General features: G+C 51.7%; 7 protein-coding genes and 2 long non-coding RNA genes across 9 annotated transcripts; 3 read left to right on the top strand and 6 right to left on the bottom strand.

The window, feature by feature from the left end:
- Nucleotides 1-27907: 27907 nt before the first annotated feature.
- LOC135305733 (uncharacterized) lies at nt 27908-29865 on the bottom strand. Its single transcript, XR_010366717.1, has 2 exons — nt 29624-29865; nt 27908-29343 (listed from the first exon to the last, which is right to left on the bottom strand). It is a non-coding gene; the product is annotated as an uncharacterized LOC135305733 (long non-coding RNA).
- A 103-nt stretch (nt 29866-29968) lies between these two features.
- Nucleotides 29969-30999, top strand: LOC135305669 (ribosomal RNA processing protein 1 homolog). The gene is made up of 3 exons (XM_064429416.1): nt 29969-30115; nt 30228-30441; nt 30760-30999. Exons 1-2 carry the CDS (start codon nt 30092-30094, stop codon nt 30435-30437), a joined length of 234 nt encoding a protein of 77 aa, XP_064285486.1. The 5' UTR covers nt 29969-30091; the 3' UTR covers nt 30438-30441; nt 30760-30999.
- Nucleotides 31000-44795: 13796 nt separating this feature from the next.
- Nucleotides 44796-45728, bottom strand: LOC135306085 (olfactory receptor 14J1-like). Its single transcript, XM_064429632.1, has one exon. The coding sequence runs from the start codon at nt 45726-45728 to the stop codon at nt 44796-44798; it is 933 nt and encodes a 310-aa protein (XP_064285702.1).
- Nucleotides 45729-88913: 43185 nt separating this feature from the next.
- On the top strand, nt 88914-98317 carry LOC135306084 (olfactory receptor 14J1-like). The gene is made up of 2 exons (XM_064429631.1): nt 88914-88920; nt 97181-98317. Exons 1-2 carry the CDS (start codon nt 88914-88916, stop codon nt 98134-98136), a joined length of 963 nt encoding a protein of 320 aa, XP_064285701.1. The 3' UTR covers nt 98137-98317.
- Nucleotides 98318-124418: 26101 nt separating this feature from the next.
- On the bottom strand, nt 124419-125261 carry LOC135305769 (uncharacterized). The gene is made up of 3 exons (XR_010366754.1): nt 125118-125261; nt 124829-125006; nt 124419-124504 (listed from the first exon to the last, which is right to left on the bottom strand). It is a non-coding gene; the product is annotated as an uncharacterized LOC135305769 (long non-coding RNA).
- Nucleotides 125262-130417: 5156 nt separating this feature from the next.
- Nucleotides 130418-135904, top strand: LOC135306083 (serine/threonine-protein kinase pim-1-like; the record flags this gene model as incomplete). Its single annotated transcript, XM_064429630.1, has 4 exons — nt 130418-130480; nt 134517-134567; nt 134825-135122; nt 135768-135904. Coding segments are annotated over exons 1-4 (549 nt in total), but the record flags the coding sequence as incomplete, so codon positions are not given.
- An 8110-nt stretch (nt 135905-144014) lies between these two features.
- LOC135306057 (olfactory receptor 14C36-like) lies at nt 144015-164205 on the bottom strand. The gene is made up of 5 exons (XM_064429617.1): nt 164095-164205; nt 160392-160442; nt 160074-160187; nt 159820-159916; nt 144015-145155 (listed from the first exon to the last, which is right to left on the bottom strand). Exons 1-5 carry the CDS (start codon nt 164203-164205, stop codon nt 144200-144202), a joined length of 1329 nt encoding a protein of 442 aa, XP_064285687.1. The 3' UTR covers nt 144015-144199.
- A 20482-nt stretch (nt 164206-184687) lies between these two features.
- LOC135305818 (olfactory receptor 14J1-like) lies at nt 184688-185620 on the bottom strand. Its single transcript, XM_064429464.1, has one exon. The coding sequence runs from the start codon at nt 185618-185620 to the stop codon at nt 184688-184690; it is 933 nt and encodes a 310-aa protein (XP_064285534.1).
- Nucleotides 185621-193400: 7780 nt separating this feature from the next.
- Nucleotides 193401-260247, bottom strand: LOC135306056 (zinc finger protein 135-like). The gene is made up of 4 exons (XM_064429616.1): nt 260176-260247; nt 255374-256026; nt 205781-205884; nt 193401-193831 (listed from the first exon to the last, which is right to left on the bottom strand). Exons 1-4 carry the CDS (start codon nt 260245-260247, stop codon nt 193401-193403), a joined length of 1260 nt encoding a protein of 419 aa, XP_064285686.1.
- Between the last annotated feature and the right edge of the window lie 2005 nt (nt 260248-262252).

Genomic DNA, 262252 nt, shown 5'->3' with positions numbered 1-262252 from the left:
CTCCAACTGACCAGTGGTTTCTGGTTTCTCTGCCCAGAATGCCAAGATCTGATCAGGCGGTGTTTATCCATGCTGGACTGGGACAGACCCTCATTAGAAGAGGTGTTCTGTCATCCTTGGATGCAGGATATTCATCTGCCATAGAAGAAGGGAGAGAGCCACAGGCACACTGTGCTGCAGGGCCCCGGTAAGTTACAGCTGCACTCATGCCTTGGCCATCAGAAGCAAAGGAACCCCAGACTTTTTTGTCCTGCCTGTGTCACTGCCCAGGGCTCATCAGATGGGAGCACACAGCCCTTGTGCTGGAGCTGAGCTGCTCTGCCCAGCACTGGTGGCCACCATCCAAGCTGGTTTTGCTTGTACTGGTTCCCTGACAGCTGGGGCCCTGGGCAGAGCCCTGACAGCCTGGTCGGAGCCCAGGGAAGTAGAAGGAGCCCCCAGAGAAGCTGTACCAGGTGGGGCTGCTGCTGCAGGACACAGCGAGGATCACATCAAGGATGACAGCCTCTTCCTGGACCTGGCCACTGGTAAGCTTAAGATGATGGACTTCAATTCTGGCACCTTCTTCAAAGCCTGGCTGCACAGCAAATTTACAGATGAGTCCACATGCAGGGGGATGCTCCCAGATTTGGGCATTGCACAGCCTGGCCTCAAAATAAAAGTTCCCACCCCACTCATTGCTGGGATGGATGCAACTAATTCTTCAGTCAGCTGCCCAGCTGCTTTTGGCAGGGCTGGGGGCATGGGCTGGGGTGGGTACGAAATGGGAGTGGGCTCCTGGCCCTGCCAACAGCCCCCAGCACCCACCGTGCCCCAGGCTGGGGATGGGGCTGGGGCAGCCAGCCCAACACAAACAAACCCCTGTGGTGGGAGCAGAGGTGGGACTCCAGAACCTGTGCAGGGGCTGCTTTGCTGTGCAGGCAAGGAAGGGCTTGGGCAGCTCCACTGCCCTTGTTTGCTTAGGGATCATGGTTATTGTGGGGAACAGTGCAGGGGGAAGGGAGGAAGCCTGGGCTTTGCTCACACATGGCTGGGTTTTTCTCTGGCATGCCTTGGGCCTTCCTCAATCCCCTCACAGAGATATGATTTTTACCTTTGTTCTTTTTTTCCCTTTTTGTCTGTAATCTATTTTCAACAATTTGTTGTTTGTTTTTCTAGAGGAAGCATTCTGGTTGGTCCAGTCTGGATCGGGAAGTTCTTGAGAGCAGCTGCGGCGTGGATGGACCGTGCCCTTGGAGCAGGCTGAGGACATCGTTTGGGACCAGCTTTTTTTCCAGCCATGGATGGCATGAGGTGGGTCCCCGTCTGCTTGGCAGGGTGGGATCAGAGCTTTTGGGAGATGGCAGCGAGCACAGGAGCATCCTGCTCTGGGCAGCTGCTGAGCAGGTGGATGTGCCATGGCTGGCTGCAGGCTGGGCACATGTCCTGCCCTCCTGCCCTGCTCCCAAAGGCAGCACTGGTGGGCAGCTCTGGGCACAGCTCTGGGCACAGCCAGCATGGCCTGGGCACCACGGGCAGCTGGGACAAGGGGACAGGAGCCCTCAGCTGACGGGCAGTTTCTGCTTTCTCTCCTTGCAGCCGGGCTCTGCGGATGCTGAGGCTGCTCTGGGCTCTGCCAGGGCTCTGCTGGAGCTCAGCACCGGGCCGGAATCAGCCAAAGAAGAAATGGTGTCACCTGCAGCACAGACTTGCTTGAGCATTTTGGCAACACAGCTCAAGTTTGCAGAGTGTTCACCTCCAAGGGAAAACATGACACCTCCCAAAAATTAAACTTGTTTAATAGCTTCTGAAATCAAATCAATCTGGGATGAGTCCAAATGACATTTTTCAGCTTGCTCAAGATGTAGCTCAGCCCTTCTCTGAACAGTTCTCTCCCCCACCTGCCTTTTACTTCTCAACTGCTCCCTTTTTTTCCCCCCAGTGAATTCCCAGCCCATTGCTGTCTCCATCACTCTGTTGCCTATCTTGATGCCTCTGACCACAAGGAAGGCCGAGCCCCAGGTTTAGGGACTCATGCTGTCACTGGCTGAGGAGCAGCAATGTCTCAGAGGTCCAGTGGCATTTTAGTGTCATTCAGAGCCACTCTCCAGCCCTCAGCTCTCCTCACTGCTGAGTTCCCACTCCCTTCATCCTTGCAGCAGGATGAGCTCTGTGAATCCCCTTGAGCCTCCCCACTCTTCCCAGCCAATGCACCCACCTCAGTGAGGCTGAAGCTGAAGCTTCTCTGTCTCCTCTGGCACACCAGTCCAGTCCCCTGTGTGGGGAGCCCCAGCCCCAGAGCACAGCACACAGCAGTGCAGTCCGGGCTGGAGCAGCTGCCCTGCAGCCCTGGCTTGGCTGTTTGTGGCAGCTGAATGCTCCCTGTTTCCAGCTGTCCCTGCAGGATGACCCCAGGGCAGAGCCCAGCCGGGCTCCCACTGCAGCCCCTGGAGCTTGGGGCAGACAGTGCCTCCAGAGCTGAGGTTCATGGGGAGCAGCCGGAGCTGTGCCTCGCACTCAGTGCTGGCAAGTGTTGTGTTCTCATCTCCTGCAGCCTGAGGGGAAAACAACCTGTGCTGCCAGGCCAGCACTGCCCCTCTGGGCAGGGAGAAGGCTGAATGGCTTTCCCATTCCAGAGGATCCTGCACTGAGCCTTGGCAGGGCCTGGCAGGGCTGGAGCCGGATCCGGCCTGCTGTCCGGGACTCGCTGCCCACCAACCACCCCCACCCACCACGCTCCATCCTCTAGAGACAGAAGGGTCTGTGTGTGCCAGGGGCTCTTGGGTGTCTCTGTACCCAGGGACAGAAGGGTCTGTGTGTGCCAGGGGCTCTTGGGTGTCTCTGTATCCATGGAGAGAAGGGTCTGTGTGTGCCAGGGGCTCTTGGATGTCTCTGTATCCATGGACAGAAGGGTCTGTGTGTGCCAGGGGCCCTTGGATGTCTCTGTATCCATGGACAGAAGGGTCTGTGTGTGCCAGGGTTTCCATAACATCTCTGTACCCATAGGTATGGGATGAACATGGACAGTGAAAGTGTCAATCACGTTGCTTGCACACTCCTTCCTTTGTACACAAGACAAATCCATGCACACCCCCACGTATGGATATAGTAATAGGATAGGGATGGATAGAGATTTCCCACAGAGCTCTAACTTTGGCATAACTCACTCTTTAGCTGTTGGCCAGGAGATTTTTTTCCCAGCTCTGTGTGAGAAGGTGTCCCAGAGCTGAAGGAGCAGCATTCAGAAGCAGTTTCAGGATTTCTAGGCAGGAAGTAGAGCTCACAACCATCCACATAACTCACCATATTCATCAGGTTGGGCTGCTGCTTCTTTAGGAATATGGCCCAATGCAGACATGAGACTTGGAAAAATCCCAGCTCTCTGTGGGTTTGTGCAAAAGGGGGAGCAGCACAAACACTTTGTGCCTGCCTGGGGACACAAGGTCCAAGGAGCTTTGGTGGCAGAGGGTGACCTGGGCTGGTGGCAGGTGAAGTTCCATTCCACGACATCTCAGAGTGGCACAGGACAAAGGTCCAAGTACCCCCAACCCCACTGATGAAGTCCTTAGAGCGCTGCACATCCTCTAGGAAAAGCTGCTGTCACACAATCCATTGGGATTTATAACTTTCATTTGCAACCCTTTAAATCCAAATTCCAAACTGCAATATTTTTACACTCAAGACACAGTCATATACAATCCATCTTTCAATTTCCTATTGATTCAACCACAATTTAAAATAACTTAATATTGCAAACAAAACCCAGAATCTTTTAAAAAAGTGATGTTGATGTCAGTAAGATGGATCCATGCCAAAGTAACTGAGTTCTCTTTTTAAAAATACCAGTTACCTCTTAATCCAAAGTTAGAGAAGATTTTCACTACACATTTGGTTTTTGTTTTTATCTTTCATATTTTTTCTTTTTTCCTTTTTTCTAACGGAAAAATCATCCTAAAAAGGAATGTACAGCAAAATGAGAAACATTTCTGATAAACAATGAAAATGTAGGCTCCTCCTCTGTTTACTTTTCTATGGATACCCTGAAGAAAAAAAGCTAGCATATATGAGCAGAGGTGTGAAGTGTTTCATTTGGACTGTGCTGGAGTTCAGCACTGCTGACATCCTGATCCAGTCAAGAGCTGCAGAATTCTTTTGCACATCTCAAACCCTGTGTTTGCAGGCACAGCACCTGCAGTGCCGATGCACCAATGCACATGAATAACTCTGTTATTCCCTCTCAGAATCTGGGCTCTGCCCCAGCACGAGGTGCTGCAGCCCTTTGCTCCTGGTTCCCGTGTGGAGCAGCTCCCTTCCTGCTGGCTGAGCTGCTCAGGCAGAGCTCGGCAGCTCCTGGCCCTGCAGGGCTGAGGCTTTTCCCCATTGCTGGGCACAGACTGATGGAGCAGCACTGCTGAACATGGGGGCACACCCAGACGGACCAGGAGCAGCTGCCTTTGGCCACCTGAGGCTCCAAGGCCCAAACTCTGAGCAGCCAGGGCTGGAAGAGACTCGCAGGCTCCCTGGTGGCTGTGCTGCCCCACTTGTGCCCGGCCCAGCTTTGCCTGGGGCAGAGGGAGAACAAGGGGCAGCTCCCTCCCAGCCCAGCCCAGGGACCCCTCCAGCCCCAGGGCTTGGGGCACTGTCAGCACCTGCTGCTCCAGCCACCGCTCCTGCTGGCCCTGACAGCAACACCCAAACTGGGGCTGATCCCGAGGGAGCAGCAGCAGGGCCTGGATCTGATCCCTGACTCTGGGCCATGGCTGGACAAATAGCCCCACAGCAGCAGGAGCAGCAGCACATGGAGCTGACTTTCAATGTCACCTTGACTTTTTAAGATTTTCTAAGTGTTCTGATGTTTGCATTCTTGTACCAAACTTTCTCACACACTTTCTGTGAACAACTTACTGTTTTGCATTCTTTTATGGAGGAGGAGAAACTTGATGGACTGTTTTTTTGTCCTTGGAGAGGTGGCACTTTCACCCTCCAATCCACTGTCACCTTTGGAAATCTATAAATGTTGGAGTGAAAAAATAAACTTGCCCTTTTTCCTGCCTTGAGAGCAACAGCGTCTCTGCGTCATGTCGTCTTGTGTCCTATAGTGACATTTCAGCACTGTCCCTGCCACTCTTCACTCCCATTTGCAGCGGTGTCACAGCAGCCTGAGGCACCTGGGAGCCCCCAGTGCCAGCAGGGACTTGAGATGGCAGCCCTGGGCTCCTGGAGGTTGTGCAAGGAACAGAGCTGGGGACTCCCTGTCCATGGGGGGATTCCAGATGGAAGAGACTGCTGTGCCCAGGCAGCTCCAAGGCCACAGCAAGGAGGGTCTCGACCACTGGATCTGAGCCAGTCCCACAGTCCTGGGCAGCAGCCACTGAGCCCTGGGGGAACAGAGGGCACAGCAAGAGGGACAAAACCAGGCAAGGTCAGAGACTGGAGAGAGTCAAGACATGAGAGCAGGAACAGCTGCTCCATTGCACTCTTGGAGAAAGCTCCTGGCTGGTTCAAAGTGCTGAAAGGCTTGAAGGGCAGAGAGGAGGCCACAGCAAACACTGCTCCTGTTTCCACACCCTCCCCTCTGCGTGTCCCAGAAGGAATTGGATGGACTGTGTTCTTCTCTCCAAGTCGTCTTGTTCAGCATGAGCAGCTTAGCACCAGCAGCTGAAGGAGCTGAAGCCTCAGGCCGCAAGAGCTGAGCAAGAGGGGACTTTCTGAGCAAATGAGTGCTGCTCACATGGACCTAGCTGAATTCAGCAGATAGAATCACAGAATCACAGCATCCTTTCTGTTGGAAAAGACCTCTGAGCTCATCCAGTCCAGCTGGTCACCCAGCAGTGCCAAGCCCAGCACTAAACCACGTCCCTGAAGTGCCAAGGCCTGGACAACAGCCCTGAGTGAGACCTGAGCAGCAGGCCCTGAGTCAAAGGTGGCCTCTGGATGAACCTTCCAACCAAAGGTTATCTTTGTATCTGTTCACTGATGAAATATGCATGGTCATTAGCACTGTGATAGATGTAGCCACTCATTAGTGAAACATGTATTGACCTTTCTGTATTTAGAAACTGGACAAGGCCATGAAATCTGATATCTGGCCTTGTTTGGGGCTGAAGGATCAAAGTCAGCTCCCTTGGTTCCTCCTTGGGCCCTGGCCAGGCTTTAGGAGGGACCCAAGAGGAGGATGAAAGCAGATGTTCCTGCACTAGAAGTGCTGTCAGTTTGTTCATTCAGCACTGTCAGAGCTGGGCCCTCTCACAGCGGGGTTGGAGCCTCACCTGTGGCTGGAGGCAGCTGCAGAAATTCCCAGTGTCCAGGACTGGCTCTGCAGCCCTTGGCTGGGACAGATTCCCCCAGCTGCTGTGCGGATCTGGGGGATGGTGAAGCCTGAGGGGAACTGGTGCTGGATCTTTCTTAATCACTGCAGGCAATCTTTGGTGGTGATGGTTGGGTGCATTGCTGAGCTGCTCCTTTTGTGATCCTTTGCTGCTTTGAGCTGCAGTAAATGACACTGATTCCTTCCGTTGGAGTCTGTGTCTTTGGTGCTGATCCTGCCCACTGGTAAAACAAAACTGGCAGAGTCTGGCCAGATCACAGCAAAATGTCTCTTGTTAAATGTAAATGTGAGGGATCAGTTCCATCAGAAATTCCCAGATGGGAAGCCATTCCCTGGAGTTGGCTGGCTCTGGAGTGGGCTGAGGTCGCAGCACCGTGTGAGCAGTGGGGCAGTTGGTTAAAAGAAGCTGAACCCCTGGATGTCTTAAAATGTATCCAAAAATTGCATACGGAAAGGGAAAGAACTTGTGGGTTTGGGCAGACAAAGATGGATTTGTTAACAGTACCTTGGAAACAGCACCTTCAGAAGGAACAGTTATTGTTGGAATGCTCCCACATGGAGCAACAGAAGAAGGTTTTAATCTTGAGCTCCGATGCATTTGTGCAAGTGAAATATTAATATCATAAATAACCATGTACATATTTATAGTATAATAAGACCTTAATATATATATATATTGATATATATCTATTTTATATGTATGTCTATACCTATCTAGCTATATCTATATTTCTATATCAATACCTATATCTACATATAAAATAGTAATAATGTGAAATAGTGCTGACAATACTAATTTGGCAGCTTTGGCTGCTCAGGGATGTAACATTAAACACTCTACAGAAAATGATTGGCCAGGACCCTAATGTTAGAGGTCAACTTTGTGAGATTGTATACAATGAAAAAAGGAGGAGGGGATAAAATTGTCTATTTTTACAGGGTTTGCTGATACTGTGATGCAGAGTGCTTTGTGTGTTACTGTGAAAAATACCGTGATTAAGACTGCAGAGTTTTTCATGAACCAGACTATCTTCAAACTGCAGGATTGGTTGAACGGGTGAAGGGGTTGTTAAAAGAACAGTTGAACAAATGAGGAGATGGGAACCTGTCCCCATGGAGAACCCATCTCCCAGATGTGCTCCATACCCTTAACAGTGGCCCACTGGGGAAATGGAAACCCCTGGCTGTGCACAGCTGCACCCAATTTGCACCTACAACCATGGGCAGTGAGACTTGGACTGCCTGGGAAACTGTTCTGGGTGTGATGGCCCCTGGCAGGGCTAGCCCAAAGGTTGCGGGGCTGGACCTTCATGCATTGGAATTAATTAGGATAAATCAGAAGCAAATGAGAGCTGTCAATACTGAGACAAGAATTCAGATTCCTCCAGGACACTTTGGTTTGGTAACTGCTCGCTTGGAGCTTGGCCTTGCAAAGGGTTCATGTCATGGCAGGAGGAATTGATGCAGAATATCAAAGAGAAACTACAATAATTTTGTTAAACAACACTGAACAAGCTTGGATTATTCAACTCCATGACAGGGTAGCACAATTATTGATGTTGCAATTTTAAGAACAATTGTGAATAAAGGAGATCCGCCTCCAATCACCACCGTTTGTGGAGATAAAGGGTTTGGATGCAGCAGTCCTAATAATGGAGCCAGAGTGTGGGCCCAGAGGCCAAAAGGCCCTCCCGAGGCAGCTGAAGGAACAGCTCTGGGGAAAGACAGCACTGAATCCTGAAACCTGAGCAAGAACAATGGGAATATGTCCCTGCATCCAAGTGTTCTGTGTGAGAAAAAGGAAACATTACAGGAGATTGTTTTAGGCACCCTGCCAGACCAAATCTCCTTGTTTGCCTCAATGGCCCCTTTGGAAAATGCTCTGATCCACGGGGCTCCGTGTGAAGGCTGCTGTGACACTGAGGGACTTGCACACAAATTCCATCCAGGAGCCTGGGTGCCCTCAGGGACTGGGACCCGTCCCCCTTCCAGCCAAAGGGGAAAGGGCCCCACTAAGCCTTGTTAGCCACAGACAACATGGTAAAGCTGAACAGCAAAGGACCTTGGGGGCATTGTTCTGGAATTAAAAAGGCACCAGCTCCATGGACAACAGAATTATTGTTCCTAACCCAAATGAGACTGAAGAAAAAGAATGAGTAACCTTGCCACTGAAGTACTGCTGATGTCTGTAAGTTGTATCTTGAGTGTCAGCCAGAAACTTTGTTTGCCACAAACACCTCTACAGTTTCACCAAGGATTTGTCATTAAATTCTTATGAGAATGTAAAGATCAAAGTAACCAAAATACTCAAAATATCTAATTGCTGGAAATGTTCTCAACCGATGCTGGGAGGAATGGGGTTCCCTTGGAGGGCCCAGGGAGGAGCCCTGGATCCATCAGCAGCCCACAGTGGGAAATGGGAAATCAGACCTTTGGTACTGGGAATGGGAGCTGCTGGGTGTGTGGACACTGCCCATAAACAGCTTCCTAAAGGATGGTTTGGGTCCTGTTTCCAGGCAATGCTGATGCCTCCCTTGAGGGTCCTTCGGCAACAACCACAAGGAAGAGTTGGGGCCAAGAGAACATTTTTCACCCAAGGAGTGCCTTTGTTCTCAGAAAACCAAAGATTCTGGTTCACACTGTGCCCCATGTGCACTGCCCTGTCCTGCGGATATTACAGTACAGATATAAATTGATTATTAGAAAAAATAGCAAATGATCCTGTTAAAATATCCAATAGTACATCCCAGGAGCTCCAACAAACACAAATGGGGCACAGCCTGGGATTATCTGCTTGCTGGCCAGGGAGGAACCTGGGCTCTCATGGGACAGGAATGTTGCACTGCTATCTGATGGGCTTGAAGACAAACAGTCAGGAATCACCTTAACAGAAAAAGCAGTTGAAGAGTGGCAGCAAGAAGAAAATCTTTCTTGGTAGCATTGGCTTTATGGCTGCCAAATTGGAGGCTGCTGTGAAATGAATTTGTGGCAGTGTCTGTTGTCATTGCAGTGTGAGCACTTGGTGTGTTATGATTTCATGTTAGAGTTGTTGTGACACTGTGCTGGAAATGGAGTATTGAGACTTGTCTAGAAAGAGACACAGTCTCAAGTAAAAAGGGACATTTGATAAAATAACAGGGAATAGCAATTAATTAGGGTTGTTTTAAAAGGAATGGGAATTATAGCTCTGAGTACTGAACAGCACTTAAATAAAGAACAAGAGGCAATGCCTTTATGACTAATACCTAAATCTAAACTGTGTTATTGAAAGAATTGTTATGAATTGTAGTTCCTCTACAGGTTAAAGGACCAATTGAAGTCCTGAGGCCTCAGCACCAGGCCCTGATTGAGGCCTGAACACCAGGCCCTGAGCCAAAGTTCAGCTCTAGATAAACTTTGCCACCAAATCTTATATTTGTATCTACTCATTAATGAATCACTATGAGGAATATGATCTCTGTATGTGTTCATTGGTGAAATGAGGATTTACCTTTCTGCATTTAAAAAAAACAGACAAGGCCCATCTGGCCTTGTTCGGGGGCTGAAGGATCAAAGTCACCTCCTTTGGTTCCTCCTTGGGCCCTGGACAGGCTTTGGGAGGAACCCAAGAGGAGGATGAAAGCAGATGTTCCCGCACTAGAAGTGCTGTCAGTTTGTTCATTCAGCACTGTCAGAGCTGGGCCCTCTCCCAGCGAGGTTGGAGCCTCACCTGTGGCCGGAGGCACCTGCAGGAATTCCCAGTGTCCAGGAGTGGCTCTGCAGCCCTTGGCTGGGACAGCTTCCCCCAGCTGCTGTGTGGATCTGGGGGATGGTGAAGCCTGAGGGGAACTGGTGCTGGATCTTTCTTAATCACTGCAGGCAATCTTTGGTGGTGATGGTTGGTTGCATTGCTGATTGTGATTCTTTGACGTTTGCATTATAATAAATCACACAATTCCTGAACTTGGTGTCTGTGTCTTTGGTGCTGACCCTGCCCACCAGCAAAACAGATACTGCAGGCCCACAGAACCAAAGGTGCCTTGTGACACTGCAGGCCTCCTGTGACCAAGGGGACCAGAGTGACACTTTGGGCCTCATGGAACCATGGAGATCATTCTGACACTGCAGGGCCCACTGTTTTCCTCTCCCTTCCCCAGCCTAGCCCTGTCTGGCCCTGCAGAGGAACTGCAGGCACTGGAGGTCAGGGACAGCCACTCTGGGTCTGGAATGCTCAGCAGATGCTCAGCTCGGGCAGCTCCTGCAGCCCCAGGGCCAGCCCCGCTGCCCAGCCCAGCAGCAGAGTTGGCCCCGGGGCTCCTCAGGCAGCTCCTGCTGGCCCAGGGACAGGCCAGCCTCTTGCCAGGGCTCCTCTGCACACCCACGGGCTCCTGCTCTGCTCCTGGCCCATGCCAGCTGCCCCCAGAGCCTTTGCCAGGGGAACACGTCTGTGCTGGCCCCAGCAGCCATTGCTGCAGCCCCTGCCCTGGTGCCCAGAGCCCCGAGCTGGGGCTGCTGCTCTGCAGAGCACGGGGGCTGTGCTGCCCGGGGCCCTGGGCTGCCTCTGCTGAGCTCTGCTGCTCAGCCTGGCACACAGAGGCAGCTGATGGTGCTCCCTGCACTCACCCCCTCCCACACAGGCTCTGCAGGGCATGGAGGGGGCTCAGAGGTGCCTGCCTTGTGCCAGGGCTGCCAGAGGGGCTTGGGGCTGCCCTGGATCCTCCTGGGGGAGTTCCCTGAGGGTCAGAGCAGGCAGTGCCCAGACTCCTTTCCCTGGGCCTGCTGTGTCCCTGGGCTGCAGAGCTCTCCTGGCTCACAGCAGACATTCAGTCCTTGATCTCGGGGTGAGCCCAGCCTGGCCAGGCCTGTGCCCAGTGAGCTCCACTCCCTGCTGGTCCCTGGCACACACTGTCCCTGCAGGTCCCCTGTGTTCTCCTGGCAGCTCCCAAGGCCCTCCAGACAAACCTTCCCCTGCCATCAGCCCTGGCACAAGCTGCAGAGCCCCAGGAAGGTTCAGCACAGACCATTCAGCATCTGATGGGCACTGGCCACCCACAAGCAAAACCTGACCCAGACCTGAGTCCCCTGAAGGCCCCAGTGAGACCCTGATCTCATCCCACTGAGCCCTGGGAGAACAAGCAACACAAAGAGCCTCTTGAGAGTCCTGAGAGTGACTCTGGAGGAGAGCAAAGCCTTCCTGCCCTGCGCTCAGGAGATGCCCTTTGCTGGTGGAGCTGCTGTGCTGGAGCCCAGCTGTGTCCCAGCAGTGCCCATGGCCTGTCCCTGCCTGAGGGCACAGCACGGACACGCAGCAGGACAGTGACCAAGCTGCCAGAGCACTCCGGCCTTGCCCCCACAGCAGGGCTGGGAAGGGGAGTGTGGAGTTGGGCAGAGCAGATGTGGAAAGAGGCAGGGCCATTGTCCCTGGCCATGCTGCTGTGCTGGGAGCCCCTTCCCTCCACCTCTGCTCACAGGCACTGCCCCTGCAGAGCCAGAGAAGGGCTGAGGAAATGCCTTGGACACACAGGTCAGGGCAGGCACTTGTTTTTATTTAAATGCCAAAGGAACAAGCCTCTTGCAAGTCTTTCTGTTTCAAAAGAAAGGTAGATATTAATATAGAAATGCTAAAAGTAATACTACAGTATTTTGTAAGAAACATTACAACAATACAAATAGTCCCCATAATAAGAAATAGACAAATAGGGGGGAAAAGGCTGAGATTGTAAGAGTTACATTCTGAAGGCTATGCAGCAGAAAAGGGAATTTATTGCTTTTGAAGATACAGTCACCAGTTTTCTCAGGGAATCCTTGAGCTCCTTGTTCCTCAGGCTGTAGATGAGGGGGTTCAGGGCTGGAGTCACCACCGAGTACAGAACTGACACTGAAAGATCCAGGGATGGGGAGGAGAGGGAGGGGGGCTTTAGGTAGGCAAATGTGCCAGTGCTGAGGAACATGGTGGCCACAGCCAGGTGAGGGAGGCAGGTGGAAAAGGCTTTGTGCTGTCCCTGCTCAGAGGGGATCCTCAGCACAGCCCTGAAAATCTGCACATAGGAGAAAACAATGAACGCAAAACAACTGAGATATAGAACAGCACTTAGGACAGTAATCCCAAATTCCCTGAGTTTGGAGTGTGAGCAGGAGAGCTTGAGGATGTGTGGGATTTCACAGAAGAACTGGCCCAGGACATTGCCATGGCACAGGGGCAGAGAAAATGTATTGGCTGTGTGCATGAGAGCATTGAGAAAGGCACTGGCCCAGGCAGCTGCTGCCATGTGGGCACAAGCTCTGCTGCCCAGGAGGGTCCCGTAGTGCAGGGGTTTGCAGATGGACATGTAGCGGTCGTAGCACATGATGGTCAGGAGAGAAAACTCTGCTGAAATGAAAAACACTAAAATAAATAGCTGTGCAGCACATCCTGTGTAGGAGATGTTCCTGGTGTCCCAGAGGGAATTGTGCATGGCTTTGGGGACAGTGGTGCAGATGGAGCCCAGGTCGCTGAGGGCCAGGTTGAGCAGGAAGAAGAACATGGGTGTGTGCAGGTGGTGGCCGCAGGCTACGGCGCTGATGATGAGGCCATTGGCCAGGAGGGGAGCCAGGGAGATGCCCAGCAAGAGGCAGAAGTGCAGGAGCTGCAGCTGCCGCGTGTCTGCCAATGCCAGCAGGAGGAAGTGGCTGATGGAGCTGCTGTTGGACATTTGTTCAGTCTGTCCATGGAGTCCTGTCCAAGGAGGAGACAGTAGTAAATCAGGGCAGACTTTGATGTATGATGCCCAAGCCCTTTTTCCCAGCCCTCCCCCTGCTGCTCTGTGCCATCCAATTTTCCTTTTCTCAGAGCCCTTCCTTCAGCCCTGTACCTGGAGCTCTGCTGGGATCTGGCCCTGTTGCTGTGACGAGCAGGGGCTCTGCCCATGGACACAGAGGGGTCAGATCTGCTTTGCAGCAGTGAGGTCATGGGAACGGGGACAGGGGCCAGTCCTGGGCTTGGACTTCATCAGCCCAAACTGCTCCTGAGGCAGAGGAGCTTGGCATCATCTCCTGTCCCAGGGCTAAGGAACAGTGGCAGCCAAAGGCAGTTTGAGAGAGTTTCCTGCTGTGCCCAGTGAGATCAGAGAGAACTGAGCAATGCAAGAGCAGTGGTTGTGACTCAGTGAAGGGTGAGGGGAGCTTCTCTGTTGCTCCATCTGTCCCTATCTGCCCTTTTGAGATCCAGGGCAGTCCCTGTGTTCCCCTGGAAATCAGCCTGACACAGCTGAGAGCAGAGGGACCCACAGCAGAGCAAACTGTCTCAGCCTTTCTCAGTCTCAGTCCCACTCTGGCCAAGGACACTCCTGTCCCCCAGTGTCCCCTGGAGGCAGCTCACAGCTTGGATGGCATCCCAAGGACACACCAAGGGTCATGTCCATGGCATTGCTTGAGGAGAGTTGGCTCATTGCCAGCCTGCCCTGCCCAGAGCTCCCCGGGCACAGGGAGCTGGGACACCCCATTGCTGAGCTCAGCCTGCACAGGAGGAGCCCAAGGGCTGGGCCTGACCCTGCAGCTGGAACTGCCATCCCAGAGAGCCCCTCAGCAATGCCAGGAGCACCTGGGCAAGGCAAGGAGAGAGAAAGCCGGGCCTGAGGAAAAGCCTTTCCCTGCCCAGCCCTGCCCAGCCCCTGCCAGGCAGCACCAGGGCAGGGCAGTGGCCCTCAGGCCCTGTCAGCAGGAATGGGCACATGGCAGGAGAGATGCCCTTCATCTCTGGGGCTGCTCTGCCAGCCCACGAGGGACTGAGGGCCCCGAGCCCCGGGCTGAGGGCTGTGCTGGCTGGGAGGGGACACGAGAGCTGTGCTGCTCAGGGCAGTGTCTGCCCTGCAGGGCAGGGCTGGCAGTGCCACATCTGCCCTGCAGCAGGGCTTCCCTCAGCACTGCCTCCCTCCCTCCCTGCCCACGGCTCTGCTGCTGGAGCTGTCCCAGCCCGAGCTGCTCCTGTGGCCCCGGGCTCCTTCCCTGCCAGAGCTGCCAGAGCCCAGCCCAGCCCCTGGGCCAGCTCTGCCCTGCAGCTGCTCAGGGCTGCAGGGATTAAAGAACAGCTCCCCCAGCCTGGGCACCATGGAAAGGTGATGCTGGATGGGCCTGGAGGCTGGGGGGGGGGGCACTTGCTGAGGTTCCCAGAAAAACTCAGGGTAATGGTTTAAGAGCCCCAGCCCCTTCTCTGCCCTGCACAGCTGAGTTTCCCTTGCCACCAAGCTGAGCCAGGGAAAAGTGGGAGCACAGATTCAGGAAAGCAGAGACCCAAGCAGGAAAGCCCTGCCCTGAATGAGCTCATGAAAAGTCCCCTCAGGAATGAGCTGGGCATGAGCTGGAGCTCTGAGCAGCCCTGGCCCACACAGCACCCTCTCCACTGCAGCAGGACCTGCCCTGGCAGGAGTCACTCCTTGCCCCCACAGCTCCCCTGCCCTGTCCATGGGGAGCTGCCAGGCAGGCTGAGAGCTGCCCCTGGCAGGTGGCACATCCCCTGGGCTGGCCAAGAGCCCTGAGGGCTGCAGGACCTGCTCTGCAGGACAGCCCTGGCAGTCCTGGCTGCAGCCCCAGCTTCACACCCCCTGCAGCCCTGCCCTGGCAGCAGGAGCCGTCCTGCCCAGTCCCTCTGACGGTGCCCAGGGCAGCCCTGTTCTGCAGCACATCCTCCTCCTCCTGCTCCCCTGCCACAGAGAAATTGGGAGAGTCCTTCTGGCACATCCCCCAGGCTGTGGAGTGTGCTGGCTTCAGGAGATCCCTCCAGGAGCACAGGGGACATTGCCCTGCATCCACTGACTCACCATGTGGAGGGCTGTGAAGATCTTTCCCCCAGTGAAGTTTCAGCTCAATGACTTCCTCAGCCTGTCTCTGCCAGGCTCCTGTCCCCTCAGTGCCTGCAGGCAGAGCCCTCAGCCCTGCTGGGCTGGGAGAGGAGCTGGTCCTGGGAAGACCTGTTCCTTTAAAGCTCAGCAGCACAGACACAGAACAAAGACTTTAATGACCCTCTTGGGACATGGACTCTGTTTACATCAGACTCAGTCCCTGAGAGAGCCTTCCAAAGACTTCTCCAGAACTCAAAGTTAAATTTAAACTCCAAAGTTTCTTGAAGTTTTAATGGGTCCCACTGAGGGACATGACTGAGAAAGTGTCCCCACGTTCCAGTCACAGCAGAACACTGGAGGCAGTGATGACAGCTGGGGACAAACAAGGCAAAGGTGTCTCTGGTGCTGAATAAACCTGGATGTGTTTCAGGAATGCAAAGGCCCAAGGCCTGAGCCCCAGCCCCTGGCAAGGCACATCCTGTTCCTCCCTCCTTGTTCAGGGCTCTTCCCGGGATGGGCTCTGGCATGTGGGGATGTGCAATGCCAAGGGCAGCACCATGGGGCGGCCCTGGCCAGGCTGCTGAGCAGGAACAAGCAGCCACCCTGTGATGTCACACAGCCCCTTGGATGTCACACAGCCACCTGTGATCTCATACAGCATCCTGTGATGTCACAGAGCACCCTATGATGTAACACAGCCACCTGTGATGTCACAGCCCACTCTGGGATGTCATACAGCACCCTTGTTTTGTCACAGAGCCAATTCTGGGATGTCACCCTGGAATGTCATGCAGCTGCATTGTGATGTCCCAGAAGACTCTGTGATGTCAGAAAGTTGCTTTGGGATGTCACAGTCTGTTCTGTGATGTCACAGTCTTCTCTATGATGTTACACAGCCACCTAGTGATGTCACAACCCACTCGCTGATGTCACAGAGCCACCAGCTGTTACGTCCGGATCTGCTCTATGGCCTCATACCCTACTCCATGATGTCACAGACAGCTCTGTGATGTCACAACCCCCTCAGTGATGTCACAAAAACCTCTCTGTTATGTCATGCTGCCACTCTCTAATGTCACAGCACACACTTTGACCTCACAGCCTGCCCTATGATGTCATACAGCCATGCCACGATGTCACAGCCCACTCTGTGCTGTCACACAGTCTCCTCTATGATGCTGTAGCTGCTCAGTGACCTCACACAACAAACTCTGTGGTGTCACAGCCCAACCTGAGACCTCACACAGCCCACTCTGTGCTGTCACACAGCCCCTTGCTGACATCACAGCTGCTCTGTGCCTCTAGGACACAGCCACAGAGGTGCCGCTGTGACACAGCCCCCTCTGGGACATCCCCCAGCCCCTGCCAGTGCTGAGCCCCTGTCAGCTCTGGCTGTGCCCTGCTGGTGTCCCTGAGCTGCCCTGGCAGTGCTCCAGCCCTGCTGGGGTGTGCACAGGAGCTGCTCCTGGCCAGAGCTGTCTCTCTGCAGCGCTGCCCTTGCCAGGAGCTGCCTCTGGGCCAGGAGCCCGGCCCAGCTCAGCAGCACAGACACAGCACAAGGACTTTAATCACACTCTGGGGCTTTGGTGCTCTTTCTGTCTTCCATGGCCAAAGTGCTGCCCCAGTTGGCTCTGTCAGGGCCTTGCAGCTGCTGCACATCCCTGTGCCCTGTGCAGCCCAGGCTGTCCTACGGTGTCCCTGCCCTGCGTCTCTGTCCCTGCAGGCTGTCGTCATCCCCCGGCTGCCCCACCTGGCTGGCCCCTTCCTTTGCTGGCAGCTCTGCCTCCTGCCTGCCTCTGCCTGCCCACACAAAGCCTTGGGCTGCTCCAGGCTCCTTCTGGGGGACGTGTTGCACCACAGCCCTGCCCTGGCAGGGAAATTCCTTTCTCCTGCTGTCCAGTCTGGGCCTCCCCAGGTGCCCTTGGTGCCATTATTGCCTTCTCATGCTTATATCCTCTTTGAAGAAAAGCTCCAGCCTCTCTGAAACCACCCTTCCAGCCCTCTCAGACTACTCCTGTTCTGTCCTCAGTCTCCACACCACTGGGCCCAGAGCTATCAGACTCTACATCCTGGTTATGTGATGAGGCCTCCAAACCCCATCTTGGGAGATTTTTGGGTCCTCTTCAAGGTCTGTGAAAATAGAAAAAAAGTGGTCAAAGTTATTTTCTCCCAAATCTTGCAGTGACAGAACAGGGGTCAATGTCTTTAAACTGAATGAGGGTGGATTTACTTTTGTTAAAACGAGGAAATATTTTCCAATTATGAGAGTGGCACAAAACTGCAACTGTTTTCCCAGAAAAGTGGATTCCCAACCCCAGGAATTCCACAAGAGCAGGAGCTTTGTGCAGCCTGACCCAGCGAAACAACCTCATCCCCAAGAACAGAATTCCTGTTGTGTGGGTTCTCTGCTGTGCTGGGTGCCCTCACAATGCTTTTGGCCAGAATGTCTGCTGAGGGCAGCCAGGCTGCTGCAGGGGCAGTGACCTCACAGCCATCACCATGGCAGCCCTGTGCCCTGGGCCTGGCTCTCCCCTTTCCTCTGCCCCTGCCTTGTCTCTGCTGGCATGAAGAGTTTTGTCATTCATATCTTGTCCCCAAGGTGCTGGGGCCAATGGCTTCCCAGGCAGGCTCCTGGAGCAGAAGTGGCTTTTCAGAGCCCAGGCAGAAATGAGCCCTGAGGCAGCAGCTCTGCAGTGCTGGCCACCAGGCCGGGCTGCCAAGGGAGGCTTCTGGCCATGGCCTGCAAGCAGCTGCTGCTGCCAAGGTGCCTTTGGTGCCTCAGGCTCTGCCTGGCACAGCTCCCAGCACGGCACTCTGCCCTTGTGCCCGAGCCCTTCCCTGTGCTGGGGCTGGCCTGGGCCTTTTCCTGCAGCGGGACCTGCCCTGCTGATGGCACAGGAAAGGCAGTTCCTGCTGGAGCAGGAGGCTCTGCCTGCAATGGGCTCCAACAACTCCTGCAAGGCCCTGTTGACTTCAAAATTGCTTCCTGGAGCACTATATTCTAATAACTGTTATAATCCCAGTACTGTGGTTAAGACCTTTCTGACTAATCATGATCACAATCCATCAGGGCTGTATTTATATAAATTTATCTGGTATTCCATCGTTAATCGTGTGGGTCAAATTGCATTAAGGTTCAATTCCACCTCTCCAATCTTTTATACATAAACCTTTGACAAACCCTGGGGCTGGGATTGGATGCAGCCTCTCCCAGTCTCCTCTATTAGAAGGAATTTTAGAAGTCTAGGGGTCCTGCAGGGATTTGAGGTTCCATGGTGGCTGTTGGAAGTAATTTCTCCACTTCATGTCTCAACAGGAGTTTCTCCAACAAAGAAATGAAGCTTTGCCTGAAGCTCCCACTGTGCCCATGACAGGAACCCCTGTGAGTGTCTGGGACATCCTGGCTCTTTGGCAGCCTGGGGACTCCTGGAATGTCACTGGGGAGCCCCTGTGAGTGCCTGTGACAGATTGGTGCCTTTGCAGCCCAAGGTTCCCTGGGATGTCACCATGGAATGGCTGTGACTGCCTCTGACCACACGGCTCTTTACGATCCCCAGAAACCCCTGGGAGGTGTCCATGGAGTCCCTGTCTCTGCCTGTGACATTCCAGCTCTTGAACAGCCTGGAGACTTTTGGAAAGTCCCCATGGAACCCCTTTGAGGGCCTGTGACAAATCTGATCCTTAGCAGGCAACCATCACCAGGACCCTGTTGCTATGGGTCATGGGATCCCAGATCCACAGAACTGGCTGAGCTGGGAGGGACCCATCAGGATCCTGGAGTCCAACTGCTGGCCCTGCACAGGACACCCCAACAATGCCAGCCTGGGCCTGGCAGCGCTGTCCAAATGCTGCTGGAGCTCAGAGAGCCCTGGAGCTGGGAGCCTTCCCTGGGGAGCCTGGGCAGTGCCCCAGCAGCCTCTGGGCAAAAACCTTTTCCTGAGATCCAACCTGAGCCTTCCCCGACTCAGCGGCAGCCGTTCCCTCCAGTGCTGTCCCTGGGCACCAGAGGGAAGAGGTTCCCACAGCCCCAGCCAGGGACCCACTCCCAAGGCTGTTGCCATGGCCAGCAGGGCTGGGACCAGCTGGGATGCTCGGTTTCCACAGGCTGGGGTTTAGGAATGGGATTCCCCAATTTCCTGCTCCCACTAAAACCGCACTGCTGCTCGCTGCCCTCCCACCTCCCATGAAAAGAACAAAAGCCAAAGATCCTGGGCTGGGATAAGAACAATTTATTTGGAACAGCAACGAGATAAAAACAAACAGGAACAGAAACAATATTGACAACAGAAGGGTTATAAAAAAGGGAAAACTACAACAAAACTGACTGCATCTTCCTGGCCATAACTTCCTCCTGCCTGGGAAGGACACCCTTCTCCTCAGGAGGAGATAGAGAGAGTCCCTTTCCTGCCCCTGGCAATGACCTGAGTTTGGAGTGAATGCAATGACACAGCCCTGGCCAGACCCTCATGTTCTTCAGGCTCACATCATGTCATTGGCAGGGGCAGGAAAACGAACAGGTGTCTTCCCAGCATGGATCACAGTGAACACGTATCACCAGGGCCCTTCCAAACGTGGTTCTCCCATGGGGGATGAAGTTGGAGCAGTGCACAAAGCTCTTCCTGCAGTTGCAGCATTTGCATGTCTTCCCTTACTGGTGACTGTGTTGGTGTCTGCTCAAATGAGAGCTCTGTCTGAAGCTCTTCCCACACTGGGGACACTCGTAGGGCCTCTCCCTGGTATGGATACGCTGGTGGGTGACAAGGTGGGAGTTGCGGTTGAAGCCCTTCCCGCAGTCAGGGCAGCAGAAGGGCCTCTCATCCGTGTGAATCCGCTGGTGCTGGAGGAGACAGGAGCTCATGTGAAACCTCTTCCCACACTGGGGACACTCGTAGGGCCTCTCCCCAGTGTGGATGCACTGGTGCTTCATGAGGTAGGAGTTGTACTTGAAGCCCTTCCCGCAGTCAGAGCAGCGGAAGGGCCTCTCATCCGTGTGAATCCGCTGGTGGCAGAGGAGATTTGAGCTGGTGTGAAACCTCTTCTGGCACTCAGGACACTCGTAGGGCCTCTCCCCAGTGTGGATGCGTTGATGCCTGACAAGTTTTGAGCTGCAGCTGAAGCCGTTCCCAGACTCCCCACACTCGTAGGCCCATTCCCCTGTGTGGATCATCTGGTGGCTGATCAGGGTGCTGCTCTGCCTGAAGCTCTTCCCACACTCCAAGCACTTGTAGGGCTTCTCCCCATCAGGAAGCTTCTCATGGACCACCAGCTCCAAGCCCTGGCTGAAGCTCTGTCCACCTTCCTGGCACAGGGTGGGTCTTTCCTCCTCAGAGCACCCTGGGCTGGGATTGAAGCCCCTCCTCCTGCGGGATCTCAGGGAATTTTCCTCCTTGTTAGATTCCTGTGCCATGGATCCGCTCAAATCTGCCTCTTCCATGAGGTTCTGCCATGGGGATTTGTCCTCCCTGGTCTCTATTCTCAGCTTGTCTGAGGAAGGCAGGGCAAGGAGAGGATGGGATTTGCCTCCATGCCAGAGGGGAGGGGAAGAAAATCCTCCCAGTGCATCCCTGGCAGGATGGCATTGCCAATGTTGTTGTCCTGCAGCCAGGGGCCATGCTGGGCTAGGAGATGGAGCAAAAAAAAAGGGGAAAGGGGCACTGACTTCCTCCTCACCTGCCTGCATGTCCCAGGGCATCTTCCTCTTCCTCACAACCTCCTCCTCCATCTGGAAGAGATTTTGGCATGGGAAATTCTGGTTTGGGAGGAAAACAATGGATGAGTACATGGCGTTTTGTACTGCTTTCAAGGCAAACCACAGGGAGAGTCTAAGTCAGAATTACAATTTAAAAAGGAAATTTAGATCAAGATAATGATACAGAAACACTGCCTTAAACTGACACAGTCAGGATATAACCTGCCACCCTGTTGGTCAGGGTGCTGGTAGCAGTCCCATTAAATGGTGGCTGCAATCCTGTTGCAGTGATGATCGTGATTCTGTCAAGGCAGTGATCCTGGAGAAGGGTCTGGTCTTCCTCTGAAGGTCCAGTGGTGCCTATGGAGCTCTTCTCCTCTGGGAAACCAGTAGCCAAGGTGCTCCTGGTGTCAGAAGCCTCCGGTTATATCCAGGTAGGAATGCTTGGCTCCTCCCCCTGGGCGGAGCATCCCACAATGGGATGATATCATTTTACCAGTCCTGCAGGGACACTCAATGGCCCATTCACAGAAGAGAGCCCCTGGAGGGCATTATCAGGGCTGAGTCATGGAAGAGATAAAGAACACTGCCCTGCCTGTTTATAACAGTTTATGAAGATGGAGATTGAAAACATGCATTTGGTTACATCTTGCACTGCAACCTGAAACAGTGGGGTAATCCCTGCTCGGGGGGTGAACACCACCCCCCTTACCCAAACTGGCTCAGGTGTAAAACCCCCACCCTGGGACAGCCACACACACAGGGGACAATGTCAATCTTGCCCTGGCCCAGGGAAAATCTCTGTTCCTGTCACTACATTGCCCTACCCCCTTTTTTCTCTTTTTCTCTTTTTCCATCTCTCTCTACCTCACACTTATTATTCAATAAAATCCACTTTGGATTTGGTCTTGGTAGCACCTTAATTGGTGCAGAAGCATCTCTCTAAGCATTTTCTTAACCGGATTGCAACATTATTTTGGCACAGTGCGTTTAGGCACTGTTGTCTGACCCCAAGAGCCTTTGATAACAGCATGGTTCCCTCCTCTGAGGAGGTTGTAGTTCATTTGGGAGGAAATCTTGGAAATTTGGACACATCTTCCCCTAAGCGAGTTATGTGAGAAAATGGCTGTTGTGGGTAGCCAGTGTAAAGAAAATATTTTCTTGTTCTTCCTTGAAAAGTTTGTTCAAATCACTGGAGAAAACGGAACAAATATTTTCAGTGAGGCTGACAAGGTTCATTGACCCCAAGGTGAGGAACACAAGGCTGCTAAAGTGCCACAGGAAGCCCAGCTAAGGTAGCCAAGTTCCTGAATAACTCCCAAATTCGCAGGCTTAGGGGCTTTGCCAAATGTGAGAATCGTTATTCTCTTCATCCCTGTCACATTTGTGATAGTTACACAAAACTTTCTCTTGCTTTTAATAATCTGTACTGGGCTGAATTTCCACTTTTCTTTTACGAGAACCTGCCAGCAGCTGAGCTGGAACTGTGCAGGAACCGATGGAAATTGGAATATTCACACAATTGCTTCTATTGTTGTTTTATTAATGCTTGGGATTGGTTTGCGTTTTCATCACATGCCACTTGTGGGAAAATCAAATATTCATCAAAGTGGTTTATGCAGAGTTGAATTTGATTTCTGCCAAGTTTATTTTGTCCAGTGCCCAGGGGATGCTCGAGGGGTCTCTGTTCTTGCCTCTCATCCTGGGGGATGCTTGGGAGGGGCTTTTGGGGGCTGTCCCTGTCACCCCAGGCCATTACTCAGGGGCTGTCCCTGTCCCTGTCACCCCAGACCATTCCTGAGGTGGTCTCCATCATTCTCATCCCAGGGAATGCCTGGGGGTCTCCCTCCCTCTCACCCCCATGCCAGGAGATGCTCGGGGCAGTCTCTGTCCCTCTCAGCCAAGGGGATGCTCAGGGGTCTCTGTCCACTTGCTCTGGGCGATGCTCAGGGGTCTCCATCCCTCTGGCCTCAGGGAATGCTTGTGCAGGGCTGAGGACCAGGGGCTCTGTGTCCCGCTCACCACTGAGGGTGCTCGGGGCTTGTGGGGCTCCCCGACCATCTCATCCCTGTGGAGACGAGGGTGGTCTCTGTCCCTCTCAGCCCTGGTGTGACCCCAACCAAACATCATCGGGGTCAGAGGGACAGAGACACCCCCAAACCCCCAGAAGGGCTGAACCTGGGATCATGCTCATATCCTCTTCATCTGTTTAACCCAGAAATGAGTTCTGCACCTTTAAGGCTGGTTCTGAGACCGAAGGGAGGCAGGAAGTGAGCAGGTTTTTTAAGAAACTGCACTCCTCCATATTCCGGCTCCTGGACAGACAGATTGCAGGACAGGGCTCTCCATTGGTTTTAATTAGTTTTTAGCTCTCTAAGGCAGATAAGTGCCCTGGACTGTGGTTTTTCTTTTACTTTAGAGCTGTTTAAACCTGCTCTGAACATCCAGGAGAGCACTGGCAGCTCCACCTGTGGCCCATTGGCCTGGGCCTGGTCCACAGCATTTCCAGTGCTGGAGAAACTGATAAGAGACTGAGTGAGCCGAGCTACAGCCCACAGAAGGACTTTCTGAGTTTGTCATCTCTTTTGGAGCGGCAACAGATTTTATTGTTTAATATTGGTCATTTTCTGTGCTCATGAATGCTTTGTCTGTTAAATAAACAGGTTTTTCAACTTTTCTCCAAGGAAATATTTTCCCAAATTGACTGGGGGAGAGGCTGCTTGAATTTGCTCTCTAGAGGAAACCTCTTTTAGAGGTTTTCTCCAAAATTTGCCCTAAACCAGGACGGGGCAGTGGGGAGAGGAGAGAGCCCCAAGTAACTGGATTGGGTGGAGATTGCAGACGGGGACCCTGGGACCCCAAAAGCCCCCAGCATCCCTAAGCAGGACCCTGGAGAGGGGGGATCCCCAGGTGCTCTGGGATCCTCGGCAGCCTTGAGAGAGGGGACCACCAGAACCCCAGAGGGATGAGACTGGAAATGGGACACTCCTGGTGGCTTTTTTTGATTCACTTTTGCTTTTTGAAGGTTTTTATGGACACCAGGTGACTTGGGCAGAGGACCTTCAGAGTCACTGTGCTCATCCCTTGTTTTTCCCCAAAGCAGGTTTTCCCCTTCCCAAATCTTGGCCCAATTGAGGAGAATCCTGCACGGAAAAGGAGGCCCAGAGACACCCAGGCAGGTGAGGAGGAAGTCAGTGCCCCTTTCCCCCTCTCTCTTGCTCCATCTCCCAGCCCAGCATGGCCCCTGGCTGCAGGACAACCCCGCTGCCAACGCTGTCCTGCTGGGGATGCACTGGGGGATCTGCTGCCCCTTCCCTCTGGCACGGAGACACATTCACAGGCTCTGGGGCAGGAGGGGGAACCGCGGGCGCTTTGGGGTGCGTGGCTCAGCTGCTCCCGGCGCGGTTCCCCCGAGCCCCCGGCACGGCTCCGCCAGGCCCCCCCACCATGGCACTGGCCAGAGGTTTTTTAACAGAAATGCTGGTAAATTGACCATCTGGAATGACACAAAATACAATTGCAAGAAGCTGCTGGTTTGCTGGGCAGTTTGCCACATTCCACATTATTGTTTCTTTCAGTAAAATTGCACTTTAAAAGGCATTAGTAAATTCATGCTGGCATAAAATTTGTGGCTACCATGGGCTTCTCTCAAAACTAATTTACATAAAATCATGACACACACCTTCTATCCTTTTAATCCCTCCAATAAATCCATCATGCTGTTATTTCAATCCCAGATTGTTCAACTTTTCAGTGCCTTTTTTCCATTAATAACATCATTTAATAAGTTAAATTTTGTTCTATGTATAACTCCTAATGATACTAATTTTTGATTCTATGATGTTTAATGTAATGCAAATTCAGGGTTGATAAGATTAAGCAAAATAGAACTTCATTATTGTTAGATTTGAGCAATGTTAAGATACATTCTATTAATTTGAAATCCTGCTGTTCTGGATTGAGAGATAATGTGTGTATTCTATTTGCCATCTGTCAGAGGTAGGGCAGTTATCTTCTGCTAATTGGGCAGTTTTCTTTATCTTTTCAACAAATCAATCCTCCCTCCAGGGAGATATCTTTTGTTAATGGGCCATTGAGTGTAACTGCAGGACTGATAATATTGCATAATCCCACTGTGAGATGCTCTGCCCAGAGGGAGGAGCCATGCATTGCAGACATGGTGAGGCTGGGGGTGAGGAGCAGCTTGTCCAAACAGGGTCAGCCCTCAAGGGGCTCATTCTTCTACATGCCCAGACCTCCCAAGGAGACATTCAGCATCAAGATCTACTGGGGAATGCTTCTATCAGCTCTTCTCTGAACTGGAACCTAAAAAAAATACTTGATTAAAGAAAAAAAATAATAATGAGGTGCACTTTGAAATCTTTCATCCTTAAAGGAACTCTACACTGACTCCAATCAGCTGCACAAGCCATGGACACATGAAGAGCACTGAAGAAAGAGCCCTCAAGATCTTTCTCTGTTTTGACAATCCCCATGTTGGATTTGTTGCTGAGTCCAGGACCCCGACACACTGAGAGGAGGATGAAGAAGCTGCTCAAGGAGTCAGCAGCAAAACTCCAAGTGCCTTGGAGCATGGCTGGGCCCCAGTGAGGGCAGGGAGTGCCAAAGGCTCCCCAGGGACTGGTGAGAGCAGATCCTTGAGGCCAGGAGTGCAGGGAGCCCAAGGCTCTGGGCAGGGAACTGCAATGCTGAGCAAGGCCTGGGCTGGCTGGGGGAAGCAGAAAGGCCAAGCCCTGAGCCCAGCCTGGGCCAGCAGGGCCTGTCCCTCACGGGTGGCTCGGGGCTCTCTGTGGGGCAGGGGGATGTGAGGGGCAGCAAGGACAAATGCCATAAACCCGTGTGACACTCCAGATCCTGATGGAAACAAGAGGCCAGTGGAGCACTGTAGGGCCTCATGGAAACAGGAGGCCATTGTGAGCCTGCAGGGCTGGAACACCCCAGAACACTGAAATGCTGGGGGGAACCAAAGGCTCCTTTCCTTGACTTTGGTGCACAGGAGAAACAGCAACCAGATATTCTCAACATGGCCAGATGCAAAGAATATTCTTGGTAGGACAGGACCCACAACAAGTTCATCAAGTCCAGCTCTGAAGTGATTGGCCCACACAAGGATTGAATCCACTACCTCAGATATCCAAAATCGTTCCATGTAAGTAGGACTACAAGGAGAAGAAATACAGAACAACAGAAAGACAGACAATTGATAGACATGCATGTAAGTATCAACAGTTCTGTTTCCAGTGTTACTAACAGAAGAACCCCAGCAGAAGGCAGGATCCAGACCATGGGCTTGGCCTCGTGCTCCAGCTTTTAATCCCCTGGGCCTTCATGGGCCTGCCCCAGGGGTGGGACTGCCAGTGGCTTGCCCAATCAGAGTCAGGGAGGGCACCCGCTGCTAATGTGTGATTGATTGGCAGCTCTGCCAATCAGAGCTCGGCCAGTGCAGCGGTTGTGTTATTGATTGACAGCTCAGCCAACCAGAGCTTGGTTAGAACAGCCCCTGCTGTGTGATTGACAGCTCTGCCAGGGTGGGGCGGGGCTCTGTCCCACCACAAACCAAGGCCTGACCCCGGCCTGGCCCCACACGGGCATTCCGAGCATCCCGAGGTGTCTCGGGACATCGATCTCATCCAGCCCCTGACAGCGACCACGGTGACACTTCAGAACCTCATGGTACCATGGGTGAGTTGTAACAATGGAGATCCAAGGAAACTATGGTGGGACTGGGGAACTTGATAGAATCAAGGAGACCATTGTGCAGTTCAGGGGCCCTGTGGAAGCAAGGGTCAATGATGAAACTGTGGGGCCAATAAGAACAAGGAGCCATTGTGACACAGAAGGGCCACATGGAGCCAAGGGACCACTGTGACTCTACTGGGGCTCATTAAACCAAGAAGCCATTGCGACATTGCAAGACCTCATGGAATCCATGAGAACATTGTGACATTGAGGAGACTCATGAAATCAAGGGAACATAGAACAAGTCTGCTAGGTTTAGCCTCCTGGGGGCTGTCTGACAGGTCCCACTGAATTTGGCATGTCAAGGGCCACTTCCCATCTGACTGTGAAGCACTAGGGCTCTGTGCTTTCATTCCTATGGAAAAGAAATGTTTTTCTTGTCTAGGTGGCCATGGCCAAAATTGGAATTCTGCCTCTAAAATTCCCTATATCCCATGCTTACTCCCAGACCAAATCTGCCAATACAGTCAAGTCTGGCTAGCCTTGGCCTCTGGTGACTACCTCTCATCTGCCACTGCACCACTGGGGCTCAGTTTTTTCCTTCCTGTGGAGACCTCTGCGACACTGCGAGGCGTTGTGGAGCCAAAGGGCATTGTTACACTGTAGGAACTTGTGGAACCAAAGGGATCATTGTGACATGTGGCCACATGAGTCCAAAAGCTCTCCTTGAGGGCTGCCCCAGGCTAGCTCTTTGGCACACAAGCCACAGCGAGGGGGGGCACTCTCCTCGCTTCCGCTTGCAAGGAGAGAGCCTTATGCACTAATGCCTTGAAGGAGTCTGGGCCAATGCCAACGGGAGTGAAGACAGCGGGTTTCGACTTCTGGTGATACAGGGTCTATTGGGAGGAGCAGGGAGATGAAAAGTCTAGGAGGTCTAGAAACTGAAGACAGTGGGAAAGGGCTTACAGCAGCTTATAAAGGGGGGTGGCAACAGGGGTGGAGTTGGCCCTCCAACCAAGAGAGGAGCAGGAAGGAGTGGAAAAGGAAAGAAGGACACTGCTGTGGGACCAATGGAGAGCAACTAGGGGAGCGGCCCCACCCCCTAAACCAATCACTTGATGCCCAGAAGAGAAGCTTCTAGATGGAGAAGATGTGTCGCCAAGTGATGGACAGGGCACCAGGCTCAGTCAAAACAAAAGATGCATTTGTAACTGGGGCAACAGGGGAGGAGACAGAGAGACTGACAAGGACTGCGGGGGAGGAGGCAACCTGGGTAGAACCATTGTATAACTAAAGGGGTGAATGGAACAAAACAACTTACAATATACAACTTAGCATAAGTAAAAACCCAAAAAAAACACAACACAACATCTCTCCCTTTTTGGTTTAAAATTAATCACAAGAGGAGAAAACAAGTCCTTAAAATGAAGTAAATTCAATTTGATTGTTAAATTCCAAGTAAATGTCCCCAAACCAAGGTTGAGCTAGTGGGGCAGAAGCCCACCAGCCCTCCTCAGGAGCCAGATGGTCTTCGGTGGAGTCTTGATCTTCTTCCTCCAGGTCTGATGTTGGAATTTGCACTCAGTTAATGCTTGGGGAAGATGTCATCTTTGTAAGAAATTTTAGTATTAGCTGCCATATGATGCTGGCAGCAACACAGACAATTAAAATGACTAAACAGAACAAAAGAATGGTTATTAAAACAGAGCCCACCCAGCCTGAAAGGCCCCATCTGGAGAAAATGTCCCCCAGGCAGTCTGCACTCTCTTTCTTAATCTGATGCACCATGTCCTTCAGTTGTGCAATTGTATTCCTGATGTCCTTGGCCTTAGATGTCAAGTTCAGACAGGAGAGCCCCTCAAACTTCACATTGATGGTAATGGAGCAGGAGCAGGAAATCAGTTGCTGCCCTGTTCGGAAGGGTTGCCTGCCTTGTTATTTCTTCATCTGATAGGAGGTCGCTCAGGACTGCTGAGATTAAGTTCGCTTGTTTGGCTACCCAGAACTCTAGGTGAGCTAATTCACCTGCAGCTTTTGTCGCAGCCACCCAAGGTAAAAGGACTGTGATTGCAACACCTTTAGGTTTGGACCAATGAACAATTTCCAAATCACACTTAGAATCTAATTCTTGAAGGTTTCTCCGGGAATGGGCTGAATTGTGTGTGACGTTTCTAGATTTCCAATTTGAAATTTGGGTATTGTTGGGTGCAAACAGCGTCAGCCTCCCAAAAGAACAAGGGCCTCCTATCAGGCGAGAGGGGATGCCTGCCCAAGCTGGGTCTCCACAAATTAAGAAAATTCCCCGGGGAAGGGATCGGGATTTGTGGTCATAAGTCGAAGCCATGGAAATTTGGGAAACGGCTTTGCACCAGTTTCCAGCGGTGTAATCTTGATTGTGTTGAAGGACTGGGAGGTAGGATTTATCAAGGGGGTCTGGGGAAAACAGAAATTGGACACAAACTGAGGCTGGCACGGAGCCGAGCAAGGTAAACTCAAGGGGTTCAGAATCTGAATGATTTAATTTGGGGAGGAGATTTCTCCAGACAAGGTTAGGGTTAATTCCAGGGGAGAGGTAACTTTCTAATGGGCAAGGAGTTTCAGGGAACTGTTGAGAGGGGGAGGAAACTCATCTAGGTTTGAAGGGATCCCCACAAGGCAGGTCGACAAGGGGTGTGCTGCTGAAACAGTGGTCAAACAAAGAAGATCCTGGTCAAGGACCTTGGTGAGCACTTTCCAGATGTTAACTTTTGGCTGGGGGATGATCCACATATCAACAGGTGGTATGGTGGACCAGATGAAAACCAGGATGACGGTGATCCAAAGCCAGATGAGGGCCATTAGGTTTGGGTTTACTGGAAAAGAATCAGAATCAGTGAGTACAATGCAAAAAAAGGGGGGTGGTTCTACTCCAGGATGATGAGATCATCTGAAAAAGGTCTCTTCTTCCTCCTCCAACAAACATCTTCTACTTGCACTACCTGACAAGCCAAACGTTTTTTTGGTAGAAATGGCTTGACCCATTTGGAGGGGTACCCACTTAGGCCCAGAGGGAGTGGATACTCAAGCGTATTCCCCTCCCCAGGTGACAAGCTGGAAGGGGCCCTCCACTTTCCAGGTCTCCGGGTCTCTTACCATGACCCAGGACCTGTCCTTCAGCTCCAGTAGAGGGTTTGCGTGGTAACACCGAGTCATGGGTGGATTCAAATTGGTGAGGCACTGGCCCAGGCTGTGCACAGAGGCTGTGCATGCCCCATCCTTGGGAACAGGGCTCTGAGCAGCCTGCTCTGGGGGAAGACTGCTCAGCTGGGAACAAGATGTTGTTCTTCAGGCTCCCTTCCAAGCCCAACCATTCAGGGACTCCATCATTCCATGGTCTCCACTGTCCACTTCAGATGGAGCCTGGGAACTGTGATGTCACAGCCCACGCTCCAGCTGGAACGTCCAGCGCCCAGCAAAGGGCACAACACAACCCTTGGCTGCTGTGTTGACACGCTCTGCACCTTGCTCCTGCCCTCGCCTTTCACTCTTCTTATCCCCCCGATACCCCCATCATTCCTGACAGCTCCTGACTGCCTGGATTTCCTCATCCAGCCCTGCAGGATGCTCCCCTTTGTTCTGAGGAAGGTATGGTGCCATTCCATGGAGGTGGACACCCCGCACCTGCCCGGGTGGGCTGGAGCTCTGTGGGGATGGAGTGGGACAGGGACCCCACTCTGAGGTTCTGCTACCTCTGCAGCCTGTCCCAGACAGAGAGGAGGAGATGGAGGTAGATACAAAGATTGATATGGAGGAGGAGATGGAAATCGACGGAGAAGACCCTGGAGAGGAAGAGATGGATGTGGATGTGGATGTGGATGATGAAGAAGAGATGGATGTGGATATGGATGAGCAAGAAGATATGGATGTGGATATGGAAGAGTCCATTGAGGACATGGATATTGATTAAGAAGGTGAGGAAGAGGCCATGATCTTGGCATGAAGAGCAATGCCAGCAGCGGGACAGGCAGAGTGGGTCTCCTGCTGCCAGGCTGGGGCTGGGCTGGGTGCTCCCTGCTCAGGGACATTGTACCCAGGGCACTGGATTCTGGTGGCCATCCACAGCCTGTCCTGTGCCTGCTTTGCTCCACACAAGCTCCATGCCAGACCCAGCCAGGCTCAGTCCTGGTAGCAGAGTCCTGCTGCTGTGCCAGTGTCTGCCAAGCCTGGGGGCACATGCAAGAACCCTCTGTGCCTGACTGGAGTGACCGTGGCATTTGCTTTTCTTCCAGGTGCAATGGACAGCACAGACAGAGACACCACCCTTGTATATATATGTTCTACAGTTTGTTGTTGTTCTTTAGAATGTAGATTGTAGGGCTATTTTTGACATCTGTAAATACGTTTCCCATAGTTTTGCTAGGTAGGTTTTTATGTATATATGTTCTCTCGATTGTTGTTGTTACAAATATTCTTACAATGTAAATGTATTCTGCATTTTTGCTGCTGTTTTTCTGTAATAAACAAATTTTACTTTTCACACCCCAGTTCTCCTTGTATTTGCTTCAGGCACAGGCAGCATTTTGGAAACTGGTTGTTTCCACTTGCTCCAGGTCGCCAGGACTGGGGGTCCCTGGCATAGCCACCACAGGAGTGGGGGTCCCTGTGCACAGAGGGGTCCCACTGACAGAGGTGAGCCTCTCCTTGCAGTTTCTCTGGACACACTTGGGAGCTGTAGGGGCAAAGCCCAGCGTGCCCTGGCCCATGGATCCCATGTTGGAGCAGGGCTGAGCCTGTGTGCTCCTGCAGAGCCTCAGCCATGCCTCTTCCCTGGTGTGAGAGTCTGTCCGAAACTTCCCTCATTTTTTTTGCCTCTCGATCGTCATGAAAGCCAAGACCACCGGGGAAAGGGAAAGATCCTGTTCTGAAAATCCAGGTCTGTCTGGTCCATCAAGCCAGATTATTGCCTACGGGTGTGTTTGCTCAACTCATGGAACACTGCACCCGAGAAGGGGCAGTGTGCTCTCCTTCACCTGCATCACCTAGCAATGCTAGTGCTGGAATTTCTCCACCCTTCTGACTTGGCTGGACTTTCTTTCTGGAAGGACCTTCCCGGGGGTCACCACAAAAGGACCCTCCATTCACCGTACATCAACCACCGTGACAGATGGACTGAGATGGGAGAAGGTTCTCCCTCAAGGACTGAGACATGCGACCCCTACATGGAAAAGCTCCCCCCTTCTTCCCAAAAGGACTGAGACTGAAATCCCCACCGTAGGGTGAGGGAAGGTATGCATGGGGACCGGAGCAAGTTTTGCAAGCGACCACTGGACCGAGAAGACAATGGTTCTTGCCTACGACATCTGCTGCTGACGACACCTGCTCCTGATGGACTACTGATGGACTCCTTGTAGACTATTTTGAAATGGGTCCCCTTCCCCATTTCAAAAGGACTATAAAAAAGGTTAGACCTGACTGATACCTTTGAGATCTCCCCTGACGTGAAGGCGACAGGCTCTTCGTCGACCGGACTTCGAGGAACTTTGTCATCCGCACGTCTGGTAGCTATATACCTCCTTGCCCTCCCTCTCTTCTTTTTCTTTTCCTTATTCTTTTCCCTTTCTTCTTTCCCCTTCTCTCTAACGCATCTTCTCTATGGCTATTTAATAAAAGTACATGTATTTTGATTTTACTGCAAATCCCCTTGTCGTGTCAGTTTTTTGCACCCTGAGATCAGTGAAAAAGAACCTTCACGAATCACGTCCTTAGGACGGATCGTGTCAGTTTCCCACCAGCTCCAATCTCCTCCTGCATGAGCAGACTCACACCAAGAAGAAGCCATTTCGCTGCCCCGACTGCAGGAAGGGCTTCAAGCACAACTCGGCCCTCATCACCCACCGGCGCATCCACACTGGGGAGAGGCCCTACAAGTGTCCCCAGTGTGGGAAGAGCTTCACCCAGAGCTCTCACTTGACCCAACACCAACGGAGGCACCAGTAAGGGAAGCTCTGCAAATGCCGTAGTTGCAGGAAGAGCTTCATGCCCAGTTGCAGCTTCATCCCCCACTGTAAGACCCACGTTGGGAAGAGCCCTGGTGATCAATGGTCCCTGTGATACATGCTGGGAAGACACCTGTACCTTTTCCTACCCTTGCCAACGACATGATGTGGGCCTAACATGAGGGTCAGGCCATGGCCCTGTCATTACATTCACTCCCATCTCTGGTCAGTGATAGGAGCACGAAAGAGACTCCCTGTCTCCCTGAAGAGAAGGGTATCCTTCCCGGGAGCGAGGATAAACATGGTTGGGTAGAGGCAGTCAGTGGTAATGTAGCTTTTCCTGCAAATCCTTTCTCTTATTCCTTGCGGTTATCGATATTGTTTCTGTTGCTGTTTGTTCTTTGTCTTGTTGCTATTCCCAATAAATTGTTCTTATCCCAGCCCAGGACCTTTGCCTTTTGTTCTTTCCATGGGAGGCAGGAGGGCAGTGAGGGCAGCGCGGTTTTAGCAGGAGCAGGACATTGGGGACCCGAAGTCCTAAACCTCAGCCAGTAGAAACCAAGCCCTGGTGCCCATGGCAGCAGCCTTGGGAGCAGGTCCCTGGCTGGGGCTGTGGGAACCTCTTCCCTCTGGTGCCCAGGGACAGGACTGGAGGGAACGGCTGCAGCTGAGTCGGGGCAGGCTCAGGTTGGATCTCAGGAAAAGGCTTTTCCCCAGAGGCTGCTGGGGCACTGCCCAGGCTCCCCAGGGAAGGCTCCCAGCTCCAGGGCTCTCTGAGCTCCAGCAGCGTTTGGACAGCACTGCCAGGCCCAGGCTGGCATTGTTGGGGTGTCCTGTGCAGGGCCAGCAGTTGGACTCCAGGATCCTGATGGGTCCCTCCCAGCTCAGCCAATTCTGTGGATCTGGGGGAACAGGGGCCTGGTAATGGATGCCATGGAAACTGACCATAGCAACAGGGGCCTGGTGGTGGTTGCCCACTAAGGATCAGATTTGTCACAGGCTCTCAGAGGGGTTCCATGGGGACTTTCCAAGAGTCTCCACGCTGTTCAAGAGCTGGAATGTCACAGGCAGAGACAGGGGCTCCATGGACACCTCCCAGGGGTTTCTGGGGATGGTAAAGAGCCCTGTGGTCAGAGGCAGTCACAGCCATTCCATGGCGACATCCCAGGGCACATTGGGCTGCAAAGGCACCGATCTGTCACAGGCACTCACGGGGGCTCCACGGTGACATCCCAGGAGTCCCCAGGCTGCCAATGAGCTGGGATGTCCCAGACACTCACAGGGGCTCCTGTCATGGGCACAGTGGGAGCTTCAGGCAAAAGCTTTATTTATTTTTTGGAGAAACTCCTGATGAGTCATGAGATGGAGAAATGACACCCAACAGACACCATGGATCCTCAAACCCCTGCAGGACCCCTAGACTTCCAAAATTTATTTTATTAGAGGAGAGTGGGAGTGGCTGGATCCAATCCCAGCCCCAGACTTTGTCAAAGCTGTAAAAGATTAGACAGGTAGAATTGAACCTTAATGCAATTTGTCCCACAGGATTATCGATGGAATACTAGATAAATTGATATAAATACAGCTCTGATTGATTCTGATCATGATTAGACAGAATGGTTTGTTTACACCACAGATTAAATTTTAAAAAAGAGTTATTTACTCCACAGTATAGGAGCTATAACAATTGTTAGCATATAGTGCTCCAGGAAGCAATTTTGATGTCAACAGGGCCTTGCTGGAGTTGTTGGAGCCCATTGCAGGCAGAGCCTCCTGCTCCAGCAGGAACTGCCTTTCCTGTGCCAGGAGCAGGGCAGGTCCCGCTGCAGGAAAAGCCCCAGGCCAGCCCCAGCACAGGGAAGGGCTCGGGCACAAGGGCAGAGTGCCGTGCTGGGAGCTGTGCCAGGCAGAGCCTGAGGCACCAAAGGCACCTTGGCAGCAGCAGCTGCTTGCAGGCCATGGCCAGAAGCCTCCCTTGGCAGCCCGGCCTGGTGGCCAGCACTGCAGAGCTGCTGCCTCAGGGCTCATTTCTGCCTGGGCTCTGAAAAGCCACTTCTGCTCCAGGAGCCTGCCTGGGAAGCCATTGGCCACTGCACCTTGGGGACAAGATATGAATGACAAAACCCTTCATGCCAGCAGAGAGAAGGCAGGGGCAGAGGAAAGGGGAGAGCCAGGCCCAGGGCACAGGGCTGCCATGGTGATGGCTGTGAGGTCACTGCCCCTGCAGCAGCCTGGCTGCCCTCAGCAGACATTCTGGCCAGAAGCGTTGTGAGGGCACCCAGCACATCAGAGAACCCACACAACAGGAATTCTGTGCTTGGGGATGAGGTTGTTTCACTGGGTGAGGCTGCACAAAGCTCCTGCTCTTGGACAATTCCTGGGATGGGGAATGCAGTTCTCTGGAAAAACAGTTGCAGTTTTGTGCCACTCTCATCATTGTAAAATATTTCCTCGTTTTAACAAATGTAAATCCACCCTCATTCAGTTGAGTGATATTGACTCCTGTTCTGTTACTGCAAGATGTGGGACTAAATAATGTTGACCACTATTTTTCCATTTTCACAGACCTTGGAAAGTAACCAAAAATCTCCCAAGATGGGGTTTGGAGGCCTCATCACATAACCAGCAGGTAGAAGGTGGTGGCTCTGGGCTCAGTGGTGTGGAGAATGAGGACAGAACAGGAGCAGCCTGAGAGGGACTGAAGGGTGGTTTCAGAGAGGCTGGAGTTTTTCTTCATTGTGTAAAACACCCAGAGAAAGAAATAATGGCACCAAGGGTGTAGAGTTCCCCCGCCCCAGGAAGCAGGCATTCTACCCAGACAGACAGCATCGGGTGAGGGGCGTGATTTAAAGAGGATTCCGTCCCTCCACCCTGTGGGGCATGCCTCTGCAAGTCCAGGAAAAGACACTCCATCCCATCTGGTCAAATAAGGAGTGGCCACAGAACATTTTTCCTTTTCTGTAACCTCATTGGTTCAAATTCTACTGAAAAGTGCCCGCCACACATTTTTCCATTGTTTGTCCTCCCCAATCCACTCCTTTGCAGTCCCCTGCTCCTTCTGCGATTGGACCCCGACCCTAAACTCCACCCCTACCCTGTCATATAAAACCCATGACAAGCCACCACCCCCTTTCCCCCTTAATTTCTTGTCTTGGTACCTGGCACAATAAAGGATCCTGTGCTTTTCTAAACCAGTACCCATCCTGTTGCCTTCCTTTCCCTGTTGGTCATCGATGCCTGCCTGAGGTCTGAGACTCTGGGGTCTGGGGGAGTGGTTTTGCTGCTTACTGCAGTGGAACACAACACAAGGGCAGCTGGGGAGGCCCAAACTGGACATGAAGAGAAAGGAATTTCCTCCCCCAGGGCAGGGCTGTGGTGCAGAAGGAGCCTGGAGCAGCCCAAGGCTTTGTGTGGGCAGGCAGAGGCAGGCAGGAGGCAGAGCTGTCAGCAAAGGAAGAGGCCAGCCAGGTGGGGCAGCCGGGGGATGACAACAGCCTGCAGGGACAGAGGCACAGGGCAGGGACACCGTAGGACAGCCTGGGCTGCACAGGGCACAGGGATGGGCAGCAGCTGCAAGGCATTGACAGAGCCAACTTGGGCAGCACTTTGGCCATGGCTGCTGGCCCTGGACCTGAGCCAGGAGCAGGAGATAAGTGACCCTTGCAGGCCTGGAGCCTCATTGCCTCCTTGTCCCTGCTCAGCAGCCTGGCAGGGGCTGCCCCATGGTGCTGCCCTTGGCATCGCACATCCCCACATGCCAGTGCCCATCCTGGGAAGAGCCCTGAGCAAGGTGGGAGGGACAGGATCTGCCTGGCCAGGGGCTGGGGCTCAGGCCTTGGCCCTTTGCATTCCTGAAACACATCCAGGTTTGCTCAGCACCAGAGACACCTTTGCCTTGTTTGTCCCCAGCTGTCATCACTGCCTCCAGTGCTCTGCTCTGGCTGCAACCTGGGGACACTTTCTCAGTTGTGTCCTTCAATGGGCACCATTATCCCTTCAAGAAAACTTCTGTTTTTCAATCTGACTTTGAGATGTTGACAGGTTTTTGAGCACACTCTGAGGGACTGAGTCTGATGCAAAGAGCACAAAGCCCCTGAGGGTCATTAAAGTCCTTGTGCTGTGTCTGTGCTGCTGAGCTGGGCCGGGCTCCTGGCCCAGAGGCAGCTCCTGGCAAGGGCAGCGCTGCAGAGAGACAGCTCTAGCCAGGAGCAGCTCCTGTGCACAGCCCAGCAGGGCTGGGGCACTGCCAGGGCAGCTCAGGGACACCAGCAGGGCACAGCCAGAGCTGACAGGTGCTCAGCACTGGCAGGGGCTGGGGGATGTCCCAGAGGGGGCTGTGTCACAGCGGCACCTCTGTGGCTGTGTCCTAGAGGCACAGAGCAGCTGTGATGTCAGCAAGGGGTTGTGTGACAGCACAGAGTGGGCTGTGTGAGGTCACAGGTTGGACTATGACATCACAGAGTTTGCTGTGTGAGGTCACTGAGCAGCTACAGCATCATAGAGGAGACTGTGTGACAACACAAAGCAGGCTGTGACATCATGGCATGGCTGTATGACATCATAGTGGAGACTGAGGTCAAAGTGTGTGCTGTGACATTACAGAGTGGCAGTATGACATCACAGAGAGGGTTTTGTGACATCACTGAGGGTGTTGTGACATCACAGAGCTGTCTGTGACATCATGGAGTAGGGCATGAGGCCATAGAGCAGATCCGGACGTAACAGCTGGTGGCTCTGTGACATCAGCGAGTGGGTTGTGACATTACCGCGTGACGGAGTAACATCATAGAGAAGACTGTGACATCACAGAACAGACTGTGACATCACAAAGCAACTTTCTGACATCACAGAGTCTTCTGGGACATCACAATGCAGCTGCATGACATTCCAGGGTGACATCCCAGAATTGGCTCTGTGACAAAACAAGGGTGCTGTTTGACATTGCAGAGTGGGCTGTGACATCACAGGTGGCTGTGTTAAATCATAGGGTGCTCTGTGACATCACAGGATGCTGTATGAGATCACAGGTGGCTGTGTGACATCCTAGGGGCTGTGTGACATCACAGGGTGGCTGCTTGTCCCCGCTCAGCAGCCTGGCCGGGGCCGCCCCATGGTGCTGCCCTTGGCATTGCACATCCCCACATGCCAGAGCCCATCCTGGGAAGAGCCCTGAGCAAGGACGGAGGGACAGGATATGCCTTGTCAGGGGCTGGAGCTCAGGCCTTGGCCCTCTGCATTCCTGAAACACATCCAGGTTTATTCAGCACCAGAGACACCTTTGCCTGGTTTGTCCCCAGCTGTCATCACTGCCTCCAGTGTTCTGCTCTGGCTGCAACCTGGGGACACTTTTTCAGTCATGTCCCTCAGTGGGACTCATTAAAACTTCAAGAAACTTCGGAGTTTAAATTTAACTTTGAGTTTTAGAGAAGTTCTTTGAAGACTCTCTCAGGGACTAAGTCTGATGTAAACAACACCAAAGCCCTGAGAGAGTCATTAAAGTTTTCCAAGTCCAATTATGGAGAAATATTTCAAAGAGCTTGTAAGACATACACATGCCTATTTTAAAGGGTTTATTTTATTACATTTCTCTTCAGAGCAGAGGCATTTGCAGCATTCTGTGATTGATATTGACCCAGGGTCTCTCCTCAGGAGCTCTGGCCTGCTCAGAGAAGCTGTGCCTTGAGCTCTGACCCAGTGTGGACAACCTTGCTCCACGTTCCCCACCCCCATCCTGTCTGTCCTCACTCACCTGGGACCTGCTGTGCTTGTAGAGCTGGCTGCACTCAGCCTAAGAGGGGTTTTCCCTTTTTGGGCTTTTTTGAAGCAATCTCAGACTCCTGAGTTTCCCCACTGAACACAGACACACTCCTCAGGTGTGTGCCAGCCCAAGGTGCCACCAAAACCACTGCAGAGCTGCCCTGGGCCAGCTGTGAGGGTGGATCATCAGCCCAAGCTGCACTGGGCCACTGCAAGGGGCTGTGGCCATGGACACTGCCCTGACCCCACTGCTGGGTTTGGCTGCCACGGCAACCCTGAGAAATTAAACTGTGCTTGGAAACACTGCGGAGGACTGGGACAACCTGAGAACACAAGGAATGCTGAGGGAGAATCTGGATGGACTGGGATGGACTGTGGGGGTACACTGAGACACAGTGGGACATGCTGGAACATACTGGGATATACTGGGAGTGACACTGGGGCATGGGACATTGCAGGGAAGACTGGGAGACACTGGGGCATACTGTGGATGGCATTGGGAGGAACTGAGAGGGACTGGGAATGAACTTATGTGTATTGGGACAAATGGTCTCTACTGGGAGGGCCTGGAGGGGCATAGTGGATGTGCTTGGTTGTACTGGGGATGAACTGGGCAATACTGAGAGGGACTGGAGGGATTGAATGGGCTGTTCCCACCTCTGCCGTCTCCCATTTGCCAAAGCTCCCATCCATCACCGCTCACAACCAAACAGCCCAAGGGATCGGGGCCTCAAGGGCAGAGCCTGATGTCAGTGCCATCTTTTCGTTTTTTCCTACAACTCCTGTCATGCTCCAGTCGCAATTGAGCCCCATTGGAGCCGGGACTGCAATGCTCGTCATGCCCCGCGCTCCACAGAGCCCACCCCGGCATCCACCCCCCATCTGTCCCATAAGTGTCCCCCCGACCCTCCAGGATCCCTCAGTGCCCCTCAGAGCCCATTCGGGACCCCGCAAAAGAGTCCCCGGATCCCCCGAGTGCTCCCAGCCCCACAGATGCCCGGTACAGCCATTTCTGGGAATTCATCTCCTCTCATCCCCCGCAGCCCCAGAGCTCCTCATAGCACAGCCCCGCACCTAAAACTCGTGCCGTGCCCCACGCCTTAAAGAGCCCAGTTGGAGCTCCCCAAGCGCCCCCCAGGTATTCCCGAACCATTTACGTTCCCCCCGAGGACTCAAGTCGCGGCTCGGGCCCTGAAGTGTCACCCCAAGTGCCTTCCTGAACCCCCAAACGCCGCGGTCCAGCCACTTCCGGGACTACAGCTCCCATCATGCTCCGCGGCGCAGGTACAGCGCTCTTCGAGCCGGGACTTCATCTCCCGTCATGCCCCGCCATCACCAAAAGCCATTGCAGCTGTGCCTACAACTCCCGTGATGCTCCGCGGCGCGATTAAACCGCATTATACCCGTGCCTACAACTCCCATCACCCCCCGCGCCCCAGAGAGCCCCGTTCGAGCTCCCCAAGGGCTCGACCAGACCCCGAAGGGCCCCAAATTCCCCTCCCTGGCCTCCAAGGGCCGCCCTGGACCCCCAAGTGCTCCCCCGGACCCAGAAATGTCCCTCAGAATTCCTGAGTGCCCCTCCAAGTGCCCACCCGGCTCCCCCAAGTGTCGTCCATACCCTCAAGTTCTTTCTAAATTCCCTCCCCAGACCCACAACTGCCTCAAATGTGCCCCAGAAATGTCTCTCTGGACACCAAAAGGCTCTCCCATGCCCCTGTCTGAGAAAAAGATGATAAAAACAATGACAAAATGACTGGACATATTACTAATTACCATAAAGAGGAAGAAATAAATAGCCAATAGATCTTCATTAGTTAAGGAAGGGGAATGTGCTACATAGAACCAAAGAACATTAATGTTCTTGGCTACTAAAAATGTATAGATTTTTTATGCAAATATAAAAACTAGGTAAGAAAAACCACTGTTAATATTATAAATGAAAATAAATATATACACAATTAAATAATCACACAAAATAATGTGTTACAGAATAAAACAAAATAATAAATTACATTAACATTTTTGGATATTTTGGGATGTCAGCCCCAGGTGGGTTATGACAGACATGGTGAGGTAGGGGGTGAAGAGCAGGTTGTCCAAAAAGGGTCAGCCCAAAAAGGGCTCATTCGTCTCCATGCCCAGACCTGCTAAAAAGACATTCAGCATCAAGATCACTTGAGGAATGCTTCTATCACCTCTTCTCTGCAATGAAAAATAAAAACCAAACTCACATATGTGATTAAAAAACCAAAAATCATGAGGTGCACTTTGTAATCTCCCTCCTTAACTCCAATCACTGCACAAGCCCTGGAGACTTGAAGACAATTGAAGGGAGACAAAGAGCTCCTGAGGGCTTTCTGTGTTTTAATCAGCCCCACGGTGGATTTGGGGCTGGGTCCAGGAGCCTCAGGCACTGAGAGAAGGATGAAGAAGCTGCTCAAGGAGTCAGCAGCAAAACTCCAAGTGCCTTGGAGCATGGCTGGGCCCCAGTGAGGGCAGGGAGTGCCAAAGGCTCCCCAGGGACTGCTGAGAGCAGATCCTTGAGGCCAGGAGTGCAGGGAGCCCAAGGCTCTGGGCAGGGAAGTGCAATGCTGAGCAAGGCCTGGGCTGGCTGGGGGAAGCAGAAAGGCCAAGCCCTGAGCCCAGCATGGGCCAGCAGGGCTTGTCCCTCACGGGTGGCTCGGGGCTCTCTGTGGGGCAGGGGGATGTGAGGGGCAGCAAGGACAAATGCCATCAACCTGCAGCCCCTGCCAGCCTGGCCAGGGAGGCCGAGGGAGAGCCAAAGTGCAGCCCCTGCCAGGAAAGTTCCTGCTGTGGGGCCTCCAGAGGCGCTGCCCGAGCCCAGGGCACAAAGGCCTGGGTGCCTGTGGCCCTGCCAGCCCTGCCCAGCCCTCGGCCATCTGTCCTGCAGGCTGTGCCCCCTGTGCGTGCTGCTCCTGTGCCCTGGCCGGCTGCACTCGCCCCTCTGGCTGTGCCCCAGCATTTCTCAGCCAGCGTTTCTGTGCCCTCCCTGGGCTCCCTGCACCCAGCGCTGCCGGCTCCTGCACACAGAGCCGGCCATGGCCCAGCCTCACGCTGCCACACCTCGAGCACCACAATTCCACCCTGGCAGGGACTTTGCTTTCTCCTCAGCTCCAGCCTGAACCTTCCAAGCTGTACTTTGGGGAGGTTTCCTGCAATCCCCACTCCCAGGGAAAGCTCTGTCTCCTGCTGTTCATGAACAGAGAAGGGCTGGTGGGAGAAGTGCTGGTCAGAGGCTGTTTGGGGCACAGTCACCATGAAATTATTGACTTTTTAAATATTCTGTGAAAGAAGGAGGGACATCAATAAATCTTCTACACTGGACTTTTAAGGGCAGACTTGGGCCTGTTGAGGATGCAGATTTGGGGAGTACCAAACCAGGTATTGATTTTTTAAAGACAAACAGCCCATAAAAACAACGAGTTCCAGGAAGGATGGAAACACTTCAAAAAAGAAATCTTGAAGGAGCAAGAGTAGGCTGCCCCTTTGTGCAGAAAGATGACCCAGAGGAAGTAATGACTGGCCTGGCAGGGCATGGAGCTTTTCAAGGAAAAGGGGGATTAAAAAGGGATTAAAAAGGATATTTTTAGGGATTAAAAAGAGGGTGCACCACCTGTGGTCGTAGAGGCAAGTAAATAAAGAAATGTTTAAGGATGTTGTTAGGTTGTGCAGAAAGGAAATGAGGGGGGTGAAAGCCCAGTCAGGACTTAACTTGGATACTTCTGTGAAGGATAATAAACATGTTTTTATAAGTACATTAATGGTAAAAAGAGGGGTAAGGACAACCTGCATTTTTTATTGTGGGGTATATAGTTACAAAAGATGAGTAAAAAGCTGAGGTACTTCACCCCTTCTTTGCCTCAGTTTTCAACAATAAGACAGGCCATCCTCAGGACAAGTGTTCTCCTGAGCTGGTAGATGGGCACAGGGAGCAGAACAGCCCCCTGTAATCTAGGAGGAAGCAGCTGGGGACCTGCTGAGCCACTCAGGTGCTCACAGGTGTCTCTGGGAGCTGATGGGATCCATCCCAGTGGGATGAGGGAACTGGTGGATGAGCTCCCCAAGCTGCTCTCCATCATTTACCATCAGTCCTGGATCAGCAGGGAGGTCCCAGAGGAGTGGAGGTGCCAATGTGAGCCCATCCCCAAGAAGGGCTGGAAGGAGGATCTGGGGAACTCCAGGCCTGTCAGCCTGACCTGGGTGCTTGGCAAGGTTATGGAACAGATCACATTGAGAGCCATCACAGGGCACCGACAGGATGGCTGAGGGATCAGAGCCAGCCAGCGTGGATTTCAGTATCTGCACTGATGATGTGGATGAGGGGATTGAGTCCAACATCAGCAAATTTGCAGATGACACCAAGCTGGGTGTGAGTGTGGATCTGCTGGAGGGTAGGAGGGCTCTGCAGAGGGCCCTGGACAGGATGGATCCAGGAAACAAATTCAACAAGGTGAGGTTTAACAAGTCCAAGTGCCGGGTCGTGCAGTTTGGCCACAACAACCCCTGCAGCTCTACAGGCTGGGGACAGAGTGGCTGGAGAGCAGCCAGGCAGAAAGAGACCTGCAGGGACTGATGGACAGCAGGCTGGACATGAGGCAGCAGTGTGCCCAGGTGGGCAAGAAGGCCAATGGCTCCTGGCCTGGTCAGGAATGGTGTGGCCAGCAGGAGCAGGGCAGTGATTCTTCCCCTGTGCTCAGCACTGGTTGGGCAGTACCTTGAGTGCTGTGTCCAGTTCTGGGCCCCCCAATTTAGGAAGGACATGGAGGGGCTGGAGCGTGTCCAGAGAAGGGCAACAAGCCTGGTGAGGGGTCTGGAACACAAGTCCTGTGAGGACCAGCTGAGGGAGCTGGGGTCATTTTTCCTGGAGAGAAGAGGCTCAGGGAGACAAGGTGGTGTCAGGGCACAAGTTGGACTTGATGATCTCCAAGGTCTTTTCCAGCCTTGTTGATTCTGGGATTCTCTGAAACCACCCTTGGGGCAGTTGCAGATTGAGCCCTGGGCCTCGTCTTCAGAAGCTGCAGCAGCCCAGGTGCCTCAGCTTCGCCTCCCAGCTCCAAAGCCCATCCTGTCAGTCCTGCAGAGCCTCTGCAGCTCCTCCTCATTGCCCAGAACAGGGAGCCCCACAGGCAGACACAGCAGCCCAGATGTGCCCCCCTGGCCTGGGGTGCCTCTGGCAAGGGAGCAGCACCAGGCACTGCAGGAGCCTGCAGACAATTCCTGCAGCACTTGGAGGATGATCCTGCTCCCCAGGGGATGGTGACAAGTCAGGAACTGGAATGGGGAGTGGGGCCAGAGAGGAAAGGGCAAACAGGGATGGGCTGTTTGCAGGGGAGGGGACAGAGATGGGGAATAGGCAGAAATCTGGATCAGGGATGGGTAAAGAAAGCAAAGCTGAAGCCAAGGAAAGGTTTGCAGCAGTTTGGAGGTGGCTGCCAGGCAGCCCTGGCTCTGAGCAACAGCATCTGCAGTGGCACAGGAAACTCCCAGCTGATGGGAACAAACTTTCTGGCTGACTGCAGAGGCCAGGACAAAGCTGAGTGGTTTCCCTGGTGTCCCCCAGCCCTTGCTGGCCCCAGGGGCTGATGGCATTTGTGCTCCCTCAGGTTCATGTCCCCACAGCAGCAGCATGGGGGTGCTCCTGCCTGCTCTGTGCAATGCAAACAGGGGCTCCTGAGCCAGTGCTGCCGTGTCTGTGCCTGCAAGGATGCGGCACCTCTGTGAGCTGGGGGAGAGGCCAGGGCTGCAGAGGGGGGATGTTGTTGGCAGCTCCATCAGGACGCTCTGGGACGCTGCCCTGGGCTTTGCAGCACACTGGGGATGGATCAGCCCCTGCTCTGCTGCTCCTTCCCGTCTCCCCCAGGGCCCTTGCAGAGCCCCAGCCATGCTGTTTGCCCCCAGCCTGCCCACAGCCAGCCTGGGGCTGCTCAGCCTGGGGCTTTTCTGTGCTGAGCATTGGCCTGGCCATGTTCTTGAGAGAGCCTGGGCAAGGAGCCTGGAGCCCCCAGGGCCTGGCCTGAGGCGTCAGCGCTGCCCCAGCAGTGCCCATGGCCTGTCCCTGCTGCAGCCCCGGCACTGCCACCCCCAGGACTGTGCCCGGCCCCGAGAGCACTCAGGCCCTGCAGCAACACCAGGGCCACCAGGGCAGCGGGGCAGGGCCACGGCAGCAGCACTGGCAACACCAAGTGCCGCTGCTGCTGCTGGGCACAGCTGCTGTGCCAGCACTGATCTGCCCCAGCTCTGCACACAGACATTGCTGCTGCAGCTCCAGAGAAGGCAGCAAATGGGCATCTCTGCAGAAAACTCTGCTGGGAGATCCTTCAGTTCCTTTAAAATAATTGAGAGTGCAGCCTCTCATTTACACAGCATGTGGCCACAGGGAATGCGGCGAGAAACAAAATGAGAATTGGCACAAAATATTATCTGTCTTTGTCGACAACATAAAAATTTAAAAAAAAAGGAAAAGAAATTCCAAAATGAGAAGAATAAGAAATATCAATGCTTTTTTTATTACAAGTGAAAGATGACTTTTCTTACAGAAATTGTCTAGCATTTTAATATTTCTGAAACCATCTGGTCATCAGTCTCCACACTGCAGCTTTCAGCTCCTGGTTCCTCAGACTGTAGATGAGGGGGTTCAGGGTTGGAGGCACCACCGAGTACAGAACTGACACAGCCAGATCCAGGGATGGGGACGAGATGGAGGGAGGCTTTAGGTGGGCAAATATGGCAGTGCTGAGGAACAAGGACAGCACGGCCAGGTGAGGGAGGCAGGTGGAAAAGGCTTTGTGCTGTCCCTGCTCAGAGGGGATCCTCAGCACAGCCCTGAAGATCTGCACATAGGAGAAAACAATGAAAACAAAACAGCAAAGTGCTAAACAGGCGCTAACAGCAATGAGCCCCAGTTCCTTGAGGTTTGAGTGTGAACATGAGAGTTTGAGGATCTGTGGGATTTCACAGAAGAACTGGCCCAGGGCATTGCCATGGCACAGGGGCAGGGAAAATGTATTGACTGTTTGCAGCAGAGCATTGAGAAAGGCACTGGCCCAGGCAGCTGCTGCCATGTGTGCATAAGCTCTGCTGCCCAGGAGGGTCCCGTAGTGCAGGGGTTTGCAGATGGACACGTAGCGGTCATAGCACATGATGGTCAGGAGATAAAATTCTGCTGAGATGAAGAACAGAAAGAAAAATACTTGGGCAGCACATCCTGTGTAGGAGATGGTCGTGGTGTCCCAGATAGAGTTGTGCATGGCTTTGGGGACAGTGGTGCAGATGGAGCCCAGGTCGCTGAGGGCCAGGTTGAGCAGGAAGAAGAACATGGGCGTGTGCAGGTGGTGGCCGCAGGCTATGGCGCTGATGATGAGGCCGTTGCCCAGGAGGGCAGCCAGGGAGATGCCCAGCAAGAGGCAGAAGTGCAGGAGCTGCAGCTGCCGCGTGTCTGCCAATGCCAGCAGGAGGAAGTGGCTGATGGAGCTGCTGTTGGTCATTTATGCTGTCTTGGCATGAGGATCTGTAAAAAATAGTAATCATGGAATAGCTGAATTTAGAGAGGACTTCAAATATTCCAGCCCAGCCTGGGGGCACTTTCCCCCCACTGCCTGCCCAGGGCTCTGCTGCCTGGAGCTGTCCCTGCCAGCAGCTGCTTCCCTATGCCCAGGGCTGGGCCCTGCCAGTGCTGCCAGAGCCCAGCCCAGCCCTGGGGGCTCAGCTCTGCCCTGCAGACCCCTCCCAGCTCTGGCACTGCCCAGGGGCAGCTCTGGCTCTGCAGGCTCTGATGGCAACATCAGAGCACCCCTTAGGAGGCTGGAAAAGTGACACTGATGCTGCCTCTAAGGGGCCCTGTGCTGATTTCTGTTACTGCCTGGTTTGTTAACATGTGAGAAAAAATGTTTTTATTTTTCCCAACATGGACTGAGAGATAAATATGGGCAATTTCCCAGCTTGGCAACCCAGAGTAGTAGATTAAAAAAGCAGGAAATTCCCTTTTATGCAGCCTCAGCCTAGCTGTGTTCCCTGTATAATCTACATGGAAATGTTATGAAAATGAATGTTATGCTGGGAGCAGTCCTGAACAATGCAGCATCTTCACCACACAAAGAGAACACTTCCAAGCCTTACCAGTTCTCTCCTTCCCCGCAGATCTTGTCCCCCAGTGCTGGCAGCAGCTCCCCGGGCTGGCTGAGAGCTGTCCCTGGCAGGCAGCAGAGTCCCTGCCCCAGCACAGCGCCCTGGGCTGCAGGAGCCTGCTCTGCAGGACAGCCCTGGGCAGCCCTGGCTGCTCTGCACAGGAGACAATCAGAGAATGTACTCACAGGGTCTGCAGGCATTGGGATGTTCCAGCTTTAGGAGATGGCTCCAGGAGCTGCAGCTGCATTGTCCTGCATCCAGAGGTTCCTGTGCCAAGGGCTGGCAGTGCTTCTGCCCCAGGCACTTCTCAGCACCTTCCCAGTCCTGACTGATTGAAGCTCTCTGTGCCTCTGGGCTGTGCCTGGGCTGGCTGCAGGCAGTGCCCCAGCCCTGCTGGGCTGTGCACAGGAGCTGCTCATCAAGAGAAATGTGCTTTTGAAGCTCTTCTTGCTTACCAGGAGCTGCCTCTGTGCCAGGAGCCCAGCCCAGCTCAGCAGCACAGACACAGCAGCAGGACTTTAATGACCCTCTGGGGCTTTGTGCTCAGGCCCTGAACATCAGTCCCTGAGAGACAGCTGAAGAAACCTCTCCAGAACTGCAAGTCAGAATCCAACTCCAAAGTTTCTTAGACTTTTAATGGGTCCCACTGAGGGACACAACTGAGAAAGTGTCCCCAGGCCCCAGGCAGAGCAGAGAACTGGAGGCAGGGATGACAGGTGGGGACAAAGAGAAGCCAAGTCTTGGTGGCCTGGGGCACAGCAGGGTCTGTGCCACCAAGGGCTGGGAGGAGACACCTTGTCCTGAGGCTCTGGGGCCTCCTGGCACAGCCCCAGCCAGGCTGGGCACTGTCAGCCCCTTGTCCTGCCCTCAGCTTCCCCCCCTAGCCCACATCCCAGTGGCCTCAAGGATCTGCTGGAAGGAGTCCCTGGGGAGCCTTGCTCAGCAATGGCCCTGGGGGCTCCTGAATGCTCCCAGGGAATGCAGGTTTTTCAAAGGATTTTGGGTTGGGCTTTTGCCTTGGAGTCTCTGAGAGTTTTGTGCAATCATGGCCTTCAATTATCTGCTTTAATTAGTCCCTGGAGAGGCTTTGTCAGTAACAACACTCAGTGGGGCTCATTAATGCTTTGAGAAACTCAAGGTGTTTAAGGTACTTTGGATTTTCCTTTCCCCGCTGAGTCTCTGAGAGGTTTTTGTGCCATCCTGGCCACCAATTCACTCCTCCAAGGAGTCCATGAGGATCCTGTCTTGGGGGACCTCAGTGGGAACCATTCATGCCTTGACACACTTTGGGGTTTTCTTCTGACTTTGACTCCTGGACAGGTTTGTACAATCTCCTCTCAGGTCCTGAGGTTCCAGGGCTCAGCTCTAAATGCACCATAGGGCTCATTAGGATCAAGCAAGTCCTGCCAAACCATGGCTCTGCCTTGATTTCCCTCTGCTCTAGTGCAGTTCATTAGGAGGGTTTCCTTTTTCAGTTATGGAGAAATATTTCAAAGAGCTTCTAGCAAGTATGTATTCCTATTTTAAAGGGTGTCTTTTATTGCTGTTCTTATTACACAAGAGGTGATTGCAGCATTCAGTGACTGATATTGATCCAGCAGGGACTCTCCTAAGGAGTTCTGGCCTGGTCAGAGAAGCTGTGCCTTGAGGTCTGACGCAGCGTGGACAACCTTGCTCCACATTCCCCATGCCCATTTTGTCTCTTCTCACTCACCTGGGACCTGCTTTGCTCAGAGAACTGGCTGTACACAGCCAAAGAGGGGTCATCTTCTTTTGTATTTTGAAGCAATCTAAAACTCCTGAGTTTCCCCATTGAAAACAGACATCCTCCTCAAGTGTGTGCCAAGCCCAAGCTGCCACCAAGGAGGTTCCCCTTCCCTAAGGCAGAACCCTGCAAGGAATATTTTAGACACACAGGAAGTTCTGCAATAAACACAAATCCAGAGTTTGTTCAGGGCAGAGTTAGACCAACTCCTGACGGACAGACCAGCTTTGAACTCCTTGCAGCTGAAAGCTCTGAGTTGGGAGGTGTGGGAGAGATCCAGGCGTGAGGGAAGGGAAATGCAGAGCACCCAGCAAGTGCTTCTGTGCAGACAGGCTGTGAGGAAGGGCACTGCAGACCTGCCCTGGGCCAGCTGTGAGTGTGGATCATCATCCCAATCTGCACTGGGCCATTACAAGACACTGTTGGATGGACACTGCACCGACCCCAGCGCGCCAGCCCCTTGCTCAGGGCTGGTGTCACTGCCCAGAGCCAGAGGGGATCCTTTGCTAGGGGCTTGTGCCATGGCCACCTGCCCTGTGCCGCGCTGGCCGCTCAGGCACCAGGAACCAGCAGCAAAGGGCACTGCCAGGGCCAAAGGCCAGCTCAGCCAGACAGAAAGGGGCAGTGCTGGCACTGTTTCCATGGCAGCCCTCACTGGTGGTGACACCTGGGTCACCTGTCCTGGCAGCTGCCATGGAAAGCCCTGGCAGGGACTGAGGGCACAGACACTGGCACTGAGACACTGCTGGGCCGGGTGCTGAGCACAGGGCTGAGCACGCAGAGATGGTTTTGTTCTTGCTGAGCTGCAACAGAGCCAAGGCCTGTCCTGCCCCTCCTCCAGCCATGCTGGGCAGGGGCTGGGGCTGTGGGGAGCTTGGCAGGGGACACAGCCAGGACAGGTGACCCCAACTGACCCCAGGGATACCCCAGACCACAGGACATCATGCTCAGTGTATGAAGTGCGGGGAACAAGGAGGAAGGGGGGAATGTTGGAGTGAGGGTTTTTGCCTTCCCAGGTAACTCTTAGGCAACAGGGAGCCCTGTTTCAGCACTGGGCAGGGTCAGTACCAAAGACACAGACACCAACTTAAGGAATACTGTCATTTATATAATTCACAGCTGCAAAGAATTACAAAAGGATAATCTCAGCAAAGCACATAATCGTGAGCAAAGAATTACAAAAGAAGTTCAGCAATCCAGTGCACACCAGTCATTACCAACATAGATTGCCTGCAGTGATTAAATAAAGATCCATTACCAGTTACCCTCAGACTTTACCATCACCCAGATCCACACATCAGCTGGGGCAGACAAGGACTGCAGAGCCACTCCCAGACACTGGGAATTCCTGCAGGTGCCTCCACCTTTGCAGGCAAGGAGCCTCCAAGCCTTCTGTGAAAGGACACAGCTTTTACACTGTCAAATAAACAAACTGACATCACTGCTAGTGTGGGAACATCTGGTTTCATTCTCCTGATTGGTTTCTCCCAAAGCCTGGCCAGGGCTCAAGGAGGAATCAAGGGAGTTGACTTTGATCCTTCAGCCCCAAACAAGGCCAGATGGGGCCTTGTCTGGTTTCTGAATACAGAAAGAGAAATCCATGTTTTATCAAGGAACACATCCACTGATCATGTTGTTAATAATGCTTTGTTAGGGAGTGGATAAAAATATAATATTTGGTTGGAAGGTTCATCTAGAGATGAACTTTGCCTCCGGGCCTGTTCAGGCCTTGATACTTGGATGGGTCCTGAGACCTACAATGAACTACAAGCTTCATAACAATTCTTTCAATAACACAGTTTAGATTTAGATATTAGGCATAAACGCATCTCCCCTTGTGCTTCAATTAAGTGCTGTTAAATTTCATTACTCAAAGCTATTCACGTTCCTTTTCAAACATGCCTAAAGAGTTGCTGTGTTTCCGTTATTTATCAAATGCTCTCTTTTCTTGAGACTGTCTCTTTTAAGACAAGTCTCAATACTCCACTGCCCAGCACAAAGTGTCACAACAACTCGAACATGGAATGTTAGAGTGCACACCAAGTGCACATACTGCAATGATGACAGACACTGCCACAAATGCATTTCACAGCAGCCTCCAGTTTGGCAGCCATGAAGCTAATTCCACCAAGAATTTCTGCCACTCTTCTCCTGCTCTTTCTGTCAAGGTGATTGCTGACTGTTGGCCTTCAAACCCATCACTGACAGCAGTGCAACATTCTTGTCCCATGACAGCCCAGGTTCCTCCTTGGCCAGCAAGCAGATAATCTAAGGCCATGCGGTTCTGTGGAGTCCCCATTTGTGTTTGTTGGAGCCCATAGGATGTGCTACTGGACATTTTAACAGCATCATTTGCTACTTCTAATAATCCATCCAGTCAACTCCACAGGACGGAGCAGCACACATGGGGCACAGGATGAACCAGAATCTTTTGCTTTCTGAAACCCAAGGCACTCCTTGGGGGGAAAATGTTCTCTGGGTCCCAACTCTTCCTTGTGGTTGTTGCTGAAGGACCCTAAATGGTGGCCCTGCAGCCAGGAGTGGGGTAACACTGACACCGACCAGCTCCAGCAGTCCAAGCTCTACTGACATTGGGAGTGATGGTAAAGCACAGAAATCCTCTCACACTGTGGCCTCTGTAACTAGAACAGGCTTGGGTTTCTCCTGAAGGGAAATCTTAGTGAATCCTGTCAAAGGGATCATTGTATTCCTGTGTTTTCTTGAACTGTCCCTTCATTGACAGTTACGAGTCAGAGCCCATGGACTGAGTTCTGGCCACCCCACAGGGTGGGCCCTCCAAGGGAGCCCCATTCCTCCCAACTTCAGCTGAGAACATACCCAGCAATTACTGACATGGAGTACTTTAGCTACCCTGATCTTGAAATTGCAAGAACTACTCATTAAATTTTGATGACTAATCCCTTGGTGAAACACTGGAGGTGTTTGTGGCAAACAAAGATTCTGGCTGATTATCAAGGTACAACCTCCAGACATGAGTAGTACTTTAGTGACACTGTTCTTCATTCTTTTCGCTCAATCTCATTTGAGTTAGGAACAATAATTCTGTTGTCCATGGAGCTGGAGCCTTTTTTATTCCAGAACAATGCCTCCAAGGTCCTTTGCTGTTCAGCTGTACCATGTTGTCTGTGGCTAACAAGGCTTGGTGGGGCCCTTTCCCCTTTGGCTGGAAGGGGGCCGGGTCCCAGTCCCTGAGGGCACCCAGGCTCCTGGATGGAATTTGTGTGCAAGTCCCTCAGTGTCACAGCAGCCTTCACAGGGAGCCCTGTGGATCAGAGCATTTTCCAAAGGGGCCACTGGGGCAAACAAGGAGATTTGGTCTGGCAGGATGTGCAAAACAGTATCCTGTAATACCTACTTGTTCTCAGACAGAACACTTGGATGCAGGGACACATTCCCATTGTTCCTGCCCAGGTTTCAGGATTCAAACAATGCTGTCTTTCCCCAGAGCTGTTCCTTCAGCTGCCTCAGGAGGGCCTTTTGGCCTCTGGGCCCACACTCTGGTTCCTTTATTAGGACTGCTGGATCCAAACCCTTTATCTCTTCCAACAGCAGTGATTTGAGGTGGATGTCCTTTTTTCGCAATTGTTTTAAAAACTGACAATATCAATAATTCTGCTACTCTGCCATGGGATTGAATAATCCAATCTTTTTCACTGTTGTTCAACACAATTCCTTTAATTTCTCCTTGATAATCTGCATCAGTTCCTCCTCCCAGGACATGAACACTTTGCAAAGCCAAGCCCTAAGTGAGCAGTTTCCAAACTAAAGTGTCCTGGAGGAATCTGAATTCCTGTTCCTGTATGGATAACTCTAATTTGCTTCTGATTTATCCTAATTAATTCCAGTGCATGAAGGTCCAACCCTGCAGCCTCTGGGCTGGCCCTGCCAGGGGCCATCACACCCACAACAATTTCCCAGGCAGTCCAAGTCTCACTGCCCATGGTTGTAGTTGCAAATTGGGTGCAGCTGTGCACAGCCAGGGGTTTCCATTTCCCCAGTGGGCCATTGTTAAGGGCATGGAGCACATCTGGGAGATGGGTTCTCCATGGGGACAGGTTCCCATCTCCTCATTTTGTCAACTGCTCTTTTAACAAACCCTTCACCCATTCAACCAATCCTGCAGCTTGTGGATTGTCTGGCACATGAAAAACCCAGAAGTCTTAATCACTGCATTTCTCACAGTAATAGATAAAGCATTCCACATCACAGTATCAGCAAATCCTATAAAAATTGCCAATTTCATCCCTTCCTTTTTTATTTGTTGTATACAATCTCACAAAATTTACCACTGACACTGGGGTCTTGGCCAGTTCTTTTCTGTAGGCCATTTAGTATCACAGTGAGCAGCCAAAGCTGACATATTACCATTGTCACCCTTATTTCACATTATCAATTTTTAATTACATAGATAAAAAAATTGATTATTTTATTATATTATATATAGGTTCTGGCTTGAAAGCAAAACCAGTGAGACACTCCAAGTCAGAAATACAATTTATTATGAAAAGGGAAAAAAACCCCAAATACACGCAATAATGCAAGAAAAAAAAAAAAACACTGACAGAGTCAGAATACAAGCTGACACCCTGCGAGTTAGGGTGGTGAAAGCAGTCCAGATGAAACGGTCTTGTTGAAGTGGTGATGCTGTAGAAAATATGTAGTAGCTCTTGGCCTCTGGAAACCAGTGGGTAAGGACAGCTTGTTCCGTCCCAAAACTCAGATTGTATCCAGGTGGGGATGCTTAGCTCCTCTCCTACTTGGACAGAGCATCTCACAATGGGCTGATATCATTCTATGAGTCATGGGATGGATCCTTAATTACCCATTAAACAGAAATGGCTCTTGGAGGGAGTTATCTCTGAGTCATGTGGCAAGGCATTGATGGGCCCATTAACAGGAGATAAGGAACAAACAGTGCCCCTCCTGGTTTCAACAGCTCTTGAGGATGGGAATAGAATACATCTTTGTATTGTAACCTAGGACACCACTTTATTCCTCTTAACTCCCTCTAGCCTCTGTTCCAGCTCCTTAGGGCATCACAACAGTCCAGGAGCCGGAATGTAGAGGAGTGAGTGCAGTTTCTGAAAACAAACTGCACAATTCTTCTTCTCCCCCTTCACTCTCAGAACCAGCCTTAGAAGTGCAGAACTCATTTCTGGGCTAAACTGTTGAGAGCTTTGTAACAAGCTAGCTCCGAGCTAAAGCTCACAGTGAGATTAATTTGACCAAGATAGAAAATGAGGGAGTTGCCATTCCAATTAACAATAAGCGCAGTGCCAATGGTAGCGGCGGCGGACGTGCACCAGTAATGCGAAACCCAAAAGCTGGAGCTAGGAGGGCTTTTTCACTTTTTGCAAACGCACAAAAGCACCAGCGGTGTGGGACGTGCTCCCGCTGGCTGCGGGTGTTGGTGCAGAGCCAGGGGGAACCAGCCCAAGTGGAAATCCAAGCAGAGCGGAGCCCAAAGGAGATCGGGGCTGCGCGGGTCCAGGCGAGAGCGTTCCTTTCCTCACCCCCGGGATAGCGCAGACTAAAGCGGTACTGGAGCAGGCAGGAGACAGGTGCGGGCAGACATTCCTCAAAGCACTGCCCTGTCACAGCTGCCTGGCAACCACAGCAGCCAGCCCATCGCAGCAATTCAAACAAGTGTCTGAGAAAAAACAGGTCAGGAATTTCCTTCAAGATCACGATAGAAAACTTCTGAAAATTCACACAGTGCTTCATCCAGATGTTATACGGGGCATTTCACCCAACTGTTCCACAGACTTTACAGTTTGTTTACCAGTTTTTTTTGTAAATATGTTTGCCTTTTTAAAAGTGATTGAGTATTTGGGTTTGATGGCTTTAAGTGTGATGAATTTATTACCTTTCCCTTGCCTGAAGCGAGAACAACCTTTTAGTGGGGCAGAGTCTAAGTAAACTTCCTAGTTTCTGTTTGGACTACATATGAGAAGATTTAAACTGTAATATTTCTGTATACTATGGGCTTTATAGTCTTTGCTCTCTTCTATTCATTAAGAGATGGCATTAGATAAATGGATGTAAATGTGCTAATTATTTTGTACTATCCTTATTTTAAGTGAAATTATTTGTGTTTAAGATTATCTGTCATCTTTTTCAGTTTTGTTTTAAAATATCTATCCAAGATTCAAAGTTTTAAGAATTATTGATATTAAGTTTATAATCTTTGTTATTTCCAGTTTTTGTAGGTAATGCTGATAGATAGTGATTGTTGTTAATACTAGATGAATACTTTGGGAAAGTTGTTTTAACCCCTTCAAGCACCTTTTGTTAAGAAGTTTTCAGATTTTTGTGATAAGAATTATTATTAAGGTATTGTTGTAGTATTTGCAGCTAGCTTTCATGTGTTTTCCTTTTATGTGTTTTTCTTTTTTTTTTTTTTTTTTTTTTTGTGTGTGTGATCACCTGCAAGACACGTGTCTCTTCAGGATCCTGTCTTTTTATTTCCTAACTATTTAGATGTTTCTGAGGGTTTTTATCCAAATTGCCAGTTTTCTGGTTCTTTTAATTATTATTACAGGAATACTCCAGCAGAGAATTCAAGAAGTTTGCTGTGTTTGGAAAATCTCTGTTTTGACAGAAACTTCAGAAGGATTCAATTACTTGCTGGTTTGAACTGGTTTGTAACCCTAAGGTTTCTTGTTTATAACCGTTGTTTTTAAAAGTCCTGTTTAAAAAATGTGTTAAGTGACACTCACCAATTAGAGTTTGGGCTCTGGCCAAGCTCTAGCTCTATTTGGATGGAGTGACTGACAATCAACCCAGATGTTTTCTGCGTCAAATAGTATTCAAGTCCTTTTGACTTGGCGATTTGACCATCTATGATAGCTGAGCTATTTTCAGAAGGAGTTGGGGGAAACATGAATCCGGACATGATTTCTCCAATTCTCTGTCATTTTAAGGTTTGTCAGCTGTCGCAGACTCTGGGATAAGAGTTCAGTGTGGTAGTGTTTAGTAATTTTCTGATCTTGTATGTGTTGTTGATTGTGTGTATTATCTAAATTGATTCCTAATTACTCTTATCTTAACATTTCTCTATGTAACATTGCAAAATGAAACCAGGACCCATTCTTCACCTCCAGGATTTTAAGAAAATTCTTCAGTCCTGCAGGGACGTGGGATTTGTTTGTGTTTTAACAGGTGCAAAGTCCAGATGGATTTCAATGAAGAATGTGTAACTCTATCAAGAGCAAGAGAAACGTTGACCATTCAACAGGCAAAGAAGATAGACAGATATTGGACATGCTGTCTCAAGATGTACAAAGTGTAAATCATGCAGTATTGCAGAATAGAGCAGCAATGTATGCTATAGGGATATTAGGTGTGATAGTATTGCTAATGCTTGTATTACCATACTTGCTTAACTGCGTACAAAGAATAGTGAGTCAGATGATGGAAAGGGCTTGGAAAACAACACTTCTGGCCCAAAAAGAAAACAGGGGAAATGTTGGAAGCTTTGTAACAAGCTGGCTCCAAGCTAAAGGTCACAGTGAGATTAATTTGACCGAGATAGAGAATGAGGGGAGTTGCCATTCCAATTAAACTGTGTCCTTGGCCCACGGATGAAGGTGGTGGAGCGAGACACAGGCAGGTGGTGGAGCAAAACAGCCCGGGAAAGTAGTAAGTAGTTATACCAAAACAACAGATAGCTGATAACTAATTAGCCAATGGTGAGCTGGGATTTTGCACTATGCATGAGCTAATTAAAAGGTGTATAATAATTGGCGATTCGGGAATAAAGACGAGACTTGTCGATCATGATCCGGTGAGCAAGTCTTCCTTCTCCATCAGGTGTTGGGTGTCATTTCTCCACCTCATGACACAGCAGGAGTTTCTCCAATAAAGAAATGAAGCTTTTGCCTGAAGCTCCCACTCTGCCCATGACAGGAACCCCTCTGAGTGTCTGGGACATCCCGGCTCTTTGGCAGCCTGGGGACTCCTGGGATGTCACCGTGGAGCCCCCGTGAGTGCCTGTGACAGATGGGTGCCTTTGCAGCCCAAGGTGCCCTGGGATGTCACCATGGAATGGATGTGACTGCCTCTGACCACAGAGGCTCTTTACCATCCCCAGAAACCCCTGGGAGGTATCCATGGAGCCCCTGTCTCTGCCTGTGACATTCTAGCTCTTGAACAGCCTGGAGACTCTTGGAAAGTCCCCATGGAACCCCTCTGAGTGCCTGTGACAAATCTGATCTTTAGTGGGCAACCATCACCAGACCCATTCCTCTGGTCAGTTTCCATGGAAACCATCACCAGGACCCTGTTCCCTTAGAACCACAGAACTGGCTGAGCTGGGAGGGACCCATCAGGATCCTGGAGTCCAACTGCTGGCCCTGCACAGGACACCCCAACAATGCCAGCCTGGGCCTGGCAGCGCTGTCCAAACGCTGCTGGAGCTCAGAGAGCCCTGGAGCTGGGAGCCTTCCCTGGGGAGCCTGGGCAGTGCCCCAGCAGCCTCTGGGGAAAAACCTTTTCCTGAGATCCAACCTGAGCCTGCCCCGAGTCAGCTGCAGCTATTCCCTCCAGTCCTGTCCCTGGGCACCAGAGGGAAGAGGTTCCCACAGCCCCAGCCAGGGATCCGCTCCCAAGGCTGTTGCCATGGCCACCAGGGCTGGGACCAGCTGGGATGCTCAGTTTCCAAGGGCTGGGGTTTAGGAATGGGATTTCTCAGATTCCTGCTCTGGCTAAAACAATGCTGCTGCTCGCTGCCCTTCTGCCTCCCATGGAAAGCACAAAAGGCAAAGATCCTGGCCTGGGATAAGAACAATTTATTTGGAACAGCAACAAGATAAAGAACAAACAAGAACAGAAACAATACTGCTAACAAAAGGGAAAAGAAAAACTATTTACAGGGAAAACCAAAACAAAACTCACTGGGTCATCCTGGCCACATATTTCCTCCTGCCTGCAAAGGACACCCTTCTCTTCAGGGAGAGACAGACCCTTTCCTGCCCCGGCAATGACCTGAGGAGGGAGTGGATATAATGACACGGCCCTGGACCGAACCTCATGTTCATCGATCCCATATCATGTCATTGGCAGGGGCAGGAGAAGGGACAGGTGTCTTCCCAGCATGGATCACAGGTCTCTTCACAATGTGGGTCCTCCAGCTGGGTATGAAGCTGGAGCCAGGAACGAAGGTCTCCTTGCAGTTGGGGCATTTGCAGGGCTTCTCTTAACGATGCCTCTGTTGGTGTCTCGTCAAGTCAGAGTTCTGGATGAAGCTCTTCCCACACTGGGCACACTCGTAGGGCCTCTCCCCAGTGTGGATGCGCCGGTGCCTGATGAGGTGGGAGTTGCAGTTGAAGCCCTTCCCGCAGTCAGGGCAGCGGAAGGGCCTCTCATCCGTGTGAATCCGCTCATGCAGGAGGAGATTGGAGCTGGTGTGTAACCTCTTCTGACACTGGGGACACTCATAGGGCCTCTCCCCAGTGTGGATGCGTTGGTGGCTGACGAGTTCTGAGCTGCACCTGAAGCCTTTCCCACACTCCCCACACTCATAGGCCCATTCCCCAGTGTGGATCATCTGGTGGCGGACAAGATTGCTGCTCTGCCTGAAGCTCTTCCCACACTCCAAGCACTTGTGGGGCTTCTCCCCATCATGAAGCTGCTCCTGGACCACCAGCTCTGATCCCTGCCTGAAGCTGTGTCCACCTTCCTGGCACAGGGTGGGTCTTTCCTCCTCAGAGCACCCTGCGCTGGGTTTGCAGGCCCTCATCCTGCGGGATCTCTTGGGCTTTACCTCCCTGTTCAATTCCTGTGCCATGGAGTCCTTCAAAACTGCTTCTTCCATGAGGTTCTGCTGTGGAGATTTGTCCTCTCCGGTCTCTGTCCTCAGCTTCTTGTCTGGGGGATGAAGGACAAGGAGTGGATGGGCTTTGCCTCCGTGCCAGAGAGAAAGGGAACGAGATACCTCCAGTGCATCCGCAGCAGGATGGTCAAGGCAGAGGGGTTGTCCTGCAGCTACGGGCCATGCTGAGCTGGGAGATGAAGCAGGCGAGAGAGAAAAAGAGGCACTGACTTCCTCCTCACCTACCTGGTGGTCCTGGGACATCTTCCTCTTCCTCGCAGCCTTCTCCTCCATCTGGCAGTGGTTTTGAGATGGGAAATTCTGGTTTGGGAGGAAAACAAGAGATGAGTGCATTGAGTTTTGCACTGGTTCGAGGGCAAACCAGGAGGAGAGTCTAAGCCAGAATTACAATTGAATAAGAAAATTAAGATCAAGGCAATGATACAAAAACACTGCCTTAAACTGACAGAGTCAGGATATAACCTGCCACCCGGTTGGTCAGGGTGCTGGTAGCAGTCCCATTAAATGGTGGCTGCAGTCCTGTTGCAGCGATGATCGTGATTCTGTCAAAGCAGTGATCCTGGAGAAGGGTCTGTTCCTCCTCTGAAGGTCCAGTGCTGGTGATGGAGGTCTTGTCCTCTGGAAATGCAGTAGCCAAGGTGCTCCTGGTGTCAGAAGCCTCAGCTTATATCCAGGTAGGAATGCTTGGCTCCTCCCCCTGGGCGGAGCATCCCACAATGGGATGATGTCATTTTACCAGTCCTGCAGGGACACTCAATGGCCCATTCACAGAAGAGAGCCCCTGGAGGGCGTTATCAGGGCTGAGTCCTGGAAGAGATAAAGAACACTGCCCCGCCTGTTTATAACAATTTGTGAAGATGGGGATTGAAAACATGCATTTGGTTACATCTTGCACTGCAACCTGAAACAGTGGGGTAATCCCTGCTGCGGGGGTGAACACCACCCCCCCTACCCAAACTGGCTCAGGTGTAAAACCCTCACCCTGAGAAGGTCACACACACAGGGGACAATGTCACGCTTGCTGCACCCCAGGGGAGGTCTCTGTCCCTGTCACTTTCTTGCCCTCTCCCTTTTTTCTCTTTTATTCCATCTCTCCCTACCTCACATTTACTGTTCAATAAAATCCACTTTGCATTTGGTCTCGTTAGCACCTTAATTGGGGCAGAGGTATCTCTAACAATTTTCTTAACCAGATTGTGTACAATATTTTGGCACAGTGAGTTCAGGCACTGTTCTCTGACCTTGACAACAGCATGGTTCCCTCCTCTGTGGGAGGAGAGCTCTTTCTTTCCAGAGGAACTCTTGGAAACTTGGATGCAAATTCCTCTGAGCAACTTGTGGGAGAACTGATGAGGAAAATGGCTGTTGTGGGTGGCCAGTGTAAAGAAAATATATTGTTGTCCATCTTTGAAACATTTGATCAAATCACTGGAGGAATGTGAGCAAATGACACCAGTGAGGCTGACAAGGTTCATTCACCCCAAGGTGAGGAACACGAGGCTGCTAGAAGTGCCCAGCTCAAGGAGCTAAATTCCCAAATAACTCCCAAATTCAGAGGCTTGGGGACTTTGCCAAATGTGAGAATCATTATTCTCTTCGTCCCTGTCACACTCATGACAGCTCCACAGTGCTTTCCCTTCCTTTTAATAATCTGTATTGGGCCACATTTCCACTTTTCTTTTTTGGGAACCTGCCAGCAGCTGAGCTGGAGCTGTACAGGAACCGATGAAACTTGGAATTGCCACAGAATTGCTTCTATTGTTGGTTTATTAATCTTTGGGATTTATTTGTTTTCTCCTCTAATGTTACTTGTGAAAAAATCAAATCTTCATCCAAGTGATTTATGCAGCGTTAAATTTAATTCCTGCCAAGTTTATTTTGTCCAGTGCCCAGGGGATGCTGAAGGGGTCTCTGCGCCTCTCGCCCTGGGCCATGCTTGGGAGGGGCATGGGAGGGTTGTCCCTGTCCCTGTCCCTGTCCCTGTCACCCCAGGCCATTCCCCAGTGGGTCTCCATTATTCTCAGCCCAGGAAGTGGGGTGCTCACCCCCATGCCAAGGGGGTGCTTGGGGCAGTCTCTGTCCCTCTCAGCCCAGGGGATGCTCAGGGGTTTCTGTCCCCTCGCCCTGGTGGTTGCTCTGGTGTCTCTCCATCCCGCTGGCCTCAGGGAATGCTTGTGCAGGGCTGGGGACCAGGGGCTCTGTGTCCCTCTCACCGCTGAGGGTGCTTAGGGCTGGGGGGGCGCTCTGACCTTCTCATCCCTGGGGAGGCCGGGGATCCTCAGCAGCCATGACAGGAGGCACCACCAGAGACCCAGAGGGATGAGACTGGAAATGGGACACTCCTGGTGCCTTTTTTTTTTTAATTCACTTCCGCTTTTTGAAGGTTTTTATGGACAGCAGGTGACTTCTAGAGATGGACTTGAGCAGAGGACCTTCAGACTCACTGTGCTCATCCCTTGTTTTTCCCCAAACCAGGATTTCCCATTACCAAACCTTGGCCCATGTAGGAGAAGGCTGCAGGGAAGAGAAAGATGCTCTGAGAAACTCAGGCAGGTGAGGAGGAAGTCAGTGCCCCTTTCCCCCTCTCTCCTGCTCCATCTCCCAGCCCAGCATGGCCCCTGGCTGCAGGACAACCCCACTGCCAACGCCGTCCTGCTGGGGATGCACTGGGGGATCTCCTGCCCCTTCCCTCTGGCATGGAGACACATTCACAGGCTCTGGGGCAGGAGGGGGAACCATGGGCGCTTTGGGGTGCGCGGCTCGACTGCTCCCGGCGCGGTTCCCCCGAGCCCCCGGCGCGGCTCCACCAGGCCCCCCCACCACGGCACTGGCCGGAGGTTCTTTAACAGAAATGCTGGTAAATTGACCATCTGGAATGACACTAAATACAATTTCAAGAAGCTGCTGGTTTGCTGGGCAATTTGCTGAATTCCACATTGTTTCTTTCAGGAAAACTGCACTTTAAAAGGTCTTAGTAAATTTATGCTTGCATAAAATTTTTGGCTACCATGGGCTTCTCTCAAAACTAAATTACATAAAAACATGACATACTTATTACATCATTTTAATCCCTCCAGTAAATCCATCACACTGTTATTTCAATTGCGGATTGTTCAACTTTTTCAGTGCCTTATTTCCATTAATAGCATCAGAATAAGTTAAATTTTGTTGTATGTATAACTTTTAAGGATATTAATTTTTGATTCTGTAATGTTTAATTTAATCCAAATTCCGGGTTGATAACACTAAGCAAAGTTAAGCTTCATTATTGTCAGATTTGAGCAATGTTAAGTTAAATTCCATTAATTTGAACTCCTGTTGTACTGGATTGAAAGACAATGCATGTATTGTATTTGCCATCTGTCACAGGTAGGGCAGTTATATTCTGCTAATTGGGCAGTTTTCTTTATCTCTTCAACAAATCAATCCTCCCTCCAGGGAGATATCTTTTGTTAATGGGCCATTGAGTGTAACTGCAGGACTGATAAAAATTACATCATCCCACTGTGAGGTGCTCTGCCCAGAGGGAGGAGCCACGCATCGAGACATGGTGAGGCTGGGGGTGAGGAGCAACTTGTCCAAACAGGCTCAGCCCTCAAGGGGCTCATTCTTCTACATGCCCAGACCTCCCAAGGAGACATTCAGGAGCCGGGCTGGGGGCTGCAGAGGTGGCTGTGGAGCATTGCCTGTGCTGTGCTAGGGACTGGCAGACACTGCTGGGCTGGGATAGAGGCTCTGGGGGGATTGGGGTTCCAGGGCAGGGCAAGGCTGGACCTGCCCCTTCCTCTGCTTCAAATGAAATGTTTTGAGCCAACAATCTCCTTCAGTCTGTCACAGTAGGGAATGTTGGAGGTGAAATCCTGACTCTGGCCATGGGCACCTGGACATGAAGGACAGTTCTTTTCCATAGGAAGGAAAGCACAGAGCCCCAGTGTTTAGAACGCAGGTGAGAGCCTCACTAGTCCAAGGCCATCCAGACTTGTCAGGAATGGCAGATTTTGTCTGGGAGCAGTCTTTGAATTTTAGGAATTTTGGAGGTGGAATCCCAGTCTCAGCCATGGGTGCCTGGAGAAGCAGGACAGTTCTTTCCTATAGGAAGAAAGCACAGATCCTTCCCCAGTGTTTTGGGGACATATGAGAAATCACTGCCAGCAAGACTTGTCCTGGCAATATTCCAATGGGAACATTCCCTGGATATAAGGAAATTTGGAGGTGAAATCCCAATTCTGGGCATGGGTGCCTGGAGAAGAAGGACAGTTCTTTTCCATAGGAAGGAAAGCACAGAGCCCCAGTATTTGAAAAGCAGTTGAGAAGAGACCCTTAACCTGCCAAGATCAGCTGTCTGGCAGCCCCTGTGAGGCCAAACCAGCCAAACCTGTCCCATGTTCCCTTGGTTACATGAGCCCTGCAATGTCACATGGACCTCTGGATCCTGGGAGTTTGAAGCGTCACAATAATCTCCATTATCTCCACAGTGTGACAATGGACCTCTGATGACATAAGGCTCCAGTGTCACCCTGGAGCTTTGGTTCCATGCAGCTCTGCAGTGTCACAAAGGCCTCTTGGTTTCACGAGGCCCCACAATACCACAATGGTCCTCTTGGTTCTGTGGGGACCCCCAGGGTCACAATGGTCTCACTGGTTCCATAAGGCCTTACAGTGTCTCCATGCTTTGAATATTTCCTGGGCCCTCATAGTGTCACAATGGTCTCCATGATCCCATGAGTCCCCTCAATGTCACAATGTCTCCACGATTCTATGGTGTGCCTCAATGTCACAATGGCCCCTTGGTTCCACGAAGCTGTGAAGTCTCTTAATTGTCTCTCCATGATGCCATAATGCCTTGCAATGTCTCGATGGACTTTTGTCTCCATGGAGTCTCACAAAGTCACAATGGCCTCCAATGGTTCCATGACACCCCAAAGTGTCATAATGGTCTCCACAGTTCCAGGAGGCCCTGTGGTGTCACAATGGCCCCTTGCTTTGATGGGGCCTCACAGTATCACAATGATCCCTACATTCCATGGAGCCACAGAGCGACAGTACGGTCCCCTTGGTGCCATGAGTCCCAGCAATGTCACAGTGCTCTCCATGATTCCATGAGACCCCCCAGTGTCACAATGGTGCCTTGGTGTCACAGGGCCCCACAGTGTCACAATGGTCCCTTGGTCTCACAGGGCCCCACAGTGTCACCATGGTCCCTTGGTTCCATGGGCCCTGTGCTGCTGCATTCCCCCCTCCCCTTCTCAGGCCGTCCTGCCAGCTCAGAAATGCTCCTTGGGCCTCGGCCTTGGCCAACAGCCCCTGGGCTCAGCTCCTCTGCAGCTCAGCACAAACACTGTCTGCTCCAGCCACTGCTGTGCCCAGCCAGCTCCTGGTTGCTGTAGGAGCAGCCCTGGGAACGGGTTTTGTTCCCTTAGTGGCACAACATTCCTGTTCTCACACTGCCAAAGAAAGCTGTTGATGCCAAGTGTGGCCAGGATGAACCATTGCTGTGACTGCAGCCCCTATCTTGGGGCCCTACAAACAGCGCTGCAAAAGGAGCCCCTTGGAGCTCTCCTGGGCCAGCGACTCCCTCTGAGTGGGGCCTCTCCCAGCCGGGAACTCTCCTGTTTGCTGCACTCGGGGATCCTGGACAACGAGGGAGCCTGGGCCGATCCCCCCACTCCTCCAGGCTCAACCCTTCACCAGCTGGGGAGATGCCAAAGCATCCACAGGGAGCATTTCCTGCCCTCAGGGGAATTTCTCACAGGTGCCTTGCACTGACTCTTTGTGTCTGTGTGCACACAGGAGTGCCTGTGCTGGGGAAATGTGGCAGAAATGCTGCTCTCTGCGGGGCTTGAGTGCCTTGGATAGCTGAGTCAGTCAGGTCTGTAAGTCAGGTTAAGTCACGAGGTCTAAGCTAAGTTAAATGCTGCTAAGTGTTGTTCTTTTGCTAAGTTGTTAAGTTTAAGTTATAAGCTAAGTTAAATATTATTAAGTGTTATTCCTCTGTTAAATTACTAAGTAATATTTAAACTAACTTATAATGACCTATAAGCCATTGTACGTTAGGTTAAATACTGTTATGTGCTGTTCTTTTGCTAAACTCTGATGTGTAAGGTATCACTTAAGGTTAAGGTATAAGTTAAGTCCTGTTAACTTTGAGCTCTGTTCAGCTTTTAGGCTGTATTCCTTTTATCCTTGCCCTCACTGTCCTTATGTCGCGCACACACACGCACACACACAGGGACTGTTCATGGTTCATTTCTGGTTTGACTGCCTGAATTTGATTTGGTTTTGTTGTTGCTTTGTTTCCTTGATGTGTGTGAAGTGTCCAGTCAGGAGCAAAGTCACTCTTTCCAAGGAACTTTGTGGTGCTGTCGCTTAATATTAAATCTGGTTTTTGCTGATCCCTTGCCGAGGATTTTTTCAGCGCTCTCAAGCCCTCGTTTGTAACAGGGTGAAGGAGCCCTGGCGCAGGCTCTGGCCCTGGGGGACATGGGGACACTGCCGGGGGGTCCCTGTCCCACCCCCAGGGCCCCGGCCCCCCGTCCCCGTGTCAGGCTCTGGGGTCGATCTCGTGGAACATCCTCTGGGGGAGGCTGTGGCGCCGGGGGCAGGGGGGACCCGGGGGGACAGGGGACCCCGCTGTGCACGAGCAGCGTTGGACTGCTCTGGGGGAACTGTGAGGGGGGCTGGGGCAGAGTGACCTCCCCAGTGACATCACACAGCCCCTGTGATGTCACACAGCTTCCTGTGATGTCACACAGCATCCTGTGATGTCAAACAGCCCCTGTGATGACACACAGCCCCTTTGTGATGACACAGCGCTCATTATGATATTACACATCCTACCCTGGGATGTCACACAGCCATTCTGTGATGTCACATCCCCTCTGTGATGTCACACAGATACCCTGTGATGGCAGAACCTATTCTATGATGTCACAGCGCCTACTCGATGATGTCACAGGCAACTCAGTGATGACACACTACTTCTCTGTGATGTCACAGCCTGCTCTGTGATGTCGCAAAGCCCCTTCATGATATCACAGGGCCAATGATGGGATATCACTCTGTGATACCGTAAAGCTGCTCTGTGATGTCACAGAAGATTCAGTGATGCCACAAAGTCACCATGTGATGTCACAGTCTGTTCTGTGATGTCACAACCCCCTCAGTGATGTCACACAGCCCACTCGGTGCTGTCACACAGCCCCTTGCTGACATCACAGCTGCTCTGTGCCTCTAGGACACAGCCACAGAGGTGCCGCTGTGACACAGCCCCCTCTGGGACATCCCCCAGCCCCTGCCAGTGCTGAGCCCCTGTCAGCTCTGGCTGTGCCCTGCTGGTGTCCCTGAGCTGCCCTGGCAGTGCCCCAGCCCTGCTGGGCTGTGCACAGGAGCTGCTCCTGGCCAGAGCTGTCTGTCTGCAGCACTGCCCTTTCCAGGAGCTGCCTCTGGGCCAGGAGCCCGGCCCAGCTCAGCAGCACAGACACAGCAGCAGGATTTTAATGACCCTCTGGGGCTTTGTGCTCTTTGCATCAGACTCAGTCCCTCAGAGTATCCTCAAAGAACTTCTCAAGAACTCCAAATCAGATTCAAACTTCAAACTTTTATTAACTTCTAATGGGTCCCAAGGAGGGACACAACTCATGTGAATGTGTCCCCAGGTTCCAGGTAGAGCAGAACACTGCAGGCAGTGATGACAGCTGGAGAAAAACAAAGCAAAGGTGTCTCTGGTGCTGAGCAAACCTGGATGTGTTTCAGCAAGGCAAAGGGCCAAGGCCTGAGCCCCAGCGTCTGGCAAGGCAGATCTCATTCCTCCCTCCTTGCTCAGGGCTCTTCCCGGATGGGCACTGGGATGTGGGGATGTGCAATGCCAAGGGCAGCACCATGGGGCGGCCCCTGCCAGGCTGCTGAGCAGGGACAAGGAGGCAATGAGGCCCCAGGCCTGCAAGGGTCACTTGTCTCCTGCTCCTGGCTCAGGCCCAGGGCCAGCAGCCATGGCCAAAGTGCTGCCCAAGTTGGCTCTGTCAGGGCCTTGCAGCTGCTGCCCATCCCTGTGCCCTGTGCAGCCCAGGCTGTCCTACGGTGTCCCTGCCCTGGCCTCTGTCCCTGCAGGCTGTCGTCATCCCCCGGCTGCCCCACCTGGCTGGCCCCTTCCTTTGCTGACAGCTCTGCCTCCTGCCTTCCGCTGCCTGCCCACACAAAGCCTTGGGCTGCTCCAGGCTCCTTCTGGGGGATGTGTTGCATTGCAGCCCTGCCCTGGGAGAAGAATTCTTTTCTCTTCATGTCCAGTCTGGGGCTCCCCAGCTGCCCCTGTGTTGTGTTCCACCACAGTGAGGGGCGCAACAATTTCCTCAGGGCCTGGAGTCTCAGACCTCACGCAGACACCGATGACCAACAGGGAAAGGATGGCAACAGGATGGATCTTGTTTAGGAAAACCCAGGATCCTTTATTGTGCCATGGAACCAAGACAAGAAATGAAGGGGGTGGGGTCATGGGTTTAGAGGTGAAGTTTAGGGTCGGGGTCCAATAGCAGAAGGAGCAGGGGACTGGAAATGGGTGGATCGAGGAGGACAACCAAAAAAAATCTAAGCTGGAGACATTGCAGTAGAATTTAAACCAATAAGGGTACAGAAAAGGAAGAACATTCTGGGGCCATTCCTTATTTGACCGGATGGGGTGGAGTGTCTTTTCCCGGGATTGCAGAGGCACACCCCACAGGGTAGAGGGGTGGAATCTGCTTTCAATTACACCCCTCGCCCGATGGTGTCGGTCTGGGTAGAATCCCTACGTCATGGGGCAGGGGCACTCCACACCCTTGGTGCCATTATTTCTTTCTCTAGCTGCTTTTTACAAGAAAAACTCCTCTCTGATACCACCCTTCACTCCCTCCCGGACTACTCCTGTTCTGTCTTCAGACACCACACCACTGAGCCCAGAGCCATCAGCCTCTCCCTGCTGCTTATGTGATGAGGCCTCCAAACCCCATCTTCAGGGGTTTTTCGGTCTTCTCCAGGTCTGTGAAAATGGAAAAATAGTGGTCAAAGTTATTTTCTCCCAAATCTTGCAGTGACAGAACAAGGCTCAATATATCTGAACTAAATGAGGGTGGATTTACATTTCTTAAAAGGAGGAAATATTTTACAATGATGAGAGTGGCACAAAACTGCAACTGTTTTTCCAGAGAAATAGATGCCTCATCCTCGAAATTGTCCAAGAGCAGGAGCTTTGTGCAACCTGACTCAGTGAAACCCTCTCATCCCCAAGCACAGAATTGCTGTTGTGTGGGTTCTCTGATGTGCTGGGTGCCCTCACAACACTTCTGGCCAGAATGTCTGCTGAGGGCAGCCAGGCTGCTGCAGGGGCAGTGACCTCACAGCCATCACCATGGCAGCCCTGTGCCCTGGGCCTGGCTCTCCCCTTTCCTCTGCCCCTGCCTTGTCTCTGCTGGCATGAAGAGTTCTGTCATTCATATCTTGTCCCCAAGGTGCAGGGGCCAATGGCTTCCCAGGCAGGCTCCTGGAGCAGAAGTGGCTTTTCAGAGCCCAGGCAGAAATGAGCCCTGAGGCAGCAGCTCTGCAGTGCTGGCCACCAGGCCGGGCTGCCAAGGGAGGCTTCTGGCCATGCCCTGCAAGCAGCTGCTGCTGCCAAGGTGCCTTTGGTGCCTCAGGCTCTGCCTGGCACAGCTCCCAGCACGGCACTCTGCCTTGTGCCCGAGCCCTTCCCTGTGCTGGGGCTGGCCTGGGGCTTTTCCTGCAGCGGGACCTGCCCTGCTGATGGCACAGGAAAGGCAGTTCCTGCTGGAGCAGGAGGCTCTGCCTGCAACGGGCTCCAACAACTCCAGCAAGGCCCTGTTTGCAAAGCCCCCAGTGGGAAATGAAGGAGGAGGGTCATGCTGCTTTTGGGGTGAATAATGCTGAAAGCAGACTTCTCCATCTCAAAATTTGACATCCTGAGAGGGAGAGGAAACTGTGGCAGGGATGGAATAATTCGCAGAGAAAGGAACAACCAAGGGACAGCACTGAGAGCTTCTGCAGAGCTGCTGAGCTGCCCCAGCCTGGGCACATCTGACTGTCAGGGCAGCACTTCAGACTAGAGAAGCCCCATCCCAGATTTTAACAGCAGCATCTCCTGACATTTCCCTACTTGGGGGTGTAGTGATTCCTCCCTACCATGGGGACACCCCTCATGGTCACCCTTCCAGGCTGAGCCAAAGGAATTTGCCCACGATCATTAGTCTGGGGGAGTGACATTAATCTCTCTTAAATAACTGGTTTTGCTTTAACACAGTTGCTTTGAAATCACTTACAAGTACTCTGTACAATATAATATGTTATAGCTCTTATATATTGGTGTAAATATTTCTGATTAAGATAATTTTGTCTCATCACTGCTATAATAGATATTTATATAAATATCTCTGGTTTGCCATCCTTAATCCTGTGAAACAAATTCTATAAAGGTGTCATGGTTTGACCCTGGCACAATGCTAGTGCTCCCATGAAAGGTATATTTGCAAAATGGTTACTGTGAGATGGGACTCGGAAACAGAACAAAGCAGGTTCCAACTTGGGAATGGAGAGGAAAAAAACCCAAAAACCAACACTTTATTAATCTACAACATAGAGACAAAAGGGGAAAAAAAGGGAAAAAAAAATTACACACGATAATCCACAATGGAACACTTCCAAAACACTTTTCCTCCTTCTACCTTTCTAACACTCAATCCTCTCTAACACTCACTTCTCAGTCCAATATCATCTCTCACACAACCTCCCCCAGTTCATCAGGAGAGAGGAGTCTCCCTCTTGCACCATGGGCCTCCCCAGGAAACACAGTTGGAACCTCCTGTGCTTCCGTGTCACACGTGGCAGCCGCCCGGAGAGAATCTGCCATGGTGATCATCTTCCTTCCATGGCCAGTGCTCTCACCACCGGCCATGGATCCAAACTGCTTCTTAGGTCTTTTTAAGAATGCTTTGCTCAGTTTCAAGAAGTGGCAGCCTCTCACTATTTGGGACACCTGTCCCCCCCTTATTTCACCCCTTGGGGCCAAAGGGCCTTGTGAAACAGAGATCTTTCTCCTCTGAAGGCAGAGGGCTCCACCACACCCTCCTCATCAGTCTCTGTTCCCTCTATTTCTTCTTACAACAGCTTTGTCACTTTTGGTTTTTGGCCAACCGCCTCCCCCAAGGTGCAGTCTCGACATTACAGGAAGAAATTGGTTCTGTCCCATGGCCATGTAAGAGAAAAGTCTAGCCCAAAATCCCACTCCATCATCTCCTCCATCTACGGCGCTTCTCATCTGCTGGCATTTCTTTATTCACTCAAACCTTCTTCTCATTTGCTCATCCTTCGTTCCCTCTCAATTCTCAGCTGGGGAGGATCAGTGTTTTTACAGCTTCCATTGTTTCAGTACCAAAGGGGTTAAAACCTCAGCTGTGGTCTGCCCGTGGCTGGGCACCTTGCCCCCACCACTTCTTCTCCTGGCCATGGTGCCGGCACAAGACATCAAATTTCAAGCCAGCACAGTCTCTATCACTCTCTCCCGGGGGGGCTGCCCGAAATATCCCAGGTCTCCTCCACCCTGCACCTTGCAGGGCTCCGACCTCCCTCCCCACAGGCCGCATGGCCTCCCCTGCCCCACCCAGACGCAGCTGGGCAGGGGAGAGGTCAGATCAACTCACTGCTGGAGTCAAAAGAGAGAGTCCCTCTGGGAATTTTCTGCTTTTAACCCCTGTGTGTTCTCAGAGGTGTATCCAGGTCCCCAGTGGCCACACCTGGTGGCAATTTTCAAATCTGGCCACTGATTGGTTTGACCACAACTTTCCCAGAAACTCACTTCCTGATCAAACCACAACAAAATGTTAATTCCACCTCATTAATTCTTTACACAGAAATGCTTGAAAAGTCCAGGGCTGGGATTGGAACCAGCTGCTCCATGGCTGTTCTCACAAAAAGAGTTTAGAAAGCCTGGAGATTCTTGGGGGTGTTTGAGTGTGGATATGACAGTCCGGTCAAGAGACAGAGAAAGCAAGATAAGCTTTCCCATGAATTGGTCTGGGAACTGGGAGCTGGAGAGAAAGAATTGTAACTATCCACAGGTGGTGTTTGTAATAGGTTGTTTTTTTCCATAAAGTTGTTTAATGGAAGGTGTTTTCTTCATTAGCCAGTCATGTGAAATGTGTTGATTAAATGACCAATGAGGTCCACTAGTAGTAAACCAAAGTATAAAAGAAGAGGATTGAATAAATGGGTGGCTTTTAGCTCTCAGCCTTCCGACCTGAGTCTGTGTCATCTCTGACTCCACAGTGACATTTGGGGATCTGTGGGGGCTATTTGGGATCCTTTCTGCACCTGGAGACCAAACAGGAGCTTCTAAAATAAACTTTGCCTGAAGCTCCTGCTGTACCTATGACAGGAAACCCTGGGAGTGTCTGTCACACCCCGGCTCTTTGGCAGCCTGGGGACTCCTGCGATGTCACCTTGGAGCCCTCGTGAGTGCCTGTGACAGATCGGTGCCTTTGCAGCCCAAGGTGCCCTGGGATGTCACCATGGAATGGATGTGACTGCCTCTGACCACAGAGGCTCTTTACCATCCCCAGAAACCCCTGGGAGGTATCCATGGAGCCCCTGTCTCTGCCTGTGACATTCCAGCTCTTGAACAGCCTGGCGACTCTTGGAAAGTCCCCATGGAACCCTTCTGAGAGCCTGTGACAAATCTGATCCTTAACAGGCAACCATCACCAAGACCCTGTTGCTATGGGTCATGGGATCCCAGATCCACAGAACTGGCTGAGCTGGGAGGGACCCATCAGGATCCTGGAGTCCAACTGCTGGCCCTGCACAGGACACCCCAACAATGCCAGCCTGGGCCTGGCAGCGCTGTCCAAACGCTGCTGGAGCTCAGAGAGCCCTGGAGCTGGGAGCCTTCCCTGGGGAGCCTGGGCAGTGCCCCAGCAGCCTCTGGGCAAAAACCTTTTCCTGAGATCCAACCTGAGCCTGCCCCGAGTCAGCTGCAGCCGTTCCCTCCAGTCCTGTCCCTGGGCACCAGAGGGAAGAGGTTCCCACAGCCCCAGCCAGGGATCCGCTCCCAAGGCTGTTGCCATGGCCACCAGGGCTGGGACCAGCTGGGATGCTCAGTTTCCAAGGGCTGGGGTTTAGGAATGGGATTTCTCAGATTCCTGCTCTGGCTAAAACAATGCTGCTGCTCGCTGCCCTTCTGCCTCCCATGGAAAGCACAAAAGGCAAAGATCCTGGCCTGGGATAAGAACAATTTATTTGGAACAGCAACAAGATAAAGAACAAACAAGAACAGAAAAAATACTGCTAACAAAAGGGAAAAGAAAAACTATTTACAGGGAAAACCAAAACACAACTCACTGTGTCATCCTGGCCACATATTTCCTCCTGCCTGCAAAGGACACCCTTCTCCTCAGGGAGAGAGAAAGAGACCCTTTCCTGCCCCGGCAATGACCTGAGGAGGGAGTGGATATAATGACACTGCCCTGGCCAGAACGTCATGTTCATCGATCCCATATCATGTCATTGGCAGGGGCAGGAGAAGGGACAGGGGTCTTCCCAGCATGGATCACAGGTCTCTTCCCAATGTGGGTCCTCCAGTTGGGTATGAAGCTGGAGCCAGGCACTAAGCTCTCCTTGTAGTTGGGGCATTTGCAGGGCTTCTCTTACTGGTGCTTCCGTAGGTGTCTGGTCAAGTTAGAACTGTCGGTGAAGCTCTTCCCACACTGGGGACATTCGTAGGGCCTCTCCCCACTGTGGATGCACCGATGGGTGATGAGGTTGGAGTTGTACTTGAAGCCCTTCCCACAGTCGAGGCAGCGGAAGGGCCTCTCATCTGTGTGAATCCGCTCATGCAGGAGGAGATTGGAGCTGCTCTGAAATCTCTTCCAACACTGGGGACACTCGTAGGGCCTCTCCCCAGTGTGGATGCATTGGTGCCTGATGAGTTCTGAGCTGCACCTGAAGCCCTTCCCACACTCCCCACACTCGTAGGCCCATTCCCCGGTGTCGATCATCTGGTGGTGGATCAGGGTGCTGCTCTGCCTGAAGCTTTTCCCACACTCCAAGCACTTGTAGGGCTTCTCCCCATCATGAAGCTGCTCCTGGACCACCAGCTCTGATCCCTGCCTGAAGCTGTGTCCACCTTCCTGGCACAGGGTGGGTCTTTCCTCCTCAGAGCACCCTGGGCTGGGTTTTCAGGCCCTCATCCTGTGGGATCTCTTGGGCTTTACCTCCCTGTTCGATTCCTGTGCCATGGAGTCCTTCAAAACTGCTTCTTCCATGAGGTTCTGCTGTGGAGATTTGTTCTCTCCGGTCTCCGTCCTCAGCTTCTTGTCTGGGGGACGAAGGACAAGGAGTGGATGGGTTTTGCCTCCGTGCCAGAGGGAAAGGGAACGAGATACCTCCAGTGCATCCCCAGCAGGATGGCCAAGGCAGAGGGGTTGTCCTGCAGCCAGGGGCCATGTTGAGCTGGGAGATGGAGCAGGAGAGAGAGAGAAAGAGGCACTGACTTCCTCCTCACCTACCTGGTGGTCCTGGGACATCTTCCTCTTCCTCGCAGCCTTCTCCTCCATCTGGCAGTGGTTTTGAGATGGGAAATTCTGGTTTGGGAGGAAAACAAGAGATGAGTGCATTGAGTTTTGCACTGGTTCGAGGGCAAACCAGGAGGAGAGTCTAAGCCAGAATTACAATTTTATAAGAAAATTAAGATCAAGGCAATGATACAGAAACACTGCCTTAAACTGACACAGTCAGGATATAACCTGGCACCCTGTTGGTCTGGGTGCTGGTAGCAGTCCCATTAAATGGTGGCTGCAATCCTGTTGCAGTGATGATCGTGATTCTGTCAAAGCAGTGATCCTGTAGAAGGGTCTGGTCTTCCTCTGAAGGTCCAATGGTGCTTATGGAGGTCTTGTCCTCTGGAAATGCAGTAGCCAAGGTGCTCCTGGTGTTGCAAGCCTCAGGTTATATCCAGGTAGGAATGCTTGGCTCCTCCCCCTGGGCGGAGCATCCCACAATGGGATGATGTCATTTTACCAGTCCTGCAGGGACACTCAATGGCCCATTCACAGAAGAGAGCCCCTGCAGGGCGTTATCAGGGCTGAGTCCTGGAAGAGTTAAAGAACACTACCCCGCCTGTTTACAACAGTTTTTAAAGGTGGTGATGGAAAACATGCACTTGGTTACATCTTGCACTGCAGCCTGAAACAGTGGGGTAATCCCTGCTGGGGAGGTGAACACCACCCCCCCTACCCAAACTGGCTCAGGTGTAAAACCCTCACCCTGAGAAGGTCACACACACAGGGGACAATATCACACTTGCCCCACCCCAGGGGAGGTCTCTGTCCCTGTCACTCTCTTGCCCGCCCCCCTTTTTTCTCTTTTATTCCATCTCTCTCTACCTCACATTTACTGTTCAATAAAATCCACTTTGCATTTGGTCTCGTTAGCACCTTAATTGGGGCAGAGGCATCTCTAACAATTTTCTTAACCAGATTGTGTATAATATTTTGGCACAGTGCGTTTAGGCCGTGTTGTCTGACCCCAAATGCCTTTGTCAGAAGCATGGTTCCCTCCTCTGTGGGAGGAGAGCTCTTTCTTTCCAGAGGAACTCTTGGAAACTTGGATGCAAATTCCTCTGAGCAACTTGTGGGAGAACTGATGCAGAAAATGGCTCTTGTGCGTGGCCAGTGTAAAGAAAATATTTTGTTATTCCTTGGAAAGTTTGTTCAAATCACTGGAGAAAAGGGAACGAATGTTACCAGTGTGGCTGACAAAGGTTCATTCACCCCAAGGTGAGGAACACAAGGCTGCTAAAGTGCCACAGGAAGCCCAGCTCAAGGAGCTACATTCCTGAATAAATGCCAAATTCACAGGCTCAGGGGCTTTGCCAAATGTGAGAATCATTATTCTCTTCATCCCTGTCACATTTGTGATAGTTACACAAAGCTTTCTCTTGCTTTTAATAATCTGTACTGGGCCGAATTTCCACTTTTCTTTTATGGGAACCTGCCAGCAGCTGAGCTGGAACTGTGCAGGAACCGATGGAAATTGGAATATTCACACAATTGCTTCTATTGTCAGTTTATTAATGCTTGGGATTGGTTTGCGTTTTCATCACATGCCACTTGTGGGAAAATCAAATATTCATCAAAGTGGTTTATGCAGAGTTAAGTTTGATTTCTGCCAAGTTGATTTTGTCCAGTGTCCAGGGGATGCTCGAGGGGGCTCTGTTCTTGCCTCTCACCCTGGGCGATGCTTGGGAGGGGCTTGTGGGGGCTGGTCCTGTCCCTGTCACCCCAGGCCATTCCTCAGGGGGTCTCCATCATTCTCACTCCAGGGAATGCCTGGGGGGTCTCCCTCCCCCTCACCCTGTGCCTGGGGTGCTCAGGGCAGTCTCTGTCCCTCTCAGCCCAGGGGATGCTCAGGGGTCTCTGTCCCTCTCAGCCCTGATGTGACCCTGTCCAAACATCATTGGGGTCAGAGGGACAGAGACACCCCCAAACCACCAGAAGGGCTGGACCTGGGATCATGCTCATACCCTCTTCATCTGTTTAGCCCAGAAATGAGTTCTGCACCTTTAAGACAGGTTCTGAGAATGAAGGGAGGCAGGAAGTGAGCAGGTTTTTTTAGAAACTGCACTCCTCCATATTCCAGCTGCTGCACAGATTGCAGGACAGGGCTCTCCTTTGGTTTTAGTTAGTTTTTAGCTCTCTGAGGCAGATAAGTGCCCTGGACTGTGGTTTTTCTTTTACTTTAGAGCTGTTTAAACCTGCTCTGAATATCCAGAAGAGCACTGGCAGTTTCACCTGTGGCCCACTGGCCCGAGCCTGGTCCACGGCATTTCCAGTGCTGGAGAAACTGATAGGAGACTGATAAGAGACTGAGTGAGCCGAGCTACAGCCCATGGAGGGACTTTCTAAGTTTATCATCTCTTTTGGAGTGGCAAGAGGTTTTATTGTTTAATATTGGTCATTTGCTGTGCTCGTGAATGTTTTGTCTGTTAAATAAACAAGTTTTTCCACTTTTCTCCAAGGAAATCTTTTCCCAAACTGATTGGGGGACAGGCTGCTTGAATTTGCTTTCTAAAGGAAACCCCTTTTGGAGGTTTTCTCCCAAATTTCCCTAAACCAGGACAGGGCAGTGTGGAGAGGAGAGAGCCCCAAGTGCCTGGACTGGGGGAAGGCTGGAGAGAGGGACCCTGGGACCCCAAAACCCCCCAACAACCCTAAGCAGGACCCTGGAGAGGGGGGATCCCCAGGTGCTAGGGGATCCTTGGCAGCCATGAGAGAGGGGACCACCAGAACCCCAGAGGGATGTGACTGGAAGTGGGACACTCCTGGTGGCTTTTTTTTAGATTCACTTTTGCTTTTTGAAGGTTTTTATGGACACCAGGTAACTTCTAGAGATGGACTTGGGCGGAAGACCTTCAGCCTCTCTGTGCTCATCCCTTGTTTTCCCCCAAAGTAGGTTTTCCCATTACCAAACCTAGGCCCAATGGGAGAGAAATCTGCAAGGAAGCAAAAGATGCCCCGAGACACTCAGGCAGGTGAGAAGGAAGTCAGTGCCCCTTTCCCCCTCTCTCCTGCTCCATCTCCCAGCCCAGCATGGCCCCTGGCTGCAGGACAACCCCACTGCCAACGCCGTCCTGCTGGGGATGCACTGGGGGATCTCCTGCCCCTTCCCTCTGGCACGGAGGCACATTCACAGGCTCTGGGACAGGAGGGGGAACCGCGCGCGCTTTGGGGTGCGCGGCTCAGCTGCTCCCGGCGCGGTTCCCCCGAGCCCCCGGCGCGGCTCCGCCAGGCCCCCCCACCACAGCACTGGCCAGAGGTTCTTTAACAGAAATGCTGGTAAATTGACCCTCTGGAATTACACTAAATACAATTTCAAGAAGCTGCTGGTTTGCTGGGCTGTTTGCCAAATTCCACATTGTTGTTTCTTTCAGTAAATCTGCACTTTACCAGGCATTAGTAAATTCATGCTTGCATAAAATTTGTGGCTGCCATGGGCTTCTCTCAAAACTAATTTACATAAAATCATGACATACTTATTACATCCTTTGAATCCCTCCAGTAAGTCATTCATGCTGTTATTTTATTCACAGATTGTTCAACTTTTCAGTGCCTTTTTTCCATTAATAGCAGCAGAATAAGTTAAATTTTGTTGTATGTATAACTTTAAGGATATTAATTTTTGATTCTGTGATGTTTAATGTAATGCAAATTCAGGCTTGATAAGATTAAGAAAAGTTAAACCTCATTATTGTTAGATTTGAGCAATGTTAAGTTACATTTTATTAATTTGAATTCCTGTTGTTCTGGATTGAAAGATAATGTGTGTATTCTATTTGCCATCTGTCACAGGTAGGGCAGTTATCTTCTGTTAATTGGGAAGTAAATTGGACCCCCAATGGCTCCCACAGATCTCCAAACACCTGCAAGGACCTCCAAGCTTTCTAAACTTCTTTTTGTGAGAGGAGCCTTGGAGCAGCTGTTTCCAATCCTAGTCCCAGACTTTCAAGATTTTGTTCATAAAGAATTATAAAGGTGGAATGAAACCTTTCTAGAATTTGTCCCACAGGATTAAGGATGGCAAACCAGAGATATATAACCTATATATTATCTATATTATCTATCTATCTATCATCTATCTATCTATCTATCTTCCTATCTATCTATCTATCTATCTATCTATCTATCTATCTATCATCTACCTATCTATATTTATTTATTATTTATATATTTTTATAAATTTTATATATATTCTATCCTATATATAGGATTAAGGATGGCAAACATATAGATTTCTGTAGATATATATTATCTATTATGGTAATGATTAGACAATACTATCTTAATCTGAAAAATTTACACCTAGGTATAACAGCTGTAACATATATCATATATAATATCATATTATATAATATACTAGTAATATACTAGGAAGTGATTTCAACATAACTGCATTAAAGCAAAACCAGTTATTAAGCAGAGGCTGATGTCACCCTCTCTTGGTTTGGAAAAACGGGTGTCTGCTAAGGAAGGCAGGAGCCTCTCCTAAAATGTAAAATGTAAACCCCCTTCCCCTGAATTGTTATAAATTTGAAATTAAGGGGCTCTCAGGAAAAAGTATGGGAGCAGGAATAACAGTTCTTTATTAGGGAAACAATACAAATATAAAATAAACAATGCAGTAAACCAAGACAACACTGACAGAGTCAGAACACAACCTGACACCCTGTTGCTCAGGGTGTTGGTAGCAGTCCAGTTGGAATGGTGGCTGCAGTCCTCCTGGAGTGTCAGGTGTGGTTCTGCTGGAGCAGGGATCCTGTAGAAAGGTGCAGTCTTCCTCTGAAGATCCAGTGGAAGAGGCAGCTGCTGTTCCTCTGGGAAATCCAGTGGAGAAAGCCATGCTGGTGTTCCAGAATTTCAAGATTATATCTGGGTAGGAATGCTTGGCTCTCCCCTCTGGGCAGATCATCTCACAATGGGGTGCTGTAGTTCTTATCAGTCATGCAGTGACATTCAATAGCCTGTTATCAGCAGATGTCTGCCTGGAGGGAGGAGTGGGTGTGGAAGAGATAAGGAAAACTGCCCACTTAACAGAAGACAACTGCCATACAGATGGCAAAGAGAATACAATCTGCTTGGCAATCCAGGAGGGTCTCCATTGTGAAACACAGGGGCCCCAAGGAACCAAGGGTCCATGGTGACCTTGTGGAGCCTATAGTGTCACAGAGGAGCCATTGTGACACAGCGAGGGCGCATGGAGCCGAGGGGACATGGTGACACATCAGGGCTTTGTGGAACCACAAAGCAGTTGTGACATTGCAAGGCCTCATGGAAACACGGGGCCATTGTGACACTGTGGAGTCCCAGGAAACCAAGGGAACATGGAACAGGTCTGGCTGGCTGGGCCTCCTGGGGACCACCTGACAGGTCCAGCTGACCCCTTGGCATGTCGAGGGCTGCTTCTCATCTGCCCTTGAAGCACTGGGGCTCTGGGCTTTCCTTCCTATGGGAGAGTGTCGCTACAGGACACAAGACAACACGACGCAGACACGCTGCTGCTCTCAGACAGGGAAAAGAGAGAGTTTATTTTCTGACTCCTACATTTATAGATTTCCAAAGGTGATAGAGGATTGGAAGGTGAAAGTGCCACCTCTCCAGGGACACTGGACAAACCAACAGTCCATCAAATTTCTCCTCCTCCATAAAAGAATGCAAACAATAAGTTGTTTACAGAAAAGTGTGTGAGAAAGTTTCATACAAGAATGCAAACATCAGAAGGCTTTAGAAAGTCTTAAAAAATCAGGCGACATCTCACCCTTCTCAGTTTTAAAAAGAAAAGGAAAAAATGAACAACGTGAAAAGAAAAAAACCCATGAACAAAATTCAGCGTCCATCCATGGAGGAATCATCGGAGTGATCACTCGCATCATCTGCATCCGAATCATCACTCCATGATTCACCCACTTGACGCCTTTCAGGTTGGTCACGGCTTCTATTTTGCCTGTCAGCCGGATTCTGTCTCTGCGGTTGCAGGTCAGGGCGAACACACTTTGAAGGTACCCAGCGCACCCCGGTATCTGTGGATACACAAGCATACCCACGCCCCGAAGCGATAAGATCATAGGGACCTTCCCACTCTTTGGTGACTAAATTCCGCACCCGAACCTTCGCTCGAGGCTGATGTGCTTCGTCCGCAGCCTGCAACGAGAGATGGTGATTCAAAACAACAGGGTTATTTGAGTTCTGCGGCACCGTAAGATGATTGATGGTGTACAATGCCTTTGCCAACCGACTGTGCGGGGTTTCACCCTGCATTCCCCATTTTTGTTTTTGAAGAACCCGCTTCAGAGTACCATGAGCACGTTCTACAATAGCTTGGCCAGTCGGAGAATGAGGGATACCAAACTTGTGTGACACACCCCACAACTGCAGGAACTGCCGCACCTTTTGCGATGCGTAAGCAGGACCATTGTCGGTCTTCACAGCAGAAGGTATGCCCAGAATGGCAAAGGCCTGCCTCCAGTGGGCAAGGACATCACGGGCCTTCTCTCCGGTGTGAGCAGAAGCCCACATTGCAGAGGAGAATGTGTCCACCATGACATGCACATACTTGAGCCGGCCAAACTCGGCAATCTGGGTGACATCGGTCTGCCAAAGCTCCAAGGCCCTAAGGCCCCTGGGGTTTACCCCTGCCGGTAAAGGCGGAGCCAGTGCATGGCAGTCATCACATGACTCAACAATGTCACGAGCCTCTGTTGGCGTCAGCTGAAACTGCTTCTGCAGAGTATGTGCGTTCTGGTGGAAAAACCCATGAGATGCCTTGGCCTGCGCGAGTGTATCAGGCTGAGGGGCTACCCACGCTGGGTTAGCTAACTTGTCAGCCCTCGCGTTACCTTCCACTATAAAGCCTGGCAAATTGGTGTGACTCCTTACATGCAGAACGTAGAAAGGATGAACCCGAGCCTGAATGGCACACCACAAGCCCTTCAGCAAATGAAACAAGGCAGGGTTACTGACCTCTTTCAAGACCGAGTGACCCAACCGCTGTGCAATGTCGGCCACATAGGCAGAATCCGTGACCAAGTTGAAAGGTTCCTGGGAAAATTTCTCAAATGCCATGACAGCAGCCTTCAATTCAACCAATTGGGCTGACCCATCCTCATGACCTTCCAGAACCTGCCACTCAGATCCGTCCGTCCAGGTAACAATGGCCTTTCCTGTCCTCCCTGAACCGTCGGTAAAGACGGTGGGTCCTTGCACAGGTTCCTGACTATTTTTGGGCCGCAAAGAGATTTGTGTGGACTTCGCCATATGCAACAGCCTATGGCTGGGCAGATGATAAGTGATCTGCCCTGAAAAGTTTTCCAGAGCACTCTGCAGGGACACACTGTTTGCAAAGCTCCAGTCAAAATCCTCCCGCTGTACTGGGAGTATGATCTTTGCGGGATCCGCACCCATCAATTGCAAGCACCGTTGACGGCATTTGATTATCAAACGAGCAAAAAGCTCAGACAATGGGGTTGCCGTCTTTTGCAGCTGATGGGGCAGGAAAACCCATTCCAAAACGTGCAAGGAATCGGACCATTTGTCACTCCATTGGCCAATGATACCTGTGGGATGCGAATCTGGAGCGGTGATGAACACAGTGACATCAATGGAGGGATCAATGCGGTAAACTTGGCAAGCCGAAACGGCCTGCTGAACCACCTCCAGCACCTGACGTGCCTCAGGGGTCAATGAACGAGGCGACTTTAGATCAGAGTCTCCTTTTAGTAGATCATACAATGGAGACAGTTGTGCATCGGTTAGCCCCAGGTATGGACGTAACCAAGTGATGACACCTACCAACTTTTGGGCATCATTCAGTGTCTTCACAGGATGCACGAATTGCACCTCCTGGTGACAGATTGTCTGTTCCAGAATTTTGACCCCCAAATACTTCCAAGGCGGTTGTTGCTGGACCTTTTCTGGAGCCACCTGCAGTCCATGTGCATCTAAAGCATCGAGCAACTGAGGCTGAATTCTCAGCAGCTCATCCTGGGTGGGAGCAGCCACCAAAATGTCGTCCATATAATGATACAGACGTGCACCAGGAAACTGCTCACGAACTCCAGACAAGGCACGGGCCACATACCACTGGCATATGGCCGGAGAATTGCGCATGCCCTGAGGAAGGGTCCTCCATTGATACCTCTGTGCGGGCTCAGCGTTGTTAATTGCTGGCACTGAGAAGGCAAATTTCGGCCTGTCATTGGGATGCAAAGGAATCGTGAAGAAACAATCCTTCAGATCCACAATGAGGACTGGCCAATCGGCAGGGAGCATGGCAGGCGATGGCATGCCCGCCTGCAATGTTCCCATGCCTTCCATCACGGCATTGACCTTTCGGAGGTCTTGCAACAACCTCCATTTCCCAGATTTCTTCTTGATGCAAAAGACAGGAGTGTTCCAGGGACTGGTAGAAGGCTCCAAATGACCCTGGTCCAACTGCTCCTGCACCAGATTCCGAAGGGCGACCAATTTATCTCGAGGGAGGGGCCACTGGTTCTCCCAAACAGGTTTGTCCACCAACCACCGTATAGGAGGCGTAGGACAGTCCGCGCCCTTCATCGCAGTGGCCCCCATCAAAAACCCGTCCCGATGCGCACCCCCCACGCTGACAGAACATCCCTCCCCCAGAGGTTAACAGGAGTAGAAGTAACATGCGGCCTGATCCAGGCCGTCTGTCCCTCTGGGTTCGTGACCAGCACGGACTGCTGGCTCACGTAACACTGCGCCGTTCCCCCCAGCCCCCTGACAGGCGTCTCCACCGGATCCAGGGGCCAGTCCGGAGGCCAGGCAGCAAGAGAGAGAATCGTGATGTCGGCACCGCTGTCAAGAAGCCCGCGAAGGCGAGTCTCCGACGGCGTCACACCAGGAATGGACAGGGCACACATCATCTCAGGACGTTCCTTGGTCAGAACAGCAGTCCAGTGCACTTGAGGCGGCCCAGTGGATCCGAAACCGCCAGCTCCATGCGACCGGTCCGCTGCCCTGCAAACAGAGGACTTAAAGGGCACAAGTTGAGCAAGTCGTGTCCCTTTCGGGATCGTGACCGGGGGGGTGGGTGTGGAAACCATGGCACAAATCTGCCCTGTAAAGTCTGCATCAATGAGCCCCAGATGCACAACGATGCCCTGAAGGGTGGCACTAGACCTCCCCATCAGGAGAGCACTCATGCCCCCACCCAAGGGACCAAAGGCATCTAGGGGAACCTTGTGTACTTCACAAGATTCTAACACAGCTGTTGCTGCTGTGCAGACGTCTACACCCGCTGAGCCGCGGGTGCTGGCTGCAAGCCGGCTGAGCAAACCTCCATCGGCTCCGGGGTCTGGAGAGAAGCTTGTGTCTGAGCGCGTCTCCCCTTCGCGCTTCGCTTCCCGTTTCCCGAGCCCGGCAGTGCCTGGCCATTAGCATGAACCGTTGCCTTGCAGACATTAGTCATATGGTTCGGTCTTCCACACCGACCACACAGAAACATAGGAATCTTTTCCTTCCGTTCTTTCTTCCCCCGTTTCTTGCTGCCCTGAGCATTCCCCTGCTGCTTCTGCCAGCCCTGTGGCGCTGCCCAGGCTGGCTGCGCAGCAGTAGCCCAGGCAGCCATCTTCTGAACAGGGGGACCTATGACCGAACAGGCCTCCGTCATTTGTGAGACAGTAGCCCCACCAGGAAGAGCGTCTATGACTCTCTTACAGTCTGCTGTACAGTTGCTCCTCGCTAGGTCCGCAATCACAGCCTCTCTTGTCAGCGGATTTGTCAGCTGCCTCTCCACTGAGGCAGTCAGCCTCCCCACGAATGTCATGAAAGGCTCATCAGCCTTCTGGACAATGGTTGAAAATGGTTGCCGTGGAGCAGCCATTTCTACGGTCTGAATCACTGCCGACATGCCTAGTGCTTGACACTGCTCAAGCACGGAGGGAGAGAAACCAGCCTGTCCCTGAGGCTCAGTGTAATTGCCTGTACCCATCAGCATGTCAATGTCAGCCACTCTCCTGGGATCCTGCGGCCCCAGTGTAGCATTATGCTGTGCTGTAGTGGCTGCCAAGCGAGCCCACTTGGTCTCAAAGACGCCAAATTGCACGGGATCAAAAAGAGCACGCGCAACATCACGGACATCGGCAGGCGTGCGCACCTCAGGAGAAATCATGCGAAGCATGTGCATGACTTCAGAAGAGCCCAGACCATGTCGAGCAACCGTCTCACGGAGTTTTGTCTTTGTCTTGAAGGGCAGAGGCTCATAAGTGTTATGAGCAAGGCCCCTGATCACAGGAAAAGCCTGGGGGCCTTCTGGCAAGGCCGCAGTACCTGCCATGTCCCGTCCCGTGGGCCCCACGGGAACAAGAGCAGCTGCCTGACTGCGAGGCACTGCGACAGCACTCGACCCCGCATCCCCCGCAGCACCAGCAGAGCCAGAGGAGCCCCCTCCGTGATCCTGCAGACGCTGCGAGGAGACAGGCTCACGCATCTCATCAGCCGTAGCTCCGACTTCCCCCCAGAATCGTCTGGGATCCTTCGGACACACGGTCACCTGGCACGGGGGAAGAGTCCACACACCCGGCAGGGAGGACCTGCGACCCCGGGAGAACACCGGTTTCCCGCTGGCCGCGTCAGCAGTCGCGCTAAAGGTGAACACCCCAGCGCCCTGGCGCGCCGCAGCCCCCGCAGAAGACGGGGACTGCGGGGCCGAACCAGCTGCTCCCCCGGCAGCGCCGTCCGCCTCGGCACCGGCAGAGGGCGCCGCAGTGGACGCAGGCGCCGGCACAGACCGCAAACCCGACGCGGAGCCACCCGTCTCCCGCGCAGGGGAGGGGGGGGACACAGGGAGAGATGTGGCTCGCGGAGCCACGTCAGCGCGGGGCGGCACAAGGGAGGTTGGCACAGCCCCTAGCAGCACCCACCCCATCTCACGGGAGGCCGCAGCCGACTCTGCCTCCGCTGAACAAATCGAGGCAGGCATGCCGCCCACCATGATGGGACGAGATCGAGCACCGACCAACGCCCCGCCTCCGGCAGCCTCCACCGCCTGCGCATGCCCGGCGGGCTGCTCAGGCTCAGAAACAGGAGAAAGTGTCCCCCCGCGAGACGGGCCCGAATCTGAAGCGGGTGAACCCGCTTCCGCCGGCCGCAGGGAATATGTTGTGGACTTACCACAATGCGAACAGAGCGTTGTCACCAAATCAGACCCGAACAAAACCGGGCACTGATCCAGGGCCCCCTCATCGCCCCCGAGCGCTGGGAAGGCACAGGGGGACGACGGCTGCCCCTCCACACCGCGGTTCGGGGCAGGGCGAGTCAGCCGAGCTGCCTCCCTGGGACCCCCAGAAACCCGCGGGATTCCGCCCCCCGGCTGATCACTCTGGAACCGAGGGGTGAGAGACCGATCCTCCTCCGAGGACCAACCACCACCCTCGGAGGCGGAATCATGCTCCAGCTCCCCCCACCGGGAAGCGGAGGAAGCCTCTGCGTCGCTCAAAAGCTCAGATTCCCTTTCATCCCCATCCGAGACGGACAGGTCCTTCCGGGAACCTGCAGAGCTGCAGGATTCAGACCCCCATACAGCCCGAGCAACATCCTGCAATGTGTGCCACATCAATTTCACGCTGGCAGGACCACCAGCCATCATCTCCTGCACGAGGTGGTCATTCACGCAAGACCACGCCGCCTCAGAGAACGTCTCCGTAGGGTCGGAAAAGAATCCCCGCTGTGTAGCCCAGCAATGGAGTGTTTCGAAATCACTCCAGGGCACGGAGATCTCACTGGTCGCCAGGACCCGTCTCCACGAATCCAACACACCAAACGCACTCATGATACCCACAGGAGTGCCGCTATCACAGGACAGCAAGCCAAGCTCCCAGCAGGGAAGGGGCAAACGGCACAATCTCACCCGACAGCCCGAACTCTCTGCCTCCAGCCTAGGCTGCAGTACACTTCGGCGGTCACCAGATGTCGCTACAGGACACAAGACAACACGACGCAGACACGCTGCTGCTCTCAGACAGGAAAAAGAGAGAGTTTATTTTCTGACTCCTACATTTATAGATTTCCAAAGGTGACAGAGGATTGGAAGGTGAAAGTGCCACCTCTCCAGGGACACTGGACAAACCAACAGTCCATCAAATTTCTCCTCCTCCATAAAAGAATGCAAACAATAAGTTGTTTACAGAAAAGTGTGTGAGAAAGTTTCATACAAGAATGCAAACATCAGAAGGCTTTAGAAAGTCTTAAAAAATCAGGGCGACAGGCATAACTCACCCTTTAGCCAGAGACCAGGGGATTTTTTCCCCAGCTCTGTGTGAGAAGATGTCCAAGAGCTGAAGGAGCAGCATTCAGAAGCAGTTTCAGGATTTTTACGCCGGAAGTAGAGCTCACAACCATCCATATAACTTGCTATATTCATCGGGATGGGCTGCTGCTTCTTTAGGAATATGGCCCAACGCAGACATGAGACTTGGAAAAGTCCTAGCTCTCTGTGGGTTTGTGCAAAAGGGGGAACAGCACAAACACTTTGTGCCTGCCTGGGGGTACAAGGTCCAAGGAGCTTTGGTGGCAGAGGGTGACCTGGGCTGGAGGCAGGTGAAGTTCCATTCCATGACATCTCAGAGTGGCACAGGACAAAGGTCCAAGTACCCCCAACCCCACTGATGAAGTCCTTGGAGTTCTGCACATCCTCTAGGAAAAGCTGCTGTCACACAATCCATTGGGATTTATAACTTTCATTTGCAACACTTTAAATCCAAATTTCAAACTGCAATATTTTTACATTCAAGACACAGTAATGCATAAATGCATAATAAATCTTTCAATTTCCTATTGATTCAATCACAATTTAAAATAACATAATATTACAAACAAAACCCAGAATCTTTTTAAAAAGTGATGCTGAGGTCAGTAATATGGATCCATGGCATCAGAACCTTTACAAAGTAACTGAGTTCTCTTTTTAAAAAGATCAGTTACCTCTTAATCCAAAGTTAGAGATGATTTTCACTACACATTTGTTTTTTGTTTTTATCTTTCATGTTTTTTTATTTTCTTTTTTGTCCAGTGTTTTTAACAGAGAACTCGTCCTACAAAAGGAATGTACAGCAAAATGAGATACATTTCTGACAAACAATGAAAATGTCGGCTCCTCCTCTGTTTACTTTTCTCTGGATACCCTGAAGAAAAAAATCTAGCAGATATGAGCAGAGGTGTGAAGTGTTTCCTTTGGACTAAGCTGGAGTTCAGCACTGCTGACATCCTGATCCAGTCAAGAGCTGCAGAATTCTTTTGCAGATCTCGAACCCTGTGTTTGCAGGCACAGCACCTGCAGTGCTGATGCACCAATGCACATGAATAACTCTGTTATTCCCTCTCAGAATCTGGGCTCTGCCCCAGCACGAGGTGCTGCAGCCCTTTGCTCCTGGTTCCTGTGTGAAGCAGCTCCTTTCCTGCTGGCTGAGCTGCTCAGGCAGAGCCTGGCAGCTCCTGGACCTGCAGGGCTGAGGCTTTTCCCCACTGCTGGGCACAGACTGATGGAGCAGCACTGCTGAACATGGGGGCACACCCAGACGGACCAGGAGCAGCTGCCTTTGGCCAGCTGAGGCTCCAAGGCCCAAACTCTGAGCAGCCAGAGCTGGCAGAGACTCGCAGGCTCCCTGGTGGCTGTGCTGCCCCACTTGTGTCCGGCCCAGCTTTGCTTAGGGCAGAGGGAGAACAAGGGGCAGCTCCCTCCCAGCCCAGCCCAGGGACTCTTCCAGCCCCAGGGCTTGGGGCACTGTCAGCACCTGCTGCTCCAGCCACCGCTCCTGCTGGCCCTGACAGCAACACCCAAACTGGGGCTGATCCCGAGGGAGCAGCAGCAGGGCCTAGATCTGATCCCTGACTCTGGGCCAGGGCTGGACAAATGACCCCACAGCAGCAGCAGCACATGGAGCTGACTTTCAGCACAGCCCCTGCCACTCTTCCCTCCCGTGTGCAGCGGTGTCACAGCAGCCTGAGGCACCTGGGAGCCCCCAGTGCCAGCAGGGACTTGAGATGGCAGCCCTGGGCTCCTGGAGGTTGTGCAAGGAATGGAGCTGGGGACTCCCTGTCCATGGGGAGCTTCCAGATGGAAGAGGCTGCTGTGCCCAGGCAGCTCCAAGGCCACAGCAAGGAGAGTCTCGACCACTGGATCTGTGCCAGTCCCACAGTCCTGGGCAGCAGCCACTGAGCCCCAGGGGGAACAGAGGGCACAGCAAGAGGGACAAAACCAGGCAAGGTCAGAGACTGGAGAGAGCCAGACCTGGGACCAGGAATAGCTGCTCCATTGCACTCTTGGAAAAGCTCTTGGCTGGTTCAGAGCGCTGAAAGGCGTGAAGGACAGAGAGGAGGCCACAACAAACAATGCTTCTGTTTCCACATCCTCCCCTCTCTGTGTCCCAGAAGCAATTGGATGGACTGTGTTCTTCTCTCCAAGTCGTCTCGTTCAGCATGAGCAGCTTAGCACCAGGAGCTGAAGGAGCTGAAGCCTCAGGCCACAAGAGCTGAGCAAGAGGAGACTTTCTGAGCAAATGAGTGCTGCTAACATGGACCTAGCTGAATTCAGCAGATAGAATCACTGAATCACAGAATCCTTTCTGTAGGAAAAGACCTCTGAGCTCATCCAGTCCAGCTGGTCACCCAGCAGTGCCAAGCCCAGCACTAAACCACGTCCCTGAAGTGCCAAGGCCTGGACAACAGCCCTGAGTGAGGCCTGAACAGCAGACCCTGAGCCAAAGGTGGCCTCTGGATGAACCTTCCAACCAAAGCTTAGCTTTGTATCTGATCATTAATGAAATATGCATGGTCATTAGCACTGTGATAGATGTAGCCACTCATTAGTGAAACATGTATTGACCTTTCTGTATTTAGAAGCCAGACAAGGCCATGAAATCTGACATCTGGCCTTGTTTGGGGCTGAAGGATCAAAGTCACCTCCCTTGGTTCCTCCTTAGGCCCTGGCCAGGCTTTGGGAGGAACCCAAGAGGAGGATGAAAGCAGATGTTCCCACACTAGAAGTGCTGTCAGTTTGTTCATTCAGCACTGTCAGAGCTGGGCCCTCTCACAGCGAGGTTGGAGCCTCACCTGCAGCTGGAGGCACCTGCAGGAATTCCCAGTGTCCAGGAGTGGCTCTGCAGCCCTTGGCTGGGACAGCTTCCCCCAGCTGCTGTGTGGATCTGGGGGATGGTGAAGCCTGAGGGTAAATGATGCTGGATCTTTCTTAATTACTGCTGCAATCTTTGGTGGTGATGGTTGGGTGCATTGCTGAGCTGCTCCTTTTGTGATCCTTTGCTGCTTTGAGGTGCAGTAAATGACACTGATTCCTTCAGTTGGTGTCTGTGTCTTTGGTGCTGACCCTGCCCACTGGTAAAACAAAACTGGCACAGTCTGGCCAGATCACAGCAAAATGTCTCTTGTTAAATGTAAATGTGAGGAGTCAGTGCCATCAGAAATTCCCAGATGGGAAGCCCTTCCCTGGAGTTCTCTGGCTCCGGAGCGGGCTGAGGTCGCAGCACCGTGTGAGCAGTGGGGCAGTTGGTTAAAAGAAGCTGAACCCCTGGATGTCTTAAAATGTATCCAAAAATTGCATACTGAAAAGGAAAAGAACTTGTGGGTTTGGGCAGACAAAGATGGATTTGTTAACAGTACATTGGAAACAGCACCTTCAGAAGGAACAGTTATTGTTGGAATGCTCTCACATGGAGCAACAGAAGAAGGTTTTAATCTTGAGCTCCGATGCATTTGTGCAAGTGAAATATTAATATGATAAATAACTATGTACATATTTATAGTATAATAAGACCTTAATATATATATATAGATATATATCTATTTTATATGTATGTCTATACCTATCTAGCTATATCTGTATTTCTATATCAATATCTATATCTATGTATAAAATAGTAATAATGTGAAATAGTGCTGACAATACTAATTTGGTAGCTTTGGCTGCTCAGGGATGTAACATTAAACACTCTACAGAAAAGGATTGGCCAGGACCCTAATGTCAGAGGTAAACTTTGTGAGATTGTATACAATGAAAAAAGGAGGAGGGGATAAAATTGTCTATTTTTACAGGGTTTTCTGATACTGTGATGCAGAGTGCTTTGTCTGTTACTGTGAAAAATACCGTGATTAAGACTGCAGGGTTTTTCATGTACCAGACTATCCTCAAGCTGCAGGATTTGTTGAACAGGTGAAGGGGTTGTTAAAAGAGCAGTTGAGCAAATGAGGAGATGGGAACCTGTCCCCATGGAGAACCCATCTCACAGATGTGTTCCATGCCCTTAATAATGGCCCACTGGGGAAATGCAAACCTCTGGCTGTGCACAGCTGCACCCAATTTGCACCTACAATCATGGGCAGTGAGACTTGGACTGCCTGGGAAATTGTTGTGGGTGTGATGGCCCCTGGCAGGGCCAGCCCAGAGTCTGCAGGGCTGGACCTTCATGCATTGGAATTAATGAGGATAAATCCAAAGCAAATGAAAGCTATCAATACTGAGACAGGAATTCAGATTCCTCCAGGACACTTTGGTTTGGTAACTGCTCGCTTGGAGCTTGGCCTTGCAAAGAGTTCATGTCATGGCAGGAGGAAAGGAGGAATTGATGCAGAATATAAAGGAAAAATTATAGTAATTCTGTTAAACAATTGTCAATAAGATTGGATTATTCAACCTCATGACAGGGTGGCACAATTATTGCTATTGGAATTTTAAGCACAATTGTGAAAAAAGGAGATCCACCTCCAGTCATTACCATTTGTGGAGATAAAGGGTTTGGATCCAGCAGTCCTAATAAAGGAGCCAGATTGTGTGCCCAGAGGCCAAAAGGCCCTCCTGAGGCAGCTGAAGGAACAGCTCTAAGAAAGATAATACTGAATCCTGAAACCTGGGCAGGAACAAAGGGAATATGTCCCTGCAGCCAAGTATTCTGTGTGAGAACAAGTAGGTATTACAGGATACTGTTTTACCCATCCTGCCAGACCAAATCTCCCTGTTTGCCCCAATGGCCCCTTTGGAAAATGCTCTGATCCAAGGGGCTCCCTGTGAAGGCTGCTGTGACACCGAGGGACTTGCACACAAATTCCATCCAGGAGCCTGGGTGCCCTCAGGGACTGGGACCCGGCCCCCTTCCAGCCAAAGGGGAAAGGGCCCACCAAGCCTTGTTACCCACAGACAACATGGTAAAGCTGAACAGCAAAGGACTTGGGGGCGTTATTCTGGAGTTAAAAAGGCTCCAGCTCCATGGACAACAGAATTATTGTTCCTAACTCAAATGAGAAAATGAGATTGAGAAAAAAGAATGAAGAACAGTGTCACTAAAGTACTATTGATGTCTGGAGGTTGTACCTTGATAATCAGCCAGAATCTTTGTTTGCCACAAACACCACCAGTGTTTCACCAAGGGATTAGTCATCAAAATTTAATGATTAGTTCTGAAAATTTCAAGATCAGGATAGCCAAATTACTCCATGTCACTAATTTCTGTGTTTGTTCTCAGCTGAAGCTAGGAGGAATGGGGTTCCCTTGGAGGGCCCACCCTGTGGGCTGGCCAGAACTCAGTCCATGGGCTCTGACTCATAACTGTCAATGAAGGGACAGTTCAAGAAAACACAGGAATACAATGGTCCGTTTGACAGGACTCACTAAGATTTCCCTTCAGGAGAACCGAAGCCTGTTCTAGTTACAGAGGCCACAGTGTGAGGGGATTTCTGTGCTTTACCATCACTCCCAATGTCAGTAGAGCTTGGGCTGCTGGAGCTGGTCGGTGTCAGTGTTACCCCACTCCTGGCTGCAGCGCCACCATTTAGGCTCCTTCAGCAACAACCACAAGGAAGACCTGGAGCCCAGAGAACATTTTCCTCCCAAGGAGTGCCTTGGGTTTCAGAAAGCAAAAGATTCTGGTTCGTCCTGTGCTCCATGTGTGCTGCCCCGTCCTGTGGAGTACACTGGATGGATTATTAGAAGAAGTAGCGCATAATGCTGTTAAAATGTCCAATAAGCACATCCTATGGGCTCCAACAAACACAAATGGGGACTCCACAGAACCGCATGGCCTTGGATTATCTGCTTGCTGGCCAAGGAGGAGCCTGGGCTGTCATGGCACAGGAATGTTGCACTGCTGTCAGTGATGGGTTTGAAGGCCAACAGTCAGCAATCACCTTGACAGAGCAGGAGAAGAGTGGCAGAAAGAAGAAAATTCTTCTTGGTGGGATTGGCTTCATGGCTGCGAAACTGGAGGCTGCTGTGAAATGCATTTGTGGTAGTGTCTGTCATCATTGCAGTGTGTGCACTTGGTGTGCACTCTAACATTCCATGTTCGAGTTGTTGTGACACTTTGTGATGGGAAGTGGAATATTGAGACTTGTCTTAAAAGAGACAGTCTCAAGAAAAGAGAGGCATTTGATAAAGAAGAGAGAATAGTAGCAACTCTTTAGGCATGTTTGAAAAGGAATGTGAATAGCTCTGAGTAATGAAATGTAACAGCACTTAATTGAAGCACAAGGGGAGATGCGTTTATGCCTAATACCTAAATCTAAACTGTGTTATTGAAAGAATGGTTATGAAGGTTGTAGTTCATTGTAGCTCTCAGGGCCCATCCAAGTAGCAAGGCCTGAACAGGCTGGGATCAAGGCCTGAATAGGCCCGGAGGCAGAGTTCATCTCTAGATGAACCTTCCAACCAAATGTTATATTTGTATCCACTCCTTAACAAAGCATTATTAACAACATGATCAGTGGATGTGTTCCTTGATAAGACATGGATTTCTATTTCTGTATTCAGAAACCAGACAAGGCCCCATCTGGCCTTGTTTGGGAGTGAAGGATCAAAGTCAACTCCATTGATTCCTCCTTGAGCCCTGGCCAGGCTTTGGGAGAAACCAAACAGGAGAAGGAAACCAGATGTTCTCACACTAGCAGTGATGTCAGCTTGTTTGTTTGACAGTGTAAAAGCTGTGTCCTTTCACAGCGGGCTTGGAGGCTCCTTGCCTGCAAAGGTGGAGGCACCTGCAGGAATTCCCAGTGTCTGGGAGCGGCTCTGCAGTCCTTGTCTGCCCCAGCTGATGTGTGGATCTGGGTGATGGTAAAGTCTGAGGGTAACTGGTGATGGATCTTTATTTAATCACTACAGGCAATCTATGTTGGTAATGACTGGTGTGCACTGGATTGCTGAACTTCTTTTGTAATTCTTTGCTCACGATTATGTCCTTTGCTGAGATTATCCTTTTGTAATTCTTTGCAGCTGTGAATTATATAAATTACAGGATTCCTTAAGTTGGTGTCTGTGTCTTTGGTACTGACCCTACCCACTGGTGAAATAGGGCCCCCTCTTGCCTAAGAGTTACCTGAGAAGGCAAAACCCCTCACTCCAACATTCCCCCCTTCCTCCTTGTTCCCCGCACTTCATACACTGAGGATGATGTCCTGTGGTCTGGGGTATCCCCAGGGTCAGTTGGGGTCACCTGTCCTGGCTGTGTCCCCTGCCAAGCTCCCCACAGCCCCAGCCCCTGCCCAGGGTGGCTGGAGGAGGGGCAGGACAGGCCTTGGCTCTGTTGCAGCTCAGCAAGAACAAAACCATCTCTGCGTGCTCAGCCCTGTGCTCAGCACCCGGTCCAGCAGTGTCTCAGTGCCAGTGTCTGTGCCCTCAGTCCCTGACAGGGCTTTCCATGGACGCTGCCAGGACAGGTGACCCAGGTGTCACCCCCAGTGAGGGCTGCCATGGAAACAGTGCCAGCACTGCCCCTTTCTGTCTGGCTGACCTGGCCTTTGGCCCTGGCAGTGCCCTTTGCTGCTGGTTCCTGGTGCCTGAGCGGCCAGCGCGGCACAGGGCAGGTGGCCATGGCACAAGCCCCCAGCCAGGGATCCCCTCTGGCTCTGGGCAGTGACAGCAGCCCTGAGCAAGGGGCTGGCGCGCTGGGGTCGGTGCAGTGTCCATCCAACAGTGTCTTGTAATGGCCCAGTGCAGACTGGGATGATGATCCACCCTCACAGCTGGCCCAGGGCAGCTCTGCAGTGCCCTTCCCCACAGCCTGTCTGCACAGAAGCACTTGCTGGGTGCTCTGCATTTCCCTTCCCTCACTCCTGGGTCCCTCCCACACCTCCCAACTCGGAGCTTTCAGCTGCAAGGAGTTCAAAGCTGGTCTGTCCGTCAGGAATTGGTCTAATTCTGCCCTGAACAAACTCTGGATTTGTGTTTATTGCAGAACTTCCTGTGTGTCTAAAACATTCCTTGCAGGGTTCTGCCTTAGGGAAGGGGAACCTCCTTGGTGGCAGCTTGGGCTTGGCACACACTTGAGGAGGATGTCTGTTTTCAATGGGGAAACTCAGGAGTTTTAGATTGGTTCAAAATACAAAAGAAGATGACCCCTCTTTGGCTGTGTACAGCCAGTTCTCTGAGCAAAGCAGGTCCCTGGTGACTGAGGAGAGACAAAATGGGCTTGGGGAATGTGGAGCAAGGTTGTCCACGCTGCATCAGACCTCAAGGCACAGCTTCTCTGAGCAGGCCAGAGCTCCTTAGGAGAGTCCCTGCTGGATCAATATCAGTCACTGAATGCTGCAATCACCTCTTGTGTAATAAGAACAGCCATAAAAGACACCCTTTAAAACAGGAAGACATACTTGCTAGAAGCTCTTTGAAATATTTCTCCATAACTGAAAAAGGAAACCCTCCTAATGAACTGCAGTAGAGCAGAGGTACATCAAGGCAGAGCCATGGTTTCTCAGGACTTGCTTGATGCTAACAAGCCCCATGGTGCATTTGGAGCTGAGCCCTGGAACCTCAGGACCTGAGAGGAGATTGTACAAACCTGTCCAGGAGTCAAAGTCAGAAGAAAACCCCAAAGTGTGTCTCAAGGCATGAATGGGTCCCACTGAGTTCCATCCCAACACAGGCTCCTCATGGACTCCTTGGAGGAGAGAATTGGGAGCCAGGATGGCACAAAAACTTCTCAAAGACTCAGTGTGAAAAGGAAAATCCAAAGTACTTTAAAAACCTTGAGTACCTCAAAGTATTAATGAGCCCCACTGAGTGTCAGTACAAAGCTCTCAAGGGACTCGTTAAAGCAGATAATTGGGGCCATGATTGCACAAACCTCTCACAGAGTCTGTATCAAAAGGGAAACACCAAGTACCTTAAAATAACTGAAGTACCTTGAAGTATTAATGACCCCCACTGAGTGTTGTTACTGACAAAGCCTCTCCAGGGACTAATTACAGCAGATAATTGGAGGCCATGATTGCACAAAACTCTCAGAGAGTCCAAGGCAAAAGCCAAACCCAAAGTCCTTTGAAAAACCTGCAGTCCCTGGGACATTCAGGAGCCCCCAGGGCCATTGCTGAGCAAGGCTCCCCAGGGACTCCTTCCAGCAGATCCCTGAGGCCACTGGGATGTGGGCTAGGGGGGGATGCTGAGGGCAGGACAAGGGGCTGACAGTGCCCAGCCTGGCTGGGGCTATGCCAGGAGGCCCCAGGGCCGCAGGACAAGGTGTCTCCTCCCAGCCCTTGCTGGCACAGACCCTGCTGCTGTGCCCCAGGCCACCAAGACTTGGCTTCTCTTTGTCCCCACCTGTCATCAGTGCCTCCAGTTCTCTGCTCTGCCTGGGACCTGTGGACACTTTCTGAGTCGTGTACCTCAGTGGGACCCATTAAAAGTCCAAGAAACTTTGGAGTTGGATTCTGACTTGGAGTTGTGGAGAGGTTTCTTCAGCTGCCTCTGAGGGTCTGATGTTCAGGGCCTGAGCACAAAGCCCCAGAGGGTCATTAAAGTCCTGCTGCTGTGTCTGTGCTGCTGAGCTGGGCTGGGCTCCTGGCACAGAGGCAGCTCCTGGTAAGCAAGCAGAGCTTCAAAAGCACATTTCTCTTGATGAGCAGCTCTTCTGCCAGCCCAGCAGGGCTGGGGCACTGCCTGCAGCCAGCCCGGGCACAGCCCAGAGGCACAGAGAGCTTCAATCAGTCAGGGCTGGGAAGGTGCTGGGAAGTGCCTGGGGCAGAATCACTGCCAGCCCTTGGCACAGGAACCTCTGGCTGCAGGACAATGCAGCTGCAGCTCCTGGAGTGATCTCCTCAAGCTGGAACATCCCAATGCCTACGGACCCTGTGAGTACATTCTCTGATTGTCTCTTGTGCAGAGCAGCCAGGGGTGCCCAAGGCTGTCCTGCAGAGCAGGCTCCTGCAGCCCAGGGCACTGTGCTGGGGCAGGGACTCTGCTGCCTGCCAGGGACAGCTCTCAGCTGGCCGGGGGAGCTGATCCCAGCGCTGGGGAGAAGCTGTGGAGGGAAGGAGCCACCCTGAGCAGGGCAGGTGCTGCTGCTGAGAGGGGCTGGGTGGGGCAGGGCTGCTCCCAGCTCCAGAGCAGCCTGGGCACAGCTCCGGGGGACACTGCCCAAGGAAGGTAAGCCTGGCATTGCTGGAAAGATCAGGAGCTTTCCTTTTCCTGCTTGGAGAAGGATGGGAAAGTTGGGGTAAGGACAAAAAGATTTTTTATTTTGATACATTTTCATATATTCATAGCTCTGAAAATTACTATTATATAGTTTTAAAATTATAATCCTTACATCACTCTATTGAACTCTTTATTAAGTCAATTAAACAATTATTACATACTTCTTTAACTATAATCCATAATTATCTCTAGTACATTTCCTTACCTTTCTCCTTGAATTTAGAAGAATAGGATGAATGTATAAATACATTCCTGATACTGTATAGTCTTATTATCAGGAAGAGGCCCTACTAGAAGAACATTTTGTTTTTTGACCAGAATGTGAGCAGTCACAACAAAAAGTGATGGCAAAGAAGCCCTTGGACCTACTCCTATGAGTTGAGCAGCTATGTGTAACTGGGGAAACAGAGTCTCCTATTGGATGTTTCTGTTAAATATCCTAATTAATCCACCTTAATGAATTGTTGAAATCAGTTGTGCCCAATTCCCACTTGGACACCTGGAATCTTCCAATAAATGTCTTTTCTTTTTACTTTACTGTTCTAACACCTTTGCAAGAGTTTTATTCTTTTTTTATTAGAGACAACAGACGGATGAGAGAAGCAGAACAGGAACTGTAATCCCAGAATCACAAAACATTCTGAGTTGAAAGAGACACACAGAATCATGAAAGTAATGTTTGAACATTTACAGAGACTCCAGAACTGTAACTTTGGGTGGTCAGTCTCTCTGCTGGGAGCCTCCCAAAGGGCCCTCAGCCCTGGACAGCAGCAGCATCACCTCTGCAGGGCCCAGCAGGGCTCTCCTGAGCTGCCCTTGCCCACCTGCACACACAGCCTGCCCCAGCCAGGGCCCTGCACACAGGCAGGTTTCTGTAGGGCCGGGGCCAGGGCACACAGGGTGGGATGGGCTCTGTGAGCGCTGGCAGGGACAAGGCTCCTCTCAGGAGGGAATGTCCAGGCCCAGGGAGATGCTCAGGCAAGGAGAGGGGGCTGAAGAGAGCAGTGCTGGGGCAGGAGGGCACTGTTGGTGTGTGGGAAGTGCCGGGCACAGCTGGGCACAGGGAGCACTGTCCTGAGTGCCCGCCTGTCTCAGCCCTGCCCTCTCAGGCACAGCACCACAACATCTTCTATTGTTTCTGCCCTGCCCTGATATTGTCACTGTTATCTGCTGCTCTCAGGGAGGCTCTGGCATTTGCAGCAGCTGAGTCAGGCACTGCCCTTGGCATTCCTGCCAGGCAGGGGTGTCCATGGGAATGGGGTGTCCAAGCTTCCCTGGGACCTGTGGGGCTGTGGGCAAAGCAGTCCATGGAAAAGGGGAATGAGCTGAGCCCCCTCCCTGAGATCCCATCATGGGCACAACTGGGGATCTCCTTGCTGTGCCCTTCCAAGCTCTGAGCTGCCCTCCTGGGTGCAAATCTGTGCCAGAGCCTCTGGCAGTTCCCTGAATGTCCCATGGGGAAGGGCAGAGCTGCCACATCTGAGGAAATGCTGCTGGGTTTGCCAAGGGAGCCGTGAGTGTCCTTGGCACAAGGGAGTGCTGAGACCTTGCCCAGAGCCCTTTAGAGAGGGTGAGACATTCAGGGATCCCTCTGCTCTGGGCAGGCTTTGGTTTATGCCAGGGTGACCCAGGAGTGTGACTGTGCTCTCATTGCAGCCAAAGGTGCAAAGACAGGGCAGTTGGGAACAAACCCATCCAGCTCCTCACCTTCCATCTGCCACAGGGAATCCTTTGCCTCTCCCATCTCTCAGTGGCAAACTCTGAGTGCAGAAGGAATGCTGGGGATTTCTGACCTCAGAGAGCCAGCAATGAAGTTCTAAAACAATTCCAAAAAACAACTCCTGACATTCTTTAGAAGTGTGAGTGCAGATGGTACCAATTCTTTCTCCATTAAGTGATTCCCCTGACAAATCCTGAATATCCAGCCTTGTTCCTCTGCCCCATTGCCACAAACCCAGGGCAGCAGGGCAGGGATGGCTCCTCAAGAGCCCCCATGCACAGGCCTGGCTGCTCCTGGCACACTCAGCCAGCACAACTGGAGCTCAGGCAGGGACCTGGGTGAAGGTTTTCCCAGAGCAGGAACAAGGGTGAGCGAGTAACACTGGAACAGTCTGCAGGGAATGGCCCAGGTTTGGCTCAAAGCAGCCTCTCCTGACGTGTCACTGTCCTTTCTCCATGAACAGGTTCCCATGTGCAGCCCCTGCAAATTTCCAACAGCAGCTCCATCAGCCACTTCCTCCTGCTGGCATTGGCAGACACGCGGCAGCTGCAGCTCCTGCACTTCTGCCTCTTGCTGGGCATCTCCCTGGCTGCCCTCCTGGGCAACGGCCTCATCATCAGCGCCGTAGCCTGCGGCCACCACCTGCACACGCCCATGTTCTTCTTCCTACTCAACCTGGCCCTCAGCGACCTGGGCTCCATCTGCACCACTGTCCCCAAAGCCATGCACAATTCTCTCTGGGACACCACAACCATCTCCTACACAGGATGTGCTGCTCAGCTCTTTTTTTTGTATTTCTTCCTGTCAGCAGAGTATTCCCTCCTGACCATCATGTGCTACGACCGCTACGTGTCCATCTGCAAACCCCTGCACTACGGGACCCTCCTGGGCAGCAGAGCTTGTGCCCACATGGCAGCAGCTGCCTGGGCCAGTGCCTTTCTCTATTCACTGCTGCACACAGCCAATACATTTTCCCTGCCCCTGTGCCATGGCAATGCTCTGGGCCAGTTCTTCTGTGAAATCCCCCAGATCCTCAAGCTCTCCTGCTCCAAATCCTACCTCAGGGAACTTGGGCTCATTGCAATTAGTGCCTGTTTGGTATTTGGCTGTTTTGTGTTCATTGTTTTCTCCTATGTGCAGATCTTCAGGGCTGTGCTGAGGATCCCCTCTGAGCAGGGACGGCACAAAGCCTTTTCCACCTGCCTCCCTCACCTGGCTGTGGTCTCTCTGTTTGTCAGCACTGTTATCTTTGCTCACCTGAAGCCCCCCTCCATCTCGTCCCCATCCCTGGATCTCTCAGTCTCTGTTCTGTACTTGGTGGTGTCTCCAGCCCTCAACCCCCTCATCTACAGCCTGAGGAACCAGGAGATCAAGGATGCCCTGAGGAAAATGATGACTGTATCTTTTCAGAAACATTAAACTTTTCTTCTCCAGAACCTTCAGAATGTAATTCTTGACAATCTTGGCCTTTTTTTCCTATTTGTCCATTTTGTCACTGGGAATTTTTCCTATTATTTTTCTGGTGTTATAATGTTTTTATAAGATACTGCAGTACTACTCTGAGTATTTCTACATGATATTCTCTTTTTTAACACAAAGGCTTTTAGGTGGCTTGTTCCTTGTGCATGTGAATAAAAAGAAGTGGCTATCCTGAGCTGTGTGTCCAAGGCATTTCCTCAGCCCTTCTCTGGCTCTGCAGGGGCAGTGCCTGTGAGCAGAGGTGGAGGGAAGGGGCTCCCAGCACAGCAGCACGGCCAGGGACAATGGCTTTGCCTCTCCCCACATCTGCTCCTCTCAGCTCCACACTCCCCTTCCCAGCCCTGCTGTGGGTGCCAGGCCGGAGTGCTCTGGCAGCTTGGTCACTGTCCTGCTGCGTGTCTGTGCTGTGCCCTCAGGCAGGGACAGGCCATGGGCACTGCTGGGACACAGCTGGGCTCCAGCACAGCAGCTCCACCAGCAAAGGGCATCTCCTGAGGGCAGGGCAGGAAGGCTTTGCTCCCCTCCAGAGTCACTCTCAGGACTCTCAAGAGGCTCCTTGTGTTCCTTGTTCTCCCAGGGCTCAGTGGGATGAGATCAGGGTCTCACTGGGGCCTTCAGGGGACTCAGGTCTGGGTCAGGTTTGCTTGTTGATGGCCAGTGCCCATCAGATGATGAATGGTCTGTGCTGAACCTTCCTGGGGCCCTGCAGCTTGTGCCAGGGCTGATGGCAGGGGAAGGTTTGTCTGGAGGGCCTTGGGAGCTGCCAGGAGAACACAGGGGACCTGCAGGGACAGTGTGTGCCAGGGAGCAGCAGGGAGTGGAGCTCACTGGGCACAGGCCTGGCCAGGCTGGGCTCACCCCGAGATCAAGGACTGAATGTCTGCTGTGAGCCAGGAGAGCTCTGCAGCCCAGGGACACAGCAGGCCCAGGGAAAGGAGTCTGGGCACTGCCTCCTCTGATCCTCAGGGAACTCCCCCAGGAGGATCCAGGGCAGCCCCAAGCCCCTCTGGCAGTCCCGGCACAAGGCAGGCACCTCTGAGCCCCCTCCATGGCCCCGCAGAGCCTGTGTGGGAGGGGGTGAGTGCAGGGAGCACCATCAGCTGCCTCTGTGTGCCAGGCTGAGCAGCAGAGCCCAGCAGAGGCAGCCCAGGGCCCCGGGCAGCACAGCCCCCGTGGTCTGCAGAGCAGCAGCCCCAGCTCGGGGCTCTGGGCAGCAGGGCAGGGGCTGCAGCAATGGCTGCTGGGGCCAGCACAGACGTGTTCCCCTGGCAAAGGCTCTGGGGGCAGCTGGCATGGGCCAGGAGCAGAGCAGGGGCCCATGGATGTGCAGAGGAGCCCTGGCAAGAGGCTGGCCTGTCCCTGGGCCAGCAGGAGCTGCCTGAGGAGCCCCGGGGCCAACTCTGCTGCTGGGCTGGGCAGCGGGGCTGGGCCTGGGGCTGCAGGAGCTGCCCGAGCTGAGCATCTGCTGAGCATTCCAGACCCAGAGTGGCTGTCCCTGACCTCCAGTGCCTGCAGTTTCTGCTGCAGGGCCAGACAGGGCTAGGCTGGGGAAGGGAGAGGAAAACAGTGGGCCCTGCAGTGTCAGAATGATCTCCATGGTTCCACGAGGCCCAAAGTGTCACTCTGCTCCCCTTGGTCACAGGAGGCCTGCAGTGTCACAAGGCACCTTTGGTTCTGTGGGCCTGCAGTGTCTGTTTTGCTGGTGGGCAGGGTCAGAACCAAAGACACAGACACCAAGTTCAGGAATTGTGTGATTTATTGTAATGCAAACTGCAAAGAATCGCAAAAGGAGCAGCTCAGCAATGCACCCAATCATCAGCACCAAAGATTGCCTGCAGTGATTAAGAAAGATCCAGCACCAGTTCCCCTCACGCTTCACCATCCCCCAGATCCACACAGCAGCTGGGGGAAGCTGTCACAGCCAAGGGCTGCAGAGTCACTCCTGGACACTGGGAATTCCTGCAGGTGCCTCCAGCCACAGGTGAGGCTCCAACCTCCCTGTGAGAGGGCCCAGCTCTGACAGTGCTGAATGAACAAACTGACAGCACTTCTAGTGCAGGAACATCTGGTTTCATCCTCCTCTTGGGTCCCTCCCAAAGTTTGGCCAGGGCTCAAGGAGGAACCAAGGGAGGTGACTTTGATCCTTCAGCCCCAAACAAGGCCAGATGTCAGATTTCATGGCCCTGTCTGGCTTCTAAATACAGAAAGGTCAATACATGTTTCACTAATGAGTGGCTACATCTATCACAGTGCTAATGACCATGCATATTTTATTGATGAGCAAATACAAAGCTAAGCTTTGGTTGGAAGGTTCATCCAGAGGCCACCTTTGGCTCAGGGCCTGCTGTTCAGGCCTCACTCAGGGCTGTTGTCCAGGCCTTGGCACTTCAGGGACGTGGTTTAGTGCTGGGCTTGGCACTGCTGTGTGACCAGCTCGACTGGGTGAGCTCAGAGGTCTTTACCAACAGAAAGGATGCTGTGATTCCATTATTATATCCACTGCATTCAGCTAGGTCTATTTGAGCAGCATTACTTTGCTCCAAAAGTTCCCCCTTGCTCAACTCCTATGGCCTATGGCTGCAGCTCCATCAGCTCCTGGTGCTAAGCTGCTCATGCTGAACGAGGCGACTCAGAGAGATGAATACAGTCCATCCAATTCCTTCTGGGACAGAGAGAGGAGAGGGTGTGGAAACAGGAGCATTGTTGGCTGTGGCCTCCTCTTTGCCCTTCATGCCTTTCAGTGCTTTGAACCAGCCAAGAGCTTTCTCCAAGAGTGCAATGGAGCAGCTGTTCCTGCTCTCATGTCTTGACTCACTCCAGTCTCTGACCTTGCCTGGTTTTGTCCCTCTTGCTGTGCCCTCTGTTCCCCCAGGGCTCAGTGGCTGCTGCCCAGGACTGTGGGACTGGCACAGATCCAGTGGTCGAGACCCTCCTTGCTGTGGCCTTGGAGCTGCCTGGTCACAGCAGCCTTTTCCATCTGGAAGCTCCCCATGGACAGGGAGTCCCCAGCTCTGTTCTTTGCACAATCTCCAGGAGCCCAGGGCTGCCATCTCAAGTCCCTGCTGGCACTGGGGGCTCCCAGGTGCCTCAGGCTGCTGTGACACCGCTGCACACGGGAGGGAAGAGTGGCAGGGGCTGTGCTGAAAGTCAGCTCCATGCACTGCTGCTGCTGCTGTGGGGTCATTTGTCCAGCCCTGGCCCAGAGTCAGGGATCAGATCCAGGCCCTGCTGCTGCTCCCTCGGGATCAGCCCCAGTTTGGGTGTTGCTGTCAGGGCCAGCAGGAGCGGTGGCTGGAGCAGCAGGTGCTGACAGTGCCCCAAGCCCCGGGGCGGGAGGGGTCCCTGGGCTGGGCTGGGAGGGAGCTGCCCCTTGTTCTCCCTCTGCCCCAAGCAAAGCTGGGCCGGGCACAAGTGGGGCAGCACAGCCACCAGGGAGCCTGCGAGTCTCTGCCAGCTCTGGCTGCTCAGAGTTTGGGCCTTGGAGCCTCAGGTGGCCAAAGGCAGCTGCTCCGGGTCCCTCTGTGTGCCCCCATGTTCAGCAGTGCTGCTCCATCAGTCTGTGCCCAGCAATGGGGAAAAGCCTCAGCCCTGCAGGGCCAGGAGCTGCCGGGCTCTGCCTGAGCAGCTCAGCCAGCAGGAATGGAGCTGCTCCACATGGGAACCAGGAGCAAAGGGCTGCAGCACCTTGTGCTGGGGCAGAGCCCAGATTCTGAGAGGGAATAACAGAGTTATTCATGTGCATTGCTGCATCAGCACTGCAGGTGCTGTGCCTACAAACACAGAGTTCAAAATGTGCAAAAGAATTCTGCAGCTCTTGACTGGATCAGCATGTCAGCAGTGCTGAACTCCAGCTTAGTCCAAAGGAAACACTTCACACCTCTGCTCATATCTGCTAGATTTTTTTCTTCAGGGTATCCAGAGAAAAGTAAACAGAGGAGGAGCCTACATTTTCATTGTTTATCAGAAATGTTACTCTTTTTGCTGTACATTCCTTTTTAGGGTGATTTTTCTGTTAAAAAAAAAGGAAAAAAGAAAAAAATATGAAATATAAAAACAAAAAACAAACGTGTAGTGAAAATCTTCTCTAACTTTGGATTAAGAGGTAACTGGTATTTTTAAAAAGAGAACTCAGTTACTTTGGCATGGATCTATCTTACTGACATCAACATCACTTTTTTAAAAGATTCTGGGTTTTGTTTGCAATATTAAGTTATTTTAAATTGTGGTTAAATCAATAAGAAATTGAAAGATGGATTGTATATGACTGTGTCTTGAGTGTAAAAATATTGCAGTTTGGAATTTGGATTTAAAGTGTTGGAAATGAAAGTTATAAATCCCAATGGATTGTGTGACAGCAGGTTTTCCTAGAGGATGTGCAGCACTCCAAGGACTTCATCAGTGGGGTTGGGGGTACTTGGACCTTTGTCCTGTGCCACTCTGAGATGTCATGGAATGGAACTTCACCTGCCACCAGCCCAGGTCACCCTCTGCCACCAAAGCTCCTTGGACCTTGTGCCCCCAGGCAGGCACAAAGTGTTTGTGCTGCTCCCCCTTTTGCACAAACCCACAGAGAGCTGGGATTTTTCCAAGTCTCATGTCTGCATTGGGCCATATTCCTAGAGAAGCAGCAGCCCATCCCAATGAATATGGTGAGTTATATGGATGGTTGTGAGCTCCACTTCCTACCTAGAAATCCTGAAACTGCTTCTGAATGCTGCTCCTTCAGCTCTTGGACACCTTCTCACACAGAGCTGGGAAAAAAATCTCCTGGCCACCAGTTAAATGGCGAGTTATGCCAAAGTTAGAGCTCTGTGGGAAATCTCTATCCATCCCTATCCTATTAATATACCAATATGTGGGGGTGTGCATGGATTTGTCTTGTGTACAAAGGAAGGAGTGTGCAAGCAACGTGATTGACACTTTCACTGTCCGTGTTCATCCCATACCCATGGGTACAGAGACGTTATGGAAACCCTGGCACAAACAGAGTCTTCTGTCCCTGGATACAGAGACATCCAAGAGCCCCTGGCACATACAGACCCTTCTGCCCATGGATACAGAGACATCCAAGAGCCCCTGGCACACACAGACCCTTCTGCCCATGGATACAGAGACATCCAAGAGCCCCTGGCACACACACAGACCCTTCTGTCCCTGGATACAGAGACATCCAAGAGCCCCTGGCACACACAGACCTTTCTGTCCATGGATACAGAGACATCCAAGAGCCCCTGGCACACACAGACCCTTCTGTCTCTGGAGGACGGAGCGTGGTGGGTGGGGGTGGTTGGTGGGCAGTGAGTCCCGGACAGCAGGCCAGACCCGGCTCCAGCCCTGCCAGGCCCTGCCAAGGCTCAGTGCAGGATCCTCTGGAATGGGAAAGCCCTTCAGCCTTCTCCCTGCCCAGAGGGGCAGTGCTGGCCTGGCAGCACAGGTTGTTTTCCCCTCAGGCTGCAGGAGATGAGAACACAACACTTGCCAGCACTGAGTGCGAGGCACAGCTCCGGCTGCTCCCCATGAACCTCAGCTCTGGGAGCACTGTCTGCCCCAAGCTCCAGGGGCTGCAGTGGGAGCCCGGCTGGGCTCTGCCCTGGGGCCATCCTGCAGGGACAGCTGGAAACAGGGAGCATTCAGCTGCCACAAACAGCCAAGCCAGGGCTGCAGGGCAGCTGCTCCAGCCCGGACTGCACTGCTGTGTGCTGTGCTCTGGAGCTGGGGCTCCCCACACAGGGGACTGGACTGGTGTGCCAGAGGACACAGAGAAGCTTCAGCTTCAGCCTCACTGAGGTGGGTGCATCGGCTGGGAAGAGTGGGGAGGCTCAAGGGGATTCACAGAGCTCATCCTGCTGCAAGGATGAAGGGAGTGGGAACTCAGCAGTGAGGAGAGCTGAGGGCTGGAGAGTGGCTCTGAATGACACTAAAATCCCACTGGACCTCTGAGACATTGCTGCTCCTCAGCCAGTGACAGCATGAGTCCCTAAACCTGGGGCTCGGCCTTCCTTGTGGTCAGAGGCATCAAGATAGGCAACAGAGTGATGGAGACAGCAATGGGCTGGGAATTCACTGGGGGGAAAAAAAGGGAGCAGTTGAGAAGTAAAAGGCAGGTGGGGGAGAGAACTGTTCAGAGAAGGGCTGAGCTACAGCTTGAGCAAGCTGAAAAATGTCATTTGGAGTCATCCCAGATTGATTTCATTTCAGAAGGTATTGAACAAGTTTAATTTTTGGGAGGTGTCATGTTTTCCCTTGGAGGTGTACACTCTGCAAACTTGAGCTGCGTTGCCAAAATGCTCAAGCAAGTCTGTGCTGCAGGTGACACCATTTCTTCTTTGGCTGATTCCGGCCCGGTGCTGAGCTCCAGCAGAGCCCTGGCAGAGCCCAGAGCAGCCTCAGCATCCGCAGAGCCCGGCTGCAAGGAGAGAAAGCAGAAACTGCCCGTCAGCTGAGGGCTCCTGTCCCCTTGTCCCAGCTGCCCATGGTGCCCAGGCCATGCTGGCTGTGCCCAGAGCAGTGCCCAGAGCTGCCCATCAGTGCTGCCTTTGGGAGCAGGGCAGGAGGGCAGGACATGTGCCCAGCCTGCAGCCAGCCTTGGCACATCCACCTGCTCAGCAGCTGCCCAGAGCAGGATGCTCCTGTGCTCGCTGCCATCTCCCAAAAGCTCTGATCCCACCCTGCCAAGCACACGGGGACCCACCTCATGCCATCCATGGCTGGAAGAAAAGCTGGTCCCAAACGATGTCCTCAGCCTGCTCCAAGGGCACGGCCCATCCACGCCGCAGTTGCTCTCAAGAACTTCCCGATCCAGACTGGACCAACCAGAATGCTTCCTCTAGAAAAACAAACAACAAATTGTTGAAAATAGATTACAGACAAAAAGGGAAAAAAAGAACAAAGGGAAAAATCATATCTCTGTGAGGGGATTGAGGAAGGCCCAAGCCCTGCAAGCCAGGGAAAAACCCAGCCATGTGTGAGCAAAGCCCAGGTTTTCTCCCTTCCCCCTGCACTGTCCCCCACAATAACTGTGATCCCAAAGCAAACAAGGGCAGTGGAGCTGCCCAAGCCCTTCCTTGCCTGCACAGCAAAGCAGCCCCTGCACAGGTTCTGGAGTCCCACCTCTGCTCCCACCACAGGGGTTTGTTTGTGTTGGGCTGGCTGCCCCAGCCCCAGCCCGGGGCACAGTGGGTGCTGGGGGCTGTTGGCAGGGCCAGGAGCCCACTCCCATTTCATACCCACCCCAGCCCATGCCCCCAGCCCTGCCAAAAGCAGCTGGGCAGCTGACTGAAGAATTAGTTGCATCCATCCCAGCAATGAGTGGGGTGGGAACTTTTGGGTTGAGGCCAGGCTGTGCAATGCCCAAATCTGGGAGCATCCCCCTGCATGTGGACTCATCTGTAAATTTGCTGTGCAGCCAGGCTTTGAAGAAGGTGCCAGAATTGAAGTCCATCATCTTAAGCTTACCAGTGGCCAGGTCCAGGAAGAGGCTGTCATCCTTGATGTGATCCTTGCTGTCCCCAGCAGCAGCAGCCCCACCTGGTACAGCTTCTCTGGGGGCTCCTTCTACTTCCCTGGGGTGAGACCAGGCTGTCAGGGTTCTGTCCAGGGCCCCAGCTGTCAGGGAACCAGTACAAGCAAAACCAGCTTGGATGGTGGCCACTAGTGCTGGGCAGAGCAGCTCAGCTCCAGCACAAGGGCTGTGTGCTCCCATCTGATGAGCCCTGGGCAGTGACACAGGCAGGACAAAAAAGTCTGGGGTTCCTTTGCTTCTCATTGCCAAGGCATGTGTGCAGATGTAACTTACCGGGGCCCTGCAGCACAGTGTGCCTGTGGCTCTCTCCCTTCTTCTATGGCAGATGAATATCCTGCATCCAAGGATGACAGAACACCTCTTCTAATGAGGGTCTGTCCCAGTCCAGCATGGATAAACACCGCCTGATCAGATCTTGGCATTCTGGGCAGAGAAACCAGAAACCGCTGGTCAGTTGGAGAAGGCTCCTGTTGGCTTTGCCCAACCATTCCCTGCCCAGGCCATGCTGGATGTGCTCAGAGCTGGGCCTAAACTTTCCCATCAGTTCCCTGTTTTGAAGGCGAGCAGGAGAGCAGGACATGTGCCACCTCCTCAGCAGCTGCCAGAGTGGGATGCTCCCGAGCCCGCTGCTGTCTCCCAGCACTGGTATTGCACCCATGCCCAGAGATGAGGATCCACCTGAAGAAAGCCGTTGTGGCAGCGAGAGCTGATGGTCCCAGCTGATGTTCTGGTCCCTCCTGAAAGGGTGCTCCCCACAGACCATCTGGTGCAGCACGATGCCCAGGGACCAGATGGTAGCTGGCTCGCCATGGTACCAGCCAAAGCGGGTCCATTCCGGGGGGCTGTATGATGGTGTTCCTATGGAATACAGATGGAGTTCATCAGGGGGATGCTGCTGCTCCCAGAAGCTGGCCCCAGCATCCCTGGGCATGCAGGGGCTGTCCCAGTGGCACACAGGGTAACCCACTGCCCCTCTTTCCAACACATGGGGTTGGAAAAGAAGCCATCGTTGTTGGAAAAGGGCAGCAGAAGCCCTGGCAAGGCCCAACCATGACAGAAACACACTTAGTGCTGAGGGAAAACCATGCCTTCATCCTCCCTGCCTGTATTGCCCCAAAAAACAAACCCAGAACAAACCAGGTGCAGCCCAAGCCCTTCTCACCTGCACACCAAACTGGCTGGGGCACAGGTTCCAGGCCCCTCCATCTCTGCTACCCTCACCCACAGGTGTTTTTGTTGGGCTGGCTGCCCCAGCCCCAGCCCTGGGCAGAGTGGTGGGCAAAGGCTGCCAGCAGGGCTGGAAGATGGCTCCCCACCCAGCCCTGCTCAAACCCAACTCAGCTGAAATCTCAGGGCCATGAAGGGCAGCAAAAGGGAGAATCCCCGCTGCTACACCCAGCTTGGGCCCTGAGATGCTGGGCCATGAGATACCAGAACCGGGAGCACACCCCTGTGTAGGCTCACCTGCAAAGTGAGTGTAGGCTGCCTCTTGCAGGTAGGTGCCACAGCCGAAATCAAGCAATTTGGCCTGCCCGGTGGCCAGGTCAACCAGGATGTTTTCTGGCTTGATATCCCTGTGGAGGACCCCGCAGCTGGTGCAGTGCCAGACGGCCTCCAGCACCTGGTGGAACAGCTGCCGCGCCACCCCCTCGGACAGGAAGCCCTGTGCCCGAATGAAATGGTGCAGGTCCTGACAGTGCTCCGGCCGCTCCAGCACCATCAAGATGTCGTTGGGGAGCTCAACCCACTCCAGCAGCTGGACCACGCCGGAGAAGCCACAGGACACCTTGTCCAGCAGCACAACCTCCAGGGGAGCGCTGGTGCCGTCGGGCTGTGGGAGGAGCACGATGCCGTCAGTGGGGCTGATGCCGTGCCAGGGGTCAGGAAGCCCTCAGCCAGCCCGGGATGCTCTGCACCCTGCTCTGGCCCCATGCCCGCTCTCCCTCGAGGCGTCCTGGCGGCTTCCACCCTGCCGGGCCTCGGCTCATCCCTGCCCAGCACGGCACCTCGCTCACTCACCAGCTCACCCCAGTGATGGACGCGGTTCTGTGGCACCCTTTTGATGGCTACCTGCAAGCCAAGTGCAGAACAGGGCTCAGCTCGCTGTCCACCCTGCCCAGTGCCATCCTCCTCCCGCCTCCTCCGCCCTGCCCTCCTCCTCCACCCCCTCCTCCTCCACCCGCCGCCGGCCCCGCCGCTCACCGGGGCGCCGTCCGAGAGCCGCGTTGCTGCGAAGACGCTGCCGAATCCGCCCCGGCCCAGCAGCGAGCCCAGCCGGTACCGCTCCTTCAGGCGCTGCTGCGCCTTCCCTGCGGGCGGGACGCGGCTGTCAGCGCTCGGCCCGGGGCCAGCAACGGCCCCCGAGCGCCCCTCACCCGCCCCGGCCCGGCCATCCCCCGGCGTTCGCTCCCTGCAACGGGACAGCGGCGGCTCGGGGCCGGGGGCCGCGCTGCCGAGCGGCGGAGCAGGGGCCGGGCAAGCCGCAGCGGAGGCGGCGGGAGCGGCGGGGCCGCGTGTGTCCTCCGCGGGCCCCGGGAGGAGCCGGGGCCGGGGCCGGGCTCGGGCCAGGCGGAGCCAAAAGCCGGCGATGCCGGCCCAGCCCCAGGCACTGAACCCCGCCCAGCAGCGCCAGCGCCAGCACGGCCAGAGCCGGGCTGGGACCAGACCTCGGTGGGACGGCCGGGGGCGGGCACGGGGCAGCCCCGCCCGGGGCCGGGGGCGGGCCGGGGGCATGGCCCGGCCGGGCACGGGGAGAGGGAGGCGGGGAGAGGAGGGGAGACCGGGAGAGGGAGAGCGGGAGGGGTACGGGACAGCGGGAGAGGGAGAGGGAGAGGAGAAGGGAATCTAAAGTTTTTTGTCTCGCTGCTGCCGCTGCCGCTGCTGCTGCCGCTGCTGCTGCCGCTACTGCTGCCGCTGCTGCTGCTGCAACTGAAGCTCCGGGGCCGTTTGTCCCCGTGTCCGTTTGTCCGTTGCCCGCTCGCCCCCGCCCCGAGCCCCACGTTCCCCGAGGGCAGCCCCTGAGCCTGTCCAAACACGGGAACTTTGCCGAGTTCAGCCAAGAGCCAGAGTCTGGACTCCTGCACAGTGGCTCAGGAATCCCCTCAGTCCCTGCTGTGCATTGTCCCTGCTGAGGGTCAAACACTCTCAGAGCACATTCCCTGAATGTAGAATTTGTACCTGACACCAACACTGCACTTACCTCTCCAACATTGCTTTCCAAGAAAAACAGGGGAAGTCAAACTGTGTGCAGGTCATGGTATCTTAAAATGTCTAAAACGTGCCAACTCATGGATCTTAGAGGTGAGATCTGGTTGGAATTAATGGGATGGACAACTAGTGCAAGATGGAAAAGGGGAGCATAAAAATAAATTGAGAAAAATGTCTTGAATTGTTTCAATTTTCATTTAATTTCTTAAAAGCTTTTTCAGTTTTTCCAGAAATTTCTCCTCAGTCCTGTATGCTTTTTCCAAGAACCTTTCCTGAAGAATGAGGTGCAGCTTCTATCACAAGATGTGCCACCAACTGCAGCTTCTCTTGGCTTTCCACACTGTGTGTGCAGCACAACACTTGCAGCAAAGCAGGACAAATATTTGAAGAACTTGACAGCTTGTTCTTTTCTTTTCCTTGTGGGCTGGGCACTTGTGCCATTGGTAAGGTTTTCATTGTTACTGTTCTACCCTAAGAAAACATGACAGGCTACCAAGAACTCCTGGGGAATGCAAGCCTGACTGAATGCAGAGAAACAATCTGCAGAGCCTGCAGCCAGAAGTGGAGAGCTGTGTGATCATCATTCCAACACCCCCAAGGACATCTTGAAAGTGATCTAGAAGATGAAAATGGGCTGACAGAGGGAGTTTGTTTCTGTGTTCACTTCAGATTCTGCTACATCTGAAATCAATTCTAAAATCTCCATCTAAATCAAGAGTACAATCAGTTCATGAAAAGCCCCAGAACAAACTGTACCTCTCAGGAGATGACTGAAAGAATCTGTAAAGGAAAAATGCAGGAGAAATGCATTTCTCAGCACTGCAGTATTTGCCTGCCTGAAATCCTCCTCCATTTCCTCTGCATGCCTGGATCTGTTGGTGTCAGTTCTGTATTCAGTGGTGCCTCCAGCCCTGAATCCCCTCATCTACAGCCTGAGGAACCAGGAGCTCAAGGCTGCTGTGAGGAGACTGATCACTGGACATCTTAGGATGCATTAAACTGATTGCCAATTTCAGCGAATCACTTGTAATAAAAGTCATCTTTTATAGCTCTTTTGGTTTGGTTCTTTGATTTCCCTGTCGTTTTCCTTTTTAAATATTCTTCCTAAAGCTAGACGATTTTTTCTGACATCTCTGACTTTGTTTCTCTCCACCTTCCCTGTGGCCACAGACTGTGACAATGATGGGCTGCAGTCTCAAAGGTTTTAAAGAAACTAAAGGATCTCCCAGCAAAGTTTTCTGCAGAGATCCCTCTTTTGTTGCCTTCTCTGGAGCTGCAGCAGCAATGTCTGTGTGCAGAGCTGGGGGCAGATCAGTGCTGGCCCAGCAGCTGTGCCCAGCAGCAGCAGCAGCAGCACTTGGTGTTGCCAGTGCTGCTGCCGTGGCCCTGCCCCGCTGCCCTGGTGGCCCTGGTGTTGCTGCAGGGCCTGAGTGCTCTCGGGGCCGGGCACAGTCCTGGGGGTGGCAGTGCCGGGGCTGCAGCAGGGACAGGCCATGGGCACTGCTGGGGCAGCGCTGATGCCTCAGGCCAGGCCCTGGGGGCTGCAGGCTCCTTGCCCAGGCTCTCTCAAGAACACGGCCAGGCCAATGCTCAGCACAGAAAAGCCCCAGGCTGAGCAGCCCCAGGCTGGCCGTGGGCAGGCTGGGGGCAAGCAGCATGGCTGGGGCTCTGCAAGGGCCCTGGGGGAGACGGGAAGGAGCAGCAGAGCAGGAGCTGATCCATCCCCAGTGCGCTGCACAGCCCAGGGCAGCGTCCCAGAGCGTCCTCAAGGAGCTGCCAACAACATCCCCCCTCTGCAGCCCTGGCCTCTCCCCCAGCTCACACAGGTGCCGCATCCTTGCAGGCACAGCCACGGCAGCACTGGCTCAGGAGCCCCTGTTTGCATTGCACAGAGCAGGCAGGAGCACCCCCATGCTGTTGCTGTGGGGACATGAACCTGAGGGAGCACAAATGCCATCAGCCCCTGGGGCCAGCAAGGGCTGGGGGACACAAGGGAAACCACTCAGCTTTGTCCTGGCCTCTGCAGTCAGCCAGAAAGTTTGTTCCCGTCAGCTGGGAGTTTCCTGTGCCACTGCAGACACTGTTGCTTAGAGCCAGGGCTGCCTGGCAGCCACCATGAAACTGCCCTCAGCATTTCCTTTGCTTCACCTTTGCTTTCTTTACTCTTCCTGTTACAAATTTCTTCCTCTTGCCCAGCCCTGTTCCCTCCCCTGCAAACAGCCCATCCCTGTTTGCCCTTTCCTCTCTGGCCCCACTCCCCATTCCAGTTCCTGACTTGGCACCATGGGAACGTCCCTTGCAGAGCAGGATCATCCTCCAAGTGCTGCAGGAATTGTCTGCAGGCTCCTGCAGTGCCTGGTGCTGCTCCCTTGCCAGAGGCACCCCAGGCCAGGGGGGCACATCTGGGCTGCTGTGTCTGCCTGTGGGGCTCCCTGTTCTGGGCAATGAGGAGGAGCTGCAGAGGCTCTGCAGGACTGACAGGATGGGCTTTGGGGCTGGCAGGAGAAGCTGAGGCACCTGGGCTGCTGGAGATTCTGAAGAGGAGGCCCAGGGCTCATCCTGCAAATGTTCCAAGGGTGGTTTCAGAGAATCCCAGAATCAGCAAGGTTGGAAAAGACCTTGGAGATAATCAAGTCCAACCTGTGCCCTGACACTGCCTTGTCTCCCTGAGCCTCCTCTTCTCCAGTATAAACAGCCCCAGCCACTCCTCACAGGACTTGTGCTTCAGACCCCTCCCAAGCCTTGTTGTCCTTCTCTGGACACACTCCAGCCCCTCCATGTCCTTCCTAAATTTTGGGTCCAGAACTGGACACAGCACTCAAGGTGTGGCCTCACCAGAACCGGGCACAGGGGAAGAATCACTGTCCTGCTCCTGCTGGCCACACCATTCCTGATCCAGGCCAGGAGCCATTGGCCTTCTTGGCCACCTGGGCACACTGCTGCCTCATGTCCAGCCTGCTGTCCATCAGTGCCCCCAGGTCCCTTTCTGCCTGGCTGCTGTCCAGCCACTCTGTCCCCAGCCTGTAGTGCTGCACGGGTTGTTGTAGCCAAAGTGCAGGACCCGGCACTTGGACTTGTTAAACCTCACCTTGTTGGATTTGTTTTTAATAACTGCCCCGTCTGTCTCTGCAGGGGAGCAGTCTACACAAACGCCATGTTAGCAATTTCCTCAGACCAGATGTGATGGGGAATAAAAGCTGTTAGCACCAGGAGCTGGTGGGTGGCTGACTGAAGCTGTTTGCTTCCTGCCAGCCAGGAAAGAGTTTGGGAGGCTCCTGCAATGGGTTAGTCATCATTCCCAGAAGTTTTTGGAGACCCTGGCTCTTCTACCACACCTTTCCCAGCCCCGTGGTGCTGGCTGGGGCCACCCAGAGGTGCCACCAGCCTTGGTGGGCGAGGTGCAAGAGGCTGCCTGGCTCCCAGCAGGAGCTGTGCTGTCAGATGTCTTAATTAAGGGAGCGCTGGTAGATACTGGTGACAGTGGAGCCAGGACATGGTGCCAGTCCTGCTGCAATTCATACATATCTGTGAGAATTTTGAGTGCAGAGGGAATGCTGCTTTAAATACCCTCATTTCCTCTCCCACTCCCTTCTGATCTGGCTTCAAGCAGCCTTGCTCCAGAGAGAAATTAAAATCTGCTTCCATTCCAGGATACTTTTGTTGTCCAGCATTTTCTCCTGCTTTTCTCCAGAGGTGGAAGTGAGTGTGAACCTCCCTTTGGAAGAGGTAGGTTTCTGGAAGGGGACTTTCCCCTTCTCCAGTGCTGCTGATCACCTTGGTGGCATGTGAGGGGCTCAGGGCAGTGGCCTGTGCCTTCCCTTGTGTCAGTGCTGCCACAAGTAGTGGGAAAAAACTGTTCCATGGCTCTGAATCTACCAGAAATGCTGCTGCCTCATCCTCCTTAACTCTGGAAGCAGGAAAAGCTAATCTGCTGCATCAATCTATGGGTCGATTGGTCCTCTGGACTTGGGGCTTTTCTGCTTCTCTCTGTCAGAGTTCTTCCGTCAGCCCACATGAGTGACAGATTTTGTGTAATTTGCCTGTGGGACCTGTGAGGAAAAAGCCCTGGATGTGACAGGACCTGGTGCTGCAGTACTCTGGGGCACACCTGATTGCTTCCTTTTGGAGTTCTCTTGACCATGGATTTGTTAACAGGGTTCTGTTTCCTGCTGGTTGCCTTGATCAGATGTGCCCAGAGCGTGTGCAAGGAGGTTCCCCAGCACAGCTGAAGACTAAGACATAAGGAGGAATCCTAGTTTGAAAGGATGAGAGCAAAACCAAAATAAAAGGATGTTTTAGCCCAAAGTTAACATGAGTCAGCAGGTAGGAATCAGCTCTTCTCTGGATTACTGTCCTTCCTGTGCCTGCAGTGCTGTGATCCATCAGCAGTCCTGGAATGCAGGAATATACATTATTTAGCTGCTATTAAGCTGGTTGTAACACATCTGCTAAGAGCCCTCAGTATGTGCCACATCCAAGTGAGATGAGTATTCACTTTGACATTTTTAATGCCATCCGAAATTTCACTTGTGAAAAGTCACCCTTTCTGTCATTGCTTGACCTGTTTGGAAAAGCTGAGAGTCTCTACAAACAGCAGCACTGCAACAAGGCTATAATGCATCCTTGGAAAAACAGCCTGGAGCCCTCCAGGGATCTCACTGGGGAGCAGGCTCTGTGCAATATATTCCAATATCTCTAAGCAACAGCTTAATGTGTTGCCTTGTCTGCTTAAATAGCAGAGCTCCTCTGGCCTAAAAGCCTCAGCACCAGAGGCTTATGGAGTGCAAATTGCTGCTGAATGAATTTGCTGCTTTGTTCACTCTGGTTTCCCCTCCCTTTTCTGTTATAACAGTGAAATTACTCATCTTCACCTTAATATAATGTTTTAGAGAAATGGTCTAATATTTTGTATATGTTCATTGTAAAAAAGCCCAAACCAACAAAACAGATGAAATCTGTTTTCTGGAACAACGTTTTGCCTTGCAATTACACAGAGCTGGCACCTTTCTCCACACTCTTTTGGCCAGCAGACATTGTGGAGTACCAAGTTTACAACACCATCAACTATTGTAAGGAAAAGAGGGAAAAGCAGAAGACCTGGTTTGAGCTTAGTGAAACTTGTTTCTGGCTTTGGACTGCAATAATTTATTACAGCTCTGTTTTACAATTAATACCAGCCTGACCTACTTAAATAGGACATCATAATTCTTATGGCCATGTATGTGCTCATGAAAATTCAGTGCTAAGAGCATGAGCTGTGTTGGTTATGTCAGTGTGATGGAGAAAACTGTAAGGTGGATAACTAAGGTGAATTGAGTAGGAAATGGTGTGCTATAAAACTCATAATAAAAATAATTTAAAATGCAAAAGATAAAAGGAAAAGGGAAGGGATTACTGCAAGATGAGGTTTATGGCTGGTGCTCTCAGCACCCCATGCTCATGGCCATAGTGGGGATGCTTGAGCAAGTGAGGGAGGGACTGGATTCAGTGTGGGCCCCAGAAACAGCCCCAAGAGCAGTGACAGTCAGGAAATCCTGGCTCTTCTCTCTTTAAAATCTAATTTGAGCCCCAAAGCAAAGCCCCAAATTTAATTCCCTGCGGAGTGAAGCTGTGAGGTCTTTGACTGGGGCTTTCACAGCATGCTGGGTAAATAAAGCCTCCATCAGAAATCATATTGGTGGAAACTATAGATAACCACACCAAAAAGAAGTTTTGCGTGCTTGTGGAGGAGATGCAGAAAAAGCCAAGACATAAAGGTACACCTCTGTGTTTTCCACAGGGAATAATTTCTGAAGTGCAGAACTCACCAGGCCATGCAGGGCCTCCTGCCAAGGGGAATGATTTCAGACAAGAGCTGACTGCGTGGGAGAAGGTGTTTTGTTTTGGAGGGCTGCATTATCACTGAAGTTTTTCATTTCTAATACTTGGTAATATCAGTGCCATTTTGTCAGTAAGGAACACGGTGCCTGAGACATCTCCATCTCCACCTGCTTCACAACTCCACTTGAAGGCAGATGGAAATTATTTCCTTGTAAATGACCTGTTTTCACCAAACTCTGCAAACTCTTAATGAGGCTCTTTGCCACTTTGCCATGAATTTGATTTTCTATTTATTTTCTCTTTTTTTCTTTTTTTTTTTTTTTTTTTTTTTTTTTTTTTTTTTTTTTTAATAAGAAGAATTGCTTTCTCCTTGCAAATGTTAAGTAATTTTTTCCCCACCTGGGATGTAAGAAGGTGCACATCCTGTACAGAAACACTCCCCAACTGCATCAATAACCTTTTTGTACTGCTCAGTGAGTCCTAGAAAACTGCAGAGCAGTTTTGTGTCTCTGCAGGTTACTTGGGAATCAATTCTCCATCTCTGATAAATCCTAATTTACAAGGAGGATGTGACGAACTCCCTCCTCTGCAATCAGGAGTTGGCAGTGCCCATTCTTCTGCAAATGTATGGGTTCAGCAGAATAATATCATAGGAACAGAGATGTTCTGCAGCATTCCTGCTTGGTTTACTCCTCATTCTGTGGGGCAGACAGCAACCTTCTACAGCCCTAAAAAGGACAGGGATCTTTCTGGACTGGAAAGAAAAGCATCCGTGAGAGAGGCAGAATGTGATGCTGTTAGCCACGGCTGGTGTTGCCACCTCTGTTGTCAAATTTCCCTCCCTTGCTACCCTGGGGCATCTGAGTAATGGGTGGTTTGTAGTGATGTTCTCCTTATTGAAATCAGTCAAGAGTTTGTGGACTTATTTCCAGCATGAAAACAAACCTTGTTTTGCTGGTTGTATGAGGGAAAAAATTATTTCAGGCAGAGAGAGGACAGAAAGAGGTGAGAGACCACTGAATTTTTTCCATGTGGCTGCAGGGAGGGAGAACAGTTGTGGTGTGGAGATGCGTTGTTAATGTAAAAGCAACAAAAAGCAACCCAAATAGTGAGTGAGCATCACTTGAGCTGCACCTCTGCCAGTTAGGGATGGATCCCTCCTGCTCCTTCCCCTGCCTGAGGCGCCTGTGTGGGGCTGGTTGTCCCTGTCATTTACCTTTCAATTGCACAACAAACAACAAGTTTCTTGGAAAACAGTTGGCTTTTCAGACTCTCCCGGGCATTCAAGTGAGTCCAGAAGATGTAGGGATGAGCTGATAAGTGGCTTTGGATGGTCTTGGCTGTTGGGTGTTGCTATGTTTCCTGAGGCTCCAAAGCAATCCCTGGCACGCTGCTTTTGTGAAAGGCAGAACAGCTCAAGAGAAAAATGTGCTTGAAATTACCTGTTCTGGGGAAATGCAATCACTGCGGATTTTCTGACAGGAACTGCTTGTGAACAAAGATGGAGCCTGAATGAGGGATGTGCACCTTGTGGGGGTGCCTTACACTGACACAAAGCTCTCTGTGCCTCTCCAGAGGGTTGTCACCCTACAGAAAGTTGTCACTTGAGGAATCTCCTTGCAGGGCAGGGAGGGCAATTTGACATCACAGCTGCGTGCCTGGGAAAAACGTCGAGGCAAATTCTTCTTTTCTGGCCAGGAAAGCCAGGGTGTGTGCCTGCTGTGTTCCACGAGGAGGAAATCAATTGCTGAGGGATTTTTGCTGGGAGATTTGTGCTTTATGAAATTCATGCCAGGGGCAGAGGACTGGGGAGCTGCCAACAATAGCACTGTCTTCCTCCCCTCTGCTGCTTTAATTGTTTGTAATGATTGAATAAATAGCACTGTTCTTCCCTGCAGCAAACAGAGGCATGTGGCATTTTATTATCTTTATTAGGGCCCCTGTTTGGAATTTCTTTGCTGTATTTCCGTCTTTGCAGAATTGGTCCAAAACTTGGAGGAGTTGGTGTGAGAACTGGACTTTGTGCTGTCAACATTCTGAGTGTTGAGCCAGTGCTGAATCCGTGCAACTATATGGGAATGAAATAAATGACATGTATTAAACAAGGAAATGCTCCTGGCTTAGGCATTTTATCTGCACAAATGCACACTAGGAGAGGAAGAGCAAATCAGGTTCAAGCTCCCCGTACTTACAGAAGAATGAATGGAAGTAACTTCCTGTTTAGGCTGGAAATTAGGAGAACATTTGTACCCATCAGAAGGGTGTTGAACTAGAGCAGCTGCCTAGTGACAACAGACAAGTGGAGAAGTGAAACCCCAAATTAAAGGCTTTGAGTGTCAAGGTTTTTGGATGTTGGGGTCTTCAGAAGTAGATCTTGTGAGTCCCATGGGCAATGCAGGCGGCTTCCCAGGGGAGCATCTCTGTCCCGTGCCAGGGACCTGCTGCCCTGGTCCCACAGAGTGATTTAGGGGGTACCTGATGGCCCAGCAGAGTTTCGGGAAATGCCTCAATGTTTGCTGGATTTGAATGGCATTTGGGTCAAACTGAGTTTCTCCTCTGAGGGATGGAGTCTTGAGCTCTCACAGGTTTTGCTTGAACACTTCTTTAATCTGTTCCCTACCCCAAAAACCCCCAGCAGATCCCTGCTCCTCCCTCTCTGTGTCTCCCACAGCTGTGATCCTCAGAGCTTTTCCATTACACAAAAAAAACTGGAAATTGGCTGGGTTTTATTCCCTCTTGGCGACAAAATTGTCTCCTATTGTGCAGCTCAGGGGGAAAGGAACCTCTTCCTCCCTTCAGTTTTCTGCAAAAAAGTGTTTTGTTCCTCTTTGTGAAGAACTAGGAAGAAACACTTCTTTTTAAGCTGAGGGAGCCCAATTCAATTCCCTTATCATTTTGAGCAAAATAACCAAGTTATTTATGTTGAAAGTCACTCCAAAATTTTGAAGAGACCTTTTTAGAAAATATTTCTCTTGGTGACTGATTATGAGTGGGTATGGGAAGAAACTCTTTGCCTTCAACCACTCAAAGCAGTAATTTTTTCCCAAAGAGTAGATGTAATTTCATTTTCTGGGTGAAAAAAAAATAAGTAGTAGTGGAGCAAATGGGCTTCAAGCAGATCTCCATTTGCTGTCAATGACTGAATTAAATGCACAGGGTTCCTATCAGCTCTGCCAGACAAAACATTGCTTTTGGGTTATTGGAGGTTTTGTCAGAAATCTTTGTGGCATGAATAGTTCATGGACTTATCTCTGCTGGCTTCAGCCATTCCTGCTGTCCATCATATCTTGCAATATTATAAGGCAGCTCTTTTCATTATGTTGTCTTTTAATTCAGATATCTGAGCCTTTTTCTACTTCAAGACCCAGTTTTCAGGAGGACAAACATTTTCTTATCTGTGAGTGTATTCAGTGGTGGCCACACAAGTGAAGGCAAGGAGCTGGCAGGTGATAATTTATGGAACTCTATAATGGGCAAAACTCAGCATTCAATTTCCATCTCCCTAGAAATCTCTATTTCTTTTCTTGTCTCTTGTGCACTTTGTGGCTGGTCTGAGTTTAGTACTTGGAAATGCAATTCTATGGATCCTAATTTTTTTGAGAGAGAATAATCTTGTACACAAAGCCAAATAAATTGAACTGTTCAATATTAGAGCAGTTTGACATCCAGGCTTGGGGACCTGGCAGTGGTTAGTGCCTGGCCAGCCTCAGAACACAGAGTTCATCTGATTTAGGTTAAATTTCATTCATTGGAGACAAAGTAAAATTGCCTCTTATTTGCTCAGCACTAAAAATCCATCTGAAGCTGATTGCCAAGACTTGCTGCTGAGTGATGGGATTAACCCCTGCAATGGCACCATGAAATGAGAGACTGGGAGAGGAATATTAAACAATGACATTTCCAGCCATGTGCAGACCCTGGTGTTCTGCTCTTGGCTTGGTGCTGTCAAAGGGGCTGCTTTTGATGGTTTTAGAGGCACTAACCTGGGCAGTGAAATGCACCTCAGGCACCAACTGCATCTCTGGTGTCTGCAAGTGCCTTTATCTCCCTTCATGCTCCTCAGAACCAAAATCCTGCAAGGACCAAGTGAATCTGAGACTTTGGGAAGGCCCAATCGTGACAGATTTTGGTGAGATTTGAGTCAGGAGATGGAAGCAGCAGCAGAAGGTGCTGTAATCTTCATCCTTGCGCTCTCCTGCATGCTAATGCAGTGTGAAGGCGGCAGGGATTCCATAAAGCACCTTCTGTAGCTCCTGAGGGAAAACCAGTGGCAAGTTCTTTAATTTCTTAGAGTTTCAGGCATGTGTTGTGTGGCTGTGCTGCCCCCCAGGGCCAGGCTCTGCCACTCTCTGCTCCAGCTGGTGCTTCCAAACTGTCCTCTGTGATTTTTATTTGCAAACCACCTCTCTGACCAGCTTCCACTTTGCTTTAAAAATTCAGCACCACGTTTGTGGCTGAACAGGTCCCAGAGCTGGGGAGGAGGATTTGAGATGCAATTTGCATGACAGAGTTGTTACAGCGGGGAAAATGTCACATCCCTCTTGTGCCTGGAGCTGCTAATCTTGTTCTGAACACTGAAAACCTCTTCAGCTGCTCTCATTATACCTCAATTTGATTACTGCTTTGATTTCACACCTCTTTCATGCAGGCTTTTCCTCTCTCCTTAGCTGGAATTGTCAGGCCTGAGGAGAGAAATTTTGTTGAGCCTTGGGACAGTCCCCATATATCCCTGCTCCTAAAGCTGCTTTGAATTATCTTGGGAACCTGAGCATGAGATAAACTGTCAGGACTTTAGTGAGAGGAAAAGTAAGGCACAGAGGCCAAAGTGTAAATGAAGAGTCTGGGTTACCAGATTTGTGGGGATCTGAGCCCTGCAAACTCATGTTGTTCTCTATAAATGGCTGATTCCTTCTATATGTCCTCCTGAAATTCGGAGCACCAGGGCTGGTGCTGGAACTGCAGCCACACAAACTCCCCACAGAGCTTTGTGGGACCCAGTGGGAATCATTGATTTGCTGCTTTTGATGAAAAGTTGTGACATGAACCTCAGTGTCAGGGAGGTGACAGGTTAATGCTGCTGCTGTCAGACAGTGCCCACACACCATGTCTGGAGACAGCTCTGGAGAAGATGAAGAAAAACCAGGATTAAATCCCATGTGCTACTGAGCTCTATCAGAAACTACTTAGAGTGAAGTCTGTGAAGTGACTGGGGAGAGCTGGGTGAAAGGGACAGCTCTGAGAAATGTGTGGTACATCAGGGATATCCTAATACTGATCTTTGCACAGAGATGAAAACTTGTCAGTTTGCATGGCCTGAATGTCTGGTTCTGGAAATTCTGCATAGCACAAGATGTGCTGAGCTCATCTGGCTCTGAAATATCATCTCTGCACCTTAGCCAGGAACAGCATCAGAGTTCTGAACAGATTCATCAAAATCAGTCATAACCCAGAGGCAAACCTTGGCAATACACATCTATGGCAGGTGAGGAGACCAAAAGCATCCATTCTTGTTCTTGCAGAATGAATTCAGCAATAAAATATCCTCTCTCTTGGCATTAAAATACTTTAGTTTCAGCTCTGCCCCAGACTGTCAGTGTCAAGTATTTCTCTGGGTGCTTGGGGGTAGGTTCTCCCCCTGGAGCTCTCTGCAGGTTGGTACTAATTCCAGATGTTCCCTCAGGTTCAGATGTTTTGCTGCCTAAGCAGAGTGTGCAGAACAGGGATTACAAGCACTGACATTTGCTGTGCTAGAAAGTGCAAGGGACAAATTTGTGCCAATGAACTTCACACCTTGAACTAGGAGGATCAATTCTTGTTGTGCTCAGCAGAGTCTGGGGAGAGAGGGGGTTTCCAAAGGAAATCTTGGTCCATGTAGGGCTGAGGCTCCCTCCAGGCTGGCTCCAGCCCCTCAGGGTGCCCAGGAGCAGGGCTTGCCCACAGCCCAGTGCTCCCTCCTTAGCCCTGGGGCTGCCCAGGGAAGAGCCATGGCTGAGGCTCTGCAGGAGCACACAGGCTCAGCCCTGCTCCAACATGGGATCCATGGGCCAGGGCACGCTGGGCTTCGCCCCTAGAGCTCCCAAGTGTGTCCAGAGAAACTGCAAGCAGAGGCTCAACTCTGTCAGGGGAACCCCTCTGTGCACAGGGACCCCCACTCCTGGGGTGGCTGTGCCAGGGACCTCCAGCCCTAGGAACCTGGAGCAAGTGGAAACTACAACTTGGCAAAATGCTGCCGGTGCCTGAAGCAAATGCAAGGAGAACTGGGGTGTGAAAAATAATATTTGTTTATTACAGAAGAACAGCAGAAAAAATACAGAAGATATTTACATTGCAAGAATATTTGTAACAACAACAATCGATAGAACATATATACATAAAAACCTATCTAACAAAAAATATATGAAATGTATTTACAGAAGACAAAAAGCCCTAAAACCTATATCCTAAAGTCAACATCAAAGTGTAAAACGTATGTACAAAAAGGTGGCATCTCTCTCCATGATGTCCATCGCACCTGGAAGAAAAGCAAATGCCACGGTCAGTCCAGTCAGGCATAGAGGGCTCTTGCATGTGCCCCCAGGCTGGCACAGCTGGCACAGCAGCAGGACTCTGCTAGCAGAACTGAGCCTGGCTGGGTCTGGGATGGAGCTTGTGTGGAGCAAACCAGGCACAGGAAAGGCTGTGGATGGCCACCAGAATCCAATGCCCTGGGTACAATGTCCCTGAGCAGGGAGCACCCAGCCCAGCCCCAGCCTGGCAGCAGGAGACCCACTCTGCCTGTCCTGCTGCTGGCATTGCTCTTCATGCCAAGATCATGGCCTCTTCCTCACCTTTTTAATCAATGTCCATGTCCTCAATGGACTCTTCCATATCCAATTCCATCTCCTCTTCCACAACCACCTCCACCTCCATCTCCTCCTCTCCAGTATCTACTCCCTCCGTCTCCATGTCCTCCTCTCTATCAATCTCTATATCCACCTCCATCTCCTCTTCTCCATCTGGGACAGCCTGCAGAGGTAGCAAAACCTCAGAGTGGGCTCCCTGTCCCACTCCATGCCCACAGAGCTCCAGCCCACCCGGTCAGGTGGGGAGTGTCCACCTCCATGGAATGGCACCAGACCTTCCCCAGAACAAAGGGGAGCATCCTGCAGGGCTGGATGATGAAATCCAGGCACTAAGGACCTTTCAGGACTGAGGAAAGCTGACAAGCAGAGTGGGCAGGAGCAAGGTGCAGAGCGTGCGAACACAGCAGCCAAGCGTTGTGTTGTGCCCTTTGCTGGGCGCTGGACGTTCCAGCTGGAGCGTGGGCTGTGACATCACAGTTCCCAGGCTCCATCTGAAGTGGACAGTGGAGACCATGGAATGATGGAGTCCCTGAACGGTTGGGTTGCAAGGGAGCCTGAAGAACAACATCTTGTTCCCAGCTGAGCAGTCTTCCCCCAGAGCGTGCTGCTCAGAGCCCTGTTGCCAAGGATGGGGCATGCACAGCCTCTGTGCACAGCCTGGGCCAGTGCCCCACCACCCCCAGTGGAAAAGAGCAGCTTCCTTAGATGCAGCTTCAATCAACCCCCTGCAGTTGAAAGCCAATTCCCCCTTGTCCTGTCAGCACAGGCCCTGCTGAACACTCTGTCCCCTTCTTTCCTGCGGGACCCTTCCAGTCCTGCACAGCCACAGGGAGGCCTCCCAGTGTCTCCTCTCTCCAGGCTGAGCATCCCCAGCCCCTCTTGCCCAGTAGTCAGTCACATCAGGGCGAGTCAAGGCTGCAGGGTAGCAAATAGCATCAGGAACTGAGAGATGCAAGCTTTAGACACTGGTTTGCCGCTAAATGTACAAAATTAATAACAGTGGAAAGGAAGATGGTGGGACACTGGTTCTGTTCTAACTGGTGATTTATTTTTCTTCTTTTCTGTCATGCTGACCCAGGTTTTTCTGTTTGAAAGGAAGCTTGGCACAATGTCCATTGTCTTCTCCATTTGTGAAAGACCAAGCGGAGTCTGGGCAGGCTGATATGCAGAGCAAAACCTGAAAATACACTAGTGATCCTGAGCCTGGGGGATGTAGATAAACCCTACCAAAAGGAATTTCTGGAAAGCTGATCCTGGTTTACATTATCTTGAGTTTGGCTTTGGCAACTTCACCAGTCTTTTATGAAAAAGCAAACATAAAACTCAAACCAAATCAGACAAAAACCCAAACAAACAAACAAACAAACACACCCAGCAGCAAACCAATCAAACAAATAGATAAAAAACGCCAAATAAAACCAAAGGAAATGAAGAGTTAGTACTAGTTGTGAGGATAGCACAGCAGGAAAATGGCCGCTTGCCACAGGATCACCATCAAAAGCCACATAGAACAGCTGTTCCAAAATATACCCAACAGGAGAAAAAGAAAAAGTGATCCATGGCAACTTTGGGGGCAGCTCCACATTCAGGTGAAGGATGAGCACGCAGTGGTACAGATCCAGCATTGCCCACCCTCCAGGCTGCTGTTTGCTCCTGATGAAAGCCCCTTGCAGGACTGTGGCCCCTCTCAGTGCGGTGTCAGTCACTCCCAGAGCTCTCAGCTGAGCCACTGCCATTTGCAGAGTGACATCCAGCCGCAATCCTGCTGCCTGCTGAGCATCTGTGGAAGATCCTGAGCATCTTCATGCCCAGGACCACAAAACAGCTCAGGCTTTCTCTGAACTGCTTTTCAGGGGGGGTTTCCATATCCCTGTGAGATCTGTTCATCCCTCAACATGTATGACTTGATGTACAATGATGCATTTGGGTTCCTTCCTTCCTCCTGTGTGCCAGTGAGAAACCATCCATGGGAATGGAGGATGTTGTGTGCAGGGCAATGTATTCCTGGCTTGCCATTTTGCTTCACTGTCACTCAGCTGAACATGGTCCTAATCTAAGAAGGACTTAGAACTTGCAACAAGTGATAAATTAACCTGCTCCACTCTCCTTAGCATGGGTGTGATGAGTGTTAAGGAATGCAGCGAGCGCTTGCCAGGATGGGAGCTTGTTCTTTGCCAGGGAGGAGGGAGAAAATCTTGCTTGGAGTAAATAAAGCAACTCTGCTTCCCCAGGAAGAGAAGCAATTAAATATGTGAGTGCTGCATGGGATGATTTGCACAAGGATTGTCTACTATGCAGGTATGTTCCCAATAAACCATGCTTCTCCTGACCTTTATTTTTCTGGGTTTCCACCACATGGTAGAAGAGACTCTCAATTAAAAAAAGCAAAACACCTTGTGGGGAGACGTTTTTTCATTTCTTCAGACTTCCTCTTTCTTTTGTTCCCTCCAGAGCTCTCACTACATTTCTGCTTTGGTTTGGATCACGTGCTTCCCTCTTTCCTGATGCCCTGGGCTTCTTTTGGCTCTGGGTGTCATGGACACTCTTAATTGTGGATTTTTTCCCCTTCATCTACTTCTGACCTCCAGCCCTGGGAACCTGGAGCAAGTGGAAACTACAACTTGGCAATATGCTGCCTGTGCCTGAAGCAAATACAAGGAGAACTGGGGTGTGAAAAATAATATTTGTTTATTACAAAAGAACAGCTGCAAAAATACAGAACATATTTACATTGTAAGAATATTTGTAACAACAACAATCGATAGAACATATATACATAAAAACCTATCTAACAAAAAATATATGAAACGTATTTACAGAAGACAAAAAGCCCTAAAACCTATATCCTAAAGTCAACATCAAAGTGTAAAACGTATGTACAAAAAGGTGGCATCTCACTCCATGATGTCCATCACACCTGGAAGAAAAGCAAATGCCACGGTCAGTCCAGTCAGGCACAGAGGGCTCTTGCATGTGCCCCCAGGCTGGCACAGCTGGCACAGCAGCAGGACTCTGCTAGCAGAACTGAGCCTGGCTGGGATGGCTGGTCTGGGATGGAGCTTGTGTGGAGCAAACCAGGCACAGGACAGGCTGTGGATGGCCACCAGAATCCAGTGCCCTGGGTACAATGTCCCTGAGCAGGGAGCACCCAGCCCAGCCCCAGCCTGGCAGCAGGAGACCCACTCTGCCTGTCCTGCTGCTGGCATTGCTTTTCATGCCAAGATCATGGCCTCTTCCTCACCTTTTTAATCAATATCCATGTCCATAATGGACTCTTCCACATCCACATCCATCTCTTCTTCCTCATCCACATCCACATCCATCTCTTCCTCTCCAGGGTCTTCTCCGTCTATTTCCATCTCCTCCTCCATATCAATCTTTGTATCTACCTCCATCTCCTCCTCTCCATCTGGGACAGCCTGCAGCGGTAGAAAAACCTCAGAGTGGGGTCCCTGTCCCACTCCATGCCCACAGAGCTCCAGCCCACCTGGGCAGGTGGGGGTGTCCACCTCCATGGAATGGCACCATACCTTCCTCAGGACAAAGGGGAGCATCCTGCAGGGCTGGATGATGAAATCCAGGCACTCAGGAGCTGTCAGGAATGATGGGGGTATTGAGGGGATAAGAAGAGTGAAAGGCGAGGGCAGGAGCAAGGTGCAGAGCGTGTCAACACAGCGGCCAAGGGTTGTGTTGTGCCCATTGCTGGGCGCTGGACGTTCCAGCTGGAGTGTGGGCTGTGACATCACAGTTCCCAGGCTCCATCTGAAGTGGACACTGGAGACCATGGAATGATGGAGTCCCTGAATGGTTGGGCTTGCAAGGGAGCCTGAAGAACATCTTGTTCCCAGCTGAGCAGTCTTCCCCCAGAGCGTGCTGCTCAGGGCCCTGTTGCCAAGGATGGGCATGCACAGCCTCTGTGCACAGTCTGGGCCAGTGCCCCACCACCCCCAGTGGAAAAGAGCAGCTTCCTTAGATGCAGCTTCAATCAACCCCCTGCAGTTGAAAGCCAATCCCCCCTTGTCCTGTCAGCACAGGCCCTGCTGAACACTCTGTCCCCTTCTTTCCTGCGGGACCCTTCCAGTCCTGCAGAGCCACAGGGAGGCCTCCCAGTGTCTCCTCTCTCCAGGCTGAGCATCCCCAGCCCCACTTGCCCAGCAGTCTGTCACATCAGGGCCAGTCAAGGCTGCAGGGTAGCAAATAGCATCAGGAACTGAGAGATGCAAGCTTTAGACCCAGGTTTGCCTCTATATGTACAAAATTAATAACATTGGAGGGGAAGATGGTGGGACACTGGTTCTGTTCTAACTGGTGATTTATTTTTCTTCTTTTCTGTCATGCTGACCCAGGTTTTTCTGTTTGAAAGGAAGCTTGGCACAATGTCCATTGTCTTCTCCATTTGTGAAACACCAAGCGGAGTCTGGGCAGGCTGATATGCAGAGCACAACCAGAAAATATACTAGTGATCCTGAGCCTGGGGGATGTAGATAAACCGAGCCAAAAGCAATTTCTGGAAAGCTGATCCTGGTTTACATTATCTTGAGTTTGGCTTTGCCAACTTCACCAGTCATTTATGAAATGCAAACAAAAAACTCAAACCAAATCAGACAAAAACCCAAACAAACAAACAAACAAACAAACAAACCCATGCATCAAACCAATCAAACAAATAGATAAAAAACGCCAAATAAAATCAAAGGAAATGAAGAGTTAGTATTAGTTGTGAGGATAGCACAGCAGGCAAATGGCTGCTTGCCACAGGATCACCATCAAAAGCCACATAGAACAGCTGCTCCAAAATATACCCAACAGCAGAAAAAAGAAAAAGTGATCCATGGCAGCTTTGGGGGCAGCTCCACATTCAGGTGAAGGATGAGCACGCAGTGGTACAGATCCAGCATTGCCCACCCTCCAGGCTGCTGTTTGCTCCTGATGAAAGACCCTTGCAGGACTGCGGCCCCTCTCAGTGCAGTGTCAGTCACTCCCAGAGCTCTCAGCTGAGCCACTGGCATTTGCAGAGTGACATTCAGTGGGATACCCTTTTCGGTTTGTCTCCTAATGCCACAGGGGTCCTAAACAGTGTATGCCGTCCCATTTTTGTTCTGTTGATATTGACTGCTTGGTTTTATTTTGTCAGCAGTTCTATTCATTATGAATTGGAATATGATGACGAAACTAAGGAAGTTAGCACCTATAATTAGTGCACATAGCTTAACTGATGCGACAGCTCATTTAATGCTTGCTAGGAAAGAACTAGAAAGATTTAATGAACAAAACTGGTAAAAAAAGAAATGGGGGATTTGTAATAAGTAGTAATACATTTGTTCATTAATTAAATCAATAGCTAAATAACTATATGTTATAAAACAATAGTTAAATAGCCAAAAAAACTTCTTGTGCAGATACATATGGTTGCTGGTTTACTATAGTGCTTTAGGAATTCCATTGTAAAGTTATGCCTTGTGAAAGGAAAGTAATGAGAAGCAGCTGTAATAACAATCCTTAAACTCGCTAGAATTGCTTAGCTTGCAGAAAGTGTATAGTACTACTAAGAATTGCTTAGCTTGCAGAAAAGTGTATAGTGTTCTGTATAGATATGCCTTATAAGGCTTAAGTTCACTCAGCGTTCACAAAGAGGAAGACTAAGGGGGACTAAGCCTTCATCCCACGACCACCAGAAGGCAGAAAAAGACCCCCTAGCAACTGAATGAGCAAGCGCAGAAGACAGATCACGTCATCCCTAAACCTGGCGAAGAAGACAATAAAAGGTGGACTCAGGGGATAGGAATTTTGTGAGCCAAAGTGGAGCGGAGACTCCGGGCCGCCCAGCGCTGTCCTTGCTTATTCTTGCTTGCAAAAATAATAAAGATAATTATTTGATCCTTAAATTCAGTGGACTTATCACACTGCCCAGACCCTAAACAGCCCCAAATGTGCCCCAGAAATGTCTCCAGGGACCCCAGAGTGGCCCCTTTTACCCTGTCCGTGAAAATAATAAAAAAATATGTCAAAAGATCTAAAAATAGCACTAATTAGCATTAAGAAGGAGAAATAAATGGCCAATAGTGGTCAATGATTTAATGAAAGGAATTGTTTTATTTAAAACCAATGGCAAATAATTTTTTGATTGCTAAAAATGTATTCAATTTTTCACATAAATATCAAAGGTAATAGAAATATACAGTAATACTAATATAAATTTTAAAACCATAATTATAATTTTATAAATTAATCAATCTTATTTATTTTAAAAATGCATACTTTTTTATGTTTTGGGATGTCAGTCCCAGGTGGGCCATGTCAGACATGGTGAGGCTGGGGTGAGGAGCAGGTTGTCCAAAATGGGTCAGCCTGCAAGGGGCTTGTTCCTCTCCATGCCCAGATCTTCTAGGGAGACATTCAGCATCAAGATCACCTGGGGAATCGTTCTTTCACCTCTTTTCTGAACTGAAAAATAAAAACCCACAAACGTGATTAAAACCAACCATCATGCCATCAGTGCACTTTGAAATCTCCCTCCTTAACAGAACTCCAGACTGACTCCAAGCTGCTTCACAAGCCCTGGAGACTTGGAGGAAAATTGAAGGAAGAGAAAGAGCCCCCCAGGGCTTTCTGTATTTTAATCAGCCCCACGGTGGATTTGGGGCTGGGTCCAGGAGCCTCAGGCACTGAGAGAAGGATGAAGAAGCTGCTCAAGGAGTCAGCAGCAAAACTCCAAGTGCCTTGGAGCATGGCTGGGCCCCAGTGAGGGCAGGGAGTGCCAAAGGCTCCCCAGGGACTGGTGAGAGCAGATCCTTGAGGCCAAGAGTGCAGGGAGCCCAAGGCTCTGGGCAGGGAACTGCAATGCTGAGCAAGGCCTGGGCTGGCTGGGGGAAGCAGAAAGGCCAAGCCCTGAGCCCAGCCTGGGCCAGCAGGGCCTGTCCCTCATGGGTGGCTCGGGGCTCTCTGTGGGGCAGGGGGATGTGAGGGGCAGCAAGGACAAATGCCATCAACCTGCAGCCCCTGCCAGCCTGGCCAGGGAGGCCGAGGGAGAGCCAAAGTGCAGCCCCTGCCAGGAAAGTTCCTGCTGTGGGGCCTCCAGAGGCACTGCCCGAGCCCAGGGCACAAAGGCCTGGGTGCCTGTGGCCCTGCCAGCCCTGCCCAGCCCTCGGCCATCTGTCCTGCAGGCTGTGCCCCCTGTGCGTGCTGCTCCTGTGCCCTGGCTGGCTGCACTCGCCCCTCTCGCTGTGCCCCAGCATTTCTCAGCCAGCGTTTCTGTGCCCTCCCTGGGCTCCCTGCACCCAGCGCTGCCGGCTCCTGGCACACAGAGCCGGCCATGGCCCAGCCTCACGCTGCCACACCTCGAGCACCACAATTCCACCCTGGCAGGGACTTTGCTTTCTCCTCAGCTCCAGCCTGAACCTTCCAAGCTGCACTTTGGGGAGGTTTCCTGCAATTCCCACTCGCAAGGAAAGCTGTGTCTCCTGCTGGTCACAAACAGAGAAGGGCTGGTGGGAGAAGTGCTGGTCAGAGGCTGTTTGGGGCACAGTGACCATGAAATTATGAATTGCTTCAATATTACATGAAAGAAGGAGGGGCATAAATAAATCTTCTGCACTGGACTTTTAAGGGCAGACTTTGGCCTATTGAGGATGCAGATTTTGGGAGCACCAAATGAGATACTGATTCTTTTAAAAGAAACAGCCCTTAAAAACAACAAGTTCCAGGAAGGATGGAAACACTTCAAAAAAGAAATCTTGAAGGGGCAAGAGTAGGTTGTCCCTTTGTGCAGAAAGATGACCCAGAGGGGAAATGACTGTCATGGCTGGGCATGGAGCTTTTGCAGGAATTTAGCGGTTAAAAAGAGGGTGCAGCATCTTCGGACATAGGGGCAGGTAAATCAAGAAATGTTTAAGGTTGTTGTTAGGTTCTGCAGAAAGAAAATTAGAGAAGTGAAAGCTCAGTTACGACTTAACTTGGATACTTCTGTGAAGGATAATTATTATGTTTTTATAAGCACATTAATGTCAAAAGAAGGGCTAAGGACAACCTGCATTTCTTATTGTGAGGGATATGATTACCAAAGATGAAGAATGGGCTGAGGTCCTTCACCCCTTCTTTGCCTCAGTTTTCAACAATAAGACAGGCCATCCTCAGGACAAGTGTTCTCCTGAGCTGGTAGATGGGCACAGGGAGCAGAACAGCCCCCTGGAATCCAGGAGGAAGCAGCTGGGGACCTGCTGAGCCACTCAGGTGCTCACAGGTGTCTCTGGAATCAGAGGGGATCCATCCTAGAGGGATGATGGAGCTGGTGGATGATCTCCCCAAGTTGCTCTCCATCATTTACTATCAGTCCTAGCTCAGCAGGGAGGTCCCAGAGGAGTGGAGGTGCCAATGTGAGCCCATCCCCAAGAAGGGCTGGAAGGAGGATCTGGGGAACTCCAGGCCTGTCAGCCTCACCTGGTTGCTTGGCAAGGTTATGGAACAGATCACCTTGAGTGCCATCACAGGGCACCCACAGGATGGCCGAGGGATCAGAGCCAGCCAGCGTGGATTTCAATATCTGCACTGATGATCTGCGTGAGGGGATTGAGTGCACCATCAGCAAATTTGCAGATGACACCAACCTGGGTGTGAGTGTGGATCTGCTGGAGGGTAAGAGGGCTCTGCACAGGGCCCTGGGCAGGCTGGATCCAGGGCCCAAATCCAACAAGGTGAGGTTGAACAAGTCCAAGTGCCGGGTCCTGATATTTGGCCACAACAACCCCTGCAGCACTACAGGCTGGGGACAGAGTGGCTGGACAGCAGCCAGGCAGAAAAGGACCTGCAGGGACTGATGGACAGCAGACTGGACATGAGGCAGCAGTGTGCCCAGGTGGCCAAGAAGGCCAACGGCACCTGGCCTGGATCAGGAATGGTATGGCCAGCGGAGCAGGGCAGTGATTATTATCCTGTTCTCAGCACAGGCTGGGCAGCACCTCCAGTGTTATATCTAGTTCTGGGCCCCCAATTTATGAAGAACATGGAGGGGCTAGAGCATGTCCAGAGAAGGGCAACAAGGCTGGTAAGGGGTCTGAAGCACAAGAGCTGTTACAAACGGCTGAGGGAGCTGGGGTTGTTTATCCTGGAGAAGAGGAGGCTCAGGGAAGTCAAGTCAGTGTCAGGACACAGTTTGGACTTGATTATCTCCAAGGTCTTTTCCAACCTTGCTGATTCTGGGATTCTCTGAAACCACCTTTGGAGCAGTTGCAGATTGAGCCCTGGGCCTCCTCTTCAGAAGCTGCAGCAGCCCAGGTGCCTCAGCTTCTCCTGCCAGCCCCAAAGCCCATCCTGTCAGTCCTGCAGAGCCTCTGCAGCTCCTCCTCATTGCCCAGAACAGGGAGCCCCACAGGCAGACACAGCAGCCCAGATGTGCCCCCCTGGCCTGGGGTGCCTCTGGCAAGGGAGCAGCACCAGGCACTGCAGGAGCCTGCAGACAATTCCTGCAGCACTTGGAGGATGATCCTGCTGCCCAAGGGATGTTCCCATGGTGCCAGGTCAGGAACTGCAATGGGGAGTGGGGCCAGAGAGGAAAGGGCAAACAGGGATGGGCTGTTTGCAGGGGAGGGAACAGGGCTGGGCAAGAGGAAGAAATTTGTAGAAGGAAAAGTGAAGGAAGCAAAGGTGAAGCCAAGGAAATGCCCAGGGCAGTTTGGGGATGGCTGCAGGCAGCCCTGGCTCTGAGCAACAGTGTCTGCAGTGGCACAGGAAACTCCCAGCTGATGGAAACAAACTTTCTGGTTGACTGCAGAGGCCAGGACAAAGCTGAGTGGTTTCCCTGGTGTCCCCCAGCCCTTGCTGGCCCCAGGGGCTGATGGCATTTGTGCTCCCTCAGGTTCATGTCCCCACAGCAGCAGCATGGGGGTGCTCCTGCCTGCTCTGTGCAATGCAAACAGGGGCTCCTGAGCCAGTGCTGCCGTGGCTGTGCCTGCAAGGATGCGGCACCTGTGTGAGCTGGGGGAGAGGCCAGGGCTGCAGAGGGGGGATGTTGTTGGCAGCTCCATGAGGACGCTCTGGGACGCTGCCCTGGGCTGTGCAGCGCACTGGGGATGGATCAGCCCCTGCTCTGCTGCTCCTTCCCGTCTCCCCCAGGGCCCTTGCAGAGCCCCAGCCATGCTGTTTGCCCCCAGCCTGCCCACGGCCAGCCTGGGGCTGCTCAGCCTGGGGCTTTTCTGTGCTGAGCATTGGCCTGGCCGTGTTCTTGAGAGAGCCTGGGCAAGGAGCCTGGAGCCCCCAGGGCCTGGCCTGAGGCGTCAGCGCTGCCCCAGCAGTGCCCATGGCCTGTCCCTGCTGCAGCCCCGGCACTGCCACCCCCAGGACTGTGCCCGGCCCCGAGAGCACTCAGGCCCTGCAGCAACACCAGGGCCACCAGGGCAGCGGGGCAGGGCCACGGCAGCAGCACTGCCAACACCAAGTGCTGCTGCTGCTGCTGGGCACAGCTGCTGGGCCAGCACTGATCTGCCCCAGCTCTGCACACAGACATTGCTGCTGCAGCTCCAGAGAAGGCAACAAAAGGGCATCTCTGGAGAAAACTCTGCTGGGAGATTCTTTAGTTCTTTTAAAGTCACTGAGAGCACAGCTCCTCATTGTCACAGTCTGTGGCCATAGGGAAGGTGGAGAGAAACAAAGTCAGAAATGGCAGAAACAATCGTCTAGCTTTAGGAAGAATATTTAAAAAGGAAAACTACAAGGAAATCAAAGAACCAAACCAAAAGAGCTATAAGTGATGACTTTTATTACAAGTGATTTGCATAAATTGGCAATCAGTTTAATACTTCCTAAGATGTGCAGTGATCAGTCTTCTCACTGCAGCCTTGAGCTCTTGGTTTCTCAGGCTGTAGATGAGGGGATTCAGGGCTGGAGGCACCACCGAATACAGAACTGACACTGCAAGACCTAGGCATGGGGAGGAAATGGAGGAGGGTTTCAGGCAGGCAAATACTGCAGTGCTGAGAAATGCATTTCTCCTGCATTTTTCCTTTACAGATTCTTTCAGTCATCTCCTGAGAGGTACAGTTTTTTCTGGTGCTTTTCATGAATTGATTGTACTCTTCATTTAGATGGATATTTTAGAATTGATTTCAGATGTAGAAGAATCTGAACTGAGCACAGAAACAAACTCCCTCTGTCAGCCCATTTTCATCTTCTAGATCAATTTCAAGATGTCCTTGGGGGTGTTGGAATGATGATCACACAGCTCTCCACTTCTGGCTGCAGGCTCTGCAGATTCTTTCTTTGCATTCAGTCAGGCTTGCATTCCCCAGGAGTTCTTGGTAGCCTGTCATGTTTTCTTAGGGTAGAACAGTAACAATGAAAACCTTACCAATGGCACAAGTGCCCAGCCCACAAGGAAAAGAGAAGAACAAGCTGTCAAGTTCTTCAAATATTTGTCCTGCTTTGCTGCAAGTGTGCTGCACACACAGTGTGGAAAGCCAAGAGAAGCTGCAGTTGGTGGCACACCTTGTGACAGAAGCTGCACCTCATTCTTCAGGAAAGGTTCTTGGAAAAAGCATACAGGACTGAGGAGAAGTTTCTGGAAAAACTGAAAGAGCTTTTAAGAAATTAACTGAAAATTGAAACAATTCAAGACATTTTTCTCTATTTATTTTTATGCTCCCCTTTTCCATCTTGCACTAGTTGTCCATCCCATTAATTCCAACCAGATCTCACCTCTAAGATCCATGAGTTGGCACGTTTTAGACATTTTAAGATACCATGACCTACACACAATTTGCCTTCCCGTTTTTCTTGGAAAGCAATGTTGGAGAGGTAAGTGCAGTGTTTGTGTCAGGTACAAATTCTGCATTCAGGGAACACGCACTCAGAGTGTTTGACCCTCAGCAGGGACAATGCACAGCAGGGACTGAGGGGATTCCTGAGCCACTGTGCAGGAATCCAGACTCTGGCTCTCGGCTGAACTTGGCAAAGTTCCCGTGTTTGGACAGGCTCAGGGGCTGCCCTCGGGGAACGTGGGGCTCGGGGCGGGGGCGAGTGGGCAACAGACAAACGGACACGGGGACAAACGGCCCCGGAGCTTCAGTTGCAGCAGTGGCGGCACCAGCGACAGCGAGAGAAGAAAATTCAGATTCCCTTCTCCTCTCCCTCTCCCGCTGTCCCGTACCTCTCCCGCTCTCCCTTTCCCGGTCTCCCCTCCTCTCCCCGCCTCCCTCTCCCCGTGCCCGGCCGGGCCATGCCCCCGGCCCGCCCCCGGCCCCGGGCGGGGCTGCCCCGTGCCCGCCCCCGGCCGTCCCGCCGCCGCCTGGCCTCAGCCCGGCTCTGGCCGTGCTGGCGGTGGCGCTGCTGGGCGGGGATCAGTGCCTGGGGCTGGGGTGGTATTGCCGGCTTTTGGCTCCGCCTGGCCCGGCCCCGGCCCCGGCCCCGGCCCCGGCCCCGGCCCCGACCCCGACCCCGGCCCCGGCCCCGACCCCGACCCCGGCCCCGGCTCCTCCCGGGGCCCGCGGAGGACACACGCGGCGCGGCCGCTCCCGCCGCCTCCGCTGCGGCTTGCCCGGCCCCTGCTCCGCCGCTCGGCAGCGCGGCCCCCGGCCCCGAGCCGCCGCTGTCCCGTTGCAGGGAGCGAACGCCGGGGGATGGCCGGGCCGGGGCGGGTGAGGGGCGCTCGGGGGCCGTTGCTGGCCCCGGGCCGAGCGCTGACAGCCGCGTCCCGCCCGCAGGGAAGGCGCAGGAGTCCCTGCAGGAGCGGTACCGGCTGGGCTCGCTGCTGGGGTGCGGCGGATTCGGCAGCGTCTTCCCAGCAACGCGGCTCTCGGACGGCGCCCCGGTGAGCGGCGGGGCCGGCGGCGGGCGCAGGAGGAGGGGGCGCAGGAGGAGGAGCAGGGGGGAGGAGGCGGGAGGAGGATGGCACTGGGCAGGGTGGACAGCGAGCTGAGCCCTGTTCTGCACTTGGCTTGCAGGTAGCCATCAAAAGGGTGCCACGGAACCGCGTCCATCACTGGGGTGAGCTGGTGAGTGAGCGAGGTGCTGTGCTGGGCAGGGATGAGCCGAGGCCCGGCAGGGTGGAAGCCGCCAGGACGCCTCGAGGGAGAGCGGGCATGGGGCCAGAGCAGGGTGCAGATCATCCCGGGCTGGCTGAGGGCTTCCTGACCCCCGACATGGCATCAGGCCCACTGACAGCATCGTGCTCCTCCCGCAGCCCGACGGCACCAGCGCTCCCCTGGAGATTGTCCTGCTGGACAAGGTGTCCAGTGGCTTCTCCGGTGTGGTCCAGCTGCTGGAGTGGGTTGAGCTCCCCAACGACATCTTCATGGTGCTGGAGCGGCCGGAGCACTGTCAGGACCTGCACCATTTCATTCGGGCACGGGGCTTCCTGTCCGAGGGGGTGGCGCGGCAGCTGTTCCGCCAGGTGCTGGAGGCCGTGCGGCACTGCACCAGCTGCGGGGTCCTGCACCGCGATATCAAACCAGAGAACATCCTGGTTGACCTGGCCACCGGGCAGGCCAAATTGATTGACTTTGGCTGTGGCACCTACCTGCAAGAGACAGCCTACACTCACTTTGCAGGTGAGCCTACACAGGGCTGTGCTCCCGCTCCTGGCATCTCATGGCCCAAGACCTCACAGCCCAAGCTGGGTGTGGCAGCAGGGATTCTCCCTTTTGCTGCCACTCAGGGGACTGAATCTGCAGCTGAGTTGCTTTAGAGCAGGGCTGGGTGGGGAGCCATCTTCCAGCCCTGCTGGCAGCCTTTGCCCACCACTGTGCCCAGGACTGGGGCTGGGCTGGGGCAGCCAGCCTGACAAAAACAGCCGTGGGTGGGGGTAGCAGAGAGGGAGGTTGCAACCTGTGTCCCAGCCGGTTTGTGTGCAGGCAAGAGGAAGGGCTTGGACTGCTCCACTTGCCCTGTTTGTCTTGCCTTTATAATATGTTTGGGGCAGTGCAGGCAGGGAGAATGAGGGCATGGTTTTTCCCCAGCACGCAGTGGGTATTTCCTTTGCATGTCATGGTCAGGCCTAGCCAGGGCTTCCACTGTCCCCTTCCCACACCAGTGGCTTCTTTTGCAATCCCAAGTTTGTACACCAGTCCCAGATGCTGGTGAGAGGACAGTGTGCCCTGTGTGCCACTGATGCAGCCCCTGCCCGCCCAGGGATGCTGGGGCCAGGCTCTGGGAGCAGCAGCATCCCCCTGATGAACTCCATCTGTATTCCACAGGAACACCATCATACAGCCCCCCGGAATGGACCCGCTTTGGCTGGTACCATGGCGAGCCAGCTACCATCTGGTCCCTGGGCATCCTGCTGCACGAGATGGTCTGTGGGAAGATGCCTTTCAGGAGGGGCTGGAACTTCAGCTGGGGCCAGCTCTCACTGCCACAACGGCTCTCTCCAGGTGAATCCTCTTCTCTGGGCACAGGGGGAATACCAGTGCTGGGAGACAGCAGCGGGCTCGGGAGCATCCCGCTCTGGCAGCTGCTGAGGAGGTGGCACATGTCCTGCTCTCCCCCAAAACCAAGAATTGATGGGAAAGTTCAGGCCCAGCTCTGAGCGCATCCAGCATGGCCTGGGCATGGGAATAGTGAAGCAAAGCAGACAGGAGCCTTCTCCAGCTGACGGGCAGTTTCTGGTTTCTCTCCCCAGAGTGCCAAAATCTGATTGGGTGGTGTTTATCCATGCACCCCTTGGCCAGACCCTCATTAGAAGAGCTGTTCTGTCATCCTTGGATGCAGGATGTTCATCTGCCCTAGAAGAAGGGAGAGAGCCACAGGCACACTGTGCTGCAGGGCCCTGCTAAGTTACAGCTGCACACATGCCTTGGCAATGAGAAGCAAAGAAAGCCAGCCCGTGTCACTGCACCAGGGTCATGGGATGGGAACATGCAGCCCTTGTGCTGGAGCTGAGCTGCTCTGCCCAGCCCTGGTGGCTGCCATCCAAGCAGATTTTGCTTGTCCTGGTTCCCTGACAGCTGGGGCCCTGGGCAGAGCCCTGACAGCCTGGTCTCACCCCAGGGAAGGAGAAGGAGCCCCCAGAGAAGCTGTACCGGGTGGGGCTGCTGCTGCAGGAGACAGCGAGGATGACATCAAGGATGACATGAAGGATGACAACCTCTTCCTCAACCTGGCCACCAGCAGTTGAAGGTGATGCACTTTGATTGTGGCACCTTCTTCAAAGCCAAACTCCACAGGGAATTTGCAGATGAGTCCACACCTGGGGAAATGCTCCCAGATTTGGGTATTGCGAGCCTGGCTGGGAAGCAAAGGTTCCCCTTTTGCTGAGGCAGATGCAGCTGATCCTTCAGTCGGCTGCCCAGCTGCTTTTGGCAGGGCTGGGGGCATGGGCTGGGGTGGGTACGAAATGGGAGTGGGCTCCTGGTCCTGCCAACAGCCCCCAGCACCCACCGTGCTCCAGGCTGGGGCTGGGGCTGGGGCAGCCAGACCAACACAAACAAACCCCCATGGTGGGAGCAGAGGTGGGACTCCCAAATCTGTGCATAGGTGCTTTGCTGTGCAGGCAAGGAAGGGCTTGGGCAGCTCCACTGCCCTTGTTTGCTTTGGGATCATGGTTATTGTGGGGGACAGTGCAGGGGGAAGGGAGAAAACCTGGGCTTTGCTCACACATGGCTGGGTTTTTCCCTGGCATGCAGGGCTTGGGCCTTCCTCAATCCCCTCACAGGGATATCATTTTTCCCTTTGTTCTTTTTTTCCCTTTTTGTCTGTAATCTATTTTCAACAATTTGTTGTTTGTTTTTCTAGAGGAAGCATTCTGGTTGGTCCAGTCTGGATCGGGAAGTTCTTGGGAGCAGCTGCGGCGTGGATGGCCTGTGCCCTTGGAGCAGGCTGAGGACATCGTTTTGGACCAGCTTTTATTCCAGCCATGGATGGCATGAGGTGGGTCCCCGTCTGCTTGGCAGGGTGGGATCAGAGCTTTTGGGAGGTGGCAGTGAGCACAGGAGCATCCTGCTCTGGGCAGCTGCTGAGCAGGTGGATGTGCCAAGGCTGGCTGCAGGCTGGGCACATGTCCTGCCCTCCTGCCCTGCTCCCAAAGGCAGCACTGATGGGCAGCTCTGGGCACTGCTCTGGGCACAGCCAGCACAGCCTGGGCACCACGGGCAGCTGGGACAAGGGGACAGGAGCCCTCAGCTGATGGGCGGTTTCTGCTTTCTCTCCTTGCAGCCGGGCTCTGTGGATGCTGAGGCTGCTCTGGGCTCTGCCAGGGCTCTGCTGGAGCTCAGCACCGGGCCGGAATCAGCCAAAGAAGAAATGGTGTCACCTGCAGCACAGACTTGCTTGAGCATTTTGACAACGCAGCTCAAGTTTGCAGAGTGTACACCTCCAAGGGAAAACATGACACCTCCCAAAAATTAAACTTGTTCAATACCTTCTGAAATCAAATCAATCTGGGATGACTCCAAATGACATTTTTCAGCTTGCTCAAGCTGTAGCTCAGCCCTTCTCTGAACAGTTCTCTCCCCCACCTGCCTTTTACTTCTCAACTGCTCCCTTTTTTTCCCCCCAGTGAATTCCCAGCCCATTGCTGTCTCCATCACTCTGTTGCCTATCTTGATGCCTCTGACCACAAGGAAGGCCGAGCCCCAGGTTTAGGGACTCATGCTGTCACTGGCTGAGGAGCAGCAATGTCTCAGAGGTCCAGTGGGATTTTAGTGTCATTCAGAGCCACTCTCCAGCCCTCAGCTCTCCTCACTGCTGAGTTCCCACTCCCTTCATCCTTGCAGCAGGATGAGCTCTGTGAATCCCCTTGAGCCTCCCCACTCTTCCCAGCCAATGCACCCACCTCAGTGAGGCTGAAGCTGAAGCTTCTCTGTGTCCTCTGGCACTCCAGTCCAGTCCCCTGTGTGGGGAGCCCCAGCCCCAGAGCACAGCACACAGCAGTGCAGTCCGGGCTGGAGCAGCTGCCCTGCAGCCCTGGCTTGGCTGTTTGTGGCAGCTGAATGCTCCCTGTTTCCAGCTGTCCCTGCAGGATGGCCCCAGGGCAGAGCCCAGCCGGGCTCCCACTGCAGCCCCTGGAGCTTGGGGCAGACAGTGCTCCCAGAGCTGAGGTTCATGGGGAGCACCCGGAGCTGTGCCTCGCACTCAGTGCTGGCAAGTGGTGTGTTCTCATCTCCTGCAGCCTGAGGGGAAAACAACCTGTGCTGCCAGGCCAGCACTGCCCCTCTGGGCAGGGAGAAGGCTGAATGGCTTTCCCATTCCAGAGGATCCTGCACTGAGCCTTGGCAGGGCCTGGCAGGGCTGGAGCCGGGTCTGGCCTGCTGTCCGGGACTCACTGCCCACCAACCACCCCCACCCACCACGCTCCGTCCTCCAGAGACAGAAGGGTCTGTGTGTGCCAGGGGCTCTTGGATGTCTCTGTATCCATGGAGAGAAAGGTCTGTGTGTGCCAGGGGCTCTTGGATGTCTCTGTATCCAGGGACAGAAGGGTCTGTGTGTGTGCCGGGGGCTCTTGGATGTCTCTGTATCCATGGGCAGAAGGGTCTGTGTGTGCCAGGGGCTCTTGGATGTCTCTGTATCCATGGGCAGAAGGGTCTGTATGTGCCAGGGGCTCTTGGATGTCTCTGTATCCAGGGACAGAAGACTCTGTTTGTGCCAGGGTTTCCATAACGTCTCTGTACCCATGGGTATGGGATGAACACGGACAGTGAAAGTGTCAGTCACGTTGCTTGCACACTCCTTCCTTTGTACACAAGACAAATCCATGCACACCCCCACATATTGGTATATTAATAGGATAGGGATGGATAGAGATTTCCCACAGAGCTCTAACTTTGGCATTACTCGCCATTTAACTGGTGGCCAGGAGATTTTTTTCCCAGCTCTGTGTGAGAAGGTGTCCAAAACCTGAAGGAGCAGCATTCAGAAGCAGTTTCAGGATTTCTAGGTAGGAAGTGGAGCTCACAACCATCCATATAACTCACCATATTCATTGGGATGGGCTGCTGCTTCTCTAGGAATATGGCCCATTGCAGACATGAGACTTGGAAAAATCCCAGCTCTCTGTGGGTTTGTGCAAAAGGGGGAGCAGCAGAAACACTTTGTGCCTGCCTGGGGGCACAAGGTCCAAGGAGCTTTGGTGGCAGAGGGTGACCTGGGCTGGTGGCAGGTGAAGTTCCATTTCATGACATCTCAGAGTGGCACAGGACAAAGTTCCAAGTACCCCCAACCCCACTGATGAAGTCCTTGGAGTGCTGCACATCCTCTAGGAAAAGCTGCTGTCACACAATCCATTGGGATTTATAACTTTCATTTCCAACACTTTAAATCCAAATTCCAAACTGCAATATTTTTACACTCAAGACACAGTCATACACAATCCATCTTTCAATTTCTTATTGATTTAACCACAATTTAAAATAACTTAATATTGCAAACAAAACCCAGAATCTTTTAAAAAAGTGATGTTGATGTCAGTAAGATAGATCCATGCCAAAGTAACTGAGTTCTCTTTTTAAAAATACCAGTTACCTCTTAATCCAAAGTTAGAGAAGATTTTCACTACACGTTTGTTTTTTGTTTTTATATTTCATATTTTTTTCTTTTTTCCTTTTTTTTAACAGAAAAATCATCCTAAAAAGGAATGTACAGCAAAAAGAGTAACATTTCTGATAAACAATGAAAATGTAGGCTCCTCCTCTGTTTACTTTTCTCTGGATACCCTGAAGAAAAAAATCTAGCAGATATGAGCAGAGGTGTGAAGTGTTTCATTTGGACTGTGCTGGAGTTCAGCACTGCTGACATCCTGATCCAGTCAAGAGCTGCAGAATTCTTTTGCACATTTTGAACTCTGTGTTTGTAGGCACAGCACCTGCAGTGCTGATGCACCAATGCACATGAATAACTCTGTTATTCCCTCTCAGAATTCAGGCTCTGCCCCAGCACGAGGTGCTGCAGCCCTTTGCTCCTGGTTCCCATGTGGAGCAGCTCCCTTCCTGCTGGCTGAGCTGCTCAGGCAGAGCCCAGCAGCTCCTGGCCCTGCAGGGCTGAGGCTTTTCCCCATTGCTGGGCACAGACTGATGGAGCAGCACTGCTGAACACGGGCACACAGAGGGACCAGGAGCAGCTGCCTTTGGCCACCTGAGGCTCCAAGGCCCAAACTCTGAGCAGCCAGGGCTGGCAGAGACTCGCAGGCTCCCTGTTGGCTGTGCTGCCCCACTTGTGCCCAGCCCAGCTTTGCTTGGGGCAGAGGGAGAACAAGGGGCAGCTCCCTCCCAGCCCCAGCCCAGGGACCCCTCCAGCCTCGGGGCTTGGGGCACTGTCAGCACCTGCTGCTCCAGCCACCACTCCTGCTGGCCCTGACAGCAACACCCAAACTGGGGCTGATCCCGAGGGAGCAGCAGCGGGGCCTGGATCTGATCCCTGACTCTGGGCCAGGGCTGGACAAATGACCCCACAGCAGCAGCAGCAGCAGCAGCAGCAGCACATGGAGCTGACTTTCAGCACAGCCCCTGCCACTCTTCCCTCCCGTGTGCAGCGGTGTCACAGCAGCCTGAGGCACCTGGGAGCCCCCAGTGCCAGCAGGGACTTGAGATGGTAGCCCTTGGCTCCTGGAGATTGTGCAAGGAACAGAGCTGGGGACTCCCTGTCCATGGGGAGCTTCCAGATGGAAAAGGCTGCTGTGCCCAGGCAGCTCCAAGGCCACAGCAAGGAGGGTCTCGACCACTGGATCTGAGCCAGTCCCACAGTCCTGGGCAGCAGCCACTGAGCCCTGGGGGAGCAGAGGGCACAGCAAGAGGGACAAAACCAGGCAAGGTCAGAGACTGGAGTGAGTCAAGACATGAGAGCAGGAACAGCTGCTCCATTGCACTCTTGGAGAAAGCTCCTGGCTGGTTCAAAGCACTGAAAGGCATGAAGGGCAAAGAGGAGGCCACAGCCAACAATGCTCCTGTTTCCACACCCTCTCCTCTCTCTGTCCCAGAAGGAATTGCATGGACTGTATTCATCTCTCTGAGTCGCCTCGTTCAGCATGAGCAGCTTAGCACCAGGAGCTGAAGGAGGTGCAGCCATAGGCCATAGGAGTTGAGCAAGAGGGAACTTTTGGAGCAAAGTAATGCTGCTCAAATAGACCTAGCTGAATGCAGTGGATATAATAATGGAATCACAGCATCCTTTCTGTTGGTAAAGACCTCTGAGCTCACCCAGTCGAGCTGGTCACACAGCAGTGCCAAGCCCAGCACTAAACCACGTCCCTGAAGTGCCAAGGCCTGGACAACAGCCCTGAGTGAGGCCTGAACAGCAGGCCCTGAGCCAAAGGTGGCCTCTGGATGAACCTTCCAACCAAAGGTTATCTTTGTATTTGCTCATCAATAAAATATGCATGGTCATTAGCACTGTGATAGATGTAGCCACTCATTAGTGAAACATGTATTGACCTTTCTGTATTTAGAAGCCAGACAGGGCCATGAAATCTGACATCTGGCCTTGTTTGGGGCTGAAGGATCAAAGTCACCTCCCTTGGTTCCTCCTTGAGCCCTGGCCAAACTTTGGGAGGGACCCAAGAGGAGGATGAAACCAGATGTTCCTGCACTAGAAGTGCTGTCAGTTTGTTCATTCAGCACTGTCAGAGCTGGGCCCTCTCCCAGCGAGGTTGGAGCCTCACCTGTGGCTGGAGGCACCTGCAGGAATTCCCAGTGTCCAGGAGTGGCTCTGCAGCCCTTGGCTGGGACAGCTTCCCCCAGCTGCTGTGTGGATCTGGGGGATGGTGAAGCGTGAGGGGAACTGGTGCTGGATCTTTCTTAATCACTGCAGGCAATCTTTGGTGCTGATGATTGGGTGCATTGCTGAGCTGCTCCTTTTGTGATTCTTTGCAGTTTGCATTACAATAAATCACACAATTCCTCAACTTGGTGTCTGTGTCTTTGGTTCTGACCCTGCCCACCAGCAAAACAGACACTGCAGGCCCACAGAACCAAAGGTGCCTTGTGACACTGCAGGCCTCCTGTGACCAAGGGGAGCAGAGTGACACTTTGGGCCTCATGGAACCATGGAGATCATTCTGACACTGCAGGGCCCACTGTTTTCCTCTCCCTTCCCCAGCCTAGCCCTGTCTGGCCCTGCAGCAGGAACTGCAGGCACTGGAGGTCAGGGACAGCCACTCTGGGTCTGGAATGCTCAGCAGATGCTCAGCTCGGGCAGCTCCTGCAGCCCCAGGGCCAGCCCCGCTGCCCAGCCCAGCAGCAGAGTTGGCCCCGGGGCTCCTCAGGCAGCTCCTGCTGGCCCAGGGACAGGCCAGCCTCTTGCCAGGGCTCCTCTGCACACCCACGGGCTCCTGCTCTGCTCCTGGCCCATGCCAGCTGCCCCCAGAGCCTGTCCCAGGGGAACACGTCTGTGCTGGCCCCAGCAGCCATTGCTGCAGCCCCTGCCCTGCTGCCCAGAGCCCCGAGCTGGGGCTGCTGCTCTGCAGAGCATGGGGGCTGTGCTGCCCGGGGCCCTGGGCTGCCTCTGCTGGGCTCTGCTGCTCAGCCTGGCACACAGAGGCAGCTGATGGTGCTCCCTGCACTCACCCCCTCCCACACAGGCTCTGCGGGGCATGGAGGGGGCTCAGAGGTGCCTGCCTTGTGCCGGGACTGCCAGAGGGGCTTGGGGCTGCCCTGGATCCTCCTGGGGGAGTTCCCTGAGGGTCAGAGCAGGCAGTGCCCAGACTCCTTTCCCTGGGTCTGCTGTGTCCCTGGGCTGCAGAGCTCTCCTGGCTCACAGCAGACATTCAGTCCTTGATCTCGGGGTGAGCCCAGCCTGGCCAGGCCTGTGCCCAGTGAGCTCCACTCCCTGCTGGTCCCTGGCACACACTGTCCCTGCAGGTCCCCTGTGTTCTCCTGGCAGCTCCCAAGGCCCTCCAGACAAACCTTGCCCTGCCATCAGCCCTGGCACAAGCTGCAGGGCCCCAGGAAGGTTCAGCACAGACCATTCAGCATCTGATGGGCACTGGCCATCAACAAGCAAACCTGACCCAGACCTGAGTCCCCTGAAGGCCCCAGTGAGACCCTGATCTCATCCCACTGAGCCCTGGGAGAACAAGGAACACAAGGAGCCTCTTGAGAGTCCTGAGAGTGACTCTGGAGGGGAGCAAAGCCTTCCTGCCCTGCCCTCAGGAGATGCCCTTTGCTGGTGGAGCTGCTGTGCTGGAGCCCAGCTGTGTCCCAGCAGTGCCCATGGCCTGTCCCTGCCTGAGGGCACAGCACAGACACGCAGCAGGACAGTGACCAAGCTGCCAGAGCACTCCGGCCTTGCACCCACAGCAGGGCTGGGAAGGGGAGTGTGGAGCTGGGAGGAGCAGATGTGGGGAGAGGCAAGGCCATTGTCCCTGGCCGTGCTGCTGTGCTGGGAGCCCCTTCCCTCCACCTCTGCTCACAGGCACTGCCCCTGCAGAGCCAGAGAAGGGCTGAGGAAATGCCTTGGACACACAGCTCAGGATAGCCACTTCTTTTTATTCACATGCACAAGGAACAAGCCACCTAAAAGCCTTTGTGTTAAAAAAGAGAATATCATGTAGAAATACTCAGAGTAGTACTGCAGTATCTTATAAAAACATTATAACACCAGAAAAATAATAGGAAAAATTCCCAGTGACAAAATGGACAAATAGGAAAAAAAGGCCAAGATTGTCAAGAATTACATTCTGAAGGTTCTGGAGAAGAAAAGTTTAATGTTTCTGAAAAGATACAGTCATCATTTTCCTCAGGGCATCCTTGATCTCCTGGTTCCTCAGGCTGTAGATGAGGGGGTTGAGGGCTGGAGACACCACCAAGTACAGAACAGAGACTGAGAGATCCAGGGATGGGGACGAGATGGAGGGGGGCTTCAGGTGAGCAAAGATAACAGTGCTGACAAACAGAGAGACCACAGCCAGGTGAGGGAGGCAGGTGGAAAAGGCTTTGTGCCGTCCCTGCTCAGAGGGGATCCTCAGCACAGCCCTGAAGATCTGCACATAGGAGAAAACAATGAACACAAAACAGCCAGATACCAAACAGGCACTAATTGCAATGAGCCCAAGTTCCCTGAGGTAGGATTTGGAGCAGGAGAGCTTGAGGATCTGGGGGATTTCACAGAAGAACTGGCCCAGAGCATTGCCATGGCACAGGGGCAGGGAAAATGTATTGGCTGTGTGCAGCAGTGAATAGAGAAAGGCACTGGCCCAGGCAGCTGCTGCCATGTGGGCACAAGCTCTGCTGCCCAGGAGGGTCCCGTAGTGCAGGGGTTTGCAGATGGACACGTAGCGGTCGTAGCACATGATGGTCAGGAGGGAATACTCTGCTGACAGGAAGAAATACAAAAAAAAGAGCTGAGCAGCACATCCTGTGTAGGAGATGGTTGTGGTGTCCCAGAGAGAATTGTGCATGGCTTTGGGGACAGTGGTGCAGATGGAGCCCAGGTCACTGAGGGCCAGGTTGAGCAGGAAGAAGAACATGGGCGTGTGCAGGTGGTGGCCGCAGGCTACGGCGCTGATGATGAGGCCGTTGGCCAGGAGGGCAGCCAGGGAGATGCCCAGCAAGAGGCAGAAGTGCAGGAGCTGCAGCTGCCGCGTGTCTGCCAATGCCAGCAGGAGGAAGTGGCTGATGGAGCTGCTGTTGGAAATTTGCAGGGGCTGCACATGGGAACCTGTTCATGGAGAAAGGACAGTGACAAGTCAGGAGAGGCTGCTTTGAGCCAAACCTGGGCCATTCCCTGCAGACTGTTCCAGTGGTACTCGCTCACCCTTGTTCCTGCTCTGGGAAAACCTTCACCCAGGTCCCTGCCTGAGCTCCAGTTGTGCTGGCTGAGTGTGCCAGGAGCAGCCAGGCCTGTGCATGGGGGCTCTTGAGGAGCCATCCCTGCCCTGCTGCCCTGGGTTTGTGGCAATGGGGCAGAGGGACAAGGCTGGATATTCAGGATTTGTCAGGGGAATCACTTAATGGAGAAAGAATTGGTACCATCTGCACTCACACTTCTAAAGAATGTCAGGAGTTGTTTTTTGGAATTGTTTTAGAACTTCATTGCTGGCTCTCTGAGGTCAGAAATCCCCAGCATTCCTTCTGCACTCAGAGTTTGCCACTGAGAGATGGGAGAGGCAAAGGATTCCCTGTGGCAGATGGAAGGTGAGGAGCTGGATGGGTTTGTTCCCAACTGCCCTGGCTTTGCACCTTTGGCTGCAATGAGAGCACAGTCACACTCCTGGGTCACCCTGGCATAAACCAAAGCCTGCCCAGAGCAGAGGGATCCCTGAATGTCTCACCCTCTCTAAAGGGCTCTGGGCAAGGTCTCAGCACTCCCTTGTGCCAAGGACACTCACGGCTCCCTTGGCAAACCCAGCAGCATTTCCTCAGATGTGGCAGCTCTGCCCTTCCCCATGGGACATTCAGGGAACTGCCAGAGGCTCTGGCACAGATTTGCACCCAGGAGGGCAGCTCAGAGCTTGGAAGGGCACAGCAAGGAGATCCCCGGCTGTGCCCATGATGGGATCTCAGGGAGGGGGCTCAGCTCATTCCCCTTTCCCATGGACTGCTTTGCCCACAGCCCCACAGGTCCCATGGAAGTTTGGACACCCCATTCCCGTGGACACCCCTGCCTGGCAGGAATGCCAAGGGCAGTGCCTGACTCAGCTGCTGCAAATGCCAGAGCCTCCCTGAGAGCAGCAGATAACAGTGACAATATCAGGGCAGGGCAGAAACAATAGAAGATGTTGTGGTGCTGTGCCTGAGAGGGCAGGGCTGAGACAGGCGGGCACTCAGGACAGTGTTCCCGTGCCCAGCTGTGTCCGCACCTCCCACACACCAACAGTGCCCTCCTGCCCCAGCACTGCTCTCTTCAGCCCCCTCTCCTTGCCTGAGCATCTCCCTGGGCCTGGACATTCCCTCCTGAGAGGAGCCTTGTCCCTGCCAGCGCTCACAGAGCCCATCCCACCCTGTGTGCCCTGGCCCCGGCCCTACAGAAACCTGCCTCTGTGCCGGGCCCTGGCTGGGGCAGGCTGTGTGTGCAGGTGGGCAAGGGCAGCTCAGGAGAGCCCTGCTGGGCCCTGCAGAGGTGATGCTGCTGCTGTCCAGGGCTGAGGGCCCTTTGGGAGGCTCCCAGCAGAGAGACTGACCACCCAAAGTTACAGTTCTGGAGTCTCTGTAAATGTTCAAACATTACTTTCATGATTCTGTGTGTCTCTTTCAACTCAGAATGTTTTGTGATTCTGGGATTACAGTTCCTGTTCTGCTTCTCTCATCCGTCTGTTGTCTCTAATAAAAAAAGAATAAAACTCTTGCAAAGGTGTTAGAACAGTAAAGTAAAAAGAAAAGACATTTATTGGAAGATTCCAGGTGTCCAAGTGGGAATTGGGCACAACTGATTTCAACAATTCATTAAGGTGGATTAATTAGGATATTTAACAGAAACATCCAATAGGAGATTCTGTTTCCCCAGTTACACATAGCTGCCCAACTCATAGGAGTAGGTCCAAGGGCTTCTTTGCCATCACTTTTTGTTGTGACTGCTCACATTCTGGTCAAAAAACAAAATGTTCTTCTAGTAGGGCCTCTTCCTGATAATAAGACTATACAGTATCAGGAATGTATTTATACATTCATCCTATTGTTCTAAATTCAAGGAGAAAGGTAAGGAAATGTACTAGAGATAATTATGGATTATAGTTAAAGAAGTATGTAATAATTGTTTAATTGACTTAATAAAGAGTTCAATAGAGTGATGTAAGGATTATAATTTTAAAACTATATAATAGTAATTTTCAGAGCTATGAATATATGAAAATGTATCAAAATAAAAAATCTTTTTGTCCTTACCCCAACTTTCCCATCCTTCTCCAAGCAGGAAAAGGAAAGCTCCTGATCTTTCCAGCAATGCCAGGCTTACCTTCCTTGGGCAGTGTCCCCCGGAGCTGTGCCCAGGCTGCTCTGGAGCTGGGAGCAGCCCTGCCCCACCCAGCCCCTCTCAGCAGCAGCACCTGCCCTGCTCAGGGTGGCTCCTTCCCTCCACAGCTTCTCCCCAGCGCTGGGATCAGCTCCCCCGGCCAGCTGAGAGCTGTCCCTGGCAGGCAGCAGAGTCCCTGCCCCAGCACAGTGCCCTGGGCTGCAGGAGCCTGCTCTGCAGGACAGCCCTGGGCACCCCTGGCTGCTCTGCACAAGAGAGAATCAGAGAATGTACTCACAGGGTCCGTAGGCATTGGGATGTTCCAGCTTGAGGAGATCACTCCAGGAGCTGCAGCTGCATTGTCCTGCAGCCAGAGGTTCCTGTGCCAAGGGCTGGCAGTGATTCTGCCCCAGGCACTTCCCAGCACCTTCCCAGCCCTGACTGATTGAAGCTCTCTGTGCCTCTGGGCTGTGCCCGGGCTGGCTGCAGGCAGTGCCCCAGCCCTGCTGGGCTGCCACAAGAGCTGCTCATCAAGAGAAATGTGCTTTTGAAGCTCTTCTTGCTTACCAGGAGCTGCCTCTGTGCCAGGAGCCCAGCCCAGCTCAGCAGCACAGACACAGCAGCAGGACTTTAATGACCCTCTGGGGCTTTGTGCTCAGGCCCTGAACATCAGTCCCTGAGAGGCAGCTGAAGAAACCTCTCCAGAACTCCAAGTCAGAATCCAACTCCAAAGTTTCTTGGACTTTTAATGGGTCCCACTGAGGGACACGACTGAGAAAGTGTCCCCAGGCCCCAGGCAGAGCAGAGAACTGGAGGCAGTGATGACAGGTGGGGACAAAGAGAAGCCAAGTCTTGGTGGCCTGGGGCACAGCAGCAGGGTCTGTGCCAGCAAGGGCTGGGAGGAGACACCTTGTCCTGAGGCCCTGGGGCCTCCTGGCACAGCCCCAGCCAGGCTGGGCACTGTCAGCCCCTTGTCCTGCCCTCAGCATCCCCCCCTAGCCCACATCCCAGTGGCCTCAGGGATCTGCTGGAAGGAGTCCCTGGGGAGCCTTGCTCAGCAATGGCCCTGGGGGCTCCTGAATGCTCCCAGCAACTGCAGGTTTTTCAAAGGACTTTGGGTTTGGCTTTTGCCTTGGACTCTCTGAGAGTTTTGTGCAATCATGGCCTCCAATTATCTGCTGTAATTAGTCCCTGGAGAGGCTTTGTCAGTAACAACACTCAGTGGGGGTCATTAATACTTCAAGGTACTTCAGTTATTTTAAGGTACTTGGTGTTTCCCTTTTGATACAGACTCTGTGAGAGGTTTGTGCAATCATGGCCCCAATTATCTGCTTTAACGAGTCCCTTGAGAGCTTTGTACTGACACTCAGTGGGGCTCATTAATACTTTGAGGTATTCAAGGTTTTTAAAGTACTTTGGATTTTCCTTTTCACACTGAGTCTTTGAGAAGTTTTTGTGCCATCCTGGCTCCCAATTCTCTCCTCCAAGGAGTCCATGAGGAGCCTGTGTTGGGATGGAACTCAGTGGGACCCATTCATGCCTTGAGACACACTTTGGGGTTTTCTTCTGACTTTGACTCCTGGACAGGTTTGTACAATCTCCTCTCAGGTCCTGAGGTTCCAGGGCTCAGCTCCAAATGCACCATGGGGCTTGTTAGCATCAAGCAAGTCCTGACAAACCATGGCTCTGCCTTGATGTACCTCTGCTCTAGTGCAGTTCATTAGGAGGGTTTACTTTTTCAGTTATGGAGAAATATTTCAAAGAGCTTCTAGCAAGTATGTCTTCCTATTTTAAAGGGTGTCTTTTATGGCTGTTCTTATTACACAAGAGGTGATTGCAGCATTCAGTGACTGATATTGATCCAGCAGGGACTCTCCTAAGGAGCTCTGGCCTGCTCAGAGAAGCTGTGCCTTGAGCTCTGACCCAGTGTGGACAACCTTGCTCCACATTCCCCAAGCCCATTTTGTCTCTCTTCAGTCACCAGGGACCTGCTTTGCTCAGAGAACTGGCTGTACACAGCCAAAGAGGGGTCATCTTCTTTTGTATTTTGAACCAATCTAAAACTCCTGAGTTTCCCCATTGAAAACAGACATCCTCCTCAAGTGGGTGCCAAGCCCAAGCTGCCACCAAGGAGGTTCCCCTTCCCTAAGGCAGAACCCTGCAAGGAATGTTTTAGACACACAGGAAGTTCTGCAATAAACACAAATCCAGAGTTTGCTCAGGGCAGAATTAGACCAATTCCTGACGGACAGGCCAGCTTTGAACTCCTTGCAGCTGAAAGCTCCGAGTTGGGAGGTGTGGGAGGGACCCAAGAGTGAGGGAAGGGAAATGCAGAGCACCCAGCAAGTGCTTCTGTGCAGACAGGCTGTGGGGAAGGGCACTGCAGACCTGCTCTGGGCCAGCTGTGAGGGTGGATCATCATCCCAGTCTGCACTGGGCCATTACAAGACACTGTTGGATGGACACTGCACCGACCCCAGTGCGCCAGCCCCTTGCTCAGGGCTGGTGTCACTGCCCAGAGCCAGAGGGGATCCCTGGCTGGGGGCTTGTGCCATGGCCACCTGCCCTGTGCCGCGCTGTGTGCTCAGGCACCAGGAACCAGCAGCAAAGGGCACTGCCAGGGCCAAAGGCCAGCTCAGCCAGACAGAAAGGGGCAGTGCTGGCACTGTTTCCATGGCAGCCCTCACTGGGGGTGACACCTGGGTCACCTGTCCTGGCAGCGTCCATGGAAAGCCCTGTCAGGGACTGAGGGCACAGACACTGGCACTGAGACACGGCTGGGCCGGGTGCTGAGCACAGGGCTGAGCACGCAGAGATGGTTTTGTTCTTGCTGAGCTGCAACAGAGCCAAGGCCTGTCCTGCCCCTCCTCCAGCCACCCTGGGCAGGGGCTGGGGCTGTGGGGAGCTTGGCAGGGGACACAGCCAGGACAGGTGACCCCAACTGATCCCGGGGATACCCCAGACCACAGGACATCATCCTCAGTGTATGAAGTGCGGGGAACAAGGCGGAAGGGGGGAATGTTGAAGTGAGGGGTTTTGCCTTCCCAGGTAACTCTTAGGCAAGAGGGGGCCCTATTTCACCACTGGGCAGGGTCAGTACCAAAGACACAGACACCAACTTAAGGAATCCTGTAATTTATATAATTCACAGCTGCAAAGAATTACAAAAGGATAATCTCAGCAAAGGACATAATCGTGAGCAAAGAATTACAAAAGAAGTTCAGCAATCCAGTGCACACCAGTCATTACCAACATAGATTGCCTGTAGTGATTAAATAAAGATCCATCACCAGTTACCCTCAGACTTTACCATCACCCAGATCCACACATCAGCTGGGGCAGACAAGGACTGCAGAGCCACTCCCAGACACTGGGAATTCCTGCAGGTGCCTCCACCTTTGCAGGCAAGGAGCCTCCAAGCCCGCTGTGAAAGGACACAGCTTTTACACTGTCAAACAAACAAGCTGACATCACTGCTAGTGTGAGAACATCTGGTTTCCTTCTCCTGTTTGGTTTCTCCCAAAGCCTGGCCAGGGCTCAAGGAGGAATCAAGGGAGTTGACTTTGATCCTTCACTCCCAAACAAGGCCAGATGGGGCCTTGTCTGGTTTCTGAATACAGAAAGAGAAATCCATGTCTTATCAAGGAACACATCCACTGATCATGTTGTTAATAATGCTTTGTTAGGGAGTGGATACTAATATAACATTTGGTTGGAAGGTTCATCTAGAGATGAACTCTGCCTCCGGGCCTATTCAGGCCTTGATCCCAGCCTGTTCAGGCCTTGCTACTTGGATGGGCCCTGAGAGCTACAATGAACTACAACCTTCATAACCATTCTTTCAATAACACAGTTTAGATTTAGGTATTAGGCATAAACGCATCTCCCCTTGTGCTTCAATTAAGTGCTGTTAAATTTCATTACTCAGAGCTATTCACATTCCTTTTCAAACATGCCTAAAGAGTTGCTAATATTCTCTCTTCTTTATCAAATGCCTCTCTTTTCTTGAGACTGTCTCTTTTAAGACAAGTCTCAATATTCCACTTCCCATCACAAAGTGTCACAACAACTCGAACATAGAATGTTAGAGTGCACACCAAGTGCACACACTGCAATGATGACAGACACTGCCACAAATGCATTTCACAGCAGCCTCCTTTGGTAGCCATGAAGCCAATCCCACCAAGAAGAATTTTCTTCTTTCTGCCACTCTTCTCCTGCTCCTTCTCTCAAGGTGATTGCTGACTGTTGGCCTTCAAACCCATCACTGACAGCAGTGCAACATTCCTGTCCCATGACAGCCCAGGCTCCTCCTTGGCCAGCAAGCAGATAATCCAAGGCCATGCGGTTCTGTGGAGTCCCCATTTGTGTTTGTTGGAGCCCATAGGATGTGCTTATTGGACATTTTAACAGCATTATGTGCTACTTCTTCTAATAATCCATCCAGTGTACTCCACAGGACGGGGCAGCACACATGGGGCACAGGACGAACCAGAATCTTTTGCTTTCTGAAACCCAAGGCACTCCTTGGGAGGAAAATGTTCTCTAGGCTCCAGGTCTTCCTTGTGGTTGTTGTTGAAGGACCCTAAATGGTGGCCCTGCAGCCAGGAGTGGTGTAACACTGACACCGACCAGCTCCAGCAGCCCAAGCTCTACTGACATTGGGAGTGATGGTAAAGCACAGAAATCCCCTCACACTGTGGCCTCTGTAACTAGAACAGGCTTCGGTTCTCCTGAAGGGAAATCTTAGTGAGTCCTGTCAAACGGACCATTGTATTCCTGTGTTTTCTTGAACTGTCCGTTCACTGACAGTTATGAGTCAGAGCCCATGGACTGAGTTCTGGCCAGCCCACAGGGTGGGCCCTCCAAGGGAACCCCATTCCTCCCAGCTTCAGCTGAGAACAAACACAGAAATTAGTGACATGGAGTAATTTGGCTACCCTGATCTTGAAATTTTCAGAACTAATCATTAAATTTTGATGACTAATCCCTTGGTGAAACACTGGTGGTGTTTGTGGCAAACAAAGATTCTGGCTGATTATCAAGGTACAACCTCCAGACATCAATAGTATTTTAGTGACACTGTTCTTCATTCTTTTTTCTCAATCTCATTTGCTCATTTGAGTTAGGAACAATAATTCTGTTGTCCATGGAGCTGGAGCCTTTTTAACTCCAGAATAACGCCCCCAAGTCCTTTGCTGTTCAGCTTTACCATGTTGTCTGTGGCTAACAAGGCTTGGTGGGGCCCTTTCCCGTTTGGCTGGAAGGGGACCGGGTCCCAGTCCCTGAGGGCACCCAGGCTCCTGGATGGAATTTGTGTGCAAGTCCCTCGGTGTCACAGCAGCCTTCACAGGGAGCCCTGTGGATCAGAGCATTTTCCAAAGGGGCCATTGGGGCAAACAGGGAGATTTGGTCTGGCAGGATGGGTAAAACAGTATCCTGTAATACTTACTTGTTCTCACACAGAATACTTGGCTGCAGGGACATATTCCCTTTGTTCCTGCCCAGGTTTCAGGATTCAGTATTATCTTTCTTAGAGCTGTTCCTTCAGCTGCCTCAGGAGGGCCTTTTGGCCTCTGGGCACACAATCTGGCTCCATTATTAGGACTGCTGGATCCAAACCCTTTATCTCCACAAATGGTAATGACTGGAGGTGGATCTCCTTTTTTCACAATTGTGCTTAAAATTCCAATATCAATAATTGTGCCACCCTGTCATGAGGTTGAATAATCCAATCTTATTGACAATTGTTTAACAGAATTACTGTAATTTTTCCTTTATATTCTGCATCAATTCCTCCTTTCCTCCTGCCATGACATGAACATTTTGCAAGGCCAAGCTCCAAGCGAGCAGTTACCAAACCAAAGTGTCCTGGAGGAATCTGAATTCCTGTCTCACTATTGATAGCTTTCATTTGCTTTGGATTTATCCTAATTAATTCCAATGCATGAAGGTCCAGCCCTGCAGCCTCTGGGCTGGCCCTTCCAGGGGCCATCACACCCACAACAATTTCCCAGGCAGTCCAAGTCTCACTGCCCATGATTGTAGGTGCAAATTGGGTGCAGCTGTGCACAGCCAGAGGTTTGCATTTCCCCAGTGGGCCATTGTTAAGGGTATGGAACACATCTGTGAGATGGGTTCTCCATGGGGACAGGTTCCCATCTCCTCATTTGCTCAACTGCTCTTTTAACAACCCCTTCACCTGTTCAACAAATCCTGCAGCTTGAGGATAGTCTGGTACATGAAAAACCCTGCAGTCTTAATCACGGTATTTTTCACAGTAACAGACAAAGCACTCTGCATCACAGTATCAGCAAACCCTGTAAAAATAGACAATTTTATCCCCTCCTCCTTTTTTCATTGTATACAATCTCACAAAGTTTACCTCTGACATTAGGGTCCTGGCCAATCCTTTTCTGTAGAGTGTTTAATGTTACATCCTTGAGCAGCCAAAGCTACCAAATTAGTATTGTCAGCACTATTTCACATTATTACTATTTTATACATAGATATAGATATTGATATAGAAATATAGATATAGCTAGATAGGTATAGACATACATATAAAATAGATATATATCTATATATATATATTAAGGTCTTATTATACTATAAATATGTACATAGTTATTTATCATATTAATATTTCACTTGCACAAATGCATCGGAGCTCAAGATTAAATCCTTCTGTTGCTCCATGTGGGAGCATTCCAACAATAACTGTTCCTTCTGAAGGTGCTGTTTCCAATGTACTGTTAACAAATTCATCTTTGTCTGCCCAAACCCACAAGTTCTTTTCCTTTTCAGTATGCAATTTTTGGATACATTTTAAGACATCCAGGGGTTCAGCTTATTTTAAACAACTGCCCCACTGCTCACACGGTGCTGCGACCTCAGCCCACTCCAGAGCCAGCCAACTCCAGGGAAGGGCTTCCTATCTGGGAATTTCTGATGGCACTGACTCCTCACATTTACATTTAACAAGAGACATTTTGCTGTGATCTGGCCAGACTCTGCCAGTTTTGTTTTACCAGTGGGCAGGGTCAGCACCAAAGACACAGACTGCAGCTGAAGGAATCAGTGTCATTTACTGCAGCTCAAAGCAGCAAAGGATCACAAAAGGAGCAGCTCAGCAGTGCACCCAACCATCACCACCAAAGACTGCAGCAGTAATTAAGAAAGATCCAGCACCAGTTCCCCTCAGGCTTCACCATCCCCCAGATCCACACAGCAGCTGGGGGAAGCTGTCCCAGCCAAGGGCTGCAGAGCCACTCCTGGACACTGGGAATTCCTGCAGCTGCCTCCAGCCACAGGTGAGGCTCCAACCTCGCTGTGAGAGGGCCCAGCTCTGACAGTGCTGAATGAACAAACTGACAGCACTTCTAGTGCAGGAACATCTGGTTTCATCCTCCTCTTGGGTCCCTCCCAAAGCCTGGCCAGGGCCCCAGGAGGAGCCAAGGGAGGTGACTTTGATCCTTCAGCCCAAACAAGGCCAGATGTCAGATTTCATGGCCTTGTCTGGCTTCTAAATACAGAAAGGTCAATACACGTTTCACTAATGAGTGGCTACATCTATCACAGTGCTAATGACCATGCATATTTCATTAATGAGCAGATACAAAGATAACCTTTGGTTGGAAGGTTCATCCAGAGGCCACCTTTGGCTCAGGGCCTGCTGTTCAGGCCTCACTCAGGGCTGTTGTCCAGGCCTTGGCACCTCAGGGACGTGGTTTAGTGCTGGGTTTGGCACTGCTGTGTGACCAGCTCGACTGGGTGAGCTCAGAGGTCTTTTCCAACAGAAAGGATTCTGTGATTCCATGATTCTATCTGCTGAATTCAGCTAGGTCCATGTTAGTAGCACTCATTTGCTCAGAAAGTCTCCTCTTGCTCAGCTCTTGTGGCCTGAGGCCTCAGCTCTTGTGGCCTGAGGCTTCAGCTCCTTCAGCTGCTGGTGCTAAGCTGCTCATGCTGAACGAGACAACTCAGAGAGAAGAACACAGTCCATCCAATTCCTTCTGGGACAGAGAGAGGGGAGGGTATGGAAACAGGAGCATTGTTTGGTATGGCCTCCTCTCTGTCCTTCATGCCTTTCAGCACTTTGAACCAGCCAGGAGCTTTCTCCAAGAGTGCAATGGAGCAGCTGTTCCTGCTCCCAGCTCTGGCTCTCTCCAGTCTCTGACCTTGCCTGGCTTTGTCCCTCTTGCTGTGCCCTCTGTTCCCCCAGGGCTCAGTGGCTGCTGCCCAGGACTGTGGGACTGGCACAGATCCAGTGGTTGAGACCCTCCTTGCTGTGGCCTTGGAGCTGCCTGGTCACAGCAGCCTTTTCCATCTGGAAGCTCCTCATGGACAGGGAGTCCCCAGCTCTGTTCCTTGCACAACCTCTAGGAGCCCAGGGCTGCCATCTCAAGTCCCTGCTGGCACTGGGGGCTCCCAGGTGCCTCAGGCTGCTGTGACACCGCTGCAGACAGGAGGGAAGAGTGGCAGGGGCTGTGCTGAAAGTCAGCTCCATGCACTGCTGCTGCTGCTGTGGGGTCATTTGTCCAGCCCTGCCCCAGAGTCAGGGATCAGATCCAGGCCCTGCTGCTGCTCCCTCGGGATCAGCCCCAGTTTGGGTGTTGCTGTCAGGGCCAGCAGGAGCGGTGGCTGGAGCAGCAGGTGCTGACAGTGCCCCAAGCCCCAGGGCTGGAGGGGTCCCTGGGCTGGGCTGGGAGGGAGCTGCCCCTTGTTCTCCCTCTGCCCCAAGCAAAGCTGGGCCGGGCCCTGCCAAGGCTCAGTACCAGCTCCTCTGGAATGGGAATGCTCTTCAGCCTTGTCCCTGTCCAGAGTGGCAGTGCTGGCCTGGCAGCACAGGTTGTTTTGCCCTCAGGCTGCAGGAGATGAGAACACAACACTTGCCAACACTGAGTGCGAGGCACAGCTCCGGGTGCTCCCCATGAACCTCAGCTCTGGGAGCACTGTCTGCCCCAAGCTCCAGGGGCTGCAGTGGGAGCCCGGCTGGGCTCTGCCCTGGGGCCATCCTGCAGGGACAGCTGGAAACAGGGAGCATTCAGCTGCCACAAACAGCCAAGCCAGGGGTGCAGGGCAGCTGCTCCAGCCTGGACTGCACTGCTGTGTGCTGTGCTCTGGGGCTGGGGCTGCCCACACAGGGGACTGGACTGGAGTGCCAGAGGAGACAGAGAAGCTTCAGCTTCAGCCTCACTGAGGTGGGTGCATAGGTTGGGAAGTGTGGGGAGGCTCAAAGGGATTCACAGAGCTCATCCTGCTGCAAGGACCAGGAAAAGGGAGTGGGAACTCAGCAGTTAGGAGAGCTGAGGGCTGGAGAGTGGCTCTGAATGACACTAAAATGCCACTGGACCTCTGAGACATTGCTGCTCCTCAGCCAGTGACAGCATGAGTCCCTAAACCTGGGGCTCAGCCTTCCTTGTGGTCAGGGGCATCAAGGAAGGCAACAGAGTGATGGAGACTGCAACGGGCTGGGAATTCACTGGGGGAAAAAAGGGAGCAGTTGAGAAGTAAAAGGCAGGTGGGGGAGAGAACTGTTCAGAGAAGGGCTGAGCTACATCTTGAGCATGGTGAAAAATGTCATTTGGAGTCATCCCAGATTGATTTGATTTCAGAAGATATTGAACAATTGTAATTTTTGGGGGATGTCTTGTTTTCCTCTGGAGGTGTACACTCTGCAAACTTGAGCTGCGTTGTCAAAATGCTCAAGCAAGCCTGTGCTGCAGGTGACACCATTTCTTCTTTGGCTGATTCCGGCCCCGTGCTGAGCTCCAGCAGAGCCCTGGCAGAGCCCAGAGCAGCCTCAGCATCCGCAGAGCCCGGCTGCAAGGAGAGAAAGCAGAAACTGCCCGTCAGCTGAAAGCTCCTGTCCCTTGTCCCAGCTGCCCGCAGTGCCCAGGCCATGCTGGCTGTGCCCAGAGCTGTGCCCAGAGCTGCCCATCAGTGCTGCCTTTGGGAGCAGGGCAGGAGGGCAGGACATGTGCCCAGCCTGCAGCCAGCCATGGCACATCCACCTGCTCAGCAGCTGCCCAGAGCAGGATGCTCCTGTGCTCGCTGCCATCTCCCAAAAGCTCTGATCCCACCCTGCCAAGCAGACGGGGACCCACCTCATGCCATCCATGGCTGGAAAAAAAGCTGGTCCCAAACGATGTCCTCAGCCTGCTCCAAGGGCATGGCCCATCCACGCCGCAGCTGCTCCCAAGAACTTCCTGATCCAGACTGGACCAACCAGAATGCTTCCTCTAGAAAAACAAACAACAAATTGTTGAAAATAGATTACAGACAAAAAGGGAAAAAAAGAACAAAGGTAAAAATCATATGTCTGTGAGGGGATTGAGGAAGGCCCAAGCCCTGCATGCCAGGGAAAAACCCAGCCATGTGTGAGCAAAGCCCAGGTTTTCTCCCTTCCCCCTGCACTGCCCCCCACAATAACCGTGATCCCAAAGCAAACAAGGGCAGTGGAGCTGCCCAAGCCCTTCCTTGCCTGCACAGCAAAGCAGCCCCTGCACAGATTTGGGAGTCCCACCTCTGCTCCCACCACGGGGGTTTGTTTGTGTTGGGCTGGCTGCCCCAGCCCCAGCCCCAGCCCCAGCCTGGGGCACGGTGGGTGCTGGGGGCTGTTGGCAGGGCCAGGAGCCCACTCCCATTTCATACCCACCCCAGCCCATGCCCCCAGCCCTGCCAAAAGCAGCTGGGCAGCCGACTGAAGGATCAGCTGCATCTGCCCCCGCAAAGGGGGGGACCTTTGCTTCCCAGACAGGCTGGGCAATGCCCAAATCTGGGAGCATTTCCCCAGGTGTGGACTCATCTGCAAATTCCCTGTGGAGTTTGGCTTTGAAGAAGGTGCCAAAGTGCATCACCTTCAACTGCTGGTGGCCAGGTTGAGGAAGAGGTTATCATCCTTCATGTCATCCTTGATGTCATCCTCGCTGTCTCCTGCAGCAGCAGCCCGCCCCACCCGGTACAGCTTCTCTGGGGGCTCCTTCTCCTTCCCTGGGCTCAGACCAGGCTGTCAGGGCTCTGCCCAGGGCCCCAGCTGTCAGGGAACCAGGACAAGCAAAACCTGCTTGGATGGCAGCCACCAGGGCTGGGCAGAGCAGCTCAGCTCCAGCACAAGGGCTGCATGTTCCCATCCCATGACCCTGGTGCAGTGACACGGGCTGGCTTTCTTTGCTTCTCATTGCCAAGGCATGTGTGCAGCTGTAACTTACCAGGGCCCTGCAGCACAGTGTGCCTGTGGCTCTCTCCCTTCTTCTAGGGCAGATCAATATCCTGCATCCAAGGATGACAGAACACCTCTTCTAATGAGGGTCTGGCCAAGGGGTGCATGGATAAACACCACCCAATCAGATTTTGGCACTCTGGGGAGAGAAACCAGAAACTGCCTGTCAGCTGGAGAAGGCTCCTGTCTGCTTTGCCCCACTATTCCCATGCCCAGGCCATGCTGGATGCGCTCAGAGCTGGGCCTGAACTTTCCCATCAATTCTTGGTTTTGGGGGAGAGCAGGACGTGTGCCACCTCCTCAGCAGCTGCCAGAGCGGGATGCTCTTGAGCCCGCTGCTGTCTCCCAGCACTGGTATTCCCCCCGTGCCCAGAGAAGAGGATTCACCTGGAGAGAGCCGTTGTGGCAGTGAGAGCTGGCCCCAGCTGAAGTTCCAGCCCCTCCTGAAAGGCATCTTCCCACAGACCATCTCGTGCAGCAGGATGCCCAGGGACCAGATGGTAGCTGGCTCGCCATGGTACCAGCCAAAGCGGGTCCATTCCGGGGGGCTGTAGGATGGTGTTCCTGTGGAATACAGATGGAGTTCATCAGGGGGATGCTGCTGCTCCCAGAGCCTGGCCCCAGCATCCCTGGGCGAGCGGGGGCTGCAGCAGTGGCACACAGGGTGACCACTGTCCTCTCACCAGCATCTGGGACTGGTGCACAAACTTGGGATTGCAAAAGAAGCCACTGGTGTGGGAAGGGGACAGTGGAAGCCCTGGCTAGGCCTGACCATGACACGCAAAGGAAATACCCACTGCGTGCTGGGGAAAAACCATGCCCTCATTCTCCCTGCCTGCATTGCCCCAAACATATTATAAAGGCAAGACAAACAGGGCAAGTGGAGCAGTCCAAGCCCTTCCTCTTGCCTGCACACAAACCGGCTGGGACACAGGTTCCAACCTCCCTCTCTGCTACCCCCACCCACGGCTGTTTTTGTCAGGCTGGCTGCACCAGCCCAGCCCCAGTCCTGGGCACAGTGGTGGGCAAAGGCTGCCAGCAGGACTGGAAGCTGGCTCCCCACCCAGCCCTGCTCAAACCCAACTCAGCTGAAATCTCAGGGCCATGAAGGGCAGCAAAAGGGAGAATCCCTGCTGCCACACCCAGCTTGGGCCCTGAGATGCTGGGCCATGAGATACCAGAACCAGGAGCACACCCCTGTGTAGACTCACCTGCAAAGCGAATGTAGGCTGTCTCTTGCAGGTAGGTGCCACAGCCAAAGTCAATCAATTTGGCTTTCCCCGATGGCCAGGTCAACCAGGATGTTCTCTGGTTTGATGTCATGGTGCAGGACCCCGCAGCTGGTGCAGTGCCGCACAGCCTCCAGCACCTGCCGGAACAGCTGCCGCGCCACCTCCTCGCGCAGGAACCCCCGTGCTTGAATGAAATGCAGGAGGTCCTGAGACTGCTCTGGCCGCTCCAGCACCATCACAATGTCGCTGGGCAGCTCAAGCCACTCCAGCAGCTGGATGACACCGGGGAAGCCACTGGACACCTTGTCCTGCAGCACGATCTCCAGGGGAGCGCTGGTGCCATCAGGCTGCGGGAGGAGCACGATGCCGTCAGTGGGGCCGATGTTGGGCCAGGGCTGGGCAACCCCTCAGCCAGCCCGGGATGCTCTGCGCCGTGCGCTGGCCCCACGCCCGCTCCCCCTCGGGATGTCCTGGCGGCTCCCACCCTGCCGGGGCTCGGCTCATCCCCGCCCGGCACGGCCCGGCTTCTCCCGCTGTCCCGGCTCACTCACCAGCTCGCTCCAATGCCAGATGCGGTTCCGTGGCACCCTTTTGATGGCGACCTGCAAGCCAAGGGGAGCAGCGGGCTCAGCTCAACGCCCGCCCTGCCCAGCCCCATCCTCCTCTTCCTGCGCCCCCTCCTCCTCCGCCCGCCGCAGGCCCCGCCGCTCACCGGGGCGCCTTCCGAGAGCCGCGTTGCTGCGAAGACGCTGCCGAATCCGCCGCACCCCAGCAGGGAACCCAGGCGGTAGCGCTCCTGCAGGGCCTCCTGCGCCTTCCCTGCGGGCGGGACGCGGCTGTCAGCGCTCGGCCCGGGGCCAGCAACGGCCCCCGAGCGCCCCTCACCCGCCCCGGCCCGGCCATCCCCCGGCGTTCGCTCTTTGCAACGCGACCCGGGAGCCGCGGGGCCGGGGGCCGCGCTGCCGAGCGGCGGAGCTCGGGCCGGGCAAGCCGCAGCGGAGGCAGTGGGAGCGGCGGGGTCGCGTGTGTCCTCCGCGGGCCCCGGGAGGAGCCGGGGCCGGGGCCGGGGCCGGGGCCGGGGCCGGGCCAGGCGGAGCCAAAAGCCGGCGATGCCGCCCCAGGCACTGATCCCCGCCCAGCAGCGCCACCGCCAGCACGGCCAGAGCCGGGCTGGGACCAGACCTCGGTGGGACGGCCGGGGGCGGGCACGGGGCAGCCCCGCCCGGGGCCGGGGGCGGGCCGGGGGCATGGCCCGGCCGGGCACGGGGAGAGGGAGGCGGGGAGAGGAGGGGAGACCGGGAAAGGGAGAGCGGGAGAGGTGCGGGACAGCGGGAGAGGGAGAGGAGAAGAGAATCTAAAGTTTTGTCTGTCGCTGCCGCTGCTGCTGCTGCCGCTGCTGCTGCCGCTGCTGCAACTGAAGCTCCGGGGCCGTTTGTCCCCGTGTCCGTTTGTCTGTTGCCCGCTCGCCCCCGCCCCGAGCCCCACGTTCCCCGAGGGCAGCCCCTGAGCCTGTCCAAACACGGGAAATTTGCCGAGTTCAGCCAGAGTCTGGACTCCTGCACAGTGGCTCAGGAATCCCCTCGGTCCCTGCTGTGCATTGTCCCTGCTGAGGGTCAAACACTCTCAGAGCGTGTTCCCTGAATGCAGAATTTGTACCTGACACAAACACTGCACTTACCTCTCCAACATTGCTTTCCAAGAAAAACAGGGGAAGTCAAACTGTGTGCAGGTCATGGTATCTTAAAATGTCTAAAACTTGCCAACTCGTGGATCTTAGCGGTGAGATCTGTTTGGAATTAATGGGATGGACAACTAGTGCAAGATGGAAAGGGGGAGCATAAAAATAAATCGAGAAAAACGTCTTGAATTGTTTCAATTTTCATTTAATTTCTTAAAAGCTCTTTCAGTTTTTCCAGAATCTTCTCCTCAGTCCTGTTTGCTTTTTCCAAGAACCTTTCCTGAAGAACAAGGTGCAGCTTCTGTCACAAGGTGTGCCACCAACTGCAGCTTTCCACACTGTGTGTGCAGCACAACACTTGCAGCAAAGCAGGACAAATATTTGAAGAATTTGACAGCTTGTTCTTTTCTTTTCCTTGTGGGCTGGGCAGTTGTGCCATTGGTAAGGTTTTCATTGTTACTGTTCTACCCTAAGAAAACATGACAGGCTACCAAGAACTCTTAGGGAATGCAAGCCTGACTGAATGCAGAGAAACAATCTGCAGAGCCTGCAGCCAGAAGTGGAGAGCTGTGTGATCATCATTCCAACACCCCCAAGGACATCTTGAAAATGATCTAGAAGGTGAGAATGGGCTGACAGGGAGTTTGTTTCTGTCTTCAGTCCAGATACTTCTACATCTGAAAACAATTCCACAGTCTCCATCTAAATCAAGAGTACAATCAGTTCATTAAAAGCACCAGAATAAACTGTACCTCTCAGGAGATGACTGAAAGAATCTGTAAAGGGAAAATGCAGGAGAAATGCATTTCTCAGCACTGCAGTACTTGCCTACCTGAAACCCTCCTCCATTTCCTCCCCATGCCTGGATCTGGCAGTGTCAGTTCTGTATTCGGTGGTGCCTCCAGCCCTGAATCCCCTCGTCTACAGCCTGAGGAACCAGGAGCTCAAGGCTGCAGTGTGGAGACTGATGACTGGACATCTTAGGAAGCATTAAACTGATTGCCAATTTCTGCAAATCACTTGTAACAAAATTAATTTTTGATAGTTCTGTTGGTTTGGTTCTTTGATTTCCCTGTCTTTTTTTTTTTTTTTTTTTTAATATTCTCCCTAAAGCTAGATGATTGTTTCTGCCATTTCTGACTTTGTTTCTCTCCACCTTCCCTGTGGCCACAGACTGTGACAATGAGGAGCAGTGTTCTCAGTGACTTTAAAAGAACTAAAGGATCTCCCAGCAGAGTTTTCTCCAGAGATCCCTCTATTCTTGCCATCTCTGGAGCTGCAGCAGCAATGTCTATGTGCAGAGCTGGGGCAGATCAGTGCTGGCCCAGCAGCTGTGCCCAGCAGCAGCAGCAGCACTTGGTGTTGCCAGTGCTGCTGCCGTGGCCCTGCCCCGCTGCCCTGGTGGCCCTGGTGTTGCTGCAGGGCCTGAGTGCTCTCGGGGTCGGGCACAGTCCTGGGGGTGGCAGTGCCGGGGCTGCAGCAGGGACAGGCCATGGGCACTGCTGGGGCAGCGCTGACGCCTCAGGCCAGGCCCTGGGGGCTGCAGGCTCCTTGCCCAGGCTCTCTCAAGAACACAGCCAGGCCAATGCTCAGCACAGAAAAGCCCCAGGGTGAGCAGCCCCAGGCTGGCCGTGGGCAGGCTAGGGGCAAACAGCATGGCTGGGGCTCTGCAAGGGCCCTGGGGGAGACGGGAAGGAGCAGCAGAGCAGGGGCTGATCCATCCCCAGTGCGCTGCACAGCCCAGGGCAGCGTCCCAGAGCGTCCTCATGGAGCTGCCAACAACATCCCCCCTCTGCAGCCCTGGCCTCTCCCCCAGCTCACAGAGGTGCCGCATCCTTGCAGGCACAGCCACGGCAGCACTGGCTCAGGAGCCCCTGTTTGCATTGCACAGAGCAGGCAGGAGCACCTCCATGCTGTTGCTTGTGGGGACATGAACCTGAGGGAGCACAAATGCCATCAGCCCCTGGGGCCAGCAAGGACTGGGGGACACCAGGGAAACCACTCCGGTTTATTGTGACAAACATTTGAGATCACCAAGTCCAACCTGCACCCTAACACTACCTTGTCTACCCAGAGCATCGTCCAGTTAGCTTAACCACTGCTCCCTCATGCGCTTTCAACCAAACTTCTCTTCCAGACCCCTTACCAGCCTTGTTGCCCTTCTCTGGACACGCTCCAGCCCCTCCATGTCCTTCCTAAATTGGGGGTCCAAAACTGGACACAGCACTCGAGGTGTGGCCTCACCAGTGCCCAGCACTGGAGAAGAATCACTGCCCTGCTCCTGCTGGCCACACCATTCCTGATCCAGGCCAGGACCCATTGGCCTTCTTGCCCACCTGGGCACACTGCTGCCTCATGTCCAGCCTGCTGTCCATCAGTCCCTGCAGGTCCTTTTCTGCCTGGCTGCTGTCCAGCCACTCTGTCTTCAGCCTGTAGTGCTGCAGGGGTTGTTGTAGCCAAAGTGCAGGACCCAGCACTGGGACTTGTTCAACCTCACCTTGTTGGATTTGGCCCCTGGATCCAGCCTGTCCAGGTCTCTGCAGAGCCCTCCTGCCCTGCAGCAGATCCACACTCACACCCAGCTTGGTGTCATCTGCAAATTTGCTGATGCTGGACTCAATCCCTTCACGCAGATCATCAGTGCAGATACTGAAATCCACACTGGCTGGCTCTGATGCCTCGGCCATCCTGTAGGTGCCCTGTGATGGCTCTCAAGGTGATCTGTTCCATAACCTTGCCAGGCACCCAGGTCAGGCTGACAGGCCTGGAGTTCCCCAGATCCTCCTTCCAGCCCTTCTTGGGGATGGGCTCACATTGGCACCTCCACTCCTCTGGGGCCTCCCTGCTGATCCAGGACTGATGGTAAATGATGGAGAGCAGCTTGGGGAGATCATCCACCAGCTCCATCATCCCTCTAGGATGGATCCCCTCTGATCCCAGAGACACCTGTGAACACCTGAGTGGCTCAGCAGGTCTCCAGCTGCTTCCTCCTGGATTCCAGGGGGCTGTTCTGCTGCCTGTGCCCATCTACCAGCTCAGGAGAACACTTGTCCTGAGGATGGCCTGTCTTATTGTTGAAAACTGAGGCAAAGAAGGGGTGAAGTACCTCAGCCCATTCTTCATCTTTGGTAATCATATCCCTCACAGTAAGAAATGCAGGTTGTCCTTACCCCTCCTTTTGACATTAACGTACCTATAAAAACATAATAATTAACCTTCACAGAAGTATCCAAGTTAAGTCCTAACTGAGCTTTTACCTCTCTAATTTTCTTTCTGCATGACCTAACAACATCCTTAAACATTTCTTCATTTACCTGCCTCTATGTCCAAAGGTGCTGCACCCTCTTTTTAATCCCTTGAAATATCCTTTTTAATCCCTTTTTAATCCCGCTTTTCCTTGAAAAGCTCCATGCCCAGCCAGGCCAGTCATTTCCCCCTCTGGGTCATCTTTCTGCACAAAGGGGGCAGCCTACTCTTGCCCCTGCAAGATTTCTTTTTTGAAGTGTTTCCATCCTTCCTGGAACTCGTTGTTTTTAAGGGCTGTTTCCCTTAAAAGAATCAGTACATGATTTGGTATTCCCCAAATCTGCATCCTCAACAGGCCAAAGTCTGCCCTCAAAAGTCCAGTGTAGAAGATTTATTGATGCCCCTCCTTCTTTTACAGAATATTTAAAAAGTCAATAATTTCATGGTGACTGTGCCCTAAACAGCCTCTGACCAGCAGTTTTATCACCAGCCCTTCTCTATTTGTGAGCAGCAGGAGACAGAGCTTTCCTTGGGAGTGGGAATTGCAGGAAACATCCCCAAAGTGCAGCTTGGAAGGTTCAGGCTGGAGCTGAGGAGAAAGCAAAGTCCCTGCCAGGGTGGAATTGTGGTGCTCAAGGTGTGGCAGCATGAGGCTGGGCCATGGCCGGCTCTGTGTGCCAGGAGCCGGCAGTGCTGGGTGCAGGGAGCCCAGGGAGGGCACAGAAACGCTGGGTGAGAAATGCTGGGGCACAGCGAGAGGGGCGAGTGCAGCCGGCCAGGGCACAGGAGCAGCACGCACAGGGGGCACAGCCTGCAGGACAGATGGCCGAGGGCTGGGCAGGGCTGGCAGGGCCACAGGCACCCAGGCCTTTGTGCCCTGGGCTCGGGCAGTGCCTCTGGAGGCCCCACAGCAGGAACTTTCCTGGCAGGAGCTGCACTTTGGCTCTGCCTCGGCCTCCCTGGCCAGGCTGGCAGGGGCTGCAGGTTGATGGCATTTGTCCTTGCTGCCCCTCACATCCCCCTGCCCCACAGAGAGCCCCGAGCCACCCGTGAGGGACAGGCCCTGCTGGCCCAGGCTGGGCTCAGGGCTTGGCCTTTCTGCTTCCCCCAGCCAGCCCAGGCCTTGCTCAGCATTGCAGTTCCCTGCCCAGAGCCTTGGGCTCCCTGCACTCCTGGCCTCAAGGATCTGCTCTCACCAGTCCCTGGGGAGCCTTTGGCACTCCCTGCCCTCACTGGGGCCCAGCCATGCTCCAAGGCACTTGGAGTTTTGCTGCTGACTCCTTGAGCAGCTTCTTCATCCTTCTCTCAGTGCCTGAGGCTCCTGGACCCAGCCCCAAATCCACCATGGGGATCGTCAAAACACAGAAAGCTCTTGAGGGCTCTTTCTTCAGTGCTCTTCATGTGTCCATGGCTTGTGCAGCTGATTGGAGTCAGTGTAGAGTTCCTTTATGGATGAAAGATTTCAAAGTGCACCTCATTAATTTTTTTTTCTTTAATCAAGTATTTTTTTATGTTCCAGTTCAGAGAAGAGCTGATAGAAGCATTCCCCAGCAGATCTTGATGCTGAATGTCTCCTTAGGAGGTCTGGGTATGTAGAAGAATGAGCCCCTTGAGGGCTGACCCTGTTTGGACAAGCTGCTCCTCACCCCCAGCCTCACCATGTCTGGGATGCGTGGCTCCTCCCTCTGGGCAGAGCACCTCACAGTGGGATTATGTAATTTTTATCAGTCCTGCAGTGACACTCAATGGCCCATTAACAAAAGATATCTCCCTGGAGGGAGGATTGATTTGTTGAAGAGATAAAGAAAACTGCCCAATTAACAGAAAATAACTGCCCTACCTCTGACAGATGGTAAATACAATACACACATTATCTCTCAATCCAGAAGAACAGGATTTCAAATTTTGGAATTTAACTTAACATTGCTCAAATCTGACAATAATGAATCTTAACTTTGCTTAGTGTTATCAACCCGGAATTTGGATTAAATTAAACATTACAGAATCAAAAATTAATATCCTTAAAAGTTATACATATAACAAAATTTAACTTATTCTGATGCTATTAATGGAAAAAAGGCACTGAAAAGTTGAACAATCTGGGATTGAAATAACAGCATGATAGATTTACTGGATTTACTGGAGGGATTAAAAGGATGTAATGAGTGTGTCACGATTTCATGTAATTTAGTTTTTAGAGAAGCCCATGGTAGCCACAAATTTTATGCAAGCATAAATTTACTAAGACCTTTTAAAGTGCAGTTTTACTAAAAGAAACAACAATGTGGAATGTGGCAATCTGCCCAGCAAACCAGCAGCTTCTTGAAATTGTATTTAGTGTCATTCCAGATGGTCAATTTACCAGCATTTCTGTTAAAGAACCTCTGGCCAGTGCCTTGGTGGAGCTGCGCCGGGGGCTCGGGGGAACCACGCCGGGAGCAGCCGAGCCACGCACCCCAAACTGCCTGCGGTTCCTCCTCCTGCCCCAGAGCCTGTGAATGTGCCTCCGTGCCAGAGGGAAGGGGCAGCAGATCTCCCCAGTGTATCCCCAGCAGGACGGCATTGGCGGTGGGGTTGTCCTGCAGCCAGGGGCCATGCTGGGCTGGGAGATGGAGCAGGAGAGAGGGGGAAAGGGGCCCTGACTTCCTCCTCACCTGCCTGAGTGTCTCGGGGCATCTTTCTCTTCCCTGCAGCCTTCTCCTCCACTGGGCCAAGGTTTGGTAATGGGAAATCCTGCTTTGGGGAAAAACCAGGGATGAGCACAGTGTGTCTGAAGGTCCTCTGCCCAAGTCCATCTCTAGAAGTCACCTGGTGTCCATAAAAACCTTCAAAAAGCAGAAGTGATTTAAAAAAAAAAAAAAAAGGCACCAGGAGTGTCCCATTTCCAGTCTCATCCCTCTGGGTCTCTGGTGGTGCCTCCTGTCATGGCTGCTGAGGATCCCCGGCCTCCCCAGGGATGAGAAGGTCAGAGCACCCCCCCAGCCTTAAGCACCCTCAGCGGTGAGAGGGACACAGAGCCCCTGGTCCCTAACCCTGCACAGGCATTCCCTGAGGCCAGCAGGATGGAGAGACACCAGAGCAACCACCAGGGCAAGGGGACAGAGACCCCTGAGCATCCCCTGGGCTGAGAGGGACAGAGACTGCCCCAAGCACCCCTTGGCATGGGGGTGAGCACCCCACTTCCTGGGCTGAGAATAATGGAGACCCACTGGGGAATGGCCTGGGGTGACAGGGACAGGGACAACCCTCCCAAGCCCCTCCCAAGCATGGCCCAGGGTGAGAGGCGCAGAGACCCCTTCAGCATCCCCTGGGCACTGGACAAAATAAACTTGGCAGAAATTAAATTTAACGCTGCATAAATCACTTGGATGAAGATTTGATTTTCTCACAAGTCACATGAGAGGAAAAAACAAATAAATCCCAAAGATTAATAAACCAACAATAGAAGGAATTCTGTGGCAATTCCAAGTCTCATCAGTTCCTGTACAGCCCCAGCTCAGCTGCTGGCAGTTTCCCAAAAAAGAAAAGTGGAAATTTGGCCCAATACAGATTATTAAAAGGAAGGGAAAGCACTGTGGAGCTGTCATGAGTGTGACAGGTTCGAAGAGAATAATGATTCTCACATTTGGCAAAGTCCCCAAGCCTCTGAATTTGGGAGTTATTTGGGAATTTAGCTCCTTGAGCTGGGCACTTCTAGCAGCATCGTGTTCCACATGTTGAGGTGAATGAACCTTGTCAGCCTCACTGGTGTCATTTGCTCACATTCCTCCAGTGATTTGAACAAACGTTTCAAAGATGGACAACAATATATTTTCTTTACACTGGCCACCCACAACAGCCATTTTCCTCATCAGTTCTCCCACAAGTTGCTCAGAGGAATTTGCATCCAAGTTTCCAAGAGGTTCTCTGGAAAGAAAGAGCCCTCCTCCCACAGAGGAGGGAACCATGCTGTTGTCAAGGTCAGAGAACACTGCCTGAACTCACTGTGCCAAAATATTGTACACAATCTGGTTAAGAAAATTATTAGAGATTCCTCTGCCCCAATTAAGGTGCTAACGAGACCAAATGCAAAATAGATTTTATTGAACAGTCAATGTGAGGTAGAGAGAGATGGAATAAAAGAGAAAAAAGGGGGAGGGCAAGAGAGTGACAGGGACAGAGACCTCCCCTGGGTTGGGGCAAGTGTGACATTGTCCCCTGTGTGTGAGGCCTTCCCGGGGTGGGGGTTTTACACCTGAGCCAGTTTGGGTAAGGGGGGTGGTGTTCACCCCCCGAGCAGGGATTACCCCACTGTTTCAGGTTGCAGTGCAAGATGTAACCAAATGCATGTTTTCCATCACCACCTTTAAAAACTGTTATAAATGGGCGGGGCAGTGTTCTTTATCTCTTCCAGGACTCAGCCCTGATAACACCCTCCAGGGGGTCTCTTCTGTGAATGGGCCATTGAGTGTCCCTGCAGGACCGGTAAAATGACATCATCCCATTGTGGGATGCTCCGCCCAGGGGGAGGAGCCAAGCATTCCTACCTGGATATAAGCTGAGACTTACAGCACCAGGAGCACCTTGGCTACTGGATTCCCAGAGGACAAGAGCTCCATCACCACTACTGGACCTTCAGAGGAAGACCAGACCCTTCTAAGGATCACTGCTTTGACAGAATCACGATCATCACTGCAACAGGACTGCAGCCACCATTTAATGGGACTACTCCCACCACCCTGACCAACAGGGTGCCAGGTTATATCCTGACTGTGTCAGTTTAAGGCAGTGTTTCTGTATCATTGCCTTGATCTTAATTTTCTTATTAAATTGTAATTCTGGCTTAGACTCCCCTCCTGGTTTGCCCTCAAACCTGTACAAAACTCAATGCACTCATCTCTTGTTTTCCTCCCAAACCAGAATTTCCCATCTCAAAACCACTGCCAGATGGAGAAGAAGGCTGCGAGGAAGAGGAAGATGTCCCAGGACCACCAGGTAGGTGAGGAGGAAGTCAGTGCCTCTTTCTCTCTCTCTCTGGCTCCATCTCCCAGCTCTGCATGGCCCGTAGCTGCAGGACAACCCCTCTGCCTTGGCCATCCTGCTGCGGATGCACTGGAGGTATCTCGTTCCCTTTCTCTCTGGCATGGAGGCAAAGCCCATCCACTCCTTGTCCTTCGTCCCCCAGACAAGAAGCTGAGGACGGAGACCGGAGAGGACAAATCTCCACAGCAGAACCTCGTGGAAGAAGCAGTTTTGAAGGACTCCATGGCACAGGAATCGAACAGGGAGGTAAAGCCCAAGAGATCCCACAGGATGAGGGCCTGCAAACCCAGCCCAGGGTGCTCTGAGGAGGAAAGACCCACCCTGTGCCAGGAAGGTGGACAGAGCTTCAGCCAGGGATCGGAGCTGGTGGTCCAGCAGCAGCTTCATCATGGGGAGAAACCACAGAAGTGCTTGGAGTGTGGGAAGAGCTTCAGGCAGAGCAGCACCCTCATCCGCCACCAGATGATCCACACTGGGGAATGGCCCTGTGAGTGTGGGGAGTGTGGGAAGGGCTTCAGCTACAGCTCAGAACTCGTCAGGCACCAACGCATCCACACTGGGGAGAGGCCCTATGAGTGTCCCCAGTGTCAGAAGAGGTTTCAGACCAGCTCCAATCTCCTCCTGCATGAGCGGATTCACACAGATGAGAGGCCCTTCCGCTGCTCTGACTGCGGGAAGGGCTTCAACCGCAACTCCAATCTCATCAGACACCGGCGCATCCACACTGGGGAGAGGCCCTATGAGTGTCCCCAGGGTGGGAAGAGCTTCAGACAGAGCTCTCATTTGAGCAGACACCAACACAGTCACCAGTAAGGGAAGACATGCAAATGCTGCAACTGCAGGAAGAACTTTGTGCACTGCTCCAACTTCATCCCCCATGGGAGAACCATGTTTGGAAGGGCCCTGGTGATACGTGTTCACTGTGATCCATGCTGGGAAGACACCTGTTTGTTTTCCTGCCCCTGCCAATGACATGATGTGACACTGAAGAACATGAGGGTCTGGCCAGGGCTGTGTCATTACATTCACTCCGACCTCAGGTCATTGCCAGGGGCAGGAAAGGAACTCTCTCTCTCTATCTCTCCCTGAGGAGAAGGGTGTCCTTACCAGGCAGGAGAAAATTATGGCCAGGAAGATACCGTTGTGTTGTAGTTTTCCCTTTTTAAAAACCCTTCTGTTGTCAGTATTGTTTCTGTTCCTGTTTGTTCTTTATCTCGTTGCTGTTCCAATAAATTGTTCTTATCGCAGCCTGGGATCTTTGCCTTTTGTTATTTCCATGGGAGGTGGGAGGGCAGCAAGTGGCAGCATGGTTTTAGCAGGAGCAGGAAATTGGGGAATCCCATTCCTAAACTCTGGCCCATGGAAACCAAACATCCCAGCTGGTCCCAGCCCTGGTGGCCATGGCAGCAGCCTTGGGAGCAGGTCCCTGGCTGGGGCTGTGGGAACCTCTTCCCTCTGGTGCCCAGGGACAGGACTGGAGGGAACGGCTGCAGCTGAGTCGGGGCAGGCTGAGGTTGGATCTCAGGAAAAGGTTTTTGCTCAGAGGCTGCTGGGGCACTGCCCAGGCTCCCCAGGGAAGGCTCCCAGCTCCAGGGCTCTCTGAGCTCCAGCAGCGTTTGGACAGCGCTGCCAGGCCCAGACTGGCATTGTTGGGGTGTCCTGTGCAGGGCCAGCAGTTGGACTCCAGGATCCTGATGGGTCCCTCCCAGCTCAGCCAATTCTGTGGATCTGGGATCCCATGACCCATAGCAACAGGGTCCTGGTGGTGGTTGCCCACTAAGGATCAGATTTGTCACAGGCTCTCAGAAGGATTCCATGGGGACATTCCAAGAGTCTCCAGGCTGTTCAAGAGCTGGAATGTCACAGCCAGAGACAGGGGCTCCATGGACACCTCCCAGGGTTTTCTGGGGATGATAAAGAGCCCTGTGCTCAGAGGCAGTCACAGCCATTCCATGGTGACATCCCAGGGCACCTTGGGCTGCAAAGGCACCCATCTGTCACAGGCACTCACGGGGGCTCCATGGTGACATCCCAGGAGTCCCCAGGCTGCCAAAGAGCTGGGATGTCCCAGACACTCACAGGGGTTCCTGTAATAGGCACAGTGGGAGCTTCAGGCAAAAGCTTTATTTCTTTATTGGAGAAACTGCTGCTGAGTCATGAGATGGAGAAATGACCCGCAACAGCCACCATGGATCCTCAAACTCCTGCAGGGCCCCTAGACTTCCAAAATTTATTTTATTACAGGAGAGTGGGGGTAGCTGGATCCAATCCCAGCCCCAGACTTTGTCAAAGGTGTAAAAGATTGGACAGGTGAAATTGAACCTTAATGTAATTTGTCCCACAGGATTATCGATGGAATTCTAGATAAATTTACATAAATATAGCTCTGATTGATTCTGATCATGATTTGACAGAATGGTTTGTTTGCACCACAGATTAAATTAAAAAAAAAAGAGTTATTTACTCCACAGTATAGGAGCTATAACAATTATTAGAATATAGTGCTCTAGGAAGCAATTTTGATGTCAACAGGGCCTGGCTGGAGTTGTTGGAGCCCATTGCAGGCAGAGCCTCCTGCTCCAGCAGGAACTGCCTTTCCTGTGCCATCAGCAGGGCAGGTCACGCTGCAGGAAAAGCCCCAGGCCAGCCCCAGCACAGGGAAGGGCTCGGGCACAAGGGCAGAGTGCCGTGCTGGGAGCTGTGCCAGGCAGAGCCTGAGGCACCAAAGGCACCTTGGCAGCAGCAGCTGCTTGCAGGCCATGGCCAGAAGCCTCCCTTGGCAGCCCGGCCTGGTGGCCAGCACTGCAGAGCTGCTGCCTCAGGGCTCATTTCTGCCTGGGCTCTGAAAAGCCACTTCTGCTCCAGGAGCCTGCCTGGGAAGCCATTGGCCCCTGCAACTTGGGCACAAGGTATGAATGACAAAACTCTTCATGCCAGCCGAGACAAGGGAAGAGCAGAGGAAAGGGGAGAGCCAGGCCCAGGGGACAGGGCTGCCATGGTGATGGCTGTGAGGTCCCTGCCCTGCAGCAGCCTGGCTGCCCTCAGCAGACATTCTGGCCAGAAGCGTTGTGAGGGCACCCAGCACAGCAGAGAACCCCCATGACAGCAATTCTGTCCTTGGGGATGAGAGGGTTTCACTGGATCAGGTTGCACAAAGCTCCTGCTCTTGGACAATTCCTGGGATGGGGAATGCAGTTCTCTGGAAAAACAGTTGCAGTTTTGTGCCACTCTCATAATTGTAAAATATTTCCTCGTTTTAACAAATGTAAATCCACCCTCATTCAGTTGAGTGATATTGACTCCTGTTCTGTTACTGCAAGATGTGGGACAAAATAATGTTGACCACTATTTTTCCATTTTCACAGACCTTGAAAAGTAACCAAAAATCTCCCAAGATGGGGTTTGGATGCCTCATCGCATAACCAGCAGGTAGAATGTGGTGGCTCTGGGCTCAGTGGTGTGGAGACTGAGGACAGAACAGGAGCAGCCTGAGAGGGATTAAAGGGTGGTTTCAGAGAGGCTGGAGTTTTTCTTCATTGTATAAAACACCCAGAGAAAGAAATAATGGCACCAAGGGTGTGGAGTTCCCCTGCCCCAGGAAGTAGGGATTCTAGCCAGACAGACAGCATCAAGTGAGGAGTGTGATTTAAAGAGGATTCCGCCCCTCCACCCTGTGGGGTGTGCCTCTGCAAGCCCAGGAAAAGACACTCCACCCCATCTGGTCAAATTTGGAGTGGCCACAGAACATTTTTCCTTTTCTGTAACCTCATTGGTCCAAATTCTACTGCAAAGTCCCCGCCATTGATTTTTCCATTGGTTGTCCTCCTCTATCCACTCCTTTGCAGTGCCCTGCTCCTTCTGCTATTGGACCCCGACCCTAAACTCCACCCCTACCCTGTCATATAAAACCCATGACAAGCCACCACCCCCTCTCCCCCTTCATTTCTTGTCTTGGTCCCTGGCACAATAAAGGATCCTGTGCTTTTCTAAACCAGTACCCATCCTGTTGCCTTCCTTTCCCTGTTGGTCATCGATGCCTGCCTGAGGTCTGAGACTCTGGGGGCTGGGGGAGTCGTTTTGCTGCTTACTGCAGTGGAACACAACACAAGGGCATCTGGGGAGGCCCAGACTGGACAGCCAGAGAAAGGAATTTCCTCCCCCAGGGCAGGGCTGTGGTGCAGAAGGAGCCTGGAGCAGCCCAAGGCTTTGTGTGGGCAGGCAGAGGCAGGCAGGAGGCAGAGCTGTCAGCAAAGGAAGGGGCCAGCCAGGTGGGGCAGCCGGGGGATGACGACAGCCTGCAGGGACAGAGGCGCAGGGCAGGGACACCGTAGGACAGCCTGGACTGCACAGGGCACAGGGATGGGCAGCAGCTGCAAGGCCCTGACAGAGCCAACTTGGGCAGCACTTTGGCCATGGCTGCTGGCCCTGGACCTGAGCCAGGAGCAGGAGATAAGTGACCCTTGCAGGCCTGGAGCCTCATTGCCTCCTTGTTCCTGCTCAGCAGCCTGGCAGGGGCCACCCCATGGTCCTGCCCTTGGCATTGCACATCCCCACATGCCAGTGCCCATCCCGGGAAGAGCCCTGAGCAAGGAGGGAGGGACAGGATGTGCCTGGCCAGGGGCTGGGACTCAGGCCTTGGGCCTTTGCATTCCTGAAACACATCCAGGTTTGCTCAGCACCAGAGACACCTTTCCCTTGCTTGTTTCCACCTGTGATCACTGCCTCCAGTGTTCTGCTCTACCTGGAACCTGGGAACACATTCACATGAGTTGTGTCCCTCCTTGGGACGCATTAGAAGTTAAAGAAAGTTTGAAGTTTGAATCTGATTTGGAGTTCTTGAGAAGTTCTTTGAGGATACTCTGAGGGACTCAGTCTGATGCAAAGAGCACCAAAGCCCCAGAGGGTCATTAAAGTCCTTGTGCTGTGTCTGTGCTGCTGAGCTGGGCCGGGCTCCTGGCCCAGAGGCAGCTCCTGGCAAGGGCAGCGCTGCAGAGAGACAGCTCTGGCCAGGAGCAGCTCCTGTGCACAGCCCAGCAGGGCTGGGGCACTGCCAGGGCAGCTCAGGGACACCAGCAGGGCACAGCCAGAGCTGACAGGGGCTCAGCACTGGCAGGGGCTGGGGGATGTCCCAGAGGGGGCTGTGTCACAGCGGCACCTCTGTGGCTGTGTCATGGAGGCACAGGGCAGCTGTGATGTCAGCAAGGGGCTGTGTGACAGCACAGAGTGGGCTGTGTGAGGTCACAGACTGGGCTGTGACATCACAGAGTTTGTTGTGTGAGGTCATAGAGGGGATTCTGTGACATCGCAGAGCAGGCTGTGACTTCATGGCATGGCTGTATGACATCATAGGGCAGGCTGTGAGGTCAAAGTGTGTGCTGTAGCATTTAAGAGTGCCAGTATGACATCACAGAGAGGGTTTTGTGACATCACTGAGGGAGTTGTGACATCACATAGCTGTCTGTGATATCATGGAGTAGAGTATGAGGCCATAGAGCAGATCCTGCCATCATAGAGGGTGGCTCTGTGGCATCAGAGAGTGGGTTGTGACATTCTAGGTGACTGTGTAACATCATAGAGCAGGCTGTGACATCACATGGTGGCATTGTGACATCGCAGACTCTTCTGTGACATCTCAGTGCAGCTGCATGACATTCCAGGGTGACATCCCAGAGCTGGCTCTGTGACACCAAAAGGGTGCTGTGTGACATCATAGGGGGCTCTGTGACATCACATGATGCTGTGTGACATCACAGGCTGACTGTGTGACTTCATAGGGGGCTCTGACATCACAGGGGCTGTGTGATGTCACTGGGGAGGTCACTCTGCCCCAACCCCCCTCACAGTTCCCCCAGAGCAGTCCAACGCTGCTCGTGCACAGCGGGGTCCCCTGTCCCCCCGGGTCCCCCCGCTCCCGGTGCTGCAGCCTCCCCCAGAGGATGTTCCACGAGATTGACCCCAGAGCCTGACACGGGGACGGGCGGCCGGGGCCCTGGGGGGTGGGACAGGGGGACAGGGACCCCCCGGCAGCATCCCTGTGTCCCCCAGGGCCAGAGCCTGGGCCAGGGCTCCTTCACCCTGTTCTGAATGAGGGTTTGAGAGCGCTGAAAATATCCCCAGCAAGGGAGCAGCAACAACCAGATTTAATATTAAGGGACAGCACCACAAACTTCCTTGGCAAGACACATTGTTGACTGGACACTTCAGGCACACCAAAGAAACAAAGCAACAAAAAACACCAAACAAAATCCAGGCAATCGAACCAGAGATGAACTGAGAACTGTCCCTGACTCTGTGTGTGACACAAGGACAGTGAGGGCAATGGTAAAAGGAATACGGCCTAAAAGCGTAACAGAGCTCAAACGTAACAGGACTTAACTTGTACCTCAACCTTAAGTGATAACTTCAGCTTCACAATTTAGCAAAAGAACAGAGCTTAACAGTATTTAACCTAAATTATAACCTATGATTTTTCAATTTAATAGAGGAATAACACTTAATGATGTTCAGCTTAGCTTATAACATATTAAACATAACAACTTAGCAAAAGAACAACTCTTAGCAGCATTTAATGTCACTTAGACCTTGTGACTTAACCTTTCTTACAGGCCTGACTGACTCAGCTATCCAAGGCACTCAAACCCCTCCGACAGCAGCATTTCTGCCACATTTCCCCAGCACATCAGGTTTGTGTCCTTTGAGAGACCAGGAACTGGTGAGACTAGAGGCACAGGAAGGTTTCTCTTCATGGAAAACAAAAAATGTGAACATGATAAAATTTAATAAACATCAAAAGCCTTCATTCAGTTTCTTGTGACATCCCAGCAACATCTGACATGTGCACCATCCACAAGGGATTGCCATACAGGAAGGATTTTAGACAAAGACATAAAAAGAGGTGATAGAAAAGATAAAACTACAACTAAGATGCTGACTAAGGAGGTATTTAAACTTCTGAAAGATTGGGCAATTCCCTGATGCTCAAATCATGAAGCCAATCAAGGATGATACATTGGAATCAGCAGAGAGCATCTGGAGGAAGACTTCTGGGAGCAATGTGAAGGACAAGGATCCAGCTGCTCTAAATGAAGAGATGTCCTTAGACATGGCCATTTCAAAAGGAGAGCTGGAAACACCTAAAGGAGGGGGTCATGAAATATTAGAGTGAATGATGTTCATGGCAAAGATAGAGGGGAAGATCCGTATTTCTCCACTTGCCATAAGTAGAAGAATCTAGTAGAATCAGGAAATTTCTGCTCCTGGTGGGAAAAATTGGCCATTTCTTAAAAGTACTCAAATGACCCAGATAATAAAGATTTCCTTGTTATTATGAAATGTACAAGTATTAAAACCTGTGCCCCTTTCCAGGCAGACATCAGCTGTGTGCCCATAAACAGGCAGTGCCACTTGTGCCCTGAGGTGTCCAGCTGGGATTGCATCCCTCCAAGAGCACCTGAGGGAGAGCAGAGCACCTTGCAAGCTGCAGATTGTCCCTGACAGCCCCACAGGGCTCCTGTGCCATCAACATCTGCTCTGCTCCAGTCTGAAACAGGGCCCAGCATGGTGCCGGGATCATCAGAGAGCTGAGGTGTGTGCTGGAATTCAATGCCCTCCCCATCCCGCAGCAGCCCTGCATTTCCCTGCTCCAGCCTTGGTCTCCAGCACAGCCATGGAGGCTCTTTGGGCTCCTGACTGTTCCTGCAGCCCCCAAGGGCAGCTGAGCTCTGCCTGTGGCACAGTCAGCCCTGGGCAGCGCAGGCCATGCTCAGCAATTGCTTGTGTGTGCCTGGCCTTGCTGTCAGCCCCGGCAGTGGGTGCGTGGCCCCTTGGTGGCCCTGTGCTGGCCCAGCCATGGTGGCCCAGCCCCTGTGCAGGCCCAGCCCAGGCCAGGAGCATTGCGGCTGGAAACGGCCCCTGTGCCGTGGTGCCCACGGCAGCCTTGGGGCTCTGTGCCCCATGGCCTCCCTGCTGGGCAGCCTCTGCCAGCTCCTGCAGAGCCCCTGGCACCTGTGGGCCTGCACAGACAGTCCTGCCCTGGGCTCTGCTGGCCTCTGGGCCAGCAGAGAGGCCGGCCAGGGCTGGCCATGGCCGGGAACAGGCCCTGAGCCCCGCAGGAGGATGGAGCTGGGCCACAGCCAAACTCAGCCCAGGCCAAAGCTGGGCTCAGCAGCCAGGGCTGCCAAGGGCTGGGGACAGAGGCTGGAGGTGACAAATGTCCTGGGCCCCCTCCCTGCTCTGTCCATGCCCCCAAGGGCACAGAGCAGCCTCCTCTCTGGGGCACTTGCCTGTTTGCAATGCCTTGCACAGGCGCTGGCCCTGCTCCACAAGGCCTGGCCTGAGTCCTGTCCCTGCACGCTCAGCCAGGCTGAGATGGACACTGATGGTTTCTGGGGCAGGCTCTCTGAGCCCAGCCCAGCTCCCTGCAAGCTCTGCCAGCTGCCCTGAGCTCTGGGCAGCACCAAGGGCCTCTCCCCAGCCCAGCCCAGCCGGCTCTGGCCCCACAGCTCTGCTCAGGCCAGGCTGCTCTGGCCACTGGCCCCATGCCCTCAGCCCCTGCCAAGGGCACAGCAGCAGCTGCAGCTCACACAGGACTCAGCCCAGCCATGGGGGAAGGTGCTGGGCCAAGGCCAAAGGAGGCTCCCTGCCTGCCCTGCTCCCCTCTGGCTCAGGTGCTGAGAGCTCTGCAGCCCCTGCTGCCATGCCGTGTGCCCAGGCCAGCACAAGAGCCGCGGCCTTGGGGCCCTCAAGAGCTGCTCCTGCTCCAGGCCCAGGGCCCATCCCAAAGCTGGGGCAGCCACAAAGCTGTGCCCATTTCTGTTCCTTGCTGCTCTGATGGCGATGGATCCTCAGCTACTTGGAGGTCGATGATGAATTTTCCTACTCCAAAGGCCTCTTCTTTCTTGAACTTTTCAGGAATTCAGTGAGAAAAGCTCATAAACATTTGTTTAAAACACCCACACAATAAAAACCCCTGATAATAATTTAAGTTTTTTATTGTTCTCTGGTTAATTTGACAGATTTCAGAAGTGTATTCAAAGTGAATATACTGTATTGAAAGCAATGAAGAGAGAATTGCTTTGTCCTGTTTAGTTTTCTTTTCCTGTTTATAGATTGATATCAGCAATGTCCAATTGATATTGACCCCGAGCACCTTCTAACGCTGTCGGAATAGATATGAAAATCAAGACCTTTTATGGCTGACAATCAATCAGACTTTGTCCCTATCACTTCCCCACTATTATGAATGACGTTCTATATGTCTAATTCAATAAACAACAAAGTTCAATTTAGCAGCAATTTTAATTGAGCAGCAATCATATATAAAATAATACCATCAAATACAATCAAGCAGGTACAAAAAAATTTGGCAGTGGTTCCCATAAAGGATAAGCAAAACCAATTGATCAGGGCATGGGTGGGGTTTTTCTCACCCTGCCTCATGTACAAAAAGAATAGGAATCCAAACACAATTTATATCCTGTATGCTAATACATAGTCATCACTTTTTTCCCTGCAAATCTCCTCCTATTTTCTATTCTTGAAATTTATGTCACTATACTGCACAGCACATGCTCTGCTTGTTGCTCAGGGGTCTTCTGGCTCTTTGGTGCTCACATCCGATGAAGGCTTCTCCTCATCATCACTGTCCTTTGAGCAACCCCACTCATTGCACATGTGCCCCAAGTCTTGTGTTATAGAAGCCAGCATTATATTCCAAAAAAAAGCCTTATTATTTCGTAGATACCTGGAATCATCCCATTTTCAGCCATTTCAAGGCTGATTCTCTAGTTATCCTGAGGCCTATTCCATTTTGGAATGTTCCTTATGTTGAACTACATCCAGGATCCTATTTTCTCATTAACATCTGAAAACATTTGTTTTGTGACACTAATAACATATCCTTTTCCTCTATTACTTCTTTTAAAATTTAAGTATTGTTAGCACTACTCGTATTCATTTATCACACTGCCATTTCCCTCATCCAACCTCTGGAACTCAGACCAGCTGAGGAATGGAGTCACATCCAGGGGTGTCCCCAGGGCTCAGGACTGGGGCCAGGTCGATTAAATCTCTTGTATCAGGATGCTCATCCTGGAGTGGGGGCAAAGCAGCTCAAAGAATTCCTGATTTGCAAAGCTGTCAGTGGTGGATGGAGAAGGGGCTCAGGCTGCTTTTGGTGTTGAGGAAATGCTGAAACCAGCCTGACTCATTTAATCTCCTCCTGTCCTGGCTGATCTCCCCTCTTTCCCCTTCCACCCATTGGCTTCTGTCTCCCACCAGGCCCCCGGTGAAGAGCCTGGCTCTGTGTTCTCCATCCCCTCCTGGCTGGCACTGCCAGGCTGGGATGAGGAGCCCCTCAGCCTTCCCTGCTCCAGGCTGGACAAGCCCAGCTCCCTCAGCCTCTGCTCACAGCCCAAGGGTTCCAGCCCCCACCTTGGAGGCCCTTCCCTAACCCTGCTCCAGCTGCCAGACATCTTTCCTGCCCTGGGAAACCCAAACCCGGTCACAGTGACCTGGATCATCCACGTCCTTGATGTCCTGGTCACACAGCCCTGGCCCCTTGTCCCCATGTCAGGCTCTGGGCTGGATCCTGTGGAACATCCTTTGGTGGAGGCTATGGCTCCAGGTGGATGGGGGGAATACTGGGGTACAGGGAACCCACTGGGCATGAACAGCATTGGACTTGTTGGGAGAAACTGTGAGGGGGAGCTGGGACTGAGTGAGCAACCCAGTGACCTCACACAGCCCTCCTGGGATGTCACACAGCCCCTCTGGGATGTCACAGCCTGCTCTGTGAGGTCACAGCTCATTCTCTAATGTCACACAGCTGGTCTCTGATGCCACAGCCAACTCTGTGATAGCACAGTCTGCTCTGTGATGTCAGACCTCTGCCCTGTGAGGTCACTGCTGGCTCTGTGATGTCACAGAGATGGCCTATGATGTCATAGCTGCTCAATGACATTGCATTTCCCCCCCTCTGTGATGTCATAGTCTGCTCTGGGATGTCAGACCTCTGCTCTGTGATGTCACTGCTGGCTCTGTGATGTCACAGATGCAGTCTATGATGTCAGAGTTGCTTAATGACCTCACATAACCCACTCTGTTATGTCATAGCCCACTCTGTGACCTCATGTTACCAGAGGATAAATTGTGAGCTCATGTGAGCTGACACCTGGAGCTTGTTCTCCAAAACCCCAGGCCTGTGGAAAGCACACAGTGCCCGTTGTGTGAGAAGGGGAACTGGAAGCTCACCAGCCTCAGTGTCCTGCCAGCTCAGCCAGGCCCACAGGAACATTGGGGTCCAGACCACCAGGGACCACCAGAGAGACCCCCAGGGCAGAAGAACTCATGGGTAAAGAGGAGGGGAAATATGTCAATGATTTTGGGGAAATGATTATCATATGTGTGTTTAGTCTGGGACAATCAATGAATATGTGTGCAAAATACAGAAAATAAACAGAAACTTTCCTGTACTCAGCATGCAGGGCTTTGGGAGGAGCTCTCCCCCATGCATCCAGCTGAATAAAGAATGCTGCTTCCTAATGCTACATTGGGCTTAAGGAGTTTTCTGTTTTACGGATTTTTGGTAACACTCCCACTGCCAAGGAAAGCTCTGTCTGCTGCTGTTCACAAACAGAGGAGGGCTGGTGGCAGATGTGGTGGTCAGAGGCTGCCTGGGGCACCGTGACCATGAAATAATCAAGTTTTCAATATTCTGGGTAAGCAGGAGGGGCAGCAACAAAACATCTACACTGGAATTAGGTAGGGCAGACTTTGGCCTATTTAGAATGCATATTTGGGGAGTATCAAATCAGTTACTGATCTTTTAAAGGGAAACAGCCCTTAAAAACAAAGAGGTCTAGGAAGGAGAGAGACATTTCAAGAAAATAATCTTAAAGAGGGAGAAGCACCCTGTCCCAGTGTGGAAAAAGATGAGCTAGTGAGGAAAATTACTGTCCAGGATGCCCATGGAGCTTTTGTGGGGACTCAGGGGAAAACATTATTTAAAACTCAGGAGGTCTCCAAAGATGATGTTAGGTTACACAGAAAGAAAAGAGGAGAGGTGATAACTCAGTTAGAATTTCATGTGCTGGCTTGTATTAAAAAAAAAAAAAAAAATTAATGGCAAAAGGAGGGATAAGGAGAACCTCTATGTTTTATTGGATGCAGCAGAGAATAAAATAACTAAAGATAAGGAAAAGGCTGAGCTCCTTAATACCTTGTTTGTCTCAATGTTCAATATTAGGACAGGTTGTCCTCAGGACAAGTGTTCTCCTGAGCTGGTAGATGGGCACAGGGAGCAGAACATCCCCTGCAATCCAGGAGGAAGCAGCTGGGGAGCTGCTGAACCACTCAGGTGCTCACAGGTGGATGGGATCGGATGGGATCCATCCTAGGGGGATGAGGGAGCTGGTGGATGAGCTCCCCAAACTGCTCTCCATCATTTACCATCAGTCCTGGATCAGCAGGGAGGTCCCAAGGAGTGGAGGTGCCAATGTGAGCCCATCCCCAAGAAGGGCAGGAAGGAGGATCTGAGGAACTCCAGGCCTGTCAGCCTGACCTCAGTGCCAGGCAAGGCTATGGAAGAGATCACCTTGAGTGCCATCACAGGATGGCAGAGGGATCAGAGCTGGCCAGAGTGGATTTGAATATCTGCATAGATGATCTGGATGAGGGGATTGAGTCCAGCACCAGCAAATTTTCAGATGACACCAAGCTGGGTTCAAGTGCAGATCTGCTGGAGGGTAGGAGGGCTCTGCACAGGGACCTGGACAGGCTGGATCCAGGGCCCAAATCCAACAAGGTGAGGTTGAACAAGTCCCAGTGCCGGGTCCTGCACTTTGGCCACAACAACCCCTGCAGTGCTACAGGCTGGGGACAGAGTGGCTGGAGAGCAGCCAGGCAGAAAGGGACCTGGGGGCACTGATGGACAGCAGGCTGGACATGAGGCAGCAGTGTGGCCAGGTGGGCAAGAAGGCCAATGGCTCCTGCCCTGGATCAGGAATGGTGTGGCCAGCAGGAGCAGGGTAGTGATTCTTCCCCTGTTCTCAGCACTCGTTGGGCAGCACCTCGAGTGCTGTGTCCAGTTCTGGGCCCCCAATTTAAGAAGGACATGGAGGGGCTGCAGCATGTCCAGAGAAGGGCAACAAGGCTGGTGAGGGGTCTGGAACACAAGTCCTGTGAGGAGCGCCTGAGGGAGCTGGGGCTGTTTATCCTGGAGAAGAGGAGGCCCAGGAGAGACAAGGCGGTGTCAGGGCACAGGTTGGACTTGATAACCTCCAATGTCTTTTCCAGCCTTGCTGATTCTGTGATTCTCTGAAACCACCCTTGCAGCAGGTGCAGGATGAGCCCTGGGCCTCCTCTTCAGAAGCTCCAGCAGCCCAGGTGCCTCAGCTTCTCCTGCCAGCCCCAAAGCCCATCCTGTCAGTCCTGCAGAGCCTCTGCAGCTCCTCCTCATTGCCCAGAACAGGGAGCTCCACAGGCAGACACAGCAGCCCAGATGTGCCCCCCTGGCCTGGGGTGCCTCTGGCAAGGGAGCAGCACCAGGCACTGCAGGAGCCTGCAGACAATTCCTGCAGCACTTGGAGGATGATCCTGCTCCCCAGGGGATGGTGCCAAGTCAGGAACTGGAATGGGGAGTGGGGCCAGAGAGGAAAGGGCAAACAGGGATGGGCTGTTTGCAGGGCAGGGAACAGCAGTGGACAATAGGAAGAAATCTAGACCAAGGAAGAGTAAAGAACGCAAAGGTGAAGCCAAGGAAATGCTTAGGGCAGTTTGGGGGTGGCTGCCAGGCAGCCCTGGCTCTGTGGAACAGCATCTGCAGTGGCACAGGAAACTCCCAGCTGATGGGAACAAACTTTCTGGCTGACTGCAGAGGCCAGGACAAAGCTGAGTGGTTTCCCTGGTGTCCCCCAGCCCTTGCTGGCCCCAGGGGCTGATGGCATTTGTGCTCCCTCAGGTTCATGTCCCCACAGCAGCAGCATGGAGGTGCTCCCGCCTGCTCTGTGCAATGCAAACAGGGGCTCCTGAGCAAGTGCTGCCATGTCTGTGCCTGCAAGGATGCGGCACCTGTGTGAGCTGGGGGAGAGGCCAGGGCTGCAGAGGGGGGATGTTGTTGGCAGCTCCATGAGGACGCTCTGGGACGCTGCCCTGGGCTGTGCAGCGCACTGGGGATGGATCAGCCCCTGCTCTGCTGCTCCTTCCTGTCTCCCCCGGGGCCCTTGCAGAGCCCCAGCCATGCTGTTTGCCCCCAGCCTGCCCACGGCCAGCCTGGGGCTGCTCACCCTGGGGCTTTTCTGTGCTGAGCATTGGCCTGGCTGTGTTCTTGAGAGAGCCTGGGCAAGGAGCCTGGAGCCCCCAGGGCCTGGCCTGAGGCGTCAGCGCTGCCCCAGCAGTACCCATGGCCTGTCCCTGCTGCAGCCCCGGCACTGCCACCCCCAGGACTGTGCCCGGCCCCGAGAGCACTCAGGCCCTGCAGCAACACCAGGGCCACCAGGGCAGCGGGGCAGGGCCACGGCAGCAGCACTGGCAACACCAAGTGCTGCTGCTGCTGCTGCTGGGCACAGCTGCTGTGCCAGCACTGATCTGCCCCAGCTTTGCACACAGACATTGCTGCTGCAGCTCCAGAGAAGGCAACAAAAGTGCATCTCTGCAGAAAACTTTGCTGGGAGATCCTTTCATTCCTTTAAAGCCACTGAGAAAACACCCCCTCAGTGACACAGTCTGCGGCCACGGTGAATGTGTAGAGAAACAAAATGAGAAATGGCACAAACAATGACCCTACTTTGTAGACAATATGAAAAAACTATAACAAAGGGAAAAAAAAATGAAACACAACCAAACCAACAAGAAGTATCAAAGACAACCTTTATTACAAAAGATTTGCCAAAATTGATGAGCAGTTTAATGTTTCTGAAAGCATCCAGTCATCAGTCTCCACACTGCAGCCTTGAGCTCTTGGTTCCTCAGGCTGTAGATGAGGGGGTTCAGAGCTGGAGTCACAACTGAGTACAGAACTGACAGGGCCAGATCCAGCGATGGAGAGGACACGGAGGGGGGTTTCAGGTAGGCAAACATGACTCTGCTGATGAAGAGGGAGAGCACGGCCAGGTGAGGGATGCAGGTGGAAAAGACTTTGTGCCGTCCCTGCTCAGATGGGATCCTCAGCACAGCCCTGAAGATCTGCACATAGGAGAAAACAATAAACACAAAACAACCAAATAGCAAACAGGCACTAACAGCAATGAGCCCAAGTTCCCTGAGATAGGATTTGGAGCAGGAAAGCTTGAGGATCTGGGGAATTTCACAGAAGAACTGGCCCAGGGCATTGCCATGGCACAGGGGCAGGGAAAAGGTATTGGCCATGTGCATGAGAGCATGGAGAAAGGCACTGGCCCAGGCAGCTGTTGCCATGTGGGTACAAGCTCTGCTGCCCACTAGGGTCCTGTAGTGCAGGGGTTTGCAGATGGACACGTAACGGTCGTAGCACATGATGGTCAGGAGATAAAACTCTGCTGACAGGAAGAACATAAAGAGGAAGAGCTGAGCAGCACATCCTGTGTAGGAGATGGTGGTGGTGTTCCAGAGGGAATTGTGCATGGCTTTGGGGACAGTGGTGCAGATGGAGCCCAGGTCGCTGAGGGCCAGGTTGAGCAGGAAGAAGAACATGGGTGTGTGCAGGTGGTGGCCGCAGGCTACGGCGCTGATGATGAGGCCGTTGCCCAGGAGGGCAGCCAGGGAGATGCCCAGCAAGAGGCAGAAGTGCAGGAGCTGCAGCTGTCGCGTGTCTGCCAATGCCAGCAGGAGGAAGTGGCTGATGGAGCTGCTGTTGGACATTTCTTCACTCTGGGTATTGTGAGCTATTCAAAGACAACATTGATAATCTGGACAAAGTACCTTGAGTCAATCCTCTGCTAATTTCTTACACAATCACTCAAAATTGCTTCTCTTTCTTTGGGGAAATTTCATTTACTTTTTTTTTTTTTTAATTTAGGTTTGGCTGCTAAGTAAACACGTGTTTTTTAGAAGGGGCAGATATCTTGTTCTTAGCACTACTCTCAGCCTGAACACTGGGGAGCCCAGAAGGAAAACAGGGCTCCCTGTGCCCCAGAGCAGTCAGACAGTCAGACCTGCTGGTCCCACACAGGAGTCCTTTGTTCATTTCACCAGCCTCTAATACAGGATGGACAAATTTAAAAGTGTACTTAAAAATAACGTGGCCTTTTTGAACACTCCAGTTTCAAAATCAATCTCTCCAAACCCTTCTCTCTTTCCCTGTGCAGCTGGACAGGGAGGGATGCCAAAGGTTGGTCTGTCTGTCTGCTGCCTGCAGTTGTGCCTATTTGGAGCTGTTTCTCTCTACCTGAGCCTTGTCCCTGCCAGTGCTTCCAGAGCCCAGCCCAGCCCTGGGGGCTCAGCTCTGCCCTGCAGACCCCTCCCAACACAGGGAACTGCCCAGGGGCATCTCCCTGGCAGCAGGGCCTTAAGGGCAGGGCAGACAAACAGAGATGCTGCAAGCCAAGGTGCTGCTGCTGCTGTCTGGAGGGAGAGGAGGCTGAGGAGGCAATTTCTGAGGGAGATCTGAGGCACATCTGCTCATGCCCAGGCTGACAGTGCAGGAGTCTCAGTGACACACCCAAAGCTGACAGCCCCTTCCCTTTAGGAGAAAGCTGAGAGCAGCCCTGGCCATGCAGCACCATCTCCACAGCAGGAGGAATCTGCCCTGATGGGGGTTGCTCCTGCCACCTCCAACTTCTCCCCTGCAGTGTCCATGGGGAGCTGCCAGGAAGGTTGAGAGCTGCCCCCGGCAGGTGGCACATCCCCTGGGCTGGCCAAGAGCCCTGAGGGCTGCAGGACCTGCTCTGCAGGACAGCCCTGGCAGCCCTGGCTGCAGCCCCAGCTTCACCCCCTGCAGCCGTCCATGGCAGCAGGAGCCGTCCTGCCCTGTCCCTCTGAGGGTGCCCAGGGCAGCTCTGCTCTGCAGCACATCCTCCTCCTCCTGCTCCCCTGCCACAGAGAAATTGGGAGAGTCCTCCTGGCACATCCCCCAGGCTGTGGGGTGTGCTGGCTTCAGGAGATCCCTCCAGGAGCACAGGGGACATTGCCCTGCATCCACTGACTCACCATGTGGAGGGCTGTGAAGATCTTTCCCCCAGTGAAGTTTCAGCTCAATGACTTCCTCAGCCTGTCTCTGCCTGCCTCCTGTCCCCTCAGTGCCTGCAGGCAGAGCCCTCAGCCCTGCTGGGCTGGGAGAGGAGCTGGTCCTGGGAAGAGCTGTTCCTTTAAAGCTCAGCAGCACAGACACAGAACAAAGACTTTAATGACCCTCTTGGGACTTGGGTGTTGTTTACATCAGACTCAGTCCCTGAGAGAGCCTTCCAAAGACTTCTCCAGAACTCAAAGTTAAATTGAAACTCCAAAGTTTCTTGAAGTTTTAATGGGTCCCACTGAGGGACATGACTGAGAAAGTGTCCCCAGGTTCCAGTCAGAGCAGAACACAGGAGGCAGTGATGACAGCTGGGGACAAACAAGGCAAAGGTGTCTCTGGTGCTGAATAAACCTGGATGTGTTTCAGGAATGCAAAGGGCCAAGGCCTGAGCCCCAGCCCCTGGCCAGGCAGATTCTGTTCCTCCCTCCTTCCTCAGGGCTCTTCCTGGGATGGGCTCTGGCATGTGGGGATGTGCAATGCCAAGGGCAGCACCATGGGGCGGCCCCTGCCAGGCTGCTGAGCAGGGACTAGCAGCCTCCCTGTGATGTCACACGGCCCCTTGGATGTCACACAGCCATCTGTGATCTCATACAGCATCCTGTGATGTCACAGAGCACCCTATGATGTAACACAGCCACCTGTGATGTCACAGCCCACTCTGGGATGTCATACAGCACCCTTGTTTTGTCACAGAGCCAATTCTGGGATGTCACCCTGGAATGTCATGCAGCTGCATTGTGATGTCCCAGAAGACTCTGTGATGTCAGAAAGTTGCTTTGGGATGTCACAGTCTGTTCTGTGATGTCACAGTCTTCTCTATGATGTTACACAGCCCCTAGTAATGTCACAACCCACTCGCTGATGTCACAGAGCCACCAGCTGTTACATCCGGATCTGCTCTATGGCCTCATACCCTACTCCATGATGTCACAGACAGCTCTGTGATGTCACAACCCCCTCAGTGATGTCACAAAACCCTCTCTGTTATGTCATTCTGCCACTCTCTAATGTCACAGCACACACTTTGACCTCAATCTCCTCTATAATGACATACAGCCATGCCATGATGTCACAGTCTACTCTGTGATGTCACAGCACACTTTGACCTCACAGCCTGCTCTATGATGCCATACAGCCATGCCATGATGTCACAGCCTGCTCTCTGTTGTCACACAGCCTCCTCTATGATGCTGTAGCTGCTCAGTGACCTCACACAACAAACTCTGTGATGTCACAGCCCAACCTGTGACCTCACCCAGCCCACTCTGTGCTGTCACACAGCCCCTTGCTGACATCACAGCTGCTCTGTGCCTCTAGGACACAGCCACAGAGGTGCCGCTGTGACACAGCCCCTCTGGGACATCCCCCAGCCCCTGCCAGTGCTGAGCCCCTGTCAGCTCTGGCTGTGCCCTGCTGGTGTCCCTGAGCTGCCCTGGCAGTGCCCCAGCCCTGCTGGGCTGTGCACAGGAGCTGCTCCTGGCCAGAGCTGTCTCTCTGCAGCGCTGCCCTTGCCAGGAGCTGCCTCTGGGCCAGGAGCCCGGCCCAGCTCAGCAGCACAGACACAGCAGCAGGACTTTAATCACCCTCTGGGACTTTGGTGCTCCTTGCATCAGACTCTATCCCTCAGAGTGTGCTCAAAAACCTTCTCAAGAACTTAAAATCAGATTCCAAGTCCCAACTTTATTTAACTTTAAATGGGTCCCAGTGAGGGACATAACTCATGTGAGTGTCTCCAGGTTCCAGATAGAGCAGAACACTGGAGGCAGTGATGACAGCTGGGGACAAACAAGGCACAGGTGTCTCTGGTGCTGAGCAAACCTGGATGTGTTTCAGGAATGCAAAGGGCCAAGGCCTGAGCCCCAGCCCCTGGCCAGGCAGCTCCTGTCCCTCCCTCCTTGCTCAGGGCTCTTCCCGGGATGGGCACTGACATGTGGGGATGTGCAATGCCAAGGGCAGCACCATGGGGCAGCCCCTGCCAGGCTGCTGAGCAGGGACAAGGAGGCAATGAGGCTCCAGGCCTGCAAGGGTCACTTGTCTCCTGCTCCTGGCTCAGGCCCAGGGCCAGCAGCCATGGCCAAAGTGCTGCCCAAGTTGGCTCTGTCAGGGCCTTGCAGCTGCTGCCCATCCCTGTGCCCTGTGCAGCCCAGGCTGTCCTACGGTGTCCCTGCCCTGCGCCTCTGTCCCTGCAGGCTGTCGTCATCCCCCGGCTGCCCCACCTGACTGGCCCCTTCCTTTGCTGACAGCTCTGCCTCCTGCCTGCCTCTGCCTGCCCACACAAAGCCTTGGGCTGCTCCAGGCTCCTTCTGCACCACGGCCCTGCCGTGGGAGAGGAAATTCCTTTCTCTTCATGTCTGGGCCTCCCCAGCTGCCCTTGTGTTGTGTTCCACTGCAGTAAGCAGCAAAACTACTCCCCCAGACCCCGGAGTCTCAGACCTCAGGCAGGCATCGATGATCAACAGGGAAAGGAAGGCAACAGGATGGGTCTTGGTTTAGCAAAGCCCAGGATCCTTTATTGTGCCAGGTACCAAGACAAGAAATGAAGGGGGAGAGGAGGTGGTGGCTTGTCATGGGTTTTATATGACAGGGTAGGGGTGGAGTTTAGGGTCGGGGTCCAATAGCAGAAGGAGTAGGGCACTGCAAAGGAGTGGATCGGGGAGGACAACCAATGGAAAAATGTGTGGCGGGGACTTTGCAGTAGAATTTGAACCAACGAGGTTACAGAAAAGGAAAACTGTTCTGTGCCACTCCTTTTTTGACCAGATGGGGTGGAGTGTCTTTTCCTGGGCTTGCAGGGGCACACCCCACAGGGTGGAGGGGCAGAATCCTCTTTAAATCAAGCCCCTTGCCCAATGGTGTCTGTCTGGGTAGAATCCCTACCTCATGGGGCAGGGGCACTCCACACCCTTGGTGCCATTATTTCTTTCTCTAGCTGCTTTTTACAAGAAAAACTCCTCTCTGAAACCACCTTTCAATCCCTCCCGGACTACTCCTGTTCTGTCCTCAGTCCCCACACCACTGAGCCCAGAGCATGTAGCCTCCTCCCACTGGTTATGTGATGAGACCCCCAAACCCATCTGGGAGATTTTTGGGTCCTCTCCAAAGTCTGTGAAAATGGAAGAATAGTGGTCAAAGTTATTTTCTCCTAAATCTTGCAGTGACAGAAAAAGGGTCATTATGTCGAATTGAATCAGGGCAGATTTACATTTTTTTTGCAAGAACAAAATATTTTACAATTTTGGAAGGAGAAAATGATGAGAGTGGCACAAAACTGCAACTGCTTTTTGAGAGAAGTGGATGCCCCATCACAGGAATTGTCCCTGTTCAGGAGCTTTGTGGAACCTGACATAGTGAAACCCCCTCCCAAAGGACAGAATTCCTGTTGTGTGGGTTCTCTGGTGTGCTGGGTGCCCTCACAAAGCTTCTGGCCAGAATGTCTGCTGAGGGCAGCCAGGCTGCTGCAGGGGCAGGGACCTCACAGCCATCACCATGGCAGCCCTGTTCCCTGGGCCTGCCTCTCCCCTTTCCTCTGCCCCTGCCTTGTCTCTGCTGCCATGAAGAGTTTTGTCATTCATATCTTGTGCCCAAGTTGCAGGGGCCAATGGCTTCCCAGGCAGGCTCCTGGAGCAGAAGTGGCTTTTCAGAGCCCGGCCAGAAATGAGCCCTGAGGCAGCAGCTCTGCAGTGCTGGCCACCAGGCCGGGCTGCCAAGGGAGGCTTCTGGCCATGCCCTGCAAGCAGCTGCTGCTGCCAAGGTGTCTTTGGTGCCTCAGGCTCTGCCTGGCACAGCTCCCAGCACGGCACTCTGCCCTTGTGCCCGAGCCCTTCCCTGTGCTGGGGCTGGCCTGGGGCTTTTCCTGCAGCGTGACCTGCCCTGCTCCTGGCACAGGAAAGGCAGTTCCTGCTGGAGCAGGAGGCTCTGCCTGCAATGGGCTCCAACAACTCCAGCCAGGCCGTTTGCAAAGCCCCCAGTGGGAAATGAAGGAGGGGGGTCATGCTGCTTTTGGGGTGAATAAAACTGAAACCAGCCCGAGTCCTCCATCCCAAAGTTCAACATCCTCAGAGGCAGCTGAAGCTGTGGCAGAGCTGGAAAAATCCCCAGAGAAAGGAACAACCAAGGGACAGCACTGAGAGCTTCTGCAGAGCTGCTGAGCTGGCCCATCCTGGGCACATCTGACTGACAGGGCAGCACTTCAGACTAGAGAAGCCCTGTCCCAGATTTTAACAGCAGCGTCTCCTGACATTTCCCTTCTTGGGGGGTGTGGAGATTCCTCCCTGCAGTGGGGGCACCCCTCAAGGTCACTCCTCAAGGCTACACCAAAGAGATATGCCCATGATCATTGGTCTGGGGGAGAGACATCATTCTCTGTTTAATTACTGGTTTTGTTTTAATACAGTTGCTTTGAAATCACTTCCGAGTGGTCTATATAAATTAATATGTTACTCTTGTATCTTGGTGTAAAAATTTCTGATTAGGATCATTTTGTCTCATCATTACCATAGTAGATACTTATATAAATATCTTTGGTTTGCTATCCTTAATCCTGTGGGACAAATTCTAAAAAGGCTTAATTCCACTTTGATAATTCTTTACACATGCAGGCTTGAAAAGTCTGGAGATGACATTGGAACCAGCTCCTCCAATGCTGTTCTCACAGAAAGAATTTCGAAAGCCTGGAGGTCCGTGGGGGAATTTGGGTGTGGATATGGCACTCTGGTCAGAGACGGAGAAAACAAGATAAGGTTTCCCATTAATTGGTCTGGGAACATTTAGGGAGCTGGAGAGAAAGAATTGTAAACTATCCATAGATGGTATTTGTAATAAGATTTTTTTTCCATAAAGATGTTTAATGAAGGGTGTTTTCTTCATTAGCCAATCATGTGAAATGTGTTGATTAAATGACCAATGAGGTCCACTTGTAGCAAACCAAGGTATGAAAGAAGAGGATTGAATAAATAGGCAGCTTTTAGCCCTTAGCTTTCTGGTCTGAGTCTGTGTAATCTCTGAATCAGTGATGACATTTGGGAATCTATGAGGGCTATTGGGGATCCTCTCTGCATGTTGTGTCCTAAAAGGAACTTCTCTAATAAACTTTGCCTGAAGCTCCCACTGTGTCCATGACAGGAACCTCTGTGAGTGTCTGGGACATCCCGACTCTTTGGCAGCCTGGGGACTCCTGGGATGTCACCTTGGAGCCCCCGTGAGTGCCTGTGACAGATGGGTGCCTTTGCAGCCCAAGGTGCCCTGGGATGTCACCATGGAATGGCTGCGACTGCCTCAGAGCACAGGGCTCTTTACTATCCCCAGAAACCCCTGGGAGGTGTCCATGGAGCCCCTGTCTCTGCCTGTGACATTCCAGCTCTTGAACAGCCTGGAGACTCTTGGAAAGTCCCCATGGAACGCCTCTGAGTGCCTGTGACAAATCTGATCTTTAGTGGGCAACCATCACCAGCCCCATTCCTCTGGTCAGTTTCCATGAAAACCATCACCAGGACCCTGTTCCCTTAGAACCACAGAACTGGCTGAGCTGGGAGGGACCCATCAGGATCCTGGAGTCCAACTGCTGGCCCTGCACAGGACACCCCAACAATGCCAGCCTGGGCCTGGCAGTGCTGTCCAAATGCTGCTGGAGCTCAGAGAGCCCTGGAGCTGGGAGCCTTCCCTGGGGAGTCTGGGCAGTGCCCCAGCAGCCTCTGGGCAAAAACCTTTTCCTGAGATCCAACCTGAGCCTGCCCCGACTCAGCTGCAGCTGTTCCCTCCAGTCCTGTCCCTGGGCACCAGAGGGAAGAGGTTCCCACAGCCCCAGCCAGGGATCCGCTCCCAAGGCTGTTGCCATGGCCACCAGGGCTGGGACCAGCTGGGATGCTCGGTTTCCAAGGGCTGGGGTTTAGGAATGGGATTTCTCAGATTCCTGCTCCGGCTAAAACAATGCTGCTGCTCGCTGCCCTTCTGCCTCCCATGGAAAGCACAAAAGGCAAAGATCCTGGGCTGGGATAAGAACAATTTATTTGGAACAGCAACAAGATAAAGAACAAACAAGAACAGAAACAATACTGCTAACAAAAGGGAAAAGAAAAACTATTTACAGGGAAAACCAAAACAAAACTCACTGGGTCATCCTGGCCACATATTTCCTCCTGCCTGCAAAGGACACCCTTCTCTTCAGGGAGAGACAGACCCTTTACTGCCCCGGCAATGACCTGAGGAGGGAGTGGATATAATGACACGGCCCTGGACCGAACCTCATGTTCATCGATCCCATATCATGTCATTGGCAGGGGCAGGAGAAGGGACAGGTGTCTTCCCAGCATGGATCACAGGTCTCTTCCCAACGTGGGTCCTCCAGTTGGGTATGAAGCTGGAGCCAGGCACGAAGGTCTCCTTGCAGTTGGGGCATTTGCAGGGCTTCTCTTAACAATGCCTCCTTTGGTGTCTCGTCAAATGCGAGCTCGGGGTAAAGCTCTTCCCACACTGGGGATACTCATAGGGCCTCTCCCCAGTGTGGATGCGCCAGTGCCTGACGAGGTGGGAGTTGCGGTTGAAGCCCTTCCCACAGTCAGGGCAGCGGAAGGGCCTCTCATCCGTGTAAATCCGCTCATGCAGGAGGAGATTGGAGCTGGTGTGAAACCTCTTCTGACACTGGGGACACTCATAGGGCCTCTCCCCAGTGTGGATGCGTTGGTGCCTGACGAGTTCTGAGCTGTAGCTGAAGCCCTTCCCACACTCCCCACACTCATAGGCCCATTCCCCAGAGTGGATCATCTGGTGGCGGACAAGATTGCTGCTCTGCCTGAAGCTCTTCCCACACTCCAAGCACTTGTGGGGCTTCTCCCCATCATGAAGCTGCTCATGGGCCACCAGCTCTGATCCCTGGCTGAAGCTCTGTCCACCATCCTGGCACAGGGTGGGTCTTTCCTCCTCAGAGCACCTTGGGCTGAGTTTGCAGACCCTCATCCTGTGGGATCTCTTGGGCTTTACCTCCCCGTTCGATTCCTGTGCCATGGAGTCCTTCAAAACAGCTTCTTCCACGAGGTTCTGCTGTGGAGATTTGTCCTCTCTGGTCTCCGTCCTCAGCTTCTTGTCTGGGGGACGCAGGACAAGGAGTGGATGGGCTGTGCCTCCATGCCAGAGAGAAAGGGAACGAGATACCTCCAGTGCATCCGCAGCAGGATGGCCAAAGCAGAGGGGTTGTCCTGCAGCTATGGGCCATGCTGAGCTGGGAGATGGAGCAGGAGAGAGAGAGAAAGAGGCACTGACTTCCTCCTCACCTACCTGGTGGTCCTGGGACATCTTCCTCTTCCTCGCAGCCTTCTCCTCCATCTGGCAGTGGTTTTGAGATGGGAAATTCTGTTTTGGGAGCAAAACAAGAGATGAGTGCATTGAGTTTTGCACAGGTTTGAGGGCAAACCAGGAGAAGAGTCTAAGCCAGAATTACAATTGAATAAGAAAATTAAGATCAAAGCAATGATACAAAAACACTGCCTTAAACTGACAGAGTCAGGATATCACCTGACACCCTGTTGGTCAGGGTGGCGGTAGCAGTCCCATTAAATGGTGGCTGCAGTCCTGTTGCAGTGATGAAAGTGATTCTGTCAAAGCAGTGATCCTGTAGAAGGGTCTGGTCTTCCTCTCAAGGTCCAGTGGTTGTGATGGAGCTCTTGTCCTCTGGCAACCCAGTAGCCAAGGTGCTACTGGTGTTGCAAGGCTCAGCTTATATCCAGGTAGGAATGCTTGGCTCCTCCCCCTGGGCGGAGCATCCCACAATGGGATGATGTCATTTTACCAGTCCTGCAGGGACACTCAATGGCCCATTCACAGAAGATAGCCCCTGGAGGGTGTTATCAGGGCTGAGTGATGGAAGAGATAAAGAACACTGCCCCACCTGTTTATAACAGTTTCTAAAGGTGGTGATGGAAAACATGCATTTGGTTACATCTTGCACTGCAACCTGAAACAGTAGGGTAATCCCTGCTCGGGGGGTGAACACCACCCCCCCTACCCAAACTGGCTCAGATGTAAAACCCTCACCCTGAGAAGGTCACACACACAGGGGACAATGTCACACTTGCCCTGCCCCAGGGGAAGTCTCTCTCCCTGTCACTTTCTTGCCCTCTCCCTTTTTTCTCTTTTATTCCATCTCTCTCTACCTCACATTGACTGTTCAATAAAATCCACTCTGCATTTGGTCTCGTTAGCACCTTAATTGGGGCAGAGGCATCTCTAACAATTTTCTTAACCAGATTGTGTACAATATTTTGGCACAGTGAGTTTAGGCACTGTTCTCTGACCTTGACAACAGCATGGTTCCCTCCTCTGTGGGAGGAGGGCTTTTTCTTTCCAGAGAACCTCTTGGAAACTTGGATGCAAATTCCTCTGAGCAACTTGTGGGAGAACTGATGAGGAAAATGGCTGTTGTGGGTGACCAGTGTAAAGAAAATATATTGTTGTCCATCTTTGAAACATTTGTTCAAATCACTGGAGGAATGTGAGCAAATGACACCAGTGAGGCTGACAAGGTTCATTCACCCAAGGTGAGGAACACGAGGCTGCTAGAAGTGCCCAGCTCAAGGAGCTAAATTCCCAAATAACTCCCAAATTCAGAGGCTTGGGGAGTTTGCCAAATGTGAGAATCATTATTCTCTTCGTCCCTGTCACACTCATGACAGCTCCACAGTGCTTTCCCTTCCTTTTAATAATCTGTATTGGGCCACATTTCCACTTTTCTTTTTTGGGAACCTGCCAGCAGCTGAGCTGGAGCTGTACAGGAACTGATGAAACTTGGAATTGCCACAGAATTGCTTCTATTGTTGGTTTATTAATCTTTGGGATTTATTTGTTTTCTCCTCTAATGTTACTTGTGAAAAAATCAAATCTTCATCCAAGTGATTTATGCAGCGTTAAATTTAATTCCGGCCAAGTTTATTTTGTCCAGTGCCCAGGGGATGCTGAAGGGGTCTCTGAGCCTCTCGCCCTGGGCCGTGCTTGGGAGGGACATGGGAGGGTTGTCCCTGTCCCTGTCACCCCAGGCCATTCCCCAGTGGGTCTTCATTATTCTCACCCCAGGAAGTGGGGTGCTCACCCCCATGCCAAGGGGGTGCTTGGGGCAGTGTCTGTCCCTCTCAGCCCAGGGGATGCTCAGGGGTTTCTGTCCCCTAGCCCTGGTGGTTGCTCTGGTGTCTCTCCATCCCTCTGGCCTCAGGGAATGCTTGTGCAGGGCTGGGGACCAGGGGCTCTGTGTCCCTCTCACCGCTGAGGGTGCTTAGGGCTGGGGGGGCGCTCTGACCTTCTCATCCCTGGGGAGGCTGGGGATCCTCAGCAGCCATGACAGGAGGCACCACCAGAGACCCAGAGGGATGAGACTGGAAAGGGGACACTCCTGGTGCCTTTTTTTTTTTTATTCACTTCCTCTTTTTGAAAGTTTTTATGGACACCAGGCGACTTCTAGAGATGGACTTGAGCAGAGGACCTTCAGACTCACTGTGCTCATCCCTTGTTTTTCCCCAAACCAGGATTTCCCATTACCAAACCTTGGCCCATGTAGGAGAAGGCTGCAGGGAAGAGAAAGATGCCCTGAGAAACTCAGGCAGGTGAGTGCCCCTTTCCCCCTCTCTCCTGCTCCATCTCCCAGCCCAGCATGGCCCCCGGCTGCAGGACAACCCCACTGCCAATGCCATCCTGTTGGGGATGCACTGGGTGGATCTCCTTCCCCTTCCCTCTGGCATGGAGACACATTCACAGGCTCTGGGGCAGGAGGGGGAACCGCGGGCGGTTTGGGGTGCGTGGCTCGGCTGCTCCCGGTGCGGTTCCCCCGAGCTCCCGGCACGGCTCCACCAGGCACCCCCACCACGGTGATTGCTGGAGGTTCTTTAACAGAAATGCTGGTAAATTGACCATCTGGAATGACACTAAATACAATTTCAAGAAGCTGCTGGTTTGCCGGGCAATTTGCTGAATTCTTTCAGGAAAACTGCACTTTAAAAGGTCTTAGTAAATTTATGCTTGCATAAAATTTGTGGCTACCATGGGCTTCTCTCAAAACTAAACTACATAAAAACATGACATACTTATTACATCCTTTTAATCCCTCCAGTAAATCCATCACACTGTTATTTCAATTGCGGATTGTTCAACTTTTTCAGTGCCTTATTTCCATTAATAGCATCAGAATAAGTTAAATTTTGTTGTATGTATAACTTTTAAGGATATAAATTTTTGATTCTGTAATGTTTAATTTAATCCAAATTCCGGGTTGATAACACTAAGCAAAGTTAAGCTTCATTATTGTCAGATTTGAGCAATGTTAAGTTAAATTCCATTAATTTGAACTCCTGTTGTTCTGGATTGAAAGACAATGCGTGTATTGTATTTGCCATCTGTCAGAGGTAGGGCAATTATATTCTGCTAATTGGGCAGTTTTCTTTATCTCTTCAACAAATCAATCCTCCCTCCAGGGAGATATCTTTTGTTAATGGGCCATTGAGTGTAACTGCAGGACTGATAAAAATTACATCATCCCACTGTGAGGTGCTCTGCCCAGAGGGAGGAGCCACGCATCCCAGACATGGTGAGGCTGGGGGTGAGGAGCAGCTTGTCCAAACAGGGTCAGCCCTCAAGGGGCTCATTCTTCTACATGCCCAGACCTCCCAAGGAGACATTCAGGAGCTGGGCTGGGGGCTGCAGAGGTGGCTGTGGAGCATTGCCTGTGCTGTGCCAGGGACTGGCAGACACTGCTGGGCTGGGATAGAGGCTCTGGGGGGATTGGGGTTCCAGGGCAGGGCAAGGCTGGACCTGCCCCTTCCTCTGCTTCAAATGAAATGTTTTGAGCCAACAATCTCCTTCAGTCTGTCACAGTAGGGAATGTTGGAGGTGAAATCCTAACTCTAGCCATGGGCACCTGGACAAGAAGGACAGTTCTTTTCCATAGGAAGGAAAGCACAGAGCCCCAGTGTTTAGAAGGCAGGTGAGAGCCTCACTAGTCCGAGGCCATCCAGACTTGTCAGGAATGGCAGATTTTGTCTGGGAGCAGTCTTTGAATTTTAGGAATTTTGGAGGTGGAAGCCTCTCAGCCATTGGGGCCTGGAGAAGCAGGACAGTTCTTTCCCATAGGAAGAAAGCACAGATCCTTCCCCAGTGTTTTGGGGACAGATGAGAAATCACTGCCAGCAAGACTTGTCCTGGCAATATTCCAATGGGAACAATCCCTGGATATAAGGAAATTTGGAGGTGAAATCCCAATTCTGGGCATGGGTGCCTGGAGAAGAAGGACAGTTCTTTTCCATAGGAAGGAAAGCACAGAGCCCCAGTATTTGAAAAGCACTTGAGAAGAGACCCTTAACCTGCTAAGATCAGCTGTCTGGCAGCCCCTGTGAGGCCAAACCAACCAAACCTGTCCCATGTTCCCTTGGTTCCATGAGCCCTGCAATGTCACATGGACCTCTGGATCCTGGGGGTTTGAAGTGTCACAATAGTCTCCATTAGCTCCACAGTGTGACAATGGACCTCTGATGACATAAGGCTCCAGTGTCACCCTGGAGCTTTGGTTCCATGCAGCCCTGCAGTGTCACAAAGGCCTCTTGGTTTCACGTGGCCCCACAATACCACAATGGTCCTCTTGGTTCTGTGGGGACCCCCAGGGTCACAATGGTCTCACTGGTTCCATGAGGCCTTACAGTGTCACCATGCTTTGAATATTTACTGGGCCCTCATAGTGTCACAATGATCTCCATGATCCCATGAGTCCCCTCAATGTCACAATGTCTCCACGATTCTATGGTGTGCCTCAGTGTCACAATGGCCCCTTGGTTCCACGAGGCTGTGAAGTCTCTTAATTGTCTCTCCATGATGCCATAACGCCTTGCAATGTCTCGATGGACTTTTGTCTCCATGGAGTCTCACAAAGTCATAATGGCCTCCAATGGTTACATGACACCCCAAAGTGTCATAATGGTCTCCACAGTTCCAGGAGGCCCTGTGGTGTCACAATGGCCCCTTGCTTTGATGGGGCCTCACAGTATCACAATGATCCCTACATTCCATGGAGCCACAGAGCGACAGTACGGTCCCCTTGGTGCCATGAGTCCCAGCAATGTCACAGTGCTCTCCATGATTCCATGAGACCCCACAGTGTCACAATGGTGCCTTGATGTCACAGGGCCCCACAGTGTCACAATGGTCCCTTTGTCTCACAGGGCCCCACAGTGTCACCATGGTCCCTTGCTTCCATGGGCCCTGTGCTGCTGCATTCTCCCCTCCCCTTCTCAGGCCGACCTGCCAGCTCAGAAATGCGCCTTGGGCCTCGGCCTTGGCCAACAACCCCTGGGCTCAGCTCCTCTGCAGCTCAGCACAAACACTGTCTGCTCCAGCCACTGCTGTGCCCAGCCAGCTCCTGGTTGCTGGAGGAGCAGCCCTGGGAACTGGTTTTGTTCCCTCAGTGGCACAACATCCCTGTTCTCACAGTGCCAAAGAAAGCTGTTGATGCCAAGTGTGGCCAGGATGAACCATTGCTGTGACTGCAGCCCCTCTCTTGGGGCCCTACAAACAGCGCTGCAAAAGGAGCCCCTTGGAGCTCTCCTGGGCCAGCGACTCCCTCTGAGTGGGGCCTCTCCCAGCCGGGAACTCTCCCGTTTGCTGCACTCGGGGATCCTGAACAACGAGGGAGCCTGGGCCGATCCCCCCACTCCTCCAGGCTCAACCCTTCACCCGCTGGGGAGATGCCAAAGCATCCACAGGGAGCATTTCCTGCCCTCAGGGGAATTTCTCACAGGTGCCTTGCACTGACTCTTTGTGTCTGTGTGCACACAGGAGTGCCTGTGCTGGGAAAATGTGGCAGAAATGCTACTCTCTGCGGGGCTTGAGTGCCTTGGATAGCTGAGTCAGTCAGGCCTGTAGGTAAGGTTAAGTCATGAGGTCTAAGTGAAGTTAAATGCTGATAAGAGTTGCTCTTTTGCTAAGTTGTTTAGTTGAATATAAGTTATAAGCTAAGTTAAATATTGTTAAGTGTTATTCCTCTGTTAAATTGCAAAGTCATAGGTTTTAAGTTAGGTTAAATAGTGTTAAGTGCTGTTCTTTTGCTAAATTGTGAAGTTTAAGGTGTCAGTTAGGGTTAAGATGTAAGACAAGTCCAGTTAAGTTTGAGCTCTGTTCAGCTTTAAGGCCACAATCCTTTTATCCTTGCCCTCATTGTCCTTGTGTCACTCATGCACACACACAAAGGGACAGTTCTTGCTTCATTTCTGGTTTGATTGCCTAGATTTTGTTTGGTTTTGTTGTTGATTTGTTTCCCTGGTGTGCCTGAAGTGTCCAGTCAGGAGCAGAGTGACTCTTGCCAAGGAACTTTGTGCTGCTGTCCCTTAATATTAAATCTAGTTTTTGCTGATCCCTTGCTGGGGATTTTTTCAGCATAGTCAAGCCCTCGTTCCTAACGGGGTGAAGGAGCCCTGGCCCAGGCTCTGGCCCGGGGGGACACGGGGACACTGCCGGGGGGTCCCTGTCCCCCTGTCCCACCCCCCACAGCCCCAGACCCCCGTCCCCGTGTCAGGCTCTGGGGTCGATCTCGTGGAACATCCTCTGGGGGAGGCTGCAGCACCGGGAGCGGGGGGACCCGGGGGGACAGGGGACCCCACTGTGCACGAGCAGGGTTGGACTGCTCTGGGGAACTGTGAGGGGGGGCTGGGGCAGAGTGACCTCCCCAGTGACCTCACACAGCCCCAGTGATGTCCCAGCCCATATTGTGATGTCACAGCCCATGTTATGATGTCACAGATAATGTTGTGATATCACACAACCTACCCTGGGATGTCACACAGCCATTCTATGATGTCACAGGGTGGTCTCTGAGGTCACTGTCCCTCTGTGATGCCACACACACAGGTACCCTGTGATGGCAGAATCCATTCTGTGATGTCCAGCCTACGACGTCACAGAGGCTACTCTGTGATGTCACAGTCGGCTCTGTGCTGTCACAAAGCCCCCTCATGATATCACAGGACCAGTGCTGGGGTATCAGTCTGTGATATCATAGAGCTGCACTGTGATGTCACAGAAGATTCTATGATGTCACAAACTCACCCTGTGTCATCACAGTCTGTTTTATGATGTCACAGACAGCTCTGTGATGTCACAACCCCTTCAGTAATGTCACAAAACCTAATCTGTGATGTCATACTGGCACTCTGTAATGTCACAGCACACACTTTGTCCTCACAACCTGTTTTATGATGTCATACTGCCATGCCATTATGTCACAGCCTGCTCTGTGATGTCACACAGAATCCCATCTATGATGCTGTAGCTGCTCAGTGACCTCACACAACAAACTCTGTGATGTCACAGCCCAACCTGTGACCTCACACAGCCCACTCTGTGCTGTCACACAGCCCCTTGCTGACATCACAGCTGCTCTGTGCCTCTAGGACACAGCCACAGAGGTGCCGCTGTGACACAGCCCCCTCTGGGACATCCCCCAGCCCCTGCCAGTGCTGAGCCCCTGTCAGCTCTGGCTGTGCCCTGCTGGTGTCCCTGAGCTGCCCTGGCAGTGCCCCAGCCCTGCTGGGCTGTGCACAGGAGCTGCTCCTGGCCAGAGCTGTCTCTCTGCAGCGCTGCCCTTGCCAGGAGCTGCCTCTGGGCCAGGAGCCCAGCCCAGCTCAGCAGCACAGACACAGCAGCAGGACTTTAATGACCCTCTGGGGCTTTGGTGCTCTTTGCATCAGACTCAGTCCCTCAGAGTATCCTCAAAGAACTTCTCAAGAACTCCAAATCAGATTCAAACTTCAAACTTTCTTTAACTTCTAATGGGTCCCAAGGAGGGACACAACTCATGTGAATGTGTTCCCAGGTTCCAGGTAGAGCAGAACACTGGAGGCAGTGATCACAGGTGGTAACAAGCAAGGGAAAGGTGTCTCTGGTGCTGAGCAAACCTGGATGTGTTTCAGGAATGCAAAGGGCCAAGGCCTGAGTCCCAGCCCCTGGCCAGGCAGATCCTGTCCCTCCCTCCTTGCTCAGGGCTCTTCCCGGGATGGGCACTGGCATGTGGGGATGTGCAATGCCAAGGGCAGCACCATGGGGCGGCCCCTGCCAGGCTGCTGAGCAGGGACGAGGAGGCAATGAGGCTCCAGGCCTGCAAGGGTCACTTGTCTCCTGCTCCTGGCTCAGGTCCAGGGCCAGCAGCCATGGCCAAAGTGCTGCCCAAGTTGGCTCTGTCAGGGCCTTGCAGCTGCTGCCCATCCCTGTGCCCTGTGCAGCCCAGGCTGTCCTACGGTGTCCCTGCCCTGCGCCTCTGTCCCTGCAGGCTGTCGTCATCCCCCGGCTGCCCCACCTGGCTGGCCCCTTCCTTTGCTGACAGCTCTGCCTCCTGCCTGCCTCTGCCTGCCCACACAAACCTTGGGCTGCTCCAGGCTCCTTCTGCACCACAGCCCTGCCCTGGGGGAGGAAATTCCTTTCTCCCGCTGTCCAGTCTGGGCCTCCCCAGATGCCCTTGTGTTGTGTTCCACTGCAGTAAGCAGCAAAACAACTCCCCCAGGCCCCAGAGTCTCAGACCTCAGGCAGGCATCAATGACCAACAGGGAAAGGAAGGCAACAGGATGGGTACTGGTTTAGAAAAGCACAGGATCCTTTATTGTGCCAGGGACCAAGACAAGAAATTAAGGGGGAGAGGGGGTGGTGGCTTGTCATGGGTTTTATATGACAGGGTAGGGGTGGAGTTTAGGGTCGGGGTCCAATAGCAGAAGGAGCAGGGCACTGCAAAGGAGTGAATCGAGGAGGACAACCAATGGAAAAATTGATGGCGGGGACTTTGCAGTAGAATTTGGACCAATGAGGTTACAGAAAAGGAAAAATGTTCTGTGGCCTCTCCTTTTTTGACCAGATCGGGTGGAGTGTCTTTTCCTGGGCTTGCAGGGGCATGCCCGACAGGGTGGAGGGGCGGAATCCTCTTTAAATCACACTCCTCACTTGATGCTGTCTGTCTGGCTAGAATCCCTACTTCCTGGGGCAGGGGAACTCCACACCCTTGGTGCCATTATTTCTTTCTCTTGGTGTTTTATACAATGAAGAAAAACTCCAGCCTCTCTGAAACCACCCTTTAATCCCTCTCAGGCTGCTCCTGTTCTGTCCTCAGTCTCCACACCACTGAGCCCAGAGCCACCACATTCTACCTGCTGGTTATGTGATGAGGCATCCAAACCCCATCTTGGGAGATTTTTGGTTACTTTTCAAGGTCTGTGAAAATGGAAAAATAGTGGTCAACATTATTTTGTCCCACATCTTGCAGTAACAGAACAGGAGTCAATATCACTCAAATGAATGAGGGTGGATTTACATTTGTTAAAACGAGGAAATATTTTACAATTATGAGAGTGGCACAAAACTGCAACTGTTTTTCCAGAGAACTGCATTCCCCATCTCAGGAATTGTCCAAGAGCAGGAGCTTTGTGCAACCTGATCCAGTGAAACCCTCTCATCCCCAAGGACAGAATTGCTGTCATGGGGGTTCTCTGCTGTGCTGGGTGCCCTCACAACGCTTCTGGCCAGAATGTCTGCTGAGGGCAGCCAGGCTGCTGCAGGGGCAGTGACCTCACAGCCATCACCATGGCAGCCCTGTGCCCTGGGCCTGGCTCTCCCCTTTCCTCTGCCCCTGCCTTGTCTCTGCTGGCATGAAGAGTTTTGTCATTCATATCTTGTGCCCAAGGTGCTGGGGCCAATGGCTTCCCAGGCAGGCTCCTGGAACAGAAGTGGCTTTTCAGAGCCCAGGCAGAAATGAGCCCTGAGGCAGCAGCTCTGCAGTGCTGGCCACCAGGCCGGGCTGCCAAGGGAGGCTTCTGGCCATGCCCTGCAAGCAGCTGCTGCTGCCAAGGTGCCTTTGGTGCCTCAGGCTCTGCCTGGCACAGCTCCCAGCATGGCACTCTGCCCTTGTGCCCGAGCCCTTCCCTGTGCTGGGGCTGGCCTGGGGCTTTTCCTGCAGCGGGACCTGCCCTGCTGATGGCACAGGAAAGGCAGTTCCTGCTGGAGCAGGAGGCTCTGCCTGCAATGGGCTCCAACAACTTCAGCAAGGCCCTCTTGACATCCAAATTGCTTCCTAGATCACTATATGCTAATAATTGTTATAGCTCCTATACTGTGGAGTAAATAACTCTTTTTTAAAATTTAATCTGTGGTGTAAACAAACCATTCTGTCTAATCATGATCAGAATCAATCAGAGCTGTATTTATATCAATTTATCTAGTATTCCATCGATAATCCTGTGGGACAAATTGCATTAAGGTTCAATTCTACCTGTCTAATCTTTTACAGCTTTGACAAAGTCTGGGGCTGGGATTGGATCCAGCCACTCCCACTCTCCTCTAATAAAATAAATTTTGGAAGTCTAGGGGTCCTGCAGGGGTTTGAGGATCCATGGTGTCTGTTGGGTGTCATTTCTCCATCTCATGACTCATCAGGAGTTTCTCCAAAAAAGAAATAAAGCTTTTGCCTGAAGCTCCCACTGTGCCCATGACTGGAGCCCCTGTGAGTGTCTGGGACATCCCAGCTCATTGGCAGCCTGGGGACTCCTGGGATGTCACCGTGGAGCCCCTGTGAGTGCCTGAGACAGATCGGTGCCTTTGCAGCCCAAGGTGCCCTGGGATGTCACCATGGAATGGCTGTGACTGCCTCTGAGCACAGGGCTCTTTACCATCCCCAGAAACCCCTGGGAGGCCTCCATGGAGCCCCTGTCTCTGCCTGTGACATTCCAGCTCTTGAACAGCCTGGAGACTCTTGGAAAGTCCCCATGGAACCCCTCTGAGAGCCTGTGACAAATCTGATCCTTAGCATGGCAACCACCATCAGGCCCCTGTTGCTATGGTCATTTTCCATGGCATCCATCACCAGGCCCCTGTTCCCCCAGATCCACAGAATTGGCTGAGCTGGGAGGGACCCATCAGGATCCTGGAGTCCAACTGCTGGCCCTGCACAGGACACCCCAACAATGCCAGCCTGGGCCTGGCAGCGCTGTCCAAATGCTGCTGGAGCTCAGAGAGCCCTGGAGCTGGGAGCCTTCCCTGGGGAGCCTGGGCAGTGCCCCAGCAGCCTCTGGGGAAAAACCTTTTCCTGAGATCCAACCTCAGCCTGCCGGGACTCAGCTGCAGCCGTTCCCTCCAGTCCTGTCCCTGGGCACCAGAGGGAAGAGGTTCCCACAGCCCCAGCCAGGGACCTGCTCCCAAGGCTGCTGGCATGGCCACCAGGGCTTGGTTTCCACCGGCTGAGGTTTAGGACTTCGGGTCCCCAATGTCCTGCTCCTGCTAAAACCGCGCTGCCCTCACTGCCCTCCTGCCTCCCATGGAAAGAACAAAAGGCAAAGATCCTGGGCTGGGATAAGAACAATTTATCGGGAATAGCAACAAGACAAAGAACAAACAGCAACAGAAACAATATCGATAACAGCAAGGAATAAGAGAAAGGATTTGCAGGAAAAGCTACATTACCACTGACTGCCTCTACCCAACCATGTTTATCCTCGCTCCCGGGAAGGATACCCTTCTCTTCAGGGAGACAGGGAGTCTCTTTCGTGCTCCTAGCACTGACTAGAGATGGGAGTGAATGTAATGACAGGGCCATGGCCTGACCCTCATGTTAGGCCCACATCATGTCGTTGGCAAGGGTAGGAAAAGGTACAGGTGTCTTCCCAGCATGTATCACAGGGACCATTGATCACCAGGGCTCTTCCCAATGTGGGTCTTACAGTGGGGGATGAAGCTGCAACTGGGCATGAAGCTCTTCCTGCAACTACGGCATTTGCAGAGCTTCCCTTACTGGTGCCTCCGTTGGTGTTGGGTCAAGTGAGAGCTCTGGGTGAAGCTCTTCCCACACTGGGGACACTTGTAGGGCCTCTCCCCAGTGTGGATGCGCCGGTGGGTGATGAGGGTCGAGTTGTGCTTGAAGCCCTTCCTGCAGTCGGGGCAGCGAAATGGCTTCTCCTTGGTGTGAGTCTGCTCATGCAGGAGGAGATTGGAGCTGGTGGGAAACTGACACGATCCGTCCTAAGGACGTAATTCGTGTAGGTTCTTTTTCACTGATCTCAGGGTGCAAAAAACTGACACGACAAGGGGATTTGCAGTAAAATCAAAATACATGTACTTTTATTAAATAGCCATAGAGAAGATGCGTTAGAGAGAAGGGGAAAGAAGAAAGGGAAAATAATAAGGAAAAGAAAAAGAAGAGAGGGAGGGCAAGGAGGTATATAGCTACCAGACGTGCGGATGACAAAGTCCCTCGAAGTCCGGTCGACGAAGAGCCTGTCGTCTTCACGTCAGGGGAGATCTCAAAGGTATCAGTCAGGTCTAACCTTTTTTATAGTCCTTTTGAAATGGGGAAGGGGACCCATTTCAAAATAGTCTACAAGGAGTCCATCAGTAGTCCATCAGGAGCAGGTGTCGTCAGCAGCAGATGTCGTAGGCAAGAACCATTGTCTTCTCGGTCCAGTGGTCGCTTGCAAAACTTGCTTTGGTCCCCACACACACCTTCCCTCACCCTACGGTGGGGATTTCAGTCTCAGTCCTTTTGGGAAGAAGAGGGGAACTTTTCCATGTAGGGGTCGCATGTCTCAGTCCTTGAGGGAGAACCTTCTCCCATCTCAGTCCATCTGTCACGGTGGTTGATGTACGGTGAATGGAGGGTCCTTTTGTGGTGACCCCCGGGAAGGTCATTCCAGAGAGAAAGTCCAGCCAAGTCAGAAGGGTGGAGAAATTCCAGCACTAGCATTGCTAGGTGATGCAGGTGAAGGAGAGCACACTGCCCCTTCTCGGGTGCAGTGTTCCATGAGTTGAGCAAACACACCCGTAGGCAATAATCTGGCTTGATGGACCAGACAGACCTGGATTTTCAGAACAGGATCTTTCCCTTTCCCCGGTGGTCTTGGCTTTCATGACGATCGAGAGGCAAAAAATGAGGGAAGTTTTGGACAGACACTCACACGACCCTGTGACTCACGATTGTCTTGAAAGGGTCTTCATCAGCAGGTCTCAAGTCTCCTTCACGCTGGTAGCATACCTCAGAAAACAGGGACAGTATGACAGAGAGAGGAAAAGAGAAGGAAAGATAAGAAGAAATAAAAGAAGGGCGAAAAAGAGAAGCAATTAGCAAAACAAAATCAAAACAATTTTTTAGCAAATAATTAAATAATAATTGAAAATTTTCAAAATAATATTATAGCTTGAATAATTGGAACAAACTCACAAATTATTATAATGGCATTATAGCTTAAATAATTTGAAAAATCACAAATGGTAATAATCAAATCAAATAATCAAAATAAAATCACAAATGGCCAAAAGTAAAAGCAATAATTAAGTAATAAAATGAATATAAATTTAACAAAATCACAAGATGGAAGGTAAAAGGTTTTTCAAAACACATCTACTGATTCATAATCGCCTTGTGTCAATTGTCTTGGGGACGTCCATAGTAAAAAGGACATCAGCCAAATTGTGTGCATTAATTATGGACGTCAGTCTTGTTAACCGTTTCATCATTCTCCAATTCATGACAAACAAGATTGCTGACAAAACAAAACCAATTGAAACCAGGATCAAAAGGACAACAATAGGATGACACATGGTGTTCAGGACACTTGTGGCAGTTGGTGACCACCCAAAAAGAGTATCCCACCACTTGTGTTCAGCATCTCTCTTTACTCTTTCCATGACACGATGTATTTGTTTTACATTGTGATGAACAGTTACCAGGGTCTTCTGCCCATCTTTCTTGATCTTTCTCAGAATCTCAGCCAGGTCCTGGTGGAGCAGCAACTGCCTTACCAAAGTGAGGTTCATCCCAATTGGAGTAGGTATCAATTTGTGAATCAGGGTGTAATTGGATTGCAAAAGCTGGTGAGAGGTAACTGGAGCTACATAAGAAAAATCATATCCTACAATTCTGGTAAAATTACAAGCGCAGAAATTTGAATGATTCCTAGTATCCACTACTACATTTTCTACAAATACAAGATCACAGGCAGTTCTAAAGCATGCACATCCATTGCCTATGTATATGAGAACTGTTTCAGAAGTCTCGTTAGGATGTATTTCAAAGTGACAGATATTCTGCTCTGTGTCCAGACAGATATCCTGGGCTATGATTGCATTGCTTTCACAGATGAACCCTTGTTGTTCACGGACAATACAAGATTCCAGATTGACAGTTTGCCATTTGTTGTTAATCTGACGGGCCCATTCCCTATGCTCCGAAGGATAGAGAAAAGCTCCGTCATGATTTATCCCTAATGCTATAGTAGGAAAAACCAAATGCACTGAAGCACTGCGTATGGTTAACACAAAAGCCGTGGCCACGTTTGAAATGGGGTCATAAGTGAAATTTACCAAATTCCACCAGGATTGGAATTCTCTTTCAAAGTCAGTAGCACTGTCCCAGATTATTTTTCAAATTTCAGTGGGAAAAGTGCCTTCTTCACCTTCTTTTATAATTGAGGCAGCAACTGACTGCATCCACAATTGAGCCTGAACACAGCTGAGAGCCAAGGAAACATTATTTTGTGTGGCATTGAGTGCATCAATCACCAATTTGTGGTTGTTTACATTTACCTTTTCCCAATTTGGTAGTATGTTTGATAGCAGTCACTGATGTGTTAAGGATGATTGCAGTGGTTGCTGTAATTTGGTCAGATTTTTACTTGTAGCAGCCAATTTGTTCATTATTATTTAATTTACTTGTTAAGTGTAATGTTATCACTTTGTGTTACCATAAAGGGAAGGGAAAACATTATATTTGTTGTACAATGCTAGTGTTATCATGGTTTCTCAGGTCTCCATGTCCCACGGAGTTCTTCTGTAAAAATAAGCACAACAGAATCTGCCACGAAGAGGCAGAAAGAGTTAGAACAATGGGGTTGTCAGAGAGGTTTTTAACACCAGTGGTACTTCCCCTACAATAGGGGGTGGTCCACCAAAAAGAGGTTGTCCAGGGTAATGTGCTGGGTTCTTGAAATCATCTGGTCCGTGTAGTGAAGGAATTATGCTTGGAGCTGTCGGGCAAAAAGCAGTGATTTTAGGACACCCATCTGCCCCCCATGTGTCGTAAGGGGTGTGAGAAGTCCATTCAATCCCTTCACCTTTTGCCCAATCCTGCGCACTTTTGACAGTAAAGTGAGAAACATTATCAGATTGAATTTCCTGTGGGCTTAGGAAAATTCCAAACCATCCCTGTATTGCTTTAACGGTATTATTTCCTGTAGTTCTTTTAAAAGCATTGGCCTGAAACAACACAAATACAAGTGCGGCATAGGACTTGATGTTAATACAGACAAGAAAATAATTCTGTCCCTCACACTGGAAAATACTACAAATGGTTAACAGTTCCTCTGCCTGAGCACTGCCTTCTCCCTCTCTGTTAGCAGAAGCAGGGAAGAAAGGAGGGGTTGCTTTAATCACAGAGGCAAGTTTGTTTTGGCTGCTACCCAAGCTCTCAGTTTCTTGTATCGCTAAGTTTTTTTCTACTTCTATGAGAGTTAAGCCAACCACGGACAAACCTCTTTCCCAGGTAGAGTGTCTTCTCTCAGCATCTTTGAAACCATGGGAATAAAAACCAACAGGCCTTGTCAGACCCTCGGGACCCCGCTGCCCAATGTGTACTGACAATCCTGAGGAGGCAAATCCCCACTCTACCTGAAAGGGATCTGTAGGATGGATAGGGTCCAGTGCTTGGTGAGCTGTTGCTTCAAAAATCAGCGATTGCAGTGCTTTCTCTTGAGAAAGACTCCAATCCCATTTTATCCCTTTTCTCGGCAAGTCATAAGAGGGAACAAATGGGTTATTCTGGTTAGTAAGAAGTTTATCTGGTGTTTCTATAGGGGACATAGCTGCTATGGGTTTTTGAGGGAAAATTGCTATAGGTTTAAGTGTTTCTGTAAACCTTTGAATTAAAGAGGTCATAATTTTAGACTTTACAGGTGATTGCATTGGTGACTCATAGCTTGTAGTTGGTTTTCTTTCATGCATTATTTGCAAGCAGGCAGCTTTTTGAATGTTTTCCAGGAGTTGGTCAGGGGTACCGGCTATGGTTAAAAGGTTTCCCCTTTCCGAGGGGTTAAGCCCCTCTGTCCAATAAGCTATATGCTGAATTAGGGACCATGGGATGCGTCTGTCTCCCGTTGTTAAGAACACTCCATGTCTCCAGTACCCACCGGCTTCTTGTTCTGACAAATGTGTTTGAACTTTCCCAGTGAGAGATTTTGTTTCAGTTTTGTGGGAGAGAAGCTCATACTGCTTTGCAAGTTTTGTTAATTCAGTAGCAGTGTATGGGATTTCTTTAGTGATTATATGTGGGTCAAAATCCTCATCATTAATATAGTTGCATTCTGTTTTAATTTGAGGTTTCATGCTATTGCAACAACAGTGTTCCCCAAAATTTTTCATCAGAACTAATTCTTTTTGGGAGTAATTTTGATTAAGGTGAGAAGTTTCCTTCTCCTCTGTTTCTTTTGAGGAATCAAAGTTCTGTGAATTTTTAACATGTACCTCTCTCAAGGCAGCCCGTAATAAATTATTTTCATTTCTTTCTTCATTTAATTGTTTTTGCAAAACTCCAACTAAGTTTTGAAGGGAGTCTATTATAGCATTTTCCTCACTTCTTCGCTTAGAGCGAGTTTCTATGGCTGCTGTGAGGCAGGCTCCCAAAACTGAGCAGAGGATGGTTTTATCTTTACCAAGTTTAAATTTTGTTTCATGTTGCAGAGAACATATTCTACCAACAACATTTTCTAAATTAAACCAATTGTTCTTTGCCCAGGCCTCTCCGCCTGGTGAAGGTTTTGCATTGTGTTTAGCAAGTAGTGTGTAAAAATCAGTTTTTGCCTTGGCACTAAAATCTTCATTCATTTTGTGAAGGGACTAGGGACCACAACAGGGAGGTGTTTTAAGTTACACAGTCACACACTGTGTTTTCCCTTCACTCAACTTTTTCCCTGGGTGGCTGAAGAGACAGTATCAATCTGGGAGGCCCTGCTTAGTTTCTTCAAGGTGTCTCTTCCTTCCCAGACAGTTAAACACACACACAGTTGAAGAGACAGTATCAGTCTGGGAGGCCCTGCTTAGTTTCTTCAAGGTGTCTCTTCCTTCCCAGCCAGTGAAACACACACACACAGTTGAAGAGACAGAATCAATCTGGGAGGCCCTGCTTAGTTTCTTCAAGGTGTCTCTTCCTTCCCAGACAGTTAAACACTCTTACAACAGAAACAGTTTTCCCCCCTTTTGCACCAAGAGATCTTTTGTGATATTCTGGAGACAGAACCCTCAAAAAGAGTTTGGAGAATGCTTTTTCCGTCTTGGTTTGTGCAGTATGCGGGAAATTCGAATCACAGCCCTTGCTTTCTAAATCCGTTCAACCCCTTTCAGGAAAATTGACGGTTTCGGTGCGGCTGCCGTGAAACGTCCTTCCCCTGTTACAAACTACACGTAACCTGCAGACTCCTCTGTCCCCAGAACCCAAGATCCGTGACGCCAGTTTATGACACGATCTGTCCTAAGGACGTGACTCGTGAAGGTTCTTTTTCACTGATCTCAGGGTGCAAAAACTGACACGACAAGGGGATTTGCAGTAAAATCAAAATACATGTACTTTTATTAAATAGCCATAGAGAAGATGCGTTAGAGAAGCGGAATAAAGAAAGGGAAAAGAATAAAGAAAAGAAAAAGAAGAGAGGAAAGGCAAGGAGGTGTATAGCTACCAGACGTGCGGATGATAAAGTTCCTTGAAGTCCGGTCAACGAAGAGCCTGTCGTCATCACGTCAGGGGAGGTCTCAAAGGTATCAGTCAGGTCTAACCTTTTTTATAGTCCTTTTGAAATGGGGGAAGGGGACACATTTCAAAATAGTCTATTGATAAAGGGTACAAAGAGTCCATCAGTAGTCCATCAGGAACAGGTGTCGTCAGCAGCAGATGTCGTAGGCAGGAACCATTGTGTTCTCGGTCTAGTGGTCGCTTGCAAAACTTGCTTTGGTCCCCACGCACACCTTCCCTCACCCTACGGTGGGGATTTCAGTCTTAGTTCTTTTGGGAAGAAGAGGGGAGCTTTTCCATGTAGGGGTCGCATGTCTCAGTCCTTGAGGGAGAACCTTCTCCCATCTCAGTCCATCTGTCACGGTGGTTGATGTACGGTGAATGGAGGGTCCTTTTGTGCTGACCCCCGGGAAGGTCATTCCAGAGAGAAAGTCCAGCCAAGTCAGAAGGGTGGAGAAATTCCAGCACTAGCGTTGCTAGGTGATGCAGGCGAAGGAGAGCACACTGCCCCTTCTCGGGTGCAGTGTTCCATGAGTTGAGCAAACACACCCGTAGGCAATAATCTGGCTTGATGGACCAGACAGACCTGGATTTTCAGAACAGGATCTTTCCCTTTCCCCGGTGGTCTTGGCTTTCATGACGATCCAGAGGCAAAAAATGAGGGAAGTTTCAGACAGATTCTCAAAATTGGCAACATTCACATTATTACTTACTGCTTGGTTAAGGAACAACATGGGGAAAAAAAAGCAAGGAACGAAATTCAGTCAATCAAATGAGAAACATTCTGAGAATTGTGTGTGTGTGTGTGTGTGTGTGTGTGTGTGTGTGTGTGTGTGTTTAGGTGCATTTGAGAAAGGGACAGAAAGGACAAGGATCAAAAAGAATATGGCCTAAAAGCTTAACAGCACTGGAGCTGAGCAGTGGTTAAACCGGAGCCTCCAGGAGTGGGCTCTTGGCCCAGGATCCATGGCTGCTCAGTCATGCTGCCAGTGCAGCAAGCTTGAGAGCGCGCTGGCTCTGCGAGGCCCCACTCAGAGGGAGGTTGCTGCTGGCACCTCTGGGCTCCAGGAGAGCCCCAAGGGCCTCCTTTGGGAGCGCTGTTCATGGGCCACAGGTGAGGGGCCTCAGCCATCAACGCTTCATCGTGGCCACCCCGTGGGTCAGCAGCCTGGCTCTGAGAGTGGGAGAAGGAGGATGTCATGCCATTGAGGCAGGAAAAGCGGTTTCCAAGGCAGTTCACAGGACACCCCAGGAGCTCGTCAGACAGCACAAGTGCCTGGCAGCGCTCGGTGTCTCTGGGAAGCTCAAGAGGAGCTGGGCCCAGGCGCTGTTCAGCAAGGCCCAGGCCTGACAAGTATTTCTCAGGTCACCATGTGGCCAGACAAGGCCGGGGCCATTCGCCACCACAATCTGAAGCATGAGGTTTTGATGTAGGGTAAAAAGCCATGGCCCAGTGGAAGTGGGCTGTGTCCTCAGGCCTGTGGGAGAATCACAATGCAGATCCTTGTGCTACTGATTCCATCTCTCCCATTTTTCTGAGCTCTTGGTGGCAAGGTCATTTAGGTCACACAGCTCTCTGAAGCTTTCTGCACAATGAATTAAAGTGAGATTACACATCCCAGGTTGTGTTCTGTTACAGTTTAACTGATTGATTTAAGAAATTTCTGGAGCAGAAAACTTGCTTCCTCAGATATTTACTGTGTGTGGCACCAAGCACAGAGGAGAGATTTAATGTCAAAGGCATGGCCCAGGCAATGCTCTTTTGACAAGTTCTGCCCTGAGCTTTCCTGAGGAAGATCTGAAAGGTTCGATGTCACTAGCACAAGCTCCTGCAGTGGCTGCTGGCCAGCAGAGCAGGGCTGGCAGCTGTGCAACAAGTGTTGCCACAAGCAGCAGCTCAGCCAGGGCAGCAAATCAAGAGCTGGGATGGAGCTGATCTGAAGGCCAAATTTAGCTCCTAAAAGAGCTGGAACAGTTCCTCATTCCAATGAGGTGCAGTGTTGGACACGGCTCTGTGTGAGCACTGGACACAAGTTGCTCCCACTGAGTGCTGTGATGGTTTCTGCAGGAGCTCTGGGCTCCTGTGTGTGCTGGACACAATGAGGAGAGAAGGAGCCAAGTGCACTGACACACCTTTGCCTTGAGCATGACCCGGCCTGCACCAAACACACTGCAAGCTTTCCCCTTTGGCCCATGTCTCAAAATGTCAGGTCAGCTGTTGGACAACTCAGGTTGGTTTGGTGTCAAAGAATTCCCCTCAGAAATACTGGGTTTGTCTTCCTCTGTGCCTTCCCCTCAGCAGCCTTGGGGCTGCTCCTGTGTGAAGCCATGTGTCTCACACAGTTTGGGAGAACTTAATACAGGACACTCTGCAATGAGTCGTCTCCTCTAAAGTGTTCCAACAATCCCCTTCCAGTAACAGGAAATTAATACTAATAGATGAAAGTGGAAAAAAATTGCAACAGTTTATTAACAAGTGGAATAGCTGAAAAGCAAGCAAAAAAGCCAGTGAGTACTAGATATCAAACTGCCAGACCTCACCGTCCCCCTGCTGGGACAAAGACCCAGAATGCCGGAGGAGAATCCCCCCTGGACACGCGTTACAAGGTAGTGCTGGGTTCTCCCTCAGGAAGAACAGGAGCTGTCACGGAGCAGCTCCAGCAGCAGATGAAAGCTCCATGCTTGTCCAGCGTCGACTTTCTCCCAGAGGCAGAGCTCTGTGGAGCGGTCACGGCAGGTGAAGCAGCTGGGCTGGAGCCCCTCGGTGTCTTTTCTCCCCGGCGTGGCTCAGCTCACGCTCTCGGGCTGGGAGCGGGGCTGCTCCACTCCTGCTGGCACCATGTCCCTGGGCTTGGACAGTTTTCTGCCAGGAGAGCCCAGCATGCTGTTACACAGATCTCTCATAAAGGCCCAAAGCAACTCCAAACACTCTGCCTACAGCAGCGTTTCACAAAGGGCTGCAGAAATCCAGGACAGCTGCAAGTCAGTGTCAGACGGCTTTTGTCTTGTTCTTGACACCAGAATTCTTGATGATCTGATGCAATTTTATTCAGATGTAACACAGGAGCTGTGATTTTTTATTGAAATATTTCATGAGGAGTAACAAGCCTTGGGAGCATGAGGTACAGGTCTGACGTGTGAAAGCATGAGCATATCCTCCAAAGTCACCAGTTTAATTGTCCATTTTATTACCCTTGTATTTATTCCACACTAATAAGCAAACTCAAGCTTTGCTTGGATATAAAACAGGCACGGCATACCCTACGGTCTCTTGCAGGGTCACCAGGGCTGTCAGTGACAAAGCAGGCAGTCTGCTTCATTGGGAATCACTACAGATCTGCATCACAATGTGTTTTTAAGTAGCATGGTATTATTAAGATCTCCTTTTCTGCACAAGATACAAAAAGGAGGTTCTGAAATGACTTCCATGCAAGCAGGCAGTAAAGAACTGACCCTGCTATCCTAACAAAGCTTTGGTTTTGGCAATTGCACTCTTCCCATTCATCTTTTGACACAGACACTCCAGGTTTTCCCCACACCCCTGCAAGGCTGGCAATCACTGTTTCCCTTTTACTGTTCTTCCCTGGAGCAAGTACAGTGGCACCTTTGAAACTAAAAGCCCTGAGATCTGGGCATCTTGAAGGAGCATGAAATGCTAATTAAGTGTTCCCATTGGTAATACCCAGGTCTGCACTTCCCAGAGCTCTGAAGCAGCAGCAGGAGGGCCATGCATCATTCCTGTTGGTGGATGTTCATGTTTCTGGTGTGCAAGAGCAATGTCTTTGAGGAGGGACAAAAATGCCCCTATCCAAACAGTGGCTGTGCAAGGAGATGTGAAGTTTCACTGCCTTTTTCAGGATATTTTAGAAAGATCTAAGAGAGTACTGTGGCATGGAGCAGGTCCCTAATTTTGTCTCCAGAGAAATCCCCAAAGGACACATCTGCTCTGCTGGTGATGGCAGCCCCATAAGCTCGCGGACTTGTTTTCCCTGCAACATGCCACCCTGCCTCGGCTTTACTAGGCCAGGACTAGACCCATAGCTATGCCAACACATGCAGCCACGTGACACAGAGTCAGACAGAGTTCTCCTTCAGAAAACTCAATTAACACATTCACATGCAGTTTCTTCTAGAACATCAGAAGCTGGCAGCCATGAGGACTTTGCTGTCACAAGGTTACAGTTTGCACTGGGCCCAGAAGTATTGTTCCCTAAGGCAAAACAAATTGAAATGTGAAGTTTAAATCTTCAAATGACTATGAAAGGAAACTGTAGAATAATTTCTGGAAAGGCAGCATTGTCAATGATCATGCAGCCCACCAAGAGCTGGAGCAGAATCCAGAATTGCTTGTTCCAGCTATGCAGGAATTCATTACCCTGGCAAGCACCGGTCCATGGGAACAAATGATCCCATAGCCCTGGGCAGAATGGCACCCAGGCTGGAGTGGAAATAGATTTGAGGAATCCTTGTCACTTGCTATTGGCCTCACAGCCCACTCATCCCTTGGCAAGCAAGTTGCAAAAAACACTGTTGGACTGCTGTCCTGGGTAAATCTACATACAGATGACTATTCCAAAGCAGGGCATCTTTTCCCAGTGAAATACACATCCTCTTCTTACCTATGAAATTGTGCCTGAAGTCACCTGTGAGCCAGATCTGTGTGAGATTGCAAAGGAGCAAAGCTTTGGCATTTGGGCACGCTTCTCTTGGTTTCTTTGCTCAGGGCTTTGTTGAGCACAGAACACATCCAGGTAGAAAACTTTTGACCATACAGGATCTTTTGTTTCCATTGTCCCCCAAACATGTGAAGAGGTGGTGCTGTTGTAATGCCAATTTAAAAAGAGTAGCACAAATGACACAAAAAAGACATGGCAAAAGAGGAAGAGGAGCAGCCCAGTGAGGAAAGGATGTGGTGAGACACTGGCACATGGAGTGAGCTGCACTCCCATAACCTCTGGGCTAGCAGGTCCTGGTCACACATTCTCCTCCTGGTTTATTTAAATTTTTTTTATTTATTTATGTACCTTTTCAAAAAACATCAAAATAAAATATATGCAATTAAAAATATGTCATCAAAATTTAAAGATACAATCAAAACACATTTATTCAAAACTATATTTAAAGATCAGAACATATGTACATCTCTAACTATGTAGACTAATGCATAAATCCTATTCTTGAAATACTCTTCATGCAGGCGGCAGCTTCTTCCTGAGCTTGGAGGAAAGAGAGCTCTTCTGAATGTGAGGGTAGGAGATAATGGGAAGTCAGCCCAGAAAACCTGTTGGTAAGAGTGTAGGCAGTCACATCTGCAAAGTGGAGACACAAAGTACAGCAGAGGCCACAGTGCAAACCTAACACTGCCAAAGCACCATATTTCATGGGACATATTTCCTGCCAAGATCTTTTATGGGACATTATTTCCAATAGCTGCACAGGGAAACATGGTCCTGCTGGCAGACACTTGAGGCAGGCCAGGGTGCAAAACCCTGCCCCACTTCCACAGAGCTGCCCCAGGAACAGCCTGGCCTCTGGGCTGCCCTGGGACAGCAGGGAGCCCAGAGCCCTGTGCTCTCCAGCAATGGCTCAGCTGCACATGCACCCTCCTGCTCCTCTGCCTGCCCCACAGCTGAGCAGCCCTCCAGCTGCACGGGGCACTGGCAGCAGCACAGCTCATTGCAGGACCACATGCAGGGCACAGCTGTTCCCCGGCAATGTGCACAGCCTGGCTGGGCTGCCACAAGACCCTTCCTCCCAGCAGAGAGCGGCCCAGCTCCCCCCTCACCTCTGTGTGAGGCTGAGCCAAGCTGGGCCTTAACCTTGTCCTCAGTCTGGAGTTGCTTCAGGCCCCACACGCCATGACTAAGAAGAGCGATGGAGAGAGCAGGGGCAGATGCACGCCCTTCCTTAGTCTTTTGTCATTTTTGGCACAGCTAAGAAGTCACATCCGGAGGTGTCTAACTCAGCTCTTGGTCAGCTTTCTGGAGAACATGATGGCTTCACCAGCCCAAAAGGCTGTTGAGGTTTTCCCGCACGTGGGGAGGCTTGCTGGCAGCACACTTCCTCAGCTGGGTGCCCATCACCTGGCAGAGGGCACAGGCCAGCTTGGTGAGCACAGTGCGGACGCTGGCGCTTCGCACCGGCAGCGCCTTGTTCTCCAGGCAGGACCAGAGCACGGGCAGGGCGCAGCGCTGGACCACTGCAGGGCTCCTGGCATGAACCCACTCCACGAGCACTGCCGGGAGAGAGACACAGCTCCTTACCCACCAGCCTCAATGCAAACAGGGATCTGCCTCTGCTTGTGCTTCTTGGGAGCCTCTCTGGCTAAGGTCAGTGAAACAGCACACAGAGCCCCATGACCCAGAAACGGGCAATGCAGCTGATCATCCTGGAAACAGAACCACCAACCCCTCAGGACTTTCTCCAACCAGAGCCTTGTCGCTGTGGCAGACTTTGTACCTTTCCTAAAACATTTCACAATCTGTTCCTGCAAGAACAATGACTGAAATGTCAAATTGCTTTTTATTTCCATTAAGAAGTTGTCTAAACCCACACTGAAGATTTGGAAATGCACCCTAGAGAGGCAATTGAGAGATTTCTAATAAGAGGGATGATTCAATTTTTGTAACTTTGATGTCAAGGGCCAGAAGTCTAACCTGGCTCTCCCCTTTGCTCAGTGGTGCACAGCAAAGGGCAGCATTAGAACCCAGTTCAAAACTCCAGCCCACAGAGATGGGTGCTGCCTGACAGCTGGATGAGAAACACCAGTGACTAGCTGGTGTCTTTGGCAGAATGCTTTTGAGGCTTCCAACAAAATGCTGTTTCAAACCTCAGGGTGTCTTAGAGAATTACCCAGACCCCATTGCCGTGGCATTTGGACATCTCCACATTTTAATGGCATTTCCACTCCCAGTGTTAATGCCATTTTTTCTTATAATGTCCACTGAAATAGGGCATAGCGGGAGAAAAATGCTGCACAGCGGATGGAAATTTAACCAAAACACAAGTGTTTTCTCACATTGTTTCTGAAATTTGCACTCTGCTCATTTTCTGAACTGAACCATATCAAACACAGACAAAAATTTACTACCAACAGGCTTCTTGCATGGCAAATTTGGCTGGGAGTTCAAAACCTGAAGTGGTCTGGAGACCATTTTTATTTTCTGATCAGGCAAAATGTTATGTAGTAGCCATTTATTATCCTGTGCTGGAAGAGACTTCATTTTCTCTATGCTGTTAATCCACCAGCACCCTAATGCAACAATTCAACATGGAAACAGCTCCTGAAAGACCCCAAACCAATTCTGCTAAGCAGGGAAAGGGTTATGGTACCCCTTTCTAAATGGGAGTTCATTTGAGTTTAAATGTAATTAAAGACATTGGTGACTATTGAAGGTGAGGAACAGCTGTCTGTTCCTACTAAATCTCAGAGAGAACATCTGCTCTTTCTAAAGTAGTCCTAATTTATGCTTAATTCCTTTATTTGAAAAAGAGATCAAAAGAACTGCAAAACTAAATTCCCTGTTGCTGGAGATCTACTTTATTCAAATGCTCTATAATGGGCCTTTGACATTCCTAATCACTGAACATGCCCTTTTGAGATTCCTAATGAAGACACAAAGTTATTACACCTAGCATTTAAAGATGCTGGCATAATTAGCAGTGGATTTAGCCGCAGCTTAAGCAAGGCTAACAGTTGTCTTCTCTGCTATATATTGAGATTATAATTTTTCCATTCTTTGGCTACTGCTGACATAGCAAGCTCCTCTGAGGAATCCATTAACAGCTGCATTTGCAGCATTTTGGACAGCGCTGGCACAGGCAGACACTGTTTGCACACCCTGAAATGCTCACTCCAATGCCACTTGGATTTCAGCACAGGCAGGGAGCCCAGCACTCTGCTTCTGCCCCTGTGCCCCCAAAGGCTGCCTTGCACTAAATCCGTGCCTCTAAGACGTGTGTTGAGTTTTGACCTAAGCTGTGACCCCCAGGCTCTGCACGGTTCAGCCTCAAAACTTCCCAAGAGAAAAACAAGAATTCTGTGAGAACAAAACAAACTGATTCCCTGAAACAGCGTTTGCCACCATTTTCCCTAAAGGATCACAGATGTCCCTGAGCTCCCAAGAGAGGAGCCAGCTGGGGTATTTGAGCCCTCCCTTTCCTACAGCTGGGTTCTGAGATGCCCCAGTGAGGGCTCAGCCCTGAGGCCGAGCGCTGCCCCATCTCAGGTGCTGCACAGCTCTGCAGCAGCCAGGGAAACCTGCCAAATACACCTGCCTTGGGCACTGGGCAGGAGGGACAAGCTCAGCACCTCCTGGTTTGGAGGAGCTACTCTGCTGTCTGCTCACAGGCATTCCCTGTAAATACTCCCTCGGAGACCTCTTGGCTTAGAAGGGGAGGCCATACCTGCGATACTCCCGGTGACATCCAGCAGAGCTTGGCCACTCAGATGACTCCATTGGTGGCTGAACTCTTTCAGCAGTGATACTTTATCTACAAGTGAAACACATGTTTCTGCTCACTTGTCTGAGGTCATAGGAGAAAGGAGAGTGGGGAGGGAAAGGGCAGGGGCAACCCCATTTTATCAAAGAAAGTAAATTTCTGCTGATTTCTGAATCGTTATTGACTTTCCTTCCTGCCTACTTGGCAGGGTTTAAAATTCCAAAAGAAAAGCTCTCCTTTCACATTTGCAAATCCCAACTCATCTCCTGTACCAGGAGCTATGCTAAAGCATTTCACATCAGGGACCTCAAGAGGAGTTCAGTCACATGTAAGAAGCAGTGGAAAGGTTTTGCATCCCAGAGCAAAAAGGAAGAAGCCCATCCTTGGCACACAGAAAGGCACTGAGTCAGGCAGTTCATGACTTCACAGAGCAGCTGAGGTGGAGAAAGTGGAAACTCCCCTTGAAGATCTGCCTCCTCAACACTCCATTTTTCAGGCATTTTCAGAGCTGACATAAGTCTATGTGGCAAAGGAATTTAGAGTAACCCTTGCCTATGTAGTTCTTTGCTATTGTCATCTTGCTCCACACAAAACAACATGTAGAACAAGGCATCGTTGCAGCTGGATTTAGACTTGCTTGTTACAAAGAAATTAACTTGGTGAATCATAAGTTCCCCTTTGAAAAAAGAAGAGAAAGAAGAAAGGTAGAACATAGGCAGCTAATGCCTATAATGTAGAGCCTGCCAGGTGGCTGCTCTGCAGAAGCTCTGATGGGCCAGTGTCCCTGCATGCCAACAGCAAAGCTGTTCATTTGGGAATTCAAATGGGGACCAAGAAAACTGCAAAACCCCTTTCCCTCTGATTTGTAGCAAAGTTGTAGTCCAGGACTTGCTCTTCAGACCTGCAGCACAGAGCCAAGGGCTGCTGGGACTGTTGGGCAATGCTGCTGCACATTCCAGCCTGCTGGGGACTGGTGCATAAGGACTGCACCTGCACAGCTTCTGGTGGCTGCCAGCTGGAGCCTTCCACAGGCAACAGCAGCTACCAAGGCACTCAGCGTTCTCTTGTGTGGGAGAGACAGAGGCACAGGAGAGGAGAGTCCGTGCCAGGGCTCAGCCTTACCCAGATGAGCAATGGATTCTTCCAGTGCGTTCACAGCTGCGGCATGAACCCCGGGATCCTTTGAGTTCAGGTTCTTTGTTATTCCCTGCACCAAAGGGATCATCACTGGGTTCAGGGCATCTTCCATGAGGCCGATGATTTCAGCCAGCACATCCAGCGCCTTCTGCTTCACTTTCTTGTGGCTGTCAGATATTCTCAGGACAAAATAATCAAAAATCTGTGAAGAGAAGAAGCAACATGAAAGCTGGATTAGAATGTCTGTTTGAAGAGTGGATATAGCACTCAGCAATGTAAGAGATGAAAGTGATCCTCTCTCTCAGGTCAGCACTTGCTTGCACAATTTCACTCTTTTCCTGTGGGCCACTCACTGGAATGGTAGCGCAACCTCATGCTGCTTGAAAGATTTTCTTCTGTTTTTAAGAGGTTTGGTTGGGGACAGATTAGTTCTATTGTATTTCTCTCCATCTAGAAATCATTAAATCAATTCCATTTGTTAATGCAAAAGGCTACCTTTGCTTTGCAAGTATGTAAGCAGATATTTACAATGCCCATTTTTCTATATAGTTCCCTCAAGTACTGAGGGCAGCTATGATTTTGGCAAAAGTATGGCTGGAGAAGATCTAAGTTTGATTTTGTCTGTCTCAAAACCTGTGTCTGGAGAAGGGCAGGGCTCTTATCAACTCTTCCAGGATCCAGATCATTTCTCTAACTAAGAGGGAGACTTCTGAAATGAAATGTGCTGTACAGCTCTCCTTAGAGCAGGTTCAGTCCCTTGACAGCCACAGCATCAGGCACCATATTCTGGACAAAGGGAAAAAGCAGCTACTGGGAGGAGAAAGGATGGATCTGTCCTTAGCTGTTTTCTTCCTTTCCAAAGAGAACAAAAGGCCCCCCAAGAAGGGTGAGCACTGTCTTTACCAAGAGGAATAAGGACAAGTGGAAATGAGTTCCAGAGTTGTGCCTGAGCAAAACAAGATGGAGTTTACAGAAAAATTCTTTCAAAAAAACTGGCTTTAAACCAACCCAGCCTAATACTTCTTTTCCCCCTGCAAATGCATCATTTCTCTAGAGAACAACAGCCATGCTTTCAGTGGCTGGATTCCCTTCACTTAACCCAACTAGCAGTAGGAGACAGCAGCAATTACAGCAGCAGAAAATGCTGCCATCATCTGATGAACAGCATCAATGGGCACCTGCCAGACAAATACAGCTGGACTGAAAAAACTTGTCCTGAAGCCTGAACCTGGTATACATTTGTCTGGGTAAGAGGGACCAGACTGTCCCAAACAGCCAGGATGGAGTGCCAAGACTCACTGAATTAACTTTACTTCTGCAGCCTTAGGAAAGGACCTAAAGGAAAGGGACAATGAAGACACCCTACATACTTGGACAATGTTAGCGGAGATGAGCTGGGGGCTGGTTTTGCACAGGTCTAGGAGGAGTGCCACTCCTTCCATGCGTGTCTGAAACCCCTTGGCCTCCAGGAGATGGTAAAGCTTCTGGAGCGGCTCCGTTTCTTCCACAGCTGCAGGCAGCGTGACCTGGGCTTTGGCACGGTGTACGAGGCGTCCATCAGAGGTAGGTTTCACCCTGGAAAATAAATCCAAATTAGGACCTGTTGGTGACAATGCCTTCAGTTAATTGTGAGCAAAACAGCTTGAGGAGCTTTCCTAATGATGTTATTTCAAGCTAGAAAATCATGAGGCTCAGAAGAACAACATGGACCTCGTGACTATCATTATGGGAGACAATCTGCAAGGAACATTCTCCCAGTGCTCACTCAGGAAAACCAAGGATGAGATGCATCTGATCTATCTTCAGATGGCTTCCAAGGCACACAGGTTACATTGCTTTGTGGGGAAAGAGAGACACTACTTCCAAGTTTAAATGCCTCTTCATATGGGATGTGTGTGCCTTATAATAAGGAAACTCATCACTCTGGAGAAGTGTCTCTACAACCAGGCATGACAATCTGCAAAAGCAGCTCAGATGCATCTGAACAGATGAACAGGGGCATATCTGAAGGATCCAGAAAATCAGTAACAGAGATAAAACCAGGAGCCAGACATCCCAGAACTACGCTCACATTTTGTTTGCTTCCCTAGAGACTAGATGCACAGCTCAACAACTCCACAGGGAACAATTCTCCTGGATCAACCTGTCTCTTCCACAAGCATGGAAAGATGCTAGATGCTGCTGAGGCATGTGGTCATGTTCCTGCCACTGCTGAGCATGACAGAGCTAAATAAATCCCCTCTGTTATCAGAGGAGCATAGGTAGCTCTGCCACTGGCATGAAGAGACAGCAAGGACCAAATTCCTGTCTTAAATGCTGATTGCAGCACAGGGGGAAATAAACCAAACACGCTTTCCATCAAGCAACATATACGAAGGACAGGAATATCAAGACCAAAAGTCCACCTTGAGACACCTGTTGACCAAAGCTGCAAAGGAATTGCCTTGCTACTTCCTACTCAAACTTGGTACTGTCTGAGGGTAAGAAAGCCATCATTCAGCCAGGCCAAATCACATGGATGAGACCTGCATCTTTGTGGAATGGCACCTTGCTTCTAGTCTGGGACTCCTCATCAAAACACCCATCTGAAAAAGACTCCACTCAGATTAAATAAAAAACCACTCTAGTTCAATTTACTTGTCCCAAGTCAGGCAGCAGCAAAGCGGACCTCTCCTAGCCTCCACAACCCTGCCCTTGCCACTGCACTGGATCATCTGAGCTGCCACCAATGGATGTCTTTTTGTCTCTCCATTTTTTGTGGAAAGCCCTCCAGAGAAGTTGTGTTCAGCGTAATGCAGAAGTAGACATTTTTTATCCTAGAGCATTTGTAGGGAAAGGAAACAATCTCTGGCACTGGTCATCTCTGCCAGAAAGATTTGCCTGAGGAAGAGGCATGTGAAGCTTGCCATGGGCTTTGTCACATCTGACAAAAGTGCTCAGTACCGTTTGCTAGAAGGCAATGTGGCCTGGGGCTTCTTGGAGCCATCGTTCCTCTTCTCCACCGGCTCCTTGACAGATGGACGTTCACCCTTCTGGTTTTCCATCCCCTAGTGAGACATAAAAAAACCCCATCAATCTTTAGGATATAAAACAGGAAATTCCTGTTTAAAACACAACTTAGAACCAGAATCACTGCTACCAAGGCCTAGGGAAACATTTCCTAACTTACAGAAATAAACACCCCAGAGATTCAGTGATGCCAACTCTTTGTTTTCAATAGCCCAAGGCAGGTTATGGGTGCTACCACACTGAGCAGCAGTCTAAAATCCCAAATTAATTAGTCCTGAGCACAAATGGGAATAATGCAAACTGGTAGGCAACGAGTGGTCTTAAAGGAAGCAGCAGAAAAAGTTGGACTCTTTGGGGGTTGGCCCATTGTGTTGGAAGTTGATTTGGTTCAACACTCACTCTCCCTGTGCCTGCACAAAGGCACACTCTATAATGTTGATTAAAAAAATAAAATCCCCCTCCTAACAAACAAAGGATTTTTTACTGGATGCTGCTGAATTCACCAAGCTTCTTCCAGCTCCACAGGGCTTGACAGCAGGGCAGTGTTCCCAAAAGACAGACAGTAATTGTAGTAACTAGGATTGACTTGGACATCTTTTGTATATTTGGAAGTTTTCTTGGTACTACTGCTTCCATGTCTTTTGCAAAGACTGTTATCTTCAGACTCTGTTATGTTCAATTCTCAGTTAATTGCTTTACTGGGGGCAGAGCAGGGAGAACGTGGTGGGGGCTTACTCTTAAATGTAAACCCATTTTCTCCTCTTTCCCTTTCCTCTTTGTGACCCATATTCAAAGTATTCAAAACCCCACTTATTCCCTAATAATAGCAGTTTCTTTGCGGCCTGCAGATGAACAGGCTGAGGATTAACAGCTCATTCCCAGGAGTAAAATGATTCAGCAGAAGAGAAATGAGATAAAGACACATTGGGTATGCTTGACCTAATGTAAGCATACTAGCACAAAGGAGACATTTCTCGTGTCAAGCACTTACTTTCTTCTTAATTCTTGTCAGAATATCTTCCAGATCACACGTGGAGAGAGATTGTTCCAGAAGCATTTTAAATTTTTGATGGCTCAGCAACATCTTCACCATCTCCTGTCCATAATGCCTGAGGAAGGATAGAAGGAAGGGCAGGAGAAAGGAAGACAGGAAGGGAGGGAGGCAGAAAGGAAGGCAGGCAGGAAGGAAACAACAGTGAAGAAAGGGAGAGTGTTAACAGAAGAGGCTGACACCTTAAACTCATCAGGTGCAACCCCTGCATGAGAAGGCATTACCTACTCAGCAAAGAGGGAGATTTACCTCCACTTGACACTGCACAGTGCTGTCAGCTGAACACAAGAGGCAAGAGGAGAATGTGGGGCCACAGAAAAATACCATTTCCCTCTGACACTGTGGGTGTTCCCAGGGAATAAGCAAAACACACCTGCTTTGTTGTCAGAGCCTATTAGCAGTGTCTTGCTGCCATTGCACAAAAATTTGCCTTTCTTTAACTGGCAGGGAAGCCGAGACAAAACACCTCCTGCATCCTGTTGCTTATTCTATACTATATGTATGCACAGGGGTAGCTAGTTGCTCTGGTGATCTTGGCAGCTATTAATGGGAATTTCATCATCAAAGTAAGGGGATTTTGGTGGTTTGGGTTGATTTTGCCACCAGGAAACCACAGTTTTCTTCAAGAAGAAATTTGGAGGTTGTTGAACCACAGATAACAGCATTCTAGAAATCTGCAGAAGGGGTTTTAGAAAGAGTGAATACATTGTCTAAAGACCCCTGAAATATTTCTAGGAATGTCTTAAGTTAATGAGAAACAGATGTTTGGGATCCTTCAGTGATGAATATTAGCCAACACTTTGGCTTTGTGCTTTGCACCTAAGGCAAATCAAAACTGTTGGACTGGCTAATCTGAGCTCTTTTGATCTCAGTAAAGAATCCTTCAAGTCACAGGAAGCTGGCAATGCTCCTTGCTGGCCAGCCTCAGGTTACCCAGTACAGTCATTTCCCCAGGCATTCCAGAGCAGTGGTCACAGCACCAAGTCTGACTGAACTCGAGAAGCATTTGGACAATGCTCTCAGGCACACGGAGTGACTCTTGGGGTGCCCTGCTGTCCTGGGTTGACTATATGATGCTTTTATCCCCAATCGTCTTGTTCTGTTTATACTGAATAATAAGTTTTACACCTTTAAGACTCTCTTCCAGACAGTGAAGAGGGGAGGCAAGAAGTGCGCAGTTTGTTTTCAGACTGCTCTCACTCCTCCACATTCCTGCTCCTGGACTGTGTTGTCTGTGGATGGACAGACAGCAGGACAGAGCTCCTTTTTCCGTTTTTTGGGGGTTTTTTTGCTTTTAGTTAGTTTTAGCTAGCTGAGGCAAAGAAGTTCCCTGGACTGTGATTTTTTTTCCTTTTTCTTGGACCTGTTCAAGCCTGCTCTGGACTGAACACCCAGAAGAGCACCGGCAGCTCCACCTGTGGCCCCTGGCCGGGCCTGGGCCGCGGCATTTCCAGCACCAGAGACTGATCAGAGACTGAGTGAGCCGAGCTGCAACCCGGGGAGGGGACTGTTCTGAGTTTGCCCTTTTTTTGGAGCAGTGAGAAGTTTTATTGTTTAATATTGTTTGGGTTCTATTGTTTAATAAACAGGTTTCTTTCCACTTTTTCTCCAAGGAGATATTTTCTCCTGTTGGAGGGGGGAGGGGCAATTGAATCTGCTTTTGTAGAGAAGCCCCTCTGGGGGTTATCTCCCAAACTTGCCCTAAACCAGGACATGGCTGGGAGCTGGACTGGATGACCCTGATAGGTGCCTTCTAACTGGGCATATTCTGTGATTCTATGACCCTTATCCACACAGTGAGGTCACTTATTATTTCCTTGAGTTTCCACTCTTTTCTGGTTTTACCTTTAAAGCCAAACACAAAACGGTTTTCCTGTTTCAGGAAGTGAAATGAAGATCATTACCTTGTGTCCTGGTGACAGTCCTGAGCAAGCGTCCCTGCCACCTGTGCCAGCCTCTCAGCCCTGGCTGTGCCTGCCAGCTTCGTGACTCCCAATTTCTGCATCAAGGACAGGAGGAGTTGGGCCGCACACTTCCGCACCTGGGCGTAGCGGCTCCTGGGAAGGAGAGAGCAAACCCTGGGGCACGGGGAGAAGGAGCAGCAGCAGCACAGGCCTTGGCCAGAGCCTGCTCCCTGTCCTTGCTGGGGGAAGGGGGCCTGGCTTCTCCCTGCAGCTGCCGACACCTGCAGAAGGTTCTGTCCTCAGATAAACACAAAGTTAGCATTGGGCTGCTCTGTGCAATGATCCTGATGATCCTGAAGGGCCCCTTCCAACTGGCCATATTCTACAGTTCTGTGATTCTGAGAACTAATAGGCTGCAGGAGGGCAGAAATAGGTGACAAGAGGAAAGAAATGAGGTTGATCAGAGAATGAAGTCACTGAGTTCCCAGAAGATGCAGGATACAGGACCCTTCCCTCCCATCATTCCCATTCTTTCCCTCATCCCTTCCCCCGCCCACACACTAGATGCTGAAGAACATCACTGGAAGAAGAAGAACCTACTTGACTCCCCTGTCCATGAGAGCAGCCATTGCTCGTGCAGGAGTCACGTTCTCTACCATCATCCCCAGGCTCTGACAGGCTGCCTTCTGAACAAACTCTGGGGAGTTCCACACCATCTGGAGAAGGACTGCAGCAACCTCATCCGCCTCACAGTCCATGTCCTTCTTCAAGGTCACAAAGAACTCTCCCAGAGTGACGACTGCAGAGTAGGACACCTTGGACCGGAGATTGGTCACCTGGGGAAGACATGATAGGAAACATAAGAATCACCTTGAACAGAAAACCAGTTGCCTTCAGCAGAAATCCCAAGAAATGACAACACATCCCACTGTGTCCAGAGGAACATAAAAGCACAGTAAGAGCAGGAAGATACAAACACTGGAAGGCACTTACTCTGGAACCAATTTCTGACCTCAGACCTGCTTACTGCAAACCAAAAAAAAAAAAAAAAAACCGAAAAAAACAAAACAAAAAAAACCAACCAAAATTCACTAAAGCTTCCTACCTAACCATTCTAAAATGTCCACTGCTATGATTTTAGGCCCTTTCACTAGAAAATTAAATCAAGGGCTGCTTTCAAATCATAAAGACACAAGTCATAAAAATAGAAGAGTCAATTGCTCCTGTTCAGAAAAGCTACACCAGCAGCTGAAGCACTCAGCCAGAAAACAGAAAACACAGGCTCAGATCTACAGACTCATTTGCAGTGTTGAATTACAGCTTGGGAAGAGATTAGGACTCTGGCAAATAACATCATTAGTGTCTTGATTTTGCCATTTGCACATTGCATTGTAATGGCACCTCACTCACAGACAAGTGTCAGATACCCGACCTACCAGTAAATACAGCTACATGTGCACACAGATCCTACAGATAGCTGACAGACATGGGAAATAGAAGGTCTCAAACCAGAAAAGGAGGCACACCCTGAGCACGCATGGAGATGAACAAGCACATACCTACTCTGCACATCCTGCATGAAGTATGGGGAACAATTCAAAACAATGTTCTCACCTCGCTGGTAACTGCCAAGCAAATGTCATGAAGTCTGGACAGCAGGACTTCTGAATGGGACTCAGCCAGGTGCTTGATGTTGAAGAGTACCTTCTCCTTCAGCTCCCTGAAAGGCATGTAACAAAAAGATTGATTTTTCTCTCTGCCCAAGAAGTAGGCAGCACCCTCCGAAATGACCAGGCTGGCAGCTCAAGCCATGGGAGGTGCTTTTCAAGGAGTATTTAATGAAATCGTGGAATGCGTTGCCACAGGATGCTGTAGATGTCAAAAGCATGCACAAATCCAAGAGGCAAAGAGAGGGCTTTCAGAGACTTCATTCGTGGCTGTTTAAGAAGACAGCCTTCCTGAAATCTCTGGCACATGAAGTCCCTCTGTCGCTGCTTCCTAGAAGCTGTGAGGCTGGGCCATGCTGCTGTTTCTTCTCAGTTCCCTGTACCTGTCCCTGAGACACAGTCCCATTGGGCTGTTACTGGGGCATTTTCCTTCTTGTCTGCCCCAGCAGGCAGTTCAGCACTGAGAGTCTGCACTGGCACTCTGGAGCTGAGTTTCCACTCTTCAGTCTAGGCCTGTGTGTCTCACCCACTCCACCCCACCTCACAAATTCCCAAAAAAATCAGCAGGATGCCCCAGAAGATTCCAGCCCTGGGCAAGAACTGTTGAAACTCTGGCTTACTCAAAACCCCCCTACCTAAAACAACTTGCACAACAGCCACATGTTATTTCAAAGCTGAAAACAACTCCATCTCTCAGCACTTGCTTTGTGCAGGCCCTCAGCTCCAGGAAGGAGTGTGAGGCATCAGGGCTGCAGCACAGGGCTGGTGACTGATCCCACGGGCACCCCTGAGCCTCATCAGGACACTCACAGCTGCAGAAGCTCTCTGCACCTCACAGGGCACCAAAGAGAATGGGGAAGAGAAAGCAGAAGAGAAAGGGCAAAGCAAAGGCCACTGCAGAAGGAGATGAACTGTTGGAGGTTTCTTATGGTTCTCCCAATATGAATGGAGGCCTTACCCCTGTGTGAATGAAGCATCCAACAGGGAGTGATCAAAAAGCCATCAGAAAGACAACCAATATTACCTCACATTTGTAGGCTTGTAACTTCTGGGCCTCCTTGTACCTGTGTATAATTTTGGGACACACTGGGAGTACTGACAAAATATCTCAGGCCCATAGGAAGCAGTGAGAAGGAAAAAGTTAACCTCCAAAAGTGCAAGATTCCTAGAGGATTTTATTTCTTTTTCCTTCTCTTCTGCCATGAGCCCCTCAGGAGTAATGACAGGCTGAGGGACTTGAAAGCACAACTCAGTCCATTGCTCAGAAAGAGGAACTCCCTGGAGCTGCTTCTGGGACTCACATGCAGGAGACGACAGGGAGAGCCTGTCACCTGCCCTTGCTGTCAGCAGTGGGAGAAGAGAGAAATCTTACTCAGTCCCACTGGGCCAGTGGCCCAAGGCACCCAAATCTGTACACTCAAAACTGCTGCCATCCTGCTTCTGCCTTCAGCCAGAAAATCATCTCTTTGCACAGCTTTCTCTCTTCCCTCAACATTTCCTTTGCAGCTCCATGGAGCAGCTGCCAAAGCCAGGAAACAGCACGGACCTGCTGCAGCTGGAGCGGTGCTGCGGAGCAAGGCCAAGAAAAGGCTGCTCCCCAGTCTTTATCCTCTCACTGCTCTGCAGAGGTTTCAGCAGTGCCCTTTGGCCCTCTGGGCTCTCGGGGCTCAGAGGCACCAGCGAGACACGCTTCTGACCAACCTGAACGCTGTGAGGGACACAGAGTGATGGGGCCTTTCTTACCAGTCATCGCTGCCCAGCAAGGAGAGTGCCTCCTGCAAGGCCTGCTGTGGGTCTGAAGAGGCTCTGTCCTTCTGCCCATGCCCACGGAGCGGCTCCTCTCGGCGCTGGGGACCAGTGCCCGTCTGCGAGGTCACTGCAAGGAGAGGGTCGGCCATGGGCGCTGCAGGCCCGGGCAAGGCACCCGCCATGGAGCGGCCTGCAGCCCCTCTCCCAGCCAGGGTTCCCTGTGGCACACACTGCCACTGGGGCAGATTTCCCTGCTGTCTGCCTCCTGGGGCTCCTTGCTTGCTCCCAGCCTTCCCCAGCTGGGCACAGCTCCAGGCTAAACCTGACAATTGCCCCGCAGCCCCAGCTCCCCAGGGCCACAGGTGCCACGGCCAGCGGCAGGTTCCTGCGGCCGCAGAGCTCCCGCTCCCTGCCAGACAGCGCTGACCAGCAGCACTCACTGCCCAGGAGGGAACCCCTCAGTGCCCCTCTTGTCTCAGCACCCTGATTTCCCCAGCCCTGAGGACAGGGGCACTCTGCAGCTCCCTCAGGAAAGACCTGCAGCTGCCTGGAGACAGCACCAAACCAAGCCTGAACAGGTCAGCCCTGCTGGGCCCGGCTCAATCCCCACGGAGCAACAACCAGGGAACAGCCATACCTGACCCTTCACACCTGACAGTGCCTCTGTTTCCATTAACTTCACATATTCTAGACAGAGGCAGCTGACTGCACATACATTTAGCCTACTGTTGGGAAGGCAGTGATTTATGGATTTTGTTCTTTCCAAGCATTGTGAAACTTTGCTTGTTTCACAATGCTTGGAAAGAAAAAAAGGTACACACTGGCTGTATTTCAAAGATGCTATGGGGAAATGTATTTGTCATCTAATGGCTGTATTTGCAAACTCAGACATTTCTAAACTTTCTCCTGTGGAAAAATGCAATTTCCAGACTAGACAGTTGATAAAAAAAGCCTTCCAAATGCATCCTGGGGATAAAAATAGGCAAATATAGATGCACATTGTTGGCACATGCACTCTGTTGTTAATCAATTGGCCTGGGTTTGCCTTAATTGAATTTCTTGGTAAAGAAAGGAATTAACAAGGTATGAAAAAATCAGATGGTAAATGCATTTCTTATGAAACCCATCTGTCATCAAAAGTACTGTCAATCAAAAATTTCACATCATGTACTCAAAAGCTCATTTCCTCTTGTGTAGATGAAAACATTTGAGCTGTCTAAAAGGATGGAGTATAAATATTACACAGAATCTAGACAAACTGCTCTAGACTTTGTAGGGCTTTTGTGCTACCTTGCATGTTCTCACAAAGTATGGAGGAACCCAAACATCAGAACTATTCAGGCAGGAGCTAATCTGGGTGTCACTGATGTACCTCAGCCACTGACACCAGTGATGGCACTGCAGAAGTATGTAGACATACACACATCTAGATTCACTGTGAATGGAGAGCCACATCAGGCTAGTTCTGGTCAATTCTGAACATGGAAGTAGCATCACTAGCAAAGAGCATTGAAGTATCATTCCTAGCTGCCTTCTTCTTATCTCGCCCTGCTTGGCATCACAGCACAGGCAGGCTGCCCACAGAGGAGAGACAAGAGCCACTGGGGACTATCTGCTGTGCATTTCCTGCAGGCAGCAAACAGCCTGGGAGCAGCAGGCAGCCCCTCCTGGCTGTCACCTGCTGCACACAGCCACTGTCTTTGCTGGGTGACACAGGAGGCACTGCTTGTTCCCTCCTGGCACTGCAGGCCCTGGATGGCGGCAGCCAGGAGCCATCAGGCACTGCTGGGAGCAGAGGCACAACTGCACCAAGGCACTGACGGCCCTGCAGAGACAGCCCTTGCTGGACAGCAGAAAAGCTGGCTGCAGAGCCGGACTGCAGACAGGTAGAGGGCCCAGATGGTGAGTGGACAGCAGATCATGGTGGCACTCGTAGGTGCACGGTGAGCACACCCTGGCATGCTGCCCCATAGCTCATCCCTGCAGTCACAGCTGCCTCCTGGCACCAGTGCTGTAGTTTGGAGTATTAGGATGGGCAAAAGCCAGAGCTTAGGCCTTTAGCACGGACTTTATTCAGCCCCACTTTCCAATGGATCTCTAAGAACCAACTCTCTAGTGCTACCAAACTGGAGTAACTGAAAAGTAGATTTGCTGCTCATTCTCAGGACAGAGATGGCCCCAAGATCCCAGCTGTGCTGGCTGAGGCAGGAGACACTTTGTGCTCCTTGTGCAGGGAAAAAGCCATGCAGGGAAAAGCTTCCATGGAGCAGGCTTACCTGAGGAGTTGCGTGGGAAGCTGCCATCTCCAAGGATGGTGGGCTTATTGGGCAGTAAGGGCACGTTGTCCTGCTTTCTCAAGACCTTCTTCTTCAAGGCAGTACCAGGGTCTTTTCTCTGCACCCTAGGAGCTGTGCCATCAACAGGTGGTAAGCTAAAGGCTGCAGGAAGCAAAGAAGAGCTTGTAAGTGGAGGGTGCTGGACAGGTTGACAACAAAAGTTGCTGGAGCTGGGCAACATCTCTTTGTTATCCCAAAGAACTTCAAGTATAACAATGGTATACCACTTTATACCAAGATAACACTAACAAGGGACAGTGATCACAGAATCCTAGAAGAGTTTGGGTTGGAAGGCACCTTTAACCACCGTCTAGTCCAAGCCCTGTGAGCAGGGATATCTTCGTCTAGATCAGGTTCCACAGAGCCCCATGTAAACTGGCCTTGAACACCTTCAAGGATGGAGCAACAACAGCTTCTCTGGGCAAACCTTCCAACTTTTCATCCCCTTCATTATAGAAAAAATTCTCCCTGATATCTAGTCAAAATCTACCCTCTTCTAGTATAAAACCAACCTGCAGTGATGCTTCCTCGAAGAAACAAGGAAAAGCCAGTATTGCCTTGCTTTTGTTCTCCTGTTCCAGACACTGGCAGGGGAAGTTACCCAATAAGTGCAGCTAACCTTGCGTGCTGCCCTGGGGCTGAGTGCTGCCTCCTGAGGGCCCCGCTGCCGCCCTCGGGCAGCGCTCACAGCCCTGCAGGCAGAGCCCGGCCGGGATTCAGTCGGGAACGCTGCTTGCTCCTGGGGCTGCAGCAGAAGCACTGCCTGGGGGCTTCAGCACAGCTCTACAGCATCAGCTCCTCAGCAGGGAGCAGCAGGAGAAGGATCTCTGGTGTTTTCATGAGAAGGAATGGAGCTTTGTTTCATCCAGGTGGAATCCCAGTTGAAAAGCAGTCTTTTGGCCTCACCTTCCCTGGAGGCTGCTCTCCAGGAGAGAGTCTGAAGCCCCAGTGTACTTTGCAAGACAGAATTTTCTACTCTGAAAGACTTTAGAGGTGAAGGTGGGAAGCTGATATTCTGTTACTGACTCAGGGAGGCCATGGGCAAGACTCTTCATGCCTCTGCATTTTATTTTGGGAAACAGAAACAAATAAGCAAGCTTCTACTCAGATGCAAGCAGAACAGCCCCCCAGTCTGACTGCAGCCATGTGCAAGGGGCAAGCAAGTGGTCAAAAAGGACCACAAGTATAGCCACCACTTACTTGCTTCAGCTGCGTCCCTGGTCTCAACTGTCTCAGGAAGAAGCTGCAAGAATCTTTTCTTTTGTCTCCTTTTCTTCATCTCTTCCACAAAATGCTTTGTGTCCATTGGCTCCAAGTTCTCTTGAGCCAACTCCCACAGCGCAGCACGGATCTAGGTGCAATGGAAATACATCACAGACTGTAAGCAGAGACACACAAACCAGACACAACATCTCATCAGGAGCACAGAGTCCACAGGGTGCCATAGGCTTCAATGCAGCTCCATATCCATTCCAATAGTTTCAGAGGAATGTCTCCTGTCCTCACCTTGGCAATTACACACAGTGAGGTGGAACAGTTCAGTGCCATGACCTTCCACTGCTGCAACTGCAACCTATGTCAGGAAGCCCTGCTTGAAGCATGAATTCATAGGAGTGCTCCAAGACAGACGAAGAGCTCACATGACAGTGAGCAGGCAATTCAGTTCCTACAGGCCATGGCAGTAGAATAAAAACCATGTGCAATGCCCAGCAAGGAGTGGTAATGAGCTGTTGCTTAACACTCATGGCCAGGAGTTGCAGCTATTTCTCACTTCCTGGCTTCTGAAGGACTCAGCTCTGAAGGACTCTGAAGGACTTGGTCTGTGAGAACACGAGACCAAAAGGAGGACTCGTGTGAAAACAAGTTGCAGAAACGCTGAAGTTAATGAGCAGAAACCTTGAGAATGAGAGGGCTGTGAGATACAGCCACAAAGGTAACCAGGAAAAGTCAAACTCTCCCATTTTACTTTCCAGCCTTGCTTACACTCAACATTAGAGTCTTTGCTTCTCTGCTTCTGAGGGTGCACTTTGCCCACATTCACTGATGTGTAGCTTGCTCTGTCATTCAGAACTTCTCTAAAACAGCTTTTGCACATAAAGATTGCTTCTGGCGTGACCTTGTCCAAGCACCATGTCCAAGCTAGTGACCTTGGCACCACTGGAAATAGCCAAGCAATTGCTCTGGAGCTGTCAAATATATTCCCAAGAGAATCCCCATCTCCCAGGGCGGGGGGAAGATCATGATTTTCAGTGACATTTTGGGCCAAGTACTAAACAGCCACTGGAAAGGAAGTCTGCTCATCCCTGTCCTTGCCCCTTACCTTTCCAAAGCCGTCCTTCAGCTCTCTGTCCCTCGTAAGACCAGGACTGGTGGGATGATCTGTCTCCTTGGCCTGGCTCAGGGGGAGGTCTGGGAATGGAAGCAAAGGTTCCTGTAAATCTCTGGCAGAGTTCAAGCCCCCAAAAATGCCGTGCTGGGCAACAGGCAAGACAGGTTCCAGGTTGCAGAGCTCTCATAAAACACAGAGATTGGGACTGAGAGCAGCAAGGTACAATGCCTAGACCCTCTCCCAAGGGATGGGCTACTGGCAGCAGACATGACATTACTCTGCTGGCCAGCAGACTGAAACCTGCTGCATGGTGAAGGCCAGAGCCCCTGGATGCTGGAGAGCCTCTGTGCCTGATAGAGAAGGGCAGAGATGGAGATTGCTCTTGACAGAGATTCTTATCTGCCCTTATTCATGCTGATTTTAGTAAACATCTTCTTTCCAGCTCCTGGAAGAAGTCACAGGTACTAATACATGTATGCACTTGGATTTACATTTTCTTCTCTTTGTTGGACTGTTTTGGAGGACATTCAAAGAAAAGCTCAGCATTGCAGGAGTGTTACCCAAACGTGAACTTGAGACTAGATATTTCATTTTCCCCAAGGATGTTCATCCTAAACTGTATGAGATTGGGCTACTTTCAAGCTAGTCTGACCAAAGGCTGATTTTCTAATTTCAAGTAGAACAATGGAGCTCATTCTAAAATACTCTCCAACAGAGCTGTTAAAATTCAGAGAACTAATCATTCTATACAACAGCTTCATAGAGGACAAAATCAAGTGGCAGCACAGTAGGAAAAAAGGAATTCTTAAATCAGAATTTTTTGCTCCTGCAGAATGGTCAGCTTAACAATAAAAAAGGAGAGTTAGAAATAGGCTTTGAGGAAGGTAGGGAATTCAGGGTGGAAGGCAATGCCTTGGAAGGTAAAAGCATTTGGGAAGTTGGCAGGGAAACTCCTGATCCCAGGGTAACCTCCTTGGAACCACTGCAGTCATTCAGGTCAGAAAAATGGACACACAAAAGGTAACAGAGGCCACAATGCAAACCTAAAACATCTGAAGCTCCATATTTCATGGGACACATTTCCTGGAAACTTCTAAAGAGGTGGACAGGGAAGCATGGTCCTACGGGCAGACACTGGAGACAGCCCAGGGGAAAACCGTGCCCCATTTCCACAGAGGCACCCCAGAAACAGCCTGGCCTCTGGGCTGCCCTGGGACAGCAGGGAGCCCCGAGCCCTGTGCTCTCCAGCAATGGCTCAGCTGCACATGCACCCTCCTGCTCCTCTCCCTGCCCCACAGCTGAGCAGCCCTCCAGCTGCACGGGGCACTGGCAGCAGCACAGCTCATTGCAGGGCCACATGCAGGGCACAGCTGTTCCCTGGCAATGTGCACAGCCTGGCTGGGCTGCCACAAGACCCTTCCTCCCAGCAGAGAGCGGCCCAGCTCCTCCCTCACCTCTGTGTGAGCCTGAGCCATGCTCCTGGGGCTCCTGGGCCGAGGCCCCCTGAGCCGGCCGGGAGCCCAGACCTCCATTCCCAAGGTCGGGCTTCGGCACACAGGTCTCCAAGCCAAACAGGTCAGCCAGTTTCCTTGGGAACAGAGGCATCCCAGGTCCTATCTTGCACCAAGAGCTCTTTCCCTTCTTCCTCTGGGTGTTTGCAGCAGGCTCAGAAGAAGCTGTAATTCAGGTACAAGAGAAGAAGTGAGTTAATTGAACTCATGCCTTTACAATCAACCCATCTAATGGGTGAGGCATTCAAAGCACATTTTAGTTACTGAAAAGATTGGTTGGTTTCTTATTTTACATGGAACTAGCATCAGATTAATTTCTCTGAACAATATGGAGCTGGCAAGCCAGGAGAGAAGGGTTCTACTATTTATGTGTTGCCTGTTGCCTCCCCACTACTACAGGATCCCTTTCCTTCCAAACAGTTGGAAATTCACAGTGGTCTCTAGAAACGGACACTGTCAAGGAAATAATTGTTTTCAAAAGTAGTTTTCTAGGCTTTTGTTTCTGTAGGTCCCACTCAATTTGAGGTTGGGTTTTGCACATTTGGGATTTTTATATTACTCTTTACAACAAAGGAAGTGCTGGGACACAAACAATGGCACCACGTGTTACACATAAAAGAAGCTTTGCTTTCTCCATTAGATGTGCCCAGTATTCTGCGAGCCTGTATTTGTAGGGAACAAAGTGGTCATCCAAAAGTGCCAATTCTGCTCTACTTGCCTCTTCCTGGGGTTCATTCCCCGCTTTTTTTTCAGCAGAGTCACCCAAACCCAACATAAACATGGCCTGCCTCAAAACATTTCTGATCTTGGCTGATATGGTCAATTCAAAATTTTCCTAATGGAAATAGCAGAGGGCAGATCATTCTAAAATACTCTCCATCAGACCTGGAGGATCATTCTAAAATACTTTCCATCAACATGTAATTCTTTACATGGCTTCACGGAGGATAAAATCATATGGCATCCAAGCAGAATGAGTGTCTTAAAACTGGATTCTTTCACCCTGTAGAATGCTGGGGTCAGTAATAAAAGTAAAACAGGCAGGGTTTAATAAGATAGGTAATTTCTAGTCCAGAACTGATCCAGCAAAAATGTCACCTAACTTACTGAGCAGTACTACTCTTGAGCTGCATTTAGCACTCCAGCTTCATATCAGGAAATAAAGAGTCATTCCAAAGGGGCCACACCCAGGATTTGGCAGACCTAGCTCTGATCCCCAAATGGACCAGGGGATCTGATCCCTTTTTCTGCATCAGCAGAATTATTTCTCCAAGTCTCATCTCTCCTAGCATGACACGCCCAGAGATGGCAAAGGAACAACAACAGTGTCACTGGGACTTTCAACTTGAAAGCATTGGCTGACCCAGATGCACCAGAGACTGCATTTTGTCTGGCACATTCCACTTGTCAGGGATCAGGCAAGGCAGGGACAGGGACAAGGCAGAAGGCATCTCCTCCCCCAGCCTCAGCCTGCAGCACTGACACAGGCAGAGACAGCCAGGGAAGAGATTTGTCATTGTGAACCTGCCACGGGTGGCTTTGTTCTTGTGCTCTCAGAGGATGACAAACTCACACCCTGCCTCAGCTGCATCCACCTGGAAGCCTCCTTCTCCTTCACTGCAAAATTCAAAAGGACTTTCTGTCATAGGAGCCTTCCCTATTTCTGCCAGTGCAAAACCAGGCAGTGCCCATGAATCTCCTCCAGATCTCAAAGGGTTCAGCTCAGAAACTGCCCCAAGGAAAGGTATTCTCCTTCAAAAGCAGGAGAAAGGAGTGGTAACATTTCTCATTTCATGCTAAATGACTTCATTTTCCCTACTAAGTGTGATACTAGGAAGGCTTCAGGAAGATAAAAGGCATGTGCAGGAAAAAGAGGAATGTTTCCTTTTCCTGCACTACATTTCCAGGGCCCCAAGGCACCACTCCAGCTCTTGCCACCCAACACTTCCCACTAGAGGAATTTTCACTGCACCACCAGAGCACACTCGCAGGGACTGGACTCTGGGAGACTCCACTGAACCCATCAAGGAATTGAAATTAATTTAATGAGATTTTCAAAAGAATGGGTTTTAACCAAGCTCTCCAAATGTCACCTCTGAGGCAAGACTACAATGATCATTTTAGGACAGGCATGCCCTCTACCTACCTGCATCCTCAGAGCTGTTCTCTTTGCTTCTGCTGCTGGGTCTTGGCCTGGAGAAAATAGAGGACAAAAGAACATATGAGGAGGGAGAAAGAGAAGGGAGGGAAAGGGCGTACCATGAAAGGAGGCAAAGTTATTAGCATGGTCACTGTGATGAACGGGGAAATGCAACACATAAACACAACAAGATGCCAAGCTGATTAACTGTCCTTGGGCTTTCTGTTTCTGGAGTCACACAGAGCTGGCCAAGCTCTGGCTGAAACACAGCAGTCATTCTTCAACTTGCATCAAAACTCCCCAAGTCTGCTGCCTCTCCTTTTGGAGCCAAGTGGTTCCTAGAGCCTCTCTGAAGCAGCAAGAGCTGCTGAGCTGAGACACGAGTCTGTATGGAGGGCAGCTACTTTTGTACTGCTGCCAAAGCTTGACTTTGCCTGCTCCTGCATTACCCTGGTGACAGCCTTGTTCTACATGTGGTCAGAGCACCGCTGTCTCCTGAGAATGACATTACACCATCTGGCTCTTTCCAGAACAAAAAGGCTTTTTCCAACTCAGCTCTTAGGGAAGGATATTCAGATCACACTTTCAAAGCCCTACCGAAGATTTTCAATTGGAAAGATACTTCTGTGTCTCCTTCTTTATTGTTATCACTTGGATCAGCTTGACAGCTTCATTTTCTCATACATATCCAAGCCAGTACCTTTCCATCAGGTACAGTCCTATGCCTCTTCTCAAGCAATTTGCCCTGTTTGATCTTAAGCTCAGATCAAAATACTAAACATCAATCAGATTATACATCTATATCCCAAAATTTCTCTGGGATCTCATTTCACAGTGGAGGCCCAGGCACCTTGAATTTACACTTGAAGATTACAGGAGCAGCACCTGAAGTTGCAGACACCTCTCCAGGAGCCAATATTTGCCCAAACATATTCTCCTGTTTGCAGAAGTTGACAGTCAAGGATCACAGCATTCAAGGATCTTCAGGATCCAGACCCATGCAGTACAACTACCAAATGACATCACAACCACTGCAGAGGCAATCAATAGCCAAGTCCAGCCCTGGACGCATCTTGAGGAGCTTTTAAGCCCTTCCTCCTCTTCCCCACCACAGCCCCAGCTCTTGGGGCATTGGTGTTGGGATTGACATTCTGCTGGATCATCACAGATAGGCAAGATGGTGAAAACACAGATGTTTGCATACATACACGGGACAGCTGACTGTGCAAAATAATCACACGAGATGGGAGGAGTGAGGTGAACAGCACACTGGAGCAGCAGACACCTTGGCTTACCTCATCTCCCTGGAATCCTGGGAATCCAGCTGGGGAGAGCTTGGCAGGGACCCCGCAGCACTGCCCACAGGGGGACTTCCTGCCTTGCCTATTGGGGGGACCAAAGGCAGTCCCAGTGACCCCTTCTTCATATCCCCACCAATGGAATGCAGCAAGGCAGCCTGGAAAGAGTAGAACAGAGGGCTCAGATCAAGCATCCAGCCTTGCCCCCCTTCATGCCTCAAGACATCTAGATATGCCCTCAGCTGGGACCTGGCAGGAATAGTCAAACTGATGGTGCGGTTGGCCGAGGATGGGGAATGGAAAGGGAGGTGGTGAGGGAGAGACCATGCCCCAGATTTGCCACCCCTTCCCTTGTGGTGACTTCTCTGCAAGTGTGGCTACATTCCCAGCTGGCATCCACAGGTGTGACATCAAGGTGTTCTGGGCTGCCACTGCCTCCACTGGCCTTGTGGATGGTATTGGAGTGTGCTTAGATCACGGTTCTCTCTCTGACCCTAAGGCACCTTACAGCCGCTCTTGATCTCCAGCACATCCCCACAAAGCCATTCTGCAGGATGGCAAAACCTGCTTTTCTCAAGCCCCTCTCTCTGCTGCTGCTGCCCTTCCCTCCTACACTTCCCCAGCAGCCTTTGAGCCCAGGTGCTGCTGCTGAGCTCTCGGGATGCTCGCTGCTCTCCAGCTCCCACACATCCATCATCTCAGGCTCACTGGCATTTAGGAAGTCCAGCAGAGCTCCTTGCCCTGCTGCTTTCTGCAAGGTCTCTGCCTGCCCAAGTTCCCCCAGAGCCCCCATGCCATGGCCAGGAAGGGGGTGGAGGCAGCAGGGGCAGATGCACACCCTTCCTTCTTAACCCATCATTTCTGGCCCAGCTAAGGAGCCAACTCAGGACCTGTTCAAACTTCAGTGAGAGGGTCAGGTCCTGTCAGGGATACATGGGGCCCTTTCTCAGCCAGGCTGAAATCAATACCCAAGCCTTGGATTGGATATTTTGTCTACCAAAGCTGTTGTTCATCTGCCTCCTCCTGCACCCCACAGCAAACCCAGAACAACTGCAGCTACTGGCCCTGCTGCCAAGGCAATCGTGTGCCTGGGCTCGGGGCTGCTCTCCCCATGGCCACCTCCCATCCCTTCCCTCTGGACAAAGCCGTGCCAGAGCACACAGCCGCCCAGAAGCTGATAAGTCTGGAAACAGCAGCAGAGGATGTCTGGCTCTCACCGCCTCTGAAGCTGAGATAACCTGGAACTGACTTTGCAGGACTGCCTGCTCCAACAAACACCTTTTTGCTTCCCAACCAGACAGAGCAGGCAGAAAACATCACCAAGACATAGAGATGGTTCACAGATACCTATAGTTTACTAAATCTAGAAGGATAGCTTTTCCAGATTAGACAACTTTAGCTGCTCTGACTGCTTGTTGGTGTTTTCTCAGCCATAAGACAGAGGAGGAACCACAACAGAGCCCAGAAACCATTCAAAGACCTCTCCTGCTACTGATCCACACTGAGGATGTGAAGTCTCCACCACAAACCCAATGCCAACCTGAAGTGCAGTGTCCAGCTGAGCTCTTCCTCGACTCAGCTGCTTCCCTGGGCTCACACCACAAGAAAAGGTCTCCAAGCTCAGCCTAGAGCAAATAAACTGGAAATCTTCTGCACAGGTCTTAGCTTGGTCTCCTTACCTTATAACTTTTTCCTTCTGAACTCAGCTCCTGGTTTTTTCTACACCCATCATCACAGCCAGTGCCATTTTTCTTGTTCTCTTTCTCCATCCTGTACATTTCATTTGTGTTAGGAGAAGGAGAGCTCTTCCGGATGGGAGGCAATGGCTTGGAGGGAAGCAGTGAAGAGGGACATGGCCAGAAAGACTTGGAAGAATTGAACCTATTCTTGCCTGCAAAATGGAGGAATTTTCATGGCACCACCAGAGCACACTCGCAGGGACTGGACTCTGGGAGACTCCACTGAACCCATCAAGGAATTGAAATTAATTTAATGAGATTTTCAAAAGAATGGGTTTTAACCAAGCTCTCCAAATGTCACCTCTGAGGCAAGACTACAATGATCATTTTAGGACAGGCATGCCCTCTACCTACCTGCATCTTCAGAGCTGTTCTCTTTGCTTCTGCTGCTGGGTCTTGGCCTGGAGAAAATAGAGGACAAAAGAACATATGAGAAGGTAGAAAGAGAAGGGAGGGAAAGGGCGTACCATGAAAGGAGGCAAAGTTATTAGCATGGTCACTGTGATGAAAGGGGAAATGCAACACATAAACCCAACAAGATGCCAAGCTGATTAACTGTCCTTGGGCTTTCTGTTTCTGGAGTCACACAGAGCTGGCCAAGCTCTGGCTGAAACACAGCAGTCATTCTTCAACTTGCATCAAAACTCCCCAAGTCTGCTGCCTCTCCTTTTGGAGCCAAGTGGTTCCTAGAGCCTCTCTGAAGCAGCAAGAGCTGCTGAGCTGAGACACGAGTCTGTATGGAGGGCAGCTACTTTTGTACTGCTGCCAAAGCTTGACTTTGCCTGCTCCTGCATTACCCTGGTGACAGCCTTGTTCTACATGTGGTCAGAGCACCGCTGGCTCCTTAGAATATTACAACTCCTTGTTTTTTCAAGAAGAAGGATCAGATCGAACGCCCTTGGGTATGACATTGTGCTATGTCATTATAGGTGTGCAAAATGGTGAAAACACAGATGTTTGCATAAACACTGGGGACAGCTGACTGTACAAAATAATCACACGAGATGGGAGGAGTGAGGTGAACAGCACACTGGAGCAGCAGACACCTTGGCTTACCTCATCTCCCTGGAATCCTGGGAATCCAGCTGGGGAGAGCTTGGCAGGGACCCCGCAGCACTGCCCACAGGGGGACTTCCTGCCTTGCCTATTGGGGGGACCAAAGGCAGTCCCAGTGACCCCTTCTTCATATCCCCACCAATGGAATGCAGCAAGGCAGCCTGGAAAGAGTAGAACAGAGGGCTCAGATCAAGCATCCAGCCTTGCCCCCCTTCGTGCCTCAAGACATCTAGATATGCCCTCAGCTGGGACCTGGCAGGAATAGTCAAACTGATGGTGCGGTTGGCCGAGGATGGGGAATGGAAAGGGAGGTGGTGAGGGAGAGACCATGCCCCAGATTTGCCACCCCTTCCCTTGTGGTGACTTCTCTGCAAGTGTGGCTACATTCCCAGCTGGCATCCACAGGTGTGACATCAAGGTGTTCTGGGCTGCCACTGCCTCCACTGGCCTTGTGGGTGGTATTGGAGTGTGTTTAGATCACGGTTCTCTCTCTGACCCTAAGGCACCTTACAGCCGCTCTTGATCTCCAGCACATCCCCACAAAGCCATTCTGCAGGATGGAAAAACCTGCTTTTCTCAAGCCCCTCTCTTCTGCTGCTGCTGCCCTTCCCTCCTACACTTCCCCAGCAGCCTTTGAGCCCAGATGCTGCTGCTGAGCTCTCGGGATGCTCGCTGCTCTCCAGCTCCCACACATCCATCATCTCAGGCTCACTGGCATTTAGGAAGTCCAGCAGAGCTCCTTGCCCTGCTGCTCTCTGGAAATTATCTGCCTGCCCAAGTTCCTCCAGAGCCCCCATGCCATGGCCAGGAAGGGGGGTGGAGGCAGCAGGTGCATAGGCACCTTTCCTTCATATCCCATCATTTCTGGCCCAGCTAAGGATCCAAATCGGGACCTGTTCAAACTTCAGTGAAAGGGTCACTTCCTGTCAGCAAAAACATCTCAGAGTTCTACCTACAGCAAAGAAATTGAAAATTTACCACACAGGATTAGCTTGGTCTCTTCACCTTATGGCCTTTTCTTTCTGAGCTCAGCTCCCGTATTTTTGCCCGGTGCTCGTCACAGCCACTGCCATTTTTCCCATTCTCCTGCTCTCCACTGCGTGTCTGACTTGGTGTGGTAGAAGGAGAGCTCTTGTGGATGGGAGGCAATGGCTTGGAGGGAAGGAGCATAGAGGGATTTGCCAGAGAAAACCTCTTGGCAAGAGGGTAGCCAGTCAGGCCTGCAAAGTGGAGACACAAAATGTAACAGAGGCCACAATGCAAACCTAAAACATCTGAAGCTCCATATTTCATGGGACACATTTCCTGGAAACTTCTAAAGAGCTGGACAGGGAAGCATGGTCCTACGGGCAGACACTGGAGACAGCCCGGGGGAAAACCCTGCCCCACTTCCACAGAGGCACCCCAGGAAGAGCCTGGCCTCTGGGCTGCCCTGGGACAGCAGGGAGCCCTGAGCCCTGTGCTCTCCAGCAATGGTTCAGCTGCACATGCACCCTCCTGCTCCTCTGCCTGCCCCACAGCTGAGCAGCCCTCCAGCTGCACGGGGCACTGGCAGCAGCACAGCTCATTGCAGGGCCACATGCAGGGCACAGCTGTTCCCTGGCAATGTGCACAGCCTGGCTGGGCTGCCACAAGACCCTTCCTCCCAGCAGAGAGCGGCCCAGCTCCCCCCTCACCTCTGTGTGAGGCTGAGCCATGCTCTCAAGGGAAGAAGTGAGTTATGTGAAGGCCCACTTTTATCATCAACACATCTAATAGGTATGGCACTCGATGGGAATAATTTTTAATTATTGGGAAAATTTCTTTGGTTTTCTTTTTCATGAAACTAGTCTGCGTTACATTCCTCTCAACAGTATTGAGTTAGCAAGTGTGAAGGGAAGGGTGGAAGGCTCCAAAGATAAGAGGGGAAAAAAAATTCCTTCTTGAGGCTGGCCTTCTGGGAATCCCTAGGAAAGACCCACACAGCTGTGACTGCTATTTCTGAAAACCACAAAGACCTCTCAGCAAGCAGGCAGGCCTTATTGGTGTTTCTGTAGCATCGTAATACCATCCCCTGGGTGGGACCCCATCAGCAAGCAGAGGAAGAACAGGAAATTTTTCTGTACTGAGACCCAACATTGATGGTAAAGAAAGCAACAGGACTTGCATCTCATGGCCAGTTTGTGGGCAACTGTGGCCACAGTCCCTGTCCTGGCTGACAGTATGACTGATTTGGCTACTGTCAAACAGGAGAAAGCAGAGTAAACTAATGACAGAATGTTGTAATTCCATGGGAGCCCTTGCAGGATCCTCTGTAGCTGTCAGCCACCTACTCTGACACAGACTAGCACTGACCACCACGGAGCAGTTTTCCCTGAAATATGGTGGGATTTGTTTTCCATTTGGCTTCAGCCTTTCAGCTCCTTCCTATCCTCACCTTTTCCTTCAGAGGTTTTTCCTTTTCCACTAAAGTCCATCTTCAAACCCGTGCTTCTGCCTGGCAGAAGGATCTGGGTTTGACTCTGGGAACACTCTCAGAGCTGACAGCGACAGGAGCTTGGTGCCCAGCCTCAGAACAAGGCCGGGTGACTCCGATCGCCAGCGCTCGGCACAGAGAGGCAGAGCCAGACGCGTCTGCTGCCGCTGCGGCCGTGCCAACCACAACCTGCACAGCCTTCACAGCCCCAGCGTGGGGCTGCCCCTTTGTGACACAATAGCCCATGGGGCTGCCCCTTTGTGATGCAATAGCCCGTGGCTCTCTCATTTCCATGGCTGCAAAACCCCACCCCAACTCCATCCCCTTCCCTTCCCAAGGGCAGCCAGCCCTGAGCCCAGCCTGGCCAGGCCTGAGGCTTTCACACTGTCTAGGAAGTAAACCCTCTCCAAAGCTACTTTTCAAGTCCTTTATTTCTGTAAATTCATTTCTGTAATTTATTTCTGTAATTCCCACTCAGATCTGGGTTGCAGCTGGTTGGTGTGGGAATTGGTTAATTTCTCTTCACATCAAACAAAGTGCTGGGACACAAAGAATGGCACCGGGCCGTGGAAGTAAAAGCAGCTTTGCACTCCCCAGTAGATGACCCCAGAATTCAGCTGGCCGATAGCTTTAGAGAACAAATTGACCATCCAAATATTCCACTTTTGCTCTGCTTCATTGTTCTAGGGGTTTATTCCCTGCTTGCTTTTTTGCATAAACACCCAAACCCAACATAAACATGATCTGCCTCAAAACATTTCTGATCTTGGCAGTTCCTGACAATTCAAACTTTTCATGATGGAAATAGCACAGGGCAGGTTATTCTCAAAAAAGTGGATAAAACTAATCCTGCTTGATTTGGCAAAACTAAGCCTGAGCCATGGGACCAGTGGGTCTGATCCCTTTTTCTGCATCTGCAATATTATTTCTTCAAGTCTCATGTCTCCTGTCTATTCAAAGAAGCTTTGCACTCTGCATCAGATGCCCCCAGTGTTCAGTGGGCCCATATCATCAGTGTATCTCTAGGGTGTAAACTGGCCATGCAAAGTTCTCCCTCATTGTGGCAGGGGTTTATTCCTGCTTGCTTTCCTGCAGACACACCCAAACCCAACATTGCAACACCTGCCTCAAAACAATTCTCATTTGGACTGTCTCTGAAAATTCAAACCTATACTCAGAGCATTTCCCTGTCCCCAGGGCCAGGCTCCAAGGCTGGCCTCTCTCCTGCACAGAATGAAGAAGAGCTGCTGCCCTTGCCAGCGGCTCCGGGGTCTGGTGATCAGCGCTCTGAAGGCAGCTTTGTACACACCCTGCCCCTGAGCCGAGCAGCATTCCTGGGCATTGGCACCAGCTCTGCAGGCCAACATCCTCCAGGACAGCTGCAGCAAGGAGATTGCAACAAGGGCTGGCTGAAGGAGTCTCCAGGCTGCGGCAGCCCTTCACCTGCTGGAATCATCTTGTGCTGCCATGGGAGAGCAAAGGGGGTGATGGGCTCTTTGAAAATGAGGGTCTCCTCCATGTGCTGCTGCTCGCTGGGCTGATACAGCTGCTGCTGCTTTCCCCCACAGCTGTGTCAGGAGCCTGCCTGGGAAAATAACACTGCCAGTGCCAGTGCCAGCCACTGATCCCTGCCATGGCCCTGCCCACAGGGCATCCTGCCCACCAAACCGCTCCAGTCAGGTGATGTCAGACAACATCAAAATACATTCAAACGATGCATTTCCCACTTTCTGGCAAAATCATGGCCATACAGTCCACGTGTTGGAGGCAGACTGCTGTTGGCAGAAGGGGGAAGCCCCAGCAGCTGCTCTCCCCATGGCAGCAGAGGCAAGCCTCCCACCATGCCCACTGCTGTAGAACCCAGTGCTTTGGAGTTGCTCCCACTCAACTCAGGCTGCTGCTACAGCAGCAGCATCACTTCACACATTTGATAACAGACTTGGAATGGCACACAGGACTTGCCCCAAGAGGTACAAAACATTTTATTTTAAAGTGGAGTGGGCAGGAGAGTTAGAATAGTTTGCTCCTTTTTAATACAAGCATACCTGATTTAAGCAGGGACACTGGGCTAATCATACTGGGGACCGGTTTGTAATTCTTGTCTCTAGCAATTCCCACCAGTTTGCAAGCATTTTTCACTAAGGGGTAGATAAGATTTTACAGCACATCCATGAGCAAGTCTGAGCCTGAAGTCAATGCACAAGAAAATACTCCCAAATCTGCCACCCATGGGAAAAGGAAGCAGAAAAGCAGATGAAACAAGTGCCATTGCAGCTAAATTGCCTGTATTTATCCCATGGTCCAACCTTCCTGTACAAAAGCACCTCAATTCAAACACACAGCTTAAGATCAAGGAATAAAAGTGCTTTGAGAACATTTAAAGCCTGATTTCTATTACTTTCAAGGAGAGGTCAATGCTAAATTCCTTAAAAACACAAATGCAGGTCTATTTGGGACTGCATCCTTCAAAAGCACAAATGGAGGTTTAGAATTGCAGAACTTTTTCCATTGGAAAAGACCTTTAAGATCATAGAGTCCTTCCCATAATCTGAGACTGCTGACACTGCCAAGGCCACCCCTAAAGCCTATCCCAGGACGGGATGCTATTGGCATTCTTGGCCACCTGGGCACCCTGGCTCTCAGCCACTGCCAACCAGCACCCCCAGGTGCTCTTCTGCTGGGCGGCTTCCCAGCCACTCTGCCCCCAGCCTGTAGCCATCCATGGGGGTGCTGTGGCCCCAGTGGAGGATGGGCACTTCACCTTGTTGAACCTCACGCAAGTGGCCTCAGCCCATGATCCAGCCTGTCCAGATCCCTCTGGCAGATCAGCACTCCCACCCAGCTTGGCATTGTCTGTAAACTGCCTGAGGTGCCCTTGATCCTCTCTTTCCCATCGTTGACAAAGATGAGAAACACAACTAGTCCCAGTGCTGAGCCCTGGGGAACACCACCTGTGACCAGGCACCAGCTGGATTTAATTCCATTGAATGCCACCCCTCCCTGGGCCTGGCCATCCTGACAGTTTTTACCCAGGGAAGAGTGCACTAAGGTCTTCAGTCTTTTCCTCATCGTTTGTTCTGTGTTTCCACCCACATCCAGGAAAAGACAGAGATTCTCCTTAGCCCTCCTTTTGTTGCTGATGGATTTACAGAAGCATTTTTATCCTCTTTGCAATTTTCTAGGAAGAAATTCTCTACAGTGAGGCTGTTGAGGCACTGGGAACAAGTTGCCCGGAGGAGCTGTGGATGCCTAAGGAAGGCTGTGCATCTTCCCCTGCCCTCTCCACTTCCCTTCTTAGTCATGACATGGGGGACCTGAAGCAATTCCAGACTGAGGACAAGGTGAGCATGGCTCAGCCTCACACAGAGGTGAGGGGGGAGCTGGGCCGCTCTCTGCTGGGAGGAAGGGTCTTGTGGCAGCCCAGCCAGGCTGTGCACATTGCCAGGGAACAGCTGTGCCCTGCATGTGGCCCTGCAATGAGCTGTGCTGCTGCCAGTGCCCCGTGCAGCTGGAGGGCTGCTCAGCTGTGGGGCAGGGAGAGGAGCAGGAGGGTGCATGTGCAGCTGAGCCATTGCTGGAGAGCACAGGGCTCGGGGCTCCCTGCTGTCCCAGGGCAGCCCAGAGGCCAGGCTGTTCCTGGGGTGCCTCTGTGGAAGTGGGACAGGGTTTTTCCTATGGCCTACTCCAAGTGTCTGCCAGCAAGAGCATGTTTCCATATGCAGCTATTTAGAAGTTTCCAGGAAGTCTGTCCCATGAAATATGGAGCTTCAGATGATTTTCTTTTGTATTGCTGGCTCTGTTGCATTTTGTGTCTCCCCTTTGCAAATCTGACTGCCTACAGCCTTACCAAGCAGTTTTCTCTGGACACTTGCAATGTTCTCTTACCCACAAAGTCTTTGTCTCCCATCCAGAAGAGCTCTAATTCCTCCAAGCTCAGGAAGAAGCTGATGCCTGTCTGAAGAGTGTCACAAGAATAGGATTTATGTGTTTGGCTTCATAGTTAGATATGGATATATATTCTGATATTTAGATGTCGTTTTGAATAAAGGGTTTGATTGTATCTTTAAATTTTGATGACATATTTTTAATTCCATATATTTTATTTTCGTTATTAAAAAAATAATAATTAAATAAACCAAAAGGAGAATGTGAGACCAGGACCTGCCAGCCTAGAGATTATGGGAGTGCAGCTTGCTTGATGTGCCAGTGTCTCACCCATCCTTTCTTCACTGCACATCTCCTCTTCCTCTTTTGCCACGTTTTTTTTTGTGTCATTTGTGCTACTCTTTTTAAATTGGCATTACAACAGGGCCACACATTGACATGTTTGGGGGACAATGGAACCAAAAGATCCTGTATGGCCAAAAGTTTTCTACCTGGATGTGTTGTGTGCTCTCAGAAGGCCAGAGCAAAGAAACCAAGAGAAGTGTGCCCAAATGCCAAAGCTTTGCTCCTTTGCAATCTCACACAGATCTGGCTCACAGGTGACTTCAGTCACATTTTCATAGGTAAGAGGAGGATGTGTATTTCACTGGGAAAAGATGCCCTACTTTGGAATAGTCATCTGTATGTAGATTTACCCAGGACAGCAGTCCAACAGTGTCTTTTGCAACTTGCTTGCCAAGGGATGAGTGGGCTGTGAGGCCAATAACAAGTGACAAGGGTTCCTCAAATCTATTGCCACTCCAGCCTGGGTGCCCTTCTGCCCAGGGCTATGGGATCATATGTTGCCATGGACTGGTGCTTGCCAGGGTAATGAATTTCTGCATAGCTGGAACAAGCAATTCTAGATTCCACTCCAGCTCTTGGTGGGCTGCAGGATCATTGACAATGCCGCCTTTCCAGAAGTTATTCTACAGTTTCCTTTCATAGTCATTTGAAGATTTAAACTTCACATTTCAATTTGTTTTGCCTTCTGGGCCCAGTGCAAACTGTAACCTTTTAACAGCAAAGTCCTCATGGCTGCCATCTTCTGATGTTCTAAAGAAACTGCATGTGAATGTGTTAATTGAGTTTTCTGAAGGAGAACTCTGTCTGACTCTGTGTCACATGGCTGCATGTGTTGGCATAGCTATGGGTCTAGTCCTGGCCTAGTAAAGCCCAGGCAGGGTGGCATGTTGCAGGGAAAACAAGTCCACGAGCTTATGGGGTTGCCATCACCAGCAGAGCCGATGTGTCCTTTGGGGATTTTTCTGGAGACAAAATTAGGGACCTGCTCCATGCAACAGTATGGATCTCATAGATCCTTAGATCTTTCTAAACTATCCTAAAAAAGGCAGTGAAACTTCACATCTCCTTGCACAGCCACTGTTTGAATAGGGGCATTTTTGTCCCTCCTCAAAGGCATTGCTCTTGCACACCAGAAACATGAACATCCACCAACAGGAATGATGCATGGCCCTCCTGCTGCTGCTTCAGAGCTCTGGGAAGTGCAGACCTGGGTATTACCAATGGGAACACTTAATTATCATTTCATGCTCCTTCAAGATGCCCAGATCTCAGGGCTTTTAGTTTCAAAGCAGCCACTGTACTTGCTCTAGGGAAGAACAGTAAATGGGAAACAGGGATTGCCAGCCTTGCAGGGGTGTGGGGAAAACCTGGAGTGTCTGCGTCAAAAGATGAATGGGAAGAGTGCAATTGCCAAAGCCAAAGTTTTGTTAGGATAGCAGGGTCAGTTATTTACTGCCTGCTTGCATGGAAATAATTTCAGAACCTCCTTCTTGTATCTCGTGCAGAAAAGGAGATCTTAATAATACCATGCTACTTAAAAACACATTGTGATGCAGATCTGTAGTGATTCACAATGAAGCAGACTGCCTGCTTTGTCACTGCCAGCCCTGGTGACCCTGCAAGGGACCGTAGGTTATGCCGTGCCTGTTTTATATCCAAGCAAAGCTTGAGTTTGCTTATTAGTGTGGAATAAATACAAGGGTAATAAAATGGACAATTAAACTGGTCACTTTCGAAGATATGCTCATGCTTTCACACATCAGTCCTGTGCCTCATGCTCCCAAGGCTTGTTACTCATCATGAAATATTTCAATAAAAAAACACAGCTCCTGTGTTACATCAGTTCATCAAGAATTCTGCTGGGAAGAACAAGACAAAAGCCGTCTGACACTCACTTGCAGCTGTCCTGGATTTCTGCAGCCCTTTGTGAAACGCTGCTGTAGGCAGAGTGTTTGGAGTTGCTTTGGGCCTTTATGAGAGATCTGTGTAACAGCATGCTGGGCTCTCCTGGCAGAAAACTGTCCCAAGCCCAGGGACATGGTGCCAGCAGGAGTGGAGCAGCCCCGCTCCCAGCCCGAGAGCGTGAGCTGAGCCACGCCGGGGAGAAAAGACACCGAGGGGCTCCAGCCCAGCTGCTTCACCTGCCGTGACCGCTCCACAGAGCTCTGCCTCTGGGAGAAAGTCGACGCTGGACAAGCATGGAGCTTTCATCTGCTGCTGGAGCTGCTCCGTGACAGCTCCTGTTCTTCCTGAGGGAGAACCCAGCACCACCTTGTAACGCGTGTCCTGGGGGGATTTTCCTCAGGCATTCTGGGTCTTTGTCCCAGCAGGGGGACGGTGAGGTCTGGCAGTTTGATATCTAGAACTCACTGGCCTTTTTGCTTGCTTTTCAGCTATTCCGCTTGTTAATAAACTGTTGCAATTTTTTTCCACTTTCATCTATTAGTATTCATTTCCTGTTACTGGAAGGCGATTCTTGGAACACTTTAGAGGAGACGACTCATTGCAGTGTCCTGTATTAAGTTCTCCCAAACTGTGTGAGACACATGGCTTCACACAGGAGCAGCCCCAAGGCTGCTGAGGGGAAGGCACAGAGGAAGACAAACCCAGTATTTCTGAGGGGAATTCCTTGACACCAAACCAACCTGAGTCGTCCAACAGCTGACCTGACATTTTGAGACATGGGCCAAAGGGGAAACCTTGCAGTGTGTTTGGTGCAGGCCGGGTCATGCTCAAGGCAAAGGTGTGTCAGTGCACTTGGCTCCTTCTCTCCTCATTGTGTCCAGCACACACAGCAGCCCAGAGCTCCTGCAGAAACCATCACAGCACTCAGTGGGAGCAACTTGTATCCAGTGCTCACACAGAGCTGTGTCCAACACTGCACCTCATTGGAATGAGGAACTGTTCCAGCTCTTTTAGGAGCTAAGGAGGTTTGGCCTTCAGATCAGCTCCTTCCCAGCTCTTGATTTGCTGCCCTGGCTGAGCTGCTGCTTGTGGCAACACTTGTTGCCCAGCTGCCAGCCCTGCTCTGCTGGCCAGCAGCCACTGCAGGAGCTTGTGCTAGTGACATCGAACCTTTCAGATCTTCCTCAGGAAAGCTCAGGGCAGAACTTGTCAAAAGAGCATTGCCTGGGCCATGCCTTTGACATTAAATCTCTCCTCTGTGCTTGGTGCCACACACAGTAAATATCTGAGGAAGCAAGTTTTCTGCTCCAGAAATTTCTTAAATCAATCAGTTAAACTGTAACAGAACATGATTTGGGATGTGTAATCTCACTTTAATTCATTGTGCAGAAAGCTTCAGAGAGCTGTGTGACCTAAATGACCTTGCCACCAAGAACTCAGAAAAATGGGAGAGATGGAATCAGTAGCACAAGGATCTGCATTGTGATTCTCCCACAGGCCTGAGGACACAGCCCACTTCCACTGGGCCATGCCTTTTTACCCTACATCAAAACCTCGTGCTTCAGATTGTGGTGGTGAATGGCCCCCGGCCTTGTCCAGCCACACGGTGACCTGAGAAACGCTTGTCAGGCCTGGGCCTTGCTGAACAGCGCCTGGGCCCAGCTCCTCTTGAGCTTCCCAGAGACACCGAGCGCTGCCAGGCACTTGTGCTGTCTGACGAGCTCCTGGGGTGTCCTGTGAACTGCCTTGGAAACCGCTTTTCCTGCCTCAATGGCATGACATCCTCCTTCTCCCACTCTCAGAGCCAGGCTGCTGACCCACGGTGCGGCCACGATGAAGCGTTGATGGCTGAGGCCCCTCGCCTGTGGCCCATGAACAGCGCTCCCAAAGGAGGCCCTTGGGGCTCTCCTGGAGCCCAGAGGTGCCAGCAGCAACCTCCCTCTGAGTGGGGCCTCGCAGAGCCAGCGCACTCTCAAGCTTGCTGCACTGGCAGCATGACTGAGCAGCCATGGATCCTGGGCCAAGAGCCCCACTCCTGGAGGCTCCAGTTTAACCACTGCTCAGCTCGAGTGCTGTCAAGCTTTTAGGCTGTATTCCTTTTGATCCTTGTCCTTTCTGTCCTTTTCTCAAATGCACCTAAACACACACACACACACAATTCTCAGAATGTTTCTCATTTGATTGACTGAATTTTGTTCCTTGCTTTTTTCCTCATGTTGTTCCTTAACCAAGCAGTAAGTAATAATGTGAATGTTGCCAATGAATTTTCTTGAGCTGTTGCTTAATATTCTATCTGGCTTTTACTGAACCTTGCCTGGGAATTTTTAAGCAATCTCAGACACTTGTTCGTAACAAGCCTTGGGAGCATGATGTGCAGGATTGACACTGGAAAGCAAGAGAGTCATTCAAGAGGGATGAGTTTAACTGTCCATTTTATTACGCTTCTATTTATTTCACTCTAATAAGCCAAGCCAAGCTTTTCTTGGAGGCAGAATGTGTGTGGGAGGCACTACAATATTATCCCATAGCTCTGGGCTGAATAGCACCCAGACTTGGGTTGCACAAGCTGGGGAAAAAGATGTTCCTGCCCTTGAACTTCCTTCCTATCCTCTCAACAACTGAAAATAAAATTATAAATCAATAAACTATAATTATAATGAAATCAATTACAATAAAAATGAAATATTTTTCCTTCCAATACTCCAATGATTCAAGCGAAAACAACAATAACTATTACTATAATATTACCAATAAATGTAAACAAAATATATACTAAGAAATATCTTCTGAAAATTTTCATGCAATAACTAATATACCTTAGATTAAAAATATCTAAAAATACTATCATACAATCTAACACACCTTAGTAAAACAATTCATATTACAAACACACTAAACACAAAACCAAGCACCACTAGAATTTCTCATACATTTTAACCAAACAATTAAACTTTAATAACACCCTTAAGTACTCTAAAACAATTCAAATAATTTTTTAAAATTTAATTGTAGGTGAGTGCTTTTATTTGGATATTGGTTTTTGGATTGTTTGTGTTAGATGATTTAAAAAATGGGATTTTTACAGCAAATTAATCAGCTGAGGAGGAGGCACTCTGCAAAAAGAACTGACTGAAAAGGAATGGGACAGAAATCAGTAACTCTGAAAGTTTTATTTGCTGTCAAATACATCCCACCCAGCCAGCCCCACACAATCCCCATCCCACCGCTCCCAATTGGGATCCCACTTCTCCCAATCCCCTTCCAACCCCATCTCACCCTGGTGGCTGTGGAATGGAGTGAGTTTGGCTTGGGATTGAGTTTTTTTGAGGAGGGAACAAGCAATTTGAGGAGGGATTGAGCCTTTATGGGTTAAAATTCAGTTGTTTTCAGTTGGATTTGAGTTGTTGTGTGGTGACAGAGCCATCTGTCTTGGCTTTTGGAGGGCAAAGAGAGGAAGAAAAGAAAAAAATTAAAGCCAAACCAAAAGGACAATCAGGCAGGTGTGTTCCCAACACGGATCACAGGGAATGTGGGTCACCAGGGCTGTGCCCAGCGTGGGTCCTGCAGTGGGGGATGGAGCTGGAGCAGCGCACGAAGCTCTTCCCGCACTCGGGGCACTCGCAGGGCTTCCCTCACCAGTGCCTCCGTTGGTGTTGGGTCAATGTAGAGCTGCTGGAGAAGCTCTTCCCACACTGGGGACACTCGTAGGGCCTCTCCCCAGTGTGGATGCGCCGGTGGGTGATGAGGTGGCAGTTCTGCCTGAATCCCTTCCCGCAGTCGGGGCAGAGAAAGGGCCTCTCCTCTGTGTGACTCTGATAGTGCTGGAATAGATGGGAGCGGATCCGAAACCCCTTCCCACACTCGGAACACTCGTAGGGCCTCTCCCCAGAGTGGATCTTTTGGTGGACAATCAGGCTGGAACGCTGGCTGAAGCTTTTCCCACACTCCCCACACTCGTAGGGCCGTTCCCCAGTGTGGGTCCTCTGGTGCTGGATCAGGGTGGAGCTCTGCCTGAAGCTCTTCCCACATTCCTCACACTCGTGGGGCCTCTCCCCAGTGTGGATGAGCCGGTGCCTGACAAGATGGGCGTTCCGCCTGAAGCCCTGCCCGCAGTCGGGGCAGCGGAAGGGCCTCTCCTCTGTGTGCGTGCGCTGGTGCACGAGGAGATGGGAGCTGCTCTGAAACCTCTTCCTGCACTGATCACACTCGTAGGGCCGTTCCCCAGTGTGGCTCCTCCGGTGCACGATCAGGTGGGAGCTGCACCTGAAGCTCTTCCCACACTCCTTGCACTTGTGGGGCTTCTCCCCATCAGGAACCTCCTCATGGACCACCAGCTCCGAGCTCTGGCTCCATCTCCGGCCGCCTTCCCAGCCCAGGCTGGCTCTTTCCCCCTCAGATCCCCGCCATCTGCGTTTGCAGCCCCTCCTCGTGCGGCATCTCTGGGGCTTTTCCTCCCCATTGGGTTCCTGCGCCGTGGAGCCGCTCAAAACGGCCTCTGCCACGAGGTTCTGCCGCAGGGATTTGTCCTCCCTGCTCTCCATCCTCAGCTCCTGCTCTGGGGGAGGAAGGACAAGGACAGGATGGCATTTGCCTCCGGGCCACAGGCAAGGGCAAGGAGATGCCCCCAGGCTGTCCTGCAGCCGGGGCTGTGCTGGGCTGGGAGATGGAGCAGGAGAGAGGGTAAAGGGGCACTGACTTCCTCCTCACCTGCCTCAGCGTCCAGGGACATCTTCCACTTCCTCACAGCCTCACAAGAACTGGCAATGGGAAATCCTCGTTTGGGGAAAACTAGGGATGAGCACATTGACTTTGAAAGTCTTTCTGTCCAAGTCCCTCTCTACAAGTCACTGGCCATCTGGGCTCCAGAAAAACCTCCCAAACACCAAGATTCAGCCTTGAAAAAGCCTCCCAGGAATTCCCTGTACCTGGACCCTACCCTCTTCTCTTTAGAGTTCCCCCCTGTCCCAGCTGCTGGGGTCACGCTTGCATTGGGGGTCTCCCTTCTCCTCGGTGCCCGCCCTCCCCAGCCTGCTGGCAGTCCCAGCAATCCCAAAAGCTGCCCCCTCTTCGCTCCATTCAGTGGTGCCGGGGCTTTTTGGGCTCCCTTTTGGGCTCCCTTCTCACCTCATTCTCTGCTCTGGGCTGCAGGGGCTCCAAGGAGTCCCCCCTGCCCCTCTCCAGCCTCTGCAGGCTCCCGCCAATGGCGGCGCTCCCCCCTCTCTGGGCTCCCCACTTTGGGCTCCTGGGGGACACAGGGCTCTGCTCCTCCAGGCTGCCTCTGCCGCCAGCTGCCACCGCCACCCCCCAATGTCCCCCCAAGGGGCCTTTTCCACTCAGACTTGCACTTCTTCATTCTCCAAACATCCCCCCAAAAAACCCAACCCAGGCACTCCCCAGAATATTTGGGCTGAGCTCCACCTCCCCGGGCACCTCCAGACTTCCCATGTGCCTGACCCTGGGACGATCTGGAACACCTTGGACCCCCATTCCAGCCTTTCCCTGCCCTGAGGCCCATCCTTCTGCAAAACCAGAGATGCCCTGAACTCCCCCTTCCTGAACATCCTGGGTGTCCCGATGTCATGTCCCACCTTTTTTGGTAAACCCTGCACTCCCCTTTCCTGGGCTCCAGGCCCCCTGGAACTTCCTTTCTGCCTCTCCATGTCCCTGCCCCCCATTTCCGTGACCCTGAGCCCCTCCTGCAACCCATTCCTGAGACCTGAGACCCCCTTTTACCTCATTGCCCAGAACTGAGACCCCCCCTGCACCCCCTTATCTGGCACCAACTCAACTTCCCCTGGCCTCCGCCTCTCCCAGCACCCAGCCCCACCCTTTTGCCTGACCTGGGATCCCTGGGCCCCCATTCCTGCATTTTCCAGCCCCCAGACCCTCCTTTTTTCACTCCCAGGACATCCCGGTACCCCCTTTCCTGGGCACAGGATTCCCTGCACACCCCATCCCAGCTCTCCCAGTCCCTGCACCCCCTTTCCTTGACTCTGACCCCTGAACCTCCTTCCCAGCTCGGCCAGCCCTTCAAGTCCCCCTTTCCTTGGCCTCTTGACCCCCCTGGATCCCCAGTCTCTCACGTCCAGCCCCCCAGCTCCCCCGATCTCGCTGTCCCCCCAGTTCTGCACTCCCTGCAGTATCTGGCAGTGGCGCTGTCGCAGCCCGGCCCTGTCGCCGCGTCCTCTCAGTGCCCATTCGGGCCCTGTCCGCCCAGCCCGACACGGTCGACTGCGGGGGACACTCCCCTGTGCCCGGGCTACAGGAGAGCGGCCGGGGCTGCCAGCCCTAAACCACAGGAGCAGCTGGCAGACGCTGCTGCAGGAAGAAAGGGCCCACTCTGGGCAGGGTAAAGCCAAGGTTTATTTCAGGGCTCAGGGCAGCTCTGACCCTCAGGGCAACCTGCTGCACACAGCACACACTCAGCCCCTGCACCAGCTTGGAAAGGGGGGCGCAAACAAGGCAAAGATACATCCAACAACCAATGGGGGAAACGGGGGCTGTGCAAACCGGGCAGATGGACATGAAGGAGCACAAATGAGGAAGCACCTTAAGGGGAGGCCCTGACCTCTGCCCAATCACTCCACACCCCTGTGGGAAGATTCTGGAAAGAGGGGAAGGGAGGCCGAGGGATTGACAGGGGCCCAGAGAGGAGACTGGGGAATGGCTCTGCAGCCACAGGGAGGATTGACATGGGGGAGGAGGGAAGGCACTTGGGGCAAAGCATTTTCAGGAAAGAAGCGGGGCTACATCAGGGAACCATTACAAACTGAGAACAAGGAGAATAAAACACAATACAACACGGCCCGGGGTCCCCCAGTCCTTGATTGTGGGGGACGTGGACGGGACCCCTGCGAGCGCTGGGGCAGCGAGCGGGGCCGGATGGAGCCGCAGAGAGCGGGGATGGTGGGGGGAGCTGAGCTGGGATATTGGGATAGCCAGGGCTGGGATATTGGGATAGCCAGGACTGGGATATTGGGATAGCCAGGGTAGGGATATTGGGATAGCCAGGGCAGGGATATTGGGATAGGCAGGGCTGGGATATTGGGATAGCCAGTACTGGGATATTGGGATAGCCAGAACTGGGATATTGGGATAGCCAGGGCTGGGACATTGGGATAGCCAGAGCTGGGATGTTGGGATGGCCAGGGCTGGGATATTGGGATAGCCAGGGTTGGGACATTGGGATAGGCAGGGCTGGGATATTGGGATAGCTAGGGCTGGGATATTGGGATAGCCAGGGTTGGGATATTGGGATAGGCAGGGCTGGGATATTGGGATAGCCAGAGCTGGGATGTTGGGATGGCCAGGGCTGGGATATTGGGATAGCCAGGGTTGGGATATTGGGATAGCCAGTGCTGGGATATTGGGATAGCCAGCCCCGGCTCAAGGACAGGAACGGGCCCGTGGCCGACAGTGCCCTGGAGACGGGGCCGGTACAACCAGAGCAGGGGAGACTGGGGGGAGCCAGGGGCTGGGCTGGGATCTGTGGGAATGGAGGACTCTGAGGGGCTGGGATGGGATCACTACGAGGGGTGGGATTTCATCTCCTTCCAGCTGGGACCCGGGAGCTTTGCAGTGTCCGACGGTGCCACCTGGATCACCTGGAGGTGCTGGGAATGCAAAGGGATCATGGTGGAGCAGATGAAGCATTATCTGGGACACAGCTGTGTGGAAGAGCTCCCAAAATCCATCAGACATGGTCGGGAGGCTCTGGAGCACAAAGGTGGGTGTGGGAAGAGGAGGGGAGTTCCTGTGGGAATGTGGGATTCAGGAATGAGGGCCTTGGGAATGCAGAAATTGCCACGGAATTTCCATGGCCGGATCTCTCTCATCCCAGCCAGGTGAGAATTCCATGGATGGATCTCCCCCTAACCCATTGCCCTGGGAATTCCATGGGGAAATGATTTGAATGGATGACCAATGCAATGCCAGCAGTGCAATTGGGAAATACAAAGCTGTGTTTCGTGTCAGGTTCCTAGAGGCAACGTGTGTATTTGTGATTGTGTGGAAACTGACCATGGGACAGTTATGAAGACAAATTCTAATAAATAACTGAGGAGGTAAAGCATGGAAGAAGGCCTTTGAACCTATCCTTTGTTCGCAATTACCCTTTGTAAGTCTTCAGTTGATTTAGGATCATTTGAATTAAAGCTTTAAGGATGTTTCTCTTTGACAGGAACTTTCTGCTTGTAGCTAAGCCTTAAAGAGTTTTGCAATAATAACCTTTTGAAGTATAATTTTAGAATATTGCTCGTAGTAAGGATCTTTGAAACCATAGCTTTAGAATATATAAAAAGGAAACGTGCTTATCTCGATACATTAAAAAAAAACAGTGAAAAGCAGCTTAAGAAAGGAAGATGAACATCTACTCAAGGATTGATGGTTTTGACCAAGAGAAGCTGGACATCACTGTTATGAGATTTGGAATTAAAAGGTGGACCCATCTGGAATCTGGACCTCACCAGCTGGGAGACTTCTTTCTTCTTTCGGAAGCCAGACCCCACCATCTGGGGATACTCCTTTCTGGGATACATCCTGAGAAAAACTAAATCATAATAGTGTATAGAATTGTGACGTAAAAATTGGGAATGGAAACTGCTGCGAAAGTTTATGAGTACCCCTATCAATGCCTGTAAGCCTCAACTATCGGTGTGCAGCTGGAGGGAAAACTTCCCCCCCTGTACCCAGCCTGTATTGCTCATACTTTACCATATGAATTAATAAATTGATTGCTGCTTGAATATTGGCCTAGTCAAGCTTCTCATTTGTAAAACAATGAGCCCTAATCCCTGCTGGGATTGCATGGGACATGGATGCCAATGCTGTGCCCAGGCCGGCTCTGCTGTGCCCGTGGCAGCGCCAGGGGAGTGCCCTGTGCCTGCCCTGAGGCCAGCAGGAGCCTTTCCTTGGCTGTTGTGTGCCCTGCCCGGGGCAGGAGGGCACTGCCAGAGCATCTTTGGTGGCCCCGGGCACCCGGCCAGGCTGCAGCCGCTGCAGGGGCTCCTGGAGAATGTTGCAGAGCAAAGCTGAAAGCAAACAACAGTTTCTGGAGGGGATTCTGCCCCTGGGCCTGTGCTGGGAGCCCAAGGGCAACAGCCCCAAGTGCTAAGTCTCATTTGCACCAGCACTGCCAGGATAAGTCCAGTTGTGGCAATATTTGGCCTTGTTCTGATATAATGGAGAATTGGGATTAAGGATGACACTATTATTCTTGGAATGTGGGACTAGAACATTGCTCAAATTGGTTATTTTTGCTTCCAGAAAGTAGTTAAAAAACAAGCAGTAATTTCCAGGAGCTGATCCTAACAGGTCTGGTTCTTGGGGTTCTAGTCCGGTTTCATTCAGGGATTGTGTGTGTTATCATACCTGCTTGGAAGCCTTCGCCCTTTGGCTTAATTCCCAGTCTTTTGCATCTGTCCAATTTTGTACCACCTCTGCTGATGTTACAGCAATGATTCTCCATGCTTGATCTATTTGCTTCCACATATGGCTTTCCTCTAGCTCCTACCCACCTTGCAAAACCAGTAAAATCACTCACTGGGAAACCAATTAGACCTGTGCGGAAGGGATCTCCAGGCATGGCCAAGGATAAACGAGAGGAATCCACCCCAGCAGCCTTGGCCCAAGTAAGCCACATATTCTGTCAGTGCCATCCTGGTGGGTTAATTTCCTCTGCACTACAGATGTTACCACATACTACAGCCAGTAGAAAAAAATCTCCCAAAACCCCACCTCTCTAATTTAAAGCTGTTCTTCATCTTGCTCATTGGTAAAGAACCCTTCCCCTCTGAGATCAGGGACAAAATCTGAACTAACTGTGCCTCTTGCTCTTTGAGCCCTTCCTCTGTTCCTTCTTTCCTGGTTCCTTTCTTTCCAGCTTCTCTTTCTTTGTTCCCTCTGATCAGGTCTAACTCCCCAGGTCCTAGGGATAAATATTTCCTTACCACACTCAATATCCTTGATTTTATTCTCTCTCTTTCTGCTCAAGCTTCTGGAGTTCACTACGATACCACTGAATAGCCTGCCCCAATTGCTCTTGATTTTCAAACAAGCTCAGTGCTTCTTGAGCAGCTTCAGGGGAATTTCCTGTTCTTCCTGTCACTTGGGATAACACCACCCAGGTATTGAATTCTTGGCTGTGCCAACAGCTGCACACCCCACACCTTGCAAAGCTTCCTCCCTCAAACTCACACCACCTGTGTGCTCCACACCCACTCATTCTAATCTCACCCAAGGATAACAAAAGCATTTCCAGCTCTGAGGGCAATGGATGTTTTCAGGTGTTGCTGGTTGTAGGTTCATTAGTGGTATTAGGGATCAGAGTGTCCATTTCTAGCCAGAGATGAACCCACTTTGCTGGTATCCATCAGGGTTCTTTGTCTGTAATGCCACAAACATAACCCCTTCCCCACATCAGTAAATCTGCAGGTCCTTCCCATAACCCTGTCCTAGGATTTTTAAAATAAACTTCTGGCCGATGCTGTACCAATTCAGAATCTTGCTGCAAACCTGAGTAATGTGTTAATGCTGGTGGTTCAC

The sequence above is a fragment of the Passer domesticus genome, chromosome 8 (assembly GCF_036417665.1).
Source record: "Passer domesticus isolate bPasDom1 chromosome 8, bPasDom1.hap1, whole genome shotgun sequence".
NCBI classification, from domain to species: domain Eukaryota; kingdom Metazoa; phylum Chordata; class Aves; order Passeriformes; family Passeridae; genus Passer; species Passer domesticus.
Note: the sequence above shows the minus strand (reverse complement) of the source record. Positions and strands in the feature narration are given on the sequence as shown.

Coding starts and splice junctions, on each gene's coding strand:
- LOC135305669 (XM_064429416.1), top strand. CDS start 30,092: ATGCTCCCCTTTGTTCTGAGGAAG. Junction 30,116..30,227: donor TCCCCTTTGTTCTGAGGAAG/GTATGGTGCCAT, acceptor CTACCTCTGCAG/CCTGTCCCAGACAGAGAGGA.
- LOC135306085 (XM_064429632.1), bottom strand. CDS start 45,728: ATGACCAACAGCAGCTCCATCAGCCACTTCCTCCTGCTGGCATTGGCA.
- LOC135306057 (XM_064429617.1), bottom strand. CDS start 164,205: ATGGCCGAGGCATCAGAGCCAGCCAGTGTGGATTTCAGTATCTGCACT. Junction 160,443..164,094: donor CAGATGACACCAAGCTGGGT/GTGAGTGTGGAT, acceptor CTTGGCTTGCAG/GTCGCCATCAAAAGGGTGCC. Junction 145,156..159,819: donor AGCCTACATTCGCTTTGCAG/GTGAGTCTACAC, acceptor CTCCATGAACAG/GTTCCCATGTGCAGCCCCTG.
- LOC135305818 (XM_064429464.1), bottom strand. CDS start 185,620: ATGTCCAACAGCAGCTCCATCAGCCACTTCCTCCTGCTGGCATTGGCA.
- LOC135306056 (XM_064429616.1), bottom strand. CDS start 260,247: ATGTATCCCAGAAAGGAGTATCCCCAGATGGTGGGGTCTGGCTTCCGA. Junction 205,885..255,373: donor AGCTTCTCCAGCAGCTCTAC/ATTGACCCAACA, acceptor GCACAACTCGAC/CCTCATCACCCACCGGCGCA. Junction 193,832..205,780: donor CTTGACCCAACACCAACGGA/GGCACCAGTAAG, acceptor CCCATGAGCAGC/TTCATGATGGGGAGAAGCCC.